The 288,358-nt window shown below is 48.4% G+C and overlaps 1 long non-coding RNA gene across 1 annotated transcript; it reads right to left on the bottom strand.

Annotated features, from left to right (window-relative positions):
• Positions 1 to 77,524: 77,524 nt before the first annotated feature.
• Positions 77,525 to 251,538, bottom strand: LOC146798773 (uncharacterized). The gene is made up of 4 exons (XR_014969203.1): positions 251,456 to 251,538; positions 187,703 to 187,733; positions 184,393 to 184,492; positions 77,525 to 77,614 (listed from the first exon to the last, which is right to left on the bottom strand). It is a non-coding gene; the product is annotated as an uncharacterized LOC146798773 (long non-coding RNA).
• Positions 251,539 to 288,358: the final 36,820 nt, after the last annotated feature.

Genomic DNA, 288,358 nt, shown 5'->3' with positions numbered 1-288,358 from the left:
ATGGGTTTCGGGGTGCCCCAAACAGGACCCCTGTCCCTCGTGGGCCACAGCAAAGTGATGTTGGGGTACATGTGGTGCTGGTACTTTGGGCGCACAGAGGGTTGATTCAACCCCTCGTTGATATCAGAGTCGCCAGATGGGTACGAAGCAAAAATAGCAACGATTCTATCAGCATAATCAAAGACGAGAGACTAGAGGATGATCAAACAAGCAGCATACACAAAGGGGCAAGCAACCAACAGGATTGAAACCCTGAATATTTTTTTCCCCTCTTACGTTACCCACTTCGGTAGGGAGACGCTTTTAACATTACCTGGAAGAGTGGCAAGATGTCTGAGTTCTACAGATTGTTCACAATGGACATTATCTCAGGTTCACCAGCCCTCCACCATCCATACCTCTAAAACCATCCAGATACCATCTTCAATAATTACAATCGGTGGCCAACATCCTCTTACAGAAGCAGGCGGTGGAGACTGTGCTTCCTCTCCAATGAGGCATGGGGATATATTCTTTTTTTTTTTTTTTTTTTTTTTTTTTAAACCGTTTATTACAAAATTCAAAGAATATACAAAGATGGGCCTACAACCTTCAGGCCGGCCGCTAGCAAACAAAAGGAGCATATGATACACACAGTAGAACGCATGCTGCGGCAAAGGGAAACGTACAGGAGTTAGCAGCGTTGATGGCCACACCATCCGGACCCCACATAACGGTTTCTTTTTAACATAAATAACAACAAAAAATCAAACCACAAGGCAATCCACAATCGAAAACAGCAGCATGTGCTCCCCTAGAAGGGGGACCCTACCAATCCATAGGAGTAGCAAGGGGGGGAGAAGGTCAGGGCAGGGACTGGGTGGACTCAGTGCCCGGTACCGGAGAGCTAAACCGGCTAAGGGGACGGGGCAGGCGATGGATCGGGCAATAACGGTGGGGCACAGATTCCCCCGCGGTAGGCGTTCCAGGGGCCCCATACTTTCACCCATGTCCCAGGCTTACCTCTCGCTACATACACCACCTTTTCCCGAAACATGCACCAGTCCATATTTTCCTTCCAGGCCGAAACAGTCGGGGACCTCTGGGAACCCCACAGTTGAGCAATATCGCGCTTGGCCACCATATATCCCAGAGTCACCCACCACGTCTGTGGCGCCGAGTAGTCGGTTGGTTCCCACACGTTCAACAGGCATCTCCTCGCTTCGGGCAGTAGCGACACACGCGTAACCACCCGCAGGACCTCATGCACACCACGTCAGAATCGCTCCACTTCTGGGCATTCCCAGAAAATATGAAGAAAGGTCCCCAAAGAACCACACCCACGCTTACACAACCCGTCCACAGCATAGCCCATACGCAATAGCCTTGGCCCCGTTATGTAGACCCTATGGAGTATCTTGAGCTGGACGAAGCGAAGGCGGGCCGGTATGGCCACCTTTTTCGGGGAGGCCACCGCCGAGACCCAGTCCTCGTCGTCCAGCTCCAATCCATCAGCAACCCAAGCCTCACGAAGATTAGTCAGCAATCCCGAGCGGTCATTAATCAGTTTTTTAAAGATTAATGAGATCGTGCTTTCCGGTACATGTCCATCCAGCACTCTATCCTCCAGAGGGGAGTACTCCGGGATGGAGGCGACGTCCGGGAAGGCGGAGCATAGTGCATGACGGATCTGCATATACCGAAAGTACTCCCTGTCCTGCAACTGGAATTCCGTCTGCAGCATCTCGAACGTTTTGAATCCCCCCCTCGTCCAGAGATCCCCCACCCTGCTGATGCCTATCATGTCCCACTTCTCGAAGCCCTTCGAGGTCCACAGGGAGCCCAACTGCTCAGATGCGTATAGTGGTGACGCCCGGGTCAAACGATCCTTCCACCCCATCGCTACATTAGCCGCGTGCCACACTCGTACCATGACACGCGTGGGGCCCGTCAGACGTGCGTCGAGCGAGCTGGAGTAGAGCGCTCGATTATAGTCACCACCCGGCAGTAGCATCTTATCCATTTCAAAGGCCGGGTTTAGGGCGGGCCCGTATAGGCCGTGATTAATCGCAGCCAGCTGGGAGGCCCAATAATACCGTTTAATATCCGGGAGGGCAATTCCCCCGTCATACCACGGGAGCGTCAGCTTCGCCAGGGCGATACGCGGTCTCCCGTCCCAGAACAGGCGGCATTGCAAACTCTCCACCTCGCGGAAGTAGCGCGCCGGGACGAGGTCCATTGTATTCTGCAGAGCGTACAGGAAACGCGGCAGCGACATCATCTTAAACAATGCCGCCCGGCCGAGCGGCGAGAGCGGCAAACGCCGCCAACGCGCGACATCCTCCTTCAGGCGCTGGAGGGGGGGAAGCAAGTTCCGATCATACCGGGCCTCCGCGTCCAGGGTAATGAAGACACCCAGGTACCTAAATCCCTGCGGGGCGATCTGGATAGGACAGCCCCGCGGAAGGATAGGAGCCTCCCCAGAGAGGACATACACGCACGATTTAGCCCAGTTGATGACAAGGCCGGAGTTACGACCAAATGAATGCAATACATCAACCAGTACTATCAGTGATTTACGTGGGGAAGCCAGGTACAGGAGAATATCGTCAGCGTATAGAGATACGCGGTCCTCATACTCGGGGGTCCAGCGGAGACCACGAATAGAAGGTTCCCACCGCAGCCACTCCGCCAGGGGCTCCAAGGCAAGCGCAAAAAGGAGCGGCGATAACGGGCAGCCCTGCCGCGTGCCCCTGCCCAACTCAAACGGAGCCGACACTCTACCGTTCACAACCACCTGCGCCAGTGGGCCAGAGTACAACAATTTAACCCAGCTGATAAACCCTGGGCCAAACCCAAATTTCGCGAGCGTCGCCCAAATATATGGCCATTCAAGTGTGTCAAACGCCATAGTGGCGTCCAAGGACGCCAAGATGGCCGGCTCCCGTATGAACGGGACACGTGCGAGCACCCCATGCAAACGCCGCAGGTTAAGCGCTGTGTTGCGATGGGGAATAAAGCCGGACTGGTCCTGGTGGACCAAGTCACACACTACGCCGACCAGCCGATTGGCCAACACCTTGGCGAGAATTTTGGGCTCCGCATTCAATAACGAAATGGGTCGATAGGATGTGACCCGGTCCCGTGGCCTCCCCTCCTTGTGGATAACCACGATGGTAGCCAGACGCTGGTCTAGCGGGAGGGAACCCACCGAGTGGGCCGCAAGGAACATAGCACGGAGATGCGGCGCCAGCGTATCCGGTCGCAGTTTATACAACTCGATGGGAAGACCATTAGGACCCATGGCCTTGCCGGAAGCGACCGAGCGTATGGCGAGGGCAATTTCTTCGGAGATTGGAGCGGCGTCCAACGACACTCTGTCCTCCTCCGAAAGGGAAGGCAGCGCGATATCTCTGAGCAGGGCATGGGAATCCTCTTCAGAGCGGGAAGACACCGGGGAATACACCCCACGGAAATAGTCCGCGAAGCAGGAGACAATTTCCTCCGGTTCAGTGACACACACACCATTCGTTTTCTCAATCAACGGGACAACTCGACTCGCTCTCTCTTTTTTGTCCAGCCACGCAATCAATTTACCAGCCTTATCACCCACATCATACAGTCTCCCCTGTTGCTCTCTACTGAGGCCCCTGGCCGCCTCCGTGACGAGGGCCTTATAGGCCGCTTGCTTGAGTTGGAGAACATGTAATTTGTCATCCGTCACCCCACATTCTAGATCACCCTCCAACTCGGTTATCTCAGCTTCAACACGGGTCACCTCCTCCCGCTCGCGCCTCCGGGAGTGGGAAATAAGGGACAGGGCCTCTCCTCGGAGTACTGTCTTGAACGCCTCCCACAGTGAGACCGCCGATGACACAGACCCCACATTCTCGTCAAAATAGCGCTTAAGGGATTTAATCAGCTCTGCGCGAATGGTGGGGTCACGCAGGTACCAGGGATGGATCGGGACCACCCCACCCTCTCCTCTCGGCAAAATATCAATGTGCAACAAGAGCGGGGAGTGGTCCGAAATACCCCGTGCCAAATGGCGCACCTCTCCCACCCTCCCCACATAAGCCGCTGGGACCAGGACATAATCTAGCCGTGAGAGACTACCATGAGCCCCTGAATGGAAGGTGTACTGTAGCTGCGTGGGATGTTTTAAACGCCAACAATCCACCAGCCCCAGGGTATCCAAGAGGCCAGATAACCACGCTTGGGCCCGGGGAAGATCCCTAGGGGGGTGACGATCCACAGTTCCGGAAACTACAGCATTAAAATCCCCCCCCACCACTAGAATCCCCTCCGGAAGGCCAAGGAGGAGGCGCCCCAGGTCCGCAAAGGTGGTCGTCTGCAGCCCCGGCGGGACATATACTGACACAAGAACGACCACTCTGCCCTCCATTCTGCCCACCAAAACCGTGTAACGTCCCCTATCGTCATGGCGCACCTCATCAATCTCCAACGGGAGCGAGTTTTTAACCATAATGCCCACACCCCTTGAACCAGACGTGAAGCCCGAATGGGCCACAAGGCGGTAGCCCCGTCGATTCATAGCGCAAAAGGAGTTGCCAATGAGGTGCGTCTCCTGCAGAAAAACTATATCGGGCGAAATTCGCTTCAAGAACTGCAGGACCACACCTCGTTTTATCCTGTCCCCCAGTCCATTAACATTCCAGGACAACAAACTCAGTTTCCTACCCCCCATCATAAACAGAAGTCATCACTCGTCCCCCAGAGAGCACTGTAGAGATAACACAATGATACGTTTGCCTTGTGGTGTAAACGAACAACACCCCACCCCAACCCACCCACTCCAACAAAACTCCCCCCTCCCTGCACCCCTGCATGAGCCCGGACAGCCCCCCCAACTTGCAGTGTGCCTGTCGCCCCTATAGAATGAAACTAGCTAGACCCCCTAGAGGAGGAAAGAGTACCCCTTCTAGACCCCACACAACCTCCATGGGAGGGGAATGTACAAAGACAGACGCTTGATCGAAAGTAGCATCGTATTCGTCCAGAGTGAGGCCCAATATTGACCCCTCAGTCCCGATCCAGTGGGCCGTCTCCTCCTGCCGCCCCCCCCGCCATCTCGATCACGATCCCCAGACAGAGTGTCCAGCCAGTCCCCAGCCGCTTCGGGACGATCAAAAAAGTGCGTGCGACCATCCACCTCCACTCGCAGCTTGGCCGGGAAGAGCATGGCGTATTTTAAGTTCAGGTCCCGAAGTCGGCGTTTGACGCCCAGGAAGCTCAGTCTCTGCTTCTGGACCGCTTGGGTGAAATCAGGGTAAAAGTTCACCTCCATATTTTCCAGCTTAACCGGCCCCTGTAGTCTGGAGGCTTGCAGGATCGCGTCTCTGTCCCGAAAGTTAAAAATCCGGGCAATGAGAGGTCGCGGAGGGGCTCCGACCTTCGGCCTTCCCCCGGGAACTCTGTGGGCCCTCTCCACGGCAAAAAATGTACTCAGTCCCCGAGGCTGGAGATGGGTAGCGATCAGGTCCTCCACAAATAGATCCGCCGCCGCTTCCTCCCGTCCCTCGGGTACTCCGATGATGCGGATGTTATTCCTCCGGGCCCGACTCTCGGAATCCTCAAGGCGCCGATCCATAAGTGCACTCGCCTGACTAAGCCGGCGCACCTCCATTTGTAGTGCCGCCACCTCAGTCGTGAGGCCCGATGCGGTTTGGGCCAAAGAATCAACTCGGTCGTTGGTCTTGGAAAGATCGGCCCTCACCAGGCCAACATCCACAAGGACCGCGTCGATCTTCTGTGCCAGGGTGTCATCTCGGAAATGGCGCCCATGACGTCGTGGAGAGTCAGATCCGTGGGCAAGTCCGGGGCATCAGAAGGGCCCTCAGGGGACTTGTGCGGTCCGCCGGGAGATCCCCTCTGGAGGGTATAGCGGTCCATGCTGTTGGCCTGATGGACGGTGCCACGCCGGGTCGACTTGGTCTTTGACCGATCTCCATCTTGTTTCGTGGCCATCGCCGCTGGTCCCACAATCGCACCAGCAACGCCGTAGAGGGCAGGCAATCAGGGCCACGAGCTCCGGGGGGGCCACCCCAGATCGGCGGGGTGGGTCACAGCCGGCAGGCAGGCAGGGTCCCCCAGCGAGGCCACACCAACACAAAAAGCTCCGCGATCTCACTTGCAGAGACGGTGCGAAAGCGAAAGCGAAAGTGCGGGGTACGCGACTCGCCAGGCCCGGCCCGCCGTTGTTGTTCACTTTGCCACTGGGTCACCCCCCAACGCAAATCCGGGATCCGGCGAGAAGAAGGCCGCAAACTTCAATCGGTGCTCACTCCGGCACCCGAGGTCCGATTTGAGAACGGAAAACGGGTACCACCTCAGCTCAGGCTCACCAACACAGTCCCCTCAACCGAGGCAGGATGAATTCAGGATAGACATAGGAGGTTGCGGAGGTCCTCGGGAGCCTCGCACCTACGTGGCCATCTTGGTTGCGCGCTAGGCTCCTCCTCCATGGGGATATATTCAAGGTTCTTTCTCATCAAAAATAAAGACAAGAACAGGTTCAGACACGTATTCGACCAAAAAACAGCCAGAGAAGTTCTGGATGCTGGTGGTACAATAAATTTACCCACAATTACACCAAAGGGATTGGCTCTGCTCCATTGACATTCAAGACGCTTCCTTTCATGTGCCAATTGCCATAAAGCATCACAGGTTCTTGAGGTTCGTAGTGGGGCACAACCACTATCAGTACTGAGTGCTTCTAGTTGGACTGAAGACAGCTCCCAGGACTTGATCCAAATGTATGGCAGTAGTGGCTGTCCATCTCTGGAAACACAAATTGTTCGTCTACCCCTATTTCTGTGTTACTCAAAGTACGGCCCGCGGGCTGCCAGCTGCCCGGCAGACCTTGCTTGGCGGCCCGCAAACCTTTTTTTATGGCCCGTTTCTTGGGCAAGGCCAACACAGCTGCTCCGTAGCGGGCTCCCTGAAGGCCGATGTCTTCAGTAAACAACAAAGAGGGACACTGAAGCATGCGTGATAGCAGCGTCACATGCACATGCTCCGGTGTCCCTCTTTTGTGTTTACTGAAATCATCAGGCATTGGCGAGCCCAGTGTGGGTGACATCATATGGGTGGCAGTGTTAGGAAGCAAAGGCCCTTTAAAAATCAGCTGTTGCACATTCACAGCTGACTTTAAATGAGCCTTTTTGCAATCTTCCAGCTACCTCTGCCGAGGACGTAGTCGCCTGCAGCCTGCTTTGTCCATGGCCCCTGCAGCCTGCTGTGTTAACCCCACTTGCAGCCTGCTCTCTCCTGCCAAGTGGACTACACATGCAGCAGGGGCTTCCCATGGATCGGCCGTACTGCTTCCCTCCTTGACACCCGCCGACCAGCTTGTTTCCTTCCTGCTCACTTGCCAGCTAGCCTGCCCTCCTGGGCAGGTAGCCTTCAGGTGAGTACAGTGAGTTTGTGGCTGTTTGTGGGCCTGTTTTACGGTCTGCTGGGTCAGTTTTTACTGTTAATTTGCCTGATATCAAAACTCACATTGCCTGCTCAAATCTATGCAGTCTTCCATAGCTTACAAAAAACACGTGTACAGCATGTCTTTACAAATGTTGACAGTTTTTATCTGTAAACATGGGCCACTTTTTTATCGTCTTCTGGGCCAGTTTTTACTGTTGATTTCCCTGATATCAAAACTAACATTGGGCCTGATTCATAAAGGGCCTACGCAGTCCTGCAATTGTGGTGGAACCTCTGCTGTTGGAAACTGCAATACGGAGGTTCCGCCACGAGTGGGGGACCCTCACTATGACTGTGGGCCTCCACCACGACTGTGGAGGCCCTTTGTGAATCAGGCACATTGCCTGCAGCAAGCTCGGATCCATGCAGGTTTCCATACCTTGCAAAATCCTGTACAGCATGTCGTTGCAAATTACGACAGTTTTTATCTCGTAAACATGGCCCACTTTTTTTCTCCTGGGCCAGTGTTTACTGTTGATTTCCCTTTTATTTTAGCGGTGTAATTCACAAATGGGGGCCACTTTTATTTTGGTGCCTGGCCTATTTTCTGTCCCAGTCTGACGCAGAATTTTATTTACTCTGTGGTTTATTGTTTTTCTAGATGTTGTGTTTCTGCAGTTATTTTCATGCAATACATTACTCTTGCATGCAGTACCATGAAAAGAGCTGCCTCCATATCTGTGTGTGTTCCTGTTGTGCGCCGGTGATTATAGTAGGACACAATTGAGAACTGTGCAGTTTGTTGCATTGTTGTTACACCTGCATTTGAAATACATTATTGTCTGATAATGTTTTGAAAAGACCCTTACCCGACCTGACCCCGCCCCACCTGCAGGTCCTTCAATGCAGCCCTCAGCCACAAACTAGACTGTACTTTTGGTCCCCGAGAAAAAGTTTGTGAGTACCCATGCCCCCATCTCAGGAGTCTCAGCTTCACTACAGTTGAACTTGCGATCTCCTCCACCATGGGGCCTTCATGTCAACCATGCGAAGTCAACTTCTGTCATAGTGCAATTGTTACAATTTCTGGGGGCCTTCATCGACACCCTTCGAGCAAATGTGTGTCCTTTGAAGAAGAGACAATTATTGATCCATGGGAAGTCTCAGAATCGAATGAGAATCTCATCCCACTGTGAGGAAAATTTCCTCTCTCCTCTGCTGGATTGCTTCTTGTATTTCTTTCATGCCAAAAGCCCACCTCCACGTGAGATCCCTACAGGAGTGCCTCGAAGACCAGTGAGACCAACAGATAGGCAGGTGGGATGACAGTATACAACTATCTCAACATACCAAGCTGTCCCCAAGATGGTGGTGCTGTCCAACCTATCTCTTATGAGGGATTCCTTTTCACAGGGAAATGCCTCCTAAGACCAAAGTCATGGATACATCACTGCTAGGATGGGGAGCCCGCATGAACCACCTTCAAATTCAGGGCGCGTGATCATGAAGGGAGACCACATACCATATCAATCTCCTGGAATTACGCACAGTCCATCTGGTGCTGAAGGCTTTTCATTCATCATTCAGCCCCAACTCTCTGCCTGTTCAGACGGACAATACAACAACCATGTACTTCCTCACTTCCTCAACAAGCAGGGAGGGATGATTTCCAGGCCATTGTCTTAAGAAGCCTAGACAATCTGGAAATGACTTCTGGCCACAAACCTCACAATCACTGCGGCTCGCCTCTCAGGTGTTCAAAATGCTCAGGCCGACTCCCTCAGCAGGTTCCTCCAAGAAAATCAGGAGTGGATCTTAAACATTGCCATCTTCAGAAGATGGGGCACTCAGGATATCAACTTGTTCGCTATAGCGGAGAATAGCAAATGCCAAAGCTTTGCATCGAGGTACTTCCAACCAGGAATGCTGGGAATGCCCTATGGATCAACGGACCAGCAAATTTCTCTACGTCTTTCCATCAGTTCCCCTGATCCCAGCAGTCTTTATCAAGCTGCCTCAATCAAGGGTACAATCATAGCTCTGGAGTGGCCACGTCAATGGTGGTTAACGGACCTCCTTCACCGGTCCATCCATCCACATCTCAGGCTGCCATGAAAAGAATATCTACTAATGAAATTCAGAGTTCAGATAGTACATCCTAACCTCTCCTCTTTGAGTTTGGCAGCATGGCTCCTGAACTAGTACAGTACGAACACTTGAACCTGCTGCAAGACTGCATGGAGATTCTCAGAGAAGCAAAGCGGCCTTACACACGTTCTGCTTATGCCCTCAAACGAAAGAGATTCTGCATATGGTGTTCATCTAGGAACTTGCCAGGAAGATGACATACTTCCATATTTACTCCATTTGGCACAATCTGGCTTGCAACTGTCTTCCATTAAGGTTTCCCTAGCAGCTCTTACTGCTTTTAGAAAATGTACTTCACAAACCTCCTTTTTAAGAATCCCTGTCATCAAAGATTTTCTTGAGGGTTTGAAGAAGTTTTTTCCTCCCATTAGACGCCCTTCTGATCCATGGGATCTTAATGTGGTCCTCTCATGCCTTATGCAGGAACCCTTCGAACCCATACATAACCTGTCTTGTCACACCTGTCTTGGTAAACAGCTTTCCTTGTGGCATAACATCCACCTGCTGGGTTAGAGAAACTCCAAGCTCTCTGCTTTCATGAGCCACATTGTAGTTCATTCTTCCAAAGTGGTCATGAGGACTCTTCCGAAATTTCTCCCTAAGGTGGTGTTGGATTTCCATGTTAACCAAACAATCTCTTTGCCTACATTTATTCAGAATCCTTCTACTCCAGCGGAAAGGTCCCTCCATTCCCTGGATGTTAGATGAGTTCTCAAATTCTATCTCAACAAAACAAGAGAAAAATTAAGATCGGACCAATTGCTTGTCAACTATGGCCCCCTCCGTATAGGCTTACGCACTTCTAAGCAATTCATTTCCTGATGGAGTTTCTCATGTATTTTACTTTGTTATCAAAAGGCTAACAACACTCTCTCTGCTAGACCTAAAGTACAGTCTACCAGGGGAAAAGAGGCTACTACCACTTTGGTCTACAATATTCCCATTCCAGAGATTTGCAAAGCGGCGACCTGGAAGTTAGTTAATATATTGACTAAACATTGCTGCCTAGACTCTGATGCTAGGACAGATGCTCAAGTAGGGCAATGTTCCCTAAAAAACCTATTTGCTTAATCTTTTTCCAATGATCTTCTGTCTCCTCCACAGCGTTCTGTGGGGATTGGCTTCCTAATCTATTCAAGTGCTGATGACTGTACATGGAAATCCCCTACGAGAAAAGGAACAGTTTCTTACCTGTAACTCCAGTTTTCTCATATGGTTATTTCCATGATAAGTCATAAGCAACCCTCCCTCCTCCACGGTGGAATAGACAGACATGTCCAGATATTCTGCATAGATCTCACATCGCCTTGAAAAAGAACTGAAGGAACTGCCACCAGCTGTGCATGGTTGGATACTGGTGGTCTCTGGGTTCTTAAATGCACAGCCTCTGTTTTTGAGCCATATAATGACAGCCTGTGGGGCCACTCTGTCCTACTTTCATTCATCTCTATCATGAAAAAGGGTTTGTAACAGAGATTCATTCTGTGTGTAAAACATCTCATATTCCTCTCAAATGTAATGTTCTGGGCCCTTTTACACTTCATGATGAAGACTTTGGCCAGTGTAGCCTATGTATTTAGGCTGCATGATTTGTCTCTCTATCTCTTATGTTTCTTTACAGGCCTTCCTGAAGAAAGGCAAAGAATTTCCCCTCAAGAAGATATATCTGGAAGAAGTGCTCTGGGGTCCCTGTACATGGGCGTGACTATTCAAGTGCTTATGACTTATCATGGAGATATCCCTATGATATGACTGGAGTTACAGGTAAGAAACTGTTACATCTTTCACAATGCATATTGACTAACAACAGTACAGCAATAACAAATAAACCATATTTTGTTGTGACCAGATGAAACAGATTTCTGAGCCAATGGCCTTCACCAGACCCGTCCACCTGCTGATGAACTACATGATGAGCACACACAGACTCTCAAGTGCGTCAAAGATGCCATGTTGGTGCTTTACAAACCTACTGAATACATTAATTAATTTACCTGTTTAATTTGTGGGGGAGGGGTCGCTCACTTTATAGTCCATTTTAAGGTAGGTTGGAAATAGGTTGGAAATAGGAACCAAACATGTCCATTACATTAGGATGTTAAACCAACACAACCTGGCTCTTACGAAAGTTTAAAAAATAAGTGAATGTCACATATAGACAAATAGGATTATAGGATTATTAGACAGTGAGACACTGTCAATCAATGAAGTTTATTCTGAATTTTCAATCACATGTAAAATATATACAATAAATATAATCTATTTTAATACGCTAAACTACAGTTCTTGCAGATCCTTAAGTCAGTTTAAACAATTCTGGCATCAGACAGTAGTGACCTGTAACAACAAGAAAATAATAAATCTTATAAATTCATAATACAAATTGTTTGTTTCAACCTAGACTAGAATAGGCAAGCAGTATTTGCTCCTCCATATGTAACAACGTTTCTTACATTATCCTCATAGATTTTAATGCTTAATTGATATGTATGCATCAGTAAGGTCAAGTTTATTACATATGCCACCATTTCTTAGAGATTCATACTCATGCAAATTCCTTTAACTTTTCTTGTAAATACATTCTCATGTGAGTCTCCATTAACATTTTGGAATCTCTTAAGTACCCTCTCCCACATCCCCTTTCAGGAATGTTCCTAAAACACAGTAAATACTGCTTCTTTTTCATTCACTTTCTAAGACCGCTCCGGTCACACTAGGGATCCCACAGGGTTCCTTCCTCTCACCCACGCTCTTTAATATATTCATGAAGCCACTAGCAGAAATTCTAAGTTCAACCAACATCCAATATCACATGTACGCTGATGATATCCAACTTTTTCTGAAAGTCTGCTCCCCTGAAGTTATCATATCCCTCAACTTAGCACTACAGAAAACTCAAATGCCCCAGGGCAGACCAAACCAGGCATACACACTCTCCCTTAACTCCATGTAGGCTGCATGCAGCCTACATGGAGAAAATGGCCTCCCCATAGACGCCTGTGTGGTCTGCGTCCCAACCAATCACAACGCTGCCATTGCAGCATTGTGATTGACTTATGAGAGGAGAGGGAGGCTACCTGCTTCCAGTGTGGAGCAGAAAAGCAGAGATGATGCAGGACTAAGCGGGATCGGACAGGGCTGGAGAAGGTAAGTTAACTTTTTATTTAATTTAAAATTAAACCAACCTTTCCCCCCGAGCGACACCCCCCACCTGTGAGTCATGCTGGCTGCGACTGATACCATGTTCTTATATTGACCCAACCCTGCTTCAGCCTTTATGGGCAACTCTTTAGGAATCATAGTCAAAATATCAAGCATCTGGTCGGGATTAAGTGCTGTTTTTTTCAACAAAATTAAAGATAGAAGAAAGTATTTGCTTTAGAAAGTAAAGTGATTCATAGAACTGGACATATTCCTCAGGAAGATGAAATGAAGTGTTCATGTTCAAAGCAGTGGACTATACCATACTTGAGGCGGAGGTTGAGAGACTACTTGGAAAGCTATGACATAGAAACATAGGATTTACTTAATTGAGGGGACTGGGCTACAAGAGATGGTGAATCATTAATTGTACAAGAGACGATAAATCATTAATTGTATTAGTGATGTCGAGAGGTGATTTAATTGAAGTGATATCCGGCAATGTATAGTCCAACTTAGGCGACTTACAGGAGTTATTGTGATAACTTTCTTGGAGCTCCCTCTGGGACATAACTCCTGTCATAAGGGTGATCTGCTAGGTGAACCTAGCACCGCTTGCTGGGATATCATTTCAAGCTTATTTAAAAAAGTAGGCAGGGAGAGTAGAGAGGCCCTTTAATGCTCCAATATTATCCAATTTGTTCCCTAGCGGGTTTACCTTATTTTTTAGCAATATCTGGCGGAGATTACTTTCCCTGATCTAAGTTTTCTGATAGTCATTTTCAGCTGCAAGAGAAATTCCACCAGCAATGACCAATAAATTGCCTCAACTTGGTAAGGTCTTCATGAACAACTAAGAGCCAAGTAACCATGGCTTCTGTGATTCTTTAGGGTTCCTCTGAGCCTCCTATCTAGGCCTCCACTGGGCCCAGTTGCTTCAACAGACCAGGATGAACAAACATACAATTCTCCTGGCAATAGTGGAAAGACTGGACTGGCCCCTTGGCACAACCTGCACAGATTCCTAAGCCAGCCCTCCTTGCACTGCTAGTGCTTGGCCCACTGCCTAGGGTGTGCCAAACGAGCCCGACTTACAATGATTGGCCCTATAAGTACAGTTAAGTGGTGCATTAACTGAACACTTCGGGTCCAGGATTGACTTTACCACCACTTTCTTTCAGCCGATATGGAGCCATAACATCCATAAATTCCATAAAATCCAAATACCAAACAACCAAACAACTAGCTCCCTTACTCAGGACCCCAAGTACAATCACTAAAAAACAGGACTTTGAGTGCCTTACTCTTTCCTACTCCACTTGAAGCAGCTCTTGCCTTGCTCTTTCCAGTGTAATCTAGTGCTACTCTCTCATTCGTTCAGTTAACATTGTGGCACTAATAATGCTCTAATCATTAAGCTTGTGGGTAGAAACAGGAAAAACAACTCATCAATGTGTTGTAGGGAGAGGGCTAACACACTTTGCCAGGCACCAGCCGCACCAGTGCTGTACTGGCTGCCTCAACACACCAAGTGGATATTTTTAGCAATCAACAATTAAAAAAGCCTATTCCAAGTGCACGCCAGCATCCTGCACAACGGTTGCTGTGACCACTGGCCTTGCCAAACTCTCCAAGGCCCCCCAAGGGGCAACTAAATCCAAGGCAGCTCAGAGGTATGTGAGCGACCGGGTGCAAATTATAGCAGAGCAGAAAGGCAAGCCGAGATGCAAGTATCAGTTCTGCAATGGATAACATCGGTTCTGTGCACCGTGTCGTGCTCCAAGCAGCTGTCGTGCTCTGAATCTCTAGAGCCCCAGGGATTCACTATGCCTGGATTGAGCCCCCATCACCTGATTTTAGGGCCACCCAAAGTCTGAAATGCCTGCCTCTCCTCTGCGGCTCTCCTCTCCAGTCTGGTCTTCTGCTCTCCACTCCCTCAGATTGCACACAGAGAAGCCAAGCAGCGTCAAGAGCAGTGTCCTAACAGCATCATTAGCTCCACCCTCTCCTTCCACAAAAAACATAAATGGTAAAATTAATTCCTCTCAAACGAGGTACTGGTCAGACAGAAGGTATGGCAGCTGAGAGAAATTGGGATATTGAGGGAGGTGGATGAAACCCTACTCAATCAACAACCATAAGCCTTGTCAGAGTGAACCACTAAAGTCTCAAAGGTCCTGGATACATGTACTACCACTTTACAGGCAACTTACAAGTAACTAAAAAATGCCATTTAGATGTGAGCCAATTGTATCACGTTTAAAGTTGAGCACAAGTTCATTAGCACTGGTTAGCCGTGGTAAAGTGCACAGAGTCCCTAAGACAACACAAGCACAGCCAATAGGTCTTGCTTATGGGACCTGATAGGTGTTTAGCCAGTGTGTTGAAAATATAAATATAGTAATTGTGTAGTGTACGCAAATTTACTCAATGAGTAGCAGCTAGCAGCACTGTGTAGCGGATTTAGGATGAGGAATTACCACTGGGACCAGAGGAACAGCTGCAGCACTGTCTAGAGGACTTAGAATGAGGAATTACCACTGGGGCCAGAGAAGCAGCTTCTGCACTGTGTAGAGGATTAAGAATGACAAAGTAAGACTGGGAAAAGAGACACAGCTGCAGCACTGCCTAGAGGACTAAGAATGAGGAATTACCACTGAGAACAGAGGCACAGCCGCAGCACTGCCTACAGGACTTATAATGAGGAATTACCGACAGGAACAGAGAATCAGTTAGCAGCACTGTCTACCGGACTAACCACTGGGAATAGAGAAGCAGCTAGCAGCAGTGTCTAGAGGACCAAGAATGAGGAATTACCACTGTACGGTGCAAGCAAAACGAAATTGGCAGCAAATTCTTTTGGTGCATATAAAGTAATTTGTTAACTTAAAATACTGAAAAAATAGAGGATGGATGGGTAAATGGATTGAGATGAAGGATGGGTGGATAAATAGTTTGATGAGTGGATAAGCTAGCTCGTTGGGCGGATGGGTGAGAAGGTAGATGGAGGGATGCAGACAGAAAGAGGGTAGATAGACAGACTGCTACTCAGCAGCACTGAGTGTAAGATAAATAGGAAGAGTACCGTTCAGCAATAGTCATAGTCGAGTGGTACATATGCATTGTAGAGTCACTGAGCGACATTGGCAAACAGCAGAGAATGACAAAGAGAGACTGAGAGGGATAATTAATCATATTAGATGCTGGCAAATGTTTCATATTAAAACTATGTCGCTACTTTTAAATTCCTGCAGCCACCCATTATTAAAAGTCTGGGTTATGCTAAGCTCACTGTTCAGAGGGAAGGGGAAAAACTCTACTGGCCCAACCCCAATGAGCGCAGCTTAGGGATGTCACATGTTTCACCTCAAGTACCCCTTTCCATACCACATTATTGGGAAGGGCCTCAGTCAGTACGGCAGTTTGTTTGTCTCCTGTTAAGAAGGGCAATAGGGAGCAGGCAAAAACACAGATCATTACATTTAGGACCCAGTCCCCACTGAGCACTTCCCTTGTTCCGATAACGGGCGGGCTTTAGGTTACAGTCCACAGCAAGCACAGAGACGCGTGAGAGTGCTCTGTCAAACCCCCACGTAGAAGGAGCATCGAGGGCCACTTTAGTTTCTTTTGCTTGCTTTGTTTATGGACAACCAAAGGAACAATAAGTCTGAAATCCCCAGATGGTAGGAGGGGTCATCACACGCTGTAACAGTGTGATGGCCAATAAAAATGATCTCTTAGTGAAATTGCCAAAAAAACACACACAGGCTGCAATGTCCAGAAGGGAGGAGGGGCCATCACACGCTGCAACAGTGTGACGGCCAACAAAAATGTTCTATTAGTGTATTCTCTGGGGAGAGAACTAGTCTTGCAGACAGCGCATGTGCCCTATCTAGGCTCGACTTAAAAAACTGATTCAGCAAAACAGGAGGGCTGAAGGCAAAATGTTTTGGGGTGATCCTGCAGAGAGATCCAGATCCAACAGGAACCTAGCACAGCCAAGATCAATGGCTGTAAAGCAGTAAAACTACCATCCACTGGATAGGTCAGACAGGACACAGCACTGCTAAAGTCACTTTAAAGCGGGCATCAACATGCCATTAATCGCGGGGTGGCCAGCAGTACTCATCAGTAGTAAAGGCTTACAGAGGATTTGACTGGTTTTAGAATCTCCTGATATTGGTGCAGGGCTCATAAGAGTGTCTGTCACAGGACCATGCAATGCACAGAACCTTCAATCCATCTGAGCAGCAAGGTCTACACCATGGCTTGTGAGGGTGCGGTGTGTAGATGTATTTATAGAAGAATGTCGCTTTTATGGTGCACCTTGAAGTAGATGATTCAGCCTACTTATATTGTCATGACATTGAAAATAGTAACTAATTTGCAGAAAGTCAATCTTTTAACGTCTGGTCTGTTTCTCTATTGGAGATACTGCACCGCCTGACAACATGTTTTTCTGGGTGCAGGAACACAACCAGGAAAACGAAATATATTTCTGCACACCTTTTCGTCCTGTGGGAAGAAGGAAGAAAATGTATGCTGAATCGGGAGTCACAGTAAATTCCAGTGTCCCATGATATTCCCCAATCCATACCAGAATATTCAGAATGGCCAATAATTAGAGTGGAGATGCCAGGCGGAATTATTATACGTCAGCCTGGTATTTGTATTTCCCTTTACTCAGAATGGGGGCCTACGTTCCAAAAGAGACCTGAAAAACACATGTCAAACTCCTACTCTTTTCTTACAGTGTAATATACCTCTCTCATCATATTTCCAATATTAGAACATTGGAATGTTGAGAACTCCGTTGAAGACAATGGAGCAGCAGTAACCTATACAAGCTGGTATGAACCCAGTGCTTTCAACATTACAGTTTCCTAATCCACCACTGTTGGCTCTCTCTTTACCCTGCCTCTCCAGGATATGTAGATTGGGCAGCTGAAAGAGAGAGGCTGTGGACCAGGGCACACAGGAATCTTCCCCACTCCCTCTTCCCGTAGCTCACAGTGTCACAAGAGCATTGGGAGGAGGTGGGGAGGAATCTTGATCATCTCCTGGGTCGCCCTGGGTTGGCTGAATGAGGAAAGCAGTTTGCCCGAGCCCAAGGACAATCAGGGGCTGAATTCAACCTTCTTTCACAGCTGTTGCTGTGTATGGTCAACATATAGCCGCCGTGGCTCTGCGCGCTGTGGTAAATGTTGAACATTCACAGGAAGAGCTGTGAAACAGAGGCTTCGGAACTGTAGGGGGTTTCAACCTCATCTGCCTTCCGGGTGACATTTGCTTCAAATTAGGACATTCCGCTCTCATGGGGCTGGATGTTGCAATAGCTCTATAGCCTGCTGTAGTGGTCTCTACAGACAGTAAAGTCCTGCTCTCTTTTTATAGGCCCTCTCCTTCAGATAAGGTCTTTAATGCTGGGGCAGGCCTTTAGTGGCTGGTACAGCCCTCTTCAGCTGGCTATGGTGCTTTAATAAGTGCATCCAGATATCAACTCTGTCCTCTTTGTAAAGTTTTCGCATATCTCTTATGCTCAACGGACTATCCAACCTTTGACCATAAGGTTCCTTATCTACGATCTGCAGCACATGCCCTTTTACGTCCTCTGGGTATAATTTCTTATCTCCCTTCCATTTTTATCAAATATAGGGGAAATTTGTTCTGTAAATGTTATCGTTTGTTATTATACACCTCCCAAAACATGATATTAACAACCAAATTGTGTTTCTTGATTAAAAAAGTCACAAGAACAAGTGAGTTTGCTCACCGGATTGGGTCTTATTGTGGGACAGAATTTACGCCTGCAAAACATATAAAGACAAAACTCAAGGTACGTATGCCGTAATGAGGCAGATTTCCTGCAGCAATAAATCCCTTAAACCATCATCAAAACTCATGTTTTGAAGGTTGTTAACACTCTTCCACATGTGCTGTGAAAGCAAGAGACGGTGTTAGCAGCTTACCCTATGTAACCTAAGTTCAAGGTACACAGAAAAAATTACCCTAATTACATGTTTGTATAGAGCAAGTTTAAGGAGTATGAAGACCAGTCGTAGAATTCAACAGAGAGGCTCTCACGATGACGTAAGGATTGACTGTCACGACTGGGGGGAGATTCATGTATGTAAGTGTGGGTAGACCAGGGGCGTGACTGAAGGAAACAAATAGAGTATAAAAGCCCAAACATCTGCAGAGTGACACACTTAGAACTTGGATTCCCTCTATGGAAGTTACCAGTGCACCATTACCTGTTCATAGAGCAGATGTCTAGTACTTGCATAGATATGAGAGGGGGCTATGAAGGACCGCCAGACGGAAGAGGCAAAAGGGGCATTACACCCCAGCCGCAGGGAAACCTGGGAATCGCCATCCCTCATCAAAATCTATTTCTAGCTTTTACGTTGCAAGGATACCTGCAGTCTGTATTAATATTGAGACATCTTATGTGGACAGACCAGTAGGTGGCCTCAGACCCAACATGGTCTCTTCACCTGGAGTACATTTATGTTTTTAATATTAGGATACAGGTGCGTGTAGCCAATCATGGCAAACATTGGAAATAATCCAAACTAACTTCTAAAAAGATGGAGAGTGGAGTATATATAAATTTTTACGGAAATAAATGTGAAGTGCATGTAAAAAGCAAAGAGCAGCTAGCACTCTGACATTAAAAAGGGAGCCCTGAGTGGTGTTTAGAAAAACATTCAGGAATTAGCGTGTTAAATGTGATTCTGAAAACAACGTTTAATCCCTGTCATTTCCCCCATGCACACATTTACAGAAACCCCTGTAAAAGGTAAACCTGGGAGGGAAATAATGGAGATTGTTATGGGCTAGTCATAATGAGGGTTCAAAGAAGGAACTAGATATCTGTTACCAAAGGGCTGCTCAAGCAAGGGAGTGATGTTCTACCATATACCCTCATTGATGTTATCTGTGGTGTGGATAGTTTGGTGTGGATATGGCCATGTGTGTCATGTGTCACTTTCATCCCACATCATTTGCTGGGGATACTTACTTAGGATATAGACTTTCACCCTAACGGACTTGTGGTTTCACCTCCATTTGGCTGATGGCCATTGACCTATTTTTATTCTATCTCTATCCTCTCCAGATGTAGCCTCTGGAAAGCACATTGGGGGCGGGTATCACATAGAGTGAGCACTGGAAGTGATAATCTAAGACTGGCCTATGCCTCATTTATGAGCAGAACCGGTGCCTTACATAGTTGAAGAGCTGGAGCAGCAATATTGTTTCACCTTAGACAGTGGTAAAATGTTTGTTGTTCAATTGAACTTTAAAGCAGACAGTTGCTTATATTTGTAAAAGTAACAGCATGTGTTGACATCTCTAAACTATAGAAAAGAAAATGCACAATCAAATAACACAAAGCAACATAGCAACACAACTAAAAGACAACAAAGCACAATTCAGAAACAGTCCAAACAGAATACAACACAACCATAGTACAACAAAACAACATGATGCGGCAATAATACAGCACAGAAACACAACAGCACAAAGCAACAAATACATCACCATCACAACGTAAATGCAAAATAACACATTTGCACAAACATTTTGATCACAATTCACTACCTCCACAAACCTGCTTTCATATTACGGTGTATAAAGGTGTTTGCCCTACATCCTACCAAGGACATGAAATAGCATGAATCAAATGTGTTAACCTGCCCCTAGTTTGCTCCCAACCTTGTTTACGTTGTTTAGGAACTTTGTGGTTATTTCATAGAACTTTTGTCCCGATTGGGGATCACATTTCCCATCTGTGGTGCTCTACTGGTGCCAATTACGATCCGGTAAAAACCGGGTACGAACCGTCGGACGAAGCATATTCTCCGTCCGACGCGTACCCGGTCGTCAAAATATACAAACATGGAATTACGATTCGCACGGGAACACCATTTCCGTACGAATCGTAAAAAACCCCGACCGAACAAAATAAACCTACAAATGCGATCCGGGAAAGCGCCGACCTGACGTCGGGACGCTCGCAGCCTGCCATTCACGAACCAGGAATTACGATTCGCACCGACGTCATCCCGCACGGTGATTATTTTCCGGCTGCCAAAAACTGCCGGGAAATCAGGACGACGCGAACAAGGACTACCAGTGCGCGACGGACAGACAGGACGACGCAAACAAGGAGGACCAGTACGCGACGGACAGACAGGACGACGCGAACAAGGAGTACCAGTACGCGACGGACACACAGGACGACGCGAACAAGGAGGACCAGTACGCGACGGACACACAGGACGACGCGAACAAGGAGGACCCGTACGCGACGGACAGACATGGACCCGAACCTACGTGTCATCCCGGCCCTCATAGCAGTCGACCTCCTCTACAGGTTCGGACGCAGACGCCGCAGAAGGTCAGAACAACTAAGGGAGGGGGGAAAGTGGGGTGGGGTGGGGGTGGCAGGACCAGGGCAGGCCACAAACCCCCCCACCAAAGTCACACAGCACACATGCCCTGGACATACCTGACTCCCATGCCCTGGTCACTACGAGGGGGTGGGGGCGTGTCCAGCTAAGCCAGCGACCGCCACAACGGAAGTCCGTCACGATGCGAACCGGCAACACAACCAGACATGTACGTCCCGTACCCACGCCTGAAGAGCGTGGGTACGAGTCGTACCACGCCCACACCCACGTCACCCCAACAATGGCGGGACGGCTCGTACCCACGTGGCAAAGGCCTGGGTACGGGCCGCACAAGCATCACATAGCGTGGGGACGGATATGTACGGACCCTACCCCCACCCGCGTACGTATGGAGCGTACCCCCACCACAACAGTGTAAGTACGACCCGTACCCACACCCGCGTACGTATGGAGCGTACCCCCACCCCAACAGTGTAAGTACGATCCGTACCCTCACCTCGAATGCATGGAGCGTACCCCCACCCCAACAGTGTAAGTACGACCCGTACCCTCACCTCGAATGCATGGAGCGTACCCCCTATGCAAACATTGTACGTATGACACGTACCCCCACCCGCGCACGTATGGAGCGTACCCCCACCACAACAGTGTAAGTACGACCCGTACCCACACCCGCGTACGTATGGAGCGTACCCCCACCCCAACAGTGTAAGTACGATCCGTACCCTCACCTCGAATGCATGGAGCGTACCCCCACCCCAACAGTGTAAGTACGATCCGTACCCTCACCTCGTATTCATGGAGCGTACCCCCACCCCAACAGTGTAAGTACGACCAGTACCCTCACCTCGAATGCATGGAGCGTACCCCCACCCCAACAGTGTAAGTACGACACGTACCCCCACCCGCGTACGTATGGAGCGTACCCCCACCCCAACAGTGTAAGTATGACCCCTACCCCCACTCCGTATGCATGGAGCGTACCCCCACCCCAACAGTGTAAGTACGACCCGTACCCCCACCCGCGTACGTATGGAGCGTACCCCCACCCCAACCGTGAAAGTAAGACCCGTACCCACACCCGCGTACGTATGGAGCGTACCCCCACCCCAACAGTGTAAGTACGACCCGTACCCTCACCTCGAATGCATGGAGCGTACCCCCACCCCAACAGTGTAAGTACGACCCGTACCCTCACCTCGAATGCATGGAGCGTACCCCCACCCCAACAGTGTAAGTACGACCCGTACCCTCACCTCGAATGCATGGAGCGTACCCCCACCCCAACAGTGTAAGTACGACACGTACCCCCACCTCGAATGCATGGAGCGTACCCACATCCGTGCATGTCATGAGCGTACATATTGTGAAATTGGAGAGGTGGGTGCAGAGTCCTCCCAGCAGTGCCCAGAGGCAGGAGGGGTGGGTGCAGAGTCCTCCCAGCAGTGCCCAGAGGCAGGAGGGGTGGGTGCAGAGTCCTCCCAGCAGTGCCCTGAGACAGGAGGGGTGGGTGCAGAGTCCTCCCAGCAGTGCCCTGAGACAGGAGGGGTGGGGGCCTATCACTCCCAGCAGTGCCCTGAGACAGGAGGGGTGGGTGCCTATCACTCCCAGCAGTGCCCTGAGACAGGAGGGGTGGGTGCAGAGTCCTCCCAGCAGTGCCCTGAGACAGGAGGGGTGGGTGCAGAGTCCTCCCAGCAGTGCCCAGAGACAGGAGGGGTGGGGGCCTATCACTCCCAGCAGTGCCCTGAGACAGGAGGGGTGGGTGCCTATCACTCCCAGCAGTGCCCTGAGACAGGAGGGGTGGGTGCAGAGTCCTCCCAGCAGTGCCCTGAGACAGGAGGGGTGGGTGCAGAGTCCTCCCAGCAGTGCCCAGACACAGGAGGGGTGGGGGCCTATCACTCCCAGCAGTGCCCTGAGACAGGAGGGGTGTGTGCAGAGTCCTCCCAGCAGTGCCCTGAGACAGGAGGGGTGGGTGCCCATCACTCCCAGCAGTGCCCATGGAACGCAAAGGGTGGAGTAGTCACATATACCATGCCCACAAATGTCAGTCAGGTGCACAAAGACCCTGCAGTACATGTACCACATGTGTGCAAGGCTGGGAGTATACGCATGCATAGCGCAGAAAAGAAAACATGTACACATGAAGTCATGTCAATAGGCCACATACACAAGTACAATGACTACCAAGGATGCCACGAATGATGCAGGTGGAGACGTCGCTCAGCATGCATGTGCAAAGGTGAAGGACTAGGTCACACACCCAGCTAATGGACACACAGCTCTGTGCTAAAGTCAGGGGACACCCTGCAGGGAAGAAGTCAGGGTACACAGAGGAAGGAATACACCTTGGGACAATTGCAACATGCAGCAACTGCTTACATGAATGAAGAAAGGTAGCTAACACCGTGTGAGGCACACAGATCCCAGGGTCCCCCCTATGAGCAGCACACTACTACATTTCCCACACACCCAACACATGACCAACACCCACAACCATGTAGCAGCCCCACCAACAGCAATGCCAGCAATGCAGGAGTGTTCCAAGGGCAAAAAATAAATAGCTTTATTCAGCATGAGCAAAAAACTAGTATGACGTAAGTCCAATATTAACAAAGGCCATAGGGCAGTCCAGGAGTCCCAGCTGGATGGGGGACACAGTGGGATGCGTGTCCCCTAGCTTGCCTGCACAGTTACATGCCATTGTCTTCCACAGGGGTGAGGGCATCATGTGGGGGTGAGGAAACAGGCACCGCAGGGACAGGAGGGTGAAGGGTAGGCGTCGTGGGTGCAGGGATGGAGGACTCCACCACAGGGGGTGGGGCAGGGCCAAAGGCGGAGGCCAGGATCTCGCTGCACACCTTAGCAAGGTCCTCCAGGGACTCCCCTGCACCCGAAGGAACCACAGGCCCCAAGGAGGGGGGGGGGTCAGAGGGATGGGTCGCAGCGCCACTGGGGGAGGATGTGGACAGGGGGGGGGACTCAAGCACCCTGACCGGGGACCTCCTTGACCGCTTGCGGGGTGGTGTCAATGTGGGGCTCAGGGACAGAGCCGCCATGAAGGAGTCCTTGGGGGAGATGTGGCCAGGAGAGCTGAGGGGAGGGGATTTGGAGGGAGTGGATTGGGTGGAATGCGGACTCCCACTCTGGCTGCGTGTCACACGTTTGCCCCCCGACCCAGTGGGTGTGCCTACTGCACCCTGTGTGTGCGTGTCAGGAGGTGTGCGGCGGACCTTCCCTGCTGGTGTGGTGCCTGTGTCTGTTGTGGTGAGTGCATGCTTACGTCTGGGTGTATGTGGGACAGGCATGGGAGTGGGAATTGTGGAAGGAGCAGGGGTAGGGGGTGGGACGTAGCGCTGCAGGAGACCCACTGATGCAGTCAGTGTGGAGTCTATGGACCTCAGCAAGTTGCGTTGGTCAGCCTGCGATGAATGAATGCCCTCCAAGTATGCCTCCATGTTGTTGAGGACCTGGCTGTGGCCATGGAGGACATTAAGGATCGCAGTCTGACCAATCTGCAACTGCCGCTGGATGTCCACAGACTCAGCATTGGCGGCAGCAGTGGAGACAGGGGCAGGGGGTGCGGTGCCTGGCAGGAAGGAGACATGTGGTGACCGGGCACGTTTGGAAGGGACACGAGCACGTGGGAGGCGGCTGATGCCAATGGAGGGGGCGGTGCCAGATGTAGGGCTGCTGTCAGATGGTGGTGCAGCCACCGCCCACTCGGAGTGATCATCCTCGGACCCGTCAGCTTCATACTCTGTTGTGCCAGTCGACAGGTCCCCGGGTTCACTCTCCACCGCCTCAGTCCCACTCGAAGTGCCAGCCCCGATGTCACCGCTGGCACTGGTGCTCGGTCCCTCCGCGCCGTCTGTGTCCATGTCTCCCTCCGTGTCCCCCGACGATGCTGTGGGCAGGGTGAAGAGACAGAAAGTAATCATACACCTGTATACATATGTCACATGAGTCAAATCTACGTAGGTTACAGTGCATAGCCTGAAACAAAGGAAGAGTTACATCTACAAAACAAGGTACATATGTAGGGCATGCAAGACACAGTTTTTTGACCCACCATGCCATGGAAAAACTATGGAGAGCATGACACAATAGCAAATGAGATGATATGGAATTTTGACTGAGGAGCAAGGCCCTGGGGACAATACAGCACTGCATCTGAACCACACAGCGTGGCAGCAAATAGGGATGAGCAGGGACCATAGGCAGGAACTACAGGCACATGCAGCATAGGTAATACTGATAACATGCCCACCCTGACTGGCACACTGCACCTTGAGTGTATGTCCAGGCAAACATCACACACTGGCCAGTCCTAGCAAGGAGATATCAGGTCTTGACATGTCGGACATGCCCGCACCACCCACCCCCTACATGAGACAAATCTATGGAGACACAGGAAGCACGTACATCTCTTAGTCAGGGTGAAATACACATGTGATGCAAAACTTCTATATTGCACACAAACTACCCAAGGTGCGGCTGTGCAAATTATCATGTACAAATGGGCAGCATCAGATGATTGCAACAAGACACAAAGGCAATGGCCACCGTGAGTATGTAATAGGAAAATCAGGTCAGGCTGTACAGTGGACACTTGTAATACATCGCACGTCAATATACATGTTGCCAGGGGACAATGGCACAGAGCACAACCTATGCTGTAGACACAGAGATTGTCGACATTCTCGGATTACACACATGATACCTAGGAAAATATGCCCCTGGGGACAGTAGTGGCCACACAACTCCCTGCTCCTGAATGGGAATGACTGCAACACACGCTAACATCCCTGCACTATGCCTAACGCACACTCATGCACATCATGTCACAGGCCACCACATGGGACATGCCTGCTGGAAGGCCTGGCACTCGAGAGATTAACTCCCATGTCTGGACTCAGCATTAGTGCCAACTGACATGGAACCCACAAGTCCAGAACTGGACAGGGCACAGGCAAGGTCACAAAACCTGTTACACACCACCCCCACACATGATGCTGCAGGCATTGTACACTTGTAGAAGGTGTCAGGCTACATAACCTTGTGATGGAGTGACTACACACAGACCAGGGAACACATTGCAAGGAGGGGAAGGGAGGCAGGAGAGCACTGCAATCCTGTGGGGAACAGGATCTGCACAGCACCATAAACCCTGGAAGTGTATCCATGGAACATTGCACTTACAAATGCTGGTGAAACACAACAAACACACACATGTACCTACCCCCTTCCGGCTGCTGCATCTCCTGTAGACGCCTGTCCAAGTCAGGAAAGACCACCGCCAGCACACGTTTCTGGATGTGGGAGAGACGGCGGCGCCCGCGGTTCTTGTGGCTCTCAGGTGAGTCCCCCAGCAGGACCCGTGCGATCCTCCGCGTCCAGCACCGGATATCCTGCCAGCGTTTCCTCACCTGGGACATGCGCCGCTTCCGACCTTCCGCACTCCTCACGGCGCTGACGGCGTCCAGCCATATCTGCTCCTTGGCAGAGGCGTCTACCTGTGAGGATGGACAAGTGACACTACATCAATACACCTGGCACATGTCACATGGACACAGATTAGAACACATTCGCTGTTTACAACAAGGCCTAGTATGCATCCAACGCATTGCACCTTTGTCATAGGGACATGATCCTCTGGGGGAAGGCCAAAAGCAGTACGTGCCATTGAAAGGACACAGGTGGAATGAGGGCAACTACACAATCAATGATCCAGGCTCACACTGTGCATCACACCCACCCCTCCTGTCTCAGGGCACTGCTGGGAGTGTTAGGCACCCACCCTCCTGTCTCAGGGCACTGCTGGGAGGACTCTGCACCCACCCCTCCTGTCTCAGGGCACTGCTGGGAGGACTCTGCACCCACCCCTCCTGTCTCAGGGCACTGCTGGGAGTGTTAGGCACCCACCCCTCCTGTCTCAGGGCACTGCTGGGAGGACTCTGCACCCACACCTCCTGTCTCAGGGCACTGCTGGGAGTGTTAGGCACCCACCCCTCCTGTCTCAGGGCACTGCTGGGAGGACTCTGCACCCACCCCTCCTGTCTCAGAGCACTGCTGGGAGTGATAGGCCCCCACCCCTCCTGTCTCAGGGCACTGCTGGGAGACATCAGGCATTCCCCCCCCTGGGATCCCCCCTACAGTACATAGCATGTGTGTCACACCTGGACACAATGGCAGAAGTCACAGTCACAAAAAAGGGACACAGTCTGTGGCAGTGGACACTGCACTCACCTGATAACCTGGTCGCCCATACAGCATGGGGTACCGTGGGAGGATCACATCCACCAAAGCCATGTTCTCCTCCAGGGTGAATGGCTGTGACCTCTCCACAGCCCTTGACATGGTTCCAGGGAATCAGTAGCAGCAGCTGGGTCGTGGAATACAGAGATGTGCAGGCAAGTGCTCCCTCATGGGACCTGGCTGCCTTATATCTGCCTTGCTGGCCCATCTCATGCACAGGAGTACAGAGTGATTGGTCACTCACATTTGCATCCTATGTTTCCTCCAATCCCTTCAAACCTAGCAGTCTGTGGGTTCTCTATCGGTTTCATTCTCCTGCATGATGTCAGCCCCACAAAACCATTGCAACAAAGTAGAAGAATTCCAACTGACTTCTGCTGTGCACCTTCCAGAACAAATTCGAAATTTGAACTTGGTCTCCATGACAACCAGCATGCATGTAGGCCTTAATACTTGTCCCTCATGTGTCCTCTATGTAATTTGGAGCGTCACACACAGGTACGGTGCGTTTCGGGGCCCTAGGGCACCCCAAATGCATTGCAACGGCCCGTACACGCGTGCCTACGTTCACTATCACTATGGGTGTCCTCGAGTATGCGTACTCGTAGTGGTACGGGCCGTACACACGCCTGTACGCTCCCTATCACTATGGGTGTCCTCGCGTAGGCGTACTCGTAGTGGTACGGGCCGTACACACGCCTGTACGCTCCCTATCACTACGAGTACTGTTAGAATCTGGGGCCTCTGGTTGGCGCAGGTATGCACTTGCGACAAGCAGGGACCCTTTCCTCTAAGTCAGGGCAAAGGATCACCTCTTTAAAAATAACCCCTGCTCACCCTCTAGGTAACGTGGCGCGAGCAGTCAGGCTAAATTCCCAGAGGGCATATGGTTAAGCGTTCAAGTTGTCCCACACAATAATCACCACCCCACCACACAAAAGACACAAGGCTGTATTTATCAAAAGTAGAAGTCTTTATATAAAAGGGTTTTCTTTCAGGCAGGTTGAATAAATACAGTTCTCTTAGCGAATCCCAATCCAGTTACTTTAAAATACTTAAGGGCAGTCCACAGGTTTTAAAATGGCACAGTTCTCTTTAAAATAAGTTCTTTAGGTCTTCGGGGCCCTTCGTAGCGCCTTTGGGGTACTCTGGGCAAGGGTTTAACAGGACCTTGCCGTTTCTCACGCTTCTCGCGTGAGCCCGAGTACGCTTGCCAAGTATCACGCTTCTCGCGTGAGCACCGGCAATGCTTTTCAATGCAGTACGGTTAAAACGTAGGTACGGTTCGAACCTTGCTGTTCCCAGGGTAAGTACGGGTCGAACCAAGGCTGTTACGGCTCGAACTCAGCCAAAAGGAGTACGTTTCAAAGCGCCATTATTTCAGCTAGCAGTACGATGCGAACCAGGCACAAGTATGTCTCGAACCCAGGAGCAGTTCCAAAGAAGTTACGGGGCGAACTGGGCTGACTTCTTAGTACGGTGCAAATGTACGGTGCGAACAGCGGTACACTCAGGCACAGTACGTCCCGAACCCAGGATTTATGAAGGCAGTACAGTGCGAACCCAGCAGCAGTTCAAAAGCAGTTACGGGGCGAACTGGGCTGACTCCTCAGTACGGTGCAAATGTATGGTGCGAACAGCGGTACACTCAGGCACAGTACGTCTCGAACCCAGGATTTACGAAGGCAGTACAGTGCGAACCCAGCAGCAGTTCAAAAGCAGTTACGGCCGTACGAAGGTTAGTACGGGCCGTATTTCAGCGCGCAGAGCCACAAATACCTTGGTTCTTTCACTGCCAGTGTTTGCGGCGGCCTGCAGAAGTCAGCCACGAGTGTCCCACGTCGCGTCTTGGTCCCGGCTCCTCCGTGGACGCGGATGCTTCGTGGGGGCACTCCTTAGTTCCACAGCACACCAGCGAGGGCAGAAGCAGAGGGGGCAGCCTGGGGGCGAGATCTCAGCGCAGCGCGCTGTCGGCTTCGTCCGGTTGGGGCGAACAGTGAACACAGGTCCTCACGGTGATTTCTGCAGCCCGGGGGGGTCGCAGGGCTCGATGTTTGGACAGGGATCTCCTCCTTACTTAGCGAGCACGGCTCGAGGGGGGCAGTTGCTTACTGTGTTTAGGCTTGTGGGCCCTCACGATGCTCACAGCTACTCCGGCGCAGAGGTCGCGTTGCTCAGGGAGATTTAAGGCACAATGTTCTCCGGGGTCAGCGGTGTAGAATCACCCACAGCAGTCTCTTCTCCTTCAAGTAGGGGGGGAGCGCCCAATGTTCCTGGGGCGCAGTTCAGGAGGCAAGTTCTCTAGCAAGCCCTTGGAGATAGTTCAGCACAAGTTGATGCAAAGTCCTTTCTTTAAGTTCTTTTCCTCTCCTTCCAGCAGACAGGCACCCACTGCAGGCCAGTCTCTCAGGCAGAGAGACAGTATTCCTCCTTCAGCTTCTCCAGGTCCTTCTCCTTCAGGCAGAGGTTCGTCGTAGTGCAAACAGGATCTAATTTCTTAGGAGCCAGGCTCCTACTTATATAGTGCCATTCTTTTGTTCTTTAGCGCCAGGGGGCCTGGGCCTGGCTCAGTCCAGTTTTTGAGCACTTTGTTGTGGTGACTCTGCTCTTTCCTTTCAGCAGCAGGGCAGAGACATCAGCCGCTCCACAGGGGGCGGAGCCGGCTTTGTGCTGTCAGAGCACAGGTCTACTCAGAGTCAAGGGTGGACTCCTCCCACCCATCCTGGTGTAATCTCTCTACCCACCACCTGGCAGCCAGCCTGTCTCTGGGGATTCCCCAACCCTGCTCCTACTGTTGCTAGGCAGAACACACACACCCAGCGCAGAGGCGGACTGAATGGCCAGATCAGTAAATACTAACTTTCTAAAAGTAGTATTTACAAACGCAGGATATTAAAATAAACTTTACTAAAAAAAGTATTTTATTATTCTGAGTTCAGGCATACCAAACATGACTTTCTACCATGCTCTATGAGTCCACTGGGATTACAGGGTGTAGTAATTCCAGCAGCCTGTTCTGGCCTATGGAGAGCAGGTAGCCTTCAATAGTGAAAAACGAAAATGGCTGTAATTCACTATTAAGACATGCCACACACATCAGGGCATGTCCTACCTTATGCCTACAATGCACCCTGCCCTTGGGCCTACCAGAGGGGTGACTAATATGTAGTTAAGGGAAGGTTTAGGGACTGGCAAGTGGGTGCACTTGCGCAGTCAGCGCGACGGTACCAGACCGCGCGCAGGTTCTGCAGTGGCAGATCCTAGACACATTTTACTAGGCCGCTTCTGTGGGTGGCACAACCAGTGCTGCAAGCCCACTAGCGGCATTTGTATTTACAAGCCCTGGCACTCCTGGTGCACTCTACTAGGGGCTGACAGTAAACCAAATGAACCAATCATGGACACCAATCAATGTATACATTTTACCATAGGGAGAGCATATGCACCTTAGCACTGATCAGCAGTGGTAAGGTGCCCAGAGTCATAAATCAGCCAACAACAGGTCAGGAAAAATACAGGAGGAAGGCAAAAAGTTTAGGGATGACCCCACAAAAAGGGCCAGGTCCAACACAACCCCCTTCCAGCCAAAACGCAGGGTAGACCAATCACCACCGTGATGGTCTTCCCTGCTTGGGGCGATAGAACAAGGACCTGGCCCGCAACTGCAGGGGCAGACTCCAGTTCTATGCCAATATGAACCTATTGGACTCCCTCTGTCCATACTCTCAGGGCCCACCAAGCCAATCCATGGGGAACCCTTCTCCTCACCTGTGGACACCACCTGTGCAGCACCTAACCTTAACTGGCCCACAGGTGTGTCCCAACAGACAGACAGCAAAATGCTACAGGGGCCACTGACAGTAGTCAGGGTTGGGGGGGCAGTAGCCCCAGGTGCTTGGCACCCTTTGTCCATTCTCCCCCTTGTCAGGTCAGGTATGACATCCTGGCACTGACCCACCAGCCCCAGGACTGTACCCGGCGGCTGGACCAAAGACTGGGGTGGCCTCTCCCACACCTGGTCCTCCTCCTTGGGGCTCTGTACCCTCCCACCTGGAGTGGTACCCCCTTCCAGAATTGCCAGGGCACCTGTGGCAGGTGTCCTGCGCAATTCGCCTACCAGTTCAGGGGTTCTATCCTGCAACTGGGCGTCCAGGTCCGGGGGGACACCCTGAACCTGGCCCTTCAACCTAGGGTCTAAACCCTTCAGTTGAGCCGGGGTCAGAGGCGAGGACTCCCTCCCTCTGCACCCCCTTCCAGATGGCTGTGCCTTCCCACCTGGAGTGGTACACCTAGAAGACAGACTGGTAGGGACACTGATTACAGATGTCCCTCCCTCCAGGTCAGACAACACCTGACCCTGGCTCTCCAGTCTAGGGTCTAAACCCTCAGGCTGCACCGGAGTCAGAGGTGAGGACTCCCTCCCTCTGCACCCCCTTCCAGAGTACTGCCCACCCCCAACTGGAGTGGTACCCCCAGAAGCAGCATGGGTCAGGACACTGATTACAGTAGTCCCACCCTCCAGTTCAGACAACACCTGAACCTGGCTTCCCAACCCTGGGACCAACCCATGCGGTCGAACGCTCGCCTGGCGCACCAGGACTTCCCGGGGAGCACGCATGCCCCCCCTGAGGGTGACACATAACTCCTGTGTCTTGTGACAGTCTGCCTGGCACTGATCTCCCGACCCCTGTCCATCTGACAGTGCCTGAAGATCCCCCAGGACAGAAGTGGTGTCACCATGGTCCTTCACTGGTGACGCAGCCCTTCTGGCTGGCCCCTGACCCACTGGTTTTTCCACTGGGGACTCTTTCCCCCTCTCACCCCTCAATCTGGACTTCTGCACCCTCCCAACTGGAGCGGTACTGCCAGACACCAGAACTGAGGGAGGCCTGCTTACAGACACTCCCTGTTCACCAGCCACTAGGGGATCCACCTCGACGGGCGGCCCATCAGGACAGCCTAGGCTCCCTGCCTGGTGTTCTCTTAAAGAACCATCCAGGCTCTGAGACCGGGTTTCGGGCACCTGGGGGCCCGCAGCCCCACACTCACTCCTTCTCCACTGAGACAGGACGTGAGGCCCTACACCCCTCCCACTACCATAGGACCTAGCTGGGCTACTCTGCACCACTTCCACCACTCTGGGTTGGAAGATACCTGAGCCACTCCCCACGGGGTCACTCCCCAATGCCTCTCCAGACCCTCTGGAATCCACCAAAAGGTCTGCCTCCAATGTGAGTTCTCTGCGGTCAGAGAACTCACTCCCCAACAGGCGTTGACATAGCTCTGGAAAACAGGGACTTAAAATATGCTCTCCCACAATTGGATCACACAGCCCCCTAGCAGGGTTAACCAAACTAGCCTTCACCTTACCATCCAGTGCCTCACACACGTACTCCACACCACTCTCCTGAGACTGGCAAGACAGTATCTGACTGTCTCTGTCACACAACCCACACTCTTCTGGGCGGTCTTCACACTCACCTACCAGGACTTCAATTTTGGGGGAACCCCTCTCCCTGCACCTCTCATCTAGAGTCAGTAGAGTGTCCCTCCCGCCACTAGGACCATGAACCCCTGCGCCAGTCACCCTATTCCCTTCAGGGATACTGCGCACTACTGGAGCTACCTCATGCCCTTGAACCTCCTGGTGTATATTAACCCCCTCCTTCAAGTCAGGCGCCACATCTCTGGGTGTGCGTACTACTCTTTCAGCACTAAAATATTCACTATTGCTGCCACCATCTGAGCTGGGTTCCTCCTCCCACTCAGAAAAGCTCAACCTCTGAGCTACGCACCTTTCTTGCTGCTGGGCTGAGACACTCATGGCCTCAAGCCTCTCGAGCTCCATGTCATATTTCTTCATTAGGAAGTCATGCTTCATTTGCATTCTCTTTTCTTCCAGAGCCAGCTTCTTGCTTTCTAGCTCCAATTGGGCATTTACTTCCAGCTCTGCCAACTTCAATTCATGATCCCGGGCGGCCTGTCTGTCTGCCAGCTCCTCTGGCGACAGGCCTCTGCCAAAACTGCGAACGCTTTCCGCTGGTTTCCATGGTGTAACTTCCTTAGTTGCACCCCTTGAATCAATCCAGGCTTTGAGCGCCTTGTAGAGATCTGATCTGTTCTTGCATCCTGCATGTGGGACCTTGAGCTTCCTGCAGAAGTACTTGAGTTCAGTTCTCTTGTAGCTATCCAGTTTTGACTCATCCCATTCAACCTCTCCAGCCTCCGAGGCTTCAGACGCGGTTTTCTCTATGCTGTTTGAGCCCGGCATGGCTTCAAATGCAAGGGATCTTCTTTACTTGGCGAGCAAAATTAAATCATAAAAAGTTCTGTGGCTTAAGCTACTGGACCGTCTCCTGTGCAATGGCTAGTAATCACTGCGCAGACACCAAGAACACAAATCCGTAAATCCGCACCGCTGCCACCAATGTTAGAATCCGGGGCCTCTGGTTGGCGCAGGTATGCACTTGCGACAAGCAGGGACCCTTTCCTCTAAGTCAGGGCAAAGGATCACCTCTTTAAAAATAACCCCTGCTCACCCTCTAGGTAACGTGGCGCGAGCAGTCAGGCTAAATTCCCAGAGGGCATATGGTTAAGCGTTCAAGTTGTCCCACACAATAATCACCACCCCACCACACAAAAGACACAAGGCTGTATTTATCAAAAGTAGAAGTCTTTATATAAAAGGGTTTTCTTTCAGGCAGGTTGAATAAATACAGTTCTCTTAGCGAATCCCAATCCAGTTACTTTAAAATACTTAAGGGCAGTCCACAGGTTTTAAAATGGCACAGTTCTCTTTAAAATAAGTTCTTTAGGTCTTCGGGGCCCTTCGTAGCGCCTTTGGGGTACTCTGGGCAAGGGTTTAACAGGACCTTGCCGTTTCTCACGCTTCTCGCGTGAGCCCGAGTACGCTTGCCAAGTATCACGCTTCTCGCGTGAGCACCGGCAATGCTTTTCAATGCAGTACGGTTAAAACGTAGGTACGGTTCGAACCTTGCTGTTCCCAGGGTAAGTACGGGTCGAACCAAGGCTGTTATGGCTCGAACTCAGCCAAAAGGAGTACGTTTCAAAGCGCCATTATTTCAGCTAGCAGTACGATGCGAACCAGGCACAAGTATGTCTCGAACCCAGGAGCAGTTCCAAAGCAGTTACGGGGCGAACTGGGCTGACTTCTTAGTACGGTGCAAATGTACGGTGCGAACAGCGGTACACTCAGGCACAGTACGTCCCGAACCCAGGATTTATGAAGGCAGTACAGTGCGAACCCAGCAGCAGTTCAAAAGCAGTTACGGGGCGAACTGGGCTGACTCCTCAGTACGGTGCAAATGTATGGTGCGAACAGCGGTACACTCAGGCACAGTACGTCTCGAACCCAGGATTTACGAAGGCAGTACAGTGCGAACCCAGCAGCAGTTCAAAAGCAGTTACGGCCGTACGAAGGTTAGTACGGGCCGTATTTCAGCGCGCAGAGCCACAAATACCTTGGTTCTTTCACTGCCAGTGTTCGCGGCGGCCTGCAGAAGTCAGCCACGAGTGTCCCACGTCGCGTCTTGGTCCCGGCTCCTCCGTGGACGCGGATGCTTCGTGGGGGCACTCCTTAGTTCCACAGCACACCAGCGAGGGCAGAAGCAGAGGGGGCAGCCTGGGGGCGAGATCTCAGCGCAGCGCGCTGTCGGCTTCGTCCGGTTGGGGCGAACAGTGAACACAGGTCCTCACGGTGATTTCTGCAGCCCGGGGGGGTCGCAGGGCTCGATGTTTGGACAGGGATCTCCTCCTTACTTTGCGAGCACGGCTCGAGGGGGGTAGTTGCTTACTGTGTTTAGGCTTGTGGGCCCTCACGATGCTCACAGCTACTCCGGCGCAGAGGTCGCGTTGCTCAGGGAGATTTAAGGCACAAGGTTCTCCGGGGTCAGCGGTGTAGAATCACCCACAGCAGTCTCTTCTCCTTCAAGTAGGGGGGGGAGCGCCCAATGTTCCTGGGGCGCAGTTCAGGAGGCAAGTTCTCTAGCAAGCCCTTGGAGATAGTTCAGCACAAGTTGATGCAAAGTCCTTTCTTTAAGTTCTTTTCCTCTCCTTCCAGCAGACAGGCACCCACTGCAGGCCAGTCTCTCAGGCAGAGAGACAGTATTCCTCCTTCAGCTTCTCCAGGTCCTTCTCCTTCAGGCAGAGGTTCGTCGTAGTGCAAACAGGATCTAATTTCTTAGGAGCCAGGCTCCTACTTATATAGTGCCATTCTTTTGTTCTTTAGCGCCAGGGGGCCTGGGCCTGGCTCAGTCCAGTTTTTGAGCACTTTGTTGTGGTGACTCTGCTCTTTCCTTTCAGCAGCAGGGCAGAGACATCAGCCGCTCCACAGGGGGCGGAGCCGGCTTTGTGCTGTCAGAGCACAGGTCTATTCAGAGTCAAGGGTGGACTCCTCCCACCCATCCTGGTGTAATCTCTCTACCCACCACCTGGCAGCCAGCCTGTCTCTGGGGATTCCCCAACCCTGCTCCTACTGTTGCTAGGCAGAACACACACACCCAGCGCAGAGGCGGACTGAATGGCCAGATCAGTAAATACTAACTTTCTAAAAGTAGTATTTACAAACGCAGGATATTAAAATAAACTTTACTAAAAAAAGTATTTTATTATTCTGAGTTCAGGCATACCAAACATGACTTTCTACCATGCTCTATGAGTCCACTGGGATTACAGGGTGTAGTAATTCCAGCAGCCTGTTCTGGCCTATGGAGAGCAGGTAGCCTTCAATAGTGAAAAACGAAAATGGCTGTAATTCACTATTAAGACATGCCACACACATCAGGGCATGTCCTACCTTATGCCTACAATGCACCCTGCCCTTGGGCCTACCAGAGGGGTGACTAATATGTAGTTAAGGGAAGGTTTAGGGACTGGCAAGTGGGTGCACTTGCGCAGTCAGCGCGACGGTACCAGACCGCGCGCAGGTTCTGCAGTGGCAGATCCTAGACACATTTTACTAGGCCGCTTCTGTGGGTGGCACAACCAGTGCTGCAAGCCCACTAGCGGCATTTGTATTTACAAGCCCTGGCACTCCTGGTGCACTCTACTAGGGGCTGACAGTAAACCAAATGAACCAATCATGGACACCAATCAATGTATACATTTTACCATAGGGAGAGCATATGCACCTTAGCACTGATCAGCAGTGGTAAGGTGCCCAGAGTCATAAATCAGCCAACAACAGGTCAGGAAAAATACAGGAGGAAGGCAAAAAGTTTAGGGATGACCCCACAAAAAGGGCCAGGTCCAACAAGTACGCATACGCGAGGACACCCATAGTGATAGGGAGCGTACAGGCGTGTGTACGGCCCGTACCACTACGAGTACGCATACGCGAGGACACCCATAGTGATAGGGAGCGTACAGGCGTGTGTACGGCCCGTACCACTACGAGTACGCATACGCGAGGACACCCATAGTGATAGGGAGCGTACAGGCGTGCGTACGGCCCTACCACTATGGGTGTTCTTGCGTATGCGTACTCGTAGTGGTACGGGCCGTACACACGCCTGTACGCTCGCCATCACGATGGGTACACATACGGCAGCACTCCCATTGTGATATGGGAACGTACACAGGCCCTCTTAGCAGCAGTACGGCTGTTTTCACACATCACAGTGGTGATAGGCGGCACACAGGTAGGAATAGGGCGGACATACTTGTCCATGGATGGACATACTTGTCCATGGATGGACATACTTGTCCAGGAATGGACATCAAGGCATCGTCTGTGCATTACTACATGTGTGGGGCACAGGTGTGACAGGCTGTGATGTGGAACATTACTCCTGAGTGGAGAAGGCACCAGATGTATGATGAGATGTGTACAGATGTACTGTGTGACGGTGCAATGTGTGCCAGGCATGCCCTTGACTCCTTTGACATGTGTGCATGTCGTACTGCACACTTGGGGTGAGCGTCACTGGCATGGCACGGACACCAACACACGGAAGTGTCCCCTGATGCCCGGTACAGGGGTTACCACACCTGCCTTGTCACTACCCACGGTGCACAATGTGACTATGTCATGTATGTGTGGGGGCTTCCCATCAGGTTGATGTTGGAGCACCCTCAAAAGCTTCAGCTGTTGCAGCAACCAATATGTGTCTGTGTGTAGATTGACATTGCACACTGTTCCGCACACCATGCCACATGTGGTATCGGATGTGAGGTGCACATGTATGCATGGGACACGGAGTAGCGTGACAAGGACATGTCTGCATCCTCACAATGATTGTGTGGTGAGTCATGACATGTGCACCTGCATGGCAAGGTGTGTGGGCTGTCCTAGTGTAATGTCATGTGACCTGTGGCTCTAGTGTTCCGCTACCAGTCTCTGCAATCGGCATCCTACTTCTGCTGATGTGTGGGCGTATGTCACTCCTGTGTTGCGTCTGGCTGTTCACTTGCACTGGGACACAGCTATTCCCATGGCATGGCATGGGGCGGTTCTCAATCTCCGTGTGTAGCTGGGTCTTGGTAGGAGTGTCACCTGGCAGCCATACGTGTCCTGGGCATGTAGCACATACCTGACTCCCTATGTAGCATATGTGTATTGACAGATTAACATGTGCTCAGTACATATGAATTGTTGTCGTAGTGCACTCACTCTTCCTTGTCACTTCCTAATTACTGCAGAGCACCGCCTCTTGCCCGAACAATTCCGGACTTGGCTGCCATGCGGGAGAATGACAGCATCCGTTGCTACCGCTTCCCCCAACCGTTGATTCTGGAGTTGACGGCGAGACTGGCACCACACCTGCAACCGCAGCACAGGTATCCTACGGCACTGACACCCCAACTGAAGGTAATGGCTGCCCTACATTTTCTTGCCACGGGTACCTTTCAATATACCATAGCTCATGTTGGTGGCATGTCCCAGAGCATGTTCTGCCGTGTGCTGCATGATTTCTTAGAGGCCATGTTGATTCACCTGGATGACTTCATCAAGTTCCCAACCCCTGAACAGTTGACTGCGGTCAAGCGTGGATTCTATGCCCTGGGAGGGATGCCCCATGTCATTGGGTCCATAGATGGGACACATGTAGCTTTGGTACCACCACACACACGGGAGGTAGCGTACCGCAATCGGAAGCACTACCACTCCATCAATGCCCTTGTGGTGTGTCAGTCCAACATGGTGATTTCACATGTCTGTGCTCGTTTTCCAGGATCAGCACACGATGCCTACATCATGAGGCGTAGCAGGATGCCTGAAATGATGATGCAGCTGCGCAACGAAAGAGCATGTGTTGTTGGTGGGTACAGTCTGTCTGTCCTGTATTTTGCATTGCCTACCAGCACGACCGCTTCACCAGTTCTAACGATGTCCATGTGCTTCCCATGTAGGGGACGCTGGCTATCCCAACATGCCTTGGCTGCTCACACCTCTCCGCAACCCCATCACGCCGGCCCAGCTCCGCTACAACACCGCCCATGGCCGGACAAGGCGAGTGATAGAGAGGACGTTAGGCCTGCCGAAGAGCCGCTTTCGGTGCCTCCACAAGACCGGCGGCGCCCTCCCATATGCCCCTGCGAAGGTCTGCAAAATCTTCATGGTCTGCTGTATGCTGCACAACATGGCAGTTGAGAAAGCTGTGCCACTTATCCTGGATCAACATGACGAGGAGCATCCACCCATGGAGGACGAAGGGCTTGGCAATGGGGCTAGTGATGTGGAGGATGTGGAGCCGCAAGAGGACATCCGGACTCGGCTCATACGCGACTTCTTTGCTTAGTGGTGAGTACCAGTGTCTGAGTGTGCACGCATTGGTCCCCGTGTGGCATGTGTTGTGATGTGTGTGTCCACCTGCATGTATGGCACGTGAGTCAGAGGTGTGTGTGGGTGTGTCACTGGAGTGATGGTGGCAGTGATGGTTGTATTTCCCAGTCATAATTGTGACCTAGCATGTTGTTATCCATACATGTGTCGAGTAAATGCACATGCAAGTGGCTGTGCTTTTTGTGGCTGAATTCTTGTGTGTCTCTCTTCCCCAGGTACTTGCGCATGCCGTCTGCTGGTTGCATTGTTGTGGCACTGCTATTCCTCATGGACACGTCATCGTGGGCTGACTCAGCGTTACAGGCACGGACACGTTTGGAAGTCTCCATAGGGTAAGGGATGCATCAGGGGTGTATTGGGTGTGCCAGTTGTTCACGATGTATGCACACTGCCCCTGTCGATGTTTGGTTCCTCTGCAGCCATGTAGCATCACCATGGGACACGACATGCAGCTGTGTACACCTGAATAGATGGTCTGACTGGTTGACAGTCATCAGTGATGGGATAGTGGATTGTGATGATGGCATCAATGTGTGTGACACTGCCCTCGGACACATACGGTTAGCATTGGCTTGACATGGTGTGGGACTTCCACATCAGCGGATCTATGGTGTATGGCAGGCTCTCCGTGAGCAGCTGTGGGTGTTTAGCTGTTAGCCGACGCTTGTGTGCCAGTTCCATGGCTATCACGCATTTGTGCTGCAGAAGGGGGGTGCCAGTGTTGGACCCACATGTTACTCCACAAGATGTGTTCATGTGTACTTCAAGTTGCCTCTGCAATCCCGAAAACATGACTAATAAAGGTGTCCCTATGCCTCCAAGGTGCCTCATCTCAGTCAATGCTGGTGTGTTGCCACGGTGCATCCAGCATGTCTGGCATGGTTTTCCCTGATTGTGGCTATGTGTCAATGTGTCGAGTAGCAAGATGCAAGCTGTGTGTGTGGGCTGAGACTGTGTATTGGGCATGATGTCCATGACTGTGTGGGTATTGTGACATGTGCCATCCCCATGCATCCAACGTTGGCCAGGCCCACATTCTCTGCATCCACCGGACTCAAGCTTGCAGGACATGGTTCTGCCACCTGTCTACACATACCTGGGTGCCCCCCAGGACACTCGACATGATCCCTGACCTCTGCGCATGACTGTTGCTGTACTCAATGTGTCTGTCAGCACGGTTGTGCGGCCACCCCCTCAGCTGGTTGGGCCCATCACGGGTGTGTATGGTGCTCCATGTCTGTCTTGCCTAATACACTGTGACCCGTGTGTCCTGTGCCAGACTCAGGCCCCAGGGTGTGGATGGTTGAAGTCAAAAGAGAACTCAGGCATGTTTAGACTTTACAACACACATGTAAGGTAATAATGCAACCAGCAGGCATCTTCTCTTCATAGTCTGATTTATTATTTGGGGGGGGGGGGGGATAAAGTGAGGGGCTTTCCGGGAGTTTGGAATCCAAAGTTCAGTAGGGGAGTTGGTGTCCTTGCCATTGGAAATCCTCATAGTCCATGCCACAGTCTTTGTCAACATTGGTCAGACAGTGACCAGCAGGGCCATGTGGCAGAGAATGTCTCTTGATGCTGTGATGCTGTTGCTCCAGTGGGCCAGGTGCCAGGCCAGGTGTCCTGGGAGATGGTGATGTTGCGCCGACCCTCACGGTCTTTTCCGTGGACGACCCGCCCTCCTGCGGGGACCCTCAGAAGCAGGCCGTGACGACGTCTGGGATGCTCCATCGGATGTTTCCTCCTCCTCCTCCTGCTCCCTCCCTGTGGGTGGTGATGTTCTCCGCCTTCTGGCACAGGGAGGGTCGGCCATGTTGTCGGCCATCCGACGGAGTGTATCGTGAATTCCCGTGTACGCCGTCACGAGCTCAGCCTGTCCGTCCTCCATCCTCCGTTGGTGTTGCAGTAGACAGGCATGTAGCTCCGCATGTTGCTGGGCCTGCTGGGTCTTGATCCCCTCGAGGACGGACACAACCTGGGCCAGACCCGTGGTGTCCTGCCGGTATGTGTCCAGAATGTTACGGACATGGGAAAATACCGGTTCCCCAGCCAACTGGTCAGGCTCGCGCCTCCGCCGTCCTCCACTCCCACCACCCCTGCCCACTTGCACCTGGCCTGCCCTTGTGGGTACATCGGGTCTCCGGGACCCCTGAGGGGTGGCATTGCCGTTGTCGCCTGCCTCCTCCTGGGTGCCCGGGACACCGTGTCCCTCCTGGCCAGCCTGGCTGCATTGTGGTGGTGGGGCAGGGATCCTGGGTGTCTCCTGGGATGTGGCAGGAGTGGGGGTGGTGGTTGGCACAGTTGTACCTGACGCAGGTGCTGCAGGTGGTTGGACACCAGAGGGGCCAGGTCGGTCGGGGTCGTCCACAGAGTGGTGAGAGTCGTCGCTGCCTGTGGGATCGGGCTCCCGCAGATTCGGGTCCTGTGAGTCTTCCCCCCCAGTGTTGGGGGGTGAACCACGACGTTGACCTGTGTGTGAGAGAGACAATGTTAATTTTGGTCCATGCAACATCCATGTTTCATCAGTTTCAAAGTTGGCACTTTTCCTCTTGGAATTAGGATCTGTCTTGCATTCCACTCACAGTGCACTTGTGCATGGGTGTATCCCTTGGGCAGCACTTTGGCCCCTTTGACTATGTGTGGCACAGTCTTACTTGCTGCGTCAAGTGTGACTGCAGTCAGCAGTGGAGTGGGCAGGTGTGGCGGCCATGCATTGGCGCCTTCCGTGTAGCACTGTACATGTGCACATGGAGTGGATCCACACACTTATATGATGCAGGTAGCTGTCGTTGTGCTCGTGAACAGGTTGTGACATGGCCCTGTGTTTTGCAATGGAGAAGAGGGGGGGTTCTGGCACTGGCCACCCTTGGCTACATGCACGCAGTCTACCTGCTGACGAGCAGACATTCGCACACACCACACGGCTGATTTGCTCTCCCTGTGTCTCGCTCCCTCTCTGTCCCCCTCTCCCTCCCTCTGTGTGTCAGCCTCCTCCCTCTGTCCGTCTCCCTGTGTCTCGCTCCCTCTCTGTCCCCCTCTCCCTCCCTCTGTGTGTCAGCCTCCTCCCTCTGTCCGTCTCCCTGTGTCTCGCTCCCTCTCTGTCCCCCTCTCCCTCCCTCTGTGTGTCAGCCTCCTCCCTCTGTCCGTCTCCCTGTGTCTCGCTCCCTCTCTGTCCCCCTCTCCCTCCCTCTGTGTGTCAGCCTCCTCCCTCTGTCCGTCTCCCTGTGTCTCGCTCCCTCTCTGTCCCCCTCTCCCTCCCTCTGTGTGTCAGCCTCCTCCCTCTGTCCGTCTCCCTGTGTCTCGCTCCCTCTCTGTCCCCCTCTCCCTCCCTCTGTGTGTCAGCCTCCTCCCTCTGTCCGTCTCCCTGTGTCTCGCTCCCTCTCTGTCCCCCTCTCCCTCCCTCTGTGTGTCAGCCTCCTCCCTCTGTCCGTCTCCCTGTGTCTCCCTCCCTCTCTCTCCCCCTCTCCCTCCCTCTGTGTGTCACCCTCTGTCACCTCAGGCAAGCTTCCTGGGCACACACTGTTAACAGATCTTTGAATGGCCCTTGGCTTGTTGATGTGAGTTTGTTTCTGATCTCCAGGCACCCATTGGGTGTAGTGTCTGTGTGTGCGCTGCTGCTGTGGTGGTGTGTGCTGCCACTCTTTCACAATGTTGGCTGTTCATTAGCTGCTGTCATGTGCTAAACAGTGCCTTCACCCCCATGTGTTGATGCAAGGCGTCCGCCATTTCCTGGCAAGTCTTTCCTGTGTGGGGACACACTGTTTGTCTGGCTGTGACCTAGGCCATATGGGCAGAGGGCATTGTTGTCTGCTTCTGAGTTGCACCATGTGAATTTTGGGGCCCACCCTCCCGCCATCCGGGTTACCGTGTCATGTGTTGGTGTCTTCTGTGGCCTGTGACTTGACATTGTCCAGCTGGGTGCATGGGGCATGGTGGCGGCAGTGGCATGTGCGTGTTCATGGAGTGTGGTTGAGTCATACGATAGCTTGGGGTGGTTGCGTGCCTGTTAGTGATTTTGGTTGTGGATGACGTTCCCCCCATGTGAGGTGCGTTGTTTGTGTACTCACCCGGGTCTCGGAGTCCTCCTAATCCTTCGACTGCCTCCACCGGCTGTATGGCCATCACCCTCTCCTCCCAGGGCTGGTAGTGTACGGGTCTGCGGGAGGGCCCTCCTCCAGTGGCGTTGGCCTGGTTGTGTTCCTCCAGCATCTTGGCTCGGACCCTCCTCCGCAGATCGTACCACCTGGATTGGCATTCCTGCCTGGTCCTTCTGGTGTCCCCAACAGCATTCACAGCATCGATGATGGTCTGCCACATGGCTGTTTTTGGTGCCATGCTGGTGTTTCTGACCAATGTTCCAAAGAGCTGTGGCTCGACTCTGAGGATTTCATCGACAAGAACCTCCAACTCTCGGTTACTGAACTTTGGATTCTTGGTAGTGGGCATGGTGAGGGGTGTGGGTGTGGATGGTGGGGGGTGTGGGTGTGGATGGTGGGGGGTGGGGGTGGATGGTGGGGGGGGTGTGTGGATGGTTGTGGGTGTGTGGGTGTGGTTGTGCAGGTGTGTGTGTGTGTGAATGTGATGAGGGGGTGTTTGTGAAGGTGGTTGTGTGAAGGTGTGCAAGTGTAAGGTGTGGTGAAGCTTGTAGTAAGGTGCTGTAAGTTGTCTGTGGTGTCTGGCAGCAGTGAGTCTGTTGCAAAGGCTCATGGTTTGTGTGTGTGGGCCCTTTTTATTGGTCCATTGGTGGGTGTGGCTGTGTTTGAAGTTTGGGTGGGTGTGTTATAAGGAGTGGTGGTGTATTGGGCCTCTGTTTGTTTTTGACAGGTGCAGGTCAGTGAATGTGTTATTTTAGTGGTTGTTGGACATGTTTAGTGGCTTTGTGCCATTCGAATGGTGTATTCTTGTGTTGTTTTGGTTTGTCCTGGTTGTGTACGTGCGTTTTGAGCGTGTGTACGGTGTGTACATGGGCCATGTGGTTGTACGGTGCTGTCCTTGTGTGTGGCTTGGTACGACTCGTACATGCGGTTGTGATGTTGGGGCCTGGGGTGCGCTCCGTACTTAGGAGGTTGTGTTGGGGTTGCGACTGGAATGTACTGGGGTGTACATAGACGGTGGTACGACACGTACAGGGGTGGGGGTGCGACTGGAATGTACTGGGGTGTACATAGACGGTGGTACGACACGTACAGGGGTGGGGGTACGACTCGAACGTACTGGGGTGTACATAGACGGTGATACGACACGTACAGGGGTGGGGGTACGACTCGAACGTACAGGGGTGTAGGTACACGGGGGTACGACACGTACAGGGGTGGGGGTACGACTCGAACGTACAGGGGTGTACATACACGGTGGTACGACATGTACAGGGGTGGGGGTAGGACTCAAATGTACTGGGGTGTACATAGACGGTGGTACGACACGTACAGGGGTGGGGGTAGGACTCGAACGTACAAGGGTGTAGGTACACGGGGGTACGACACGTACAGGGGTGGGGGTACGACTCGAACGTACTGGGGTGTACATAGACGGTGGTACGACACGTACAGGGGTGGGGGTAGGACTCGAACGTACAGGGGTGTGGGTACACGGGGGTACGACACGTACAGGGGTGGGGGTACGACTGGAACGTACTGGGGTGTAGGTACACGGGGGTACGACACGTACAGGGGTGGGGGTACGACTCGAACGTACTGGGGTGTACATAGACGGTGGTACGACACGTACAGGGGTGGGGGTACGACTGGAACGTACTGGGGTGTACATAGACGGTGGTATGACACGTACAGGGGTGGGGGTACGACTCGAACATACTGGGGTGTACATTGACGGTGGTACGACACGTACAGGGGTGGGGGGTGTACATAGACGGTGGTACGACACGTACAGGGGTGGGGGGGTGTACATAGACGGTGGTACGACACGTACAGGGGTGGGGGTACGACTGGAACGTACTGGGGTGTACATAGACGGTGGTACGACACGTACAGGGGTGGGGGTAGGACTCGAACGTACAGGGGTGTAGGTACACGGGGGTACGACACGTACAGGGGTGGGGGTAGGACTCGAACGTACAGGGGTGTGGGTACACGGGGGTACGACACGTACAGGGGTGGGGGTAGGACTCGAACGTACAGGGGTGTGTGTACACGGGGGTACGACACGTACAGGGGTGGGGGTAGGACTCGAACGTACAGGGGTGTAGGTACACGGGGGTACGACACGTACAGGGGTGGGGGTACGACTCGAACGTACTGGGGTGTACATTGACGGTGGTACGACACGTACAGGGGTGGGGGTACGACTGGAACGTACTGGGGTGTACATAGACGGTGGTACGACACGTACAGGGGTGGGGGTACGACTCGAACGTACAGGGGTGTGGGTACACGGGGGTACGACACGTACAGGGGTGGGGGTACGACTCGAACGTACTGGGGTGTACATAGACGGTGGTACGACACGTACAGGGGTGGGGGTACGACTGGAACGTACTGGGGTGTACATAGACGGTGGTACGACACGTACAGGGGTGGGGGTACGACTCGAACGTACTGGGGTGTACATTGACGGTGGTACGACACGTACAGGGGTGGGGGGGTGTACATAGACGGTGGTACGACACGTACAGGGGTGGGGGGGTGTACATAGACGGTGGTACGACACGTACAGGGGTGGGGGTACGACTGGAACGTACTGGGGTGTACATAGACGGTGGTACGACACGTACAGGGGTGGGGGTAGGACTCGAACGTACAGGGGTGTAGGTACACAGGGGTACGACACGTACAGGGGTGGGGGTACGACTCGAACGTACAGGGGTGTGGGTACACGGGGGTACGACACGTACAGGGGTGGGGGTACGACTCGAACGTACAGGGGTGTGGGTACACGGGGGTACGACACGTACAGGGGTGGGGGTAGGACTCGAACGTACAGGGGTGTACATACACGGGTGGGGGTGTACATACACGGGGGGTACGTGTCGGACGTACGGGGGCGGGGGGGAGTGTTGGGCGCGTATGCGGCACATGTCTCCATGGTTGCTATGGGAGTTCGGTGCGGACGGTGTTTTTTCCATATGGTTGTGAGATCGGACGCACGGGATGGATCGTGATTCCTCGGTCGGACTTCACCTTTCACATTTGTACGGTACATCGTCCGAGGACGTGTCGGACACATTTTCCGACCCGAGGACGTGTGGGAAATCATTCCCGATGAGGTTCGTATGGACTTTTTACCATGCGAATCGTGATTGCCAGTTCGTACGGCACTTGTACGATTCGTACGGTAAAAATACCGGATTCGAGTCGCACGGGGAATTTTTTTACAGGATCGTAATTGGCACCTAGTGTCTGTGGCCTAACTGCAGTTCTCAGATCTTCACTGGCGAGAACATAAGCTTCCATCTCTTCGCTCAGTCACTTAAGGAGCTTTTGTGAGATACAGCTGCTTGGGAGCCAGGAAAGTATCTGCTGCATCTGCGTATTTATTTCCTTTTTTATGCTATGTCAGGAAACCAAAGGTTCTCTTTTTCATTAAGTTGGATGGCAATAGAGAGTCCTACAGAACTACGGAGAGTACATTCTTTGTTTTGCCAGAAACACCAGAGATATCGGTAGATCACTGAGTGGTCTGCAAGAAAGGGTTAATGCACACTACTTTACTGTGCATGCACCCTGGTCTTTGTGAAGTTTAACTATACCAGGATTGAAGTGCTCTTGTTCATATTACATTTGAGAAGCAAAGAAAAGACAGGGAACTTCATTTTCAGAGTCCCTTTGCACAGGGCAGAAACTGTATCCCAGAAATCACATGCATAATTCCTTGGAATGCTGGGCCTCGGTTAGGTGAATAATCATCTGAATGTTAATCAGTCAGTCAGTCAGAAAACCCTCCCCAGGGGTGTAGCTATCAATAGTGCAACAGTAGCAGAGACACAGGCCCCTGTGACTCTGAAGCGCCCACTGGACCTCACTCATAGCTACATTGTACTACCAAGTCAGGGTAAGGGGCGGGCAATATCCTCCCTTGCTTGAGGACCCACTGCACCCTTACTGCACCACTGACATTCCCACCATTGCAAGTTTTGAGATAGGATCCTATGTGACAGTATTCAGGACTCTGCCGTCCAATAAAAAAAAGTACACACATGCCAGCTGCCAATCCAGAGCATTGTGGGACCCACAGGGGTTTCCTTCTTTTTTTATGGGAAGTTTTATGTTTGCAGCTTGGCAATACGGATGCTTATATAACTTCCTTTCTCTCATTTTCCTTAGTGTTTAATTTAAAAAAAACTTAAGGTGGTTCACTTATGCAAGGCACTTAAATATCAATATTTATTTACCAGACATTTGCTGAAAAGTTTCTTGATTGTACTCACACTAAAAATGCCCTTTTGTGAAAAAGGGTTTTTATATTTATATTCAAAAGTGCTCTAGTGTCCTGTACATCATTAGGATAAACTCAGGTTTATGGTTGTAATGACGATCCCATAATAAAAAAAAACAGACTCTATTGCCTTTGCAAGTCAAAAAGGTATGCAGTTCTTGACAAGAGAAGAGGAGGTTGGGAGAAGCCCGAAGTATAATATAGGGGGATCTGATCCCTCAGGGCAAAGGTTTGTTATGGTGTTGTGTATGTACAGGCAAAATAATGGCACAGTGTGAGGTAAGGTGTAGCAGCACTCATGATTTCAAACCTTTTGTGACATGAGTCCGTGTCTATTACGTGGAGAGACTCATCCAGGGCCGGACTGGGAACCAAAACCGGCCCTGGCAAAGTGCTCGGCTGGCCCCCCGGGGCTTGGGGGTGTTACAGGGCCGATTTACAAAAACGGCTCAAAGGGATCCAAAACCGGCCCCCACCCGTGCGGCGCACCGGGGGATTGCCTGGTGCCCGCTACGGCCAGTCCGGCCCAGGACTCATCCCTCCCATCATCCCGCTTCTGAACGAACGCTCCTGCGATGTTCCAGTGGCCATCAAGTGGTTACACCTGTTCCCACATGCGTCATGTGTGTTGGGCTTTTTAAAGGCCACCCGTTCTGCACACCAGTCACCTCCGTGTTGGCATGGATCAGGTTAGGTCACACGCTAGTCGTGCTCTGGACATACTGTGAGTGTGAGTGATCAGCACTTTTGGCATTCCGACTGACTGAATCGCACTTGTACGATGCTGACGATTGTTTTCCCTTAGGTTACTTAATGCCAGTGAGCGTTCTTCTCTGCCACTTATTGTAGGGGTTAAGTACTTCCCCATACATGGTAAGCCTCTATGTTTGGGACACAGACATTTGCCTTTTTCACTGTCCCTGAACTGCATAGCTGTTTTTTGTGTGTGTTACGTGTCTGTCTGTCCTGTCCATGTGTGCACTTATTTTTAAGGTAATTTTGACATTAGGTATTTCCACACTTGCATCATTACAGTGGAAAGGACCTCAGCATGCACCTGTCCATCTGCACAGCATGCCACTGAATTTATTTTTGTTGATCCACCTTGCCTTTCCATGTTATTTTTTAACCCTGAAGGTGTACTACATTTTAGTGTGATTGTTGTTGGGTACGGTCTATATATCATGCACCCTGTATCGACCCAACAACGAGTAGATTAGGATCTTGCACCTGATGAATTACCATGATCACATTAACAGTAAATAGGCAAGAAACATGTCAACCTTCTTTTAAGTATCACCTACTGTGCTCATTTGGACCATTGTGCCCACTCCTAGCCAGCCGTTATTTTATTTTTTTGATAACCAATTTTATTGGCATTTTAAACAACAAAGTAAATATAGCACCACTTTGACATATTAGACATTTCAATACATTTACAAGTGATTCCCCCCATCTGTTTGTTTGAACTATGCGCCCACCCGTGGTGCAGATACTCAATCCAATACTCCCATCCATTTGCCCCATACACGCTCATGTTTAGCTGGGCACCCTCTTGCTTCGTATACAGCGTTTTCTTGGATAGCGCACAGATCTACGCCCCTGCGCCATTTAGCCATAGAGGGAGATGTTGAATCTTTCCAGGCCGCTGCAATGTCTCTTTTGGCTATCAGAATGGCTATTCCTAGAAATAGTTTGTCAGCCCGGGAGCTATCCAGTCCCTCCATCACCACCAGGAGAAGGGCAAGGGGATAGAGTGGGAACTCCCACCTCAAAATGCCACTCAGTTCAGACACAATGACCACCCAATATTTAGATAGGATGGCGCTGGACCAAACCATGTAGTAGAAGTCGGCTGGTTCAGCCTTCCAGCGTGGACATTGTGAGATTGGGAGGAAACCTGCTTTGTGGAGCCGCATGGGAGTCAGATATGCACAGTGAAGGTAGTAGATCAGAATGAGGCGGAGCCCGGCTGATATAGTGAGTGTCCTAGGGGCCATCAGTGCATCTCTCCAGTCTTCCTCCTTTAGAGGACCAAGCCAGCGATCCCAGTGGGCTCTAGGAGATCTAGTGTGGATGGCGTAGCCAGCCATTATTTTTAACGATAACAAGGGGACCCATATACTAAAATTGCTTTGGGTATCCCTTACCTATATTTAACCTCATATTCACACCAGTCTACTCACATTATCACACCCACACTGCACCTCACTTTTCACATCGGTAAAAACAAAAGAACTCTGGCAAAGAGTCCCCGAAAGGGGTCCTGGGGCATTGCAGCGGTGGTCCAATGAGGGGTTGCCCGATGATGATGCATGACACCCCTTGGGGTGTGTGAGGGCCCTTGCTCCTGAGGGATCAGATTCCCCAATCTGATGTTTCGTGCTTCTCCTGACCTCCTCTTCTCCTGTCAGGAACTGCATATCTTTCTAACTGACATGGCCTGATTTAGGGCTTGTATGCTGTACCTTTGTTCGCCTCAGCAGTCACGGCCGGTGCAAGTAATTGTGGTGCTGCGGTGGAGCAGGGTGGTGGGGAAGTCAACAGATGACAGAATAGGTTTTATTTATTTATTTAATTTGACCTATTCTGTCGTCTTTCGATCCCCACCCTGCCTTACCTAATTTTCCTGTACCGGCCGCCCCTGGCCCCTAGTCCCCTCCTTGTAGTTTCTCTATTGCCTTTGTACCATCCAAGCCCAACTCATCCCTCATCCTCAAGGCTTGCTGACTTTCATAGATTTTTTTTGAGGCTTTAGAATAAAGTTTAATTTAATAGCTGAAACCCCAACTGTGAGATATTATTGTTTCTATTTAGCCCTGTGGCATAACTAATCAATCCATCTTAAAACATTTCCCAGCCTGGTTTTTACAGTCTTTGTCCTTTCTTTAGCTGAGGCTGAATTGTGTATGTTATTGTTTAATACCTGTATTCTCATGTGCAATTTTAACTTGTGCGTTTGGCTATCTTACCAAATTGTGAGAAAGATGGGCCTTAGAATGAATTTGGTTAATACCTATCTGTGGAAAGATGAGTCTAGGTTCTATAAGAGCAAAGTAATAACACATTGGGTATTTACCAACTATTCTTCTCTAACTAATCATTCAAGCAGGCCTTCATGTATCAACCCATTGCCCAAAAGGCAGTGACCGTTTGATACATAAGTTCCTCAGTTCCTCATCACTTGTTTAAATTTGAGGACGTCTTTGGGGAATATGCCAAAGGTTTATGTGACCATTAGTGATTCACTTCTCTGGATTAAATCATTTTTAACCACATGTATTCACAGAAGTCATGTGCAATTGTCTGGTGTGAGTTTCTCCATTCGAGAACCATCCAAACAGTGGGCATTCATTTTCCTGTTGTTATCCGGCATCACAGCACACCCAGGATGCACTCCAGTCGTCACCCTAGGAGGGAACCCAATGATGAAGTATGCCACCAACTAGGTTGGTGGGTGAGGATTCTTTTAAAAAACCTACAGATTTTTCTTCTGGAGTGATTATTGAATGTACTCTTGATTCAGACTGAATGACATGATTCCCAACTTGTTCTTTTTTACTATATGTTTCCATGAGAGAAGAACGAGCACCGTTTGATCCTCACTCTCTTCTCTGTTTAGGGTATTTGTATTTCATACACAACAATATACAGCAAGGAGAGGCAGTGAGGAAATAAAAGTGTTTTGTATTTTGTACACAGGACAGATTCACAGTGAGGATCATTATAGCTGTACCATTTAGCCAATAGCGACCAGACTGTTTTTTCCACCATACTTGGAACTGTACCTTCAGCCTTGGCGCTGATGTACTCTCCCCTCCTGGACACTGCACTCAAAAAGAAAGAATGTATGTTTTGCCAGTACCCATTGTCTCCTATTTAATAGTTGGTTACACGGATCACTGACTAAATATCGAAGGTCACAATATCGAGCTACAAAAATATCGGAACAAAAATATCGATGTCAAGAATATCGACATCCTATCTACAACATGGTAAGTACAAAAATATCGATAATTAAATATCATGTCAAAAATATCGTTAGTAAAAAATATCGGTTTTTTTTTAGGTTAAAAATATATGTAAAATAAACATAATAATACTTATAAAGAAAATAAACATAATTAAATATATTTCATAATGTTAAAAATTAATAATTAATAAATATAATTTAATAAAAAATTAATTAAACATATACATATAATATATAATATATATACTTACTTAATAATGGTTTAATAATTATTTTAATAAATTATAAATTATATAAAAATATTAAAAATTGCGAAAACATTACACACATAAAACAATAACATAAATAAAAATTAAATAATTATGTATAGCAAATTAAATAATTACATTTAATTTAAATATTGTTAAAATTAATTATATACTACATTAGCTAAAATAATAAAAAAAATATTAAATAGCAGAGAGAATAAAACTACTACTCCAGCTCCCAAAAAAACAACAGAAAGGAAAATGTTGGATAGCGGATGGCAAAAAATTACTATATCCACTCCACATAGTGTAACAGTAGAGAAAGTGTTGGATAACGCAGAGATATAAATTACTATTCCGACTCCAGGGACTGCAACAGTAAGGAAAGAGTTGGATAGCGTAGGGGTAAAAATACCTATTCCAACTCCAAACAGTGCAACAGTAGGGAAAGTGTTGGATAGCGTAGGGGTAAAAATTACTATTCCCACTCCAGAGAGTGCAACAGTATGGAAAGTGTTGGATAGCGTAAGGGTAAAAACTACTATTCCCACTCCAGAGAGTGCAACAGTAGGGAAAATGTTGGATAGCGTAGAGTTAAAAATTACTATTCCAACTCCAGAGAGTGCAACAGTGGGAAAGTGTTGGATAGCGTAGAGGTAAAAATTAGTATTCCCACTCCAGACAGTGCAACCGTAGGGAAAATGTTGGATGGCGTAGGGGTAAAAATTACAATTCCCCCTCCATACAGTGCAACAGTAGGGAAAGTGTTGGATAATGCAAGGGTAAAAATTACTGTTCCAACTCCAGAGAGTGCAACAGTAGGGAAAGTGTTGGATAGCGTAGGGGTAAAAATGACTATTCCAAATCCAGAGAGTGCAACAGTAGGGAAAGTGTTGGATAGTGTAGGGGTAAAAATTACTATTCCAACTCCAGAGAGTGCAACAGTAGGGAAAGTGTTGGATAGCGTAGGGGTAAAAATTACTATTCCAACTCCAGAGAGTGCAACAGTAGGGAAAGTGTTGGATAGCGTAGGGGTAAAAATTACTATTCCAAATCCAGAGAGTGCAACAGTAGGAAAGTGTTGGATAGTGTAGGGGTAAAAATTACTATTCCAACTCCAGAGAGTGCAACAGTAGGGAAAGTGTTGTATAGCGTAGGGGTAAAAATTACTACTCCAACTCCAGAGAGTGCAACAGTAGGGAAAGCTTAGAAGTTAAAAATAACATACTTATAAATAAAAAAAATCTTTAAAATAATTAATAATTTAATTATTAAATAACTCAAAATTACTTACACATACCAATATTTATTAAAAACATAACTACCAATAAATAATTCATTAGCAATAAATTATTAATAAATACCAATAAATAATAATTAATGAATATTAATTACCAATTTAAAAATATTGAACAATTACATATTTTATACAAAATATTTATCAAACATTAATTACCAATTAAAAAATATTAAACAATTACATATTTGTTATAACCAAAATAATAATTATTATACATTAATTACCAATTAATAATTACTTATTAGTATATTAATTAGAAATATCAATAAATAATATGTAAACATATTTAATTACCAATTGATTATTAATCAACAATAAATTATTTTTCATAACCAAAATATTATAATTTAAAATATTTACCCATTAATAATTAATCTCCAATTAATTAATTATCATATACCCAACCACAAATTTAATAATTACTTAATTAGATTTCAATTACTTCCAACACTATTCCCCTATAAACGCACAAAACACTCAAATAATAAAATAAAACAGTTAACATAATTATCAATTAATCAATTAATAAAAACTAATTACCAATTAATAAAAATTAATTACCAATTAATACTTAATTAACAATAATATAATTATCAATACCAATAAATAAATAAAAATATTACTTAATTACAATTAAATTACTTCCCACCCTATTCCCCTATAAACCCACAACCGGCTACAGAATTTAAACGCAAATTTTTTTTTAAATGAATTTTTTATTCCTAAAAATGTATAATTAATTTCATATAATTAAATTACTTCCCACCCTAATCCCCTATAAACCCACAACCCGCTACAGAATTTAAATGCAAAAATTATTTAAAATTAATTTATAATTCCTAAAATTTTATAATTAATTTTATATAATTAAATTACTTCCCACCCTGTTCCCCTATAAACCCACAACCCGCTACAGAATTTAAACGCAATAATCATTTTAAATTAATTTATAATTCCCAAAAATTTAAAATTAAATTCATGTAATTAAATTACTTCCCACCCTATTCCCCTATAAACCCACAACCCGCTACGGTACTAAAACACAAAATTAACTTAAAAAAACCATTATTAACATATAAAAATTGTATACATATATTTTAAAACCAATAGAACACTTAACAAAAAATAATTAACACATACATATTAAATACATAATAAAATACATAGCAATATTATAAATATCGATATTAGTGACATAGATATTTATAACATTGATATATTTGATATCGATATTACTAACTTCGATGTTACTAACATCGATATACAAAAAATCGATATCACTTACCTTAGGGTCGATATTCTGTCCATCGATATTCTTGACATCGATATTCTGTCCCTTCGATATTTAAAACTCGATATTAGTATAGCTCGATATTTTATTTTCGATATTTTGGCTGCTCACCGGTTACACAGATTGAGGAAAGTTCATTTATTTGCCTTCCTCCCCACAAAAAAGAATAATTGCTTTCTATAGGATTGAATATACTCCTCAAAAATGAACAATTTTGTAAGATGATAGCTGAAATCAAATCTTCTCCGCATCTAAGAGCTCTTCCCATCAAGCCTCTTAATTTAATGCAAAATTTGTCTGCAGAGAGTATTGACATAATTCAAACCAACATCAGCAATTGTCATTTCATAGCCAACCAAGGCCCAGATGTACGACCGTTTTTTGCAACTGCAAAAAACGGTGGTGGTATGTACCAACTCTATTTTGCGAGTCACAGATTTGCAAAATAGCGTTTGCGACTCGTTATTAGGCAGGAATGTGCCAAGGGCGTCCCTTCCTAATAGCGAGTCCAAATGGCATGCACCATTGTTTTGCGACCACATTTGCGGTTGCAAAACACTTGCAGTTTACCACCTACCTCATGTAGGTGGTAAACCATTCGCAAACGGGAAGGGGTGCCCATGGGACCCCTTCCCCTTTGTGAATGGGTGCGAAAATATTTTTTAAGAGCAGGCTGTGGTCCCAGGGACCACTGCCTGCCCTTAAAAAATTAAACTGAAAAGTTTCATTTTTTTTAAAAAAATGCATCTTGTTCTCCTTTAAGGAAAAACGGACTGCATTTTTTAAAAAAAACAGCTTTATGTAAAAAGCAGTCCTAGACATGGTGGTCTGCCTGGGAGTGCCAGCCATTACCAATGGGGTCGCAAATTGCACTGCCTCATGAATATTGATGAGGCGTGCAATTTGCTATCTCATTTGGAATCGCTAACAGTGTCTGTGACACTGTTGTTCATTACATTTTGCAACTCGCAAATTGAGAGTCGCAAAAGGCAATCTCGTACATCCGGCCCCAAGAGTCCTAACCTCTTCTTTTCCTTCAATACTTCCTATCCTTATACCAGATTCTTCTCACAACGCCAAGGTGCCGATCACGATCCGGTAAAAAATTCCCCCGTGCGACTCGTATCCGGTCTTTTTACCCTACGAATTGTACAAGTGCCGTACGAACTGGCAATCACGATTCGCATGGTAAAAAGTCCATACGAACCGCATTGGGAACATTTCCCCACACGTCCTCGGGTCGGAAAATGTGTCCGATACGTCCTCGGACGAATCACCGTACAAACGTGAAAAGTCAAGTCCGACCGAGGAATCACGATCCATCCCGTGCGTCCGAACTCACAACCGTATGGAAAAAACACCGTCCGCACCGAACTCCTACAGCAACCATGGAGACATGTGCCTGCATACGCGCCCAACACTCCCCCCAGCCCCCGTACGTCCGACACGTACCCCCGTGTATGTACACCCCCACCCGTCTAGGTACACCCCAGTACGTCCGAGTCCTACCCCCACACCTGTACGTGTCATACCCCCGTGTACCCACACCCCAGTACGTGTCGTACCACCGTCTATGTACACCCCAGTACGTTCCAGTCGTACCCCCCCCCAGTTCGTGTCGTACCCCCGTGTACCCCCACCCCAGTACGTGTCGTACCACCGTCTATGTACACCCCAGTACGTTCCAGTCGTACCCCCACCCCAGTACGTGTCGTACCACCATCAATGTACACCCCAGTACGTTCCAGTCCTACCCCCACCCCAGTACGTGTCGTACCACCGTCTATGTACACCCCAGTACGTTCCAGTCCTACCCCCACCCCAGTACGTGTCGTACCATCGTCAATGTACACCCCAGTACGTTCCAGTCCTACCCCCACCCCAGTACGTGTCATACCCCCGTGTACCTACACCCCAGTACGTTCCAGTCGTACCCCCACCCCAGTACGTGTCATACCCCCCGTGTACCTACACCCCAGTACGTTCCAGTCGTACCCCCACCCCAGTACGTGTCGTACCACCGTCTATGTACACCCCAGTACGTTCGAGCCCCACCCCCACCCCAGTACGTGTCATACCCCCCGTGTACCTACACCCCAGTACGTTCCAGTCGTACCCCCACCCCAGTACATGTCATACCCCCCGTGTACCTACACCCCAGTACGTTCCAGTCGCACCCCCACCCCAGTACGTGTCATACCCCCGTGTACCTACACCCCAGTACGTTCCAGTCGTACCCCCACCCCAGTACGTGTCGTACCACCGTCAATGTACACCCCAGTACGTTCCAGTCCTACCCCCACCCCAGTACGTGTCGTACCACCGTCTATGTACACCCCAGTACGTTCCAGTCCTACCCCCACCCCAGTACGTGTCGTACCATCGTCAATGTACACCCCAGTACGTTCCAGTCCTACCCCCACCCCAGTACGTGTCATACCCCCGTGTACCTACACCCCAGTACGTTCCAGTCGTACCCCCACCCCAGTACGTGTCATACCCCCCGTGTACCTACACCCCAGTACGTTCCAGTCATACCCCCACCCCAGTACGTGTCGTACCACCGTCTATGTACACCCCAGTACGTTCGAGCCCCACCCCCACCCCAGTACGTGTCATACCCCCCGTGTACCTACACCCCAGTACGTTCCAGTCGTACCCCCACCCCAGTACGTGTCATACCCCCCGTGTACCTACACCCCAGTACGTTCCAGTCGCACCCCCACCCCAGTACGTGTCATACCCCCGTGTACCTACACCCCAGTACGTTCCAGTCCTACCCCCACCCCAGTACGTGTCATACCCCCGTGTACCTACACCCCAGTACGTTCCAGTCGTACCCCCACCCCAGTACGTGTCGTACCACCGTCTATGTACACCCCAGTACGTTCCAGTCCTACCCCCACCCCAGTACGTGTCGTACCATCGTCAATGTACACCCCAGTACGTTCCAGTCCTACCCCCACCCCAGTACGTGTCATACCCCCCGAGTACCTACACCCCAGTACGTGTCGTACCACCGTCTATGTACACCCCAGTACGTTCCAGTCGTACCCCCACCCCAGTACGTGTCGTACCACCGTCAATGTACACCCCAGTACGTTCCAGTCCTACCCCCACCCCAGTACGTGTCGTACCACCGTCTATGTACACCCCAGTACGTTCCAGTCCTACCCCCACCCCAGTACGTGTCGTACCATCGTCAATGTACACCCCAGTACGTTCCAGTCCTACCCCCACCCCAGTACGTGTCATACCCCCCGTGTACCTACACCCCAGTACGTTCCAGTCGTACCCCCACCCCAGTACGTGTCATACCCCCCGTGTACCTACACCCCAGTACGTTCCAGTCGTACCCCCACCCCAGTACGTGTCGTACCACCGTCTATGTACACCCCAGTACGTTCGAGCCCCACCCCCACCCCAGTACGTGTCATACCCCCCGTGTACCTACACCCCAGTACGTTCCAGTCGTACCCCCACCCCAGTACGTATCATACCCCCAGTGTACCTACACCCCAGTACGTTCCAGTCGTACCCCCACCGCAGTACGTGTCATACCCCCGTGTACCTACACCCCAGTACGTTCCAGTCCTACCCCCACCCCAGTACGTGTCATACCCCCGTGTACCTACACCCCAGTACGTTCCAGTCGTACCCCCACCCCAGTACGTGTTGTACCACCGTCTATGTACACCCCAGTACGTTCCAGTCCTACCCCCACCCCAGTACGTGTCATACCCCCCGTGTACCTACACCCCAGTACGTTCCAGTCGTACCCCCACCCCAGTACGTGTCATACCCCCCGTGTACCTACACCCCAGTACGTTCCAGTCGTACCCCCACCCCAGTACGTGTCATACCCCCGTGTACCTACACCCCAGTACGTTCCAGTCCTACCCCCACCCCAGTACGTGTCGTACCATCGTCAATGTACACCCCAGTACGTTCCAGTCCTACCCCCACCCCAGTACGTGTCGTACCACCGTCTATGTACACCCCAGTACGTTCCAGTCCTACCCCCACCCCAGTACGTGTCGTACCATCGTCAATGTACACCCCAGTACGTTCCAGTCCTACCCCCACCCCAGTACGTTCCGGTCCTACCCCCAACACAACCTCCTAAGTACGGAGCGCACCCCAGGCCCCAACATCACCACCGCATGTACGAGTCGTACCAACCCACACACAAGGACAGCACCGTACAACCAAATGGCCCATGTACACACCGTACACACGCTCAAAACGCACGTACACAACCAGGACAAAACAAAACAACACAAGAATACACCATTCGAATGGCACAAAGCCACTAAACATGTCCAACAACCACTAAAACAACACATTCACTGACCTGCAACTGCCAAAAACAAACAGAGGCCAAATACACCACCACTCCTTATAACCAACCCACCCAAGATTCAAACACAGCCACACCCACCAATGGACCAATAAAAAGGGCCCACACACACAAACCATGAGCCTTTGCAACAGACTCACTGCTGCCAGACACCACAGAACCACACTACAAGCTACACCACATCTTACACTTGCACACCTTCACACAACCACCCTCACAAACACCCCCTCATCACATTCACACACACACACACACAACCATCCACACACCCCCCAACATCCACACCCCCCCCCCACCATCCCCACCCACACCCCTCACCATGCCCACCACCAAGAATCCAAAGTTCAGTAACCGAGAATTGGAGGTCCTTGTTGATCAAATCCTCAGAGTCGAGCCACAGATCTTTGGAACATTGGTCAGAAGCACCAGCCTGGCAGCAAAAACTGCCATGTGGCAGACCATCGTCGATGCTGTGAATGCTGTTGCGGACACCAGACGGACCAAGCAGGAATGCCAGAACAGGTGGTACGATCTGCGGAGGAGGGTCCGAGCCAAGAGGCAGGATGAACACGACCAGGCCAACGCCACCGGAGGAGGGCCCTCCCGCAGACCCGTACACTACCATCCCTGGGAGGAGAGGGTGATGGCCATACTGCCGGTGGAGGCAGTCGAAGGATTAGAAGGACTCCGAGACCCGGGTGAGTACACAAACAACGCACCTCACAAGGGGGGAACGGCATCCACAACCAAAATCCCCAACAGGCACGCAACCACCACAAGCCATCGCATGACTCAACCACACTCCATGAGCACGCACATGCCACTGCTGCCACCATGCCCCATGCACCCAGCTGGACAATGTCAAGTCACAGGCCACAGAAGACAACAACACATGACACGGTAACCCGGATGGCGGCAGGCTGGGCCCAAAAAAGCACATAGTGCAACTCAGAAGCAGACAACAATTCACTCTACCCATATGGCCTAGGTCACAGCCAGACAAACAGTGTGTCCCAACACAGGAATGACTTGCCAGCAAATGGCGGACGCCTTGCATCAACACATGGGGGTGAAGGCACTGTTTTGCACATGACAGCAGCTAATGAACAGCCAACATTGTGAACGAGTGGCAGCACACACCACCACAGCAGCAGCGCACAGACACAGACACTACACCCAATGGGTGCCTGGAGATCAGAAACAAACTCACATCAACAATCCAAGGGCCATTCAAAGATCTGCTAACAGTGTGTGCCCAGGAAGCTGGGCAGAGGTGACAGAGGGTGACACACGGAGGGAGGGAGAGGGGGACAGAGAGGGAGGGAGACGGACAGAGGGAGGAGGCTGACACACGGAGGGAGGGAGAGGGGGACTGAGAGGGAGGGAGAGGGGGACAGAGAGGGAGGGAGAGGGGGACAGAGATGGAGGGAGAGGGGGACAGAGATGGAGGGAGGGGGGGACAGAGAGGGAGGGAGAGGGGGACAGAGATGGAGGGAGAGGGGGACAGAGATGGAGGGAGAGGGGGACAGAGAGGGAGGGAGACGGACAGAGGGAGGAGGCTGACACACGGAGGGAGGGAGAGGGGGACAGAGAGGGAGGGAGAGGGGGACAGAGATGGAGGGAGAGGGGGACAGAGAGGGAGGGAGAGGGGGACAGAGATGGAGGGAGAGGGGGACAGAGAGGGAGGGAGAGGGGGACACAGAGGGAGCGAGACACAGGGAGAGCCAATCAGCCGTGTTGCGTGTGTGAATGTCTGCTCGTCAGCAGGTAGACTGCGTGCATGTAGACAAGGGTGGCCAGTGCCAGAAGCCCCCCTCTTCACCATGGCAAAACACATGGCCATGTCACAACCTGTTCACGAGCACAAGGACAGCTACCTGGATCATATAAGTGTGTGGATCCACTCCATGTGCACATGTACAGTGCATGGCTCGCCACACCTGCCCACTCCACTGCTGACTGCAGTCACACTTGACGCAGCAAGTAAGACTGTGCCACACATAGTTAAAGGGGCCAAAGTGGTGCCCAAGGGACACACCCATGCACAAGTGCACTGTGAGTGGAATGCAAGACAAATCCTAATTCCAAGAGGAAATGTGCCAACTGTGAAAATGATGAAACATGGATGTTGCATGGACAAAAATTAACATTGTCTCTCTCACACACAGGTCAACGTCGTGGTGCACCCCCCAACACTGGGGGGGAACACTCACAGGACCTGGATCTGCAGGAGCCCGATCCCACCGGCAGCGACCACTCTCACCACTCTGCGGACGACCCCGACCAACCTGGCCCCTCTGGTGTCCAACCACCTGCAGCACCTGCGTCAGGTACAACTGTGCCAACCACCACCCCCACTCCTGCCACATCCCAGGAGACACCCAGGATCCCTGCCCCAACACCACAATGCAGCCAGGCTCGCCAGGAGGGACACGGTGTCCCGGGCACCCAGGAGGAGGCAGGCGACAACGCCAATGCCACCCCTCAGGGGTCCCGGAGACCCCATGTGCCCACAAGTGCAGGCCAGGTGCAAGTGGGCAGGGGTGGTGGGAGTGGAGGACGGCGGAGGCGCGAGCCTGACCAGTTGGCTGGGGATCCGGTATTTTCCCATGTCCGTAACATCCTGGACTCATACCGGCAGGACACCACGGGCATGGCCCAGGTTGTGTCCGTCCTCGAGGGGATCAAGGCCCAGCAGGCCCAGCAACATGCGGAGCTAATTGCCTGTCTACTGGTACACCAACGGAGGATGGAGGACAGACAGGCTGAGCAAGTGACGGCATTCCAGGGGATTCACGCTACACTCCGTCGGATGGCCGACACCATGGCCGACCCTCCCTGTGCCAGAAGGCGGAGAACATCACCACCCACAGGGAGGGATCAGGAGGAGGAAACATCCGACGGAGCATCCCAGACGTCGTCACGGCCTTCTGGTGAGGTTCCCCGCAGGAGGCCGGGTCGTCCACGGAAAGGACCGTGAGGGTGGCTGCTACATCACCATCTCCCAGGACACCTGGCCTGGCACCTGGCCCACTGGAGCAACAGCATCACAGCATCAAGAGACATTCTCTGCCACATGGCCCTGCTGGTCACTGGCTGACCAATGTTGACAAAGACTGTGGCATGGACTCTGAGGATTTCCAATGGCAAGGACCCCAACTCCCCTACTGAACTTTGGATTCAAACATCCCGGAAAGACCCTTACTGTGCCCCCCCCCCCCCCCCCCCACTAATAAATCACACTATGATGAGTAGATGCCTGCTGGTAGCATTATTAACTAACATGAGTCTTGTAAAGTCAAAACATGCCTGAGTCATCTTTTGTCTTCAACCATCCACACCCTGGGGCCTGAGTCTGGCACAGGACACATGGGTCACAGTGTATTAGGCAAGACAGACATGGAGCACCATACACACCCGTGATGGGCCCAACCAGCTGAAGGGGTTGCCGAACAACCATGCTGACACACACATTGAGTACAACAACTGTCATGCGCAGTGGTCAGGGATCCAGTCCAGTGTCCTGGGGGGCACCCAGGCATGTGTACACAGGTTGCAGAACCATGTCCTGCAAGCCGGAGTCCGGTGGATGCCGAGAATGGGGGCCTGGCCAACGTTGGATGCATGGGGATGGCACATGTCACAATACCAACACAGTCATGGACATCATGCCCAATACACAGTCTCAGCCCACACACACAGCTTGCATCTTGCAACTCGACACATTGACACATAGCAACAATCAGGGAATACCATGCCAGACATGCAGGATGCACCGTGGCAACACACCAGCATTGACTGAGAAGAGGCACCTTGGAGGCATAGGGACACCTTTATTAGACATGTATTCGGGATTGCAGAGGCCAACATGTGGGTCCAACACTGGCACCCCCCTTCTGCAGCACACATGCGTGTTTGCCATGGAAGTCGCACACAAGCGTCGGCTAACAGCTAAATACCCACAGCTGCACACGGAGAGCCTGCCATACACCATAGATCCGCTGATGTCGAAGTCCCACACCATGTCCAGCCAATGCTAACCGTATGTGGCCAAGGGCAGTGTCACACACATTGATGCCATCATCACAATCCCCTATCCCATCACTGATGCCTGTCAACCAGGCAGACCATCTATTCAGGTGTACACAGCTGCATGTCGTGTCCCATGGGGATGCGACATGGCTGCAGAGGAACAACACATCGACAGGGGCAGTGTGCATACATCGTGAACAACTGCCACACCCAATACACCCCAGATGCATCCCTTACCCCATGGAGACTTCCAAACGTGTCCGTGCCTGTAACGCTGAGTCAGCCCACGATGTCATGTCCATGATGAATAGCAGTGCCACAACAATGCAACCAGCAGACGGCATGTGCAGGTACCTGGGGAAGAGAGACACACAAGAAGTCAGCCACAAAAATGCACAGCCACTTGCATGTGCATTTACTCGACACATGTATGGATGACAACATGCTAGGTCATTATAATGACTGGGGAAATACTACCATCACTGGCACCATCACTCCAGTGACACACCCACACGCACCTCTGAGTCACGTGCCATACATGCAGGTGGAGACACACATCACAACGCATGCCACACGGGGACCAATGCGTGCACACTCAGACACTGGTACTCACCACTAAGCAAAGAAGTTGCGTATGAGCCGAGTCCGGATGTCCTCTTGCGGCTCCACATCCTCCACATCACTAGCCCCATTGCCAAGCCCTTCGTCCTCCACGGGTGGATGGTCCTCGTCATGTTGATTCAGGATGAGTGGCACAGCTCTTTCAACTGCCATGTTGTGCAGCATGCAGCAGACCATGAAGATCTTGCAGACCTTTGCCGGGGCATAAGGGAGTGCACCGCCGGTCTTGTGGAGGCACCGGAATCGGCTCTTCAGCATGCCAAACGTCCTCTCTATCACTCGCCTTGTCCGGCCATGGGCGGTGTTGTAGCGGAGCTGTGCCGGCGTGATGGGGTTGCGGAGAGGTGTGATCAGCCATGGCATGTTGGGATAGCCAGCGTCCCCTACATGGGAAGCACATGGTCATCGTTAGAAGTGGTGAAGCGGTTGTGCTGGTAGGCGATACAGAATAGAAGACAGACAGACTGTACCCACCTACAACACATGCCCGTTCGTTGCGCAGCTGCATCATCATATCAGGCATCCCGCTACGCCTCATGATGTAGGCATCGTGTGCTGATCCTGGAAAACGAGCACAGACATGTGAAATCACCATGTTGGAGAGACACACCACAAGGGCATTGATGGAGTGGTAGTGCTTCCGATTGCGGTACGCCACCTCCCGTGCGTGTGGTGGTACCAAAGCTACATGTGTCCCATCTATGGACCCTATGACATGGGGCATCCCTCCCAGGGCATAGAATCCACGCTTGACCTCAGTCATCTGTTCAGGGGTTGGGAACTTGATGAAGTCATCCAGGTGAATCAACATGGCCTCCAAGAAATCATGCAGCACACCGCTGAACATGCTCTGGGACATGCCACCAACATGAGCTATGGTATTTTGAAAGGTACCCGTGGCAAGAAAATGTAGGGCAGCCATTACCTTCAGCTGGGGTGTCAGTGCCGTAGGATACCTGTGCAGCGGTTGCAGGTGTGGTGCCAGTCTCGCCGTCAACTCCAGAATCAACGGTTGGGTGAAGCGGTAGAGCCGGATGCTGTCATTCTCCTGCATGGCAGCCAAGTCTGGAATTATTCGGGCAAGAGGCGGCGCTCTGCAGTAATTTGGAAGTGACAAGGAAGAGTGAGTGCACCACGACAACAACTCATGTCTACTGAGCACATGTTAATCTGGCAATACACACATGCTACATAGGGAGTCAGGTATGTGCTACATGGCCAGCACACGTATGGATGCAAGGTGGCACTCCTTCCAAGACCCAGCTACACACGGAGATTGAGAACCTCCCCATGCCACGCCATGGGAATAGCTGTGTCCCAGTGCAAGTGAACAGCCAGACGCAAGACAGGAGTGACATACACCCACACATCAGCAGAAGTAGGATGCCGATTGCAGAGACTGGTCGCTGAACACTGGAGCCACAGGTCACATGACATTACACTAGGACAGCCCACACACCTTGCCATGAAGGTGCACATGTCATGACTCACCACACATTCCTTGTGAGGATGCAGACATGGCCTTGTCACGCTACTCCGTGTCCCATGCATACATGTGCACCTCACATCCGATACCACATGTGGCATGGTGTGCGGAACAGTGTACAATGACAATCTACACACAGACACATGTTGGTTGCTGCTACGGCTGCAGCTTATGAGGGTGCTACAACATCAACCTGATGTAAATCCCCCACACATAAATGACATAGTCACATTGTGCACTGTGGGTAGTGACAAGTCAGGTGTCATAACCCCTGTCCCGGGCATCATGGGACACTTCCGTGTGTTGGTGTCCGTGCCATGCCAGTGACGCTTATCCCAAGTGTGCAGTCCGACATGCACACATGTCAAAGGAGTCAAGGGCATGGCTGGCACACATTGCACCGTCACACAGTACACCTATACACATCTCATCATACATCTGGTGCCTTCTCCACTCAGGAGTCATGTTCCACATCACAGCCTGTCACACCTGTGCCCCACACATGTAGTAATGCACAGACGATGCCTTGATGTCCATTCCTGGACAAGTATGTCCATCCATGGACAAGTATGTCCATCCATGGACAAGTATGTCCGCCCTATTCCTACCTGTGTGTCGCTTATCACCACTGTGATGTGTAAAAACCGCCGTACTGCTGCTAAGAGGGCCTGTGTACGTTCCCAAATCACTGTGGGAGTGCTGCCGTATGTGTACCCATCGTGATGGCGAGCGTACAGGCATTTGTACCGTCCGTACCACTACGAGTACGCATACGCGTGCAGACCCATAGTGATAGTGAGCGTAGATGCGTGTGTACGGCCCTGTCACAATGTGTGTCCTCGCGTATGCGTACTCGTAGTGGTACGGGCCGTACACACGCATCTACGCTCACTATCACTATGGGTCTGCACGCGTATGCGTACTCGTAGTGGTACGGACCGTACACACGCATCTACGTTCACTATCACTATGGGTCTGCACGCGTATGCGTACTCGTAGTGGTACGGACCGTACACACGCATCTACGCTCACTATCACTATGGGTCTGCACGCGTATGCGTACTCGTAGTGGTACGGACCGTACACACGCATCTACGTTCACTATCACTATGGGTCTGCACGCGTATGCGTACTCGTAGTGGTACGGACCGTACACACGCATCTACGCTCACTATCACTATGGGTCTGCACGCGTATGCGTACTCGTAGTGGTACGGACCGTACACACGCATCTACGCTCACTATCACTATGGGTCTGCACGCGTATACGTACTCGTAGTGATAGTGAGCGGACATGCGTGTGTACGGGCCGTACCACTACGAATACGCATACGCGAGGACACCCATACTGATAGTGAACGTAGGCATGCGTGTACGGGCCGTTGCAACGCATTTGGGGTGCCCTAGGGCCCCGAAACGCACCGTACCTGTGTGTGATGCTCCAAATTACATAGGGGACAAGTATTGAGGCCTACATGCATGCTGGTTGGCATGGAGACCAAGTTCAAAATCCGAAATTGTTCTGGAAGGTGCACAGCAGAAGTCAGTTGGAATTCTTCTACATTGTTGCAATGTGTTTGTGGGTCTGACATCATGCAGGAGAATGAAACCGATAGAGAACCCACAGACTTCTAGGTTTGAAGGGATTGGTGGAAACATAGGATGCAAATGTGAGTGACCAATCACTCTGTACTCCTGTGCATGAGACAGGGCAGAAAGGCAGATATAAGGCAGCCAGGTCCCATGAGGGAGTACTTGCCTGCACATCTTTGCATTCGTCGACCCAGCTGCTGCTACTGATTCCCTGGAACCATGTCAAGGGCTGTGGAGAGGACACAGCCATTCACCCTGGAGGAGAACATGGCTCTGCTGGATGTGATCCTCCCACAGTACTCCATGCTGTATGGGCGACCAGGGTATCAGGTGAGTGCATAGGCCACTGGCACAGACTGTCCCTATGTTGTGACTGTGACTTCTGGCATTGTGTCCTGGTGTGACACACCTGCCATGTACTGTAGGGGGGGTCCCAGGGGGGGGAAGCCTGATGTCTCCCAGCAGTGCCCTGAGACAGGAGGGGTGGGTGTGGAGTCCTCCCAGCAGTGCCCTGAGACAGGAGGGGTGGGTGCCTATCACTCCCAGCAGTGCCCTGAGCCAGGAGGGGTGGGTGTGGAGTCCTCCCAGCAGTGCCCTGAGCCAGGAGGGCTTGGTGTGGAGTCCTCCCAGCAGTGCCCTGAGACAGGAGGGGTGGGTGTGGAGTCCTCCCAGCAGTGCCCTGAGACAGGAGGGGTGGGTGTGGAGTCCTCCCAGCAGTGCCCTGAGACAGGAGGGGTGGGTGCCTATCACTCCCAGCAGTGCCCTGAGCCAGGAGGGGTGGGTGTGGAGTCCTCCCAGCAGTGCCCTGAGACAGGAGGGGTGGGTGTGGAGTCCTCCCAGCAGTGCCCTTAGACAGGAGGGGTGGGTGCCTATCACTCCCAGCAGTGCCCTGAGCCAGGAGGGGTGGGTGTGGAGTCCTCCCAGCAGTGCCCTGAGACAGGAGGGGTGGGTGTGGAGTCCTCCCAGCAGTGCCCTGAGACAGGAGGGGTGTGTGCCTATCACTCCCAGCAGTGCCCTGAGACAGGAGGGGTGGGTGCCTATCACTCCCAGCAGTGCCCTGAGACAGGAGGGGTGGGTGTGGAGTCCTCCCAGCAGTGCCCTGAGACAGGAGGGGTGGGTGTGGAGTCCTCCCAGCAGTGCCCTGAGACAGGAGGGGTGGGTGTGGAGTCCTCCCAGCAGTGCCCTGAGACAGGAGGGGTGGGTGCCTATCACTCCCAGCAGTGCCCTGAGCCAGGAGGGGTGGGTGTGGAGTCCTCCCAGCAGTGCCCTGAGCCAGGAGGGCTTGGTGTGGAGTCCTCCCAGCAGTGCCCTGAGACAGGAGGGGTGGGTGTGGAGTCCTCCCAGCAGTGCCCTGAGACAGGAGGGGTGGGTGCCTATCACTCCCAGCAGTGCCCTGAGCCAGGAGGGGTGGGTGTGGAGTCCTCCCAGCAGTGCCCTGAGACAGGAGGGGTGGGTGTGGAGTCCTCCCAGCAGTGCCCTTAGACAGGAGGGGTGGGTGCCTATCACTCCCAGCAGTGCCCTGAGCCAGGAGGGGTGGGTGTGGAGTCCTCCCAGCAGTGCCCTGAGACAGGAGGGGTGGGTGTGGAGTCCTCCCAGCAGTGCCCTGAGACAGGAGGGGTGTGTGCCTATCACTCCCAGCAGTGCCCTGAGACAGGAGGGGTGGGTGCCTATCACTCCCAGCAGTGCCCTGAGACAGGAGGGGTGGGTGTGGAGTCCTCCCAGCAGTGCCCTGAGACAGGAGGGGTGGGTGTGGAGTCCTCCCAGCAGTGCCCTGAGACAGGAGGGGTGGGTGTGGAGTCCTCCCAGCAGTGCCCTGAGACAGGAGGGGTGGGTGTGGAGTCCTCCCAGCAGTGCCCTGAGACAGGAGGGGTGTGTGCCTATCACTCCCAGCAGTGCCCTGAGACAGGAGGGGTGGGTGCCTATCACTCCCAGCAGTGCCCTGAGACAGGAGGGGTGTGTGCCTATCACTCCCAGCAGTGCCCTGAGACAGGAGGGGTGGGTGCCTATCACTCCCAGCAGTGCCCTGAGACAGGAGGGGTGGGTGTGGAGTCCTCCCAGCAGTGCCCTGAGACAGGAGGGGTGGATGTGGAGTCCTCCCAGCAGTGCCCTGAGACAGGAGGGGTGGGTGTGGAGTCCTCCCAGCAGTGCCCTGAGACAGGAGGGGTGGGTGTGATGCACAGTGTGAGCCTTGATCACTGATTGTGACATTGCCATCATTCCACCTGTGTACCCACTATGGCACGTACAGCTTTTTCCCTCACCAGGGGATGATGTCCCTATGACAAAGGTGCAATGCGGTGGCTGCATGACATGCCTTGTTGTAAACAGCTAATTTGTTCTCATATGTCTCTCTGTGACATGTGGCTGGTGTATTGATGTGGTGTCACTTGTTCTTCCTCACAGGTAGGCGCCACTGCCAAGGAGCAGATCTGGCTGACCGCCGTCAGTGCCGTGAGGGGTGTGGATGGTCGGAGGCGGAGCCTGCCCCAGGTGAGGAAACGCTGGCAGGATATCCGGTGCTGGACGCGGAGGATTGCACGGCTCCTGCTGGGGGACTCACCTGAGAGCCACAAGAACCGCGGCCGCCGCCGTCTGAGCCACCTCCACAGGCGTGTGCTGCCGGTGGTCTTTCCAGACCTGGAGAGGCGCTTACAGGCGATGCAGCAGCCGGAAGGGGGTAGGTACATGTGCGTTTGTTGTGTGTCACCGGCATTTGTAAGGGCACGGTAGCATTAATTCACTGGCAGGGTTTAAAGGTGCTGTGCAGATCCTGTTTGCCCCAGTATAGCGCTGCGCCCCTGCCACCCTTCACCCCCTTCTTGCAATGTGTTCCCTGGTCTGTGTGTGGTCACTCCTTCACAAGGTAATGTAGGCTGGTGCTTTGTCCACGAGAACAATGCCTGTCGCATCATGTGTGGGGGTGGTGTGTAACAGCTTTTTGGACCTTGGCTGTGCCCTGTCAAGTGCACTGCATGTGGGTTCCATGTCAGTTGGCACTGATGCTGACTCCAGACATGGGAGTTGGTCTCTCATGTGTCATGCCTTACAGCGCGCATGTCCTATGTAGTGGCCTGTGACATGATGTGCATGAGTGTGCGATACGCATAGTGCAGGGATGGTGGCGTGTGTTGCAGTCATTACCATTCAGTAGCATGTGGTTGCGTGGCCACTACTGTCCCCTGGAGCACCTTTTCCTCAGTGGTGTGTGTCATCATAAACGTGGACACTCTCAGTGTCTACAGCGTAGGTTGTGCTCTGTGCCATTGTCCCCTGGCACCATGTATATAGACGTGCTATTTTGTACAGGTGTCCACTGTGCAGCCTGACCTGATTGTCCTTCTTCATACTCACAGTTGGCAGTGCCTGTGTGTCTTGTTATACTCATCTGAGGATGGGCACTGGTACCTCATTATTTGTACAGGTGCACCTTGGCTGTTTGGCGTCCAATCTTGCATTTTGCCTGCCCCTGTGTTTATCACCCAGACTATGAGATGTTGGTGCCACCTGTGTCTCAACAATTTGCCTCGTGTAGGGGTTGGTTGGGGCGGGCAATGCCTATATGTAAATTCCTGATTTCTACTTGCTGGGTCTGGGCAGTGTGTGATGTTTGTCTGGACACACACGCAAGGTGCAGTGACCGAGTCATGTTGGGCATGTTTCTAGCATTACCTATGCAGCATGTGTCTCAAGTTCGTGCATATGGTCCCTGGTCATCGGTATTTTCACCGACGCTGTGTGGTGCAGATGCAGTGCTGGATTGTCCCCAGGGCCTGGGTGCTATGTCAGACTACGTTTCCTGTCTTGAGCTATTGTCTCATGCTCTCCATGGTGTTGCAGTGGCATGGTGGCTCAACCAACTGTGTGTTTCATGCCCTACATCGGTACCTTGTTTAGTAGATGTCAGGGATCTTCCTTTTCAGGCTATGCAATGTTACCTATGTAGATTGGACTCATGTGACTGATGTGTACAGCTGTCTGATTAATTTCTGTCTCTCCACCCTGCCCACAGCTTCGTCGGGGGACACAGAGGGAGACATGGACACAGGCAAGGCGGAGGGACCGAGCACCAGTGCCAGCCGTGACATCGGGGCTGGCACATCGAGTGGGACAGAGGTGGAGGATAGTGCGGCCGAGGACCTGTCGACTGGCACGTCAGAATACGAAGCTGACAGGTCCGAGGAGGATGTCTCCGAGTGGGCGGTGGCTGCACCAGCAGCTGACAGCGGAACAACACCTCGCACCGCCCCCTCAGTTCCCATCAGCCGCCTCCCACTTGCTCGTGTCACTTCCCAGCGTGCCCGGTCACAGCATGTCTCCTTCCTGCCAGGCACCGCACCCCCTGCCCCTGTCTCCACTGCTGCCGCCAATGCAGAGTCTGTGGACATCCAGCGGCAACTGCAGGTTGGTCAGGCTGCGATCCTTAATGTCCTCCATGCCCACGGCAAAACCCTCACCAACATCGAGGCATTCTTGGAGGGCATTTATTCATCGCAGGCTGACCAACGCAACTTGCTGAGGTCCATAGACTCCACACTGACTGCAGCAGTGGGTCTCCTGCAGCGCGACCTCCCCCCACCTACCCCTGCCCCATCCACACTTCCCACTCCCATGCCTGTCCCACGTACACCCAGACGTCGGCATGCACCCACATCAACGGACACGGGCACCACACCAGCAGGGAAGGTCCACCGCACTCCTCCTGACACGCACACACAGGGTGAGGTAGGCACACCCACTGGGTCGGGGGGCAAACGTGTGACACGCAGCCATAGTGGGAGTCCGCATTCCACCCAGTCCACTCCCTCCAAATCCCCTCCCCTCAGCTCTCCTGGCCACATCTCCCCCAAGGACTCCTTCATGGCCGCTCTGTCCCTGAGCCCCACAGTTACACCACCACGCAAGCGGTCAAGGAGGTCCCCGGTCAGGGTGGTTGAGTCTCCCCCCCTGTCTCCACCCTCCCCCGGTGGCACTGCGACCCATCCCTCTGACCCCCCCCCTCCTTGGGGCCTGAGGTCCCTTCGGGTGCAGGGGACTCCCTGGAGGACCTTGCAAAGGTGTGTAGTGCCATCCTGGCCTCCGCCTTTGGCACTGACCCACCCCCTGTGGTGGAGTCCTCCATCCCTGCACCTACAACGCCGCCCCTTTGCCCTGATGTCCCTGCGGTGCCTGTTGCTTCCCCCCCACCCTGATGCCCTCACCAGTGTGGAAGACGATGCCATTTGACTGTGCAGGCAAGGTAGGGGACACGCATCCCACTGTGTCCCCCATCCAGCTGAGAATCATTGACTGCCCTATGGGCTTTGTGAATATTGAACTGCCTGCGATCCACGGACATTGTGCTCATGCTGAATAAAGCTTAATTTTGTTTTCATTATCACACTACTGCTATGCTGGTATTGGTGTTGGTGGGGCTGCTACATGGTTTTGGGTGGTGTTTAAGGGTTTGGGTGTGTGGGATATGTAGTAGTGTGCTGCTCATTGGTGGGACCCTGGGATCTGTGTGCCATCACAAGGTGTTGGCTAACTTTCTTTGTTCATGTAAGCAGTTACTGCATGGTGCACTTGTCCCAGGGTGTATTCCTTCCTCTGTGTACCCAGCTTTCTTCCCTGCAGGGTGTTCCCAATGTTTAGCGCAGAGCTGTGTCTACATGAGCTGTGTGTGTGACGGAGCCCTTCTACTTTGGCCATGCATGCAGGGCCATGTCTCCACCTGCAACAATCGTGGCATCCTTGGTGATCACTGTACTTGTGTGTGGAGTCTGTTGACATGAGTTCATGGGGACATGTTCCCTTGTAGGCAGTATGCATGTGGATAATTCTGGCCTCACACACATGTGTTACACCCCTCCTGTCTCAGGGCACTGCTGGGAGTGATAGGCACCCACCCCTCCTGTCTCAGGGCACTGCTGGGAGTGATAGGCACCCACCCCTCCTGTCTCTGGGCACTGCTGGGAGGACTCTGCACACACCCCTCCTGGCTCAGGGCACTGCTGGGAGGACTCCACACCCACCCCTCCTGTCTCAGGGCACTGCTGGGGGGACTCCACACCCACCCCTCCTGTCTCAGGGCACTGCTGGGAGGACTCCACACCCACCCCTCCTGGCTCAGGGCACTGCTGGGAGTGATAGGCACCCACCCCTCCTGTCTCAGGGCACCGCTGGGTGGACTCTGCACCCACCCCTCCTGTCTCAGGGCACTGCTGGGTGGACTCTGCACCCACCCCTCCTTTCCCAGGGCACTGCTGTTAGTGATAGGCACCCACCCCTCCTGTCTCAGGGCACTGCTGGGAGGACTCCACACCCACCCCTCCTGTCTCTGGGCACTGCTGGAAGGACTCTGCACACACCCCTCCTGTCTCTGGGCACTGCTGTTAGTGATAGGCACCCAACCCTCCTGTCTCAGGGCACTGCTGGGAGGACTCCACACCCACCCCTCCTGGCTCAGGGCACTGCTGGGAGTGATAGGCACCCACCCCTCCTGTCTCAGGGCACTGCTGGGTGGACTCTGCACACACCCCTCCTGGCTCAGGGCACTGCTGGGAGGACTCCACACCCACCCCTCCTGTCTCAGGGCACTGCTGGGAGGACTCCACACCCACCCCTCCTGGCTCAGGGCACTGCTGGGAGTGATAGGCACCCACCCCTCCTGTCTCAGGGCACTGCTGGGTGGACTCTGCACACACCCCTCCTGGCTCAGGGCACTGCTGGGAGGACTCCACACCCACCCCTCCTGTCTCAGGGCACTGCTGGGAGGACTCCACACCCACCCCTCCTGGCTCAGGGCACTGCTGGGAGTGATAGGCACCCACCCCTCCTGTCTCAGGGCACTGCTGTTAGTGATAGGCACCCACCCCTCCTGTCTCAGGGCACTGCTGGGAGGACTCCACACCCACCCCTCCTGTCTCAGGGCACTGCTGGGTGGACTCTGCACACACACCTCCGATTTCAGGATATGTACGCTTGGAACATACACGGTGGGGGTACGCTCAATGCATTCGAGGTGAGGGTACGAGTCTACTTACACTGGTGTGGTGGGGGTACGCTCCATGCATACGCGGGTGAGGGTACGGGTCGTACTTACACTGTTGGGGTGTGGGGTACGCTCCTTGCATATGCGGGTGAGGGTACGGGTCGTACTTACACTGTTGGGGTGGGGGGTACGCTCCTTGCATACGCGGGTGAGGGTACGGGTCGTACTTACACTGTTGGGGTGGGGGTACGGTCCGTGAGTCCGCGGGTGGGGGTAGGAGTCGCACTTACACTGGTGGGGGTGGGGGTACGGTCCGTACGTCCGCGGGTGAGGGTTCGAGTCGTACTTACACTGTTGGCATGGGGGGTACGCTCCATGCATACGCGGGTGGGGGTACGGGTCGTACTTACACTGTTGGCATGGGGGGTACGCTCCATGCATACGCGGGTGGGGGTACAGGTCGTACTTACACTGTTGGCATGGGGGGTACGCTCCATGCATACGCGGGTGGGGGTACGGGTCGTACTTACACTGTTGGGCTGGGGGGTACGCTCCATGCATACGCGGGTGGGGGTACGGGTCGTACTTACACTGTTGGGGTGGGGGGTACGCTCCTTGCATACGCGGGTGGGGGTACGGGTCGTACTTACACTGTTGGCATGGGGGTACGCTCCATGCATACGCGGGTGGGGGTACGGGTCGTACTTACACTGTTGGGCTGGGGGGTACGCTCCATGCATACGCGGGTGGGGGTACGGGTCGTACTTACACTGTTGGGGTGGGGGTACGGTCCGTGAGTCCGCGGGTGGGGGTAGGAGTCGTACTTACACTGGTGGGGGTGGGGGTACGGTCCGTACGTCCGCGGGTGAGGGTTCAAGTCGTACTTACACTGTTGGCATGGGGGGTACGCTCCATGCATACGCGGGTGGGGGTACGGGTCGTACTTACACTGTTGGCATGGGGGGTACGCTCCATGCATATGCGGGTGGGGGTACGGGTCGTACTTACACTGTTGGGCTGGGGGGTACGCTCCATGCATACGCGGGTGGGGGTACGGGTCGTACTTACACTGTTGGGGTGGGGGGTACGCTTCTTGCATACGCGGGTGAGGGTACGGGTCGTACTTACACTGTTGGGGTGGGGGTACGCTCCATGCATACGCGGGTGAGGGTACGGGTCGTACTTCCACTGTTGGGGTGGGGGTACGCTCCATGCATACGCGGGTGGGGGTACGGGTCGTACTTTCACTGTTGGGGTGGGGGGTGCGCTCCTTGCATACGGGGTGGGGGTAGGGTCCGTACATATACGTCCCCACGCTATGTGATGCTTGTGCGGCCCGTACCCAGGCCTTTGCCACGTGGGTGCGATCCGTCCCGCCATTGTTGGGGTGACGTGTGTGGGCGTGGTACGACTCGTACCCACGCTCTTCAGGCGTGGGTACGGGACGTACCTGTCTGGTTGTGTTGCCGGTTCGCGTGGTGACGGACTTCCGTTGTGGCGGTCGCTGGCTTATCAGGACACGCCCCCACCCCCTCGTGGTGACCAGGCAATGGGAGTCAGGTATGTCCAGGCCATGTGTGGTGTGTGACTTATGTGGTTGTTTTGTGGCCTGCCCTGGTCCTGCCACCTCAACCCCACCCCACTTTCCCCCCTCCCTTAGTTATTCTGACCTTCTGCGGCGTCTGCGTCGTAACCTGTAGAGGAGGTGGACTGCTATGAGGGCAGGGATGACTCGTAGGTTCGGGTCCATGTCTGTCCGTCGCGTACTGGTACTCCTTGATCGCGTCGTCCTGTCGCGTACGGGTCCTCCTTGATCGCGTCGTCCTGTCGCGTACGGGTCCTCCTTGGTCGCGTCGTCCTGTGTGTCCGTCGCGTACTGGTCCTCCTTGTTCGCGTCGTCTTGTCTGTCCGTCGCGTACTGGTGGTCCTTTTTCGCGTCGTCCTGATTTCCCGGCAGTTTTTGGGTGCCGGAAAATATTCGCCGTGCGGGATGACGTCGGTGCGAATCGTAATTCCTGGGTCGTGAATGGCTGGCTGCGAGCGTCCCGACGTCAGGTCGGCGCTTTCCCGGATGGCATTGGTAGGGTTTTTTTGTTCGGTCGGGCTTTTTTACGAATCGTACGGTGATGGTGTACCCGTGCGAATCGTAATTCCTTGTTTGTATGAATTGACGACCGGGTACGCGTCGTACGGAGATTATGCTCCGTCCGACGGTTCGTACCCGTTTTTTACCGGATCGTGATCGGCACCCAAGTCTGCATAAGGTATGCTCTCTTTTGTCCCTGCCTAGATATTATCTTTCATGACTTAAACAAAGGATCCCGATAGCTGAATGCATACAGAACAAACTAGGTGATCTCAAGGAGACCATGTCCCACCCTGTTATATCACTACTAGAAAAAGCAATGCTTGCTGCTCGAACAAGGCAAGGGTTATAATTGCTCATCAATCTTTAACGATGTATGACAAAATGGTGAAACGAGAAGTCATAATGCACATTTCTTAGTCTATCTTATGTTTCTGTAGCACCTCCACATAGACTTTGAACAAAAGGTGCTACCAGTATTAGGTCCATGTCCCTGTAGAAATTCATGCATTGATGGGGTCAAGGAGACACAGTGGGTAGTCAAGGCAGACCCACTACTTAGGATACGTTATTAGCAACCTGGTTCTCCATCTGCCTCTAGCCTGATTGCGCACACACCTCCTCGCATAGTCAAACTTTCTGCCTAGGTGTCTGCTGCCCCATAAACAGGTCTCTCTCACCTCTGTCTAGGCCAGCCGTCACCTATGGCCATGTCTCTATTCACCTACCATATCCCCTCAGAATCAGCAGCATCTTCCTCTTCTTCACTTGAAGTTGGGATACACCATATGACATACAATAAATTCTGAGAGAAGCCTCTCCTTCTATTACGGAAAAAAAAAACATTAGCAAATATTTAGCCAATCCTTCTTTTACATCTCCTACCAATGTGTGGGTAAGTCAAGAAACCCTTTCATACCCCAAAAGTCTTGTCTTGAGAAGTTCCTATCATAAATCCCAGACTTGATTTCAAATATCTCTTCCAGAAAACACTCATTGTAACATTTTCTGACCCGCCTAGAAGAATTTAATCCTGTCCCCCTCCTGGAACCCTGTTGTGTTGTTCTCTTACTGTATCCAGGGCTTTCAGACCATTCAAACGCTCCTCTAGCACTATCTCCCAAAGTATGTTACTAGATGTAATTACCATGTCTTTGCAGACTCCCGTCTTAATGATACTCCATACGCACCAAATTTCCTATACAAGGCATAGTCATTTGTTTGAGTGAAACAGCACTAAACCTTCTCTGAAATTCAAGTACATCACTTCAAGTGCTCTGGTTTCATGCATTTCCAATCAATCCAGATCCTAGAAGCCATATAGAAATGTAGATGTGTGAGCCATGGCCTTTGCCTTGTGAAGGTCAAACAGAGCACTATGCAAAGAGTCACTGAAGCGATACTGCATCTATTATAATACCTGCACACAGCACAATACAAAATAGTGCTGAGGAATAAAGGCAATGAGGACATTGTACATCTCTTATTATAGACAGTACGGAGAGCCACAGGACCAAGTGTTTTTGAACTTTTCACATGCATGTTTGTACCATGAGGCCAATCAATTTGAGGTGCAGCGTATGCAGGGACACATGTGCCAAAGATGCAAAGAGTGTCACACAAGTTAAATAAAAGGTATAATTTGCACACTGATGTCTAGCCCTACTTCAGAAATATGTTGGGGTGGGCCCTCCTGTGCTGGACCTCTGTGCACCCACTGTTTCTCACATCTGAACCATACCTAGAAGGGGGCCCCTTAAAAAAACAGAGCGATCTTCTTCTTTCACGTCACATTCACAAACAGCAAATTTTGGAGAGGCAATGAGTGAATAAAGAGTTCTCACATTTCATGTCATTCTCAAACACAGCAAAGCACAGAGGAACAGAGAAGAAATAAAGAGGCTCTGATCTGTATTTCTTTTGTGCTCCTACACAGCATTCTTGTTTCACAAGAAGGAAATTATAAGAACTGCCAGAGGTTCCACATGTTACCAACACTAATAATCCTCTTTCACTTGGTTACTTGGGACTGTACCTGTTGATTCGCCTTTGGTGGTGTCTGATATACTGGTCACTGAACCTATAAGAGGAAAAAGGATATATGTTGTCCTATTACATTTACCTATGGTTCATCAACATCTGATGACAGGTAAGATAATCATGTCTAAAGAATTACCAAGTAAAAATAAGCATACATGGGATGGATTCCAGCTCCTTTCTTGTGTGCATAATGCAAACATTGTATATAATTGGGTATTTCTAGAATAACAATAACAGAAACATGATATTTTTGTAAAGGGCGCAACATATTTTTTATGCAATGTTCAGGCCACAGTATTCTGGCCCCATACCAAAAAGTCAATTGAAATGTTAGTGTCTTTGTTTTCATCCCTCATTCCTCCTGCTATTCATGTTGTACAATACAATTTCTCCAGATGTCGCTGACCCTTCCTCAACTTTTCCATGCACTTCCCAGGACCCATTCTGCATGTTCTTTACAGACCAGACATCCCCTTCAATCCATTTACCATACCCACTCCCATTTCCCTTCCAGGATCCGACCTGACTCAATTAGAACATTACAGAACCTTATTCCCACACCTTTGCATAGCATCCAAGCTATTTTATGTCCATTGCTCTTAAATGTTTCCAAGCAACCCCTTGCTAGAGTCCCTCGTCATTCCCTCACCAGGTTCCAGTGCTCCCACACTTCTGCACTTCCACATATCTATGCCCATATCAGATCAGCCTTCCCATTACCCCTGCTGTCTCTTTTACTTTGCCCCTCAATGCAATTTCTTCCCTCAGCCTGACATGTTGTTTTTGCCAAACGCGGCTTGCTGATAAGTGCAGATTTGCCATTAAAGCTGATCTGGACCTCCAGGCCTACCATTGTGTATCCCCGAAATTAAAAAACTCCATATTTGACTTCTTTTGATTGGTGGCAGTTATTTACTTCAAATTCTGAAACATTGTTGATTTATGGCCTCGTTTGACATTGGGCAGTAATCTACTAAAAATAGACAGATACCTTGTCTGCCCAAAGTATTCCTCTCCTGATCATTTAGAATTATGATAACCCTGTGTGCCTCAAATGGCAAAGAAGAACAAGTTACTTACCTTCGGTAACGCTTTTTCTGGTGGATACAGAATCTGCCTGTGGATTCCTCACCTTGTGAATATCCCATGCGCCAGCAACGTTCGGAAACTTTTGTAGCAGTCAACGCCGATGGGGTCGAAGACGACGTCACAGAGACACGGCTCCGCTCGCGACTCCGCTGACGTCACCGGCTCCATAAGAAGACCTCGTCGGCGTGATGACGTCAGTTCTGCCCTTTTTTGCGTGCCTTCGAGGCACATGGACGGACTGACAGCAATATATACACAGTATACACAGAACATAATATGCAAAGCAACACACACAGTGTGGAGAATAAGTAGAAAGGCAAAAGAAATAACACAATGCCTTTGACAGTAACAAATACCTTTTGAAACATCATTAATAGAATCGTAGGTATAGAAGGATGGACAACGGGGAGGCGGGTGGGTCAGTGAGGAATCCACAGGCAGATACTGTATCCACCAGAAAAAGCGTTACCGAAGGTAAGTAACTTGTTCTTCTGATGAATACATCTGCCAGTGGATTCCTCACCTTGTGAACAGATTGCCACAGCAGTCCCCACTCCCGGAGGAGGGTGTCAACCCTTCTATACCAGAAAGTCCTGAGGGACGGATCGAGCAAAGTGTCCGTCCCTCCTCACCTCGGTGTCCAAGCAATAATGTTTTGCGAAGGTGTGGAGGGAGGCCCAAGTTGCCGCCCTAAAAATGTCCTCCACATGAACGCCCCTAGACAAAGCAGAAGTGGAAGACTTTGCTCTAGTGGAATGAGCCCTTAAACCCTCTGGAGGTTCCTTACCAGCCAGGGAGTAGCATATCTTGATGCACAAGACAATCCATCTGGAAAGGGTGCGCTTGTGCACCGCTCGACCTTTCCTGCATCCAACAAAGCCCACGAAGAGATGGTCATCAACTCTGAAGTCTTTAGTCCTGTCCAGATAGAAGCTCACCGCCCTCTTAGGGTCCAAGCGCGAAGTCTCTCCTCCTCCTTGGAAGGGTGAGGGGAGGATAGAAGGAAGGAAGGGTAATGGACTGCCCCAGATGGAAGGGAGTTACCACCTTAGGCAGAAATGCAGCCCTGGTCCTGAGTACCATTCTTTCAGCATGAATGGTCAAAAACGGGGGTTTTGAACTTAGAGCTTGAAGCTCACTTACCCTCCTTGCCGAGGTGATTGCAATGAGAAAAACCGTCTTAAAAGACAACAGTCTCAAGGGACACTTGTGTAAGGGCTCGAAGGGAGAACCCATAAGATAAGTCAAGACAAGGTTTAAGTGCCATTGAGGCACAATAAAGGGAGTAGGAGGAAACCTGTTTGTGAGGCCCTTAAGAAAACGAAGAACAATAGGTGATTTGAATAATGACGGCTGATCCAGCAAGCAAAGGAAAGCCGACAAAGCCGATAAGTATCCTTTTACAGTAGCCACAGCAAAGCCTTGCTGATCAAGAGAAAGGGCAAACTGCAGAATGTCAAATAAACGAGCCTTCAAAGGATCAATTGACTTCTCCCCACACCAGAGAACAAATTTAGACCACCTATAGGAATAGATTGATTTGGTGGAATGACGTCTGGCAGACAAAATTACATCTACCACATTGGATAGGAGAGAAAAAGAGTTCAGGTTGCCCCGTTCAATCTCCAGGCATGAAGGTGTAAGCTCTGGAGGTGGGGGTGTAGAACCTGCCCCTCCGATTGCGAGAGGAGGTCTGCCCTGAGAGGGAGACGGAGCGGAGGGCACGAGGAGAGGTGGAGAAGATCTGAATACCACACCCTTCTTGGCCAATCCGGGGTGATCAATATAACTTGGGCCCGGTCTTGACGAATCTTCCTCAGAACCCGAGGAATCAAGGGTATGGGAGGAAAAGCGTAAAGGAGTCGTGAGCCCCAACTCAACTGAAACGCGTCCCCCAACGCTCCCTGCATCGGATACTGGAGACTGCAGAATGATGGGCAGTGAGCATTCTCGCGGGTGGCGAACAGGTCCACCCGAGGAGTCCCCCACATCCGAAAGACGTGACGAACCACCTCCGGATGGAGCCTCCACTCGTGGTCGGCGGAGAACTGCTGACTGAGACTGTCCGCACGCACGTTCAGCACCCCGGCCAGATGATTTGCAATCAGACAAATCTGATGGTCCTGAGCCCAGGACCATAGACGCAGGGCCTCTCTGCAGAGACAAAGAGACCCCACCCCTCCCTGCTTGTTGACATACCACAGGACTTGAACAGACTGACCGCGAAGTGAAGGGAGGAAGGCCTTGAGTGCTAGACGAATCGCCCGCAATTCTAGAAGGTTGATGTGAAGCAACCTTTCCTCTGGAGACCAAAGACCCTTGATCTACAGATCCCCCAGATGCGCACCCCACCCTAAAGTGGATGCGTCCGTTATCACTGTGGCCACCGATGGAGGTAGATGGAAGGGCTTTCCTTGGGACAGATTGCCCTCCAAGCTCCACCAAGACAGACCCGCCGCAGCTTCTCTGGAGATCCTCACAGACTCCCTGAGATCTCATTTGTGCTGATACCACTGCCTGCGGAGGCACCACTGGAGCGCCCTCATGTGCCAGCGTGCATGGTTGACCAACAGAATGCAGGAACCAAACAGACCGAGCAGGCGAAGGACCTTCAGGACTGGAATGACCGCTCCATTGCAAAATAACGGAATCATTTCCTGTATGTCGAGAATCCTTTGAGGCGGAGGGAATGCTCGACACACAGTAGTGTCCAGTACCGCACCTATGAACAGGTTGCGCTGAGAGGGCACCAGGTGAGATTTGGGCACGTTTATCGAAAAACCCAATTTGAACAACAGCCGAGTTGTATCCTGCAGATGATGTAGCACCTTCTCTGGCAACTCCGCTTTGATCAGCCAGTCGTCCAGGTAGGGGAAAACGGAAATCCCCAACCTTCTGAGTTGGGCTGCCACCACTGCCATCACCTTCGTGAAGTCTCGGGGTGCAGTAGTAAGACTAAATGGAACGACCGCAAACTGATAATGTTGCGACCCTACCGTAAACCGGAGATACTTCCTGTGCGACCTCAGGATGGGAATGTGGAAATACGCATCCTGCAAGTCGATCGACACCATCCAGTCCTCCTGATTCAGCGCTTGAAGAACCTGAGCAAGGGTGAGCATCTTGAACTTCTCTTGCTTCAGATAAAGATTCAAGATCCTGAGGTCTAATATCGGATGCAATCTACCGTCCTTTTTCGGAATCAGGAAATGCCGGGAGTAGCATCCCTGACCCCTCTCCTGCTCTGGAACCACCTCTATCGCACCTTTCTGTAGTAATTTCAGGACATCCTCCTGTAGGAGAAGGCGGTAGTTCTCTGAGCAAGCCCCTTGACAAGGAGGGTAATTTGGAGGAAATTCCTGAAAGGGAAGGGCGTACCCATTTTCTACAAAATCCAGAACCCAGAGATCTGTAGTTACAGATTCCCAATCTTGTAGAAAATGGGTAAGCCGGCCCCCCACAGGACCAGCATGATCTAGAATGGTGGATCTAGGGCTGCTCTGCGGTGGTGGGAGGGTCTGAGGAGGAGGAGAGTTGACGGCCACGTGTGCGACCCCTGTTTCTACCTCTGTATCCTTTGGACAAAGAGCTTAGCTGCTGCTGTTGCTGCTGGGTCTGTCTGTAGGAACGAAAGGTTGCCCTTCCGAAGCCTCTGTATCTTTTAAAAGACCCCCTCGACTGGGATTGAAGGCCCAAAGACCTAGCTGTAGCCTTGCTCTCCTTAAAGCGTTCAAGAGCAGCATCAGCCTTCTTACCAAACAAACCAGACCCATCAAATGGCAGGTCCAACAAAGTCGACTGTACATCCGGGGAGAACTCAGAAGACTTCAGCCACGCACCTCTCCTGGTGGCAACAGAAGACCCCATGACTCTCGCCACTGAGTCTGCCGTGTCCAGCCCACTTTGAATCACTTGGCATGCTGCCGCCTGGGCATCAGTCAAAACTTCATTAAAGCCAAGTCTATCTTCCTCAGAAAGCTTTGGCGACAATTTTTTTGCCGAGTCCATGAGCGCATGGATATAGCGTCCCAATAGGCAAGTTGCATTCGTCAACTTAAGGGCCATGCTGGCCGATGAAAAGACCTTTTTGGCTGACTGGTCTATCTTTTTAGCTTCTCTGTCCCCTGGAGCCTGAGGGAAAGCACCCTTGGATTTACCCGAGCAAGCCGCCTGAACCACCAGGCTCTCAGGTGATGGGTGCAATGTTATAAACTCAGGGTCCCCTGGAGCCGCCCTATACCTTCTTGCAACCGTCCTAGAGACTGCGGGAGCAGAAAAAGGCTTACGCCACACCTCCAATACAGGGTCAATAATGACCTCATTAAAAGGCAACAAAGGCTCCGAAACTGTAGTGGCCGAATGCAGCACCTCAGTCAGAATATTTGATCTGAACTCCGTAGTTGGCAACTGAAGATCTAGCAGCTCTGCAGCCTTCCTGATGACTGCATGATACGGAGCCACATCTTTCGAGGGTTCATCTGAAGGTGGAGTGATTTCCCACTCAGGAGACAAATCCAGTCCACTAGCCTCCTTAATCTCCTCAAACACCTCATCAGACTCAACCAGCTCTCCCTCTTCAGCCTCTTCCAAAAGTACCTCCTTTCATCCACCACTCTCTGTGCTTCCCTTCTGGATCGAATCCGCACAAGAGGCGTCGGTGGCGCCGTGTTCGAATCCAACGGCGACGGCGTCGAACGTGGATCCGCAGGAGCAGCCGGCGTCGAACGAGGTCGAGCCGGCGCCGGTGAAGAAGGAAGCGGCGTCGATGTCCTTGGTGCCGGTAGATGCAAAGACGGCATCGCCGGAAAAAATGGCATGAAAGGAGCCTGCGGATATACCTGCGGCACTCCCAGGTTAAATGCCATTGGACCTATCGGACCCGCAGGTGCACCAGTGGTATACATGGCCCTCGAAAACACCCCATACATCGCATTCAGATAATGCGAGGGGTCCTGACCTGGTCCAGGGAATGCAGGGTACTGGTCAGGCATCACCGGACTCGGGCCAACCGGCGTCGACGGTGGAATAAGCGGCATCGCAGGCTCACCCGGGACTTGAAGATCTTCAACCGTGGCCAGAGATGGAGCCGGAGATGGAACCGGCGTCGGGGATGGCACCGGACCCGGAGATGTAGCCGGAGCCGGCGAAGTCACTAGAGAAGAAGGACCAGGAGGAGAATCCGGAACTGGTGAAGGAGACACGGATTCCTTTTGGCGTCGAGTCGGCGACTTCGACTTCGGAGCCAAACTCTTATCAGAATGATGATGATAAGAATGCCTCCTCTTCTTCTTATGCTTCTTGGTTCGCGAAGCATGCCCCGAAGTCGACTTCGATGCCGACCTCGACCTCGATCGTGGCCTCGATCTCGACTTCCTTCTTCCTCTCTTTTCCTTTTTCATCCTAGCGATGAAGAGCTTCGCCTCCCTTTCTTTTAGAGCTTTGGAGCTCATCTTGCGACAGCAAGAGCAACCATCCACATCGTGGTCAGATGACAGACACCAAACACAGTCGTCATGTGGATCTGTGATCGACATGTGTTTGCCACATTCCCGACAGGGCTTGAAGCCCAACTTCTTCGTCGACATCTTCTTCGAAGAGAAACAGGGAAAACCCAGAAGAAATACAAAGTAACAGTAAAGCTACCAACAGCAATTCCCGAAATTCGTTGGCGTCGACTGCGCTGAAAAAAGGGAACTGACGTCATCACGCCGACGAGGTCTTCTTATGGAGCCGGTGACGTCAGCGGAGTCGCGAGCGGAGCCGTGTCTCTGTGACGTCGTCTTCGACCCCATCGGCGTGGACTGCTACAAAAGTTTCCGAGCGTTGCTGGCGCAGGGGATATTCACAAGGTGAGGAATCCACTGGCAGATGTATCCTTCAGAATGAGCCAGCTCTGCTGTTTGAAAACCCCTCCTACTTTTTCATTAATGTTTCAAAAGGAAAGTCCTTTTTAGGTTAGCCATTATGACTGCTTTCATATCAGCCTTTCTCATGCCTGGTCAATAAGCCCTATTGCATTATCTAGAGTGAGCAGCGCTCAAATGTCCCACACGCCCTGGGGGAAACTTTCCAGTGCATCAGACATTATTCCTTTGGTTTTAAAAAAAATATTTTGCTTGGAAGAGGTCTTTAAAAAGCATAAATCCTACCTATTTGTCTACTAAGACGCCATGGAACAGTAGGCTCTTTATCAGTCAAATATTTGCTAAAAATGTTTCAATCACATCAGCTGAAGCTCTTTCATTAAATGTTCCCATAAATAGAGAAGAGCATTCTTTAGAAAGAGAACTCCCAAGACTGTTATTCTTATTTAATTTTATTTGGAAAAAAAGTTATGGGAGTATAAGGATTTTCCTTTTATCCAGGCACTGACAAAAGTGGCATTAAGGGGACACCAAAATCAAGTAGTGGGCACTCAGGCAATGCACCATTCATATTATTGGGGTCTGATAAAGGGAGGAGTCTTTGCCTCTCTGGCAGAACCTAGAGATAATGTGTGCCTCATTGTGTCACATTGCTTGGTCTGTGTTGGCATACATTGGACTTTCTGGAACTAGTAGCTGTAGCGGGTTCATGAATTTTATTCAGCACATCAGTATGGTATGACTGTGTGATTAAAGGGATGGTTGGCCCAGGCAAAAGATTAAGGCCCTGATTTAGAGTCTGGCCTAGAGGGTCTTCCGTGGCAAGAAAGTACACTCTCCACCAAATTGTCAGTCCACCCACCTCCTTTAGAGCTAGCCGGAACCAAAGTATGATGACAACAAGCCTACTCTGGCTCTACTGGTGACAAAGTCTGACTGCTTACCCTAATTAGAGCCCAAATACAAGTCTCTGGCAGTCTGATGACCGCCAGACTCGTGGTGGTGCTGCGGTGGTAGATCCAGCTGCTGCCGCACCGGCGGTCCGGCCGCCCCATTATGAGTTGGTCAGTCGGAATGCCCTAGGACCGCCACCAGGGAACTGCCATTCCCTGGAGGTGGTGTCGCGGACAGAAGCCGCAATATGTTTGGCGGGACCGCCATGGTCCCCCAAGCATATTAGGAGTTCCTCTCCTCCAGGGTTTAAATGGCGGTTCCTCCTCAATGTAAACCTTGGAGGAGAAGAAAATATGGGGCATTACAGGGCCCTCTATGTCTCCTACCTTTGTGCATGCACACAGAGGAGTATAACATGTGCCCCCCTGTGTGCATGCACAATAGTTCCTGCACAGATGGGACTTTCGAGTCCATACCGTGCAGGAACCTTGTGAGACGTTCCCATTGCGGGGCCTTTTTCAAAGGAACCTCAGCCTTTAAAAGAGGCACCACCCTAGGAACACCATGCCTCCCACCTGCCAGACTACAAATAACTTGTAATCTGGAGGGCGGCGGCGTGTCTCAGCTGTACAGGGGCACGGTGGTGAAGTACCCCAGCCGCCGCACCGCCAAAACTCGTAATCGTGCCCTTCGAGTGAGCAGTCGGATTGCTTTTTTTATGTCGAGGCTGCAGTCAACGAAGGATGCGAAAAGCTTGCACTGGGAAAATCGTTGTACAGTGTAAACTTGGATAAACTTGGATAGTTCTTGCTACCCCTTCCCTCAGTGGTATTGAAGGCAGTGGCAGGAATGGGAAGCAAACACTGGTCTAATACACATTAGTACATTTGAAAGATTCTACTTCTTGCCCTTGTCTGGACAATTATAAGCAAAAGTAATCCTTGTGTAAGCCCTCTCAGTGCGACATATATTCGACCCTTTGTTGTAATCAATGGTCAAAGGGTGTGCCATTTTATTTCTGTGATCTATAGTATTTCGGTGAGTTAAAGTCCATGGCCTGCAGGATCATTGATTGGTGACAATCATGGAGAAAGGTGTTTTTTTCGGCTTGGGTTATCATTAGGTACAGGGTATAAACAATAAAAGAGTGCACAACCTGTTTATTCGTTAAATAGCGCCTAAACAAAGGCGGAGAAGAGAGAAAAAGAGGAAAAGAAACACTCCTGTGAGTAAAAGAACCCTCACTCACCAACCTGGTTGGTGACATGCTTCATCATTGGGTTCCCACCAGAGAGGCTGAGTGCCTCCCTGGTGTGCTACTACGCCTGGTTACAGCGGAGCGGGTTTCTTCCAGAGTGTGGTGATAGAAAAAAGATGGTGTTTAAAAAGGGCTTGGTTTAGACCCAAACCAACTTTATTCGTGGTTAACCAAGCACTGCTAAAAACTGTGATTGGACGTGAAAACCGAATCTAACGGTCTAGTCCAAAATATAAGTGAAGTAAAATCATGGTCAACATGTTTCTGCCTGTAGAGTAGTCAATTTGGCAAGGCTTTCGTCGGGACCAACTGGTGAAAAAAGTGAGCGAAAAGACACCTCGGCGGTATGCACACTCTAAGGTGCACCCTAACCTGAGGTATTGGTGACAGATGTAAAAAGACTTACAATTTGTAGCCCGGCTTACCACTTCTTACTAAGCCAAAGGTATTTTAAAAAGTGGGGAAGATAACCCCATGGGTCCAGGAGGGGAGCGGATACCTGTAGTCACACTTACTCCAAGGTATGCAACTCGCCACATACCTATTACTGCCCAGTAGCAGGACCTCGTTGACCATGATTTTACTTCACTTATATTTATACTATAACGTATTAGTTTAAGGTGGAGAGCAATGTCTCGGAACCCATTATATAATTCAGTCAAATCAAATATTAACAATTAGCTGCTTTTCCCAATTTTATTAATTTTGAAGGGTCACAGTTTAATTTCAAACTGAAATTGTTTAGAAAGTTGAAGAAGATGAGCTTTTTCACTTCTGATAAATATTGATTTTTCTGGAACAATATGATCTATTAAACCTGCAGGGCAAAAGTACATGGCTTTCCGCCTACAACCAATGGCTGGCAATGAGATCAATGAACATTGTTACACAACTTAAGCTTACAACCCGAAGGCCGGCAGAGTTGAACAGGCGAGTTTTATCCCATACAGTAAAAGAACATGTGAAAATGTAACAATTGTTGAATCAATCAAAGGGGATAAGCCCCTTACGATCAAAAAGAGAACCCACCTGCTTACAGCAACCGTTCTGCCACAGTTTGAAGACTACCGTATCTGACCCAGGTGGGAAATCAGGATTCCTTGTGATCGGAGTCATAGGGGAGGAAATCTTTGTCATACCAAGCCGGAGGGCCGTGGAGTCCCATACCTTCAATGTTGAGCTTGTCACTGGTAAGGAGTAAAAACCCCAAGCTCTGTGCATGTGCGGAAGCCAGGCCTCTCTCCAGATGTTAGACCCAGCCACTGCCTGGTCCATAAAGGATGAAAGCTTTTCTGAAAAAGGGCGCATCCACTCTACTAGAGAGCGGAATTGAGTAGCTTTGTAGTAACAAATCAAAAATGGGAATCCTAGACTGCCATCTGCTTTTTGATGATGTAGAATCTTGTGATTAAGACGAGGTTTCTTGCCCTCCCACATAAAGTTATTGATGACCGATTGTAACAACTGAATTGCTTTGGTCGGGGAACAAAGGAAGAGCTTGAAAAAGAACAAGTTACTTACCTTCGGTAACGATGTATCTGTAAGAAACATTAGTTAGTTAGATTCCTCACCTTAGAATATCCCCAGGCGTCAGACTGGATCCGGAAGATTTTTCGTCAGCAATACCCCTTGCGCGTCGCTAGGCGTCGTCTGCGGCTCCGCGTCCGTCGTCGGCGTCGTGCGCCGGAATGACGCCGCCCTCGCGCGCTGACGTCAGTTCTTGTACACAGCCTTCCGCGCCAGGAACGCAGAGCCATGCAAAGACCGACACTGGTGCCAAAAATAAAATCTAGGGGCCTGAAAAGGATAACCTTAACCCTAGATGTCAGTTCGCAGAACGGGGATGATGGGTGGGTCGGTGAGGAATCTAACTAACTAATGTTTCTTACAGATACATCGTTACCGAAGGTAAGTAACTTGTTCATCTGAAAGAAACACGTTAGTTAGATTCCTCACCTTAGAATAGATACCCAAGCAATACCATCCCCGGTGGTGGGTCTGCGAACCAAGATCACACCAGAAAGTCCTGGAGGACAGAACGGCCAAAGAAGCCATCCCTCCGGACTTGGCTGTCAAGGCAGTAATGCCTGGCAAACGTGTGTAGCGAAGCCCACGTCGCCGCCTGACAGATATCCTGCAAAGGGACACCCCGTCCCAAAGCAGTAGTAGCCGCTGTGGCCCGAGTCGAATGGGCGCGCAGCCCAACAGGAGGGTCCTTTTTAGCCAAGGAGTAACAAATTTTGATGCACAAAACGACCCACCGAGAGATGGTCCGTTTGTGCACAGCTTTCCCCTTCTTAGCACCCACGTATCCAACGAAAAGTTGGTCGTCCACCCGGAACTGCTTTGTGCGGTCCAAATAAAAAGAGAGCGCACGTTTTGGGTCCAGACGGTGGAGCCTCTCTTCCTCTTTGGAAGGATGCGGAGGCGGAAAGAAGGTGGGCAAGGTGACAGACTGCCCAAGATGAAATGGAGTCACCACTTTCGGAAGAAAGGAGGGACGAGGCCGAAGGACAACCTTGTCCGGATGAACAGATAGAAAAGGAGGCTTTGAAGATAAAGCCTGGAGCTCACTCACCCGTCTAGCCGAGGTGATGGCTACCAGAAAAGCAGTCTTAAGCGTCAGCAGACGAAGAGGACAATTATGAAGAGGCTCAAAGGGAGCGCACATGAGAAATGTGAGAACAAGATTCAAGTCCCACTGAGGCATTACAAAAGGGACAGGAGGGAACGTGTGAGTAATGCCTTTTAGAAAGCGTGTAACCACAGGGGACTTGAAAAGAGAAGGCTGATCAGGAAGCCGCAAGAAGGCAGAGATGGCAGCAAGATAACCTTTCAGGGTGCCCAGGGCAGAGCCCTGCCGGGCCAAAGAAAGAAGAAAGAGGAGAACCTCAGAAAGAGGGGCGGAAAGGGGATCCACAGCCTTTGCTGTGCACCATGCCACAAATTTGTTCCACCGGCAGGCGTATACCGTCTTTGTGGAGGGACGCCTGGCTGCCAGAATGATATCACAGACTTCAGGAGGCAAGTCAAATGGCATCAACTGTCGTCTGCTCTGGCGTTCAGAGAGCCCGCCAGATGTTGAACCACCAGGGTGACGCCCTGGTGTTCCAGCCACGTCCAGAGGCGCAGGGCCTCCTGACAAAGGGTCCACGACCCCACCCCGCCCTGTTTGTTGCAATACCACATGGCGGTGGTGTTGTCCGTGAACACCTGCATGACACTTCCCCTGACAGAGGGAAGGAAGGCTTTCAGTGCAAGTCGGATCGCTCTCAACTCCAACAGGTTGATGTGGAGACGAGACTCCGCCGGAGACCAGAGGCCTCTGATCTCCGCCTCTCCCATATGGCCACCCCATCCCAGGAGGAACGCATCCGACACTACGACATGCTCCGGTTGGGGAAGGGAGAGGCTTCTGCCCATGACCCAATCGCGGTCCGTGAGCCACCACTGCAACTGCTGTGCAGTGCCCTCCGAGATCAAGTCATGGTCGGACAGGTTGCCGTGATGCTGGGCCCACTGAAACTTCAGGTCCCACTGCAGAGCCCGCATGCGCCGCCTGGCGTGATGCACTAGTAGGTTGCAGGAGGCCATCAGCCCCAGAAGCCGCAACACTAGCCTGACCGAAACCCAGGATAGAGGCCGAAAGATGGGAATCAGGGCCTGTATATCCCGGACCCGCTGTTCCGGTGGATAGACCCGGAACTGCGCCGAATCGAGAACCGCTCCGATGAAAAGGAGCTTCTGAGAGGGACTCAGGTGTGACTTCGGCACGTTGATGGAAAACCCCAGCAAATGCAGGAGATCCGCCGTAGTCTGGAGGTGGGAGACGACTGCCTGGGGCGAGCCCGCCTTCAACAACCAGTCGTCGAGATAGGGGAAGACTGGAACCCCTGATCTGCGCAGATGAGCTGCGACCACCGCCATCACTTTCGTGAACACCCGAGGGGCACTGGTGAGGCCGAAGGGGAGCACGGTAAACTGAAAGTGCTCTTGGCCCACCGTGAACCGCAGGTAACGCCGGTGGGCCGGCAGGACGGGGATGTGGAAAGATGCGTCCTGCAAGTCCAACGCTACCATCCAGTCTCCGGGGTCTAGGGCAGCTAGAACCTGAGCCAAGGTCAACATCTTGAACCTCTCCTTCCGGAGGAAGGCATTGACGTTCCGGAGGTCCAAGATAGGGCGTAGGCCCCCTTTGCCCTTCTTGGGAACCAGAAAGAAGTGGGAATAACAACCACGACCTACTTCTGGACTCGGAATGCGCTCGACGGCCCCCTTGGCCAAGAGGGCCGAAACTTCCTCGTGGAGAAGATTCAAATGATCCCCCGAGAAACGGTGGTGCTGCGGTGGCATGGCTGGAGGGGTCGTCTCGAAGGGGAGGGAGTAGCCCCCTTCGGACGATTTGCAGCACCCACCTGTCCGATGTGATGGACCGCCAGTGGAGCAGGTGACGGCGAACTCTGCCGCCCACTGGCGTGGAATGGGCCTGAAAGCTCGGACTAGGAAGGCTTTGAGGCGGATGCTGCCGGGGTGGATGTGGGCTGACCTCGTCGTCCTCCAGAACCGCCTCGGCGGAAACCACGTCCGCGACCGCGCGCAGGTTGGTTCTGTGGCTGGTGGCTAGGCGCATGTGAGGAGGCACCCCTTCCTTGGCCACGAAAGGGGCGAAAGGCGGAAGATTGCGACTGCGGGGCCGAGAGGCCCAAGGACTTGGCCGTAGCCCGGGAGTCCTTAAAGCGGTTCAGCGCACTGTCCGCTTTCTCGCCAAACAGGCGAGTGCCATCAAACGGCATGTCCATGAGAGTGCTCTGGACATCGCCCGAAAATGACGTGGACCGCAGCCAGGCGTGACGTCTAAGCGCCACTGTGGTAGAAATGGCCCTACGCAGTGAGTCCGTGGTGTCAAGCCCACAGCGTATAGCATGTCGCGCGGCATCCCTCCCATCGGCCAGAGCCTGGGTAAGTCGTGTCCGGACCTCCTCCGGACACAGGGGCAGCGCGTCCTCCACCGCATCCCACAGAGAGTGGGAATAACGGTCCAAGAGACAAGCGGTGTTCAAAGACCGCAGGCCCAAACTAAGGGAAGAGAACAGCTTCTTGCCAAACTGTTCTAGTCTCTTGGAATCCCGGTCCGGCGGGGCGGTCGGGAAAGAGGATTGGGAGGTGGAGGCCTGGATAACCAGGCTCTCAGGGGTAGGGTGTTGGGACAGAAAACTGGGGTCGCCCGGAGCAGGGCGGTGGCGCCTGGCGACGTTCCTGTCCACAGGAGGAACTGTGGAGGGCTTGGACCAGGTGCCCTGCAGAACGTCAATGAGGACCTCATTGAATTGCAGCAGAGGCTCAGTGGAGCTTGCTGCAGACTGAAGCACCTCAGTAAGGACGTTAGTCCTCACAGCCACGGCAGGCAGCTCGAGCCCAAGGGCTGCGGCCGCCTTGCGCAGCACCACAGAGAAAGCAGCGCCCTCCTCCGAAGCCACAGTCGGAGGAGAGACAAATCCAGTGTCTGGAGAGGTATCCAGGCCACTGGCCTCCCCCAGTTCATCTGCCCAGTCCTGGGACAGTTGAGCCTGAACGGCCATAGGATCCTCGGATCCCTCCCAGTTGTCCCCATCATCCGACTCCTGGTATAGAGGAGAAAGTAACGGAGCCGGGCGGTAGACATAATGTGTCTCTAGCGGCGCCGATCTCGGCGTCCATCGACGCTGGACCGGCGCCGGGCCCGGAGTGGGACTGAACTGGGGCACGACGTCGAGCGGAGTCGACGTCGGCGTCGGGGGTGGTACCAGTGTCGACGCCGGCGGAGGAGGCGTGACGAGGTCGACCGGCGTCGACGGGGACTCGAGAACGGGTCCCTCGGGCGCTTGCGGCGTCGAGGCCGGAGCCGTCAACGGCGCCGGGGCCGGAGCCACCGGCAGGCAAGGCAGCCCAGTCGGGTCCGCGGGGCCCGAAGGCGCACCAGCGGGCGCCGACGGCGGAGCCAGGTTCCTCATGGCCGAGAGGAAGGCACTGACTTCCGCCGGCGTCGCGTCAGTCCCAGGGACCGGAGGGTATGGGGACGTACCCTGACCCTCGGCCGAGTTGCGCGACCGGCGAGGGGAGTCCGAAGAGCGGTGTCGCCTCTTGGACTTCTTGGAATACTTCGACTTACCCGAAGACTTGGATCCCGACGACCGATGGTGACGTCGGCTGCGGCTCCGCGACCGATCCTTGGACCTCCTCCTGGACCGGGATCGAGAGGCGCGCGGAGCCGAGTGGCGAATCTCGAGAAGCTTACGGGACCGCTCCCGTCTAGCCTTCGAGGTCAGGGCCTTGCAGTCCGAACACGACTCCGCGTCGTGATCGAGGCCCAAGCAGTAAAGGCACCGGCGGTGATGGTCCGTAACCGACATCAATCGGTTACAGTCCGTACAGGCTTTAAACCCAGGCATCCTACCGGCACCGGTGTCGAGACACGATCAAAAAGGATCAAAAAAGTTAGTCAAAAATTGACTAAAGGGGTAGCTCTCCCGGATCTGCGCTTACTGGCGCGGAAAAAAGAAGAACTGATGTCAGCGCGCGAGGGCGGCGTCTAAGTACTCCGACGACGTCATTCCGGCGCACAACGCCGACGACGGACGCAGAGCCGCAGACGACGCCTAGCGACGCGCAATGGGTATTGCTGACGAAAAATCTTCCGGATCCTGTCTGACGCCTGGGGATATTCTAAGGTGAGGAATCTAACTAACGTGTTTCTTTCAGATTTTAAAGTATGCATGGTGGAATGGTCATTTTGACAGCCGCTTTGGGACCAGACCAAGAAAGATTTGAACGACTTCAGGAGGGCACATCTTTCTGGTCTGGCTTTGTCTGCGAAAGAAGAGCAGTCTTGGAAGAAGTCCTAGCCAACTGTATGCCCAGATAGGGCACAGTTTCCACCGCACAATCAAAAGGAAATTGGGAGCACAAAATGAATTCATGAGGAAGCGATAATATTGATTTTTAGAAAATGTTTGAAAATGTTTAGGACATTTTTGTGATGGTTAAAGATTTTTACAATAAGAGTTAAGACTACAAAAGCAACTAATAGTTGGTTATAGTTCTTACAACTCTTGTAATTTAAAAGATTACTCTTGATTATAGCTAAGTAGTTATATTGTGGTTTTGGTTGCATGTTAATGTCTCAAAATGGAGGCCTTAGAGCACACATTATATATAACATTCTGTAGGCCAGTGTTATTGAATTATATTTCTTCAGCACTGGGACAACATGTCATTTCAAATTTTGGAGACACTATTATGTCAAGGTCGTGTATTGACATGGATATTGTGAAAATAATCAAGATGAATGGTCAACCTAAATTAATAATGAGTCTGAATTAAATATTAAGTTCTGAAGGAACTCCCTGATTTATGTGAATTAATGTCTGAACGATACAAATGAATCCAAATTAATATAACTATGCACTTTCAATAAATGGAATTTACCTTAAGGTATGCACTGCACTGATAGTTTCGATCAACAAAAGGTTATACAATATGCTTGTAGTGATTGAATTGGGAAAGTAAACAAAATAAAATGACATCACATTTATTTGATGTATATTATCTTCAATATTCACGATAATATATAAAGATAGTATATAACATTTTAATATTCTGTTAAACAGTAGGGTAAGTGATCATCTTTGTTCCTCAGGACTTTAATTTAATTAGGTGGGTGAAAGACTTAAATTGGTCTTCTTGGAACATGCAAAAAACAAACAACAATGTATTAAGTGGGTACTTAAACCAACACAGTGTACCAATGACCTCTGTCTTGGTGATATCACAATGAGGAGTAGTACAAGAAAGATCTTAGGGGCAGATTTACAAGGACTGGCGCATCCCTATATATTCGCAGGTATGCGCCAGTAAAGATGCCACACGTAAAAATAGCCTTGCGCCACCACGGATGTGTCGCATTTACAATGAGGCGCACCATGGTGCAAGGTTAGACAGATGAGTGTCACATCTTTTGTCATAAGGGCAGCGCATTGCTGGAGTCATGTCGCGAGCGCGACACAACTCCAGCAATGCTCAGGGGCGGCCTATATTTATTGTGCTGCATCACTCCTTACACCTGCTTCAAGCAGGCGGTTTCCAACAACCTGATGCAGGTTGTTGGAAACCGGGCAACCGGGTTAGCAGTCACCAGGTTCCCAGCACAATGGTAGCTTGGCTCGAGCGGTTGGGGTCAGGCACCGTGATAAGCGTACGTCACACCCTCACAATAACCATGCGTTCATCCGTTCCAAAAACGACACTACACCGTAAAAATAATGCAAATCAAGTTGAAAATATATATGTCTTTATCTTATTTTCTCTTAGTTGCAAGTTTCATAACATAAATACAATACACTAGGATTTTCCTTCAAAAGAGCAGGTCAAATAAATAATACTACATAGGAATTTCAATAAATAGGTTCAGGTCATCATTACGCAAAGAATAAATAGATGTGCAATAAATACAGATGGCAAATAAATACAGTCAGACAATAAATATAGTGCAGGAATAAATTAGTGGATGACAATAAATAAAGCACCTCAATAAATAAGGTAGAACAATCAATGACAGTTACAGTTCAAATCATTTTCTTGAGGTCACTTGGTCTTACTTTGCCCATACACAACTTAAGGACACTTGGATGGCATGGCGGTGTCCCACCTAGATTGATCAAGGCTGGGGCCTAAGCTGAGGCAGAACAAGAGTAACCTAAAGATCTGGCCCTCCAAACCACACAACCCTTTATGGAGGTCACTGTACCAGTCTCAGTTCACCCCTGGCACTCCCAGGCTGGTTCTAACACCCTTTTAGCCCCTAGGATGGTCTTTTAGGGCTCCACGGGACCTCAGACGCCCCCTCTACCACTTACTGTCCTTTACAAGATGATCGGCTCCGCTCGGCACTGTGTCGACGCCGTGAGGCGGCTCCGGATCGATGTCGCTGGGCGGTCTCGACTCGATGTCGCTGGGCGGTCTCGACTCGATGTCGCTGGGCGGTCTCGACTCGATGTCGCTGGGCGGCCTCGGCTCGATGTCGCTGGGCGGTCTCGACTCGATGTCGCTGGGCGGCCTCGGCTCGATGTCGCTGGGCGGTCTCGACTCGATGTCGCTGGGCGGTCTCGACTCGATGTCGCCTTCCGGCGTCGCAGGGACTCGGACTCCCCACTTCCTGGTGTCTCCAGAGTGCGATCTCCACTCCCGACCTCCGGTGCGCTTCACCTCAGTCTCCGGCGTCTCCGGTGGGCGGACTTCACTCCCCCGTCGACGCCTCACCTCGACCTCAGGTGACTCCCAACTCGACCTCCGGCGCCTCTCCACGACCTCCGCCGGCGCCCTCACTCGACCTCGGGTGACTCTTTGCTCGACCTCCGGTGCCCCTCCACGACCTCCGTCGGCGCCCTCACTCGACCTCTGGTGGCTCCGGGTACGACGTCTGCTTTCTGTCAGCGCCGCTTCTCTACCTCAGGCCCCAGGTCTCTAGGCTTCTCGACGTCAGGACTCCAGGAGGATACTGCTGAACAGGTCAGGAACTTGCTGTTCTTCTTCTTTAAGGCCTGTTCCAAATATTCAGTCCTTTAAGATGGTTCTTCTGATCCTGATCCCACACAGGGCTTTAGGCTGGGCTTGGTCAGTAGAGACTAGCATCAAGGGTGGGTTTCTGGACCCCACTCCAAGCACTGGTTTCCACCTCTGCTACCTTACTCCGACCTCCTTCTATCTCTGTCCTCTCTCTCCTCCAGTCAGTTGCCAACTGCCACTCTGAGATGGCCTCCCAACATTCTAAACTGCCTCCCACTGTCACAGAATTCTAGAATGTTACAGAAGGTTCTAGAAACCTCCAGTGGGTTCTGGTGATGTCACAGGTGACAATGGATGGCCACCATTTTGTGTCTCAGGTCCTCAGACAGAAGTTCCAGGGGTAGGGAAAATGGCTCCCTGACCCTGCATCAACACTAAAAAGTCTGGTGGTTCCCAAAAAGGAAAAATTATACCAGGGTTTGAGGCAAAAGTGGGACAAAATAAATAATGATGAGGAGGGACCACCCAAAGGGCTGACAGGTCTAACACGCGTCCCCCCCAGCTGAAAGTGGGGAGAGCTACCCAACCCCTTGGGAGTTCTCATCACTAAGGCGGAAATACCTTGAGAGACCGTCTGCATTGGCGTGGTCCACTCCAGGCCGATGTTCCACCTGAAAGTCCATTCCCTGTAGGGAGATAGACCACCTTAGCAACTTGGGATTCTCCCCCTTCATCTGCATCAGCCACCGAAGGGGTCTGTGGTCGGTCTGAACTAGGAAGTGCGAGCCAAACAGGTATGGCCGCAACTTCTTCAGAGCCCATACCACGGCAAAGGCTTCACGCTCTATTGCACTCCACTTCTGTTCCCTGGGAAGTAGTCTCCGGGATAGGAAGACCACGGGTTGATCCAGACCCTCTTCATTGAGTTGCGATAACACTGCCCCAATGCCATGTTCCGATGCATCTGTCTGGACAATGAACTCCTTGGAAAAGTCTGGGGCCCTTAAGACCGGGGCCTTGCACATGGCTTGCTTCAGTTTCACAAAGGCCTGCTGACAAGCCTCCGTCCAGACTACCCGTCGAGGTTGCTTCTTGGACGTAAGCTCCGTGAGGGGGGCCACAATGGTCCCATACCCCATCACGAAGCGGCGGTAATATCCGGTGAGGCCCAGAAAAGCTCGGACCTCAGTCTGAGTCTTGGGGGGTTCCCAGGCCATGATTGCCTCGATTTTTGCCTGGAGGGGTTGCACCGCTCCCCTACCCACCAAGTGTCCAAGGTACACTACCGACCCCTGCCCGATCTGGCATTTACTGGCCTTGATCGTTAAACCAGCGTGTTTCAGGGCCTGGAGAACAGTTTGCAGGTGACGCAAGTGATCCTCCCAGCTGTTACTGAAGACGGCAATGTCATCCAGATAAGCAGCAGAGAAACTCTCCATTACGGCGAGGATCTGGTTCACCAGACGGTGAAACGTGGCAGGTGCGTTCTTGAGCCCAAAGGGCATCACACAGAACTGGTAGTGGCCCTTGGGCGTGGAGAAGGCTGACCTTTCCTTAGCTCCATCAGTCAGAGAGATCTGCCAGTACCCGGAAGTAAGGTCAAAGGTACTCAAATATTGGGCAGCTCCCAGCCGGTCAATCAGTTCATCCGCCCTCGGTATCGGATGACCATCAGTCTTGGTTACTGAGTTCAGTCCCCGGTAGTCCACACAGAACCTCAGTTCCGGTTGGGCACCCGGTGGTACAGCTTTTGGTACTAATACCACCGGACTGGACCAGGGGCTGCTGGAAGGTTCAATCACTCCTAGCTCCAGCATCTTAGTGACTTCACTGTGAATGCTGGCCTTCACCTTGTCTGTCATCCGGTAGATCTTTGACTTCACAGGTGGGCTGTCTCCTGTGTCCACGTCATGGACGCACAGGTGAGTCCTACCCGGAACAAGGAAGAACAACGAAGAGTACTGCCCCAGGACCTGGCGGCAGTCCTCCTGCTGTTCAGGAGTTAGGGACGGGGAGAGAATCACACCCTCCACCAACCCATCCTTCTCTTGAGACGCAAATAAGTCGGGGAGAGGCTCGCTTTCCACGTCCTCTGCTCCGTCAGTCACCATTAACAATATGACTTCGGGCCTCTCATGGTGGGGTTTGAGGCGGTTGGCATGCAGCACCCGTAGGGGCTGACGAGGGGTCTTCAGATCCACCAAGTAGGTAGCCTTACCCTTCTTCTCCAACATCTCAAAGGGTCCTGACCAGCGATCCTGGAGGGCGCTAAGCTCTCCTGGTTCGATCACCCACACCTTCTGGCCAGGCTCCAACTCCACCGGGTGAGCATTGTGGTCATACCACGCCTTCATCACTGCTTGGCTGGCTTCCAAGTTGTCAGAAGCTTGCTTCCACAACTTAGCCATTTGGCTCCGGAAGGCCAGCATGTAGCTCACCACGTCCTGGGGAAGCTTTCTGGGAGTTCTTTCCCATCCGTCTCTCACCAGGCTGAGAGGTCCACGCACAGGGTGCCCATACAAAAGCTCGAAGGGGCTGAAGCCCACTCCCTTCTGTGGCACTTCCCTGTAAGAAAACAATAGACAGGGTAGGAGGACGTCCCATTTCCTCCGCAGGCTTTCAGGCAGACTTCTGATCATGCCTTTCAAGCTTTTATTGAACCTCTCCACCAGTCCATTGGTCTGGGGGTGGTAAGGAGTGGTGAACCGGTAGGTCACTCCACACTCCTTCCACATCGCCCGCATGTATGCTGACATGAAGTTGGTCCCCCTGTCGGACACAACTTCCTTGGGAAAACCCACTCGGGTAAAGATTCCCATCAGGGCCCTAGCCACAACAGGTGCAGTAATGGTCCTCAGAGGTATGGCCTCTGGGTACCGTGTGGCATGATCCACCAGAACCAGGATAAACCTGTGACCAGCTGTAGTAGGCGGATCTAACGGACCCACAATGTCGATGCCCACCCTTTCAAAGGGGGTGCTAACGACAGGAAGTGGTTCCAGGGGAGCTTTCAGCTTCACCCCTGTTTTCCCACTGGCTTGACAAGACACACACGTCCGGCAGTAGGTGTCGGACGACACTTTCATTTGAGGCCAATAAAAGTGTGGGACAAGCCAGGCAAAGGTCTTGTCTTGCCCCAGGTGTCCTGCCAAGGGGATCTCATGAGCCAATTCCAGAAGGAAGGCTCGGTAACGTTGAGGGACAACCAAGGCCCGTGACGATCCGTGCATGGGTGCCTTGGGTTCACTGTAGAGGAGGCCATCCTCCCAGTAAATATTGTAGTTCCCCTCAACGTTCCCTGCTGCCTGGGCTTCGGCCTGTCGCCTCAGTCCCTCAAGGGTAGGACACTCCCTCTGGCCCTTGCAGAATTCCTCCCTGGTCGGCCCTCCCTCCACGTGTCACTCGGCCGGGATGGGTAGGTTCTCCAGTTCGGTAACATCCCCCCCCGCGGACTCCTGGTCCACCACCTCCGGTGGCCTATCCGTCACACGGGGCGCGGATGCCGAGGCAGGCTCCTCCTGCCTTCGGTTCTTCCCTTGATTGGCAGCCGGCGGTGCCTTTGTTCCAGGCTCCCGCCTAAACGAACTCCCCCTCCGGGTAGTCGCAGACCTTGTGCTGACACAGGCCCAGTCAGGTGTACCCAGCATCTCAGCATGAGTCCGGTATTCCACCTCCTTCCAAGCATTATGCTCCATGTCATTCCCCAGCAGACAATCGACTGGCACGGCAGGGCTTACGGCAACTCGAAGCGACCCTGCAACCCCTTCCCATTCAAATGGAACCTCGGCCACCGGATAGTGGCCCATTCTGCCGTCAGCCATCGCGGCAGGGTGGAGTACATGGGGAATCACCTGCTCTGGAGACACCAGTTGGCTACGTACCATAGTCATACTGGCTCCTGTGTCTCTCAGAGCCTCCCCTCTTTGGCCGTTGATGGTGACCCACTGCCCATACTTTGTGGTATTTGCGGGCACCTGGATCTTAGGAACCATCTCCCGTTCTCCCAGGGACACTAAAGGGATACCCGCCCACTCCCTTCCCTTATCTAAAGGCATCTCCTCCCCGAGCACTACACTTGCTACTCCGGGGGCCTTTCCTCCGATGGGAGGGGGTGGTCTTTTCGGGCACTTCACATCTCCCTTATAGTGTCCGACACCACCGCACTTGAAGCAATGGGCAACCCTTGGCTGCTGACTCTGGCCAGGATTAGGGTTTCTGGGTGGGTTAGCCCTAGGGGTGAATCCTGTTCCCTTCCCTTGGAAACTATTTTGGGGGCCTTTAGAGAACTCCGTTTTCTTTTCCCCTCCCTCTTTCTTCTGGGGGCGCCCTGTCCGGTCTTTTGAGAGTCCCCTCCAGTCCCCCTTGTGGACACCCGGGTACTAGCCCAAATGTCCGCCTCCTCAGCAAGCTTCCGGGGATTGGTCAGCTTGTTATCCACCAGGTGTTGACGCAGTTCAGGGAAACATTTTTCGAGCAGGTGTTCCTTCAACATCAAATCAAACAACCCCTCATAGTCCCTCACCTCACTGCCTTGTATCCAACCCTCTAATGCCTTCTTTGCATAGTCCAGGAAATCCACCCAATTCTGTGTGCCCAGTTTGTGGCTACCCCGGAACTTCTGTCTATACTTCTCGGGTGTTAGTCCAAACTTCCTCACGAGCGCCACTTTCATGGTGGGGTAGTGGGTCTGCTCATGCTGCTCTAGGGCCAATAATGTATCCCTGCCAGCTGGAGGCATGTATTTATACAATCCCCCTCCCCAATACTTCTCTGGAACCCCATGGGCTCTTAACGAGACCTCATAGGCCGCTAGCCACTTGGCGATATCATCTCCCGCACTATAGCTGGCTACTATGTCTTTCGGCAAATAGGGTTTGGGTTCCCTGGTGATTTCTCTTTCTTCGCTGCCACCATTAGGAACAGTGTGTGCCCCGACCCGTAGGATCTGGAGATCTATCTCCCTGAGCCTCAACTCGTGAGCCATCCTCCGTTCCTCTTTTTCTTTCTCCAGCTTCGCCAAATCCCATGTGAGCTGTCTTTTCTCCCTCCGGTCAATTAATACTGCTTCTGATAAGCCGCCACTAGAGACACTGCTGCCCTTCCTTGAAAGTGTTCTGGGCCCCTCTACTAGGTTCCCCACCTCAGGTTGGTACAAACCAGCCCCCTCGCTGTCAGGCTCTCCATCCCTATCCTCCTTCTCAACCTTACTTTCTCGTCGTGCCTCCCCCCAAGCCCTTAAGCTGGTCTGGAGCTCACTCTTCTTCGCACCTTGGGGACAAAACACCCCCTCTCTCTGACAAAACTCTCTGAGTTGGGTCACCGTGTAAGTTTCCAGATCCTCCAACACAAACTCCATTTTGCCCACTCAGGAGAAGACAGTTGCTTACAGAAGCTATGCAGGGGGGTACCTTTTGTAATACCTCCTCCCACCACCAGAAGTAAATTTGAAAAAAACAAAACTCAAAATTAGGAAGTCCGCTTGGAGAAAACTCCCGGTGTAGGCCTATGGACTACCCACAGTTATTGTCGAGTAGACGCAAGCACAGCTCTATCCCACCGCTGCCACCAATTTTATGTTGGAAACCGGGCAACCGGGTTAGCAGTCACCAGGTTCCCAGCACAATGGTAGCTTGGCTCGAGCGGTTGGGGTCAGGCACCGTGTTAAGCGTACGTCACACCCTCACAATAACCATGCGTTCATCCGTTCCAAAAACGACACTACACCGTAAAAATAATGCAAATCAAGTTGAAAATATATATGTCTTTATCTTATTTTCTCTTAGTTGCAAGTTTCATAACATAAATACAATACACTAGGATTTTCCTTCAAAAGAGCAGGTCAAATAAATAATACTACATTGGAATTTCAATAAATAGGTTCAGGTCATCATTACGCAAAGAATAAATAGATGTGCAATAAATACAGATGGCAAATAAATACAGTCAGACAATAAATATAGTGCAGGAATAAATTAGTGGATGACAATAAATAAAGCACCTCAATAAATAAGGTAGAACAATCAATGACAGTTACAGTTCAAATCATTTTCTTGAGGTCACTTGGTCTTACTTTGCCCATACACAACTTAAGGACACTTGATTGGCATGGGGGTGTCCCACCTAGATTGATCAAGGCTGGGGCCTAAGCTGAGGCAGAACAAGAGTAACCTAAAGATCTGGCCCTCCAAACCACACAACCCTTATGGAGGTCACTGTACCAGTCTCAGTTCACCCCTGGCACTCCCAGGCTGGTTCTAACACCCTTTTAGCCCCTAGGATGGTCTTTTAGGGCTCCACGGGACCTCAGACGCCCCCTCTACCACTTACTGTCCTTTACAAGATGATCGGCTCTGCTCGGCACTGTGTCGACGCCGTGAGGCGGCTCCGGATCGATGTCGCTGGGCGGTCTCGACTCGATGTCGCTGGGCGGTCTTGACTCGATGTCGCTGGGCGGTCTCGACTCGATGTCGCTGGGCGGCTTCGGCTCGATGTCGCTGGGCGGTCTCGACTCGATGTCGCTGGGCGACCTCGGCTCGATGTCGCTGGGCGGTCTCGACTCGATGTCGCTGGGCGGTCTTGACTCGATGTCGCCTTCCGGCGTCGCAGGGACTCGGACTCCCCACTTCCTGGTGTCTCCGGAGTGCGATCTCCACTCCCGACCTCCGGCGCGCTTCACCTCAGTCTCCGGCGTCTCCGGTGGGCGGACTTCACTCCTCCGTCGACGCCTCACCTCGACCTCAGGTGACTCCCGACTCGACCTCCGGCGCCTGTTCACGACCTCCGCCGGCGCCCTCACTCGACCTCGGGTGACTCTTTACTCGACCTCCGGTGCCCCTCCACGACCTCTGTCGGCGCCCTCACTCGACCTCTGGCGGCTCCGGGTACGACGTCTGCTTTCTGTCAGCGCCGCTTCTCTACCTCAGGCCCCAGGTCTCTAGGCTTCTCGAGGTCAGGACTCCAGGAGGATACTGCTGAACAGGTCAGGAACTTGCTGTTCTTCTTCTTTAAGGCCTGTTCCAAATATTCAGTCCTTTAAGATGGTTCTTCTGATCCTGATCCCACACAGGGCTATAGGCTGGGCTTGGTCAGTAGAGACTAGCATCAAGGGTGTGTTTCTGGACCCCACTCCAAGCACTGGTTTCCACCTCTGCTGCCTTACTCCAACTGCCACTCTGAGATGGCCTCCCAACATTCTAAACTGCCTCCCACTGTCACAGGGTTCTAGAATGTTACAGAAGGTTCTAGAAACCTCCAGTGGGTTCTGGTGATGTCACAGGTGACAATGGATGGCCACCATTTTGTGTCTCAGGCCCTCAGACAGAAGTTCCAGGGGTAGGGAAAATGGCTCCCTGACCCTGCATCAACACTAAAAAGTCTGGTGGTTCCCAAAAAGGAAAAATTATAACAGGGTTTGAGGCAAAAGTGGGACAAAATAAATAATGATGAGGAGGGACCACCCAAAGGGCTGACAGGTCTAACACAGGTATAATGTAGCGCAGGGCTTAACAACATGACGCATCTCACTAGATGCGTCACATTGTAAATATGTCGCATAGTGGCGCATTGTTTACGATGCCGCTGCGTCACAGAAGTGACGCTACGGTGTAGTAAAGATGTCACAAGGGGCTTGTAAATCTGCCCCTTAGTGAATTATTGGGCCATAGTATCAATGCATTTTTTTCTTACTGGAGAAAGTAGATTGTTGTGTCATGATGTAATGATGTAGAAAGATACTCTGTAGTTGCTACCATACCTCTATTATCAGTTCTTTGATTTTTTTCTATTTTCATGTCTTTAATAAATTGTATTCTCAAAAATATCTGTCTGGCAGAATTCATGTTAGACCTGACAGCTTTGGGTTGGTCTTCCCCCCACTTTTTGCTTACCTCCTATACTTTTCTGACCTTGTTTCTACTGGTATTAGGACTCTGTGCACTTTACCACTGCTAAACAGTGCTAAAGTACTTGTGCTCTCGCCCTAAATATGGTAACATTAATTCATACCTAACTGGCACATTTAATTTACTTCTAAGTCCCTAGTAAGGTGGTACACTCTGTACCCAGCGCCTGGAAATTAAATGTTAGCAGCGGTCCTACAACACTGATTGTGCCACCCAATTAAGTAGCTCTTTAATCATGTCTCAGGCCTGCCATTGGAGAGCCTGAGTGTGCAGTTTACACTGCCATGTCGGGCTTGCAAAAGAAATCTTTTGCCAGAGCCAAATCATCCCTTTTTACATATTTTGATGTCACCCCTAACGAAGGCCCTGGACAACCCAGAGGGCAGGGTGCAATGTATTTAAAAGGCAGGACATGTGCTATTAGGTTTGACATATCCTGGTAGTGAAAAACCCTCTCCCATAGAATTTATTTTATAGGTGTAATTTCCAGCTGGGAGGAGATAAAACCTCCAAGTCTGGTTGTCTCGGGAATCCTAATTTAAAAGTGTCTAGGGTTAGTGACAGTTGGGGTTCCTGTATTCCCCCTAGACAGCCACACACAGTGGGAGCTTAGGTGTGACTTGATGGGCCATTCTGGCAGGATGAAAGGGAGGAGCCGGACCCAGCCTCATTTACACCTAAATAGGCTGTGCCCTGTCCCCACCTAAAGGGCTGAAGTGAGTCTGAAGTCAGTCAAAAAGGGAGGACCTCTGTGCACTTCAGAGGCATGTCTGTAAAGTCTCCCCCACATCAAAGGCACAACTGGGTATAAGTATTGGACCTCTGACAACACCTCCTCAGTACACTTCTGGACCTGTAAAGACTCTGCCAAGAAAAAGGACTGCTGTGCTGCTGAAAGGACTGCCACTCTGCTGGACTACTGTTTTGCTGAAATACCACCATGCTGTGCTGATCTGCTGCCTTCTTGCCTGGATGTGGGGACTGGACTTGCATCACTTGAACCCAGAGTGACTTCAAGTGCTAGCTGGCTGACCTCCTGATCTGAAATCTCAGGAACATAGAAGACTTCCAACCCTCCTGCTTTTACCTTAACTCTGCTATCTGTGAGCCTACCCTGCCCAGTGTTTCCACCCAAGTCCTGGACAATTGGAACTGTCCTAAGTTCTTCCTTCAGCAGACCCACTGCATCCTCTGTTGAGCGCTGCATCCTCCAGTACAACCAACGCATCTCATGGGCTGAGTAGTGCATCTTCAAACAGAACTGACACATCACCGCTGTTGCGTGGAGTAGACCCTTCGCAAAAGACTTGCATTGCTGCTCCATACCACATCTTGGGACCAACGCAGTGCCTTCGGAACCGACACTGTACAACGATTTTCCCAGTGCAAGCTTCTCGCATCCTTCGTTGACTGCAGCCTCGATGACGAACCTCTGCAGTGCAGCTTCACCACTCATCAGAACCGATGCATCATCTCAGCTGTATCTCGCATGCTCGACACTGGCCTTCGCATCGCGAGCCTCGCTGACAGAATCTTTGCCGCTGACACATCAGGACCTTACACCGCAGCCTCGTCGCATCTCGGAACTGATGCGTTGTGCCTCCTGCTGAATGCCGCATCAGCGACACGGATCCATTCAAATGCTCTGCAACCATGATTCAAGGTACTTTAGTTCGGCGGGCCTAACTGTATCCCTGTAGCCATCCCGCGCTCCATCGCGGTTGGCCTGAACCTTTGACTTTGTCCTGGTCCGGCGCGACCAGGTATCCCTGATTGGTGCTTCTTTTTCCTAAGCGCTATTTTACAGTATATTCTTTCAAAAATCCATAACTCAAGTTCTACTTATTTGATTTTTGTCGCTTAGGTCTTGTTTTTTTTATTAAATGAAGCTCTATTTTTCTAACCGAGTGTGGGATCTTTTTGTGTGGTGTTTTCACTGATTTACTGTTTGAGGTGTTGTACAAATACTTTACACATTACCTCTAAGTTAAGCCTGACTGCTCTGTGCTAAGCTACCAGAGGCTGAGCCTAGGATAATATAGGGTTTGCTTGTGCCTTACCCTTACCAGGGTTGTGGTTATTGCTTGACCAGGGCTTATACCTCAGTCAACCAGTAATACATACTCATACTTGATTAAAGAAACATTTTTATTGATGAAGTTCTGAAGAAGTTCATTTTAGGGAACAAAACGCATTGGCAGTTTCATTCTGCTTGGGTTGTCGATCATAAAAAGACGAATACAAATTTTGTGTTGAGTTTTTTAATAGTTTGGATAAAGACATTATCAAATAAAATATCCTCAGAGCATATTCAAACAAGCATTGGCATAGCCAATAGGTCTCGCTTTTAGGACCTTATAAGTATTTAGTTATGCAGCACAATATCCTTGGTGCAACAACATCAACTGTTGCATGGCTAAAAACTTATAAGGTCCCAAAGGCGAGACCTATTGGCTATGCCAATGCTTGTCCTTTAGGGGGCGGGAATGAGTGGATACAGTCCAAAGTAACCTGTTAAAGAGAAAGACAGCGCGTGATGGGAAAGGCAAGAGTAACCAACACGCCCACAGAACACGCACGTAATGATGACAGCCGTTTTATTACATGCAGGAAGGTGATTTGAACTCGATAACGCATTTAATCTAGAAACTAGTAAACCCCCTGCACTCGAGCTGCTGGGCACCACATCCTTTTTGACACGAGACCACAAGTCCCTTTGCAAGTGGCAAAGTAATTGCTGAACCCCCGCTTCTGTATGGAATGATACAAATGCTCACGCTTGTAGTCCAGCAGAAATTCAGCAAGTTTGTATTCCTTAACGGATGCGATAATCTGAAATGTCTTCAGATACAAAAATGTACTTGAGAATTGCCCTTCTGTGTAATTTCTAGACCGGTAAAATGCCTCCGCCTTTCTTAAACATAAGTTTTCTAGCCCGCTCGAAAGAGCTTTCATTTCTCTCCAGCACAGTTGGTAAAACGTCTTTGCCTCCATCCTGTACGGCGAGTTCTAAATCGCCATCAAAATTCATGCGCGGAGGGGAGTAACGCAGTTTCATTATTTAAAGCAGCCCGTCTTTCCCTTTTGACGCACAAAGAAATGAGGAAATTGTAAGTACGTTATTAATATGGCGCCAAAAGATTTTTCAAGTCGGAGCGTTGATGGTGGTGTGGAGGCTGCAGCAGCAGGGACTGCTGCCGCTGTGTGTATGTCGCTTGAACTAAAGGAAACGAAAACTGAGGGAGGGGGAAAAGAGGAGGGGACAGAAAGTGGGCTTTTCTTAGGCCTGGGCTAAAATTCCGTTCCGGTCGCGGAAATTGCGATAATTTGACATTTTCGCGTTCCGCGGAGTGCGCGAAAATGTAAAAATTTCTCCTTTTACCGGAAATTTTTTGCTTGCTCGCGCTGTAAAATAATACATTCTCGCGTGCGCGCGATCACCTTCCCTGACTCCCCGCGTTCGCCGACAAGTTTTCCCGATCCGGTCGCGTTCTCCATGAGATGTTGGATTCTTGGTAGCCATTTGCGGTGTCTCGCGACAGTTCGTGCCCACAGTGACGTCATTCGTCGCGCGATCACGTCTTTCTTCTCGCGATCATGCACCGCGAGAGAAGTGAAATAAGGTGGCCGCGCCCGCGAGCAACCACATGGGTAAGATGGCGAGCCGCGACCATGCAGAAAATACCGTGAACGGGCGGGAAAAAAACTTCCGCATCTTCACGATATTTCCGCGTGTTTGCGGAGATTTGTAACATTTTCGCGATAATTTGCGAAAGTGAATTTCGCAAATTCCGCCCACCTCTAGCTTTTCTAACGCGCGTTGCGAAACCAACCTGATCCGACTTGCAGCAGTTTGCAACCTGAAGGGCTTAATGATATATAATAATGAAAATGCTTCCGTTATGAAATGAGGAGACAGTGAAATTACTATAATGAGTCTATTTGAAGTTACATCAAAGGCTGTGAAGGGTGTTGCTGCTGCAGAGTTCAGATTTGTTTTTCACCCTGATGGAGAGGGCAAAAACGGAGAACCCAATAGGGACCTATCTCAGTACCTGCTTTTTAGAACTGCAGCGCGAGCAGGACCGGGCCCACTTAAAGACTTTGGTTTTGACGTTTTTTTTTAAATTCTAGATGTTTTGCTGATGGACGTTGGAAGCATATTCAGAGGGGTGCGGGGCCTGCATGGAGCCTGCCTCCTTTCAGCTGCAGAATGTCAGTCAGTTCTGGAGAAAGTTCTTGTGTGAGGGAGTGACCAATGGTCTAGTGCTGTAGATTGCTACTGCGATATCTAGGCGCTTTTCAATGAATGCATTTGTGGATGAGGCAGCAACGATAAGAGAGATTTGTGCCTTTATAAAATAAAGGGAGGGGTACAACGTTTTCCTCCTTGTTAACCCCTATAATTTACAATTCAATAACGGAATGAAGGCTATACTAAAAATACGTTTTTGAATGATGGAGTATTTATTATAAAAACATACGGAACTATGTTATAACGCCGAATGTCCATCTATACCATAGTATTGAGATGGCAGACACCACTTCCGCCTCTGAACTTAAGTTCTATAATTCAAGTGCACCACAAAGGCCAGAGAAAATTTTCAAACGATACATGTACTGGGTCGGAAAAAGCAGAAATGAAGTAATTATTGGTATACTTATAAGAAAGGATATGAAGGGGGACTCGCACAGAAATGAAGACCGGTGTACTGGTAAAGAAATAGGAAACAGGACGGATGCCATGATTCCGGGCTAGAGAGGGCTACTTAACTTGGAAACTGGCATACTAGTATGCAGACAGGAAGCAGTGCAGGCATGCAGTTCTTTAATAATCAGGACTGAATGGTCATACTAGGGGCCGCTAACGTACAATATACATGAGGTGGTACTGGCGTGACAGGAACAGCTGATGCTCTGGTGCTTAAGAGAGACAAGCGGCTTCTGCGCTGCTATTGGCATGGCTGTGCAAATGTACTATAGCAATGATGCGACAAAGGCCTTGTGAGCTGGTGCTAGGGTCCGATTGCGATCAGAGGGGTCCAATCATGCGGCATGACGAAAATGTGCTTTGCTGCCAAGATGGAAAGCGGAGAGAGCACGAGAAAGTGAAAAATGGCGCCCTCTTCCTAGGTGGCCTAATGAAGTAGGTGTGGCTAGGAGGGTGTTGCCTTGTACCTGGAGTGCGCGAGGAATGATGCTTGCAGCTGGCACACTGCAGGACTGATGTCACGTGGTTGGATTGCTGGCACTCTGTTATGGGTGTGAGGAAATACGCCAGTGGTGCGCGCGCTCAGGGAGAGCGAGAGGAAAGCCAGATGGCGCCTCTGCGCTGTGAAAGTAATTGCGATTGTGATGCACTTCACTTAATGTCCCGTGAAAGACTGCGTGTAAACGCAAGCGCTAGGCCAGCCAAAGCGTGGGGTAGCACTTTGAAAACCTACCTACTAAATGTCTTGCAGAGCAGCGCATGCGCTGGCTAAGGCGACACCTTAAAAGGGAACAACACTTAGTTCCATATGAGAGACAATTCTTTGACCCATAAATGGAAAGCATTATGTTCTCCTGGTGATGCACACTTAGCATAGTCAAAGATGTGTCCCGGTCTATAAAAAACAGCTGATGAAAGAGTATGAAAAAATATTTGCCGAATCTGGGGTGCTAAGCAGATTGTCACAGAAAATGTGTGTGATATGAACTGACTATGAACAGACAAGTACAATGATTCACGCAGACAATATCTGAAGTACTGGGTTTTTAGAACCCAGCGGTGCAGGGGAACACACCCGAAGACTTCGAGTTCTTCCTGTTTCAGACCCACAGAAACACAGAGTCTTCTAGGTGAAGTCAAAGATCGTATTTATTGGCTGCAGACCAATTACAGGTATCCGAGAAGTACAACACAATGTATGTTCTCAGGAGGCTGCTCCCGAACCAAAAACCAGTCTTTACTTATATACAAAATATTACGCTTCTGGGCAACACCGCCCCTATTTTACAAGTGGTCATTCACATATTTTCGTTTCAAAGGAACAGCAGAGCCATAATGACAATCCCACATTTCAATTCGTTAAGCACACAATCATTTCACCCCGCAAGGCTCAGAAACCTTATCAGATAACAGCGGACCCCAATAAAACGGGCACCTCCTGCTCGTAAAACAAGCCATAAAGTAGGAACAGAAACAGGTGTGAAAATAGCTAAGTCAGAGATCGTGTGTGAACAAGGATTTTATGATGGGTCGAGCCCTGATGCTAATCACATTAGGCTGCGAGGAAAGGAACTGGCCGGACAGGATTGACCTCGGGCAGCGGAATCGGTTTGCACAGGTCACGGAGAAGTCACAGAAGGTGTACGTGTCCTTTAGGCCTAAGCATGATCTTAGAGCGCAGCCTATGTGAGGGCAACCACAAAATGGCTACTGTTCTAAAATGGAAGCCGAGGGTCCAATATGTAGTATCGCATACACTGTGAATCCGCCGATGAAACATGACGAAAACACTTATACATACCGCTTTAGTCATTTGCGGTTTGCTGATACCAAAATCGGCATGGTGGGGCCATGCCTCCAATGTGGTTCCGAATTTTACAGTACCACAGACCCTCCTTTTGCCCTTACATAGGCAAGAACTATACTAATCTGAATCCAGATCTATATTCATGAAGTCATGGAGATGTTGCTATAGCATCATCCTGTTGCTTAGCTCGTCCCTTGATACAGGCCTCCTTACGCATGATGTAACACAGAGGCTACACATTACAGGAGCGCACTGTATACATAGACAAAACGTGAAAAGAATGGCCAAGATCATCCCAACGACTATCAGAATCTATCATCCCAGGCTGATATCAGTCCCCAGAACCACCCCATCATTGACCAATCTCCTTTATCCACGTGAATGGATTCGGAAATCTTATGTAGTTTGGAAATGGCCTGGTAGACTGTCGGAGCGTTATCTGGTATGAAAATACAAAAGCTCGATTGGATGACCTTGCATACCCCACCACGGTCTGCAAGTATAACATCTAGAACCATGCGGTTCTGCAACATCATGAGGCGATCCGCTTGGAGCTCAGCTGTCAAGTTACCAAGGGCACCAACCGTTACATTAACAGTGGTTTCCACTACACGGGTCAGTTGTCTCAGGTTCCTACTATTGACCATTGGTCCCCAAAACGGCAGGAAACCTAAGAAAAAGTCTCCTGCTCCCTGACCGGCAGTATCCTCTTCACTAACAACGCCTCTCACAACTCTGGTCTTGTGATAATCAGAGGCGGCAGTAAATGTCGGCGGTAGCAAATTTGCAATATAACACGTGCCCGAGAAATCAGGGGGCAACCATGTATATGCTCGATCACTACAAACAAAGTATGTACCCGTGGCAGCCAAAAACGCAGGGGAAAACTGTGATGGAAAAGTGTATGTTTCCGTACAGTCACTCTTCCCTAGTTGAGCTCTTGGATTCTGACCATTGCCTTGTAGACAGAACCGACCTATGTGGGGTACGACCCAAATCGGGGATGAACTTTTACGCTGTTTCTCACCCAAACTAATGCTATACCCCGTCGCGTTCCATCCTACATAAGCTCGCAACTCATCCTTGGGAATAGATGTATATGCATCCATATCTCTACTCATATCTGCAACTCCTCTCATCAAGACTTTATTGTTCGAGTTAGGTCTAGTGGAACGCGGTGGTCGCGGGGAGTAGGTTTCAAGCGCAAAAAGAAACATAGTCTGGAATGCCCATGATGACCCATTAAAACTAAATGGCAGTACTAGATATGGGATACCCTTATTAATGGTATGCGGCATCATGCCACACACCCAGCAATTTGTTGTATTCATAACTAGTTGGTGCTGGTGCAGGAGTTGGATGAACGAATTGTTTACGAACTCAGAACGTCTAGCTTGTTCGTGTTCTGGCAGAGGGTGAAAAGAGTGCGGGAAAACAGTAGGAGGAGGTGTGGGCTGTACAGTGGGTGCAAATGACACTTGGAAAGATAATAATACACAACCTACAGAAAACATCATTATGCTAAATAGTACAAACAGACACAATATTACAAAACGTTTTCTATTCATTATTTCACATATTCTGCTTTTGAGATTTATTTCCTTGGTGGGCCTCTCCATCTTGAAAAACTCCATCCTCTAATCGTGCTGCTCGCGGCGGATGAGTATCTTCTGCTAAGGAGTACACCTGTCAGTTCAGGGAACGCCCTAGACCAACCAGAACCGTTGACCTAACGTCTTCGGCTTGTACCCCAAAGTCTTGGCACCGTGACCCTGCAGCTGAACCCGAATGGTGGTTCGAAAAACAAGAATCAAAAAGTCCTTCAGATGGGAGAGCTGTAATATCAAAAAGAAAATAGCAAGGGAAGGGAATTTTTATTTGTCCATAGGCCTTGGTCTCAAGTTATAGCGGTTTCTGCCAGGTACTGTCTGGTCTTGAAACAAGAGTTCAGGCTCTGTGGTGTCCAATCGAATTGACGGTGGCACTGCTTCCTGCAAAATATCGTCGTTTTCTCGTTCTGAAGTTGTACCTTTTACGTGTGCATCACTAAATGGCACAAAACGAGGGACAGTGTCAGTTTCAGAATCAGCAATACCCTCCTGGACCCACCGATCATATGGTAGAGGCAAAGGGATCCGTTTGCAGTGGGCGCCGTGTATCCAATTATTTTTCCCTTTCACTCGAACCGCTGATCTTGTCGATAGAAGTACGAGGTGAGGGCCGATCCAACGGGGCTCATCATTCTTTGTACGCTGAAAATTTTTAATAAGCACCCACGAGCCAGGGTCGATAGGGTGTCCTGGAGCTTCAGAGGCCTGGGGCAGAGTATCGTGAACCTGTTGGTGTAAGACACGCAATTTAGCCGTCAATTCATACAGATAATCAAGCAGTACTGGATGTTCGATTTCACTGAATTTTGTCGGTCTTGGCACACCCCATACATTGGCCGGGCGGCCAAATACTATTTCATAGGGACTAAGTCCCACTCGTGAATGCACAGTCATTCTTGTTGATAGGAGTGCTAAGGGCAGAGCGTCAGGCCATTTAAGACCAGAACTCGCCTGAATCTTGGCCAACTTAAGTTTCAGAGTGCCATTGTAGCACTCTACTAATCCAGCTGATTGGGGGTGATTTGCAGCGTGGAACTTCTGCTTAATGTCTAGTCCCTCACACACATTCTTCATCACTCGACCTACAAATTCACTCCCATTATCACTCCACACCATTCTTGGCATTCCAAACCTAGGGAAAAATTCTTTCACAAGGGCTTTGGCTGTTGATAAAGCAGTGTTGTCTTTTAGGGGATATGCTTCTATCCATCTTGAAAAAGCGCAAACAACAACCAGTACATATTTCAAATTGTTGCACCTTTCCATGTGGATGAAATCTAGCTGCAAAACCTCAAATGGACATGATGGAGGCGCAAAATGACCAGCTGGAGTTGGGGTTCCCTTACCAGGATTGTATTTCAAACATACCATACAATTTTTGACCACATTCTCTGCACACTTGGGAATTCCAGCATTCTGCCATACTGGAGCCAACAACTTACAAATTCCTTTCACACTGATATGTGCCATTCCATGTGCCATCGTAACCACTGGAAGCACATATGCATCAGGTAACAACCATCGCCGATGTTCTGACAAATCAACCCAACAACCATTCTCATCCAATTTACCCTTACTTTCTCTCCACATACTCAATTCTTTCTCTGTGGCTTCGGCTTGAAGGGACTTCACACTCTCTATCGTGTCTTCACACATTCCAACATCACCAACCCATCTTGCAGGGCCTGCAACATACATTCGAGTCTTCACATCTTTTGCTGTTTCTTTTGCGATTTCGTCAGCAAATGCATTACCACGACCAACATCATCGGTGACCTTCTTGTGTGCACTGCATTTCATAATCGCAACTTGTAACGGTAAGGTCAGTGACTCAAGGAGATCATTCACCAACTGACCATTCTGAATTTTAGCTCCATGCGAAGTCAGGAACCCACGTTCTTTCCACAAGCGCCCAAAACTATGGGCCACGCCAAAGGCGTACTGACTGTCAGTATATATGTTCACTTTCATTCCTTCAGACAACACGCATGCTCTTGTAAGGGCAATTAATTCTGCTGCTCGAGCCGAATTATGTGGTATGCGTGCAGTTTCGACAATCGTGTGCAAAGTCGTGATAGCATATGCAGCAGTCATATCACCATTCGGAAGCTTGAAGCACGAACCATCCATCCATAAGGTACCCTCACACTCAGTTAGGGGAGTATCTTTAAGATCCACTCTCCCTTTCGTCTCTTCATCTGTTCTGAACAGACAATCATGCTGCTCAATCTCATCTATAAACAGGTAGAAAGGTGCCTTCAAGGGATTTGTTTGGTAAATAATTTGTATAATTTCAATTCTTAATTAAAGGTAGGGCAGTTATATACCTACAAATGTATTAATTATCACTTTTTCAATACTTAAATCAGCTTAGTTTGTCAGAATCAGGATTGAATAAGGTGTGAGTGAATCATCACATATTAACCTGAATACAATAAATTCAATAAACCAAAAGGAGGAGAAACAAGCGGGTGTATATATAAAAATTGAATTTATATTTCTAGTTCAAAAAAGGGTACTTCAAATTACAACAATTAAATACAGTGAAAGGAAATATTTCAATATTTGATGCCTTCACTTTCAAATTGATCCAACACTTTTTCACAACAATATATAGCCATTTCTCTGGAAAACAGTGTGATTGTCGACATTTCGGTCTTTAGGTTTTCTTTACCAAGACCATCCTCAGGACAATTTTATTTACAAGGTTGACCCCTAATAAAATAAAAGAACATTGTCTTAATTAACGAAAAATCAACACCCTAAATAACGATACTTTTCCTCCAAAAAGTATATGTCGTTTCCTTAGTGATATTCTTAATCATGCATCTAGGATATTACTCTAGACTTGTAGTCACAATTATTTCGCATTCCTATTGAAAAACATACTTGTTTTACATAAATGAATAAACAAAGCAATGATCCAGAACAAGTCATAATAAATAATGAAAAGCGTCAGCATAATACTATAAATCATTTAAACTCATTTATCAGTTGTGCTTTTTGATCATTGTTGTCAGACATATAAAATGTAGGTTAGTCTTTATAAGCAATGGTAGTCCATTTTTTCTTATCCTCATCGTATTGATCTTAAATGTTGTCCCTATGGCTTTTTATGGGGGCAACATTTATAGAGGTTGTTAATAAACATTTTCAATCTATTCCAGACCTCAAGGTATATATATCTTAGTATCTTGACAGTATCCCATTGCAAATAGTCAGGATATTTAGCTTAGTCCTACCAAGAATATTGTAGTATTTAACTGAAATGAGGGCACCAGAACATTAACGTGTCTTTGTTTTCAAAAATAGAAGAAAATAATGAAATCTAGTCATTATTTGATCTAATCTTTGTGCTAAAGTTGATACGACTTGTAAATACGTAACATGAGATGTGTTTGCACTTCTTCTAATGTTGTGAGCCCAAGAAGGTGATCAGGAGATATCAATAATGATAATCTTGGTTGATTGTCAAAAGCTCTAGATTTTAGACAGGTATGTTCTAAGTAGCTCACTGCCTAAAATCTAGATCCTTTGTTTACCGCTGACCCAATAATTGATTGAATATATGTTTGATCTTAGATTAAGACGGGAGCTTTTTGACAATCAACTGAATTTCTTTGACTACAATATACTGATTAGTTACGAATTTAGGACGTCCCGCTTGATTTTCAGTGGATAAAATAACCCGCAGTGATTTGAGGTATGTCTTCATTGATTAATATACTTCAGTCTCTCAATATCTGGATAAGCTCGTTCCTATTATGAACTAGAAATACCAAGATTAATATGTTTATTCATTATTGATATCTCCTGATCACCTTCTTGGGCTCACAACATTAGAAGAAGTGCAAACACATCTCATGTTACGTATTTACAAGTCGTATCAACTTTAGCACAAAGATTAGATCAAATAATGACTAGATTTCATTATTTTCTTCTATTTTTGAAAACAAAGACACATTAATGTTCTGGTGCCCTCATTTCAGTTAAATACTACAATATTCTTGGTAGGACTAAGCTAAATATCCTGACTATTTGCACTGGGATAGTGTCAAGATACTAAGATATATATACCTTGAGGTCTGGAATAGATTGAAAATGTTTATTAACAACCTCTATAAATGTTGCCCCCATAAAAAGCCATAGGGACAACATTTAAGATCAATACGATGAGGATAAGAAAAAATGGACTACCATTGCTTATAAAGACTAACCTACATTTTATATGTCTAACAACAATGATCAAAAAGCACAACTGATAAATGAGTTTAAATGATTTATAGTATTATGCTGACGCTTTTCATTATTTATTATGACTCGTTCTGGATCATTGCTTTGTTTATTCATTTATGTAAAACAAGTATGTTTTTCAATAGGAATGCGAAATAATTGTGACTACACGTCTAGAGTAATATCCTAGATGCATGATTAAGAATATTACTAAGGAAACGACATATACTTTTTGGAGGAAAAGTATCGTTATTTAGGGTGTTGATTTTTCGTTAATTAAGACAATGTTCTTTTATTTTATATGGGGTCAACCTTGTAAATAAAATTGTCCTGAGGATGGTCCTGGTAAAGAAAACCTAAAGACCGAAACGTCAACAATCACACTGTTTTCCAGAGAAATGGCTATATATTGTTGTGAAAAAGTGTTGGATCAATTTGAAAGTGAAGGCATCAAATATTGAAATATTTCCTTTCACTTTATTTAATTGTTGTAATTTGAAGTACCCTTTTTTTAACTAGAAATATAAATTCAATTTTTATATATACACCCGCTTGTTTCTCCTCCTTTTGGTTTATTGAATTTATTGTATTCAGGTTAATATGTGATGATTCACTCACACCTTATTCAATCCTGATTCTGACAAACTAAGCTGATTTAAGTATTGAAAAAGTGATAATTAATAAATTTGTAGGTATATAACTGCCCTACCTTTAATTAAGAATCGAAATGATACAAATTATTTACCAAACAAATCCCTTGAAGGCACCTTTCTACCTGTTTATTCATATTTGCCCGAGCCCTCAAGGGTATATTGGGTTGTCCACTGCACTTACCAATCTCATCTATGTCTGCTGGAATCGGCAATAATGTAGCTGGATTCAACGTGTTGCATCTCTTTATGTGTATATGGTTTGCCAACAGTGTCAATTCATAGCCTGACAATCGAGCACTAGTTAAGTGCTGTGTCTTGGTCCGGTTTAACAATGTGTCCACAGCATGTGGAACCATTACAATCAATGTGTTATTCATCACTAGTCCAGCAGACTGTCGAATAGACACAGCTGCTGCGGCTGTAGCTCTCAAACAACTTGGCAATGCCCTCGCTACCGGGTCCAAAGTTGACGAAAAATACGCGCATGGACGCGGTCTGTCTCCAAAAGGCTGTGTTAACACTGATAATGCGCAACCTTCCTTTTCATGAACATACAATGTAAAAGGCTTGCTGTAGTCAGGGGTACCCAACACAGGTGCTGAACATAATGCATTACGCAATTCCCAAAAACTTTTCTGACACTCTTCAGACCATGGGACAGGATTCGGTGTATTTTTACAGGTTAATGCTAACAAAGGTTTTGCCAGCAAAGAAAAACTCTGGATCCAGTGCCTACAGTATGAAGTAATGCCCAAGAAAGCACGCACTTCTCTCTGTGTTCTTGGCACGCTCAATTGTGCAATGGCTTGAATTCTTTCTGGGTCAGTTTCCTTCCCTCCTTTGATAAGAGATGACCTAAGTAGGTCACTTCTTGTCGACAATATTGCAGTTTTGAGAGAGACACTTTGTGATGAAAGGCAGACAAATGACGCAACAATGACAATGTAGCTTCTTTACAAATCTTTTCAGTATCCGCGGCGATTAGCAAATCGTCAACGTACTGAATAAGGGTAGCACCACTAGGTAAAACAAGTGCATCAAGCTACGCCTTTAAAGCCTGACTGTATATTGATGGACTTTCACAGTAGCCCTGTGGAGCGCGTTTAAAACGGAAGCTTCGACCTCCTAAACTGAAGCCAAAAATGTCCCTGCTCTCCTCTGCAATTGGGATGCTAAAGAAAGCATTCTTTAAATCGATCACTGAGAACCATGCAGCGGAAGCTGGAATCATAGTTAACAAGGCAGTTATATCAGGGACAACTGGAAACTGTGGCACAACTATTTTATTGACCTCTCTAAGATCAATCACGAACCTGTAAACAGGTGGCTGAGAAGGGTCCGTACGTTTTAAAACAGGTAAAACAGGACTATTGCAAACGTTGCCTCTTGTCTCTTCAATTACACCCTTTTTAATCAAATCACTGATAATTGCTAACAACGCTTTCTGACCTTCATTGGAGATCTTGTACTGGGGAATGCGTGGCAATCTGACATTGGCTTTTAAAGTGACCACATATGGCGGTATTTCCAAGAGACCCACATCATTGGGACCAGTAGCCCAAATGACATCCGGAAGGGATGACAATTCAGCTGGCAATTTATTCTTCGACAAATACATTGGGGAAATCACTTCCTTACCCAATGTAAGTTGTACCCCTGAGGGAGAACAATATAGTGTCGCATGCAATCTTTTTAACAAATCCAACCCTAACAAGTTTTCACCACAACCTGTCGTTAGGATGAGGGGTGCTTTTAGCTCACAAGGTCCAACAGAAAGGGGCATAGGACTAGAAATCGGGTTCCTAACCGGGGCGCCAGAAAAACCTACTGAAACATTCATTTCACCAGACAAAGGCGCGCCAGGGAGTTTTGAATGCACAATTGAACTCTTTGCAGCACCAGTATCCAGCAGAAAGGGCTCTGACACACCCGCAGTAGTCACCTTAACATACGGTCCACTCTGATCCGCTGGCACTGAAACAACTCCCTCTCTCTGTCTATGGCTGTCCTAGTAATCATTACCTTCCACATTGTCGTCTTCTGCATAATAGTCATTATTATAGTACTGAGCTGTATTACCAGTTGCATTGGCTTGCTGATCAAAGCTATTTATCGTATTTTGAGGTCGGAAGAGGACGCGCGTTCTGGGGAACATTTCCACGCCCTCTACCTCTAGGAGCTTGCTGACCACCTCTACCTCTTGCGCCATACGCATTATTAGTACGCTGCAACAATTTAGGACAACTATACTTAAAATGACCTTCTTCTTTACAATACGAACATTGATTGGGACCTACAGGAACACGCGGTTGGGAATACTCGAACCTTTGCATGTTTCTCTGAAACTGTTGAGGTTGCTGATAGTTACTCTGACTACCACGCGGTGGGTAGGCCTGCTGTAACAGAACCTTCGTCTTTAATTCTTTTGTTTTCTTGTCTGCTCTATCCTTCTCATCTTTATCCCTATTTTGTAATACTGTGCAGTAGCCAGTATTTGCGCTGAAGAGGAAACAGCCCAAGAACTCTCTGAATCTTTTAATTTCTTACACAACTCGGGAAGCAAATTATGTACAAATTTATCAACAAAAACCGTTGGCCACCTTCAGTACTCATGTCTTGACCACTGTGGTCGATAAATGTTTCTTCAAACCTGGTGAAGAAATCAGACACCGTTTCATCTTTCTTCTGTTTGCATGCCGATAGTTTATCCCAATTCACACGCATCGCGGGCGTTAAAGTTTTCATGTAGGTAATAATTCTACCAGGGAGTTCTGCTACTAGGGGCTCAGGTTTCGCACCACCAACTTGTCTAGTGTCTGTGGCAATGATATTAGCCCATGTGTTACCTAATTCTGCAACGTGATCTACATTACGAATGGATCCCCATAAAGGCTGTGGAACAACATTCCCGAACAACATATCTATATCAGCTAGATTCATGACACACGATTCTGCAGTATGTGATAACTCCTTATAATATCCTGCAGGGTTTTTACGGGGGTCAGGCAATGTCTGCTCAAGCGCTAACACTTCAGAACGCTTCCATGGGACATGTACCCAAACACGCTGAAAATGTGGCAGAACAGGTGGAACAGCAGTAGCATCACCAGGCCTCCAAACTGGAGGAACCTCACGCATCGGATATTGGCGCGCTTTTACCTTTTTCCCCACAGGGAATCCCTGTTCGAACAATGATTGTTGACAATCATCATTCCTGAAGGACAGTAAAGTCGCAACTGCTTTATCTACATCGAGACCCACAATTGTACCTTTTCCAAAATCAAATCGCACTCGACACAACTCCTGCGGGTTTGAGTCTAAACCATGATCTTCCAATTCCTCACAGAGGAATTCACACATTTTCTCAAACACATACCTCTGTTTTGGGGCTTCCCATTGGTGAAAAACATTAACAACTGATTCTACATCATAGTTTGAAGGGAAAACAATCCATCTACGTGCCATATGGTCTAATACCTCTTTCTCTCCAGAATCAGGCAGCTGACTGCGCAACTGCTTACGTTGTAAACCAGGGGTCATACTGGATGACCCAAAGAGAGGCGATATTAAGCTAGTGACCGCACTAGCTATTCATTGTCGTGTAGAAGGAGAAGTTGAGGCGAAAACGGGGGGAAAGACAGAGGGAAGAAAAACGGGTGCAGATACAGGTACAGGGGCAGTATCTGGAAGAGCGCCAAGGGAGGCAGCTGATGTACTAGGCAAAGTCGCAGGAAGCGCAGAGGAGACAGGTAGCGAAATTGGCGGCCCTTGAGAGGGCTGCGCTGTAGGGATAAGAGCCAGCTGGGGGGGAGCTGGCGGCTGCGGGAAAGCTTGCGGCAAATTAACTGCAGGCTGTGCATTTAGAGGTTGTGGAGGTGCTGTAGCATTTTGCGCATATGGGGGTGGCGAACTTAACAAATGTGCCATCAGGGGATCTTTCTCCTTTTCTTTTGATGCACCTTGCTGAAGGGGCGGCAAAACTGGGTAACATTTATCAATAACTAGTTTGCGTTGCCTGTGCAACTACTCATTCATTTGGTCCTCTTCATTATCTTTAAACTGCACAGCTGCTTGCATTATCGACATACCTCTCTCTCTTTTATTTTTCTTTGACAATTTAATTTCTTTCTGTTTGGCTTCCTTTCGCCATAGGCGGAAAGAATCAAACATCGCCGGCTGGGCTTTCTTCTGAAATAATTTAACTTCCAAATTGTCTAAGATATCTGTGTCGAAACTACCATTTTGGGGCCATTTTAAAACACCATCCTTCCTGGTGTATCGGACCCATACTTCATTATACGTAATGGGGCCCACGCCATGTTTCACATAAAGCTCATAAGTTGGAGTTCCAATTGGAGGAACCGAACACAAATCCTCCAATCGGGAGTCCTTTCTACAACCCAAACAAAACAAATTTCCAAATATACTAGAACCAGGCATCTTCGCTCACTAGTCTAGTTTCAAACTTCAAAGGATTATCGAATACGATAGTCTTGTGAATACACGAGTCCTCTGGCTTTGGCACTTGCAAGTTCCAAATCAAAGCGATCCCGAAGGATACCAAAATCCCGAAGGATACCAAACAAACTGGGAGACGCTCCACTTATACTTAACTGAGGTATCGATGATCGATGGCGTCACCAGAAGACTCTCTCAATTGTTTCGCTCTACCAAATCGTCAAGGGTCCAAAACAGGGCGATTAATCAGGGCAGCAGTCCTTCGTAGCCGTCGGGACGCGGAGAACCTCGCAGAAAAGACTTTCGGACCACGTCGACATGCAGGGGTCGATGAAGTGGCGGCCTTCCTCCGGAATTTCCACACGAAGCTCCTCACGAACCTCTGGCTTGGACCGGTACCACTGAAATCGCCCCACGTTGGGCGCCAACTGAAGTACTGGGTTTTTAGAACCCAGCGGTGCAGGGGAACACACCCGAAGACTTCGAGTTCTTCCTGTTTCAGACCCACAGAAACACAGACTCTTCTAGGTGAAGTCAAAGATCGTATTTATTGGCTGCAGACCAATTACAGGTATCCGAGAAGTACAACACAATGTATGTTCTCAGGAGACTGCTCCCGAACCAAAAACCAGTCTTTACTTATATACAAAATATTACGCTTCTGGGCAACACCGCCCCTATTTTACAAGTGGTCATTCACATATTTTCGTTTCAAAGGAACAGCAGAGCCATAATGACAATCCCACATTTCAATTTGTTAAGCACACAATCATTTCACCCCGCAAGGCTCAGAAACCTTATTAGATAACAGCGGACCCCAATAAAACGGGCACCTCCTGGTCGTAAAACAAGCCATAAAGTAGGAACAGAAACAGGTGTGAAAATAGCTAAGTCAGAGATCGTGTGTGAACAAGGATTTTATGATGGGTCGAGCCCTGATGCTAATCACATTAGGCTGCGAGGAAAGGAACTGGCCGGACAGGATTGACCTCGGGCAGCGGAGTCGGTTTGCACAGGTCACGGAGAAGTCACAGAAGGTGTACGTGTCCTTTAGGCCTAAGCATGATCTTAGAGCGCAGCCTATGTGAGGGCAACCACAAAATGGCTACTGTTCTAAAATGGAAGCCGAGGGTCCAATATGTAGTATCGCATACACTGTGAATCCGCCGATGAAACATGACGAAAACACTTATACATACCGCTTTAGTCATTTGCGGTTTGCTGATACCAAAATCGGCATGGTGGGGCCATGCCTCCAATGTGGTTCCGAATTTTACAGTACCACATATTGGGAGCTCTAATGACAATTGAATCAATGTGATGAAGTTGGAACTAAGCTAAGGAGGTATTTCAGATAGTCAAATCCTTGTCAGTTCCAGCCTTTTCTTTGACAAGGTAGCAGATATTTATGTTTCTTTTGATGACCCTTTGGACTTGGGGCATCCTCCCACAGATGAGGAAGAAATAGGTGCTGTTTAGTTTAGTTTCTGGCGAGGACATCCAACTAGGTTGTCACCTGGTAAAATACTTTTCTGCTGCAGAATCAATTATAAAAAAACAGGCAACCCAGCTCGCAGACTTCAATATAACGGAACGGACTACGGGGTCTGCGCCGCTATCCTAAATGAGAGCTTCAGTAGTGTTAAGACTGGTACACCATTCACTTTAAGGACTGTGCAGCTGCTTCAAATGGGGACTTCATTTACACCAAATATGTATACAATGCACTTTAAAGCTTCGCATTAGTTTTTACTCTTTTCAAACCTTTTTTTCTAAGTTAATCATATTTTTTTTCTCTTCTTTTCTGCTTTTCTTCACACATTATTGAATTTTATTGTGTTTTAACAACGATCCATTTTAAGTCACAAAAGAAAATGCGTTAGAGAAAATTTTAATGCATGATTGTAAAGATTTTAATTAACTGTACAATAAACTCAACTAAACCAACTAGGTGCTGTTGCTGCTTTGGAGTATTTTCCTGTACTTGACTCTCAAAAGTTTGAGCCTCTGCTGAACTCCATCAAATCAGGGTTAGCCTTTGACCTGTACCTCTGCGAATACTAAAACTCTACTGTGATTCACTCTCTCCTATGTGGGTGGATCTTATCAATATGTCTATGACCCAAGCCATGGTTCCTGCCTCTTGGAAACACGTCATGGTTGTTCCACTTTTGAAAAAACTACTCTTGACGTGTCTAAGTCAGAAAACATTTGGCCCATCACAATTATTCCAGCTTTAACTCATCTGCAGGAAAACCATATTAATTCTCAGGTCTTGTTTGAGCTGGACTCAGCAATCTTTTCCATGGCTCTCAATTTGGTTTTCGATCCTACCACAGTACTGAATAGGGTCTTCTAGGGGTTACTGAACATCTTAGAATGACTCTCGACACTAGAAGCACTGCTGAACTGATTCTTTTGGATCACACCGCAGCTTTTGACACAGTGTCCCATCTTATACTTCTCTATCTGCTGGCTGACAGAGGCATTAGGGGTCATGCCATGCAATGGTTTCGCTCTTTTGTACAGGATCACATTTTTCAGGAGACCTCTAGTTTTTTCTCCGCCTCGGTTTGTGATATGTCATTTGGGGTCCCTCAGGGTTCTTCCCAGAGTCTTACGCTCGTCAATATCTATGTTTGACCTCTAGCTGACATTGTAGAGCATTCGGCATTATCCTGTTTTCCTATGCTGATGACAGCTAAAATATTTTTTCTCTGTCCTCTACTTGGGGTAATTGTGGCTCTGAGTAGAGGACCCGCCTAACAGCAGTGGCCCATTCAATGAAAGACAACTGCTTAAAAGTGAATAGCAAGAAAAATGAGGTTCTCGTGGGAAACTAACCTTAGGTTTGGGGACCGTCAGGCTGGTCTGAGGACTTAGGCTCTGTCCCTGTTCCTAAACAGATCGTAAAAGATTTGGGCTTTTGCTTGGACAGTAGAACCAGAATGGATTCTCAGATGAATAAGTTGCCTGCCACGTGTTTTGGGTTTCTTAAATATCTGAAAAAACGAATTCCCTTCGTGACAGTTTTAATACAGACAGTTCTTAAAGAATTTTGTCCTGAACAACAGTTTTTATAAATATGTCATGTTCTTTTATATAATTCGTGATAACTGATTGCTATTGTTTTTATTGTAATATGAATGACATGAGATAGCATATATAAAGTTTTTATGTATATGCTTTTAAATAACACGCACATGCACTTTTTGTAATCTATTTTGCATTGAGAGATTGTGTTCATGACAAGGCACACATTTTTGAGACAATAGGATGATCCTTTTCGGTTTCACTACCATTTTGTAAATAACATTTTTTGTTTAGAGAATTTAACAAGTGAAAGGGAATTCATCTTTGCCTGACTTCATATATACCCCGTCCCTTTTCTCTAAATAAGGGTGACTCCCTTGTGTTTTGAGTGATGCATTGATAAGATCATGCCTGAACTATGGAAACGTTTTATACCTGGGCACCTCAAAGTCTCTTCGAATAGACTGTAAAAACGCCACTGCCAGACTTCTATGCCATGTCTCTCAGCGCCTCAGGTTCTATCCATCTGCGTGAGCTTCACTGACTGACCATTGAGAAGCAGATCAAGTTCAAAGCACTTTGCTTTATGTATATGGCTCAGAAGGCTCCTAATTTAATTGGTTGTCTGGTCACCCCATATATCCCAAAGTGCTCCCTACGCGCATGCAGTATGGGCATCTTGGTCATCCCTTGGGTGAGATTGGAAAGGCATGAGGGACGCTCTTTCAAATACTTAGACCCCAACTTATGAAATGTGCCTTTCTTTGGAGTTAGAACTCCTTGAAGCTCTTTCGAAAGAAGGTGAAGACTTGGCTATTTTAATAATTTTGATGGTGCTCGTTCTAATCTGTCTATATTAGCACTGGGAAGACCTCTTTGGGCAGCCATGCATTTTATACGCTTTATACATTATTTAAAACACTTGTAGGTCTTCTTGACATCAACCAGAAGCACCTGCATACCCCTACAGCTTATGCATATGAGGTGAATATGAATGGAGGTAGACACAATACTCATGAACATTAGAAAAATGGTCTGATGTCATTAGGCTTCAAAGACTAAGTATTATTTTTGATAGTCGAAGACCAAGAGCGCTGGATGCCTGCATAAAGTTATGAAATAAATGAAAAAATTAGTTACGGGATGTATCAGAGGGATGTGTCAGTGAGAATAATGGAATATACCTTCTGGATCATAATCATGCGCATCAGCTGTGACTATGGCCAAAAGACAGAACATTGGCAGCAGTGCATAATTTGCTAGATACTTCTACCCTCTACTTCTCAAATTTTGATTCTGTGCACAGCACACTAGAATCTGAGAAGAAGGTCCCTGGAGCTAGCAACAGCAGGCCGGGAAGTTGCAACAACTGAAAACCTTATCCTGGAATTAGGAACGTGGAACTAGGCAGATTCTCTAATGGAAAGAACCAAAACTGTTCTCAGTTTTGCTGTTGTTGATGTGGATTTGCATCTGTTTAGAAGCATGCAAAATGTGCTCTTTCCAAAATGTGTCTTCTTGCAGGGGCAAGAACCCTAATAAAGAAGCCTCAAGTATGCCAGGAAACTTTCAATTATGAATTTTGAAGCAGGAATCCTCTCTACCAGTTTTGATCTGCACTAAGGAGGCTACCCCTCACTTCTCCAATACTCAGATTTAGTGCCTACTCACACCATAGAGGGGAAGTCAGGAGCTGCCCATTCCCATAACTCAAACATCCTGCTTGGAAGTGGCAATGAAATGCCCATTTGTAGTCGAAATTAGGTCTGTAGCTAGGAATATTTTTAAGGTTCTGAACTGTCACAGAAAGACATTTTGTTTGTAGCATTACAAATCCCCAAAAAGCGCTCTGGTACCCTCACGGGTCAAGCTCGTGCTATTTAACACTTTATAAATAAATAAAAATAGGCAAGGGCCAATAAAGAGTTAGTTCACTATGTTACACCATAGAAGATAAGTCCTAAAAAAACTAAAATTAACACATGTAGTAAGTGATGTCCCAGCCCTTTCATAACCATTAATTAAATCCTATGAGAGAAAATAACAGTCAATCTACTAGACAAACTTTCCAGTAGGTATTTATTTAAACTTAGACATGCATTCAATGTATTTGTTCATAAATAAAGTACACATTGACGTCTACTTAATAATTTTTCTGTAAATGAAAATTAGGCCCTTTCTAGGCGAAGCATGAATCCACGCTTAACGAATAATGCATTTTCTTCAACATATTTTATCATTTGTATACTTTAACTTAATAAACACATTCATACATCTTCTACAACACTAAACTTAAATAAAAGATTTAAGAAATTGTTTTAGGAAACTATGGCCTCTTAAACTATTCTCATTACATTTTAAAGGTCATAGCTTCCTAAAACAATTTAAACATTACATTATTTTTTTCATAATTTCTTTTATTCGGATATTTCAATAAAATGTAACAGCAAGTTCTGAGTAAATAGGGCTTGCCGTGTAGATTAACAAGGATGAACACCACCACGGGTCATTGCATGTCTCAGTAGAATATCAAGAACATAACAAAAAACAAATAAACTCCCCCCCCTTCTGTAAAGAAAGCATTTTGAGATGATAGAAGCGTGTGAGAGGTAGCGGAAGCAAAATGGAGACATGGGAAGGAATGTGTGAGGGGGTTTGCTGGTGAATATCACCCTTGTTGGGTGAGGAGGAGATCCTGTGATGCATTTGCTTATGCTGGCATACTGTTAAGTGCTTTCGAAGAGTTCCAATGTTCTGAGTTTTTGTGGAGTGAAGTGCTTATGCTCAAGCCAAGTTATGTAATCGATAAGTGGTTGCCAGAGGTAGGTAAATTTCTTATCGGAGTTAGCCGGGTTGTGCGTTATGCGCTCCAATGCGAGCACCTGCCAAATTCTTTGTAACCATTGTGCGGCAGGTGGCGGTGCTGTCTTTTTCCAATACAATGTGGTCAGTTGCTTAGGAGCCCGAACCGCGTTTCTTACAAGCTCCCCTTCGGAGACAGTCATACCCCCCAGACAATTCGGCAGCACCTCTAAAAGGAGGGTGGCTGGGCGTGCCGGGAAGGGGTAGACCAAAGTTCCCCTGATGTGACCCAAAATATCCTTCCAGTAGGTTTGCATGAGTGCGCAGTCCCACCAAACATGTGTAAAGGTGCCCTGCGCCTGGTTGCATCTCCAACATATGTTGGTAGTAGAGGGGTAGATGTGGTGGAGTTGTGAAGGGATGAAGTACTATTAGAACATCATTTTATATGGTGACTATCTCTGTGGGATGCTACGGAATGTTTTGGTTATGTCCCACCATATAAGATCTCAGTCTTTAGTGTCAAGTCTCTTCTCCAACTCTGCTGCCCACCATTGTTGGTTGAGGAGAGCCATTCAAGGTTTGGAATCCTGTAAAGCTCGGTATGTCTAGGATATCAGTTCTTTCGTACAATTGAAGTAGCCTTATAAAGCACATCAATGGTCTGAGACATGGAAGTGCCTCTTATAACAAGTACAGTGCTCTGCGTAGTACATTCATTTTAATGGATTTAATGCGTCCTAGTCAGGAGTGGTATGGGGCACCAACACCACAAGTCCTCGAGGATGCTCCTGCAGCTTTGGTCCACATGTCCAAATGTTAGGTGATACTAAGCCCTAGGTATTTTATGGAGGTGTTGGTCCATCAAAAGGGAATCGCTTCCTGAAGGGAGTGGATCTTGGTCTATGGCACTGAGATATTAAGGATGTTTTACTTCCCTGTGTTAACTTAGAAACCCGAGACTGCCTCAACCACCTCCAAGATGGAAAGAAGCTAGGGGTTGGACCTGGAGGGATGTTAAGTTGAGTAGAGCATCATCTACGACGAGACCTAGCTTGTGGTCGAGGTCTCCAAGCGGAAGGCCCGTGATCAAGGTTTCCTGTCAGATTTTAGAAGCAAAAGGTTTGACTACTAGAGTGAAGAGGAAGGGTGACAGTGAGTAACCCTTTCACCAGAGAGATGGGTCTTGTGCGCTGCCCATTGACTCTAGTGGTGGCTTTGGAATTGGTACACACTGCCATAATTTTCTCGATTATACCCTACCCAAATTGGAGCTTGTAGAATACCGCCATCAAGAAGTACCAGCTGACTCTGTCATAGGGCTTTCTCCGTGCCAAACGAGACAATAAGACCCATGATTTGATGTTTGCACATCTTCTCAATGAGATGAGTGATGTGGCGTATGTTGTCTGCCCATTGTTAATGTCGGACGAAGCCCACCTCATCTGTATCAAATGGACCCGGGAGAAACATGGCTATGATTTTGGTATAGATCTGGGCATCTACATTCTGCAGAGTGTTTGGCCTGTATAATGCACATTCTTCCAGATCATTGCCCAGTTTAGGAAAAAGCTTTAGCTCCTCCTCTCGCATGGTTGCCGTCAGTCCCGTGCCTGAGTGAAGGAGCTGAATAGGATTAGCTTGTAGTTCTGAAGAAGTGCCGCAAATTACTTGTAGAATTCCAGTGGAAACCCATGTAGCCCTGGATTTTTGCCCACTGGCATGGATTTAAATTCTTACAGCAGTTCTATTGCCTCTATGGGTGACCCTCTAATTGCTCCCTGTAGGCAGGGGAAATGGGTGTCCACTCACAGTGGTCTAAGAAGCATTTTATATGGTCCTCATCCTCCAAACTCTGCTCATAAAGAGTGCTATAAAAGATTTAAAAGGCCTTCTCGCTAATCTCCCATTCACTGTCTCCTGTTTTGACCACTGGGATTTGTGTCTGAGCTAGTGGGCTAAGAGCTTGTGGGCAAGCAGTGAGCCCACCTAGTCCCTTAGCAAAAAAAACCAAAGGTCAATTGCAAGTAAAGTTTGCTCAACTCTGATAGTCCTATGGGTTTTAAGATGGCCCCTAACTATCACTAGTTTCTTTTGGTCGACCTCGAGGGGTTCTGTTTGTCATCCGTTCCCTGATCTCATCTAAGTGGGATTTCTTGAGTAGCCTCGCCTCCCTTGCTCTACCTATATATATATTTATAAGGATGCCTCTGATTGTACCTTTGAAAGCGTCCCAGAGCGTGTGTGAGGGCATGACAGACATATTGTTGTGGGTGAAATAATCTTGGATAGCCATGAAGATTGTAGCTCTGTTCACTGGATCCATTAGGATGTGGGGTTTCAGGCATAAGTGCAGTAGTTGCCTGGGTGAGTGCAGACCCAGTCGCCATATTAACTCCAGGTGGGCATGGTCAGATATAGATATGTCCAAGAGCAAAGCTGGCTCCAGCTGCAGCTTAAGTAGATGGGGAGGCCCCAGAATTGGTGGGGGTAGCATCTGTTGCACATGGAAAAGGGGTTGGGTTCTGGTAGGTGCGTCTCCTCAAAGAATTTGACATTGCGGTCTTGCTGACTAAGATATTTCCATATTTGCCTATGCTTTTTCGGGAAGTTTAGCTCCCTTACATTAAGTGATAGCAGTTTAAATGTGTGCGGGGTAACTTTTGCGTTCAGTTGATTGCAACTGAGAACTGCCTACTGCATGCGTGCCTGGAGCACAGTGTAAGAGCTGTGTACCTGTAATGGTGCTCTAAATCCCTTTGAGATTTCCCATCCTGGGAGCATGGGGAAGGGGATCAGACAAGGTTAACACAGACAAAGAAAAAAGGGCAACAAAAGGCCAACTGCTTCAAATCTCGTAAGTCTTCCCATAAAGTGGGTTGAAGTGTCTTTCATGCAACCGCATGTAGGGGTAGTGCCACAAAGGTCTTGAGTGTGACTAATGGCCTCTTGGATGGGAGACAAGACTCAATTACAGACTTAGATTCTCGCTCTCTCGAAGGCCTGTGGGGCTCCCCAGTTGGAGGACTTACAGGTTCAATGGGGCTGTTAGTTTCCCTCCGGGAGTGACTCCTCCGGAAAGGTCTTCCAAGGTGGGGAGTCCTGGTTCATTTTCAGCAGATGGGAAATCACATCTGCCTTGGCTTCCTCCGAGGAGCCCGTCTCGCTTCTTCATGTACGTTTTTGTCTGGGTTGGGAGAGCCATGCAGGGCGGGGGCCAGTTCTGTCTCGCTGGCGATCCTGTGCTTGATCCTCGAGGAGAGGCCCAACAGTGTCCTCGCCTAATGCAGGGAGCAGACTACTCTCTGTTTGCTGTTTCATTGAAATATCAAGCCGAAGGGGTAGCCCGACTGATATATCATATTACACTCCTGCAGGCCTGCTGTTATGTAATCCCTATGGCTCCTGAAGGTTGAGAGCACCAAGTCTTGAACACCTGGATTGCGGCTCCCCAGAAAGTTAAGTCTGCTCTGTCCTTGGCCACTTTCATGATTGCTTCTTTTTCCTCAAAATAGTGCACACTTTCTAGAATGTCAGGGGTACACCCCACTTCTGATGGGCCTCTGAAAACCCTGTGTGCTCTTTCATGTTTTGCGGGGGGGGGCAGTGCTATGTTACCCCTCATGGAGTGGAGAAGGTTGGCTACAAAGCCCATGATGTTGTCTCACTATGCTCCCTTCAGAATGCCTCTGATCCGTATGTTGTTCCGACAGCTCCTGTTTTCGAGGTCTTCATGCTTGAGTTGCAATTCAATATTTAGTTCTTCAAGCACTGTAAACCTCTGCCAGAGCATTTCCTGGTCTTCCATTCGGGAGTCGGAAGTGTGCTCTAGGTTGTTCATCCTCTCCCCCAGGTCAGCAACTTCTTTGGGAAGCTCTTGTAGGTCCACTTTAAACTTAGTCTTAAGAGAGCCAATCTCCCCGCTGATTTCACTGAGGGATTTGTCCAATTATTCCTGTGAGAAAGGAATACCTGGTGATCCATTCGCCCCATGGGGGGCCTGTCCTCCTGCAGAACCACTCGCCCTTCGTGCTGCATACCCATAAATCAGTAACAATGCCATCCTTTTAGGGGTCTGCCCTTAACCATTCTACCACTTCGGACCTGGTTGGGGGGGGGTGGGGCTGCAAATAGGACACTGTCCCAATCAAGTCAGGATACTCTCACACCACAGCAACCGAGGCTGACAGTGAGCTGTATTTGCTGGGACCGGCTCACAGGGCTGTGTATGTACAGCAGCTGGGGAACTATGGTTGTGATGTGGCCAAGCGTGCTGCATTGACACTGGGCACACCAATTTGGTTTGGAGTCACTCTGTTTACGTCCTGTTGCTACGAGGACACTCGTAAGGTTTTGGCCTCTGCGCCGATTTCAGGTGCCAGCAGTTTTCCGCGTATTTGGGTGTAAACTCCTTTGGCCCTTCCTCGGGTTGGTCTCTCAGGCGCTCCGCCGGTCGGGAGTGCGGTGTGACTTCCTCCCTTCGTGGGTTGCTGCCCGCCTTGCCGGCAAGCATGGTCTTATTGACTTGCTCCCCCGGGGGGGGACCGCGAGCTACATCTACCCAGCCGTGGCACTGACTCTGGGCCGCCTCACTTCTGCCTCTCGCTACTCACGGAGGCCGATAACTGCACTACTGGCAACAGCGTGCTTTTGCCACATGCTTTCCTATCAGCCTGATTGATTTTATTATTTTTTACCCCTGAACCTTCACGCACGGCTTCTAGGACACCAATACCTTTCCGTGTCCGTCACCTGCCGCGATCTGAAGGGGCCAGTTGATACTTAGTTACTGGTGAGTTGTTTTCTACCTCACCGAGCTGCTGCTTCATTACCTCGCTCTTTTTTTAAAATACTATCATGATCCCGCTGGACCCCACACTTCATTTACTTAACAGTACTGAGGGGCATTGCGGGGCTAATATGGTCGACATAGGTGACACTGCCAAACAACTTGTATAAAACTGCTGTTGTGCACATATCTGATGTTGTCACGAGGGTTTTTTAAGGGTGGAGTGTTATCAGAATTGCTTGTCAATTATATTTTACCGCCTTGACTTCTTGGTTTCTCTTTCCAGATTGGCTGCTGCACCAACAGGTACTTCACATCTTGGTGTCACTTTTTACATTTAGGCTAGTACTTTCACACATTTTTTCTTAGTGTAGAGTTACTTCTTTCTAGGTCCTGAAGAATTGCCACTAGATCGTCCTGACTTATCTGGCAAGAAACATGTTGACCAAACGAGACTGAGCGCAACACCCTGCAGCATTATTGTAGTGAGTCGGCAACTCCTTTTTTAACCAGGGGGAAGGCAGGACCATTAAAGTCTAATCTCCCTGACTTTTCCATCCCTGTTTTAATTGACACTTTTGCACTCCTACACTATCAGGGCCCCTCACACCCACTGCACCAAACGGTGAGGAATAAAAAGATCTCCGCCAAAGAGCCCCTGTGTAGGGTACCCGTCGGGTACAGTGCCGACCCGACGAGGAGCATGCCCGATGATGAAGCATGAAACCCAGCAGGCTGGGTGTGTGAGGGCACTTATTCCGAAAGGAAAGGCTTCCCAGTCCACCCCCTTTCTCACCGACACTAACAGTGTCCAGTTAGGGACTCCTTGAGTCACCTCGCTCTCCTTTCCAACCCTCCTATATTAGGAACTGCATACCATTTTTCTTGATATTCAGCCTGGGCATGTATGCTGGACCTCTCTAATAGCCCACAGTCTCCCCCTTTTTTGTCTGGTTCTAAGCACGGCTTGCCGCCATGGGACTATAGGTTCCCAAGAACGCAAATTGCCTTTTTTGGCCCACCACCTTTCAGTTATCACCAACCATCGTGTGATAGCTTGTCTCCCTCCCCCTCCGTATGAACATGGAGGAAGTACAGGGACTCAGCTTAGGTGACGAAGTAGCAGCAGACATTTTAAAAACACCCACTATCCTAGGCGCCGACAGCACTTCTGCATCAGGCAGACAGGTTGACGATTGGGCCACACTAACTGCCATGAAACGAGAGTGGCTAAAAAGAACAAGTTACTTACCTTCGGTAACGCTTTTTCTGGTGGATACAGTATCTGCCTGTGGATTCCTCACCTTGTGAATATCCCCTGCGCCAGCAACATTCGGAAACTTTTGTAGCAGTCCACGCCGATGAGGTCGAAGACGACGTCACAGAGACACGGCTCCGCTCGCGACTCCGCTGACGTCACCGGCTCCATAAGAAGACCTCGTCGGCGTGATGACGTCAGTTCCGCCCTTTTTTCCGTGCCTTCGAGGCACACGGACGGACCGACAATAATATATACACAGTATAGACAGTACATGATATGCAAAGCAACACACACAGTGTGGAGAATAAATAGCAAGGCACAAGAAAAACATAATGCCTTTGACAGTAACAAAACACATTTGAAATACCATCAATAAAATTACAGGTATAGAAGGATGGACAACGGGGAGGCGGGTGGGTCAGTGAGGAATCCACAGGCAGATACTGTATCCACCAGAAAAAGCGTTACCGAAGGTAAGTAACTTGTTCTTCTGATGGATACATCTGCCAGTGGATTCCTCACCTTGTGAATAGATTCCACAGCGGTCCCCACTCCCGGAGGAGGGTGTCCACCCTTCTATACCAGAAAATCCTGAAGGACGGATCGCGCAAAATGTCCGGCCCTCCTCACCTCGGTGTCTAAGTAATAATGTTTTACAAAGGTGTGGAGGGAGGCTCAAGTTGCCGCCCTACAAATGTCCTCCACAGGAACACCTCTAGACAAAGCAGACGTGGAAGACTTTGCCCTAGTGGAATGAGCTCTCAAACCTTCTGGAGGCTCCTTACCAGCCAGGGAGTAGCAGATCTTGATGCACAAGACAATCCATCTGGAAAGGGTGCGCTTGTGCACCGCTCAACCTTTCCTGCAGCCAACAAAGCCCACGAAGAGCTGGTCATCAACTCTGAAGTCCTTTGTCCTGTCCAGGTAGAAGCTCACCGCCCTCTTAGGGTCCAAGCGGTGAAGTCTCTCCTCCTCCTTGGAAGGGTGAGGGGGAGGATAGAAGGTAGGGAGGGTAATGGATTGCCCCAGATGGAAGGGAGTTACCACCTTAGGCAAAAACGCAGCCCTGGTCCTGAGTACCATTCGTTCAGCATGAATGGTCAAGAACGGAGGTTTTGAACTTAGAGCTTGAAGCTCACCTACCCTCCTTGCCGAGGTGATTGCAACGAGGAAAACTGTCTTAAAGGACAACAGCCTCAAGGGACACTTGTGTAAGGGCTCGAAGGGAGAACCCATAAGATAAGTTAATACAACGTTTAAGTCCCATTGAGGCACAATAAAGGGAGTAGGAGGAAACTTGTTTGTAAGGCCCTTTATAAAACGAAGAACAATAGGTGATTTAAATAATGACGGCTGATCCGGCAAGCAAAGGAAAGCCGACAAAGCCGATAAATAACCTTTCACAGTAGCCACAGCAAAGCCTTGCTGAGCAAGCGAAAGGGCAAACTGTAGAATGTTAGATAGACGAGCCTTTAATGGATAAATGGACTTCTCTCCACACCATTTTACAAATTTAGACCACCTGTAGGAGTAAATGGACTTGGTGGAGTGTCGCCTGGCCGATAAAATAACATCCACCACATCAGGTGGGAGAGAGAAAGAATTCAGGTTGCCCCGTTCAATCTCCAGGCATGAAGGTGTAAGCTCTGGAGGTGGGGGTGAAGAACCTGCCCCTCCGATTGCGAGAGGAGGTCTGCCCTCAGAGGGAGACGGAGCGGAGGGCACGAGGAGAGGTGGAGAAGATCTGTATACCACACCCTTCTTGGCCAGTCCGGGGCGATCAATATAACTTGGGCCCGGTCTTGGCGAATCTTCCTCAGAACCCGAGGGATCAAGGGTATGAGAGGAAACACGTAAAGGAGTTGTGAGCCCCAACTCAACTGAAACGCGTCCCCCAACGCTCCCTGCATCGGATACTGGAGACTGCAGAATGACGGGCAGTGCGCGTTCTCGCAGGTAGCAAACAGGTCCACCCGAGGAGTTCCCCACGTCCGAAAGACGTGATGAACCACCTCCGGATGGAGCCTCCACTCGTGGCCGGCGGAGAACTGCCGACTGAGACTGTCCGCACGTACGTTTAGAACCCCGGCCAGATGATTTGCCATCAGACAAATCTAATGGTCCTGAGCCCAGGACCATAGACGTAGAGCCTCTCTGCAAAGGCAAAGAGACCCCACTCCTCCCTGTTTGTTGACATACCACATCGCGGTCGTGTTGTCCGTCAGGACTTGAACCGACCGACCGCGAAGGGAAGGGAGAAAGGCCTTGAGTGCCAAACGAATCGCCCGCAATTCCAGAAGGTTGATGTGAAGCAACCTTTCCTCTGGAGACCAAAGACCCTTGATCTCCAGATCCCCCAGATGAGCACCTCACCCTAAAGTGGAGGCATCCGTTATCACCGTGGCCACCGATGGAGGTAGATGGAAAGGCTTTCCTTGGGACAGATTGCCCTCCACGCTCCACCATAACAGATCCACTGCAGCTTCTCTGGAGACCCTCACAGACTCCCTGAGATCTCCATTGTGCTGATACCACTGCTTGCGGTGGCACCACTGGAGCGCACTCATGTGCCAGTGTGCATGACTGACCAACAGAATGCAGGAAGCGAACAGACCGAGCAGGCGAAGGACCTTCAGGACTGGAACGACCGCTCCGTTGTAAAATAAAGGAATCATTTCCTGTATGTCGAGAATCCTTTGAGGAGGAGGGAATGCTCGACACACAGTAGTGTCCAGTACCGCACCTATGAACAGGTTGCGCTGAGAGGGCACCAGGTGAGATTTGGGTACGTTTATCGAAAAACCCAATTTGTACAACAGCTGAGTTGTATCCTGCAGATGACGTAGCACCTTCTCTGGCGACTCCGCTTTTATCAGCCAGTCGTCCAAATAAGGGAAAACTGAAATCCCCGTCCTTCTGAGATGGGCTGCCACCACTGCCATCACCTTCGTGAAGACCCGAGGTGCCGAAGTAAGACCAAACGGGAGGACCGCAAACTGATAATGTTGCGACCCTACCGTAAACCGGAGATACCTCCTGTGCGACTTCAGGATGGGAATGTGGAAATACGCATCCTGCAAGTAGAGCGACACCATCCAGTCCTCCTGATTCAGCGCTTGAAGAACCTGAGCAAGGGTGAGCATCTTGAACTTCTCCTGCTTTAGATAAAGATTCAAGATCCTGATGTCCAATATCGGACGCAATCTGCCGTCCTTTTTCGGAATCAGAAAATACCGAGAGTAGCATCCCTGACCCCTCTCCTGCTCTGGAACCACCTCTATCGCACCTTTCTGTAGTAACTTCAGGACTTCCTCCTGTAGGAGAAGACGGTGGTCCTCCGAGCAAACCCCTTGACAAGGAGGGTAGTTTGGAGGGAATTCATGAAAGGGAAGGGCGTACCCATTTTCTACAAGATCCAGAACCCAGAGATCTGTAGTTACAGATTCCCAATCTTGTAGAAAATGGGTAAGCCGGCCCCCTCCAGGACCAGCATGATCCGGCATGGCGAATCTAGGGCTGCTTTGCGGTGGTGGGAGGGGCTGAGGAAGAGGAAGAGGAGGAGGAGAGTTGCCGGCCACGAGTGCGGCCCCTGATTCTTCCCCTGAAACCTCTGGACGAGGAACTTTGCTGCTGCTGGGTCTGCCTATAGGATCGAAAGGATGTCCTTCCGAACCCTCTATATCAGTGGTTCCCAAACTTTTGACTCCTGAGGACCCCCATTGAGTCACCACTGGAAGTCGGAGACCCCCCAAGAAATTTGTAGGATTTAAATTTCAAACATTAAAACAGTAATTCGAAAAAAATAAACACACGTGCACAAATTGCTAAGGATTTATGGGGCATATTTACAAGTCCCTATCGCCATGGGAACGTCACTTTTTGTGATGTTCCTGTGGCGATAGGGGCTTCGCCTTATTTACAAGGCAGTGTTGAGCCACTTATTGTGGCTTAACGCTGCCTTGTAAATAAGGCCCCCTTTAACGCAATGCTTAGCGTGAAAGTGGTGGGCAGTGGGAGTTGCATTGGGCGTCCCACTCCAACACCCATTGATTTTGATGCTGCCGTCTATTTACAAGGGCAGCCTAAATTCGAGACAGCACCTAAATTAAGACCATGAAAAACCTGGTCTTACCTTGGCGAAATGAGAAGAAATGCCTTATCTCTCCCCGTTTTTGCTTTTTCCGTGGGAAAAAGCAAAACACCTTGGATTGTTTATGTTCAGGAAGGTGACCCTTCCTGTACATAAACAATCTTTTAAAAAAAATGGTGTTTTGTAACTTCCATGTGTGCTGCATTAGGCAGCTTACATAGAAGTGACAAAACGGCATTTCAAAATTGTTCATGTGCAGGAAGTGGGAACTTCCTGCACATAAACAATCTTCCCCTGCATGCAGACACCCTTGCACTATGGTGCAAGGGTGCCTGCGTTGGCACTACACTGCTAAGTGTAGTGCCAGCGCAGGGGGAAATGCAAGGCTGCACCATATTCTTGTAAATATGGTGCAGCTCTGCGTTTCTGAAGTGGCCGAGTGCGTTGTTAAGCCAAGGACACTAATGACACGCTCCGCCAGTTCTGTTGTAAATATCCCCCTTCGTATTTTATATTGAAAGAATTTGCAAAGAAACTGAAACTTTCAATGGGACGGTTGTTGCTTCATCTCCGTGACTAACTTTTGAAAGGTTGTTTTTTTTTCGCAGTACGAGGCTCCTGCTCCTGCCAGGGCCTGACTGGAAACCCAAAGCAGTCCTGGCAAATGTTTTCAGACCAGTCCCTATACGGTGCACACAAAGTGCAGTGAATGAGCCTGACCACTACAAAGGGGGCTTTGCGAGGCCCTCCCCCCAAAAAATAATTTAGGAAACAACGGTGCTGTCTGCAACACATTTATCATTATATAATGAATTGTATTAGCTTTTAAAGAATAGTAAATGAAGACCTTACTATGCACCAGGATACGACAATCTTTGTTGGGGTTCTTCAATGATTCTCTTATTTATCATCCTCCAACAGTGACTCTCATCTCTCCATAGCCCCGCTGTCACATGTATTTCATTTGTTTTTAGCATCTCTCATACCATTGTAGGATGTCAGAGCACTTTACATCACACACATAAAGAGATAATGAATCATACGTGTAAATCAGTGTATAGAAAATGTTACACAAGGCAAAGGGGACTACAAGGTGTAGGATTCATATGTCATCTATACTTGTAGGCATGTTTAAAGAGTGCTTGGTCTGGAGAAGCACAAACTCAGGATTCAGAACATAGCACAGTGGTTAGCATTGACTTTAACAAGAAAAATGTATTTCCACCCTAATAAACCTTTTTAGCAGCATCAGGATAATGATAGACTGGGAATAAACATAGGTTACTAACTCTTACCATGCAGTTTGCAAGCAGCTCTTTGATGACAGTTTATAGGTCACTGTGCTAGATTACGATTGTCCCTTATGAATTGCACAGTGACAAAAGAATCTCTGTGACAAAATCAGTAACCCACTGACCTATGCACATAAAATACTGTTTTTTAAAATGCATTGTACACGTTCTTTGCAGTAGGTATATTAACCCTCTGTGTCACATTAGATAAGCCAAAGCTGCCACTGGACAAAACTCTTATCTCTCTCCAGCAGGTACATTAAATCACTGGCATTTTCTTGACACTTTTATAGTTGCTTGAAAACTGCTAATTTTACAAGGAACTTTTCAGTGCTTTTAAAACTGCTGCCTGCGGACCCCCTGGGAATTTGCCACGGACCCCTGGGGGTCCTCGGAACCCAGTTTGGGAAACGCTGCTCTATATCTTTTAAAAGACCCCCTCGACTGAGACTGCAGGCCCAGGGACTTAGCCGTCGCCTTGCTTTCCTTGAACCGCTCCAGAGCAGCATCTGCCTTCTTGCCAAACAGGCCAGATCCATCAAATGGCAGGTCCAAAAGAGTTGACTGCACATCCTGTGAAAACTCCGACGACCTTAACCATGCACTCCTTCTGGTGGCTCGACTTCCTAGTTACTCCAGAAGTGTCCTAAATCTTATTAATTCTAAACTGTACTATTTCTATCGATTATACGCATTACGCGTGAGTGTTTCCACTCTGCACCTGAATCCCGTGGGCCTCCCACTTCCTAACCTTTGGTAGTATAGTGTAGCCCCAGCGATTCCCTAGGCCTAGGCCTATCCTATTTCCGTGACAGTGGTCCTTATACCACTTACTTAGTATATGGTTTGCGTGGCCCCTAGGGTCTAACTGTATTACTTACCTGTGTGACTTAATGTATGCTTAAATAAGACTGTGTTGTACTTACCTCGAATCTCATAAAGAGTGCTGAGGGTTTGACTAGAATAATACACTTTATTTTATATATATATCTGTTGTGGTGTCCTTTCATTTGGTATTCAAGGGGTTACAAATGGTATAACAGCTGGCTTCACATGCCATTCAGAGTTTAGCCTAAGACTGCTCTAGTCCATGCTACCACTAGGATAGCTGGTCTATAAGGTTGACTTTACAACCAATCACCATAAGGGTTGTTTGGACTGATATAAGCTGTACACTAGAACTAGTGACATCATACATCAGGCCAACTTCTCACAGAGTCTATATAGTAAGTTAGCACGATGTGATTGCACAGGCTGTTGTGCAACATGTAGATGTGGTCAACTTTTGTAATGCATTGCTTGCATATGTTTGTTCTGTTGCTGTCACTGACCTGACCCTACATCTCTCTCTCATGCAGCATCTCCTGTGGTCACGGAGGGACAGGAGACGGACACCAGTGGGGGTAAAACAAGCACAACAGCTGCACAGGAGCCCAGTGACACAGATGTCACCAGCGCCTCAGAGGGGGACAGGAGTATGCTGGAGGAATCCCAGCCTGAGATACAAAGCACCACATCATCTGATGCCAGCGGGGATGCATCCATGTTGGAGAGCACAGGGAACGGGGCATCGTCTTCCACCACACAGCAGCCAGTGCCCACCCTCCCAGCCACTTCCTCTGGGGCTGCCCGTGTCCGCCTCAGTAAGAGGGGAAGAGTGTCTTGCACCCCTGGCACCGCTGCCCCTGTCCCCCTGCTGCCATCAGTGCTGAGTCTGTAGCCCTTTTGTGCCAGCTGTGTGTAGGCCAGACAACTCTCCTCAATGCCTTCAGTGACCAAGACAAAATATTGGGCCAGGTGGTTGCTTTCATGGAGGGCCTACATTCTGACGTGGGTGGGCTCACACCGGACAGTCCAAGCTTTGTCATCGACAGTGACGTCTGCCCTTCAACAGGCACATACTCACAGTCCAGCTCTGGTCCCTTTGTCCACCACCCTGGCAGTGGCCACATCTGACGATAGTGACCACAGTCCACATACATCAAAGTCACGATACAGCACACGGACCACACAGCAGCAGCAACCCAAGTGGTCCCGGCCGCAGACACCATCCCCACAGAAGACCAAAGCCACCCCAGAGCGCAGGGAGAAAAGCCTGTCAGGCGACGCCAGTGGACAAAAAGCAAAGCAGCAGGCCTCATGCAAACATGCTTTAGAGGCATCCCCATCCAAGGACTCTCCTGCCCCTAAAGCATCGCGCAAAGAGAAGCATACAGTGTCTGTGCCCACCAAGGAGGTGGTGCATGCCAAGGGTACCCCTAGGAAGGGCTCCAAGGCAGATTCACCCACCACCTCGACTCCCATTCCAAGCCCAGTGAAGCAAGGGCCAGAGTGCACTGTAGGGGTGACACCTAGTAAACAGGGGAAGGGGGGGCAGAGGCGAAACCTGGCAAAGGGTTCCACTGGGTCCAGCACATCACCAGAGGGGGTGCCAGTACCTGCACCTGATGCAGCTTTGGTGGTTTGTGTGCCTGTTGTGCCCACACCACTTACCATTGATCCAAAGTCAGGCAAGCCATTTAGAATCCCCAAGAAGTGGAAAGGCACCCCTCCACAATCTCCAAGCCACACAGTGTCTCCCGTCTTCATGACTCCACCTCCACGTGCCACTACACCACCTGGTCCAAGGAGCCCTCCGGCTTGCCAAGCCACTGATAGCTCTACCTTAGCTGTTCCACACTCTCCCCGTTCAGGTGCCCTGACAGTCCCCAAGACACAGCCACCTCCCAGTCCGCCTGACAGGCAAGTCTGAGTGTTAGTTACCCTCACACACCTTTCTCTCACACAGGTGAGCCTGTACTGCACATTGTTCCCCCCTGACTGTGTTGCTGACCATGGAAAGGTAAATTTGCACACATTCCCTGTGCAGCTTCTCGTGGACTCAGTCTGCACCTTGGACTGGCCACTGGCCTTGTGTTTTGCCCCCTGCCTGTGCAGCTTCACATTGACTCAATCTGCACTTTGTCCTGGCCACTAGCCTTGTCGTTCACTGCTGTGTGCCCCCTGCCTGTGCAGCTTCTCATGGACTCAGTCTGCACTTTGTCCTGGCCACTGGCCTTGTCGTTCACTGCTGTGTGCCCCCTGCCTGTGCAGCTTCTCATGGACATGCTCTGCATTTTGTGCCTTGCTCTTCTCTTGTCATGGTTCCTATCTGTGCAATATGTGAATAAAGACAGTTGCTCCTGTTGTCTATTTTGTCAGTGTCCTTACTGAATAAAGTTCTTTTGCTGTGTGTATATGGTTTACTGTGCCACATGCTCTGCGTGCCACTTCCACATGGTCAACGTTTGTGCTGACTCACGAATCAGTTTTCTGGGGTGACAGGGTCTTCAGTTCTTCCTGCACCAGATACTTGTGGGGGCAATGGTGTAATTTTAAATTGTCATTTACTTGATTAGTGCATGTTGTCTATATTGTACACATGTCAGGTTGGGGGGCATTGCCGACACAGAGTGGGTTTCTGCACACAAGTTTGCAGGCAGGCTGTCCAGGGTCATCATGTATGTGTGTTCTTCCTTTATGTGTGCCCAGTGGTGTATGTGTGTGGTCATCTTGTGATGGCCAGTCATCCTAGTCCCATGGCTTACTTTCCATGTGTGCTCTTGGATGGTCAGGTGGTGTGCGGTGTAAAGGGGGTGAGTTTGTGGGGAGTGTTGATGTGTGCATGCCCCTGCAATGTGAACTACACACGTGTGTGAGAAGTTGGCCTGATATGTAGTGCTCACTATTCTAGTGATCACTGTGTATCATTCCAAACGACCCTTATTGATGATTGGTTGTAAGTCAACCTTATAGACCAGCTATCCTAGTAGCATGGACAAGAGCAGTCTTTAGGCTAAACTCTAGAGGGCGTGTTAAGCCAGCTGTTTTACCACCACATTTACCCTTTGAACACCACGTGAAAGGACACCACACAAGTTGTTATGAAAATAAAGGATATTTATTTATAACAAGACTACCCTGGCTCTTTATGAGTCAGGGAGCTAAGCACACTACAAAACTCTTATGAAAATACTTCAAGTTGCACAATTTACACAAATGCCCGAGGGGCACGAGGAACCATCTACACTAACAGTGGAATGCAAATGGTTAGAGTCTAAAGTTACTGATACTGGAAAGATCCGATCAGTGGGACTAAACGAAAAAGGAGCTGGACACTTGTAGAGCGAACCTGCGATGGAGCACCGAAATGCTCGAGTTACCTAGCCCAGAGGCTGCGGCTGCGTGAGGTTCAGCAAGATGTCGGGAGTCCTCGTTGTAGTCTCAGGAGCCTGAAAGAAGAAGTTGCTGGCAGGCGACCAGTGTCGATATAGGAGGGATCCAAGCCTGGATCGGTGATGGTGTTAACCTGAAAGCAGAGGGGACTCAGTTCTTAATCACTAGCCAGTGATTGAGGTGGCACCAGGATGGCACCGGAGGTAGTCACCGCGATCAGGTGAGTGGGTGACGCTGGACTCTGCTGTCCCTCGGTGCAGGAGGCGTTGTCGGCGACCAGGCAGAAGGGGCGAGCTGTCCCACGAAGGTGTCTGCTGTCGGCGATGCTGGACCCAAGATTGGGCAACAACCCTTGGCAAGGCAAGCCCACGCGGTGGAGTCAAGATGGCGTCTGGAGTGGACCAGGGGGGTCCGGGGTGCTCCTCTATTGGAGGGGAGCCAAGGCCAGTCTGGAGCAACCAGACCAGCGACGGAAATGTCGTGGTGCGTCGTTAGGAGGGCCACTAGCCAACGGCAAGTGACCGAACAACGCGGTGAGCGGCAAAGAGCAGAAGGGCCCCCACACAGATCTCGGGGATGCTGGGAGGCTGGTCTTCGGTGCTGGAGCTGCTCAGGGTTGGGGCTTCTCAGACCCCAGGAGCACTCACTCGAGGGTCCCTCGGTGGTCGTGCTAGGCAAGCGTCGTGCAGGTTTTGATGATGGCCGGTCCCGCAGGTCTCGTCACACCCACGAATCTCAGCTGAGCTGATGATGCAGGTAGAGGTCAGAGATGGCAGGGAACCCGGGTCTCGTCGAGCTGGTCAGTCTGGATCCGGAGGATGGAGGTGTAGCAAACCGCAAGCGCTTCGGTGGTGCCTGCTGGTGCAGGGTGGCTACTCCTTAGCCACAAGGGAGAGTCTTCAGAAAATAGTCAAGAGTTCCTTTCGTGGAAAGTAGTTCAAGATTCAGAATTATCCAATTTGGGAAGGGGGCCCGCTCCTACCTTTATTCTAAGAAAAGGGGCTGGCCCGTGACTAGGTCCTGCCTATGGGTGGGACCAGGGGGGGGTGGTTACACCCCTCTCCTTTGCCCGGTCTCTCCCCGGCTCAGAGGCTGGGGTGCCCCTGGAACTGGTTCAAGCCGGCCTATGCACAGTGAGCACCGGGGTGCCACTTGCAGTCACCTTCCTCTCAGCCTTGCCTACCTGGAATACACAAAACCCTGTCTGGGATGGTGCGGGCACCGCCCCCGACAGGAAACCCTTTGTCCAAGCTCTCCCCGCTGGAAGGACTCCCAGCGGCAGGAGGTCAGACTTGTGTCTGTGGTGGCAGTATCCATTTTGTGATGCTGAGGCTCGAGTCAACTTTAACCGGGGTTCACAGTTACATGCATGTCGTGTCCCTCTAGAAGGGTGGAATGCTAACCCCGTCGCCAGAATTGGCGAGGGGCTAGTATCCCAATTCGTATGACACCTTACTCGACATGCTTTGATAATGCGATACCAAAGTTAGCAAATAACCGCAAGGATTATAATGCACTTTAAGAGTATATGGTACACGTTATCCTGGAACAGCTATTAGGACTTGGGTCCGCAAGCTGCAGACGGGCTCAGCTCACGCCAGAGCACCATCTCCCATGATTCCAAGCACTCTGCCTTCAGGATTGATAAGGCCTGCCATAGGAGTGACTGATAGGAATACATGTGTCCATTTTAGGGTTAGATATAGGAATACTACACCTAAAGCAAAGGGTGATTACACCACCTTGCCCCAGCCGTCGTGCAGCCAGTTGTGTCAGATTTGGGTGGCCAGTCAGGGGTGGCATAATACATGCTGCAGCCCCTGGTAGGCCCTGGGTACACCTAGGCCCTGGATACCTAAGGTATGCTGATACAGGGACTGATAAGGTGGCCCAGTTCCAATTAGTAAATGCACCTAAGGTACATGTGTCACTTTAGAGAGAGAACATCTAGGCTGTGGGTCTGATTAGCAGGCCCACAGCCAGGAAAAGTCGTAAACCAATGAAGCAAAAAGCAAAAATCTGGGGTGATCATAGGATTGCAGACCCTACTCTCCTACATGACCCCCCCCCAAACTTTGGGACAATAAGCTAACCTTGACCAGGTGAGTCTTCTTGCTCTAAGTGGAAGTACCTGGAGAGCCCATCTGCATTGCCATGATCAGTGCCAGGTCTATGCTCCACTGTAAAGTCCATCCCCTGTAGGGAAATGGACCACCTAAGTAGTTTGGGGTTTTCACCCTTCATCTGATTTAGCCACAAGAGGGGCTTATGGTCGGTCTGAATCTTGAAGTGAGTGCCAAACAAGTATGGCCTCAACTTCTTCAGGGCCCAAACCACAGCAAAGGCCTCCCTCTCAATGGCTGACCAATTCTTCTCTCTGGGGGTCAGCCGTCTGCTAATAAAAGCAATGGGCTGGTCATGACCGTCAAAATTCAGCTGAGATAGAACAGCTCCCACACCCAACTCAGAAGCATCTGTTTGGACAATGAATGTTTTGGAGTAGTCTGGACTCTTTAGGATAGGTGCTGTGCACATGGCCTGCTTTAGGTCATCGAATGCCTTTTGACAGCTTGCTGTCCACTGAACTTTCTTTGGCATTTTTTTACTTGTCAGGTCATTAAGTGGGGTCACAATGGATCCATAATTTCTGACAAATTTCCTGTAATATCCAGTCAGGCCCAAGAAAGCTCGAACCTGAGTCTGGGTGGTTGGAGGAGCCCAGTCCTGGATGGCCTGTATCTTGCTCTCCAATGGCTGAACCTGGCCTCCACCTACAAGGTGGCCCAGGTATACAACCTGTGTCTGCCCTATCTGGCACTTAGTGGCCTTGATAGTGAGACCTGCCTTTTGCAGAGCCTCTAACACTTTCCTCAGGTGGACCAGGTGGTCCTCCCAGGTGGAGCTAAAGACAGCTATATCGTCGAGGTATGCTGCACAGAAGTCGTCCAACCCGGTGAGAACTTGATTCACCAGCCTTTGGAAGGTGGCAGGTGCATTCTTCAAACCAAAGGGCATTACCACAAACTGATAATGCCCACCAGGGGTAGGAAATGCTGTTTTGGGCTTGGCGTCCTCAGCTAACCTGATTTGCCAATACCCAGCTGTCAGGTCGAATGTACTTAAGTAGTTGGCAGAAGCCAACCTGTCTATAAGTTCATCCGCTCTTGGTATTGGGTGGGCATCAGTCTTAGTGACTGCATTGAGGCCTCTGTAGTCCACGCAAAACCTCATCTCTTTCTTACCGCCCTGGGTGTGAGGTTTCGGCACGAGAACTACGGGACTAGCCCAGGGGCTGTCCGAGGGCTCAATGACTCCCAGCTCCAACATTTTCTGCACCTCTGTCTTGATGCAGTCTCTGACGTGATCAGGCTGTCGATAGATTTTACTCTTTACGGGCAGACTGTCCCCAGTGTCGACCTCATGGGTACACCAATTGGTCTGACTGGGTGTCAGAGAGAACATATGTCGGAAGGATTGAAGAACCTGTTTACAATCCTTTTGTTGATGTCCAGAGAGGCTGCCACAAAAGACAACACCATCTACTGACCCATCGTCAGGGTTCTGGGAGAGCAGGTCCGGGAGAGGGTCACTCTCCTCCTCCTGTCCCTCATCTGTGGCCATGAGCAAGCCCATGCCCTCCCTGTCGACATATGCCTTGAGCCTGTTTACGTGGAGCACCGTGTGGGGGCTCCGGGGAGTTCCCAGGTCTACCAAGTAGGTGACCTCTCCCTTTTGCTCAATGATCGTGTGGGGCCCAGACCATTTGTCTTTGAGTGCTGCCGGGGCCACTGGCTCCACCACCCACACCTTCTGTCCAGGCTGGTACACAGTCAGGACAGCCTTTTGGTCGTGCCAAGCTTTTTGTAATTCTTGGCTCGCCTCAAGGTTTTTAGATGCCTTTTCCATGTACTCGGCCATCCGCGAGCGGAGACCGAGCACATAGTCCACAATGTTTGATGCCGGCTTTCTGAGAGGTCTCTCCCATCCTTCCTTTACCAAACAAAGGGGTCCCCTTACAGGATGTCCGAACAGAAGCTCAAAAGGGCTGTAGCCAACCCCCTTTTGCGGGACCTCTCTGTAGGCGAACAAGAGGCAGGGTATCAGGACATCCCATCTCCGCCGAAGCTTTTCAGGTAGTCCGTGAATCATCCCTTTTAGGGTCCTGTTGAATCTCTCAACAAGCCCATTGCATTGTGGGTGATAGGGTGTGGTGAACTTGTAGTTGACACCACACTCCTTCCACATTGCAGTCAGTTATCCCGACATAAAGTTTGCACCTCTGTCTGAGACAACCTCCTTAGGGAAGCCCACTCTGGAGAACACTCCAACTAGGGCCCGTGCCACCACAGGTGCTGTAGTGGTCCTAAGGGGAATAGCTTCAGGATACCTGGTGGCGTGGTCCACCACCACCAGTATAAATTTGTGCCCTGATGCTGTCTGGGGTTCAATTGGTCCGACAATGTCGATCCCCACCCGTTCAAAGGGAACCCCCACCACCGGCAGTGGTATGAGGGGGGCCTTTGTCGTGCTACCTGACTTACCACTGGCTTGGCAAGTGACACAGGAGCGGCAAAACTCCTTCGTATCTTCGGACATGTGGGGCCAGTGAAAGTGTGGAACAATTCTGTCCCAAGTCTTATTCTGGCCTAAGTGACCTGCAAGGGGAATCTTGTGGGCCAAGGTGAGAAGGAAACCTCTCAGAGACAAGGGGATGACCAGCCTCCTGGTCGCGCCAGGTTTGGGGTCTCTTGCCTCGGAGTACAGGAGTCCATCATCCCAGTACACTTTGTGGGTACCTGTGGCGTTCCCTGCAGCCTCAGCAGCCGCCTGCTGTCTGAGGGGTTCAAGTGAGGGGCAGTCTAACTGTGCCTTCCCCAGGTCTTCCCTGGAGGGTCCCCCTGAGCCCAGAAACTCAACCTGACCAGGTTCAAGCTCTTTTGGCTCAGTTTCCCTCAGTTCTTTAAGGTCAGCCTCCTCAGAGACTTGATCCACGACCTGGGGCAAGGAGGAAGGCGAGGCCTTACCCTTACTGCTCCTTTTCTTGGAAGGTGTCTGGTCCGTTCTTCCAGGATCCAGCACCTGTTCAGTGGGGCATCTTTTGGCCTGTGACCTGGTCACAGCAAGGACATGTGCTGGCAAGCCTAACATTTCCATGTGAGTCCTCTGCTCCACTTCTGACCATTGTGACGTTTCCAAATCATTGCCCAACAGACATTCTACGGGGAGGTCTGAACTAACCACAACTTTCTTTGGGCCACTTACCCCTCCCCAGGAGAAATCAACAACTGCCATACTATGATTGGTAGTGACATTGCTGGCATTGGTCACTAGGTAATCGGTACCTAGCATGATCTGTCCAGGGTCCACAAAGTTAGGTGTCACCATCGTGACACTGGCACAAGTGTCCCTGTAGGCCTGAGCCACTTTTCCATTGATCAAAGGCATCTGCCTGTATTTGCCCAAAGTATTGGGACTGGCATCAGGGGACATATCCATATCCCCTGTACAGACAAGGACGGCCTGAGTGAGCGTGCCGACTAAGTCGTCGCCCCCCTCGGTTCCCAAGGTTAACCCAACTAATGCCTTGGGAGGCGCACTACCACTGCTGACTGTACTAGGGGGTGCAGGTGCCTTAGGGGCTGCAGTGGCAGGAGTTTGCCCTCCTTTCTTGGTGCACTCACTAAACCAGTGAGTCTTACTTTTACAGTATTGGCACCACCTTTTTGACTGGCCTTCTTGAGTCTTCTTCTTCTGTGAAGCCTGACCCCCACCCTCTTTGGTTTGTTGGGGACCTGTCGAAGACTTCTGGTCATTTTGTTCGTTCTTGTTACTACCCTTTGGTCTGCTTTCTTCTGACCACCCTGGTTCTGAGTCTGGTTCTGCTTGACCCTTGTTCTGACCCATCTGTCTGCCTTCTTTCCCAATTCTTGGGGAGAGGTCAGATCCGAGTCGACAAGGTGCTGATGCAACAATTGGTTCTGACAGTTGTTTAAAATCTGTTCTCTCATGATAAGATTGTACAATCCTGTGTAATCAGTAACCTTGCTACCCAGCAACCAGCCTTCCAAAGCCTTAGTGGCACAATCGACAAAGTCAGTCCAATCCTGAGACTGAATTTTCTGGGTGTCCCTGAACAGCAACCTGTACTGCTCAGTCGTTAAGCCAAACCCATCAATCAGTGTATTCTTCAGGACTTGGTAGTTGTTTGCATCCTCAGCTCTAGTAGTGAGGAGCTTGTCTCGCCCTTTACCTTCAAAGGAGAGCCACAGTATAGCTGCCCACTGACTTGGGGGGACGCACTGGACAGTGCAGGCCCTCTCCAAAGCAGTTATCCACTTGTGGATGTCGTCCCCTTGTTTAAAGGGGGGCACTATTTTACTCAGGTGTCTAGTGTCTATACCCCTGTCTTTCTCTCTAATGATAATGCTGCCACCAGTGGGGTCTGACCCACTCAATTTCTGCTCTCGGGCAAAGGCAAGTCTTTCTTTGGCGAGGGCAAGTTCTTCCCGCTCGATCCTCAGATTGACTTCCCTCATCTTCGCTTCATGCTCCCTTCTCTGAGGGGACGTCATTCCTCTCGGAGAAGATGCCTGAGAGACATGTGTTCGAACAGATCTGTTAGAGCCTCTGGAGAGAGACCTAGCTCGTCCGTTCCCAAGGTTAGGCCTGCTTGAGCGTGGGCCCGGGGCTCCCCCAGTTCCATTCTCATGCCTGCTTAAGTTGGTCCTCGTAAGCCTGCTGACTACTACTGGACCTTTGTTTGCCTCGTCTCCTGATAACTCCTCCTCGTCTTCCTCCTCTGTATGGAGGTCGAGGTCTGGGTCACCAAGGGTTCCCTCTAAGGGGGGCATGTTCCTATCCTGTTCAGGGGGGCCTGTGCTAGAGGCCCTCCTCGCATCATAAGTCTCTAAGAGACCTATCAGAAATGTGATGGTAGGGTTAGAACCCTGGTTTAGCTTCCTGGAGGCACACAGTTGTCTCATCTCCGTGAAGCTAAGCGCTGCATATCTTGATGTGACCTGTGGAGGGTCAACAACCACTAGGGGAGTCTCTGAAGACTCTCCGTGGTTAGACATGCTTTCTAGTGAGGTGTAAGTGATGCACCTACCTACACTATGTGTTTTCCTACTGATCCCTTGCTAAGAGCTGTAGTCAGGGTGTGCTACTCCCTGTTACACTACAACAGCTGGTTCAGTAGAACTCAGAGTATTCTAAGTTAAGTTATATGTACCTGGGTACTTATGTGATCTTTCAACCGATGTTCTTAGGATACGTGGGTGGCAAAACACAGCAAGCTCAAATCCCAACCGCTGCTCACCAATGTGAGAAGTTGGCCTGATATGTAGTGCTCACTATTCTAGTGATCACTGTGTATCATTCCAAACGACCCTTATTGATGATTGGTTGTAAGTCAACCTTATAGACCAGCTATCCTAGTAGCATTGACAAGAGCAGTCTTTAGACTAAACTCTAGAGGGCGTGTTAAGCCAGCTGTTTTACCACCACATTTACCCTTTGAACACCACGTGAAAGGACACCACACAAGTTGTTATGAAAATAAAGGATATTTATTTATAACAAGACTACCCTGGCTCTAAGCACACTACAAAACTCTTATGAAAATACTTCAAGTTGCACAATTTAAACAAATGCCCGAGGGGCACGAGGAACCATCTACACTAACAGTGGAATGCGAATGGTTAGAGTCTAAAGTTACTGATTCCGGAAAGATCCGATCAGTGGGACTAAACGAAAAAGGAGCTGGACACTTGTAGAGCGAACCTGCGATGGAGCACCGAAATGCTCGAGTTACCTAGCCCAGAGGCTGCGGCTGCGTGAGGTTCAGCAAGATGTCGGGAGTCCTCGTTGTAGTCTCAGGAGCCTGAAAGAAGAAGTTGCTGGCAGGCGACCAGTGTCGATATAGGAGGGATCCAAGCCTGGATCGGTGATGGTGTTAACCTGAAAGCAGAGGGGACTCAGTTCTTAATCACTAGCCAGTGATTGAGGTGGCACCAGGATGGCACCGAAGGTAGTCACCGCGATCAGGTGAGTGGGTGACGCTGGACTCTGCTGTCCCTCGGTGCAGGAGGCGTTGTCGGCGACCAGGCAGAAGGGGCGAGCTGTCCCACGAAGGTGTCTGCTGTCGGCGATGCTGGATCCAAGATTGGGCAACAACCCTTGGCAAGGCAAGCCCACGCGGTGGAGTCAAGATGGCGTCTGGAGTGGACCAGGGGGGTCCGGGGTGCTCCTCTATTGGAGGGGAGCCAAGGCCAGTCTGGAGCAACCAGACCAGCGACGGAAATGTCGTGGTGCGTCGTTAGGAGGGCCACTAGCCAACGGCAAGTGACCGAACAACGCGGTGAGCGGCAAAGAGCAGAAGGGCCCCCACACAGATCTCGGGGATGCTGGGAGGCTGGTCTTCGGTGCTGGAGCTGCTCAGGGTTGGGGCTTCTCAGACCCCAGGAGCACTCACTCGAGGGTCCCTCGGTGGTCGTGCTAGGCAAGCGTCGTGCAGGTTTTGATGATGGCCGGTCCCGCAGGTCTCGTCACACCCACGAATCTCAGCTGAGCTGATGATGCAGGTAGAGGTCAGAGATGGCAGGGAACCCGGGTCTCGTCGAGCTGGTCAGTCTGGATCCGGAGGATGGAGGTGCAGCAAACCGCAAGCGCTTCGGTGGTGCCTGCTGGTGCAGGGTGGCTACTCCTTAGCCACAAGGGAGAGTCTTCAGAAAATAGTCAAGAGTTCCTTTCGTGGAAAGTAGTTCAAGATTCAGAATTATCCAATTTGGGAAGGGGGCCCGCTCCTACCTTTATTCTAAGAAAAGGGGCTGGCCCGTGACTAGGTCCTGCCTATGGGTGGGACCAGGGGGGGGGTGGTTACACCCCTCTCCTTTGCCCGGTCTCTCCCCGGCTCAGAGGCTGGGGTGCCCCTGGAACTGGTTCAAGCCGGCTTATGCACAGTGAGCACCGGGGTGCCACTTGCAGTCACCTTCCTCTCAGCCTTGCCTACCTGGAATACACAAAACCCTGTCTGGGATGGTGCGGGCACCGCCCCCGACAGGAAACCCTTTGTCCAAGCTCTCCCCGCTGGAAGGACTCCCAGCGGCAGGAGGTCAGATTTGTGTCTGTGGTGGCAGCATCCATTTTGTGATGCTGAGGCTCGAGTCAACTTTAACCGGGGTTCACAGTTACATGCATGTCGTGTCCCTCTAGAAGGGTGGAATCCTAACCCCGTCGCCAGAATTGGCGAGGGGCTAGTATCCCAATTCGTATGACACCTTACTCGACATGCTTTGATAATGCGATACCAAAGTTAGCAAATAACCGTGAGGATTATAATGCACTTTAAGAGTATATGGTACGCGTTATCCTGGAACAGCTATTAGGACTTGGGTCCGCAAGCTGCAGACGGGCTCAGCTCTCGCCAGAGCACCATCTCCCATGATTCCAAGCACTCTGCCTTCAGGATTGATAAGGCCTGCCATAGGAGTGACTGATAGGAATACATGTGTCCATTTTAGGGTTAGATATAGGAATACTACACCTAAAGCAAAGGGTGATTACACCACCTTGCCCCAGCCGTCGTGCAGCCAGTTGTGTCAGATTTGGGTGGCCAGCCAGGGGTGGCATAATACATGCTGCAGCCCCTGGTAGGCCCTGGGTACACCTAGGCCCTGGATACCTAAGGTATGCTGATACAGGGACTGATAGGGTGGCCCAGTTCCAATTAGTAAATGCACCTAAGGTCACTTTAGAGAGAGAACAGCTAGGCTGTGGGTCTGATTAGCAGGCCCACAGCCAGGAAAAGTCGTAAACCAATGAAGCAAAAAGCAAAAATCTGGGGTGATCATAGGATTGCAGACCCTACTCTCCTACAACGTGTCACCCAGGAATTGTATGCCTGTTGTTTTGATTGATCAGCCCTGTGGATGTGGTTGTATGCACATGTGTGAGTTGTATGTAGTGCACTGTACAGTGTGTTGGTGTGTCCTTGCAGTTCTGTCCTACTTGTTGTTTTTGTCACTTGTGAGTATGCAGAGTGTGTAGCTGGCGAGTCAGTGTTGTGTTTTGTTGCACATCCATGTGTCTGGTGGCTGTTTGTGGGGACTGTGCAGACCTGCTGTTCCACATTGCCATTGTGGTTGTGTTTTCTCATGCCTTGCTGTCAGATGGTGCCTTCTTGCCTCCAGTGTGGCATGTTGTGTGTGTTGTAATGTCATCCCCTATCTGTGCTTCAGATGCATACCCACTGTGGGTCTGCACTCCCTCTCTTTGTGTATGGTACACTCCTGCCAAGTCCCCCCACTGGCATGCAGTACACTCCACTTTGGTGTCAGCTGTCCCCTTGGTTTCCATGTGTGTGTGCCTCCCCATCACTTCATTTGTGCCACTGTGCTTTGTGGTGCAGTTCTTTGTCCAGGGTCAATGTGTCACTCAAGGCATTTCCCCAATGGGTTGCATGTGATGTGCTGGTGCTGTTTGTCAGTCATGGTTGCTCCTATGCAGTCCAACTGTGTGTGCTGCCCAGTGCTCTGATCAAGTTGTTTCCACCTTTGTGTCCCGGACTTGTGCATCTGTTGGTGTTGTGTTGGATGTATGTTTGTTGTCTGTGTTATTGCTTCACTTGCTGGGTGTGCTGTTGTCTTTGTGCTGTGCTGTATGGTGTTGTGTGGGTTGCTGTTCTGTCACTGATGTCTGTGTGTGGCTGGTATGCCTGGTGTGCACACACTGCTTGTTGAGCATGCAGTGCTGTGTGTGTCTGTTGCCTTGTCATTGCCTGGTGTGCATCCCCTGTTATCCTGCGGTGTTTGCTGTGTGATTGTTGTGCCTGTGCCTCTGTTGTTTGTTTGATGTGGCTGTGTTTTTCTGTGATGGTACACTTCTTGTGTGTGTTGTGGTATGTTGTCTGTGCATTGTTCCTGAGTGATGATGTTGTGCCCTCCTGTTGTGTCTGTGCTCCCATTGCCTTTCCCCAGTTTTGCTGCACAGGGCATGTCTGTTCTTGTTGTTGTTCTGTGTGTGTTTCTGTTGAGTCATGTGTTTGTGTGTGATTTTTGTGCAGACATTTGTTGTGGCATCCCTGTGTGTGTGTTTGTGATGTTTGCGGCTACCCCCAGGGTGTGTGATTGTTTGTGTGTGTGTTGACTGGCAAGTATTGCCAGCCTTTAGTGTGTTTGGCACTGGTGTTGTGTGCTGCTGGTGTGAGGGGGGTATGTGCGTGGATTCCTACTGGTGTTTGTCAGTCATGGCGTGAGTCAATGGTCCCTGTGTGTAGTGCTGCTGTTGCACTCCTGTGAAGTAGTTGTATAGATGTGTGGCTGTTCACAGTTTGACTTCAGGGCCTTCCTTTCATCCCTGGGCCTCTACATGGTTTGCCTTGCTGTCTCCCAATGTTGTTGCACTGTGATGTCTTTGGTTTGTCCTCACTGCCTGTACCAGCCATGTGTGCTTTGATGGTGTGAGGGTGTTGTTCTCTGTTCCTTGTCTTGCATTTGATGTACACATGCTTGTTGTGTATCTCCTTGGCCTTCCATTTGTGTGCATCCCACTTTGGTTTTCCTATTTGTTATGCTCCGTTGCTGTTGGCATGTGGGTGTGTATGTGTCTGTGTGTCAGTCTGTGGTATGTATGTGTGACTATGCAGGCTGTGTGTCCATTTGGGTGTTTGTTCCGTGTATGTGTTCATTTGGTGCGTGTCCTCATTTTAGTTTCCCTGAGTGTGGTGGTGTGGTGGTGTGTGTGTTTCCCTGGCCCTGTGCTACTGTGCTGTGTGTTCCTGTGCAGCCACTCCTGCAGTGTCTGTCTCCCTGGTTGTTTGTTGTGTGGTGCAGGGTGTGTATTGACCTGGCTTGTTGTTGTGCATGGTGTGCACAGGCGGGGCACATGGCATGTGCCTTCATGGGGTGTGCTATTGTGTGGTGGGAGGGGTGTGTGGCCCTGTGGTCTTTGTGCCCTGCCCATGCCTGGCACTGGCTCTGCCTTCTGCATTGTGCGCATGAATTTCCTTGTGTTCACCGATGCGGTGACGTGACTGGGACATTGCTGCATGGTCGCGGGAGATGTGTGTCCAGGATGCAAAGGGGTGACTTGGTGGCAGGTGGGTGTTGTGTGGGTGCCCTTGTGGATGTGTCCCTGTCCCCACCAGGGTGTGTGATGTGGATTTGGACCCTGTGTCAGCTCATGTGTTGTGTTATTGCGTACCTGCGGCGGCGTCCGCGGCGGTCCATGAGTTCCTGATGACGTAGCAGGTACAGCGCCGGAAAGACGTGTAGGGCTGGGTCCATGGCGGTCGTGACCGGGTGATGTGGACCGGGACTCTGGTTTCGCCCTCAGCTGTCGTGCTTCTGCCGTCTCTGGTTGGGCGGTTTCTCTGCTGCGGTGCGTCTGCTTGTTTGGGTCATCCTAATTTGTGGAGCGGGGCGGACGTCATTCCGCATGGCGGAGAGTCTCCATTGGCTCCCACTACCGCGGTGGCGGGCGTACTTTGATGTCGGTGCACGTCGCACCGCGACGGTCGGGAAATGTGCTATGTTTGGCCATACTAATGTGGCGGGCGTGAGGACCGCTGCTCGCGGGCGGAAAAAGGCATTTTTCCACACCGCCGGCACCGCGGTGGTGCCACCGCCCGACATCCTAATGGACATCCTAAGTGTGTGTTATATATTGGAAACACTAGAAGGCCTATTCACAAAGGTAAACTTACATGTGAGTCAATCTTCACATATAAGTTTACACTCACTTTGAGTAACTTTACTGCATTTTGCTATGCACCATTTGCAAGTGTAAAGTTACTCGAGGTTGTTTGCCTTTTTTGGCAGATGTAACTATGAAAGTAGAGTTTGTGTCCCCAGTCTCTGGATGGCTGCCGATATGTCGCTACGTCGGCGGGAAGGATAAAAACAGTCTCCTGCTTATACTGAGCAATGAGCCAAGATATTCAGAGGCTGATAGAGCGTTTGCGCTCGCACTGGGAGGAGGACCTGGGGATCCTGATTCCGACAGAGGCATGGGGAAGTATAGCAGAGAGAACACCAAAATTAACCAGGAACGCAAGGTTTAATTTAATGAACTACTATGTCCTACAAAGAGTCTACCTCACTCCGGCATTCATTAGGAGGCACTTTCATATTGAAGAGGCGGCCTGCCCTAGGTGTGGAGTCAGAGAGGTACACATGATGCACATGTTCTTAGACTGCCCCAAGTTGGTCCACACCATAGGAACAGTTATAGAAAAAGAGATCCCGCGCACTCCAGGGCACTGCATATTGGGCTGGTTCCTGCATAAAGCCAAGACCAAAACGACTGCGAAATTTCAGGACCTGGTGTTAGTACTAGCCAAGCTAGAGATCACTAGGACCTGGAAGTCGAAAGGGGGACCATGGGTTGGAACAAGGAAGTGTGAGCTTGTAAAATGGGCAAGTGTGGAGGGGAGGATCCTGCTAGCGGAGACAGGAAGAGATATAGACACCCTTGATAGAGCCAGGGCATGGGGCAACTAGTAGACGATCTGACGGCACCTGAACAGGAACAGGAGCAGCCATCTCCCGGTGACTCCCCACTGCGTGGCCAGACAATAGAGGAAGAGCAGGCTAGATAGGGAGAGATCAGGACTAATCCCTGAAGTCCCACTTTGACATACAACATATGACATATGCGACCAAAAGATCCTACTGTAGGAAGATCCTAGGCGTCAATACCTATGAGGAGAGGACAGTAAGCGGAAGAAGGCAAGAACTCAAGAAGGAGGGAGGGGGGGGTGGAATGGGAAACTAGTTGAACAGTGGTGCGTGGATTACCAGAATTGCATTAAAGATTACGTAAGATTCATTAAGAATTATATATATGTACTGTGAATGTTTTAAATGTCAATAAAATCTGGTTAAAAAAAAGAAAGTAGAGTTTGTGTTTAGCGGTGTGCTTACTCGTTTGTGGGTGGGTGAACGTTTCTCTAAACACCTCTCTACTCTTCCCTTATCCCTTCCTTCCTCCTGTCAAAACCCTTGTACTTTGGTAGTAAGTATTCCCCATTTTCCTGTCAGTCCCCTTGTCCTGCCACATTTAATACTAAAACACATACCTGCATGTGCACAGATCCCTGCAGTCAGGGCGATGATCCCACAATTAAAAAAGAGGAAAGGTAGCATTGTAGACCTCAGCACATTGGTTAGTGAATAGCATTTTGGGAAATGTTAGTAGTACGTTTGTAGTACTACAAAATGCACTACAAAATGCATAGTGTGAATAGGCCCCAAATCTGCAAGCTAGTGCTGTCTGTAACCAAGACCTAACAAGGAAGGCAAACAACAAGTGTAGCAGCTGGTTTATGCTGGAATATTATTCACAAAATAGCGTCTGACATAGTGCAAGTCCTAAACTTTGTTTGTAAAAATATTGCCCCAGTGGGTGTAGATTTTCTATTATTAACCTAAATGGGCGGGATAAACAGATTCAAACAAAAATACCATACCTTGTAGAGAAGTTATGTTGCAATATAGGGTATCAGATATTTAAAGGCATTGTGTATGTTTGCCAAACTGAAGAAAGAATAAGCATAAAAAATCAACATCTGGTCCGAAAATAATAAAACAGCACACAATTGAAGGTTAATATTGACATTGCCTGTGAAGTTAGGATCTCCCTTATGCATAGTGAATCAGTTGATTACAATTTCAGAATATTGCAGACTTTATCAGAGGGAGAAAGGTTAAAACAATTAAAATAAAAAATATTTTTTTAACACTTACCCCTCTTGTTAGCCACCTCCAACTGAGATATAAAAACCTGTATGTTGAATTCACTATATGATGTTCCTTAGCAGTAACATTTGCATTCCGGTAGTAGATGTAGAAAAGACCGATCAAGTATTTTGAAAAACGCCACTGTTGGTGTTTGCAGGAGAGAAGATCCTGATTGGCATTGGATGACCATTTGGGTTTGGAGAAGCTTTTGAACATTTTTCCCCAGAGCTTTAGATGGTGATGGAGGGTGTGAATATTAGTCGTGGACAAGAGAACCCTTCAAGTGCTCATTGGGCCGTTTTCCTTGCTTTAGGGAAAAATGGTTCTGAAAAGATAGCTTGCCAGGATGCATAACCATCCTGGCAAGCTATCTTTCACTTAAGGTTTCAAAGTCCTTGTTCATATCCTATTTAGTGAGTGAGTAGCAACCTTCCAGGAGTCCGTAATTAAAGATTATGGCGCACTCTCCTTGTTAGTGCCGAGCGCACCTTTTGAAACGTGCGCTCTGGGCTAACAGGAAGAGTGTGCCGTATTATATTGATGCGCTACCCCCAGGGCAGCTGCAAAGTCGTGCTGCCCTGGGATGGGTGCTTTCAAGTGAAATACAGAGCAGCTTTGAAGCAACCTCTCCGTGTTTCACTCTGCAGGCGGCAACTACCCTGCACTTTTAAGAGGGATTAGAGATCCCCTTGCAGGTGGGCGCAGTCAGTGGCTGCACCCAAATGCAAGGTGATGTCTGGGGGAGGACCATAGGACACCTTTCCCCCTCTAAAGGGTTGCCATTAGGGGGCACACCAACAGTGAGCCTCCTGACAGCTTCTTTGCCTCTGCACCCATGTCTATAATATGGCAGGTGCACAGAGACAAAGGAATTCCATCATTTGCATGGGTCCACGTCCCCATGCAAATGAGGTAACACTCTCAGCACATTGGTTAGTGAATAGCATTTTGGGAAATGTTAGTAGTACGTTTGTAGTACTACAAAATGCACTACAAAATGCATAGTGTGAATAGGCCCCAAATCTGCAAGCTAGTGCTGTCTGTAACCAAGACCTAACAAGGAATGCAAACAACAAGTGTAGCAGCTGGTTTATGCTGGAATATTATTCACAAAATAGCGTCTGACATAGTGCAAGTCCTAAACTTTGTTTGTAAAAATATTGCCCCAGTGGGTGTAGATTTTCTATTATTAACCTAAATGGGCGGGATAAATAGATTCAAACAAAAATACCATACCTTGTAGAGAAGTTATGTTGCAATATAGGGTATCAGATATTTAAAGGCATTGTGTATGTTTGCCAAACTGAAGAAAGAATAAGCATAAAAAATCAACATCTGGTCCGAAAATAATAAAACAGCACACAATTGAAGGTTAATATTGACATTGCCTGTGAAGTTAGGATCTCCCTTATGCATAGTGAATCAGTTGATTACAATTTCAGAATATTGCAGACTTTATCAGAGGGAGAAAGGTTAAAACAATTAAAATAAAAAATATTTTTTTAACACTTACCCCTCTTGTTAGCCACCTCCAACTGAGATATAAAAACCTGTATGTTGAATTCACTATATGATGTTCCTTAGCAGTAACATTTGCATTCCGGTAGTAGATGTAGAAAAGACCGATCAAGTATTTTGAAAAACGCCACTGTTGGTGTTTGCAGGAGAGAAGATCCTGATTGGCATTGGATGACCATTTGGGTTTGGAGAAGCTTTTGAACATTTTTCCCCAGAGCTTTAGATGGTGATGGAGGGTGTGAATATTAGTCGTGGACAAGAGAACCCTTCAAGTGCTCATTGGGCCGTTTTCCTTGCTTTAGGGAAAAATGGTTCTGAAAAGATAGCTTGCCAGGATGCATAACCATCCTGGCAAGCTATCTTTCACTTAAGGTTTCAAAGTCCTTGTTCATATCCTATTTAGTGAGTGAGTAGCAACCTTCCAGGAGTCCGTAATTAAAGATTATGGCGCACTCTCCTTGTTAGTGCCGAGCGCACCTTTTGAAACGTGCGCTCTGGGCTAACAGGAAGAGTGTGCCGTATTATATTGATGCGCTACCCCCAGGGCAGCTGCAAAGTCGTGCTGCCCTGGGATGGGTGCTTTCAAGTGAAATACAGAGCAGCTTTGAAGCAACCTCTCCGTGTTTCACTCTGCAGGCGGCAACTACCCTGCACTTTTAAGAGGGATTAGAGATCCCCTTGCAGGTGGGTGCAGTCAGTGGCTGCACCCAAATGCAAGGTGATGTCTGGGGGAGGACCATAGGACACCTTTCCCCCTCTAAAGGGTTGCCATTAGGGGGCACACCAACAGTGAGCCTCCTGACAGCTTCTTTGCCTCTGCACCCATGTCTATAATATGGCAGGTGCACAGAGACAAAGGAATTCCATCATTTGCATGGGTCCACGTCCCCATGCAAATGAGGTAACACTCTCTAGTGATAGCGCTGGCAGTATATTGATTGATTGAAGCTTTATTTCGATATAAAAACATATCATAAAAGCAATACGTTACATCAATAGAAAAAAACAGTTTAACAAAGCACAGTATAAAAGCCTACAGAATCAACAGTGGCGTTTAAAATAAAAGTAAAATGGTAGCCAATTTTAAGAGCCAGTACAGGCCGAAGCACATTACTGTATCAACTGTTTCTTTGCAGTTCTTATCCTCCAAGCCCAGCCCAGAAATTTAGCCGTACAACAGGCAAAAAAGGGACGGGCATCTGAACGCAATATGCGTAAGGCTTCCAAATGTGATCTTGTGCCCAGACTCCTACATAGGGGCTTCAACCATCTCAACCTAGGCACAGCATAAGCATGGCACTCAAACAACAGATGAGCTATGGACTCAACCCTTGAGTCACAGAAGGGGCAATAAGGTAGAGTTTGAAATGGAGGTTTCCAGGTGGAAGTTAACAATCCTAAGGGAAGTACACCCACCCTAAATTTAAAGTACAATGCTCTGTCGCCCGAGTTATGGATTAAGACCAGATAAGGTTCTCTAAGGGGGAGCTCCTTAACTAGCAGGAACTGGGCAACAGATTTACAATGTTTAGGGTTGCACAATCTCTCGTTATCCACCCAAAACCAATAAGCCTTCTTTAGCATTTGTTTTGAAGGTGTTGTTCTGTTGACCCAAGCGTCTCCTAAACCCAACTCATAAAGAAGTCGCTTAACCTCCCTGAGCCAGGTTACCTTATGCCAGCCTGATAGGGATAAGAGTTCGCTTAGGGCATCTGCATAGCTACTCAGTTCAGGGACGTTCCATATCCTGGCCCATAATAAAACGGGGCGTAGCCTAGATTGCTCGCAAATTAGGCGTGCACCTGCATCTAGCAAGAGGGGGATTCTAGGGGTACTGTGGGGTAACTTCATAAGATCTTTATGGAAGTTGTTTTCGAGGTGGGTTAAGATGTCGACTCTCTGTATGCCCCACAATTCCGCGCCATACAATGCTGCACTCACCACCCTTGCCCTGTAAATGTCTAGTAGTGCCCCAATAGGTTTTAAGGATGAGGCACGATGTTCTTTGAGCAGGGCCCCTGCAACCCTCTTATGGGTCAGAAACACCTTTTGGTGGTGCCCCTTCCAACTCATATTGTCACAGAGTCGAATGCCTAGGTAGTCAAATTCTTTGACTTTTTCGAGTGGAACAGAGTCTAAAACAGGAGGGACAACAGATTTCCTGGGGGGGTTAAGAACAAGGAATTTGGTCTTGCTTATATTTATGGACAGGCCCTTGATGTCACAGAAGGCCTTGAAACTAGAAAGCAACTTTTGGATACCTGCTGGTGATTTTGAAATTAGGAGGGTATCATCCGCAAATAGGAGCGTAGGGACTTTCCTGCCAGCCAGGGATGGTGCATCTGACGGGTGTTGAAGCAGATGCTCCACCACTCCGTTAACATAGAGAGAAAACAGAGTGGGGGCAAGCACACACCCCTGGCGGACGCCCCTATCTACGGGAATACGAGATGTTTTTTCCCCCTGGGTACCCCATCTAATCTGAGCAAAGTTGCTTTCATGAAACTTTATGAGCAAAGCCAACAAATAAGGGGGTATACCCAACCTATCGAGGACATTCCACAATTGGGCTTGTGGGACCAGGTCGAAGGCAGTTCGCAAGTCTACAAAGACTAGATACAAGCTGCCCCCACCCAGCACAACCACTTTCCAATATATCATTAGAAGGCGAAATGTCTGCTCGATGGTGCCTATCCCTGTTCTAAAACCTGCCTGGAAATCTGACAGAACCTGGTTTTCTTCGGCCCACTGCAAGATCCTACCTAGTACCACTTTGCCCGCAACCTTTTGTGTTGAGTCAAGCAGACTAATAGGGCGATAGTTAGCTGGGTCGTCCCGGCAGCCTTTCTTAAAAATAGGGACGACCTCAGCGCCCCTCCATGAATCAGGGAGAGAACCTCCCAGCAGAGCCTCATTCAAGAGTGAGGCAATTAGTCTACTCCACAGTGATGGGTATTTCTTCAACAGGTCACCCGGAATTCCATCAGGACCTGCAGCCTTATTAGATACAATACAGCTGATTGCCCTTTCAACTTCCTCAGTGCTGAAGGGGCAGTCGTTAAATGAAATCTCGGCTGGAAAACTGGCAAGAAGACCCATGCTAAGTTGGGGAGCCCCCCGTGGAACAGAATACAGTTTGGAAAAGTGGGCAAACCAGACATCACCAGGGATATTACAGGTAAACTGAAGATCAAGAGGTTTGTCCTTGGCTCTCAACAGATCCCAAAACCCCTTGGAATCTTTTCTGGTACTTGCCTTCACTAGATCCCGCCAAAAACTGTATTCATGAGCCTCCTTAGCCTCAGCTACAACTTTTTTGTAAAGTTTCCTCGCTAGTCTGATATTGCCTGGATCCTTGCTTTTCACTGCGGAAATGAGATCCCCCTTAGCAACCCGACATTTGGAGGAATACCACTTATCTCTTGCCCTAGAAGCACCTTTCACAGCAACCCTCACGCTGGTTTGGGATATAATAAACAGATCGCTTAATGCCACAATGGTTTCTGTGAATATCGGTAAAACAAATTGGCTGGTGACATCTAAGGCATCGAGGCGCGACCCCACCGCTAACATGATAGTCCCTGCCTGAGCCATCCTTTCCTCATCCGCCGCTGCTTTAGCCCACTTTAGGCGCCTGCCACAGTTTGAAGGTACAAGTTCATGGGAGGTTTTCCACTTGTGGGGAAACTTGGCTAGGTTCCCGACCTGCCAAGACGGAATCAGAGTTAGAGAGAGAGGATTGTGGTCACTATCACAAGACGCTATAACCTCCATGTCATAGTGGAATGACCATAGATTGTAATTCAGCATGATATAGTCTATTCTGGAGGTATGTCCCATCCTGTTGTAGGTGTGCGCACCCATAGGATCCGATTTGGATCGTCCATTAGTTGGTCTTAGGTCGTGTTCCAAGCAGAGTGCATTGATGTCTATCGCACTCTGCGTCCATTTAGGAATCGGGTCTAGGGTCAGGGTGGGGATACCTCTCCTTGTGTCCTCATCCCAAGTGTCCAGAATGTCCTCCCTAGCCAATGGTTCAAAGCAGCAGTTGAAGTCGCCTGCAAGAAGAACGTAAGAATCAATGCTGCAGGCGGCTAGATCACTGTTTAAACCTGTAGAGGATAGAGATGATACCCCACCCCTGGCCCCCCTTAGATAGAGGTTAAAAACTTCTAACTTCCTTCCCCCTGGGCATAGTATAGTTATCCTCTGAAGGTCAGGAGAATGAGTGGACTTTTGGCTTACACTTAAACCTAGTGCGATATTGACCCATATAAGAAGGCCACCAGACGGGCGACCTTTGCATCCATGTTGTTGGGAAGCTGGGACAAAGTAGGTCGTGAAGCCTACTCTGTGCCTGGGTTCTAGGCACCAGGTTTCCTGCAAGAGACAGATGTTATAAGGGTCCAAAAAGGCGTTCCATTCGGGAATTTCAAAGTTACGGGCGAGCCCTGCCACATTCCAACTTATGATCTTTAACAAGGGTTCGGCTGGGGTAATCTGCCTTGAAGGGTTAACAGGTATAGCCAGATTGAGCACAGGTCCTGCTACCCCCGCAGCTGTTCTATTTAACCTATGCAGTGGCTCAATCTGGTGATGGTAGGGAGCCATTGCTGCATCGGTCAACTAACTCACTGCTGGGACATTCTGAGTAGGTGGCAAGGGAATCATACGAGGAGAGTCCAGTCGTTCCACTACGACTTGGGAGCCTAAAGTGCATGACGTGTTCAATCCCCCCTCTGTAGGTAAAGCAAATGGCATTCCCTCTAGGCCTAGGGAGCTAACAGCAGAAGGTTCAATCAACACAGGAAAAGATTCTGTGAGCCCTAGGACCTGTGGTGAAGGTGCTTGGAGAGCAGATTGCCTTGGGAGTCAATCTACCTCCTCAAGACCACCAAACCTATTCGAGGTTGGGAGGCCATTCCAGTTTAAGGGGAAATCTTGGTGGATATTAGGATGACTCCTCCAAGTGTGGTGATGTACTAATGACCAGTCCTCTTCCCGTGTATGTCTAGGGCGTGGTGGATAAAAGAAGGACAGTGGCCTAGGTATAACAAGAGAACCTTCACCAATGGGCCAAGAACAGATGTGGTGTGCCATGTGAGGGTCCTCAAAGGTCACCACTATACAGTCCCCGGAACTGGTTTTCCTTGTGGGACCCACCCAGGGGATTCTACGTACCATCAGGACTGTGCTTCTCCGGCCATTGGGAATTGGTCTATTCACATTAAGCCAATGCATTATCTTATTCTTCAGAGACCAGTGGTTCTCGTATTGTCCGTTTCCAATCTGGGGGACACCCGTCAATACAACCACATAATCATTGGCCTCTGGAGGGAGATCGATATAGCCCCCTCTAAAATTGTTCTTGACAGAAGGGCACTGGGTTGGTTGGTACGCCACTTCACTGGGAGGGGGTCTATGTGGGACGCCTGCATTAGGTTTGACTGATGGTTGAGGGGTGGGGCGCTTGGGAGCCTTAAGTTTGGGGGCGGTGGTAATATGATCCACACCCACGGTCCGCGGTTTGGGAACCGGCCGTACAAAAGCTGGTACTGGAGGGGGGGGGGTTGCGGGGCTTGTGAAATTAGGACTTGAGGTGGTGGGTCAACTACAGGAAAGCCCTGATTTTCTAGACTTCTCAGGCCGAGAGTGGCCAGGGCAATAATGCTCTTTTCCATCTCAAGCAAGTTATTCTCAATGCGTGAGAGTCTAAGATCAAGGGGGGAGAGAAGTTTCTTAAGAGTTTCCCAAACTAAACCTATAAATTCCCCTTCATTCCTTTCCAGACCCTCTACGTGTAAGCCATCCTCTGCCATGATGGTGGAAGAAGCAGTGGCTGTCCCCTCTTTGGCTCCCTCACATTGTGGTTGTTCCCTGGAAACACACCCTCCTATAGCATTGGATACCGGTGCACTAATCAATTTCAGCTGTTGTGCAACCGCAATTTTAGCCTTCTTACGACAGTAAGCAGACCAAGAATTGCATTTTCTTTTAGGCTGTTTATCTTTACTAGTGATACACCTAGGTGAAAACATTACAGGGGTGGGGGAATTAAAACTAACATCCTGCTTGAGAGAAATGGTAGGTAGGTTCACTACACTTTCTTGAGTCGGTGGCTCTAAAGTAGGGTAAAATGGGGGAAGAGTCGGGGTGTGGTGAACATCAACCTGCGTGACTACACAATGGGGAATGGCTGGACGCTCCGGGGTAACCGCGGTGGCTATGTGGCCCAGGGAGGATTTTTTTGAGAGTTCGATTACCTGGGACAGTCTTCTGGCGGTTGCCAATTCCAGGGAGACACGAGTCTGAAGTTTAGAAATTTCATGGTCTATGGCTATATTGGTACGGGTGATGAAATCATCCATGGGGCCATGGATTGGAGGGCCACACTTGGCGGCCTTGCTCCGTGTTAACCTAGTGCACATAACTTAACAACAACAACAAGGGCAACCCCCTGGCTCAACAGTAGGGATGAAATGATAAAATGGTTTGTCAATTTAGGCTCAGACGAGGAAATGTTGGGAAAAGAACGAAAGAGGGTGGCCCAGTCCAGTCCTCGCAGACCTCGAACGGCCTCAAACGGCCCGCTCTTAGCCCGGTCTTCGCCCCGGTCGCTCCCGCTCGCTCCCGCGCAGCGGTGACTCCAGCTGGTTATCTAGGGGTGGGGCAGGGCTGGGGGCGTGGCCGGCAGGGAGAGCGGCCACAGATGTGACACGCAGGGACTCCTGGGCAATGGAGTCCCTGCTGGGCTGCTCGCAGCCCTGCCGGTTCACGAGGGCTCAGTTCTTTTTCAGCTCGCCTCCCCACAGTGACTCCTAGCGCAGCGGGACCCGCGCAGCGGGTCCGGCAAGATGCAAGTTCCTCCCCTCAGCACGGGGCACAATCCAACGATGGCAGGCAAAGACTCCAGATCGTCCGGGCAGCAACAGCAAGCAGCAAGGTTTCCCGCAGTGTTTCTAACACAGGCTGCTTTTACGGTGTCGGGGGGCGTGGCCGGCAGGGAGAGCGGCCACAGGTGTGACACGCAGGGACTCCTGGGCAATGGAGTCCCTGCTGGGCTGCTCGCAGCCCTGCCGGTTCACGAGGGCTCAGTTCTTTTTCAGCTCGCCTCCCCACAGTGACTCCTAGCGCAGCGGGACCCGCGCAGCGGGTCCGGCAAGATGCAAGTTCCTCCCCTCAGCACGGGGCACAATCCAACGACGGCAGGCAAAGACTCCAGATCGTCCGGGCAGCAACAGCAAGCAGCAAGGTATATGTGCACCAGCGCTATCTGTATTACAGAAAGGGTCGCACAAGTGCCTGCGGCCCTTTCTGTAATACCAAAAAAGTCCAGAGGGTACGCAAAGTGGGCACACATGCCATGTCCCCCCGGGATACTTTTATGTTATGGCCCCTGGAGTGTCCACAGCAGAACAACTTTTTTGACATTTTGGTGGCGCAATGTGCCACTGGCATATTTATAAGGCCACGTAAAGCAAAATTAAGTGGCTTTTCATGACTTTATAAATATGTGCACCTTTCACGCAGAAAACTGTGTGAAAGGGGCGTTCCATGGGTGTTGCTGGGGGCGTTCCCAGGAACATCCATGACTTTTTGACACTGACCCAGATTTACGAGAAATCGTAAGTCTGAGGCAGCGCCAAAAACTTACGCCTTAAAGGGAGGCACAACAAGGAGAAATATCTTTATTTCACCTCGTTTATCCTCTTTCTATGTGTGCGGCACACCGCAGCACACATAAGAAGAGGAAAAATCCTCTTGTGATTGTTTTTGTGCTGGAAGGTTTCCCTTCCAGCATAAAAATATTCATCCGCGAAATACAAACACCCTTGCACCATGGTGCAAAGGTGCCTGCGTTGGTGCACAGCAGCCCATAGTGAGCCGGCGCAGGGGAAGAGGACAGAAATGCACTGTATCTAATAGATACAGAGCATTCCGGACCTTTTTTTGCTGTAGGGCAGCGCAGCAGCAAGGCCTGGGGCAATTTGCCACTGGCATATTTATAAGGCCACGTAAAGCAACATTAAGTGGCTTTTCATGGCTTTATAAATATGTGCCCCTTTCACGCAGAAAACTGAGTGAAAGCGGCATTCCATGGGTGTTGCTGGGGGGTTCCCAGGAACATCCATGACTTTTTGACACTGCCCCAGATTTACGAGAAATCATAAGTCTGAGGCAGCGCCAAAAACTTACTCCGTAAAGGGAGGCACAACGAGGAGAAATATCTTTATTTCTCCACGTTTTTCATCTTTCTATGTGTGCAGCATTCTGCAGCACACATAAAAAGAGGAAAAAGCCTCTTGTGATTGTTTTTTAGTGCAGGATGGTTTCCGTTCCTGCACAAAAATAATCATCCCCGCAATACAAACACCCTTACACCATGGTGCAAAGGTGCCTGCGTTGTTGCACCGCAGCCCATAGTGCGCCGGGGAAAAGGACAGGAATGCACTGTATCTAATAGAATCAGCGCATTCCTGCCTTTTTTGTCATAGGGCAGCGCAGCAGCAAGGCCTGCTGAGCTGCCCTATGGCAAAAAAACTATAAATGAGGCCCACTGAGACTAACCACTAAGGAGCATATTTATAAGGAAGTCATGCTGAGCAGCAAGTCACCTTGCTCTGCTCAACAGCATGACAGGGAAAGGGCAGGAATGCACCAAATTTAAAAGAATAAGGCGCATTCCTGCCTTTGTCCCTGCCCTGGCACCCTTTTGGCTGCCTAGCATCAACGCAGGCAACATAGTGCAAGGGTGACTGCGTTGTAAAGAGGATTGTTTTTGTGTAGGACGGGGAACCTTCCTGCACAATAACAATCCCCTGAGGCAAGTAATAAGGAGAAATAAAGATATTTCTCCTCATTAGGCCTCGTGCATTTTGACGCATTCCCAGGTCTAACACATTTGATAAATCTAATAGTACGTCAAAATCCATGGATGTTGCGTGGGAACACCAGCACAAAGCCCATGGAGCGCCCCCCAAGCACAGAGTAACATAACACAGCGATTTGTGCTACTTTACATTACTCGGATTTATGAATGCTACTCGCAGCCACGCAAGGTGGCTTTGCATGACTTCATAAATCGCATTTTGGGCTTGCATAACACATGCATCATAATGCGTGTAGGAGCGTCACGCAACCCCACTCATAAATCTGCCCCTAAGTATAGAAGGTGGTTGAGAGGAGACATTAGCACACACCTTTTACCTTGGAATCTCAGACTGACTGAAGAGCTAAAGCTCTGACGTTGTTGTATTTGAGTGCTTTGATTTGAGAGATTGCACACTACATTAATTAGCCAGTGCTTTTTAGTTTAACTTAGCTATTTGGATAGGGTAAGTGAGTCCTATAGGTGGCCTCACAATAACTAGAAGTCCATAGAAAACTAACAAGAGCTCAATTCCAAACTTATTCTGAAATGCATTTGTGGAATGAAAGGAAGAAGTGGGTAAACCTGGTTGTTTGGTTGTTTAAGAGTTCTCGTTTGTAGTGAATTTTTCCCTGATTCAAAGTATTATACTTGTGTGAAGTCCCCAGCTGTTAATGATTGTGTTCATTATATATAAAATCCTTACACAAATGCAGACTATATATCCCAGTGCAGAGCTGCACCCTCATTTGCAAAGGAACATCCATGTAGGCAGAGAACATTCAAGGGTCATACAATTGCAAATCAGCCACTGTTTCAAATGATGCAGACCTTGTGGGGCAGCAGACCCTGATGCATTGACATTGGTTCCCATTTTAGGCCGCGCACAAAACAGAATTAGTAAAGAAGTTTCAGGAATGACATATTCCATGTAAGATCAATTCATTGTACTTTTTATTCATTCATATGAGATTTACCACCCATGTAACCAATAAATAAATAAAGGGTTGTCCTTTTATAGTGCATAAGTGTGTGTCTGCTCACACATACATATTCCAATCTATACATATGCTATGTATGCGCCAACATATACATAATGCAAGTTGCTAGAATGAGCTTTTATATACCTTACTGTCCATATCCTAGATGTTTATGAATGAGTTTCACTATGACATAAGTTTGGACCAAGGCTCTTGAGGAATAATGAATATTCATTGAAGTGCTTTGTGTTGTTTTGATATCATCCAGATACCATAAAACCCTATCTCCAAAATAAATATGAAAGACGCAGGGCAGCCTGTGGTGATGAAGTGCTTCTCTGGCTCTGAGGAGGAACGCACCTTATAATCTTAAAAAATAGGGCTCAGATTTCCAACATTTTGCGTCGTGGTTGTGGCACTTTTGTGGCGCGGTAATGGCGCAAAATGGATTTGAGAATTGACTAAGTCACACAAGGCCTTTTATACATGTCTTTGTAAAATGTAAGTATAGCAAAGCATCGCACCAAGCTGCCTTATGCTACTTTGCATCAGGCAGGCGTTACATGGATGGCGCATGGGCATTCACGCGCAACCACCCATGCATTTTGATGGAAACTCAGATTCATTAAAGTCAGAAAACCTGGGTTCGCACTAAAATTATGAACCCACTTGAGAGAAACATAATGAGGAGAAATATTTGTATTTCTCCTCGTTACTTCCTGTTTGCATTTGTGATGCATTCTGCAGCTCACATACAAAGAGGAACAGTCTCTAAGGATTGTTTTTTTGCAGGAAGGTGTTCCTTCCCACACAAAAACAATCATGAGCACAACACAGGCACCTTCGTCCTTGCTCCATGGCACAAGGGTGCCTGCATTTTTGCTAGGCAGCTATAAGTGTGCCAGTGCAACTAGAGAGCAAAAGTGCACATCATTGCAATGCAGCAAGTCACCAATGCTCTGTATTTAATGGAATATGGCACATTCTTGTCCTTTCCCTTGCAACATGGTGCAAGGGTGCCTGCATTTGTGCTAGGCAGCTAGAAGTCTGCCAGTGCAACTAGAGAGCATAAGTGCACCACAGTGCAGTACAGCAAGTCAACAATGCGTTGTATTTAATGGATACGGCACATTCCTGTCCTTTCCCATGCACTGGTGGACAATGGGCTGCCTAGCCACAATGCAGGCATTCTTGCACCATCGTGCAAGGATGCCTGTGCTGCATGCACAATTGTTTTTGTGCAGAAACGAACAAGTTACTTACCTTCGGTAACGCTTTTTCTGGTGGATACAGTATCTGCCTGTGGATTCCTCACCTTGTGAATATCCCCTGCGCCAGCAACATTCGGAAACTTTTGTAGCAGTCCACGCCGATGAGGTCGAAGACGACGTCACAGAGGCACGGCTCCGCTCGCGACTCCGCTGACGTCACCGGCTCCATAAGAAGACCTCCTCGGCGTGATGACGTCAGTTCCGCCCCTTGTTTCCGTGCCTTCGAGGCACACGGACGGACCGACAGCAATATATACACAGTATACACAGTACACGATATGCAAATCAACACACACAGTGTGGAAAATAAGAAACAACATAATGCCCTTGACAGTAAAAACACATTTGAAATACCATCAACTGAATTGTAGGTATAGAAGGATGGACAACGGGGAGGCGGGTGGGTCAGTGAGGAATCCACAGGCAGATACTGTATCCACCAGAAAAAGCGTTACCGAAGGTAAGTAACTTGTTCTTCTGATGGATACATCTGCCTGTGGATTCCTCACCTTGTGAATAGATTCCACAGCAGTCCCCACTCCCGGAGGAGGGTGTCCATCCCCCTATACCAGAAAATCCTGAAGGACGGAACGAGCAAAATGTCCGTCCCTCCTCACCTCGGTGTCCAAGCAATAATGTTTTGCAAAGGTGTGAAGGGAGGCCCAAGTTGCCGCCCTACAAATGTCCCCCACAGGAACACCCCTAGATAAGGCAGATGTAGAAGACTTTGCCCTGGTAGAATGAGCCCTCAACCCCTCCGGAGGCTCCTTACCAGCCAGGGAGTAGCAGATCTTGATGCATAGTACAATCCATCTGGAAAGGGTGCGCTTGTGCACCGCACAACCCTTTCTGCAGCCAGCAAAACCCACAAAGAGCTGGTCATCAATCCTGTAGTCTTTTGACCTGTCCAGGTAGAAGCTCACCGCCCTCTTTGGGTCCAAGCGGTGAAGTCTCTCCTCCTCCTTGGAAGGGTGAGGGGGAGGATAAAAGGTAGGAAGGGTAATGGACTGTCCCAGATGGAAAGGAGTTACCACCTTAGGCAAAAACGCAGCCCTGGTCCTGAGTACCATTCGTTCAGCATGCACAGTCAAGAATGGGGGTTTTGAACTAAGAGCTTGAAGCTCACTTACCCTCCTTGCCGAGGTGATTGCAACAAGGAAAACCGTTTTAAAAGACAACAGTCTCAAGGGACACTTATGCAAGGGCTCGAAGGGAGAACCCATAAGATAAGTCAGAACAAGGTTTAAATCCCATTGAGGTACAATAAAAGGAGTAGGAGGAAATTTATTTGTGAGGCCCTTGAGAAACCTAAGTACAATAGGAGATTTAAACAATGACGGCTGATCCGGCAGGCATAAGAAAGCCGACAAAGCCGATAAATAACCTTTGACTGTGGCCACAGCAAAGCCTTGCTGAGCAAGAGAAAGGGCAAACTGCAAAATATTAGACAAACGAGCCTTCAAGGGATCAATTGATCTCTCTCCACACCAGAGTACGAATTTAGACCATCTATAGGAGTATATAGATTTGGTGGAGTGTCGCCTGGCCGATAAAATAACATCCACCACATCCGGCGGGAGAGAGAATGAACTCAGGTTGCCCCGTTCAATCTCCAGGCATGAAGGTGTAAGCTCTGGAGGTGGGGGTGTAGAACCTGCCCCTCTGACTGCGAGAGGAGGTCTGCCCTCAGCGGGAGACGGAGCGGAGGGCACGAGGAGAGGTGGAGAAGATCTGTGTACCACACCCTTCTTGGCCAATCCGGGGCGACCAATATAACTTGGGCCCGGTCTTGGCGAACCTTCCTCAGAACCCGAGGAATCAAGGGTATAGGAGGAAATGCGTAAAGGAGTCGTGAGCCCCAGCTCAACTGAAACGCGTCCCCCAACGCTCCCTGCATCGGATACTGGAGACTGCAGAATGACGGGCAGTGCGCGTTCTCGCGGGTGGCAAACAGATCCACCCGAGGAGTTCCCCACGTCCGAAAGACGTAACGAACCACCTCCGGATGGAGCCTCCACTCGTGGTCGGCGGAGAACTGCCGACTGAGACTTTCCGCACGCACGTTCAGCACCCCGGCCAGATGATTTGCCATCAGACAAATCCGATGGTCCTGAACCCAGGACCACAGACGCAGAGCCTCTCTGCAGAGACAAAGAGACCCCACTCCTCCCTGTTTGTTTATATACCACATCGCGGTCGTGTTGTCCGTCAGGACTTGAATAGACTGACCGCGAAGGGAAGGGAGGAAGGCCTTGAGCGCCAAGCGAATCGCCCGCAATTCCAGAAGGTTGATGTGAAACAACCTTTCCTCTGGAGACCAAAGACCCTTGATCTCCAGATCCCCCAGATGAGCACCCCACCCTAAGGTGGATGCATCCGTTATCACTGTTGACACCGATGGAGGTAGATGGAAGGGCTTTCCTTGAGACAGATTGCCCTCCACGCTCCACCAAGATAGATCCGCTGCAGTTTCTCTGGAGATCCTCACAGACTCCCTGAGATCCCCTTTGTGCGGATACCACTGCTTGCGGAGGCACCACTGGAGCGCCCTCATGTGCCAGCGTGCATGGTTGACCAACAGGATGCAGGAGGCGACCAGACCGAGCAGGCGAAGGACCTTCAGAACTGGAACAACCGCTCCGTTGAAAAATAAAGGAATCATTTCCTGTATGTCGAGAATCCTTTGAGGAGGAGGGAATGCTCGACACGCAGTAGTGTCCAGTACCGCACCTATGAACAGGTTGCGCTGAGAGGGCACCAGGTGAGATTTGGGCACATTGATCGAAAAACCCAATTTGTACAACAGCCGAGTTGTAACCTGCAGATGACGCAGCACCTTCTCCGACGACTCCGCCTTGATCAGCCAGTCGTCTAAATAGGGGAAAACCGAAATTCCCGACCTTCTGAGATGGGCTGCCACCACCGCCATCACCTTCGTGAAGACTCGAGGTGCCGAAGTAAGACCAAACGGGAGGACCGCAAACTGATAATGTTGCGACCCTACCGTGAACCGGAGATACTTCCTGTGCGACTTCAGGATGGGGATATGGAAATATGCATCCTGCAAGTCGAGCGACACCATCCAATCCTCCTGATTCAGCGCCTGAAGAACCTGCGCAAGAGTGAGCATCTTGAACTTCTCCTGTTTCAGGTAGAAGTTCAAGATTCTGAGGTCCAATATCGGACGCAATCTGCCGTCCTTTTTCGGAATCAGGAAATACCGGGAGTAGCATCCCTGACCCCTCTCCTGCTCTGGGACCACCTCTATCGCACCTTTTTGAAACAACTTCAGGACTTCCTCCTGCAGGAGAAGATGGTGGTCCTCCGAGCAAGCACCTTGGCAAGGAGGGTAATTCGGAGAGAATTCCCGAAAGGGAAGGGCGTACCCATTTTCTACAAGATCCAGAACCCAGAGATCTGTAGTTACAGATTCCCAATCTCGTAGAAAAAGGGTAAGCCGGCCCCCCACAGGACCAGCATGATCCGGAATGTCGAATCTAGGGCTGTTTTGCGGTGGTGGGAGGGGCTGAGGAAGAGGAAGAGGAGGAGGAGAGCTGACGGCCACGTGAGCGCCCTCTAAGTCTTCCTCTATATCCCTTGGACTGTGAGCCTTGCTGCTGCTGTTGCTGCTGCTGCTGTGTTGGTCTGTAGGAACGAAAACTCGCCCTTCCAAAGCCTCTGTACCTCTTGAAAGTACCTCTCGGCTGGGATTGAAGGCCCAACGACCTAGCCGTAGCCTTACCCTCTTTGAAGCGCTCGAGAGCAGCATCAGCCTTCTTCCCGAACAGACCAGACCCATCAAAAGGTAAGTCCAACAAAGTCGACTGAACATCCGAAGAGAACTCGGAGGACTTAAGCCACGCACCCCTCCTGGTGGCAACTGAAGAACCCATGACCCTGGCAACTGAGTCCGCCGTATCCAGGCCACTCTGAATAACCTGGCGAGCAGCCGCCTGGGCATCCGACAGCACTTCATTGAAGCCTCCTCTATCCTCCTCTGGCAGCTTTGGCGCCAACTTTTTAGCAGAGTCCATAAGCGCATGGATATAGCGCCCCAACAAACAAGTCGCATTTGAAGATTTCAATGCCATACTGGCTGAAGAAAAAACCTTCTTGGCCGATTGGTCCACCTTCTTTGCCTCCCTGTCCCCCGGGACTTGAGGAAATGCCCCTTTCGACCGTCCAGAACAAGCTGCCTGAACTACTAGGCTTTCAGGCGAAGGGTGAGAAGATAAAAAGTCAGGATCCCCCGGAGCCACCCTATATCTTCTTGCAACCACCTTGGAGACTGCCGGGGCTGAGAAAGGTTTGCGCCATACATCCAGCACAGGCTCCAAAATCGCCTCGTTGAAAGGCAACAAAGGCTCTGAGACTGCAGTTGGGGAATGCAACACCTCAGTCAAAATATTGGACTTGAATTCCGTGGATGGCAATTGAAGGTCCAACAACTCCGCAGCCTTTCTAATCACCGCATGATAGGGTGCTGCGTCTTTAGAGGGTTCATCCGATGGCGGAGTGATCTCCCACTCCGGAGACAAATCCAAACCACTTGCCTCCTTTAACTCGTCGAACACCTCATCAGATTCGACCAATTCCCCCTCTTCAGCCTCTTCCAATAGAAAACGTCTCTCCTCCAGCACTCTGTGCGCCTCCCTTCTCGAACGGATCCGCACCTGCGGCGTCGCCGTATTCGAATCCGACGGCACCGGCAGTGGCGTCGAACGCGGATCAACTGGAGCAGCCAGCGTCGAACGATGTCGAGTTGGCGCCGGTGAAGAAGGAAGCGGCGTCGATGTTCTCGGCGCCGGCAGCTGCCAAGACGGCGTCGCTGGGAAGAACGGCATAAACGGTGCTTGAGGGTAAACCTGCGGCACTCCCAGATTAAAAGCCATCGGACCCATCAGACCCATAGGTGCACCAGAGGTATACATGGCCCGTGAGAACACCCCATACATCGCATTGAGATATTGCGAGGGGTCCTGACCTGGATTTGGGAAAGCAGGATACTGGTCAGGAAGCACCGGACTCGGGCCTGACGGCGCCGACGGTGGAACAAGCGGCGTCACAGACTCACCCGGAGCCTGACGATCCTCATCCTCGGCCGGAGTCGGAGACGGAGCCGCAGGACTCGCAGGAACTGGAGATTGAACCGGCACCGGAGAGGACACCGGCACCGGGGATTCAGCCAGAGAAGACGGAGTCGGAGGCGAAGCCGGGACAGGAGAGGGAGACACTGACTCTCTTCGACGCCGAACTGGCGATCTCGACTTTGACGTCGAAGCTTTATGATGCGACGAATGTCTCCTCTTTTTCTTATGCTTCTTGCTCTTGGAAGCATGTCCCGAAGTCGACTTGGAAGCCGACCTCGACCTCGACCTGGATCTCCTTTTACCTCTTTTCTCTTTTTTCTTCATCCGGGCGATAAAGAGTTTTGCCTCTCTCTCCTTAAGAGCCTTCGAGCTCATTTTCCTGCAACTCGAACAACCTCCGACATCATGGTCCGAGGACAAACACCAAACACAATCGTCGTGCGGGTCGGTGATGGACATGTGCTTGCCACATTCCCGGCAAGGCTTAAACCCAGACTTCCTTGTCGACATTTTCAGAAGATAGAGAAATCCAGAAAACATACAAAGTAACCAGAACAGCTACCAGTAACGATTCCCGAAATCCGTTGGCGTCGTCGGCGCGGAAAAAAGGGAACTGACGTCATCACGCCGAGGAGGTCTTCTTATGGAGCCGGTGACGTCAGCGGAGTCGCGAGCGGAGCCGTGCCTCTGTGACGTCGTCTTCGACCTCATCCGCGTGGACTGCTACAAAAGTTTCCGAATGTTGCTGGCGCAGGGGATATTCACAAGGTGAGGAATCCACTGGCAGATGTATCCATCAGAAGGATATCTTCCTGCACAAAAACCATCCTAGTAGGCATATAAAGAGGAAGAAAAAAGGCGAAATAGAGCTACGTGTCCTCGTCACGCCCCCCATTGAAATGCGTTGTAAATTTGGCAGATTTGTAAGATTTTGACACATCCCCAGGGTTACAACCTCATCTAAATCTGGGGATGTGTCAAAAGTCATGGGAGGTGCATGAGAGCACCTATGCAGCGCCCATGGAACACCTTCCCAGGGCAGAGTAATGCAATGCAGCGATTTGCGCTGCGTTGCATTATTCCAGAATTTTGGAGCCACTCAGAGATACGCAGAGTGGCTTTCCATGGCTTCAAAATATGTCTTAAGGTTTGCGTTACTCTTGTACCACGTTGCATGGTGCAAGAGCAACGCAAACAGCCTCATAAACAGGCCCCACAGTTTCATGGAAAGCAGAACAGCAAGTTCCCTTGCTATGTTGTGTTCTGTGAATGTTTAGTAAATCCCGGTCCGGATTTAGGTATCTTTTCTTGGTTTGAGATAGTAAAACAAACTTAACACTGCTTTTGTTGGTAATACAAGGAAAAAGTGGGGATCCTGACACTGGTGAGGCATTTCAGCAAAGCTCCTATTTATCACAGCCTGAACGGACATTCTCATCAATCTTTCATTATCTTTAAACATGTATGTACCCATAAGGTACAATGCAGTCAGTCTATGAATGTAGCGGTGGGACTAATGGGTGTGTAGCCATACTATTGGCATAAGAGAGATCTAAACCCTTCTCCTGAGATTTTATCGATCCTCTGAGTATTTTCTGGCTACGTTAAGGATGTGGTGGACAGTGACACTAAGGTCTGGCTTACGTGTAGTAATAATAATTAAATATTCTCAGATTTCCCTTCAGAGTTAGAGTTTTTTCAGAAATCAGACAATCTTCCATTATCAATCAACTCTGATGTCCTAGTTGAGTGTATTGCTCAAACAGTGTCTAAGTGCCTCACTGACCAAAAGTTATTTTATTTCTTATTGTTTCCTGGGTATTTCAATGAATCCAGAGGACCATCCAAATAATTTTGTCAATGTGTGGGTCAATCTGATGGCTACTGACATAGAGGGGATACATGATTCATTCTCCAGGTATTTCGCTGAATCGTGTTCATCTTGATAATCCCAGTGGTGTCTCAGTTGCTCGACTGATACTGGCACCAAAGAGATAATTGTAATTTCTTGACTTTTCCGGAGAATCTAAATGGGGCAGTCACACCTCGACACAACATTGCCATACTGTTGATCTTTCAGCGTGCTTTATGGGTACTGGCCTAATATAACACCCTTATACCTTTTCCAGGTACTTCAGTGAATCTGGTGAGCAATAACCCCACATCAATATCATTATCACTATGGGGCATAAGCACAGAGAGGACTTTACAGTCGGTATTGCTGTGTAGCATTTGGAATGACGGCAGCTGACCCAGATCTGTGGGAGCAGCAGAAAGTGCAGTTCTGCACTGTGAGATAAGTGAAGACAGAAAGCTTGCCAAGGTGAGCCGGCAGACATTCATTAGGTGTATGCATGGGCATAACTGACAGTGAACAGAATCCAGTATTATTCCTAAATTTGGTTTGTCATTGGTTGTGTGTAATCATGGACTATTGATGCTGGTTGATGTGGCTCTGTGTGATCTGTGGAACATAACACAGTGACCTTCAGGAAATGTTACATTAACAACTGCATTATCACAATCATTTTTAGATTTGGGTGGAATGATATCTGGGATAACGCGCCCCATGCCATATATCTTAGGGATATTGAAAATCACTGAGGAGTTAAGATACTCTAGTGAGGATTGAAAACAACTGCCTATTTGCTTTATGAGGTCAACTTGGAGGTGACTTGTAACGTGTAGCACAGGGCATTTTATTCCTTATAAAACATGATCATACCATCACCACTCTCACAAGGCACTTAATTCCTTGGTGACTTGCTCTTTCATATTAAAGGGATACCATGGTTGCAAACATGAAGAATAAAAGCAGAATCTGTAATGTTAAATTAAACACACCAAAGAACATATTAGAATCAGTTGAATGTAAGCTAGAGTAAACATGCCGTAGCTCAGACTACGGAGAAACATGTAAAGGGATTCTGTAAGTGCTGTAATGTCTCATAGCGTGAAAGACATAAACATGTTGCCTCCAACAGCTCTTTTCTGTTGACCACTGTTCGTATCAGAAGAACAAAATGCCGGGTTTCGTTTTTGTTGTTTAAACTGCAGCTGCAATTATGCTGCGTGACCAACATTTAAACTTGGCTGATGGCTCAGGCAGCAGGCATTACATCACAACTCTACTGGGACAACATTACAGTTGAGCCACTAAGTCATTAGGTGACCAGAGACATCACAACTTGTCTGTAATAAGGAAATATAAACAGGTTTTCATACATGGATTGCAGACTCCTATTGATTATATTCTTTATATTTAGATATGAATATATCACTTTGAAATGAGTTCATACTGATGGCCACGTGACCACTCAGTGTTTGTATAATTATACACTTAATGAAATGGTACTGTCATCCAATGCACTCACCCTGTTTCTCCAAAACCCCCACCTGCAATTGTATACAAATGATAATTAAATAACTTTTACAAATGGCATACTGAGGCTGTCATTATATTCCTCCACCTCCACCCATCTACTGGCCAAATTATGTGCTAGATGGGTACGTTTGGGCCTTTCTCTAGATAGAGAAACACTTCTAGTGTGCCTCTCCATTACACAGCTCTAGCCCAACCACTTGAGAACTGAATTATGTGAGTGGAATGTTACCGGGTCTTCATATCCTTAAAACATATTCACTTTTCCATTAAGCCACTCAACAATAAGTAACTTCAGTAAGGTTAAATTGGCCCTTTTTCTCAAGTAAACTGCAGGTCCGGACTGGCCATAGCGGGTATCAGGCGTTTCCCTGGAGGCTGAAAGGGTGGGGACCGATTTTGTAGCCGTGGGGGCCGAATTTGTGCTGGGGCCGGTTTTGCAGTGGTGTGGCAATATCGGCCCTCAGTAACAAAAGCAGCAGTGCTTCATACTTGAACAACCCCACCCCCCTTCCCTGAGGGGCTTTTCCAACAAAATTGCCAAGGATGCTCTGCGTTCCTAGTCCAGCGCTGTTTACAGGGGGTAGAAAGAGAAACATATAGGGATCCTAGAAATGCCTCTTTTTCAGAACGCCCTTAGTAAGGGCACTCACCCGATTCTGGAGTAGGTCCTTCGCTGATTTAAGATCTGCTTTCTGTGTGGGTTAAAAGTAGAATGTGCAGTGACTCTACAGCACAAAATAAGATGTTGTCAAATGCACAAGGTATCATCTCTTTCCCCTTGCCAAGCCCAATACACTGCTCACTTCCGCTGTTACTGAAAGCTGCTGGTAGTAGAGGTCGCCCCTACTAGGGTTATTTAGACTGATATCTGGGCTGTTTTAAATCAACTTAGGGAAAAAGCTAGAGGAGTGAGCCCAAATCGCTAAGTTAATAAATGATAAATGAACAACGAAAGGAATGAAAGTCACAAACAGCCGCTGAGGATAGAATCATATACATGTATGCATTTTGGCTCTCATTCTAAGTTTATCAGATATTTTCTGTGGTAAATACTGCCTGGGGAAATAATAGTACCACATGTTGCAGTTTTCCCTTCATATGATATGACCCCCTGAATCCAAGTTTCCGTAGCTGGAATCAGGGATATCCTACAAAATCTTCACAGCCCCATTGTTTCCAAACTCGTTCCCCTTACACATAACTCCACATTTTACCTAGTGGAATTTGTGTTGGGGGAAAACACCAGGAGTGTAAAAATTTCCCATTAGTCAAAATCTGATATCAGGGGTAAAACGCTGTTTACACTCAATATTGTATTTGCCCCGAGGTTAGATGTACAAAAGGCTCACACATACAATCAAATTTTAATGCCAAAAGATTGTTCCTCCTGTTTGCCTCTTGAGCCTTTTTCTCATCACATACAATATACATTCAATGTTATTTTCAACCCAACTTTCTTGAAGTATTTCAAAGTTTAGCAGTTAAAGCCAGGGGAAATATTGAAAGACACTGGTGGTACAACAAAGATGGAGAAAACAAACCCAGACACAGCATATGTGAGATGAAGCAACAGCTTAAAAAGAGTGACTAGCTTAATGATATAGGCTTTATTATGAGTTTGGTAGACAAGGTACTCTCTCGTAAACATGATAGAGTATCCTGACTTTCAAACCTATGATCCATTGGCTCTATTTTGAGTCGTGCGAACCGCCAGGTGTATGGCAGTGGGGGCCCTGCTGGTTCTGCCACTGCAAAGCATACACCACCCCCTGATGATGTAGGGTCCATCAGTGTAAGAACATCAGACCGCCAGCCCTTAATGAGTGGATGTTCTGATGTTTTTTTCTGTTTGGGACTGCCAGGGAGGTCCTAAACAAAAAATACTAATAATGCCCAACCTCTGCAAGAAATCAGACAGGGTCATTGTTATTGTGTTTTAAAAAAAACAAACATCTGCTTTGGGAGTTTGTTTTTGATGAACAAAAAGTTTAGCAAATAGCCAACTGAACCATGGCGAGCGCTCAGCAAACTTTCCATGCCTTCGCAGGAGCCACTGTGGCAGGGGCTCTTGTGAAGGCACAGAGATCACAACAGCCCAGTGGTGATCTCAAACTATGGTGGGCAGTAGTCCAATAGGGTGACAGTTGTAATCTCTTCCGCCGCCATACTTTAAATTAGGCCCTTAGTATCACTTTAACCATTGGCTCGACATTTCTGACTGGGGGCACAGTACCTAAAGTACACCAGATGCACAATAAGTGTATGCCCCCTACTTTCTGCACTCTGGGGCACTTTGGTACTACAGAAGGGGGCCACAGATCCTTGTGCGGTCCTTTCCATAATACTGAACGTACTGGGGCACATATAGTGCCCGCGCTATTTTAAGGAGGCATTACCTAATTTGCATGAGGGTGGGTTTGCATGCAACTGAGGAAAGCACTTTGACTGCGGCGTGCCATATTATGGACCTGGGCACAGTGTCATAGACACCATCAGGAGACGTCAATGATTGTGTGCCACAAAGACATGGTGCACAATCACTTTGCCCCTGAGGTCGAACTCTGCATGGGGGTTAGAGAGTCCCATTTAACCCCTAGACATGCCCATGAATGCAGGTGCAGTCACTCACTGTCTCCCTTTGTGAAGCAGGGTGAGTTGCCTCCTGCACTGTGAAATTCTGCCTTTCACTATTGTGCTACTACCAGGGAAGGTGTGAGTTCACCGGTGTTCTGGGGGCAGTACAATACCTGTAATAGGATGCACTGTCTCTGTTCTGACTTGGAACACCTCCTTAAAGGTGTGCTGCAAAGCAAACGGTCTATGTTCATATGTTTCATAATGCGGCCCCTATTCGGCACATTCTACATGGCCACAAATTCTTAGATAACTCTTGCCACCTGAGGAAAATGCCTGACAGTACTACGGATGCATGGCAGCACTATTATGTGTTTTTGTGTCCCCTTACCATTCTTTGTAAAACTACACCTATCCCAGCATACTCCTCTGTTCGGACTGGCGTGTAGAAAGATGGCAAAAAGAGATACTGACGCCATAACTGGTCTAGAAAGGGCAACGTAGAGTTGTTGTACTGTAATTTGCTTTACCCGTTACTAGATCTTGAGAGCAGCAAAACACAACAGAAATCCACTTTATAACTATTTTTATACCACAGAGCAAAATATTTTGTTGTATAGTAAAAACAATTTTAATAGCGTAGCTCAAATAATACTTTTTTGGGGGACAGAGCAGGGAAGTTAAAGAGCAAATGAGAGAGACTGAGTTCAGAGTATAAGAAAGAAAAGGATATAACATCCTGTCAGCTAATAGTGAGTGATAGACATTCAGTGGCTTACAGAGAGGAAGAAACTTTACATTTTGAGAATGCATTAGATTATAAATAGACTGAAGTTTTCAAGTTTTTAACATGCTAGAAGTGAAAGGAAAGGTAATGTTAACTGGATTAAACATATTGGGATACCTTAGATAGTTTTGTGTTCAACATTTCTTGCTCTTGTGTGAAGAAGCACAAGCAAGCTATGAAGTAAGAGGTGGACTCTTGAGAAAGCAAGAATGTTGTGAATGTAGAGTAGCCAAGAACTCTAGTCTGTAGGAATCAAACTGAGGGTTGAAAGGGGCATGGAACATGTCAATACACACCACAATACAGCCTGGAGTGCATACCTTTTGTCTGAGAGCCACCATCTTTTGTTCATGGTCCCTCAGCTCCGGTATTGTCTTTATTAAAATTAGGAGAAATGAATGTTTTGTATTGCATATGTGGTTAGATACAATAACTGATGCCAGAAATTGGTCACCACGTGTTAATTGGCCTAGTTGCAGGTTAGCACTGCACTTACACAGCATCAGAGCACCTAACTCCCCCAGAACTCACTGTTGTGCTCTGTGTACTAAACCAGCCCAACACAAACGCTTATTTGCATATCTCAAGTCTCATTAACATTCAAGAGGTAACATTTCTTCTGTGCTCCTTTCATATGGCTGGGAATGTGGGTTGAAGGCCTACCAGGGACAGCCTACTCTCTTCCATATAATTACTTTTGCCGGGTGCTGGCATTGCAACCACTATCTCTTTCGGGGGCAGTGGTGACAACGTTAAATGAAATGGTGCATTCTGAAAGGGTCCCTGGGGAAGCCTGGTGGGGCCATGTACCTGCAGCCTGTCCCTCCTGAGGCCAGCATCATCCCTCACAAGCTCACAAGGTGGATGCAGTCAGCCATGTGCAACTTCCAGCTTGCTAAAGGTTACCCAATGCCCTTGCTGAAAAATGTCCACCCACTTGCAGACAACTTGCAAGCATCTGCATCACTGACATTTCAATTGAAATTTTTTTTTTGAATTGCTGTGTCAATTATTACTTTGCATTTTGGGGTTTTACATTTGCACAGCCTTCCTCTTACTGCTATGCAGGTTTGACCAATAAAGACTCCTTGCACTGTGTACTGTCCGTAGAATTCAAGGGAACTGACACAATAGTGCACAGGGCTTTGCATGTTGTGGATTTCTACCGACACACTGTTAAGAGACAGATTGAGTAGTCGCTTTCGGCTATGGTTTTACTGATCCACATATGTGCTCAGTACTGCAGCTTAGACCACCTGACAGCTTATGTCATTTTAGCCATAAATATAAGAGTTGTTGGAAGGAAGTTTACAGCTGGCCGAAGACCACTGCCAAGCACCAGTCTGCAGTTTTGCTTCTGGAGATGACTGTCCTGCGAATGTTCAAAACAGAGGGATGACTCACTTCTGGTGTATGGGGATAATGAGCAAGTCTGAAATAGGAGAGACTAATTTCTTAAAGGAAAATTTAGTGACTTTGTGCCACACCAAATCCTGCCTCCAAAATTAACTCGGTGTTACATCAAAAGCCACATCTTTGAAGATGTATTGAGTAACTTTGTGATATCTTTTAAAATGGCCATTGAGTAACACCATGCTGCCCTAAATCCTGATTCTTACAAGGATATGGTGAGTAAAATGTGTACTATAATAAACACATTTTTACAAAGAGGCAATGGTAAACTCTACCATTTATGCAGACGGGTTAGGAGAAGCAGTGTTATAAAAAAGACTTTGGAAGAAGACTGCAAAAACACTATAAAGCTATGACCTGATTTTGTCCCTGGTGACTGTGGGACACCCTGTGCTTCTGGTCAAAGTATGGCTCTACAATGACGTGTGTTGATATAATGTGGTTGGAAACATAGCGCATTGTGGTGGTGTTATACATTGGTCTTCAACCTAGAGATGTGTGGAATGTGCGTAACTTGCTTTTGCGTAAATTTCACAAAATTCTAAGTACATTACACACAATTTTGTGTAAAATGTGTTATGAATATCTGACAGCGTTATATTTTAGGGTGAAATGCAATCTCACGTCCACTTTGGATACAAGGGTGCTTATTGTGCTAAAAAAAGAGCAGAGAACACAAACAAGATATGCTACCTCCTTTTTGTTGTGTGTCACTCCCTCCAAAGGTTTCACTTCTGTACTGTTGCTCGCCACCGCCTTCAGCTCCAATGACATAAAGGAAGGGCAACACTCTCTGGGAAAACACAAAAATAATATTACTGTTCACAAGAGAAGATACAAGATCACCCACCTGTCGGAGGATCGCCCTTCTTTAACCGGGGTCCTAATTTCTGTATTTAAATTTCATATCAGAGCTACAATTATGCACTTTATTAAATAAACATTTTAGCGTCACCATCTGCCCAAATAACTCACCAGTGATACTGATTTTCCAGTGTCCTGTGCCTCTTTAGTTCTCTGAGAAAAAGTCACCATGTAGTATAGCTTTCCTACAGTTGACGTTACAAAAAATGTAAATATTAGTAGTAAAGCTACATGAAGGGAAAGAGTCCCTTGTAATACTCTGTGATTTGCCAGACTTAGAGCAGGCGCTACCTTTTGTTATCTGGTCTGCATCTGTGTGTTGTCTACATCAGACTTCTATTGTGCCCTGTAAATGATGCAGTCTTTTCTTGCCTGGCATAGTGTACAAATAGGAGTCATGCCCAGCCTGTCACCCTCCTCTATGCCCACTAAGGCACACACCTCTCTGGACTGTCCAAAGCTACATCAAGCATAGCACTTTCCTGTTAGCATCACTCCTTTTCTTATGCAACTTGACACATCCATCTCTGTAATGCCAAACAAGCATTCTTTAACTTGATACCAGTCTCTCTCAACTCTCTGTCATTTATTTGCCACTGTTCTACTATACTAACCCAAATCTCGCAATGCACACAGTTTTGTTTCTGGTCCTATGATCTTTGTTTTTCCTTGGATCTTGAGGGGCTTATTTACAAGTCCCTTTCGCCACCGGTGCGTCACATTTTGTGACGCACCGCTGGCGCAACCTCCTGCCCCATAGTTACAAGGATACCTAAAGCCACCCTGCGTGGCTTGTCCTGTCCTTGTAAATATGTCCCCTTCTCACGCAACACTTCACGTGAAAGGGACGTGACATGGGTGTAGCTGTGGGTGTTCCCATGCTACACCCTTGTATTCTGCAGCATTTCCAGATTTACGAGAATTTGTAATTCTGGAAATGTGGCAGAGTGCTACGCCACGAGGAGAAAGGTCTACATTTCTCCTCGATTTTTCCTCTTTCTAGGGTTTTTGCATTTGGCAGCACACATAGGAAGAGGAAATCACCTCTTTTTATTGTTTTTGTTATTGTTTTTCTGCAGGAAGGTACCCCTTCCTGCACAGAAACAATCTCCCTGCAGCACAGGCACCCTTGCACCATGGGGAAGACTGCCTGCATGGCGCATTGTGGGCCAGTGCAGGGGAATCCACCGGCATGCATCATATTGTTGTAAATATGACGTATCCCTGTGTTTTGAAAGTGCCACACCATGGCGCAGCCAAAGGGTTTGCAGTGCCGTGCTGCGGCACTTTCTTGTGAATAAGGCCCAGAGAACTTTGGCACTGGCTTCTTGGTACTGACTAACAGCTTGTCTTACAGCATGGTATTGTACTCTGCCCTGCACCAGGCCTTGGTAGCTTGCATTGCCCATTGTGTACTGGTCAATGTCTTGTCTAGCATGTCACTGCCTTGTGTGTAGTTTTAGGTACTGCGGTATGTGTACTCTTAAGCATTTCCAGTAATCTGGCTTCCTTAGCTCTGCTCTACATTTGGGAATGGCTTTAGTGCTCTGCTCATAATACACATGCCTGCCAGTGCCATTTCTGTGTATTGTCCAGGTTGTACTGTCATATGTGTATCTATACTGGCTTTGCCCAAGTGACTGTGCCCACCGTGTACTACCACTGTCATCTCACACCAGGTATTTCTCTTTGTCTTTTACTCCTGCTCACCTCTGACCTTTGTTGTTTTGGGGCTGCCTGAGTTTCCAAGCAGAAAGGAAATGTCCACTACAAACTGCAAGTATAACCTGGCAGCAGACTTCTACGTGAATGTTGGCAGCCAACAATCCCATCCACCTTTTACCACTATCTCTACCCCTCAGTGGACCACTTCACCTAGTAGAATGCTTAGTTATTTATGAATTGATTGTTTTAATACCCTTCTGTTGCCAACAGTCACATCTCTGCTTTCCATACTCAACCAATCAATCAGAGTTTACGCGAGTTACATAGCCCATATTCCTCTCTGAAGCAGGGTGGATGCCCAAATCTATTTTCTTGTAGGTGAGGTGTCATTTTGCTGTACACCCTTGCAAGAAAACCTGCTTGTAGCTGCAATAGTTTCTCCTGCTGAGGTTTTCATTGGTATGAACCTAGCTTTGCCTTTAGTGAAAACCATCCTCCTTCACAAGCTCTTAGCTGATAATACTCCCTTTCCTTTCCTCAGAGTCCTCTTACTTCTACTACCCTGGTAGACGGCCATTTTAAGTCTGACTAAACCCTTGCCTCCAAATCAGCCTTACTTTATCACTCATGTTTTGCTTTTTACGCTGCTCAACACTTCCCCTGAAGGTTTCCCACTTCTTCATTAGCCTACTCCATTTTCCCTTTCATATTTATCCACAGGCTTCTAGAAGTTTCCATTAAGATTTGGCAGTTTCCCAAAGTACCCTGCGTTGTTGACCTTACCACACGCAGTTTTCACATGATTTTTCTTCTAATAGCATGTTGTCTCCCACCCCATCAACCTGATGATTGCTATTTTTTGAATTTATTTTATTTTATTTCTGACCCCACATGAACGAGCTATAAATATTTGAACAGTCAAGAATTTTCAAGTAAAGTGCAGAAAGGTTATTTTCCCCTTTTCTAACCAGTACAATACGACAATTCATTTCATTTACCCATGATTAAATACAGAATCTTAACTTCGACATTATTTAAAAGTTGGATTAGGAAATCATATAATTTATACTGCCCAAACAATAAATTATCGAAAGCAAGCAGCATACCATTTTAAATCCACTTGGGAACAACCCATATACCTTAATTAATTCATTGGGCCATTATCATTCGTTTCTTCCCTGGAGATGTTAGATTCCATTTTTTTTATTTTTTTTAAAACCTGATGATTGCTTCGCTACTTTGTCTGTCACTTCCAGGCATGGTCTCTATTTAGACCTTTCTTGAGCCCGACATTTGATTCTGGCGTTTATATTTTCATCTTTATCTTACCTGGTTATCACTTTCAAATTCCCATTGAAGGATTACTCTATGTTATGTCATTTACCCACTGTGCTTATCCCATGACTCCCCTATCATTTGATTTTTCTGCAGCTTGCCCTTCCCATGAATAGGTGTGTCTTGTTCTGTCACTTACCCCATGGCCATATCCATGAGAACGAAAAAACCTTGAAAAGAGGAAGACAACAGATATAAGATTACCATTTGTTTTAATAGACAGAATGTTTATTTTTATAAATCTAGATTTTTCATGCCTTTGCCTTGACATTGTCTCCGTAGTTGACTTCACACAATATGAATATGAATTCAGACAGAGATTTTAGCCAAACTGCAAACCTTAACGAAATCAGTGCAACAACTTCTTTGCACAACCGTATCCTAATTGTCAAAGCAATACTTGTTGCCTTCACTCCTTCTGTTTCGCAACAGATTCACTTCCAAAGCTGCTTTGGGTTTTGACCAACCTTAGCCATCAAGCAACACATTACTAACCAGTGCTTAATTTGTAAAATATGAAGTCCAGGTGCTCAAATGTTTGTTGGAGGCCACACCCACTTTCCCCGGCCCCGCCCACTCCCCCACTAGCTCCACCCACTTCCTCTATTGGCTCCACCCACATCCTCAACTGGCCCTGCTTAAAGTCAGATATAATACACCGAGGGTCCAGGTGATCAAGCTCACTCTATTGTCAAAGCAGAACTCTTTAACAGTGCAGGTGCACCGGCGTGGGGACAAGTTCAGTTTACACCAATCATAACATGCAGAAGGGGGGGGTCTGATGAAACTGGGACTGGCTCACACTCAATTTATAGTCAATGTAAATCTGTGGAGAGGGTGCAACAGTCTGAGCATTTCATTATCACTGCCTGCCCCTATTTTTCCATTGCATCTGCTGTTGGGTTTGGGTGGGTGTTTAATCCTGCGTTCGCTTCATCCCCGTTTTCGAGATGTTTGTTGCAGGACAGTACACTGACTAACCCCCACAGGAGAGAAGACCAGTCCATGTGCGCATTGGCCTATATAGAATATCTACTCAAGCGAGTTAAGCACAATATAGGTACACCTTTCTCAGACCTCATCACCGACTCATTTTGCTTATGTTTAATGGTACTAGTCCATAAAAACTCTTCATAAGAGCACTAGCTGAGCTGGTCCGGCCCAGCCCTGGGTAAAACCCACAATCAAATCTCAGGGGCAGAAAGACTGTTTGCCCCATTCTGGGGTGGAGGCTCAGCCGATACCTGGGCGGGACACCCCAAACCCTACTCTTTTTTTATTATTTGGTGTCTGGCAGGGTTTCGTACCCTCTGTCCCCCAGACTGGGAGTCTGTCCTATCTTTTTATGTGTAGAGTTCTCCTTCCCAACTGTGGATTCTCCTCAGTCGTAAGCATAGTATTAACTCCTAGTTTGTGAATGCCAAAAAAAAGCAAACTTACACAGAAGTGTACGTTTACCGCTGTGAATCAGGCCTCCTGAGCCTAATCTCTACCCCACCCGCATCAATCATACGATACGTAAAATATTCAGCAAGGCATTTTGTAGATAAAGACTGAACAATCGGTCTCTTCCTTTTCTATAGCTACCATGAGGTGCCTTCTCCATACAGCTTCTACATGTCTCTTTCCTTATTCATCCTTCTACAGGTCAGAAAACCCAACAGGTAGCGGTGAAAGTGTGCTGCATGCTAATGACTTAAAAACGATCCTTTTGCATTTCTACAGGTGTTTACCTTAAACAGGAGGTAATCAACTGCTAACATCTCAGTCCACACACTAAAACTGTAGTAGCTAGGTAACAGACGTACACAGACGTACATCAGGCAGTTGATCAAGAAATAAACAGAAAGACTGACAAATAGATCGAGATATAAAGACAAAAATAAAATAGATTGATTAACAGATATATAAGAGTATGTATGTGTCATGTTTTAAAATAGCACTCTATTTGCATTCATTGACAGTCAGTCGTCATTAGAATTCACTGATGTTTTTTACTTAGACTAGATTGTTTCAGGGATAAATAAACCCCTTTAAGAGCAGTGAAACCTATTTACCCACTGTGTTTCAGAGAACATAAAAACTGACAATCGGAGTCACCAGTATCACATATCAGACTAACTATACAATACTGTATCCCTCCTGGAGGTAATCATCCTGAAACAAGTTATTAGAAGAAGCCTGTGAACTTTCCATGAAGGCTGAGTTATTTGGTATATTGCCAAAGTTTCTGATTGAAGTGTTTTAGTACATTCCAGTTTTTCAGTCTGTTTTAAAAGGGTATTTCAATTAATATTTGCCCCCATCTCTATATGTCGCCCTACCCCGATCCTTATCGCATTGCTTTCCTTTCCTTTCCAGCTTTCGCTCCTTTCCCTTTCGCCCTCCCTCCCCTCCCACTTACTAATCACATCTGTGTATGTTATTCTCTTCTCTCCTTTCTCATCTCTATCTACTTCACTCTAACACATTCCCTCCGGCCTTCACTATCACTGCCTTCCATGTCAACAAAAGATACCCTGTCCTTACCTTGACCTTGCTTTTGTCCCTGGTAAACTCGACTTCAATCTCTTCCTACTATTACCATTAGAACTATCCTTCTCCCTTGTATGTGTCCGTCCTTTGACTCTCAATCATTACCCCCTCACACACTACTTTATGATTGGGATGAGGAGAGCCGTATGAGGGTGTATGCTACGTGGTGGGATGTTATCAAGCGGCAAAAGTACCGAAAATGAAACTAACAATAAAATGAAAGAAAATTAATAATGCATAAATGAATATACATGACCTGAAAATTGCAGGCTGAACATTTTGCGCCTGCTAATCACCACTAGCCTGCAGTTATTTAGCAAACCTGCAAATTGCATCCAATTTCGAGTTGCACCTCCCTGAAATTATAATTATGTGCAATTTACACATGGGAATGCACAAACCTCACTTTACACCTGTGATTTGTGGCACGTTTATCATTCACAAACTGCGGAGCTAACCTATTGCATTTGGCTCAAATTGTACTTTGTTTTTAATCCTGTTTTAGGCAAGATTACCTCCCAATCTGTCACCAATGCAGGGTGTATTTGAGCACAAAAACTGATTTGCAATGTGTGGGAGAAACTTTTCTTTTTAAAATGACATAAGACACAGTGGTGTTTAACAAATACTGTCAGAAGGAGTCCACGAGTTTAACGCTCTCTGCTGACATCTGCGAATGTTCAGGTCATGAGTATGGATTTTACAAGTACTTCTATGAAGGTAATTTGGTGATGGAAGAAAACCTTCTTGAGAGTACACATTCTACGCAACGAAATTCTGCCCTATATTAAGCTTATTTTCAAAGAACGTGAGCTACGGAAACCCAGCACATTTCACATGTTAGTGGCATCCTTGATTTTAAACTGCACCAACAAACCCTAGGTGTCTCGTTATTTTCTGGTGAGCCCTTGGCTATCAAGTATTTTTGTTTCGTGATCTACTTGGAGTCGATCTCCAATTTTCCCACTCAACAGTCACCATCCACTGCCTTTCTCCGTCAAATTTGACATTTGCCCCTCTTCCTATTTTTAGCTCCATCTTTTCACCCTCGAGCCCCTTTACCACCTTTACACTGCATACCCACCTCCTCCTTGGATTTCTTTCCCTGTGAGATAACTGCTCTCCTCCTCTAGCTTTTGTTTTATGCAAACAATAATTATGTTACCCACAACGTGTTCCATGCTCTGTAGTCGGCAGCACAGTAAATACTGTACGTAGGGAAAAATGTATTTCCAATACCCTTAAATGATATAATCCTACAACTAAATGGAGCACTGCTATGGCGAAAACACAGACAGCAAAGATACAAAGATAGAGGAGTGAAAAGCAAAAATCGGACTGGAAGGCTGTGTTAAGAAAGTGGGTGTAACGCGACAGCGAGCGGGTAAACAATGGGACTTTTTACAAATTATGTGAATACAAGTGGGAAAAAAAAACCTGTGAGAAATATGTGGTGTAAAACCAGACATTCTGACATGTGGTGGGCAGAGTTTTTACAACTGTATCAGGGGTTAAGGCCAGGGCAAGGCCCTGCCCTTCCAGCCTCCTGACCTGAACCGAGTCCGAGGCCCGAGCAATCGGCGACGGGCGGGGCACCATGTGAGCCTTAGCACTAGTCAGGTCAGGAGGCTGGAAGAGCAGAGCCATGCCCTTAACAGTTGTACACTAAACCAGTAAGTAAAATCCAAACCAACCAAGTCACCACGCTCGATAAAAAGCAGCGTTAGATGGTTTGTATTTTACTTACTGATTTACTTTACAACTGTATCAGGGATTAAGAGGCCACAGCCCTGCCCTTCCAGCCTCCTGACCTGACTAGTGCTCATTGCTGCTCACTCAGGCTGCACAGGGTGCCTGTGCCCCGCCATGCACCGGTTGCATGAATGCTCGGGCGGCGGCCTCAGAGTTCATCATAACCATACCAAGTCACCGAAAAAAAGCAGCATTGGATGGATAGTTTCGATTTTACTTACTGTCTGCTTTACTTTACTGGTGGCACCGCACTGCCAATATTAAGAGGGCTGCAGCCTGCTGCTTCTTCAAGTAACAGTGCCCGCCTCCGCCTCGATGTCTGAACTGGTTTAGCGGGGCGTGGTCGGAATTTAATTTGGGGAAAAAGGTTACGCAGGCTGCCGCAGCCCCTCCCCCTACAGCCCAATCAGTGGCCTGCCCACTGCAAACACGGAACCGAGGGAAAATATACATGGATATTATGGAGGGTTTATCGCCTGTTGACTGTAGTCTTAGGATGAGCATATTAGCAACACTTTTCTTCACCAGGGGGACTCGGGAGACCATACTAGCTTGAACAACACAGCAGTAAGTCAGTCAAGTATTTTACAATGAAATATGACGGCACGTGCAGCGAGTAAAGTTGTGCCTTTGATGTGAGTTCAAGTTGGCAGTGTAGACCCGGCCCTGTCAAATAAGTGCCGGTGCTAAGCACCGGCAAGCACCGGCACAAATTAAGCACTGTTACTAACCAGGCTGGAAGTGCATTCAGTCAAGTTTCCCCCTGAAGTATTCGAGCAATTGTCTAGAAGCCCATTACAAATGATCTTGTATGCTGCTTTCTGCCGAAGAGGGTGGAACCAAGCCAAAGATCATGTTGGAGGATTGAGAGTTCAGCTCTTGCACCACCTACCCATCTCTCTAATGATATTTGACATGACATTTTAAATTGGGATGCCATTTTAGCACATGTAAGTTCAGCAGAGCATTTGGGGCCATGGAAATCTATTGATGAGTGTTGCAAAATAGATTTCGCCCATTTAGTATGCCCGGATTTTTTGCTTTTTTTTATCACCCGGTTTTGTAATTTTTACTGTGGGGGAGTCTCACTACTTGTGTCTCACCCACGGTAATCACATGGTAAGCATACTGCATTTGTTTATCGCCAGTGTCCACCTTTTAACATAAAGAAGTTGTGACGCAGCTAGGGTAAGGGGCACTTAGCTGGTTACACGTGAACATGTGTGCTCACGCTTGTGCACAGATGTGCATGCTGTGTGTGTGGACTACTGTTGTGTGCAGCAGGTAACTGTGCACAGCTAGCCTGGCGCAGAGGGTACTCTGCAGGGATAGATATTGACCTAGGGCAGGCCTTATAATATTATTGGGCCCTAATAGGTAAAGTCTGTATGGTTTACTATTTTGTCTGCAGTGACACCTTATTATGGACATAGGGGGAAGTCTGCCTAAGAGTGCAGTTTCACCTCCCTTAGGTCTACAAAGTCCTGTGAGGTATAAAACTGGGCTAGAAATTGTGCACCTAGTTCATATACGCAGGTCCCAAGATCATAAATGGCCACTTTATGGGTCATTCCATATTTACATATTTCCCTGGCTCAACTCAGGATCAGAGCCCAGGCCTTTTGTCCTCTTGCTGGGACAAGTTAATTACCCTGCTTCCCAGCAGAGGGGACAAAGGCCTCACCACACAAAAGGGGTAAACAACAGTGCTTCCCCCAGCTCCTGAGGAGGAAGGAGTGAGGAAGAAAATCTGCATCTGTTAATTAGCTGTCAAACTGTACCAGGGCTGGAACATCTAAGGCTAGCTGAACAAATGAGGAAACCCAGACAACTGGAGTCAACACAGGAGGAGGCTTCTCTTTGATGTTTTGGTGGGAAAGGCCCTGGCAGTGATGTCAGCAAGGGGTGGTGCTGAGGCTCCTAGGGGACATAAGGCCAGTGACTTCTAGACCGCGTCATCTTGAACTGTCCCATCATGCTGTGCAGGAGGGTTGGAACAGGGTAGAAAGGTGATGCGGCATGCTAGGATTAGCCAGTAATGCCTGGTTTCTAGAAGCTTCCACCTCCCTTTACAGTTCTTGCACAAGGGATAGAAAGTGCTTTTTGCTGTTGGACTCTGGACACTGGTAATGCAATGGCGGCAGCAGCCACAGACAACTGGAAGGACAAACCCCCTGTTGCCCTTGGAGACAAAGGGCCTGAATTAGATCTCAGCGGATTGGTTACCCCATCACAACGGTGACGGAGAAACCGTCCACCAAAAAATAAATCCCATAGTATGATAATGGGATTTATATTTCGGAATGCGGGATATCCGCGACGGTTGTGACAGAGTAACCCATCCGCCAAGATCTAAATCAGGCCCTAAGCATTCTGCCCAAAGTTGGCCCCTGGACCAGTAGGTCTTGTCAATGGCCAGTGAGGCTGGCCCCTTATCGCCTCTGAGGACCAGATGGGGGAAGATCTGGACTTCGACAGCCCAGGAGGAGGAGAGGAGCACCAGACACAAATGAAGCGTGGAAAATTGGCACAGGAAGCCAGTAAAAGCAGCTTTCTGCAAAATGTACCACCTTGGGGTGAGGAGGTCTGCAGAAACTGCTCCTGGTGCTGAGAGAAAGATGAGCCCAAGATCGTCTGAATCGGCCCAACAGGGCCGGAGATGTTCATTTTTAAAGATCTTGACCTTTGACCCCACTGCGAGGAACGCAGCGAGTGGTACTTTGCTGCTAGTTCTAACCTTACCCTAGGGGTGGGCCAGAACCCGGGGGTCAGCGCACTGTTAATTACAATGAGGGAGGGGCATGCCTCCCTAGAGTCCTCCTAGGTCCAGTGTCCCATTCTCCCACCAGTGTATTAATCAGTAGGGCCCAGGACCCAAGCTCCAGGCCCGAAGAACAGTATTGCCTCCAGGACCCAGAAGAAATATATCTGCTCCCCACCATGGAAAACAAGGGAGAATGCTTCCGCATGGCAGGAGCGGGAGGAAGGCTGTTTCCGACTCCCATCCACTATGGAGCTGTATGTGGGGAGCAAACTGAGGGGGTGTGGGCCTGGGCACACCCGCCTAAAAATTTTTAAAAAAGGAAAAGACACACAGATGATGGACAGAATGCAGAGCAAATCAAACATTCACCCACAGTCAAGATATCTGGTTTAAATCCATCATTCCTTTGCTCACCATGCCACCCCAGTTTGGACCCAGCCATATGCAAATCAGTCTTGACCCTGTTCCTCATGGAAATAGTCCAGCCCGAACTGCCAAGCCAGGTCCTCCCTGGACCGGAAACAAGCATCCTGGGACCGGTTTTGGGGTATCACCCCTCATCAGCTAATCTAGCTTGAATCCAGTGACACAGTAAGCCCAGGATCAAGACACTTAGGGCGAGAAAGCAAAAGACACACAGATGATGGACAGAATGCAGAGCAAATCAAACATTCACCCACAGTCAAGATATCTGGGTTAAATCCATCATTCCTTTGCTCACTATGCCACCCCAGTTTGGACCCAGCCATATGCAAATCAGTCTTAACCCTGTTCCTCATGCGAACAGTCCAGCCCGAACTGCCAAGCCAGGTCCTCCACATAGCAGAAACAATCATCCTGGGACCGGTTTCAGGGTATCACCCCTCATCAGCCAGGCTAGGTTGAATCCAGTAACACAGTGAGACCGCGACCCACGTCTGGGCATACCCGGCACACTTAGGGCGAGAAATTAAAAGACAACTAAAACAATGGATTTACACCCAGATCTTTGTACTGAGGTGAATTTATGACATTGTTCTGCATTCTGTCCATCAATTGTTCTTTTAGGATTTGTCACCTCGAGTAGGACAGTTATGTCCAGATGTGGGTCTCGTGCTCTCCATGCCACTGGAGTCAAGCTAGCCTGGCTTGTGAGGAATGATACCCTGAAACCAGTCTTGAAGTCACTGGCCATATTCCCCTTAGGATGCTTGTTTCCAGTCCAGGAAGGACCATTGCTTGGCAGTTCGGGCTGGACTGTTCCCATGGGGAACAGAGTCAAGACTGATTTGTATAAGGCTGGTTCTAAACTGGAATGGCATGCGGAGCAAAAAAACAATGGATTTAGGTCCAAATCTTAGTACTGGGGTGAATGTATGACATTGTTCTGCATTGTGCCCATCAATTGCTCTTTTTGGATAAAATAAAAAAACACACAAAAAGAAAAAGCGCTGACTGGGCAATCAGTTATTGAATGTTAATATTGCATGCCAGCGAAGGGTGATTATTAGCCCACACTAGCCCATACTACTTCCTGAATAGGCCTTGGACTGCTCTGCTTTGCTACCCTGATAGAGACAAGCACAACAATGGGGTGCTTGGTCCCCAGTAAGGGGAAATTGTGGACCTATTGCTTGCACAGGCCTCACATCCTGCACAACTAATAACCCAGTTTCCTACAATGAGGCTCCAGGTAGCACCAAATCTCACCAGACGGCTCTGAACAACGGCGGCTACAGAAGAAGCAACAAGCCACTATCCATACCTATGGGTAGCTGAACCCTGCCCACAACCTACAACACAGTGGCGGTGTTTGCCCAGATGAGACCCTCAAAAATCGATCCTCTACTAAGCACCCCTTCTGGGAACCTGAAAGGTAAGCTGGTAGAGGGAGGAGTACGTACTACTAAGCACTCTGCAACCGGCAGGCATAGCCATCAACACAGGTATATAAACCCAATTAGCTAAACACACTGCCATGCGACACATGAAGTACAGGGGGATGGGCTGCTAATGATGGGTGTCGGGAGTCCACCCTTCCAATTTTTTAGAGTTATGTGGATGGTAATAGCAGAGAGCAACTAACATCCATAGTTCATTTAGAATAATGCCTGGGCTGCCTGCATGTTCCAGTCTCTAACATTAACATTTCAGGTAGGCATGCAGTTATCAGGAGACACATGGGCTAGTGCGCATATGCCCGTATTATTTTTATATATTTTTTATATTTGATTTTGATGCATTAACTTAAGCAGTCTAAGGGCTGACAGGGAACCAGCCCTCGCCTGCAATACCCAGGGGTCTGAGGAACCAACCACTGATGATGCAAAGTAGTGTCATAATTTACTGCAGCCACAGGCATGTAGGGCATCAGCCCTGTACTTCCTGCCTGCCTCACCACCAAACTCTTTCCTAAATCATCATGGAATATGGTCGTGTCAGCAAGCATCAGTGTGTGGTGAGTTGGGAAACTGAGGGGTTACGGGAGGCTGCAGGTGTGTGAGGGTATGCCAGTCCGTGGGCATGTGGCCTGATGTCAACCAGTCATGAAACTCATAACAGATGACTCAGGTCGCATGCAGTAGGCTGTAAACATTTGCACTGCGCATGCTTCTGCTCTGCTTCCAACATCTGTTTACAGCATTTCAGCCAGAGAGCCCTGTGGTTGGACTGCTGTGCAGTACCTTCGTCTGTTACACCAAACCCCACCAACCAGGGAAGGACTGCCTTGGACTGACTGGGACTACTGCCACTGCGCTAAGGTAGGACAGACTTCCCTAGACAGGCCAGGATCCTCACCCTCACCCTGGCACGCCCTTCAATTACACATAAATGGGTGAAGTAAGCCCTCCTGCTGGCCACTGGCAGTCTGTGTTTTGAGCTCCTTGACCAGACTGCAGTGGAGTAGCTAGGCCTTTTACCACCCGTGGCGGTCCCAGGGTTTGCGGCCCCACGGCGGACGTAAGGGGGGTGGTGCACCTGATTCCTGCGCTTGCTTGTTGCTCCACGATGGCCTCTAGTAAGAGCGGGGGGGAGGCTGCTGTTCCCAAAACTCATGCCACCCAGGGCGGACCGCCGCCCATTGCTACACCTATGCCAGACTGGCCTAGCAATAAAAGAGCTCAGGATGCGCGATTTGCACAATCCTTTCTGTACCATTCCCCTCCTGAATCCATATATTTCAATGTTTTAAACTCTCACATCTGGATTCCATTTTGCAAACAGCGGTAGCCCACATCCTAAGCTGATGTATTTCAGATCACAACATCAGTCAGCGTATTTGGAAGCACCTTGAAATACACGAGCTCAGGATGTGCGACATAATAAAAAGGAATTCTATGCATACAGTGTCCGCCCTGAGCTCATATATTTTACAGCACTCTCATAAGTGCTAACAAAGTAATTTGCACATATGAGAGCGCCTTGGAATTTGGGAGCACAGAATGTGCGCTGCACAAAGGGGTATATTCACAAGAACGTGTGATAACTACCACAAGAGTAGCGTAACGCAACTTTCAATACCGCAGCCCATCGCGGGAAAATAACCCCGTGACAACGTGGGATTCACAACAAAGCGGTACCAACCGATAGTCACCAGATAACGCGCCAAATGTCCGCGTCAAAATCAATGCCACGCCGCATAAATGCGATACGCGAATTCAAAAAGACATACGATGAGGCCAACCGCGGTACAAAAAGTAGTGAAAACTAGCTACAGGCCTGCAAATCCCACACGTCTGGTGGAACTATGCCCCATAAAAACCACAGAAAAAATACACCAAAAACAATCCAAAGTGCGTAGTAACATGGATGCACCCTGACACAGAGCAGGAGCCAACCCAAACCCCACAACCCCCACAGACTACGAGCAAGGAACAACGAAGTCGGGGAAGGCCAAGAAGAAGTGGGAGTGGAAGACGGGGTGCAGACCGCAGGAAAACTAGACCAGCGCCTCGGAGGTGACAGAACACTACCAGCAACTGACCCACTAGCAGCCCACCTGGCTTGTAGTCGGAGTGCCCAGAAGGCCAATAGGTGCCGGCATGACGTGTGTATCTAAACCAGGCACAAACCCGCTGCCAACAGAAAGGCAGCAACGGCGACAGGAGGTGGCAGTCTAGTGCCACCGGAGGAGCTGAAGGAAACCCAGGCCACAGTCATCAGTGTGGAGACGGTGCAAGGAGTAGGGAGTACGGACACAGCTCGAGAGGAGCTGACACAACATCAACAGGGACTGGGGGGACAGGGGAGTGGGCACAATCAATGGCACACATGCACAACGAGGTGTACCACACTGCACACCCACAATCACACAGGTCCATGGCCCTGATCCCCTTGGCACACCAGCACACACACATAGCACACCCACATTGACGACAACGAGGAACAACGCGCATAGCCAACACTGCAGAACAGAGGACACAACTGGCTCCGCACATGCACAGAAACATGCCTACTACATCTGACGGAGCAGGAAACTGTGAAATGGAAATGTACTCATACAAACTCACATTGTCATGTAGACCAAATGTACACTGTCCTGCAGAAGATTCCTGCACCCCCCAAACAGTCACAATGTACATTGCCATACAGTCTGCATGCAAACCTGCACAATGCGCCAACATATATGTCAACACAAAGTCAATACGCACCTGCCTTTCATATTGCAGACGGGCACACAGCACATTCAGCAGAGCACAGAATACAACACATCAGTGATGCCGGAGAGGACCACCACACCGTCGACACAGAAGTCCTACAACAGCACATGGATATCCCAAGCCACCACCCACCGGGACCCGGACAGCCAAGCTACTCAGAGGAGAACACCCAGCCTGCAACAGACCATACAGCAGGAAGCACCCGCAATTACAGCTGCTCACAACACTTTTCCCACCCACACATTGCACCCCAATGCCATGTTCCTGCACGCCAAAAGGAGGTGGCTCAACAGGTGTGGGTGGGGGTGGAGCCCATGGAATACGAACCAGGACACATACGTAGGTGTCTATCACCCTTCAGGGGCCACCAACACCCCACTAAGGAGACCCACACTGCCATAGAGACACATGCAGATGTACATTCACAGTACAGAACCACGGGCAGGGGCGCTCAAATAGCAGACACACACCCATATTGGCTCTGCGTATGACGGCCCTGGACACTCCCATTACGAATTGAGTGGGTGACGACGAAGCTACTTGTCCAAGCTACAACCCGCTGCCTGCGGTGACACGTCTGCATCCGATCTACACAGCACAATGTAATTTCGCACAAAGGAAGGTGCACTCAATAAAATAAGTCCAAATGAGCAAGTATATTCCAAAAGTTCTTCTTTTATTCTTAAGATCATTTAAGAGACAGCAAACAGCCAACGCATTTCGTTCCTTTTGACACAGGAACTTCTTCAGGGCTAAGTGTCAATCAAGATTGCAGGATAATGAGACCCAAAGGCGTACACGGCTCGAAAGACTCCCAATAAAGTGTAACATGTATATATTGCCGTTTATAAATGGAACGAGACCCCAATTTCTGAATCTTTAAAAAGCAATATGTATAAATCCTTCAGTGAGGCATAGATGAAGCAGATTGCATACATTTTGAATTAAAACGTAAGATACAATACATAAAGACTCTTCAATGTTAAAGGTATAAATGAAACCTCAAAAGAACAAAAATATCAAGAATAGGAGTATGGTCCCTTGAAAAACCGGCAACACACTTTGGGGGTGTAATGATCAAAGTGATCCGGACGTGACAAGCGGCATGGTGACCACAATGTAATGTCGCAGGGCCCAGGGCCCTCATGCATTCAACAAGACCACAAGGACACACACAGATATTATGTTGAACTGGCTATGGGTACGTGAAACCCGGCCCCCTTATTGGCAGGGCCACATGTACAGTGACGCCTGTGCTGGATGTGTGTGGGATGAGTGTAAGCCAGCCCGCATTGAATGGTTGGTGCTGGCAACAACTTGAGCATTGGACACCAGTGCAACGGAAATAGCAAACACATGCATAACAGAGTCAACTGCACAGCAACATGGAGGAAGTCAGAGTAAGGACAGAGGTCACCCAAAATTCAGTCAGGAGGTTCCGTGAGTTGCAGTGCACTGAGGTTGGGGCACTAGAGATGAGTGCGCTCATGTGAAGGAAATGCTAGGATTGTGTCCCTTCGTGTTAGTCCTGATGCAGATGCAGTGGGGTGTGTTATGTAGGAGAGTAGGGTCTGCTTTCTATGTTCACCCCCACTTTTTGCTTTTGCTTTACTGGTTTTCGACTTAGATGTGGCTGTGGGCCTGCTAACCAGACCCACAGCCCTGCTGTTCTCTCTCTAAAGTGATACTATGTACTTTAGGTGCATAACCCATTGGAATAGGATCACCTTATTGGCCCCTGTACAGTGTACCCTAGGTACCCAGGGCATAGGTGTACCCTAGGCCTACCAGGGGCTGCAGCATGAATTATGCCACCCCTGGCCTGGCCTTCCATTATGACACAACCGGCTGATCACTCAGCTGGGGCAAGGTCGTGTAATCACCCCTTGCTTAGGTGTAGTATTCCTATACCTAACTTACATATAGACACATGTGTACCTATCAGCCACTCCTATGGCAGGCCTTAACAATCCTGGAGGCAGAGTGCTTGGTAACATGTGAGATGGTGCTCTAGCATGAGCTGAGCCTGTCTGCAGCTTTCGGAACCATGTCCTTATAGCTGTTCTATGATATAGCCTACCATATACTCTTAAAGTGCCTTATAATCTTAAACGGTTATGGTAACTATGGTTTGGCTTTATCAAAACATGTCGTGTAAGGTGTCTAACACTTTGGAATAATACCCCCATCCCATTTCTGGGGATGAGGATATTATCCCTCCCTTCTAGAGGGAGAAGACATGTTGTAACCTACTTACCCGGTTAAAGTTAACCAGAGCCCCAGCATCACAAAATGGATGCTGCTGCCACAGACACGAGTCTGACCTCCTGCTGCTGGGAGTGATCCCGGCAAGGGAGGCTTGGACAATAGGTTTCCTGCCTTGGGAGGTGCGAGCACCACCCCAGACAGGCCTTAGTGTATTCGGGCAGGGAGGGATGAATAGAATGAGACATGCCTGGGGCACACAAGGTGTCCCGTGCATAGTCCAGTTCAAACCGGTGCTGGGGCACTCCAGCCCCAGTCCTGGCGCGAAACTGGACAAAGGGAAGGGGGTGTAACCACCCCCCTCCCAGGTCCCACCCATAAGGCGTGACCTAGCAGGTAACCCAGCCCCCCAGATTTGGATAAGAGTGGTAGCTGGGCCCCAGGAGATTAGATTATCCTGAACCTGCAACTTGAACAGAAACTCTGGACCTTCGACATTCGACGAAAGAAGAAGACTGAAGAATCTCCCTTGTGGCCAAGGAGTGGCTACCCTGTGCAAACAGGCACCATCAAGAGACTACCCTTTGCTTTGCTGAAGTTCTTCGAAGGACCGACTGCAGAGCCCGACCAGAGCCTTGACTTCCAGACTTCTCCGACCCTGATCCACATCCACAGCCGTGCTGAGATCCGTGGAGGCAACGAGAGACGTGGGACCGGCTACCTGGGAAAAGTGGCTAGTATCTTCAAGCGCAGCTTCTGAGGCACCCTTGAAGTTGTGCACCGGGGATTGAGAAGCCCCAACCCCAAGCACCATCTGCACCGAAGATCAGCCCCCCACACTCCACGAGTCCTGCGTGGGGCCCTTCTGCATTTTCCTGCTTGCCGCGTCTGTCCGGTTGCTTGCCCGCTGGCTAGTGGCCTTTGAGACGACGCACCCTGAAATCTTCAGCGCTGGTTTGGCTCCTCCAGACTGGCTCCCGCTTCTCTGCAAAGAAGAAGCACCCCAGACCTTCCTGGTCTGCACCAGAAGCAAGTCCTCCGTTCTTCGTGGGTTCCGCTTGCCAAGGCTTGGTGAGTCCTAGTCCAACTTCGACGCCGCCGACAGCAAGAGTCTTCGTGGGACAGCTCGCCTCCTGGTCCTGGTCATCCTCGACGTTCCCTGGTCCTCGTGGCTGCAGTGACAAGCTTCACCTTCACCTGCAATCTTCACGACATCGCCTGGTTCCTTCCTGTTTCCACGTGGTCACTGGCTAGTGACCTTGACTCTGTCCCTTCTGCTTGCAGGTCTCCTCTCTTCTTGATCCCAGCCTTGGGATCCACCGGACACTCCTCACTGACTGCCTGTCAGCCACTTTCCTTCAGGCATCCATAGAAGTCCACGACGAAACCCGACGCAAGTTCACACCTATGCACCCGCAGCCTGTGGGCTAGGTAACTTGGGTACTTCGGTGCTCACAAGGGTATTGACTATCCTAGGGTCTAGTTTCCGAGTCTCGACTTTCTAGCTATACCAGAAGTGTCCTAAAACTGTTTATTTCTAACTGCTAGTGATTCTATCGACTTTTACGCATTACGCGTGAGTGTTTCCACTCTGCACCTGAATCCCGTGGGCCTCCCACTTCCTAACTGTTGCTAGTGTAGTGTAGCCCCAGCGATTCCCTAGGCCTAGGCCTATCGTAATTCCGTGACAGTGGTCCTTATACCACTTACTTAGTATATGGTTTGCGTGGCCCCTAGGGCCTAACTGTATTACTTACCTGTGTGACTTAATGTATGCTTAAATAAGACTGTGTTGTACTTACCTCTAATCTCATAAAGAGTGCTGAGGGTTTGACTAGAATAAATACACTTTATTTTATATATATATCTGTTGTGGTGTCCTTTCATTTGGTATTCAAGGGATTATATATGGTATCACAGCTGGCTTCACATGCCATTCAGAGTTTAGCCTAAGACTGCTCTTGTCCATGCTACCACTAGGATAGCTGGTCTATAAGGTTGACTTTACAACCAATCACCATAAGGGTATTTGGACTGATGTAAGGTGTACACTAGAACTAGTGACATCATATATCAGGCCAACTTCTCACATTGGTGAGCAGCGGTTGGGATCTGAGCTTGCTGTTGTAATACCATTGTAATCTTGAGATACTAAATTGAAAGATCACACAGATATTGTTTAGGTACATATAACATAGATTATAATACTTAAGTCCTACTGGACTTAGTGGTTGTAGGTTGAAGGGAGTAACACACCCTGACTACAACTACTAGAGAGGTTTAGTAGATACAACTAGTGTAGGTAGGTGCACACACCACACCCTCACTAGAATCATGTCCCTGAATGGAGATCACACTGATACTCCCTCAGGAGAGGAGAATCCTAGACAGATTCCCTCTAGACATGATGCATTCACTTTCCAGGAGATGAGACAACTGTGTACCTCCAGGAGATTAAAACAGGGTTCCAACCCTACCCTTAGACAGCTAGTGGAGCTTCTGGAGGCCTATGATGCTGAAAGAGCTGCCAAGTATGGTGCCATAGCTGTAGATAAGGGTCTACCCACCACAGAGGAGTCAGATGGGGCTTCAGATGAAGAGGTAGACAGCCAGGGCCAAGTAGGAAGACTTAGCCAGGCTAACCTAAGCTTACATGGGAGTTTGCATGGGATCCCCCCATACAGACCCCCAAGTGGGCTTACACAGAGAAGCAGGAGGGACAGATCCCCTTCAAGGGAATCCATCCACTCCCATATCTCTAGCATCTCTAGTGCTTCCTCTCACAGGGGAATGACTTCCCCTGAGAGAAAGGAGCATGAAGCCAGAATGAGGGAAGCTAATCTGAGGATTCAGGGGGAAGAACTTGCCCTTGCCAAAGAGAAGCTTGCTCTGGCTAGAGAGCAAAAGTTAAGTGGGTCAGAACCCACTGGTGGCAGCAATATCCCTAAGGATAGAGACAGGCACTATGATAATAGAAACCTGAGCAAGATTGTCCCTCCCTACAAGTGTGGGGATGACATCCACAAATGGATAACTGCTTTGGAGAGAGCTTGCAAAGTACAGCAGGTACCCCAAAGTCAGTGGGCAGCTATCTTGTGGCTCTCCTTCTCTGAGAAAGGTAGAGACAAGCTCCTCACAGTTAGTGATGAGGATGTAGATAATTACACTGTCCTGAAGAGTGCTCTAATTGATGGGTTTGGCCTAACCACTGAACAATACAGGTTGTTGGTCAGGGATACCCAGAAGACACAGACTCAGGACTGGACTGACTTTGTAGATTGTGCCACTAAGGCTCTGGAAGGCTGGCTAATGGGAAGTAAGGTTAAGGACTATACAGGATTGTATAATTTGATCATGAGAGAGCAAATCCTTAACAACTGTCAAAACCAGCTACTGCATCAACACCTGATTGATTCTGATCTGACTTCTCCCCAAGAATTGGGAAAGAAGGCAGATAGATGGGTCAGGACTAGAGTTAAGCAGAAAAACCAGAACCAGGGCGGTGATCAGAAAAAGGCAGACCAGAAGGGTAATGATCAGAAACAAAAAGACCAGAAGTCTTCACCAGGCCCCCAAAAGGCTCAGGGGGAGGGTGGTCCCAAAAAGGATAAAAAGAAAGATGGCCAAAAGAAACCATGGTGCAACTATTGTAAGTCCAACTCACATTGGTTTAGTGAGTACACCAAAAAGGATAAGCTCCCAGCCACCATTGCCCCTAAGGCAACTGTACCCCCTAGTCCAGCTGTAAGTGGTGGTTCCCAGCAAAAGGGTGTAGTAGGGTTAACCCTGGGAACTGAGGAGGATTCTGGCCTAGTCAGGATACCTACTCAGGCTGTTCTGATCTGTGATGGGGACTTAGCTTTGTCCTCTACTGTAGGCCCCAGTAACCTGGGCAAGTACAGACAGACACCTTTTATCAACCAAAGAATGGCTCAGGCCTACAGGGACACTGGGGCTAGTGTCACAATGGTGACACCTGCCTTTGTGGACCCTGGACAGATCATACTAGGTGAGAATTACCTAGTGACCAACGCTAGCAATGCCACTACCTCCCATAGTGTGGCTATTGTTAACTTCTCCTGGGGAGGGGTAACTGGCCTCAAGAAAGTTGTTGTTAGTTCAGACCTTCCTGTAGAGTGTTTACTGGGCAATGATCTTGAAACTTCAGTTTGGTCTGAAGTGGAGTATAGGACCCATGCAGAAATGCTGGGAATAGATGCACATGTCCTTGCTGTGACCAGGTCACAGGCCAAAAAGTGCACCACTGAACAAGTGCTGGATCCTGAAACTATGGACCAGTCACAACCCAAGAGAAAGAGCAGAAGGGTTAAGGCTGTGCCTTCCCCCCTGCCTCAGGTGGTGGATCAGCCCTCCCAGGAGGATGATTCTGAGAGCCCTGAAGGAACTGTCCTAGAAGAACTTGAACCTGATCAGGTTGAGTTTCTTGGGACAGGGGGACCTTCAAGGGCAGATCTGAGGCAGGCTCAATTAGACTGCCCCTCTCTTGAACCCCTCAGACAGCTGGCTGCTGCTGAGGCTGCAGGGAATGCTCAAGGTACCCATAGAGTGTATTGGGATGAAGGGCTACTGTACTCAGAGGCTAGAGACCCCAAGCCTGGTGCATCCAGGAGGTTGGTCATACCACTGAAGTTCAGAGGCTTCCTTCTTACCTTGGCCCATGATATTCCCCTTGCAGGACATTTAGGCCAGAACAAGACTTGGGACAGGCTTGTCCCTCACTTTCACTGGCCCCATATGTCAGAAGATACTAAGGAGTTTTGTCCCTCCTGTGTCACCCGCCAAGCCAGTGGCAAATCAGGTGGCACCACAAAGGCCCCCCTCATACCACTACCTGTGGTGGGGGTTCCCTTTGAAAGAGTGGGCATAAATATTGTAGGACCATGGACCCACAAACAGCATCTGGGCACAGATTTATACTGGTGATAGTGGACCATGCCACCAGGTATCCAGAAGCTATTCCCCTGAGGACCACAACAGCTCCTGTTGTGGCAAGGGCCCTGCTTGTAGTATTCTCCAGAGTGGGCTTTCCAAAGGAGGTCATTTCTGACAGAGGTGCCAACTTCATGTCAGGATACTTGACTGCAATGTGGAAGGAGTGTGGTGTCAACTACAAGTTCCCCACACCCTATCACCCACAGTGCAATGGGCTTGTTGAGAGATTCAACAAGACCCTAAAGGGAATGATAAAAGGTTTACCAGACAAGCTTAGGCGAAGATGGGACATCCTTTTACCCTGCCTTCTGTTTGCTTACAGAGAGGTCCCACAAAAGGGGGTTGGCTACAGCCCTTTTGAGCTTTTGTTTGGGCATCCTGTAAGAGGACCCCTATGTTTGGTAAGGGAAGGATGGGAGAGACCTCTCAGAAAACCCAAACTTGATATAGTGGATTATGTACTTGGTCTCCGCTCCAGGATGGCAGAGTATATGAAGAAGGCTTCTAAAAACCTTGAGGCAAGCCAAGAACTCCAAAAAGCTTGGCATGACCAAAAGGCTGTGCTGACTGTTTACCAGCCAGGGCAGAAAGTGTGGGTGTTGGAGCCAGTGGCCCCAGCAGCACTCCAAGACAAATGGTCTGGACCCCACACTATTGTTGAGAAAAAGGGAGAAGTCACCTACTTGGTGGACCTTGGGACTCCCAGAAGCCCCCACAGGGTGCTTCATGTCAACAGATTGAAGGCATATGTTGACAGGGCAGACATGGGCTTACTCATGGCTACAGATGAGGGGCAGGAGGAAGAGAGTGACCCTCTCCCAGACCTGTTGACTCAGAACCCTGATGATGGCTCAGTTGATGGTGTGGTCTTTTCTGACAGCCTCACTGTCCATCAGCAACAGGACTGCAGACAGGTTCTGCAATCCTACAGACATATGTTCTCTCTGACCCCAAGTCAGACAAACTGGTGCACCCATGAGGTGGACACTGGTGACAGTCTGCCTGTGAAGAGTAAAATCTACAGGCAACCTGACCATGTCAGGGACTGCATAAAAGTTGAGGTACAGAAGATGTTGGAGCTGGGAGTCATTGAACCTTCAGAGAGCCCTTGGGCTAGTCCTGTAGTTCTTGTGCCAAAACCTCACACCCAAGATGGTAAGAGAGCGATGAGGTTTTGCGTGGGTTACAGAGGTCTCAATGCTGTCACTAGGACAGATGCCCACCCAATACCTAGGGCAGATGAGCTCATTGACAGACTGGCAGCTGCTAAGTTTTTGAGCACATTTGACCTGACAGCAGGCTACTGGCAAATCAGACTAGCTGAGAGTGCAAAGGCCAAAACTGCTTTCTCGACCCCAGGAGGACATTATCAATTTGTGGTAATGCCCTTTGGTTTGAAGAATGCACCTGCCACTTTCCAAAGGTTGGTGAATCAAGTCCTTACTGGGTTGGATGATTATTGTGCAGCTTATCTTGATGATATTTCTGTCTTTAGCTCCACCTGGGAGGATCACCTGGTCCACCTGAGGAATGTTTTAGAGGCCCTGCAAAAGGCAGGCCTCACTATCAAGGCCACTAAGTGCCAGAGAGGGCAGAGCAAGGTTGTATACCTGGGCCACCTAGTTGGTGGGGGTCAGGTTCAACCACTGGAGAGCAAGATCCAGACCATAAAGGACTGGACTCCTCCAACTACCCAGACTCAGGTCAGAGCTTTCTTGGGCCTGACTGGGTACTACAGAAAGTTTGTTAAGAACTATGGGTCCATTGTGACACCACTTAATGACTTGACCTCCAAGAAAATGCCAAAGAAAGTTCAGTGGACAGTAAGCTGTCAAAAAGCATTTGATGACCTGAAGCAGGCCATGTGCAGTGCACCTATTCTGAAAAGTCCAGACTACTCCAAAGAGTTCATTGTCCAGACAGATGCTTCTGAGTTAGGTGTGGGAGCTGTTCTTTCACAACTGAATGTAGATGGTCAAGACCAGCCCATTGCTTTTATAGGTAGACGGCTGACCCCTAGAGAGAAACGTTGGTCAGCTATTGAGAGGGACGCCTTTGCTGTGGTTTGGGCACTGAAGAAGCTGAGGCCATACTTGTTTGGCACTCACTTCAAGATTCAGACAGACCATAAGCCCCTCTTGTGGCTAAATCAGATGAAGGGTGAAAATCCCAAACTTCTTAGGTGGTCCATTTCCCTACAGGGGATGGACTTCACAGTGGAACATAGACCTGGGACTGACCATGCCAATGCAGATGGACTCTCCAGATATTTCCACTTAGAAAATGAAGACTCAACTGGTCAAGGTTAGTTTAATGTCCCTAAGTTTGGGGGGGGGGGTTGTGTAGGAGAGTAGGGTCTGCTTTCTATGTTCACCCCCACTTTTTGCTTTTGCTTTACTGGTTTTCGACTTAGATGTGGCTGTGAGCCTGCTAACCAGACCCACAGCCCTGCTGTTCTCTCTCTAAAGTGATACTATGTACTTTAGGTGCATAACCCATTGGAATAGGATCACCTTATTGGCCCCTGTACAGTGTACCCTAGGTACCCAGGGCATAGGTGTACCCTAGGCCTACCAGGGGCTGCAGCATGAATTATGCCACCCCTGGCCTGGCCTTCCATTATGACACAACCGGCTGATCACTCAGCTGGGGCAAGGTCGTGTAATCACCCCTTGCTTAGGTGTAGTATTCCTATACCTAACTTACATATAGACACATGTGTACCTATCAGCCACTCCTATGGCAGGCCTTAACAATCCTGGAGGCAGAGTGCTTGGTAACATGTGAGATGGTGCTCTAGCATGAGCTGAGCCTGTCTGCAGCTTTCGGAACCATGTCCTTATAGCTGTTCTATGATATAGCCTACCATATACTCTTAAAGTGCCTTATAATCTTAAACGGTTATGGTAACTATGGTTTGGCTTTATCAAAACATGTCGTGTAAGGTGTCTAACACTTTGGAATAATACCCCCATCCCATTTCTGGGAATGAGGATATTATCCCTCCCTTCTAGAGGGAGAAGACATGTTGTAACCTACTTACCCGGTTAAAGTTAACCAGAGCCCCAGCATCACAAAATGGATGCTGCTGCCACAGACACGAGTCTGACCTCCTGCTGCTGGGAGTGATCCCGGCAAGGGAGGCTTGGACAATAGGTTTCCTGCCTTGGGAGGTGCGAGCACCACCCCAGACAGGCCTTAGTGTATTGGGGCAGGGAGGGATGAATAGAATGAGACATGCCTGGGGCACCCAAGGTGTCCCGTGCATAGTCCAGTTCAAACCGGTGCTGGGGCACTCCAGCCCCAGTCCTGGCGCGAAACTGGACAAAGGGAAGGGGGTGTAACCACCCCCCTCCCAGGTCCCACCCATAAGGCGTGACCTAGCAGGTAACCGAGCCCCCCAGATTTGGATAAGAGTGGTAGCTGGGCCCCACGAGATTAGATTATCCTGAACCTGCAACTTGAACAGAAACTCTGGACCTTCGACATTCGACGAAAGAAGAAGACTGAAGAATCTCCCTTGTGGCCAAGGAGTGGCTACCCTGTGCAAACAGGCACCATCAAGAGACTACCCTTTGCTTTGCTGAAGTTCTACGAGGGACCGACTGCAGAGCCCGACCAGAGCCTTGACTTCCAGACTTCTCCGACCCTGATCCACATCCACAGCCGTGCTGAGATCCGTGGAGGCGACGAGAGACGTGGGACCGGCTACCTGGGAAAAGTGGCTAGTATCTTCAAGCGCAGCTTCTGAGGCACCCTCGAAGTTGTGCACCGGGGATTGAGAAGCCCCAACCCCAAGCACCATCTGCACCGAAGATCAGCCCCCCACACTCCACGAGTCCTGCGTGGGGCCCTTCTGCATTTTCCTGCTTGCCGCGTCTGTCCAGTTGCTTGCCCGCTGGCTAGTGGCCTTTGAGACGACGCACCCTGAAATCTTCAGCGCTGGTTTGGCTCCTCCAGACTGGCTCCCGCTTCTCTGCAAAGAAGAAGCACCCCAGACCTTCCTGGTCTGCACCAGAAGCAAGTCCTCCGTTCTTCGTGGGTTCCGCTTGCCAAGGCTTGGTGAGTCCTAGTCCAACTTCGACACCGCCGACAGCAAGAGCCTTCGTGGGACAGCTCGCCTCCTGGTCCTGGTCGTCCTCGACGTTCCCTGGTCCTCGTGGCTGCAGCGACAAGCTTCACCTTCACCTGCAATCTTCACGACATCGCATGGTTCCTTCCTGGTTCCACGTGGTCACTGGCTAGTGACCTTGACTCTGTCCCTTCTGCTTGCAGGTCTCCTCTCTTCTTGATCCCAGCCTTGGGATCCACCGGACACTCCTCACTGACTGCCTGTCAGCCACTTTCCTTCAGGCATCCATAGAAGTCCACGACGAAACCCGACGCAAGTTCACACCTATGCACCTGCAGCCTGTGGGCTAGGTAACTTGGGTACTTCGGTGCTCACAAGGGTATTGACTATCCTAGGGTCTAGTTTCCGAGTCTCGACTTTCTAGCTATACCAGAAGTGTCCTAAAACTGTTTATTTCTAACTGCTAGTGATTCTATCGACTTTTACGCATTACGCGTGAGTGTTTCCACTCTGCACCTGAATCCCGTGGGCCTCCCACTTCCTAACTGTTGCTAGTGTAGTGTAGCCCCAGCGATTCCCTAGGCCTAGGCCTATCCTAATTCTGTGACAGTGGTCCTTATACCACTTACTTAGTATATGGTTTGCGTGGCCCCTAGGGCCTAACTGTATTACTTACCTGTGTGACTTAATGTATGCTTAAATAAGACTGTGTTGTACTTACCTCTAATCTCATAAAGAGTGCTGAGGGTTTGACTGGAATAAATACACTTTATTTTATACATATATCTGTTGTGGTGTCCTTTCATTTGGTATTCAAGGGATTATATATGGTATCACAGCTGGCTTCACATGCCATTCAGAGTTTAGCCTAAGACTGCTCTTGTCATGCTACCACTAGGATAGCTGGTCTATAAGGTTGACTTTACAACCAATCACCATAAGGGTATTTGGACTGATATAAGGTGTACACTAGATATAGTGACATCATACATCAGGCCAACTTCTCACATGTTACACCTGCATCAACTTCCTCATCAACGTCCCAGGTCTCCCACACTGGCTGAGGTGACAGTTGCGTGTGCAGTCCACAGCGAAAGACCCAGTAATGGTTCTGGGTGTGTAGCTCGACTACCACCTCCAGTCTGCATTCCTGCCTTGTGGATGTTGCCTCCTGCCCTCCCATTGTCTGTGCCATCTCCCGTCTACAAACTTGACACATCTTCCTCATCATAGTGCCACATCTTCCACACTGCATGAGGTGACATTGCTGCGCAACCACTCCACAGAATCAGTAACAGACAATGGCTTGCGGTGCACTGAGTCACTGGCACCTGGAGTGCTGAGCAGGGTCTCAGGCCGATGATGGCATCCACGACAGGTCTGAGCAACTCCCTAAGTCTGTCAGGACCACCGTGTTATCTGTGGCAGATGGCTGTTGGAGGTGGTCCTTGCGGTGGTGGTTTGTGCCTCCTGCGGTGATGCCACGTCCGGGGTGGTCAGGACTCAATTTGGTGTGTGAGCCCTGGTGGGACGCTCTTGGGCCGGAGGCTGCATACAGCACAGGGCCACAGAGAAATGGCATTGATGACCCCAATGCCAACGCTTCTGGGGCCATCCAATTTCTCAGTAGCAGGGTTCCCAGACATGACTAGTACAAAGTTAGTGGCCCCGGATGCACAGCGGCCGGCACAGGTACCCCGCCACGGGACGGTGACTTGCGGTGCAGTTAGAAGGGCCATGCGACCTGAGCGGGTCACCATCAATGTCCGAGGTGTATGTTGTGGAGAGTTTCGGGGGACAGTGGAAGGTGTCCTCCAGGGCATGACGTCGAAAGGTTTGATTTTATCCGGAACCAGCAAATGGAGGAGTGGAATGCGACAGCCTCGTTGCCACCACCAATTCGGTATCAGCTACATGAGGATTAAAACTGCCCCCTGGTACATAGACTCAGACGCCACCAAAGTTAGACCAGAGAGTGTCCATGATTGTCGGGGAACAGACTTAGTGGCACCGGGGCTGAGAGGGGATGCAGTCTGCGATGATGCCGGTACGCTGATATATGTTCTCAGCCAATGCAAAATGAAGAGTCTGTGACCTACTAGACCGGTGGGTAGGCCGGAGGCAGCAGTCAGCACCACATGTCGCAGGCTGGCGTTGAACAGGGTGAGTGGAACCACGTGTCGCAAATAGCCCATATGGAACTATGCCTCACTGATCGGGGTGGGTCTGGTGCTGTGGCCGCTGACCCGGAATTGGGGTCACTGCCTTTCATGAATCTGAACACATTTTCACACATGTAACCAACTGGGCCGAAGAGTAGTCCGAAGGCGGCAGTAGAGTACGTCAACGAGAAAGGAGTAAATCGGGCCTGTGTCGTGAAGGCAGTGATGAACTGAGGAGGCTGCCAAGGTCGCGGCCCTCGGGCTTGGAGTTTGCGCCGGTACTTGGTGGGCCCTCCTTGACACACGCCGGTGTCGGCAAGTGATCTGTGTGGCCTGGCTGCCCAGGGGAGGGCCTGACGGGTTCGTGATCCAGCATGCCGGGGTCCGGCAGGCGCACAGCATCGCAGGCAACTCCGCTCACGAGGTCAGCCACGGCCTCGTGGCGGGGTGAGAGGTGCCGCCCTGGCAGAGACGTTGTGCTTTTCGAAAGAGGACCACGCCCAGGGCTACATGCTTTTTATTCACACCCCCCGGTGTGGTGTATGCCGGGCCAACCCACTCCGGTCACGCTTAGGGGGGGGGGGGGGTGCGTAACTGGGAACATTTCCTTGAGGACCCCCACTGGCTGTGGTGACATGGTTGCATCCACTGTCCACTACACTCCATACACCAGAGGATATGGGTGTGTGCTGCATACTACGGTCTGTCCGTAACATCTCCGCCACTCTTGGCATTGTGTACTTTCCCAATCATGGTTCTCCTGCATCCTTCACACATACCTGTTTGCCACCTCTCCCCACATTCGGCTGTTGTGTGGCTGAGTGGCTAAGCTGTTGACGGCTTATGTTCACGGCTTGGCCAGGTAACCATTGTAAGTTGTTCCGCGTGACTGGTGGGTGGGCATGTTGTTGTGCATGTTGGTTGTGATTTTGTGACGTGTGCATTGCCAGAGATGTGATTTGCATGGTTGTGGAGTTGAGGTGAGTGGGGTGTTCATTTGGAACTTGCCAAGGGGCTGTGCATTTCCCTCGGTGCCATCCTGGGGACGCTGGTTGCTGATGGACTGTCGAAGGATGGAGGAATCATGCACAATGGCTGTGTATTTGAAGGTGACATTGTTGGAGGTTCCACGATGTTCTGTTGTTGCCTGCACATTGGGGTGGGACGTGTGCTTTCTGTTGCGGTGATTGTGTGCTGTGTCACCAGGGGGCACAGGTGGGACATGTGTGCTGTTGATTGCCCCCGACACGTGCGTGCATCCTGCTAGGGCGTATGGTCCTTCCTTGGTCTCCAGCGAGACCTGCGCATTGTGTTTGACGTATGGGGACTGGGGACTGGGGTACCAAGGTGATGGTGATGTCCACGACAGGTGTGAGGGACTTGGATGTGGCTGGCAGTGAGACTCCTCTGACACTAGCAGTATTGGTTGGGGGGTGCCAGGGGCCAACAGGTGCAGCCAAGCCCGCAGCTTGGTGTGGGGTGGAATGTTGATTGTCCGCTGTGTTGGTGCTGTAAGCCTGTTGGGCGGTGATGGTCAGGATGCGTGGGGTGGTTGTCCCTTTCAGCCTGTGGTGGACAGTGACATTGTCAGAGGTTGGGTCTGGGCGGCTGGTAAGCCTCCTGGGGTTCAGCTGTCTTTGTCTGCGCTGCCTCTGTGGTTGTCCGGGGGGTGTTCTGGGTGTGGGTTGTCGTTCTGGGGTGGTGTTGGTGGGTGTTGTGGCCCTCTTGGGCGTCCGGGCCGCGGGATGGGTGGCTCCTTGACATCTGTTGCACTTCAGATGTGGCCCTGGGCTGGTCTCCCTTTTGTTCTGCTGGCTGCCATCCGACTTAACACTAGGTAAGAGCAGGTGTAGATTTCCTGGTGCCAACACGCCTTATCACTGGATTTGTGTTTTTGTCGTCGATCTGTCTGGTCGTTGTGAATGTTGAGGAGTGGTGTTAACGCAGCTTTTGGCACGGGAACGCCTACTCTGTATCTCATTAGCTATATTTGTGGGGGTCCTCTATGGCGATGTTTTTTGCAGCTGCTATTGCATGTAAACTGGTGATAATGGCTGTTAGCACCAGCTTGTGTATGGGGAGGTAAATTTATCACGACTTTGGCTGCGATCAAGTGCCTTTAATTCGGCGATAGCTCCTAGTGAATATGGCCCAAAAAGTTTTACTATTTATACAGTGCACATTCTGAGATCAAGTATTTTAAAGCACTCTCATATTTGCTAATGAAGTCATTAGCAATAGATGTGGGTGAGCCAAGAAGAGTAGCAGGGAGAGCCAAGCCAAGGGTCCAGTCTGGCTCTAAGAGCCCATGCACAAACTGAGCCTAAAAAATATTTGGTGTGTAAATCATGCAACAAAGATCATGTTGAGTATACATGTTTTTGTATTTTAAAAAAAAAAGTGTAATTCTTTAACATGAGGAAGTCTTTCACCTTAACCCATCAGATTATACCACTGCGTTGAGAAGAATGCATTAAAAGTGAAAGCTCCTAAACATGAACTGAGCAATATTCCTGCCCCGCTCTGGTGACAATGCTACTAGTGAACTAAGAGGTTAGTCTATATGTGGGCTGAGTCTTACTATACATGAATCACAATTGTATCATTTTACACCAATTAAAAAAATTCTCTATGTGAAGAACCACCCTAGGCCCCTCACTTATGTTATGTTAAAATATTGCAATTTATAGCGTGCACAGCCACTCAAGGAGTGTCCCGGCGCCAGCCAAGTGGGGGAGAAGAGGAGTATCGTTTAGATGAAGAGAAAGGTTTTTAGTATTTTTCTGAGGAGCATAGGGTCCTGGGTATTACGAAAGTCCAAAGGAAGCGAATTCAATGCAGAGGCCGGCTTAAAAGCAAGAGAACTTCCACCAATTCTCTTGAGGTGAAAACGTAGTACGTGAGCAAGAAGCTGCGTCACTGAACGCAGCTGTCTAGCACGAATGTAGAACCTGAAGCGTTTTCTTAGATAGGCTGGACCAAGTCCGTACAGGGCCGAGTGAGCAAGGACGAAGGCTTTGAACTTTACTCTTTCTGCTACAGGTAACCAGTGGAGATCTCGCAGGTTTTGCTTTACGCTAGTTCTTATGGGAATATTAAGAAGAGTCCTCGCCGCTGCGTTATGGACTACCTGCAATCTCTTCAAAAGGTATCCCCACAGGCCTATGTACAGGGCGTTGGCATAATCAATGTGTGAGAGTATCAAGGCACGTGTAACCATTTTCTTGGCTATCCTATGGAGGAGAGGAAGACATTTTCTGAGGGATTTAAGTGTACCAAAACAATGCCCAGCAAGCTTCTAGATCTGAGTTGCGAAAAGGAGATTCTCATCAAACCATATCTCTAGGTTTTTGGTGGGTTTGCCCATGGAGTTAGGCATGGGATATTCCGCCGGCCAGAGTGATTCCCTGAGCTGAGGGGGCAAGGTCCCAAAAGAAGGATCTCTTTTTTACCCTCATTGCACTTTAACTGCGCAGAGGAGAGCCATTGGAAGACGGCCGTCAGATATGTTTTGGCAAGAGAGGTGAAAGAGTCCATTTCATTCCATGTAAAAAGGAGCTGGGTAGCATCTGCATAAGCGATGATCTTAGCTCCAAGCTCCTCAGCCAACTGAATCAGGGGAGTGACGTATATATTAGAGAGAAGGGGGCTCAATGTAGACCCATGAGGCACTACTGTGGTCACACTCTGGGGGGAAGAAGAGGAAAGGGGGCCAGACTTGTTGCGTTCTACCCTCTAGGAACGACTTCAGCCAATTCCAAGTTGACCCCGAGATTCTTAGCTCACTTGCATGACAACATTCGTTAATCGGTATTATGTCTCACCACTTTCAAATTCCACTTGCCGCCTCTGATGAGGTATGTACCATTTTAGGTGGTTTGGGGGTTGACTGAGATTTGCCACCATAAACAGACCCTAAAGGCAAAAGTCCTCCTTTCAGAGCACAGCACATGATGCTATATTTTGTGGATTTGTATGCCATGTATTGTGGTGCTAAAAAGACATTCCAGGACTGAGCTGGTGGCTCAGATGTGCTGGAGGAGGTTGCATAAGGCTTTGATCATGATCTACTAACCCTCACAAAAACCTGCATAAATGGCTCCTCTTCTACTATTTTTACATCCTAGTCCCACCAAGCTACAACATCATTTATCAAGACAGTGCCAACCGTCTCGGGGGGGGGGGTCTTGCTTGCATGTATTGGTCTAACCTATCTGTTAAACAGTCACATTCTTAACCAACATCGGCCTGCAAATAAATTAATATCAACATCTCAACCAAAGACAACGCTACCTGCACCCTGCACACGATTTACCAGCCCCAGGTGATAATCACACTTTCATTGAACAAATCATGGAGATCATCTCTATCAACAATGCACCAAACAATAACCAGATTTTCCTGGGTAACTTTAATATCAGCAATACTCCAATCACATTGCTCATCACCAACTCCTCGACCACTACCAATCTGGTTTCTGACCAGGTCACAGTATTGAAACTGCCATGGTCCATCTTGTCGCTGACACTCTACGCTTACTTGATCAAAATGAATCCTGCCTTCTAATCCTACTTGCCCTATCATCAGCTTTTGACAGCAGGGCTAGAAAAAATCCACTCTCCCACTCGCATTGTCGAGCAAGATTTAATCAGGACAAGCTCTTTTTAGAGACTACTCGCCCATTCTGGCGAGCTGAAAATCCTCTGACTTCAGACACAGAACAAAAAGTAAATGTGGGAAGACAAACTGACTTTTGACATCTGTCTCTGAAAGTGGAGGAAAGGTGATGGCAAGATTTAAAGGCATCTTCATTGCTCACAAAGTGAAAGAGCAATAAAGATGCCTTTAAATCTTCTTATATTGTCACATTTGCTGGCTTTCACAGACAGAGGTCAGAAGTCAGTTTGTCTTCCTACATATACTTGCCTTTATGTGACTGTAGTTGGAGGACTTTGTAAAGTGAACATGTCACAATTGAACTGTGCAAAGCATGTGAAATGAAAGGCTGTAAGATGTCATGGTTTTTTCTAACACAATACTGAAATAGCTAAGTGAACTGTTCAAACAATTTAAAAATATATTTCACTAGTTATAAAGACACTTTTCTAATTCTGTGGTGAAAAAAATATTTTTATAGGATCAATACAATTGAGAACATTTTACTTGGGGATGTGCAAATACTAAATATTTTTGCTGGAAACCAATTTCCAAACATTGTTTATGTGCCATTATCAGTAAAACTACATGTTAGTGGGAAAGTTTTGTGCCCATTTCAATGGAAAATATGCTATCTATAAATAGCTGTGCACTACAGTTTTTAAACATGAACCGGGAATGGGAGGCAGCGTTTACATCGCATGCGGTACAAAGCATGCGATTACAACACGGTCGTTACAACGCATTCTTTGTTACAACACTAACCATTACAACGTAAGTCGTTTCTATGACTTGCTATAGGGGGCGCTTTAAACTAAGGTATAGTATAATTTACTATTCCAACACCTTCCCTGCTGTTGGGCAGGCTGGAGTTGGAATAGTAAATTATACTATACCTAAGTCCAGCACTCCCCCTACAGTAAGTAGTAGAAATGACTTGCGATGTAATGGTATGCGTTGTGACAACGCAGTCATTGTAACGACCTTGTTGTAATCACAGGCATAGTACCACATGCGATGTAACGTCGCATATTCACTGGAAAGTATTACTGCTCCTGCACAGATGACAATGCTATTAGTGAACTAAGAGGCAAGCCAGTGCTCATGTGTACCCTATATATGGGCTTGATTCTTGTTATAAATGGAGCAAACATTTAGTCTAGTAAATAAAGTGCTTTTTTGTACAGCAGAAATAGTGATCTTGCATATTTTAAGGTGCTCTCTTATGTGATAAAGAAAAAGGCGGCTCCATAGGACAAAATATTTGCATAGGATCACACAATTTGAGACTAGTTCACGGGTCAAGTACATTACAGTTAAATTGAGTAGATTATTCAAGATGCTAGACCTGCAGGTCTAATAACATTTTTATGATTTTTTTGAGCTCTGACGAGACTCTTCTGAACCTCTTAGAACACAGGATGGGTCTCTCTGGTACAATGGTTCCGCTCTTTCCTACAAAACAGATCTCAAAGAGTCCTTATCAATCACACCTTATCTGATCAGACAGACTTTCACAATCGGCATACCCCAAGGTTGTTAACTTCTCCCACCCTATTCAGTCTTTGCATGGAGACCTTAATTGAAATCCTCAAGCTGTCTCACATCTCCTACCACATGTACGCTGATGATACGCAACTTTACAGGAAGATTGCCTCACCGGATGACATCAACACGCTCAATAACATCCTGACCAAAACTCTACACTGTCTTAATCATCTCAAACTCAATGCCGTCAGAACCATGGGCCATATGTACAAAGGCAATTTTGCGATTGCAAATGCCAAAATTCGCAGAATTGTGGTGTTTGCGATCGCAAAACAGCAGTGTCATATGTATGACACAAACCATCCCTCGCCAATTAAGGAAACGCAAATTTTGCGATTCCCTATTTTGCGATTGCATTTAAGGAATCGCAAAATTGACTTACTATAACTAGGGAGGGATTTCAATACCTAGCATTCTATGCCAGAACAGACCCTGAGAGATGCGTCCAACGAAATATTAAGACCATATTGAATGACTTTGAATCTGATGCGAGCCGCTGGAAGACACTCACGCTAACGCTCTTGGGGAGAGCAGCAATATTTAAAATGATAACCCTACCTACATTTTTATACGCCTTACAGAACGTATACCATAGTATCTCCGATTATATCTTTACTTAAATTGAGGGTGAACTGAGGAAGCTGTTATGGAATGATGGCCAGCCACAAAAAGCCTTTAGCAAGTTACATCGTAATTCCTACAACAGAGCTATAGCTCACCTGGATATCCAGGCTTATTATTGGGCATCCATCCTAGTAGCCATTAATGACTGGAGTTATGTGGACAATGACCATCTTACATATGCCCTAGAAAAGACTCAGTTTCAGTTACCACCATATCACCATTATCTTTATGGAGGCAAGGGAGGTTGTGGCCTTTTACCGGCTACTCGGGTAATCATGGACGCATGGTATAAGACAAACGCCTGTATGGGATGGAAACAGAAAATCCCCCAGGAGACCCTTCATTAGATGGGCAGAAACTTGAAACAAACACCTAATTTAAAAGCTTTTACACCCTGGAAGTGAATAGGCATCTCCAAGGTGGGTAACATACTCTAGGGGGTAACTTAATGCCCTTTTCCTTCCCTCCAGAGGGAATTTCAACTCCATGATTGACCGTACTATAAATACTCCAAACCACACTGTAGAAGGCTGTTCGATCATGAACAACAAATCTTTTCCTTCACCAATAGGGCGCCGGCAACAATTTCCAATGTAATTTTGATATTTTTGGATAACTGGAGAGAAGCTAAAGAATATTATAGAAGGAATGGCCACATACAAGGTCATCGAATGCCTCTTTTCTCATATTAAAGGATATTATCATTAGACCGTACAAAATATTTTTAACAATTGACAGATGAATGAGCTTTACATGTCTATTTAAGAAGAAATTCTATGAGAGCCCTGAAGAAGTCCAAGAGGACGAAACATGTTGGCTATGGTTTTAATTGAGTAACAACAGAAGAAAATAAATAAAGAATTAATAACTAAGTTAGTTCTGTGAATCGGGTCCAAAATACCTCTGAAGGATATTGTGTATTGCAATGAATATGTCATATACAGTGATTGCATGTGAGAATTTTGCTGAACCCTTGCATAATATATGAAACACATTTGGTCAATTTAGGGTGCTGAACTGTTAAAGATTGATGTGAATGTGGGAGTTTTTCTCCTTTAGAAGTTTATATGGTTTAAACGTTTGGTTTAGTGCGCCCCTTTTAGGATATATATAGTCGCCCTTACTGCACAGTAGGCGCGGTTCCATTGCCATAACCCCTTTTTGAATTTGATGTCCTGACAGTACTATAAATACCTACAGTTCGCATATGCATGGACAGCTGAAAGTATCCCACCAGACCTTCCAAGATAAACTCCCTTAGAGGGCAGGCTCCTAATGGAAGAATTACAAGCAAAAACAGTATCTTACACCAACAGAACTATTAATAATAATATGTTCGACACCCTCCTAAAATTGATGGCAGCGTGGAAGGCTCACATTGGCGCACCTGAAAATCTAGATTGGCAGGCGGCTTTGATGTTCCCTCCGGAAGTAACAATTACAGCCCGACTGCACTTTAATCACTTTTAAAAGGCTACTTAGAATATATTATGATAGAGCACGCCTCCACAAAATAGGCAGAGTAGCCTCACCAGACTGCCTGTGTTGTGGGACGAACTGGGGTGACCTCATCCATACATTATGGGCCTGTTCGGCCATACAAATATACTGGTGCTGAGTATTGTCAGAACTCAGTAACATACTGGGGGTACAGCTGACTGAAGATCTCAATTATGTCCTCTCATGGATACCCTACGACGTAGATATACTACAGATGCAATTACTACAGTGTCATTTGGGTTTGGTGGTGGCTAAACGAGACCTAGCCAAGCACTGGGGAGCTCCTAAGATGCCCAGCGTAACAGAATGCAAGAAGGGAATGGATGTATTTATGACAGCAGAAAGAGTAACGTATAAAAGCAGGGGGTACCCGCATACATTTAGTAAAATATGGGGGAGTTGAATTGCACACTATGGACTTGCTGAGGATGTTGATGATATTGCTGCACCACTTTTGTAATTATACTGTGAAATGTATGATAATTCCCTACGTCAAAATGACTATGACTATGTTAATGATGTCCCTCTTGCACCTATTGATTGCTAATGTAGGAGTTTTAATGTACTACTGTCCTACCACCATGTTCTTATGTTTAGTAGGAATGCCGGCTAGTAGTCCTTCTGTTATTCTTTACAAATATCAAATAAAAACAGAAAAAAAGAATGCTCCTCCGTCAACTGGGGTTTTTTGGATCTGGGAGAAATGGGTGTGCAGGGGACTGACCTAGAGGAGGTTTCTGGTCGATGTGTAGAAGATGATGTGGCTCTTCAGATATGCAGAGCCTAAATTTTGCCGTACTTTGCAAGAGTGTGTTAGGAGCTTGAAGAGCGCACATTTGTGAGCTGGGAGCCAGTGAAGGTCTTTAAGGTGCATGGCAGTAGGTTGGGAGTTTGACATGAGTCTAGCCGCTGTGTTTTGAATGGCCTAGAGTTTCTTGCTTAGCTGTGCGATGATTGTGACCCAAAGTGCATTTATGTAGTTCAAGCTGTGTGATGGTTCTTTATGTGTTGGCAATAGCCATCTGAAGATTTTTCTAAGGATCCAGAGGGTGTGGAAGCAGGAGGAGGCAACCCAGTTGATCTAGCTGGACATTTAGATTTGATTGTCAACTACTATCCCTAGGTACCTGACTTAATTTGATGGATTTGGTATTGGTCCTAGTTCGTATGGCCACCAAGCGGCAGTCCAGAGTGAGGTATCTTTTCTGAAGTGTACCTCCTCCATTTTAGCCTCAGTCAGTTGATATTCATCCAGTTGAGCATCTTCGCACATGCAGCTGGTTAATTTCATCTTGGTATTTGATGGTGTCGTAGGAGAGGATGAGCTGGGTATATTCAGCGTACAAGATGATGCTGAAGCCATGGACATGGAATATGTAGTCGAGCTGGGCCATTTAGGCAACATGCATGTTTCTTTTATGCCCATCGCTGTTACAGCCGCACCCAATATCATAACCAGCTTTGAGTTTTGGCATGCTGGGTGGAAACAGTGAGCTACTCTTGGACCGCTAAGAAATTTTGCTTCATTCCAGAGCAGTCTCTACAAAATAGGAATCACCAAACAGGAGCTCAAGAGGCTTGAAAATGCAGTGGACATTTCCAATGACCGAGTAGTATGCCAGGATAATCTGGAACTGAGTCCTTAAGTGAGACAGATTTAAAATAACCCACAGGACATGCTCGTTACACTGTAGTGTTGGGGGAGGGGAGCTGCTGAAACACTCTTGCCTTCTGCCTGCAATGAGTGACCCGCTATGAGGAGCCCGGCTTGGTGTCTGTGTGGAGCCCTACAGATGGCGAAGGTCCTGGGGATAGGGCGGGCTAGGCAGAAAAGTGTCACAACCTCGCAGGGGTGGCTTTTGGTGCCCTGACAGCCAGCACAACCACTCTCAGAGGGCCTTCACAATTCTACCCCCGGGCCACTATCACTGGGCTAGAGCACCCAGACGTGTGTGACACTCTGGGGGTAGGGGACCAGCCTTTGTGAATGGATATGGTAGCCTCACAGACTATACACATATACACTACTACTGAAAGTGACGGGTGGCATTTCCCTTTTCCCTCCATACTCATTCCATAAAGGCAAGGACAAGCAGTCCTTGGTGATCTAAAATCATTAGACAACTAACTGGATCAAAGAGTCTCGACCTCCCTGCAAACAAGTGAACAAAATTCAGATGGGGGTTAATACACTTGAGTGAGAATAACAGAGTGATGAATGCAGAGTTAACTCTGCTCGAGGACTAGACCGCCTACCAGAGAAATACGAGAACCTTAATTCCTGACCACAACCCACGCTTCCAAGTGACACTTTCTAAGACATACTTGAGGGATCATCTGAAAAGCCTTCAACAATACCCTAATTTTATTGGCACTCTGACCAATAAACTAATATCTGAGGGACCATGACCTAAATCTTCACATCTGAGGGCCCCTAAAAGAAAATATTGGGGTCTTTTATGGGTTACCAGGATCACTGCTTCAACTCCTGGCTTGCCCTTTGCCTATAGCACTGCGTTTACAACCCCTGGCTTAAGAGGTGGCAAAATCAGTGCCAAAAATACAGGGGTGACTTGCCCTTATGTGTGTCATTCGGGGCTCCTCCTTCCTTGTTTGCTGCCAATGTTTTAATACACTAATAGTGAATAATACCTATGAGGGGATGTCATTTTTTGCAGGCTCACCCCCTCCGCCGACACCTTTTTGCCCTACTGTTGCTGGATTTAGTTCTATGGTAATGACTATAGTGTGCTGAACTATACAAAAAAGTGATGGATGAAATGCTTGAATTCATCTCAGCCTCTGGTAATCACTCAGAGCTGCACCCAGTCCATCGTTATTTTGCACACCATACCACTTCAGTTGGACCCAGCCATATGCAAATCTGTCTTGATCCTGCTATAATGGGAACAGTCCAGCACGAACTGCCAGGCCCTCCCTAAATAGGAAAAAAAAGCAACCCAGGACGAGTTTCGCACTAGTTAGGGCTCATCAGCCAAGTATAGCTTGGTTACTGTGGCATAGTATGCACCGGACCCATGTCTCGGCATATCAGTCCCACTTAAGGTGTCACACTAAAGTATACAAAAAAGTGATGGATGGAATGCTTGAATAAATCTCAGCCACTGGTAAATACTTGAGCCCTACTGTGGCTGGATTTAGTACTGGTGTAATGACTCTGTAGTACACTGGGCCTTACTGACCAGGCCACAGTGCATGTGCTCTAACGCTTAAAGGTGGATGTTTAACTGGTTTACACACAATTAGCATACATTAAAATACTTAGACGTCCTTAGTATATTGTTTTATGTGGTGAGAGAGAGGAGGAGGAGGCAGAGAGCCTAGCGTCGACCGAAAAACTCTTCCTAAAACCCATTCTCGGACCCAGCCTGCCTGGGGGGAGAACGCAGGGACGCCTGGCAATGCCGGGGGCAGCCCCCACGGCACATCATGGAGACAGAGCCACCCCCCCAGCCAGGTACGGGGTGAGGGGTATGGTGATAATTCAAGGCATGAAAGGGGGAGTTTAACTTAGGTGGGGGGGAGTTGTGGCTAACCCAGCTCCCTTCATGGTGGGAGGTGAATTGGGGTGACTTTAAGGAACCAGCCAAGAGGCTGAGGAATGCATACTCATGTGTCATGCAGGGGGCACAAGTGGAGTGCTTCTTCAAGGGGCAGCGACCGATATACATCCTTTTTCCCTCCCCTTCATACCCCAGCCCAACCTTCTTCTCTTTAACCTTGCTCAGTTTTGCTTTCAAAACGTTATAGCACCCTCTCACCAACTCCCCTACACCTCCGAACTATTGCTCCTTCTGCTATTCTCTGCACTCCCATTCTTCCATGCTGCTTGGACAACCCATAACAGACCCCCCTCGGCCCCAGGAAATGAGACCCTATCATGGAAATGCCTCTGAGGGAACACAAAAAACCCAACTCTGTCTCCTAGTCCAAAGGTTTTGAGGGAAGTTGTAAAGGTGCATTCAGTAGTAAGGAGAACCATTGCAAGACCGCATAGAGGGGGCGAAGAGACGTTCACATGGGCAGACAGACCCCGGGACCAGCACTCACCCCAGAGCCTCAGGGCTCTACATGTTATTGCGACTGGATGCTTGTTGAGATGTGAGAGGGTGATCAGGATGGTCATAATACTACAATCTCAGGATGTGTGAGAGTGACATTTGCAATGACAGGAGGTGATTGTGATGTTGGACTGTCTTGACAGAAGGAATGTTAGGTGTGTGCTTGTCACAATATGAGACTGATGGCCGTGAGGTTGGAAGATGCCATGTTACCATGCGAGAGGACTATCCCATCAGGAGATGGGTGTGTTGTATTTTAAATGTATATGGCACTTGCCGAACTTATCGAAGTTCGTAAATGGCCCCGCATCAAGCCTTGAAAGGGCTATTGGTATATAGATCTCCAGGTCCGGTAGGTTCCTTTTTCGAGGACCTGCAAACGGTCATGTCCGATTTGGCCCTGTCCTCACAGCACTGTTTGCTGGCGGGTGATTTTAACTTCCATCTGGATGTGGAGTTTGACTTAGACGCACTTAGACTGATGGATATCACGTCTCCGCTGGGTCTTGCACCTTTTGTCTCGGGTCCTACCCATGATCGGGGTCATACTTTAGACCAAGTGTTCTCTTCGACCCCTCTGGCTGACATCGACGCTGTGCCAGTGCTATGGACAGATCACAGGCTGATTAAGTTTTCCATACCGGGGGATGTGGTCCTACGCAGTAACAATCCTACACAACCTAGTTCAGCCTCCAGGGCATTGCACAAAGTTACGCCTGAGATGCTTGCGCAGACGCTGGTGGACCATCCATGCTCCGTCACGGGTGATCTGGAGCGGGATATTGAGGCCCTGCAGCTCTGGCTGGCTGAAAGGCTGAATGACCTTGCCCCTGCAGTTGTCCCTCGGGCCATGACCAAACGATTATCTGCGCCTTGGTTTACAGAGGCGCTTCGCCTGTCTCGCTGCCAGTGTAAGGTCGCGGAGAGGACTTGGCGCTCCCATTATGATGGGGAGGCTAAACTAGCCTACAGGGCGGTAGTAAAAGTTTATCACCGTGACATCGTGGTAGCGAAGAAGGAATATCTGGCTAGACGGATAGAGGCGTCTATGAACTCCTGTAAGGAGATCTTCACTGTGGTAAGGGAGTTCATGACCCTGAGATCCACCGTGCCCCTCTTAGTGTCATCCGATACATGGGCTTGTGATCTTGCTAGCTTTTTTACTGAGAAGATTAAGGTCATCCAGGCCTCCTTTGCGGAGAGGACTGGCGAGGGGAGGTGCAGCACTGGGGTGGGTCCTGTTCTATCGTCCATGCCAGATGTTGTGCTGGAGGAGTTTTCTGCTATCTCCAAGGAAGCTTCCCTGTTGCTGCTGACCAATTTGAAATCTGGTTCGCCACTGGACCCCTGCCCGGCCAAATTTTTGGCCAGGATGGCATCAGTTGTGAATCCATTGGTCAACCCTCTCCTTAATGCCTCCTTGAGGGAGGGCAGGGTCCCATGCGCCTGGAAGAGGGCGATGGTGATCCCCCTCCTGAAGAAGCCTGGGTTAGACGCCGAGGTGTTGGCCAATTATAGGCCAATTTCCCTTCTCCCGGCCCTAGCAAAAATCACGGAGAAGCATGTCCATGGCATTCTATCTGGTTTCTTAGAAACCAACCATCTCCTGCATCCATCACAATCTGGTTTCCGTCCCGGTTTAAGTACCGAGACGGTACTGCTGGAAGTCTCTGAGGTTATTCGGGAGACATTGGATGCAGGCGGCAAGGCCATGCTTGTCATGCTAGACCTGTCGGCGGCCTTTGACACCGTCCCCCATGAGGCGCTTCTCGCCAGGCTGTATGACATCGGGCTTAGGGGGACGGTGCTCAAATGGTTTACATCTTTCCTCGAGGGCCGCCGCCAAACAGTCTGGGTTTCCCAAAGCACCGCAGAAATGCCGCCATTGGGAGTCGGAGTTCCACAGGGATCTGTGTTGAGCCCGACTCTCTTTATTATCTTTATGGCCCCTCTGGCGGCACTAGTGGAGGCTTTTGGGGCCCAGATTGTATCGTATGCAGATGACACTCAACTGCTCTTCACGTGCAAGAAAGATCAGGCATTTGACGGTGCGGGCATTCGGGGCTGTCTGGGGATGGTCTTTGACTGGTTCCAGCAGAACAGTCTCAAGGCCAACTCCAGTAAGTCAGAGGTCCTTTTCTTTGGTTGCACCGCTGACCCTGAATGGCAGGTCTGGTGGCCTATGGACATGTGTCCTCCGGCTCAGTCCTCTCTGGTCGCCAAAAACCTGGGAGTTAAGCTGGACAACAAGCTTACGCTAAAATCACATATCCTTGGTCTGGTTGGCACCTGTTTTGGCATTTTGAAGATGCTCCGCAAATTTTTACCATTGCTCTCTGAGGAGCATAGGCGGATCATTGTTCAGGCTCTAATAGGGTCGAGACTGGACTATGCCAACGCCCTTTTTTTGGGGCTTCCGGACTACTTGGTCCAGCGCTTGCAGGTGGCGCAGAATGTGGCGGCGCGTGCTATTTTTGGCCTCCGTAGGCGAGCGGGGGTTTCTGGGCTACTGCAAGCATTGCACTGGTTGCCTGTCCGGAAACGGATTATGTTTAAGACTTTGACTCTTATGCACAAAGCTCTGTTTGGCACAGGGGCTAAGTACTTGCAGCGGAGGTTGACTTTTTATCGCCCCGCCCGCGCTCTACGTTCAGAAGCATTATACCTGGCTTTGGTGCCACGTGTTAAGAAAGCTCGTATTGGTGGGCGTTCTTTTAGCCTGAATGCCCCCCACCTCTGGAATTCGATGCCTCTGGCTCTACGCAGTACGTCCAATTTGTTTTTGTTCAGGAAGATCCTTAAGACCTGGCTTTTTAATCTCTAGGTTTTCTACTTGTTCTTTTTATATCTGTTCTGTTTCTATGTAGTTATGTTACTCTCGCTGAGCTGTATGCGCAAAAGCGCCGGGACACTCTATCGGAGTAGCCGAGCGCTATATAAATGCTTTGTAACATAACATAACATAACATAAATGAGTACACGCTCCTCCTTGTAGCTCAGAGTTAGTTTGTTGTGTTACTTCTAAGCGCTGCAGTTCATGTTGCATTGTAAAACAGTTTTAGGGCTGTCACGCTGATTAGTTGCATGGAGTTTCTGTTCTAGCAGAAGTTCGTTGTTAATTGTTATTGTTGCAGAACCCTTGCTTCTGTATTGGTTTGCATTCATGCTCATGTCTCTATGGATAAAGGGAAACGAGGGCAGGAGATACAGAATGTGTTGTTTTGGTGTCCTAGGACACTGTGTTGTTGTATAGCAAGCAGTGGTAGAAGTGGATTAAAAAACAGTATGGGAACTGTGTTGTGTGCAAAGTGGGTGGGGTGAGTGATAGTAGGGGCACTAACCATTTTCGGTCTCTCACCTTCAGGTAAATACATATAAAATAAGGCACAGCCTAAATGAAAAATAAATGCAACTTAAGTTAATCAGTGGGAAATGCACTATTGTACATTAAGAAACCTCTATTAGTTAATGTGCTGAAGAGGTTTGTGTAAGGGAGAGCCACATAAAGTAATACTACTTGATGCAATGGAAAATAGGGGCTTGTGTATGTTTATTGCTACAAGTTCTATGACAGAAAGCACTGTGTATATGTAAATCATTATATTAAACTTGCATTACACTCAGTATAGGATAGGCTGCTACAAAATGCAAAAAAAGGTTTAAGATAGAAAAAGTGCTCCAAAATATATATTCTAGTAATACCCAGACTGTACATAGTACATTTTCTTTATAACTGTCTTTTAAAAGCATACACTTCACAGCTCAGCTGCTAACCCCCATTCAATACTGCTTTAAAAGAATAAATCTGTGTCATCGGGAAGCTTCAAGTGACTCCATCAATTAAAGCCAATACTGGTTTCCAAGCACCCTTTACATTTGTAGATTGACCAGTTGTCCACATTTACATTTCTTTCAGGCAGGGGGCGCCCTGGAATAAAGGTTTATTTATCGGTTTGCCCCACCCTTGATTTCACAGCAAAGGAAACTACCTGCCTTACATTTTAGCTGAAGCATTTCAGCTATCGGAACGAGCAGTTGTATTTTTACAAAAAGTTGGGGAACTGTTTTGTGAATTTAAAAAAGTTTAAAATGTAGTGACTCTGCTAGGAAGAACTCTGTAGGATTTGAATTGGAAGTCCAAAGAAGTTTAGGACAGAAGGAGACGTGGCTTCACATATGTTCTGTTAGTAGGGGTTTCGAATAAGCATACCACGGAGAAAACTGATCTCTTTCTCCATCTGAGAGGATACCTGTAAAAATGGTGCATGCCATGAGGAAAGACAGAGAGCTGTTATAATTTGAAAGCATGTCCATCATATTGTGATGTACCTGTTGTGATGTCTTCTGCAAAAGTTGTGAGGTGAATATCTGTCAGGGTAAGAGAAAAATGCCATGTCATGATGTGGGATAGTGCCATGTCATGATATGAAGGAGTGCCAAATTACAATTTAAAAAATACCATGTCATGATGTGAGAAGAAGCCATGTCAGAGTTTGAGGATGTTCCCATGATGAAATGGATGTGAGTCGGATTGTTGCCCTGATATATTATGATGCCTGTAGGAAATTGAATAATTATTTGGGTGGGTGATTGCCCACAAGTTACTAAATTAACTGAACTTAATCCCATGGTAGCTATGGCACGGGCCTCCAGGTTTAACTTAGGAAAATGTGTAAAGTATTTTAAAGTAGCAAAAGTGCCCCAAAACACTATGCCCAATGATAGTCTATAGCCAAGGTACACAGGGACCTTGGTGCAATTTCAGGTTGACCACGATGGAGTGCAGGTTAGACACACTAACCAGGTTTGTCCGGGGCAAAGATTTTAACTTCTGACTTCAGGCCTGATTTGGATCTCGGTGGATGGGGTGCCATAGGATGTAATGCACTTGTACTGTGGCAGACAGGATGTCAGTCGTGTTTTTTGTGGAGTGTCCTTTCTGCCTAGATCTAGATCAGGCCCTCAGTCTTTTAAGTCTCAATCAACCACAGGAGTACACTTCTAATGCCTCTGAAGATCTTGCAGGGTGTCAGTCAGAGGCCAATGGTAGGGTCCAGTCCAGGTCCAGTTGCCACTGGTCAGGTGGGTACTTCCAGGAAGAGGCCTCTTGCATATTGTTGTCTCTTTGTAGCCACAAATATCAGTCAATTGACTCTTGTGGTCCATGTCTTTGTCCTGGGTACTTCAAGTCTGATCTCAGGTCCTGTTCTGATCTTCTCCGGGTTCAGAAAGTGTCTGGCAATGCCATATTTCTGCCTGGCACTAGCTGGGGGGGGGGGGGGGGAGGGTGACTCCTGGCTTCTCCCTAGCCAGTGAGTAAAAGTTCCCAGAGGCAACCCCACCCACCTTTGCAGCCTTTACTGTTTGCCTTACTGCAAACAGGCCCAAAATAGTATGTGGTGGGGCATTTTTTAAATTGTGAAAGACTTTGGCCACACTGAACTTGAGTTCTGAGGGTTGGGGATGAGCTTGGGGAGTGCACTATGGTGCTAATAGTTTCCTTCCACATCTAACACTAAAATCCAGTTTGAAGTGGGTACGGTACGCACAACAAACCCAGGGACAGAATCTGGTTGAACAAAACTGTAGTCCTTCAGCAACCAGACAGGAATTGGGTTGCCATCCTGTTCTTTCCCTTTCAAGAGTGCCCCAAGTGCTACATGTACCTCAACAGATCAGCCAAGCAGGATTTAACAGTCTGGAATCACATGATGCCCAGAGCTCTCATTGTGAATATTCTGTGGAGTTCAGAGGAGGTATCTCATTTTACTGTTTGCTCCTGGGTGGGCTTTCACACCTATTTCACACTTATTCAAGGCTGAGCATAGACTTGGAGTTGGCAAATGCTTATTCTAATTAGCCCTCTGACAGTTCAGGCAGGTAAAGGGTAACTTTCTAAAAGTTATTTTCCCTTAATGTTTATTAAAAATACAATTTCACCATTGAATTGCTTTTTAATAACTATTACAAGTAGTTATTTAATTTGGTTTCTAGCTGGTCAAATTCCTTAGATAAAATATTAATATTTTAATCCTAACTCTGGTTTTCTACATATGACAGCCAATCCTGTCACAGTGAAAATAGCTTTTAGAGCCTTGTCACTGGAGGGACATGATAACTTTAATTTTCTACTTGTCCCACTTTTAAATACCATGCACCCTGCCTTGTGGACCACAGAGCCTGCATCGGGGTCACTTACTAATATTTAAAAGGGTGGTTTTTACTCTGTTGAAAAGGGTTAGTTTGACAGATCACACATCATCAGTCAGACTATACAGAGTAGGTCTGTAGCCATGTTTGCCTGCCACTGTAGAGGATAGCAGCACCAGGATACCCTCATGAGCGATAGTGTTCTTTACAAATTCAAATAACATACCACAATACAATAGGTGCTGCAGTCCACAAGTGGCATTTAACTTCCAGGCCCTGAGTTCACTGTTTAAACCATATGCTAGGGACTTATGGGCAAGTTAAATGTGCCAATCAGCAGTAAGCAAATGCAACCATGGTTAAAGGGAAGCACTGGCACTTTACTACTGGTTAGCATGATTAAAGTACACCGTACACAGATTTCTAAAGCCAACAGAAATATAGGGTCCAGCAAATGGTGAAAAATCTGCAGTGACCACGCAGAAAAGGTCAATTTCTTACAATGGCGATCATATTGGTGTGAGCTATTTGATTGTGTCAGTGTCAAGGTGATGCCTAGCACATAGTGCGATGATGTCCCAATGATATGTGAGCTGTCATCAAGATGTGAGTTTGCGTTGTGTTATGAGAATGCCAACATGATGTGGAATGGATGTGTGTCCAAAGTAACAGGTAACCCATTGCAATGTGAGACATTGTCCCTCGAGCTAGGATCACATCAACATGCGGCATAATGTCATCACGATCTTGGATGATGCAGTCATGTGCAAAGGGTATCATCATAATGTCTTGGATGCCTTAGAAGTGAAGACCTTTTCTACCTTTATCGAGAAAGATGCATGCTTGTCATGGATAGCTATATTTTATCTTCCAACACTTAATTGCACCTCCTCAGCTAATACATGGTCAGGCTCGCCTGAGAGAGGTAGGGTGCTGTACCATGCAGCAGTGTTCTTTTGAATATCACTTGTCCAAGGAGGAAGTGTGTGGTGATTTGACGTGGACAGGATTATGCAGTCTGATGAAGGTGCTTGTGTTCATCGAAAGACGATTCATGTGGTAATTTTAAATGGGGATCTGATGATGATGATGATGATGTTTCTAGGGTTGATGACCCTCATGGAGATCTGGCAATGACGCAATGGCTATCTGACGTGGACTCGTATGTCCACACCACAAGGGCTCCCATTGCAGAGGACAGGATTGCCATGACCATCTAAAAAATATGGGCATGGACAATTGAAGAACAAGCCTGTGTCTAAATGGGTGGAAGGTCATTGATCTAGCTTCAGCAGCAGTCCACTGGTGGGATAAAGGTTCTCTTTGGTGGTGTAACTCTGTAGCTCATTCGTGTTCAGAGGAAGCGAGCCACTGGCCTGTTGAGGAAATCTACCAACTTTGGTTTGAGAATGGAGCCATCAGGGAGAGCTCGAGGCCCATTGCATTCCATCAGCTCAAAATGTTTACTATGATCTCCAAAATAACCCTTTCTAGACCCTTACCTCCCCTATCCCTCCTGGGCTCTCACCAAACCTTATTTTACTACTATGATCTCCCAAACAACCCTTTCTAAGTTCTTCCCTCATGTATCCCTCCTTTGACTCATCCAAAACATCATTTTACTACTTTGATTTACATAATCCCTTTCTAAAGACTTTTCCCTCCTCCATCTCTCCTATTGCTCATCCCAGACCTCTTCTTACTACCATGATCTCCCAAATAACAATTTCTAGACTCTTTCCCTCTTCCATCATTCCATTATCCTGTTCAATCCACCTAGCAGACTCACATGTCCATCACTCAGATTAATTCATATTTCTTTATACTAATCCTCCACTAATTCTTTTTGGGTTCCAGAGTAGCGTGGTACTTGCCAAAAAGCCCTTCAACACCTCATCAGGGGTAGTAAGCAATATATAAATACAATTTCAATTACCTAGAGCCTGTAAGGTAAATGATACCCGTGGACTGAAGCACTCATCGTGCCATCACAAGTGTAACCAGGTAAAACATGACTACCAGACTGCTATTGCAGGCTGCAAGAGAATCTTTAAAACCGCTACTCGCTTTGCCATTTCAACCTGTGGCAAAGTCCAAACCTTCCTTTTGAATATTTATAGGTTATCCCTAAAGTAGGCCTACAGTGTCCAAAAGGCAGGGTTCATTATATTAAAGAGACGGTGCATACTTTTACTGTTTTAAATATGTCAAAGACTGTAAATTCTTTACATTGTCGTTTTTACTATAGCAAGGCTAGCAGCCCCATTGGCTAACATGGAGTTACACACTGACAACTCAGCAGCTAACTTCCAAAAGGGACTACTAAAATGTATACTTGAGGTATCAAAAGATTTGTTACATTAAACCCAACTTGAGGCCCAAGTCAAATTTAATATAATTATTTTGCAAAGGGCAACTATGGAAAGTTCAAGCATCAACAGCATCTTTCAGCATCCTCATCCTGTAGCCCTTGCATCAGGACCACTGCCAGTGATTTCAATAGTGGTCCAACCAAAGGACTCAGGACTGGACTGGAGACTGCTGAGAGTGACAGGTAACAGTTACCCGATCTGTTTGGTTCCTGTTACTGCCCCCATAAATGAGACGGCACCTCCAAGAGTGCATAGACAGTTGTTTATGAACTTGCTTGTTGTGATTAACCCTAAACCGCTACTTATTGATTGAGTGAGAAAGTTGTGATTTATTGTTTCTTTTAAAATTCATATCTTCGAATCCCTTTGACGGATTTTGTATTCAGTTGTATTTTTAGAGATAAAAATATAACCTGTTTTTATAAATTGGTGTCACATTTTTATTGTGATGTATTTTCTTTTTATTTGCTGTTTTGGTACTTCTTAATGCTTTACACTTGTTCCTTTTGATAAAGCCTGACTTCTCTGTGCTACAGCTATACAGGGCTGAGCTAAGGTTTTACAAACAAACCAAATTGGACCTGATACAGAATTGTGAGGTCTCACAACCGCACAATATAATAATCCACTTCCTCACATTGGTGTCACAGCAGTGGGATCTAGAACTTGTGTTTTGCAGTAACACTTAGCTAGTAAGAAGCTAAAAACCTAAACATCCTCCAAACTGGCACAAGACAAAAATTATTTTGTATAACAACAGAAAGTTCAACCTGAGCTCTTCAGATAAAAGAAAGATTTAACAAGGACCTCAGTGACTCGGAAGAAGCTTGCAGAGTCCAAGCTTGAAAGTGGAGATTACTCCAGAAGATGGAGATGAGGATGGGAGCGATTGGTCCCCACACATTCTCGCAAGGTTGCCACTCAGAGCTAACAGTGAATGGATTTCAGTGATCAGCAAGCATTCTATACAAACTGAGATGGCAGCCTGGGAACTAGAGGAAAGGGCACTTGTCCTTGAGGCATAGATACTGACCCTTGAAGAGAGGAGGGTCAGATTGGGCATGAGGCCCAAAGATAATGGTAGAAGCAACAAAAAGAATGATGTATCAGCAGGGGTTGCACATGGCCCAAGGTTGCCCAAAGGAATCATGCCCAAGTTTGTAGCAGGGGATGACATTGACAAGTGGTTTGCATCCTTTGGGAGGGATCTTAGAATAAAGAAGGTGGGTGCCCAGCACTGGAAATCCTTTTTGTGGTAACTGGTTCCAGTGGTCGGGAAGGATAGGATCCTGCCTAACACTAGATCAGATAATGATGAGGTAGCAGAGTCTTCTATTCGCATGAAAGCAGCACTTATAGATTTGTTTGGAACACACAGTTGTTCAGGAACACACAAGGGGCAACACAGACATGGACAGACTTTGTAAATGCTTGAGTAAAGGAACTGGGTGGCTGGAGAAATCTTAACAAGGTGGAAATGTATGAAGTGCTCAATCATTTGGTGGTTAATGAGCATATATTTACAAATTGTTCTAGCATTTCTTTCTGCCTGCACTCCACTGCTCCTGGAAGCCACTTTTCCTCTAGCAGCCCAGATTCACTGGGTTGCCAGCGTTGCCTGGCGACCCAGGAAACCAGAAGCCTCAGCATCGCCCGGACACACTCCCCCTTTCCCGCCCACCCACAAGGCCCTGCCCATCTCCCCCACAATCACTTCTGCATAAAGTGTATTGCGTAGACACACGCAGCAGTATGCCGCTGACATGCTAAAAGAGCTCCATAGGCAAGCCTGTCTGCGCCTGGACCGTGCCCAGTGGCAGGACCCCAGGACCTTGTCAGAGAATCATCTACTCCAGAACCGCACTCAAATCCCTTAACCTCAGAGGACCCAGCACCGCATGGTGCTCCCAAGCACCAGCAAACATGGAATTCACCTGCTGTCTTTGTGGCTTCACATGCTACACCGCCACAACCATACAGACAACCCTTCCCACCACTGAATCCCGGAACCGGCTAAACTGCATGCTAGTCAACTTTAGAGCCCTCTGCAAGCACACCATGGACATCTGGGACACCATCACCACCGCCACACCAACAGCCTTGGCCCATGCAGGTAAGAGGGGTGGGGCGGTGTGGCCAGGTGGAGACAATTTCGACAGACGAGGAAAAATTTATTATTTATTTAATTTCCCCTCGTGGTCGTCTGTTAAATCCCCGCAACCCGACCCCACCGCCCCACCACTCTTATCTTCACGGGCCGTGGCTGCAAACCAGATGCAGTCTGCATCACTAAAACCTGGCTCAAGCAAGCCTCAGCCTCTGACATAGCCACCGCAACTCCCGACGGCTACAAAATGACCCACAAAGACCCCCCACTCAAACGTGGAGGAGGGATAGCTATCCTCTACAAAGACTCCATCAGACACACCACCACAGAAGACAACTCGACTCCCATCATGGAACATCTCAACTTCCAGATGCACATGAATGGCAACACAACTGTAAGGGGCACCCTCGCCTACAGACCCCCAGGCCCCGCCATGCTTTCTGCAATGCTATCACCAAAATCATCACCTCCCCTTGCCATCAAATCAAATCAATACCTCTTCCTAGGAGACCTCAACATCCATCTCGATAACCCGACTGACACACACGCCACCAACCTCCTGGAGAACATGCACAACATTGGCCTGGCAAATACAAAAATATCTGCTGTACCTATAGTTATTTTATGAACGCATCTAAGTCGTTTCTTAAGACAGAAAAGAACCACTCTTACTGGACTGTGTAAGGATTACAAAACACATAAAAATGAGGTATTAATCCATATTTTAATTTTTGACCTTGTTAGAAAAATACTTATTCAATGAATACGTGAGATTTAAACATTATACCAACATTTTCATACAAGCAAAACCCAGGACCTATTCGTCCTACAATACATTGGTACCCATGGACAATCTGTGGAATAAAATTATTCACACATACAGTACTCGGGTCTTAGAGCTCCGGATTAAATCCGGAATGGGGCCCCTCTGTGTACCTTGAAGGGGGGACCCCTCAGCTTTCGTTGCGCCAGTGCCTGGCGCAAATCGTTACCAGCCCCACCCACAGCGCTGGACACACCCTCGACCCCATATTCACCACCAGTGACAAAATCCATTTCAGCCACACCTCCGAAGTCGCCTGGTCGTACTGCAGCATTGTCCATTTCACCAACGTGAAATCCCCCCAGCACACTGCCACTCCATACGCACTTGCGCAAGGCAGCTGGAAAAAAGCCACACAAACTCAATGGACAACTGCACTCAGCTTCAAAACCCTTCACACCATGGACGACATGAACCAGGACACCCAAAATTTCTCAAACGGGATCATCGCAAGCGCAGACAGCTTCACCCCCATCAAATCACCCAATACCAAGAGGTCAACAAACATGCAACCTGCTTCACCCCAGAATTCCTGATGTCAAACAGAGAATGCAAACAAATAGAGAGACGTTAATGCTCCAGCAGAAACTCTGCAGACCACTATGCGCTTAAGTCTGTCCTCAATAATTATCACTGCTCCCTCAAAGAAACCAAAAAAGTCCCCTGGCCATCCGCCTCGAAACCAGCAGCAACCACTCTAAGGAACTCTTCAACATCATCAGAGAATTCTCCACCTCAAAGGCCATCAAAAACTCAACCTCACCCACCCAAGATCTCTGCGATGCCCTATCAAACTACTTCCACAACAAGATAGCAGACATCAATGGCAACTTCGACCCTCAACATACAGAGCTCAATCCACCCTGACCCCTGCCGACATCTCGCACAACCACCTCACCGACTGAACACCCCTCAGCACCCAGACCACTGCAACCATCATGACTCCCATACACTCAGGCGCTTCAACGGACCACTTCAACCTAGGATGGGAGGAGATCTGCCCTCCACTCACGCACATGCTCAACTCAGCCATCAACACTGCAACCTGCCCAGAAACCTAGAAACACAGAGAAGTAAGACCTACTCCTAAAGAAACCCACCGCAGACCCCAGCGACCTCAAGAACTACCTCCCCATTTCACTCCTCCCTGTCCTGGCGAAGGTACTTGAGAAAGCCATAAACCACCAGCTCACAGACCACCTGGAGGGAAACAACCTACAGGACTCCTCCCAATCAGGCTTCCGCTCAAACCACAGCACCGAAACAGCTCTCATAGCAGCAACGTACAACATCAGGAACATCCTCCACCATGGAGAATCACCTGCCCTCATCATCCTCAACCTCTCTGCAGCCTTCTACACCATATCCCACTACATCATGTTCAACAGACTGCATCACATCAGCATCAGCAGCAACACACTCATACTCATCTGAGTCACAGAATGCTTGCAAAGAATACGCCTCCCACCCTTAACCTCAGAACCCAAAGACAGCATCTGCAGAATCCCCGAGGGCTCCTCGCTCAGCCCCACCCTCTTCAACATCTACATGACTCCGTTGGCCACCATTGTCCGCAGCCACGGACTCAACATTATCTCATATGCTGATGACACCTACTCATCCTCTCTCTCACCGAAGACACCTCTACCACCAGAGCAAACTACAGGAACGCAATGACTGACGTTGTTGACTGGATGAAGACCAACTGCCTAGACCTGAACACAGACAAGACCGAGGTGCTCAACTGTGGTCATACCCCCTCCTCCTGGGATGACTCCTGGTGGCCTTTGGCCCTCGGACCTGCACCAACCCCCACCACCCACCACCCACGCCAGGAACCTGGGCATCATACTAGACAGCGAGCTCTCCATGAAGTGTCAGGTGAACGCAGTAACCTCCTCAAGTTTCCACATCCTCTGAATGCTCCATAAGATCTTCAGGTGGATCCAACCCAGCACCAGAAAAACAGTAACACAGGCCCTCATCAGCAGCCAACTGGACTATGGAAACTGACTCAACGCTGGAATCACAACCCAACTACTGAAATGATTCCAGAACATCCAAAACATGGCAGCCAGACTCATACTGGATCTCCAGAGACGGTCAAACATAACCCCCCACCTCAGAGACCTCCACCGGCTCCCAATCAAGAAGAGATGCCATTTCAAACTACTCACCCATGCTTTTAAGTCCCTTCACAACATAGGACCAGCCTACACCAACCACCAACTGACTTTCCACCAGCCAACTCCGCTCAGCCCACCTAGCCGTTGTACACATCCCATGCATCCGGCGGGCCCGAAGAGGGGGCCAGTTCTTTTCCTACCTCCCTGCCAAATCCTGGAAGAGTTGCCCCTCCACCTTCGGACCTCCAACACCCTCGCTCACTTCAGGAGAGCACTCAGACCTCGCTGTTCGACTAATTGGCTCATCCTCAGCGTCTAGATACCCCTGGGCTTATAAGTCACACTCTACAAATCCGAATTGATTGATTTATTCGATTACACAGAAAAGTTACAGTTCATCTGGTAGTCTCAAAACTATCTAGCTGCAGAGAGCTGGGCAAGGTAGCTGACGAGTGGGTGCGCACTGTGGTACCAAAGAAGTCCAAGAGCGGTGATTGAAAGAAGGGATTTAGGCTCACAGAAAGGAAAGGAGGGGAGTAGAAAGCCTATAGAGGAGATCTCCTCTAAACCCCAGAACTCTAAGGAGGGGGTCAAGATCCAGCCCACATCTCACAAGCAGGGTAGTGGGGACCCAGAGCTAATGAACCTCTTTGAGAAGAGGTTGTGTCTTGACTATCAGCAGCCAGCACAGCACAGGGGGATGCTGCATGCCCCAAGAGGAAGGTTACCACTAGAATGGCCAATGTAGCCTTAGGAGAGGCTGAGGGTGGCAGTTGACACTTCTACCAGGTCACCATTAATGGGGTTCCAAAAACCACTCTAAGGGATACAGGTGCCAGTCACACCCTAGTAGTGGTCAGGCTGGTTGGAACCCAGACCAGTATTTGCCAGGTGAAGTTGTAAGGCCAATTCCCACCCTGTGTCTTTGGTATCCCTAGAAAGGGAGGGTACACTTAACCTAAACAAGGTGATAGTCACTCTTGACCATCTCCTAGATTGTGACCTAGGCAGTGAGCTCCCAACGGTGAGCGCAGAACTGGCAGACGCTCCGGAAAAGGGGTAAGTGTAGAAAAGGGAGGCCACTCATAAGAAGAAGCCCTGGGAACCAGGGGGCAAACAACTACCAAAGAGCTTCTGAGTGACTCTTTGCAAATCCAAAGACTGGAAGTGAGGCCCACAGCTAACCCTAGGATAGCATACCCACCTGCCAGTGGAGAGCTGGGGTCGTGGTTTTGGCACTGAAAGCTGTCAGTGGCCGTTGCTGGTTGTTTGCCTAAGGGGCAGCTCTAACTCTGTCATGGAGATTAGGTGCTGCCCTAGGAGGCAAGAAGGGCTCACTGACCGTGTTGGTCCTGGTGTGGCTAGTCAAGTGTTGGGTGGCCTCAATTGATGATTAGGTGTTGCCCTAGCTAAGGTTGGGCTAGTGAGGCCAGTGCCCCACAGTCCTAAATGAACAGAGACACAATCCAATCCAATGCCCAATTTAAGTTGGGGCCTGTAATTTTTTAGGTGGATCAACCCCATGAGGATTGATCCTAGCAGAAGGATGTGAGGCTGAATAGGCCCTGCAAAGGCAAGCAAGTATCCCCATCCTTCCCAATGTATTGTCAAGAAGAGCTACTAAGAGTCTGGTTAATTCTCCTTGATGTACTAGCTGGGGAAGGTGGGCAATTGTGTGAGGAAATTGCTTTTGCAGGTTCACGCCCCTTTTTGCCCCACTTTTTGACTATTACATACTGGTGTAATGACTTTGTATTGCCCTGGACCCTGCTGACCAGGCCTCAGTGCATTTGCTCTGACCCTAAAAAGTATATGTTTAATTGGCTTATACCTAATTGGCATTGGTTAACTTACTTGTACGTTCTTACTATATGATACAAGGGGTACCCAGGGCCTGTAAGTTAAAAAGTGTCCCTCATGGACTGCAGCACTTATTGTGCCACCACGAGTGTGTCAAAATAAAGCATATCTGCCCGCGTGCCACTGCAGATTTCCAGAGCTGTTTTAAACTGCTAACTCGTCTTTGCCATTTAAAGTAGTGGAAAAGCCCAAACCTTCCTTTTTAATATACATAAGTCACCCATAAGGCAGGCCTATGAAGCCCTAAGGCAGGGTGCTGTATATTAAGAAGTAGGACTTGTATTTTACATGTCCTGGCAGTAAAAACCCCACATTTGAGTTTTTACTGTAGAAAGACTGGTAGCTCCATTGGTGAGTATGGGGTTACACGTTGACAACTCAGCCGTGCTAATTTCTGAATCGGATTACTAAATATGATACTTTACTGCATAAAAAGAATTTTATAGCAAGGCCCGTAGGCCAATATTATGCATAGTTCCTTTATTACTACTCAAACAGCAGCAACATCACATGGAATTAGAATACGAATAAACACTCTAGAACCCTGAACATGCTTATAACCCCTGAACAGGCAGCCATCTTCCTCTTTTGTTGCTGCTCGAACAACAAGATAAGTACATTTGTGTGAGCTGTATTATTAAGAGAATAGAAGGTTTGATTAGTAATGTTGGGAGAAAAGATATCAGTATAAAGTTTTATGTTGTGAGGTGAGCCTAGAGGGTTATTTAAAAAAAAAAAAAACGGAGCGTTTTAATGAAGGAATATGTTGGGTAAATAAGCGTGTATGAGGCATGGAGGGAGAAGATCTGAATAAGTTTTGGATAATGAGGAAGTTTATATGCGGCGACATGGAAGGTAGGCTTGGTTTTGAGAAAGGTTACCGTTTTTTATGAAGGAGAGTCCGTTACGTGCGCGAGAGCAGAAGTGCTGCGCACGGGAGGAAACGAGGTGAGTGTGGCTGTGCGCGCATCAGCGTGTGCAGAGTAACGGCGCTCGAGCGCATTGCAGGTTGCGCGAGAGCGCCTTTGTCTTGTAAGGATTGAGGATTTGGATAATTGAAGCCGCCGTACAAGCGTGACGTACGGCAGCCATTTTGAGAGCTTGGGGATGAGCAGTGGAAGTCAATGGGGATATTTCGGCCATATTTAGGGAAGTCGGAATTGGGATGTGATGACAGTTTCTGTCAGAGTGTGATCGTTTTTTCACACACGAAGGTCGAGTTTAGGTGAGAGAGGTTAGGAGTTGATTGTGAGGAGTAAATTTGAAAGTTTGTGAGGGAGGTAGGATTTTGATCTTGGTAGGAGGAGAAAATATAGAAGAATATTTATTTGATTGGTAAAATAATTTAGAGATAATAAATTAAGATGGAAAGTGCAGATGGAAATATGGAGGAAAAAATGAAGTCCTATATAGAGAAAATGTTTGATGGGTTGTCAGCATCAATTGATAAAAAAATAGAAGATACTTTTGAGAAAAGTTTAAGGAAAAGAGATAATAGACAAAAAAGTGGTGAGGAAGAGAACTATTGGACGACTGAAGATGTCGAGGTTGTGGCAGGAAGGTCTGGTGTAATGGAAAAAGGAAGGAGAAAAGGAAAAATGTGGAAAAAGTAAGAAAATAATTGGTGACGAACGTAAGGTTCGAAAGGAAAAGGCTATAAAGGCCAAAATCAGCGCAATAAAGGTGCAAAAGAGGAAACACAGTGTGGTGTCCTGTGATTCGAGTTCATCTTCAGGTGATGCGGAACTAACATGTAGTTCTAGCCTGGAGGATTCCGATGTTGAGGAGGTCCCTATAAAGAAAAGGAAATATGAGGGAAAGGAAATTAAAATGGAAATAGGAGAATTTGTGGATCCACAAGGGGAGGATATGTTTGATCCGCTGTTGATTCAGCATCCATTATCACCACAGTGGACTCCGGCTGATCATGTAGCCAAGTATATAAGATTTTAGATTAGGAGGGAGATACCTAAAGAGGTAAGAACAAGGCTACGTTCAGAGTGCCCAAGGCCTAGTCTAAATAGTAAGGTGGCATATACACCTGAGTTAGATCAGAAGATTCTGGCCTTCATAAATAAAGGTGGAAGGGACCCAAGGAGAGGACTCGACAAGGGTTTAAAAGGTTGCCAAGACAGGCTTTTGGACGTCTTGGGCCCGCTGACAAAGGTTTTTGATATGTGTGAGGAAGCACATAGTAGTAACACTGGTGTGGATGTAATTGAGATGCGCCAGTGGCTGCAAAGGGCGATCTGTTTACTTGGCAATGCGAATGCAGCTTTACGCTTGGAAAGGAGAAAGAGTATACTTTTTAAAATAGACCCAAAGCTTGCAGAATTGGCTGGCAAGGAATTGGGTGAGGAAAGCGAAGGCTTACTTTTCGGAGATGATTTCGTGAAGGACATGGCCAGATATGTTGGCACCTTCAAAAGCCTACAAAAGGTCCAGAAGGATATTCGAAAGGTTTTTGGAACGGCCGGGCAAACGCGGGGTCGGTTTCCCGGCCGAGGACAGGGCTTCACCGGAAGCAATTTTGGAAGAGGCTCAAGGCCCTATGGAGCAAGTTATGGAGGAGGATATATGTTCTCGAGGTCAGATCAGGGAAGTTTCTTTCCACAAAGACAAAGGGGAAGAGCAAGAGGCTCGCGTGCTGAGAGGAGACCAAGAGGAGTTTCAGGTAAGACCTCTAGCAGGCCATTCTGTTACTTGAATAAAGTTGGGCGGCAGACTAGCCCAATTTGTTTCACGTTGGGAGGAGATAACTCAAGATCCTTGGGTGTTGGAAACTATTGCTGGTTACAGGATAGATTTTATCAGTACTCCAGTACAGGTGAGAGTACCCAAAATATTAAGATTCTCAAGAGAGATGGAGTTGCTAGTGACAGAGGAGGTGTTGGTATTGGAAGAGAAAGGTGCGATAGAGCCTGCAAGGGAAGTACAAGGCGGATTCATAAGCAATTTGTTTTTGGTGGAGAAAAAGGAGAAAGGAATGAGACCGGTAATAAATTTGAGGGAGCTGAACGATTGGGTTGGTTACAATCATTTCAAGATGGAAGGGATACACATGTTGAGAGATTTGTTGAGGAAGGGAGATTGGATGACGAGGTTAGATTTGAAGGATGCTTATCTAACGATTCCGATGTGTCAGGAGCAAAGAGACCTTTTGCAATTCAGGTGGAAAGGGAGAAGATGGAGATTCAAGAGTCTTCCGTTCGGACTAACGTCAGCTCCATGGTGCTTTACCAAGGTGATGAGGCCGGTGGTAGCCTGGTTAAGATCAAGAGGAATTCGTCTGATTGTGTATCTGGACGATATTCTAATTATGGCAGAGGAAAAGGATCTGGCGAAGGATCAGACAGAATTCGCAGTGAAAGTCATAGAGGATATGGGTTTTGTAGTGAACAAGGAGAAGTCTTGTATTGTACCACAACAGGAAATTAAATTTTTAGGTTTTCAGATACTGACGTTGGAATGTGTATTGAAGTTGCCGATGGAGAAGGTGAGGAGAATCAGGAAGGAAGTAAGGAGAGTCAGGAATGCGGAGTGGATAACTCTGAGACAATTGGCTCGTTTGCTGGGTCTTCTGTCATCTTCGATTCAGGCAATTTTCCCAGCTCCTCTGCATTATCGTGCATTACAGCGGTTGAAGGCATACCATTTAAGGAAGGATGCCAGATATTCACAGAAAGTGAGAATGAATCAGGAAATTCAGGAAGAGTTGGATTGGTGGATAATGAGCTTGGATGCATGGAACGGAAGGGCAATTTTTGGAGAGATGCCAGAGGTAGAGATAGAGTCGGATGCGAGCATGCACAGATGGGGTGCGAGGTGTGGAATGGTTGCAACGGGGGGACAGTGGTCGAAGGAAGAAGGAAAGATGCATATAAATTGCTTGGAGCTTCTGGCAGGATCTTTTGTGATAAAGAGTTTTGTAAAAGATCAGGTGAAGTGTTGTGTACTTTTGAAAATGGACAATTTGTCAGCAGTTCGGTATGTGAACAAAATGGGAGGAGCACGGTCAAAGGGGTTGGCGGAGCTAGCGAAGGAGTTTTGGGAGTTTTGCTTGGAAAGGGAGATAAAGGTTCAGGCACAGTATATACCAGGGCTGAACAACGTAGAAGCGGATTGGTATTCAAGATACCTGAGGGATGTAAGCAATTGGAGACTGAAGAGAGAAGTTTTTCTGAGTTTGGAAAGGTTATGGGGTCCGCAGAAGGTGGATCTTTTTGCAGACAGGTTGAATGCGCAGTTGAAGGATTTCTACAGTTGGAGGCCGGATCCAGAGGCGAAAGGGGTGGATGCCTTTCTACAGATATGGAAAGAGGGAAGGAGTTATGCGTTTCCTCCTTTTTCAATGATCCAGAGAGTCCTGAACAAGGTCAGGAGGGAACAAGCAGAGTTAGTATTGATAACCCCTTTTTGGAGAGCTCAGGTGTGGTTTCCGGATGTAATGGATCTTCTGGTGGAGGATCCGGTGGTCTTGCCAGACATGAGGGAAATTCAACTGGATATTCAGGGGAATGTTCACGAAATGGTGGTGTCAGGGCAGTTACGGTTGATAGCTTGGTTGATTTCAGGAGAATATGGCAGATGCATGGATTATCAAAGAGAGCGGAGGATCTTGTGTCTAAATCCTGGTCAAGGGGGACTTCAAGGTCATATGGTTCAGCATGGAGAAAATGGAATGATTGGTGTATTAAGAGGGGGTTGGATCCCATATCGGATTATTTGTCAGAACAGTTTGAAGAGGGTTTTGCGTATAGTACAGTAAATTCAAGCAGGTCGGCGATTTCAGCAGGTCATGCATTAGTAGATGGGATTCCTGTTGGTCAGCATGCTTTGATTAAAAGAGTTGTTAAAAGTGTGCGTATTATGCATCCTCCAAGGGCAAAATATTCTTCACTTTGGGATGTTTCAGTAGTATTAATGGAGTTGGAGAGTTGGGGAGCAAATTCTAGTCTAGATTTGAAACTCTTATCGTGGAAGTTGGTTATGCTTTTGTGTCTGGTTTCTTTTAGGAGGGTTTCTGATGTAAGAGCTTTGGAGGTGAATTCAAGGTTTTTTCAGCCTGAAGGGGTTTGTTTTGAGATTAGGAAAAGAACAAAGACTATGTCTAAAACAATTTTTTATCCTCTTTATGAGGGGGATAGGGTTTTATGTGTGGTAAGTTGTTTAAAGGAATATGAGAAAAGAACCTTGGGTTTGAGATCAGAAAACTGTTCACAATTACTGATTTCATATGTTAGACCGTATAGGGCTGTATCAACGCCCACTTTAGCAAGGTGGATAAGGGGAGTGATGATTAAGGCTGGTGTGGATATTAGTGTTTTTGGAGCACATTCAGTAAGAGGAGCTATGGCGAGTAAGGCTTTCATGAGAGGATTTAGCTTAAATGATATTATGAGATCGGCTGATTGGTCTAATGATGATACTTTCAAAAATGTTTACTTTAAGCCTGTGGAAAATGTATTAGATTCGGTTTTAGAAGAACTTTGAACATGCATAATATTGGCCTCCGGGCCTTGCTATAAAATGCAGATTTTCCACAGTTTTAATGTATAGAAAATCGTGATTTTATTAAAGGCACGGAGGCTAATATTATCCCTCCACTGTGCCCTCCCTTGATTGTTAATAAGTTTGTTTGTTTTGTAGGTTAACATTTAGAATTTAGAAGAAGAAGGAGTTTGTTTTTGGGGACTTGGTTCTTCGCAGCTACAAAGAGGAAGATGGCTGCCTGTTCAGGGGTTATAAGCATGTTCAGAGTTCTAGAGTGTTTATTCGTATTCTAATTCCATGTGATGTTGCTGCTGTTTGAGTAGTAATAAAGGAACTATGCATAATATTAGCCTCCGTGCCTTTAATAAAATCATGATTTTCTATACATTAAAACTGTGGAAAATCTGCATAGTTAAATTAAACCTGACCTGTTGCTCAGGTCGAATTTAATGTAACATTTACACAAATGGCAACGTTAGAAAGCTGCCACTTTGTTTTGCTCATGTGTTCCAGTGACCGTTTATGGATGCACACACGCTGTTGTCCTTGAGAGAGTCTTTTGACCTGGGAGAGGTGTGAACTACTCTCAGATAGGAACACAAATGATCTGCCAAGGCATGAGGTGTGATCTCCTCCTGACAGGAAAACCAAACAAGTTGTGAGTCCAAAAGGAAGGCTTCAAAGGAGAAGCCACCTTTGATGGGCAAATGGTGACCCTGCAGAGGAGGAGTGCTCTTTTCTTTACAGACAGGCTGGCCTCTTGGGCAGAGAGGGAAAACACATTGTCAAACCGTTTTTTCAAGGCGAGTGGAGCCCCAAGTAGCCATATCTGTGGGATGAGCTCCACAGCTCCACAATCCAAGATAAGGGTTCTGCCATGCCGAGAGTGGGCAGAATAGTGCTCCCTGGGATAACTAGGAGACACTCTTCACAGAAAGTTGTTGTCAGGTGGGAGGGACCTGGTAACCTGATTGGCTAGTTAGCCACCCCATTCCCCTAAGCTCGTAATGGGCATAAAAGTGGCACCCCTGGCACTCACACTTCAGATCACATCTGTCCTGAAGAGTGGACTGAAGAAGGACTGCCCTGCTATTCTTTGGACCCAACAAAGAGAGACAGTACCAAGACTGGACTGCACCTGCTGCTCCTTTGACTAGCAAAGAGAGGACTTTACCTAAGTGACTCCAAGAGCCAGTTGGCTGACTTCCTACTACAGCTACAGGGCCACTAAAGCTAAAGGGCCTGCCTTGGTGAGTTGGTAGCCAAGTATGCCTGACCGCCAAGAAGCAGCCTGCGAGACCGAGTCTAGAAACTCAAAAGTTGCATCCAAGTCTGCTGGACCTGGGAGAGTTGTCTGGGTCCAGTTTGGTCACCCAAGACGGTAGTTACTACCAGTTAAAGTGAACCACTGTTTTTGATGTAACCAGAGACCAGTAAGCCAGTGGCAACTGGTTATTGACTGGCCTTCAACCAGACTTTGAGGGACATCAACCCCTTGGACAAAGTTGCCCCACTGTGTTTGTGGACCAAGGAGTAGCCTCAGGAACACCCTGTCATGGCTCAGCATCCTTCAGCATTCTGTATCCCTTGCATTAGGACCACTCTATTGAAGTATATAGAGGTTCAGGTATTCAGCCTGGAACTGGAATGTTGACTGCTTTGGCTATGAAGTAACTGTTTGACCAGGCTTCTTTGGCTTAAGTGACTCACTCCCTACTGGAGCTGGTCGCACAAAAAAGGGGGCGAGTAGTAGTTTACATCCTTATAAAAGATATTTCCACTTTGTGATTCAGTACCCTGCTTTTAGAGGGCAATGGTATGTTACAATGATTAGATACCACACTTGCAAAGCGATGATAAAAGGCATTGGGAATCCAAAGGGCACCCCATTTGCCCATTTGGCTAGGCTTGGGCTAAAATTCCGTTCCGCTTGCGGAAATTGCGATAATTTGACATTTTCGCGTTCGTGGAGAGCGCGAAAATGTCAAAATTTCCGCAATCCGCATTTTACCGGAAATATTTTGCTTGCTTGCGCTGTAAAATAATACATTCTCGCGTGCGCGCGATCGCCTTACCTGAATCCCCGCGTTCGCCGACAAGTTTTCCCGATCCGGTCGCGTTCTCCACGAGATGTTGGATTATTGGTAGCCATTTGCGCTGTCTCGCGACAGTTCGCACCCGCAGTAAAGTCATTCGTAGCGCGATCACGTCTTTCTTCTCGCGATCATGCACCGCGAGACAAGTGAAAACAAGATGGCCGCTCCCGCGAGCAACCGCATGGGTAAGTTGGCGAGCCGCGACCACGCAGAAAATACCACGAACGGGCGGGAAAAAAACTTCTGCATCTTCGCGATATTTCCGCGTGTTTGCGGAAATTTTTAACATTTTCGCGATCATTTGCGAAAGTGAATTTCGCAAATTCCGCCCACCCCTACATTTGGCACTTTCTAAATTGCAACTAGTCAAAAAATATCCTTTACTTTTCATTTTTTTCTTCTTTTTTTTGTCTTTATATTTATCCATGGCTTGTCTCCCCTTGCTGTTTCATTTCTTATTCATGTCTATATCCAGAATTGGTCACTCTGCTCGGCCTCACAAGTACTTCAGCCCTGATTTTTAAAGATTCTGTGTCAGGTTTGTGTTGCTAGTTTGAAGTAGACAGTGCAAAATCCAGGGTGGTATTTACCAGTTCCAGCTCCTCTGCTGAGGTGGAGGCGCATCGCCCCACTGCTTTTCAGCAGTGGAGAAAATGGAAAAATAAAATGATAATAACACGTTGCTATTGTCATTTCAGTTTTCCTTACTGAGGGAGTTTTAGGGGTGGGCTTGGCTGTCACACAGCCAACAAGGGGAAAAGTGGTTCATGCACTTAAGTGCGCATGACAGTTTAGCCGGCAGTCTTGGGCCAGCCAAACAGTCATGCGCACTTAGCATGTTCTCCACCAGGATGTAATGCACAGCCTGGGTGGAGAACATGCCCAGGATCCCAGTCCCCATCTGAGCGCCGAACCATGGTGCTCAGACCAATAACAACGCAGCTGTCATGGTGACAGCAGCGTCCTGATTGTCTTAAGGGAGCCTGGGTGCATCCTGCGGTGAGACGGCGCTGGAGGGGCGATGGAGAGACAGCGGCCCTGCGGAGCAGGTAATTGGGATATTTTTTTTTTTTCACATCCTGCCACCCCCGTTGTGCACCAGCCGCCGCTGGTATTTACACACCAACATAAATGTCAATTTGCATTGTTTTGTGACTTTGTGTTACTTTTCGTCAAGGAGGCGTGTCATGGATGGTGCATAGGTGTCTCTGTGCATCCGCCCATGGATTTTAATGCAAATCCATATCTACAAAGACTTGAAAACATGAGTTTGCACCATAATCCTGTGCTTCCCTGATCCTAGCGTAACAAAGAGAAATATTCTGCAGCACACATACAAAGAAGAAATTGCCTTAAAGCATAGTTTTTGTGCAAGCAGGGACACATTCCTGAACCAAAAATATGCAGCCTGCGGCGCAGACACCCTTGCCCTATGGTGCAAGAATTCCTGCATTGGTGTATGGCTGCACAAAGTGTGCCAGCCTGTGGAGAGAGCAGGCTGTGCCATTTCTTTGTAGATATGGGGCACTTCTGCTGTCTCCAGTTGATGAAACACATCACAGAACCTTTACTTGCTGCCCTGGATTGTGTCAACCCTTAATAAATCCGGGCCTTCATGTGCAGTGTCTTCCCTCCCTCCATTCTTGCAGTTTCTCATTTTAAATCTTTCCTTACACTGGCTCTAAAACCTCCACATCGACTTGTGTATGTTTGGCATTCTTTACTGAAACCCAATGTCTTTTGTGTTTCTGTGAAAATTAGCTTCAAATGGAAGTTTTTTCATGCCAGACTTCAATCTATGTAATATGCTGACACACTCAGTTGTTATTACCACTTATAATTGCATTGTTTCCTGTTTGTTTGTGCAGAGGAACTTATGAGTAAATGGCACATAATTGAATAAGTAAATACATGAATAAATAAAAAGATGACACAACTCATGTTCTATAAGTCATCATAACATTTGGGTCCCTCCTTTCATGGAACACATATAGCTGGCATTTATTCTAATCTGTTTCCCTGAAGAACAAATAAATGGAAACTAAGAAACAAGGCCTTTGCCGAAAAGCTTATATCCACGCATCAGAGGTTGAATTCAAAGGGACGACGGAAAAAAGACAAATAACGTAGGTGAAAAACTTTAAGTATAAATCGTTAAGCTGTTCTCAAAGAAGACAACCACTTTTTCAACTTGCTGGAAAATACTTAAAATTGTTGTAGATTTAATATTCAAAACCATCTGCACTTTGATCTATAAATATAAATGGTGTCACACCAGCAAAATCAATACTTTTAAGAAAAACTGTTGTAACCCATTTTACGCAGTGAAACAATCCTGTAGCAAGGCATAAAGGAACTACCCATGCAGATGTGATCACTGCATTTAGATGTTAAACATTTAATGAAAAAAAAACACATTCCTTAACTATATGCTGATTAAAAACAACCAACAGCAAAATGGCACGACACACACCACTCTGGCGATGAACTGCAGGCACATTGAGCGCCAAGGTCCACACAACAGCTGTATCAAAGGTTGATACAATATCGCTTATGCCCTCTTGACATACAAAAGGCAATATCTTGTAACACAATTTGAGCAAAGGTTGTCTGTTGTGACTTAAAGCATTCCACGCATGTCTTGAAGTGACGTAATCACAAGTGCATCACTGTGTGCCTCCACTAAAAAGCCCTCCACAAGCATATCATGGCCCTCGCCACAAGCAGTCCAGGGCTCGGTGCAATATTTATCACACCCCATACAATCAGACTCTGCTGGAGGCAGAAGTTTGTGGGTGCGATAAATAGCACATATTGTAACTTTTGAGAAGGGGCAGGAGGATTTTCTGCAATTACCGGTCCATTTTCCCTTGGTAAATGTCCACCAAAATCAACATTTTTCTGTTAATTATCAGGAATGTTTCCCCATGCAAATTAAAATTGTGTGTTTGCGTGTGTGCGGGGGTGGGAGGGGGTATGTGCGGTAGATACACATACCTCCAGAATTGAACTGGTTACTCACTCATAATAAGGGCCTCTTTAAGCTCTGACATCTTCGAAAACCGCCACAAAAGTTACTCATGGGGAGCTCTCCATAGACCCAGCACATTAATGGACCTTTTGTGGGACACATCTGCCCAGGTGTTAAGCATCTTCACACAACAAAGCTTCATAACGCATTATGTACATGAGAAAACCAATAACAGCAAACAACAAAGCTTCATAACGCATTATGTACATAAGAAAACCAATAACACCATATGAAGGGATTATATTCCCCAAAGTTTCGCGTGTCACACAATTAAACCTTGAGGCCTCATGTCACAAATTCTAATTGTATCAATAAAACCAAAAACAATGCAAACAACTTACCAATCGATTTGAAAAACTAGATCCGAAGGGACCAACGGCCTGTACTCAAGTGCTCCGAGAAACAGCGAGATACAGGTGGTTCAGGGGCGTAACACAGGCCCCCGCATCCCCCGCAGTGGGGGGGCCCCTGCCCCCGCATCCCCCGCAGTAGGGGGGCCCCCAAGCTCCTGGGGGCCCCCTCAGCACTGCACTTCGGCCGGAGCTCCTGATAGAGTCCGGAGGGGGCCGCTCCACGTACTTTGCAGGGGGGCCCCCTCAATTACCGTTAGGCCACTGAGGTGGTTTGAATCATACAGACCAGTACTCTACGCTCTCTCGCTCCCACGTCACCCAGCATCACAATGGAGAAAACATCATTCATACTGTGACATCACTCAAGCAGCTAGGCCACGTGTGTGTTGTCGCCATGGCAGCAGCTGGAATGTAAATTTCACTAAGTTCTAATGAAACCTGCATCGGATGTAATTTCATGCAGTTTTATTTACTCACAAAAAATGCAATTCCATTACACTACTTTAATAAGTAACTTGTTCACATATAGTGAAGTGATATCATGCTAATTGACAGATCGCATTCTCTTCCCCAAAATGAGTTTTTCTGGTAACTTTTTGTATTGTCACTGTTTTGAATAAAAACAAAACTTAAAAATGTCCTAGTTACTCCTCAACTGCAGCATACCCTCTCTTGGTTGGCATTCGGTTATATTGGGGCTTGGCTTATTATGTAAGTGAATATGTGTTATTCTGGAGGGCTTTAAGGTCTCGCCGGTGCTGCTGAGCACCGGCAGTTTTTTAAAGGGGGCCTCGAAACGGGTCTCTATCGGGATCTGTTTTGGGTCCTGGCACAGGCGGTCCGTTTTTTCCCCCGGACTCCAGTGACATTGTAGTGAGGAACCACGCAGATGAAGCTGTTCAACTCTTTATTAGAATAAACCACAACAGCATCCTCAGCTTGTAAGTCATACAGGCAAGTCACCATAATGAAGGCAGTCACATCAACATTCTAAGGTGGCCTTCCTACCAACATTCCAGGACTGTACCATTGACGTCCTTGGGGTAGGGGTGCATGGCCCATACCAAGAGGGAGAAATTACAACACATCTTTCCCCCATACAAACGGACAGAGCGAGGTCTGCCTTTAACCTTGGGAAGGAAGAAAACAACCCAATCTCCCTGAGTGTACCTGACCCCGTGGGCCCCGCCGTGGGAAGCAGATGTGCAACCTACAACCCCATGCTATAATCCTGGTGCCAGCTTGGAGCGTTCTTTTGCCGGCCCCCTCTCCTCGGTTGTGCCATCTCCGCCCTCTCTTCGTTACCTTGTCCCCTGGTGCCTTCTCTGCTGGGCCTTTCCCTCACGTCCAACGCCACCCTGTCCATACTCCATTTTTTCCCATCATCCAGGATTACCACATTTCTCTTGAACTCCTTAATTCTTCCCTGGGGGTAATACTTTCCCCCTTTTCCCCTCATGATCTCTGGTTTCCTGATGTGCACCGTTTGCCCTGGAAGAAGGGATTTCTCCTTGACCCCCCACTTCCTGTCATACCACTCCTGGTATTTACCCTGTCGGGCCACCGTTCTTTCCCGGAATTCCTCCTTGTCAACTTCACCCATCTCTTTTGGGCACAACCAATTCGGGGACAATTTCGATCCTGCCCTCCTTCCCCTCAACAGTTCAAAGGGGGTATGACCCGTAGAGAGACTGGGTGTAGTGTGGTAGGCCCAAAGCATGTCTCTAATGGCCGGTTCAATGGCCAACCCTGATTTGTTTGCCAGTTGTATGCATTCTTTCAACATCCTGTTGGCTCTCTCCACCTTCCCATTGGCTTTAGGGCAATAAAGGGGAGTACGCACATGTGGTATGGACATGTCCTCAAGGAACTCTCTCATCTCCTCCGACACAAACTGTACCCCACTGTCTGTGACAAGGGAGGAGGGAATCCCTTCTTTGGAGAATATTTCGCTCATGAACTCTATCAGTGTCTTCGTGTTGATGGTGTTCACGAATTTACAGGATATCCAGTTCGAATAGTAGTCAATGATTACCAAGAGATACCACTCCTGTGGTCCTTTGGCACGAATGGGCCCCGTAATGTCAAATCCCAGTTTGTCCCATGGTACCATTGGGATTTCCACGGGAATGAGTGGGGCGTGTCTTATGCTTCTTGACTTGTCACTCATGCTACATGCGTAACAGTCCTTTACCTTGTCCTCCATTAACTGATCCATTCCTGGGAACCAGTAATCCGCTCTCAGACATGCCTTGCACAAGCTCCGTCCCATATGCCCCTCATGGGTGAGATCAATTATTTTAGATCTTGAGCTCTCCGGAGGTACAATTTTTCCTGACTTGAGCAGTAGTCTCCCCTCAATGGACAAGTCATTCCTTACGTTCCAAAAGGGTTGAATGTTTTCTGGCAGGTCCCTGCACCTGATAGGCCATCCTTTCGTCACTAACCCCTTAACTTCGCCTAGGATCGTGTCCTGGTCCATTTGCTGGTCCCATACCTCTCTCGCAACCGCAGGGATCTTAACTTCCATCACCATCTCCTTATCCTTTTCCATTGGCTTTTCCATAGGAGACCTTGAAAGAAAGTCCGCCACTTTATTTTGCTGACCTGGGACAAATCCTACTTTGTAGTTAAATCCTTGCAATCCAAGGATCCATTTTGCAATCCTTGGCGTCACATTCTCCAAGTCTTTTTTCCCAAACAACCCCACAAGCTGCTTGTGGTCCGTGTATACTTCAAATGGCATACCCCACACGTAAAAATTGAAGTGCTTGATAGACCAATAAACAGCCAATGCTTCCTTCTCAATGGTTGAATAATTTGACTCTGCAGCTGTCAAGGACCTTGAAGCAAACGCCACCACCTTCACACCTTCCTCCGTTCTTTGTGACAGCATTGCCCCTATTTCTTTGCTGTTGGCATCAGTGGTAATAATAGTGTCTTTCTTTACATCAAAATTTCCAATGTACGGCGCCGTGGCAATGGCTTCCTTTATGTTTTTTAATGCCTCATCCTGTTCCTTCCCCCAAGTGAACTCACAATTTTTTTTCAGCATTTCTCTCAAGGGTTGGGCCATCATAGCAAAATTCTTGATAAACTTCGCCATATACTTCGCCAGACCCAGGAATGAAAGCACTTCCTCCTTGTTCGTGGGTTTAGGCGCGCTCCTCACTGCTTCCACCAGACTATACTTGGGTTTGATTCCTTCCTCCGATATTATGTGTCCCAAATACTCTACTGACGTGACACCCACCTTGCATTTGCTTTCCTTCGTGGTAAATCCTACCACCTTAAATCTTTCTAGGACCCTTTCGGCATTCATCTTATGCTCCCCTTCGCTTGTACCATAAATCAGTATGTCATCCTGGAAGCACATGCACTTCTGGCAATCCTTTAGTACATGCTGCATGGCTCTTTGGAAAGCCGAAGCTGCTGATGCCAGACCAAACGGCATTCTTAGGAACTTGAAGTTACCAAATGGGGTCGTGAAAGCCGTTAACGGCTGTGATTCTGGGTGCAATCCTATTTGATAGTATGCGGATGATAAATCCAACACACTAAACACTTTTGCTCCTTGCAATGTGCTTAACATTTCATGAATTCTAGGCAAGGGGTGTCTGTCCACCACTATGCTGCTATTAAGGGCTCTCAAGTCCACGCAGAGCCTAATGCTCTTGCCACTGTCCTTAGTCGTGATGACAATAGGTGCCAACCATGCTGAGCTCTCAATCTCCTGGATGACCCCTTCCCTAACCAATTTCTCCAACTCCATCCTTAAAGGTTCTCTCATTAACAAGGGGACTGATCTTGTTCTGTGAACAACTGGCTTTGCCCCTCCTTTCAGTACAATTTTGTGCATGTAGTTCTTGAGCAACCCCAGCTCCTCACTGAAAACTTCAGGGTAATTCTTAATGAGTCCTGCACTATCCCCTGGTGTTTCCATGAGTAATACCTGTTCACTATTGTTGGGATCCAGCTTAATGCCAAGCTCTTTCTGGTGTTTCCATCCCAGCAGGCTCGACCCCTCCTTTGCAATGTTTACCTTCCCCACCGTGTGCCTGTCTTTGAATGAAATCCTCATCCTCACCATGCCTTCCGGGGGTATAGGGATCTTGTTGTACCCTGAAGGGGAAATGTCTGCCCTTTCTAACTTGATACACTGATCTCCAAATTTTTCCTCAAAAACTCTCTTTTCTACTAATGTAAATGGAGAGCAAGAATCCGCATAAACTTTAACCCCCACATCATCCAGTCTGATCTCACATGTGGGATACACAGTATTGTTTTCCACGCTCTCCCCCTCAATTTGGAAAATATAATTCTTATCTGTGACATCCCCCATCTCATTGCTATCGACCATATGAACTTTGGGTGTAAACACATTACAAACTTTTGAGAAATGACCCCTCTTGTTGCATTTCCTACATACAATATTTCTTGCAGGACACTTCCAGTTGTTCGCCAAATGGTTATGGCTACCACATCTAAAACATTGTAAGCTGTTCAATTTCTTATTTACCACCTCTTTATGTTTTTGCTCCACCACACACACAGCTTCGTTGACCGACCCCTCTTTGTGCTCTGCTCTTTCCTTCCCTGCCTCTCCAATTTTCATCTCTTTCATGCACTGTGCCGTGTGTTCTAACCCCTTAGCTATACTAATAGCCTCCTCTAGATCGGGGTTTCTTGTGAGTAGCTCCTCTTGCACTTTCCCATCATTCGTACACCTCACCAATTGGTCTCTTATAAGTGAATCAGTGAGAGCCCCAAACTCACACGTGGCTGACATGCCTCTTAACACAGCAATGTACGATGAGACTTTTTCTTCCTTCTTCTGACTACGTTTGAAAAATTTGTGTCTCTCTAGGACTACATTCAGTTTCACCTTGAAATGCTCTCCCAACTTCCTTAAAGTGTATTCATACACATCCACCCCTTCATCCTCCTCCAAGGGTTCATCCTCAACCAATCTCCCAGTGACATCCTCGTACACTTTCCTTCCTTGCACTCCTAGATTGTGTAATAAAATATGCTGCTTTCTTATATTTGAAAAGTTACCACCGCCTATGGCGATTAAATAGGACTTGAAAATCCCTACCCATCTCCTCCAGGGTATTTCGGGCTCCCCTAATTCGTTCAGAAATGGGGGTGGTTGACTCATCCCTGCTCCTGCCATGGTAGTAAGTGCGAGTACCACCACTACGCTGTCGTAAAAATGTATAGATGTATGGATGTGACCTTAACCAAAATTAATTAATTACTTCCAACTAGACGAATAACATGGAGCCCTGAGCAAAGCCTCTGGGAGTGATGGGGAAGAGCTCAAACAGGTATATGACCAGAAACTTAAACGCAAACGATGAGCTTCCCACAGTTACTCACAGTGCACCACACAACAAAAGAAAACACCATACTTTCCCATTAACCTTAAGCTGTGAGACCCGGACTCCCTACAAGATAAACACTGTGCAATGTGCGTGAACTTCACCACTCAGGGCTACTCCCCAAGTATTAACCGCTAACTCTATTCTCCCCCCTTAGAGTTACTTCTCTGCTGCAAGTCCCATTTCTGCTCCAGTGAATGTTTCTGTGGCCCCGCCTACACCAGGAACAGGAGCTGCCTACGAGGGAGGCGTCTCTCGAAACGCTGACAGGATTTTCCTCACGTCGCGCGGAATCCTCGTTGCCTTCAAAGAACCCAGCGCCGCTCGACGACAAGTTAGTGCTCCCAGCCTGTGGATATTCTCCTCACGTCGCGCAGAATCCTCGTTGCCTTCAGAGAACCCAGCGCCTTTCGACGAAAGGTAAGTGCTCCCAGCCTGTGGATATTCTCCTCCGTAGTCCACACAGAACGTCCCTCGCCGTCGCAGGTGATACGCCCCTTATTTCTCCACACTTCTTCTTCTTAGTCGCGTCTCCTCACAGAATGTCTGAGGCGCCCACAGGAAGCGACGCCTATGAACAGGCTACCACAGTAGCTACCCGTGAGTGCCGACCCACTACTCACGTCCAACCGAGGCCTTCCGAAGTTCCGCCGTACAATACGTTGCCTCCTGTCGCTCGCTCAGCCACCCGTGTGTCACGGTCTCCCTCACCACTTCCTAGTATGACTCCGTAACACCAGTGGTCCGCTGCTTTACCGCTTCACAGAGCTTCTCTTGACTAAACGCCAAATTGCCTCAAGATAATTTTTTTTTTTGCGGAAGCTGTTGCAATATGATAGCCTCCTTGCTGCAAGAGCTATACTGCCTCGAATAAATCAGGATCTTCCGGTAGACATCCTCCAGCTGTCAGACCAGTCAGCCACCATTAGAACAGCGAACCTGCTTCACACATCTCGCCTCACCGCTGCTGATCTTCCGACAATGCCAAAGTCACTTTCTCCGTCACGGTTCCACCGATCCACCTTACAAGCTCATAAATCTACAGGGGAGAATGCTGCTCCGTCCCTGTCACGGCTTCCCATGTCACTCGTCGCCAAATCTGTAGTGAGGAACCACGCAGATGAAGCTGTTCAACTCTTTATTAGAATAAACCACAACAGCATCCTCAGCTTGTAAGTCATACAGGCAAGTCACCATAATGAAGGCAGTCACATCAACATTCTAAGGTGGCCTTCCTACCAACATTCCAGGACTGTACCATTGACGTCCTTGGGGTAGGGGTGCATGGCCCATACCAAGAGGGAGAAATTACAACAGACATCAGGCACATTGATGTGTGCGTGCTCAATGTGTGCATGCGCAGACTGCTCACTTCTCACTGGTGGAGAAGGTGCGGAATGAGGTCATGCCAGGTGAACTGTAGTAGGGGAAGGGAAATCCTTTAAAGAGAGTCATTTTCCCTCTGGATTTCCTGTCTCTTTTTGAAACTCAGGAGCAGCAACATTGTCGTGGTGTCACCAGTAGTCGAAGTGGGGGGGAAAAAGTAGGGGAACTGTAGGTGGAGAATCAGAGGGCGGAAATAACCCGAGCATTGGGGCAGTGGGCGGAGTCAGAGGTGTGGCCAGAAGGAGCAAAACATACCAATTTTTTGTATTTGTTTTGCATTTCACTGACCAGTTACAGCTCATTACGTTATTTAATTCAAATTGACATTAAAATACATTCACAAATTGGGATACGTATCCAATCACAGAATGTTCCAAATACACTTCAAAGTGCTATCACAAGCCATTTGTCTCTCAGTCGTACATTTTCTGTCATCAGCGCTTTTCCTCCCCTTTTCCACAAAAGTAGTTCAAACTTGAATGGCAAAATATCCTATTTTGCTAATGTTTTCCACATAATTATGGCTCTGCATAATACATCATCTGCTGCATTATCTGACGCATTTACCTAATAAATTGTTTGTAGCTCAAACGGATCAAAAGTTATAAAAAATTTGACTTGTGTTGCTGCAAAGTGGAGGGCCCTTTGCAAAGGTTGAGTGGTTACCTTTATCACTGCTACATTTGTATGTTGAACTGGTACTAACGAGACAACATATTTGCAGAGACTGTTAGTATATGTAAAAATGTCAAAATATTAAAGCATCAGGAAATATACTGCATTACGCTGCAGCCTTTTTCTTGCTGCATAATTTAGTTAACACTGCAGCATAATTTTGTCCTCCATTGCTGCATAATTCCAGCGACTTCAAAGCAGGCAGCACATGTTAAAAGTGCTTGTGCAGAGGAGGAGCCTAGCGCTTGACCAAGATGGCCGCGTGAGCCTTGAGCTCCCGCGACCCTCGCGCCCTCCTGCACTTATCCTGTCCTAAATCCTGTTTTTCATGCACGGAATCCCGCAGATGAGTCACAGCTGGGGCGATTGACGTTGTCCGGGCTAAGATCGCCCACCGGGAACCGACGTTGTGCATGGCGGAAGATTGCGGCCTACCTCCGAAGGATGCCAGGGGCTCGCGTTGGCAGGAAGCCCGGCCACTAATTGAACAACAGCGGCCTTGGGAGGTGTGAACTGGCGGACGGGTGCCGCTGCACTTTCACTTTCGCTTTCTCGCCCTTTGTTTGCTCTGGCCCGGGAGTGCTTCGTGCTGATCCCCTGATATCTGGAGGACCTACACTCGACCCTGGCTGGCTGTTGAAGTTTTGGTTGACCCTGTCTCCTCTGGCTGAGCGAGGGACGTCTTTTTGTAACTGACCGCCCTGCTGTTCGAGATGTCGACCAAACCGGAGGGGGACAAGCCGAAGTCTAAGGCTACCAGGCGGGGAGGCTATACCCAATCCAACAATATGGATCGCTATGCCCAGCAGAAGGGGTCGCCTGGTGGATCGGGACAGTCGATGGAAGTGCAGAAGGCCGATCCATCCCCAGCCTCGGAGTTATCATTGCAGGATATCAAGGGGGCGATTGAGGGGATGCAATCATCGATTGGGCGGCAGTTCGAGACCCTGGCGCACAAGGTGGACATGATTTTGGTTGATGTCAACTTGATTCGCGCGGACCTGGGCAAAACCAATGAGCGGGTCAAGTCCCTGGATCTCAAGACCACTGGCCTCGCGGATGATGTCTCGGAACTCCAGGTTGAGGTTCGCAAGTTACGGACCGCGAATGACCTCTCCGCCCGCCGGCTCGAGGACTTTGAAGGTCGGGCCCGGCGCAACAATGTGCGCCTTATTGGGGTCCCGGAAACTTCGGAGGAGCTCTCCGTGGATTTACTCGTCGAGGACTTGGTGGTGAATCATCTTGCGCCTAAGGGCCTCGGCAAATTTTTTGCGGTTGAGCGGGCTCACCGAGTGCCTGGCGGAAGGCCTAAGGTGGGAGCCCCCCCGCGACCGATTGTCGCCCGGATCTTTCACTTTCGAGACCGAGACGCTATCCTGCAAGCATCAAGGGTGAAAGGCCCGGTGCCTTTTCAGAATGCCTCTGTGAGCTTTTATCCTGACTTCACCCAGATGGTGCAGAAGCAAAGGCAGAGTTTCCTGGGGGTGAAGAGGCGGCTTAGGGAGATGGACCTGAAATATGCCATGCTTTTCCCCGCCAGGCTACGGGTGGTGTATGAGGATCGGACTTTCTTTTTCGAATCGCCGGACATGGCAGGGGACTGGTTGGATGCACTCCCTCGGCGACAGCCCGGCGGGGACCGTGTGGTTGGAGCGGAAGGCGACCGGGATGGACAGGAGTGACACCTCGGTGTCGGTCTGTTTTGACTCAGTCCCAGACAGTGACTAGCACCCTACTGCAGTAATGGGAGGGCGGCGGGGGGAAGATAGGAGCTCTTTCCTCCCTTGGGGTACTTTTGTGGATTTGTTTTTGGTAGGGCGACAGGCACACTGCAAGTTGGGGGGGCTTCGCAAGCTGACGCAGGGGTGCAGGGAGGGGGGGGATTTGGGATGTTGGGGTTGTTGTTGGGGGTTTTTTTTCTTGCAAGGCGTAGTAATTGTTGTCAGTATTGTCCGATTGTGGTTAGGGGATCGTATAAAATGGGGGATAGTCCTGCAATTCTTGAAACGGACCTCACCAGATGTGGTCCTCTTGCAGGAGACCCACCTTATAGGGAATACGTGTTATGCACTTAATAGAAAGGGTTATAAATTCGTTGCTCACTCGGGGTTCTCCTCGGGCTCCAAGGGTGCGGGCATACTTGTTAGAGCTTCCCTACCATTCGAGGTTGACTCCACCATTGCTGATGATAGGGGGCGCTTTGTGGCTGTGGCGGGGAGGTGGGAGGGCAGAACGTTGGTATTGGTTTCTGTTTATGTCCCTCCTGCCTTGCAGGCCTCCACGTTTGCTGATCTGGGCAAGGCCTTGTTGGAACTCCCTGAAGGGATGCTGGTGGTGGGTGGGGACTTCAATGCGGTTGGATCTGGATTGTTCGATAGGTACCCGCCCAGGGACACCGGGGGGGCTCAGAAGTGGCTTCCCGACTTTATAGATACTTTTGGCCTGGTAGACTGTTGGAGGCTACGGCACCCCACCCAGAGACAATATACCTTTCACTCCGGGGCCCACGGCAGTCTCTCTCGGATTGATTACTTGCTCACTCTGGCTGCGCACGCCTCATTGGTATCTGAGGCTAGGCACATGGCACGGGGTATCTCCGATCACTCGCCGGTGTGGGCCCATCTGGATATTGGCCGGGCAGTGGGGGGCAGGGTGGCTCCCATTAACCCCTGGTACTTTCGTGACCCCAAGCTGCGCAGTGCGTTGCTGAAGGCAGTTGATCACTATTTTCAGGATAATCAGGGTTCAGTTGAATCTGCGGTGTCCTTGTGGGAAGCGTTTAAGACCGTATTGAGAGGGGAGGCCCTCTCCTTGGTAGTGGCCGCCAAGCGGCGGAGAGACGCCGAGGTGACACAAGTTGAGGACGAGATTGCGGCTTTAGACGTGGCCTTGGAGGAGGAGGTTGCGGCGGCCACACTGCATAATTTGAGCTTGAAGCAATTGGAATACAGGGATCTGGTGACGAACGCTGCCAAGACCCTCAGTAGGGAGCAGCAGGGTCGATTGTACAATGTCGGTGATAAGGCCGGGAAACTGTTGGCGTGGTTGGATAAAAAAGAGCGTGTTAATCGAGTGGTGCCGGAGTTGTCCATGGATGGGGGAGAGGTTGTCACTGACCCCGATGGTATAGTCCAGTGTTTCTCGGACTATTTTCGTACGGTATACACCTCGGTTTCGGATAGGCCGACTGAGGACTCTTGCGACCTTCTGCGTGACATCGCCCTGCCCTGCCTTTCTGCCATAGATAGGGATGACCTCGATGGAGATATAACTGTTGACGAAGTGGCGTGTGCTATCCGTGCGTTGCGCTCGGGTAAGGCCTCGGGCCCAAATGGTTTGCCGATTGAGTTGTATAAGCTTCGTCCGGATAAGTTGGCTCCTCACCTGCGCGCCATGTTCGTGGAGGCGCGGGAGAATGGGTTTCTTCCGCTCGATCAACGACTGGCGACGATTGTGGTAATACATAAAGACGGTAAGCCCCGGGATAAGTGTGGTTCCTATCGGCCGATATCGCTTCTCAACGCTGAGCCGAAAATCCTTGCCAAGATCCTTGCTAACCGCCTGGTCCGGGTGCTTGGAGATTTGATCCACCCGGACCAGTCGGGCTTTATCCCACACCGTAACACTGCACTGAATCTTAGACGCCTTCATGGAGTGATTGCTAGGGCGGGCACGATGCGAGAGCCGGCCATTGTGGCGGCTCTCGATGCCACGATGGCTTTTGACACAGTGGAGTGGGCATACTTTTGGGCTGTGCTAGCCAAGTTCGGCTTCGGGCCTGGCTTTGTAGGCTGGGTGCAGTTGCTTTATGAGGGGCATCTTGCTAGTGTAGTGGTGAACGGGCGGGTGTCGACACCGTTCGAGCTCGGGAGGGGCACCCGGCAGGGCTGTCCCCTGTCGCCGCTGTTGTTCGCCCTTGCTCTTGAACCACTGGCGGCGTGGATACGATGGCGCCCGGATATACGTGGGATTCGATGGTCGCCTGACCACGAGGACCGTATTTCGCTTTACGCCGACGATATTCTGTTATACCTCACCTCGCCTAAGAAATCTCTCATAGTGGTTTGTGACGTCTTGACTTCTTTCGGTAGGAACTCTGGTCTTGTTATTAACTGGGGGAAGTCATACTTGTATTCCCTGTGTGGTGATGTCCCGCCTGTCCCGCGAAACTGCTCGATCCAGATCGCCCGGCAGGGCTTTTTGTACTTAGGGATCTATATTTCCACTGACCCCACTTTACGATACGAGAAAAACTTGCTCCCACCCTTGGCACGTTTGCGGCGGGACGTGGCGGGCTGGCGGCGGTTGCCGCTATCCCTCCTTGGTCGCGCCGCTCTGTTTAAAATGATGTCCCTTCCCAGTTTCCTCTATGCCTTGCAGAATACCCTTGAATTGATCCCGGCCAGTTATTTCCGAGAGGTCGAAAGCCTCCAGCGCGCGCTACTGTGGGAAGGGCGACCGCGCATAGCGATTGCTAAGCTGACGCTTCCGTGGTATGACGGGGGTATCGCGCTTCCAGACATTCGACGTTATTATTGGGCCACTCAGTTGAGCGCGATTAACCATGGTGTCTATGGTCCGGCGCTGAGCCCCGGCTATGCCATGGACCGGTGGTTGCTGCGCGGGGGTAATTACCACAGAGCGCTGTACTCGAAGTCGTTGGACTTAACCCTTACGGGGCCCACCAGGGTGGCCGTGCACGTGTGGAAGGTGGCGACAGATTCACTGGGCTGGAAGGGTAAGCTTACCCTCGCCACCCCGTTGTTTGACTCCGATATTCTGGGAAAGCTTTGGCATACAAAAGGGTTTGAGAAATGGGACCTGATCGGTATATCCAGGGTTGGAGACCTTGTGGTTAAGGGTAGGGTGAAGTCATTTGAGGAGCTGCAGAAGGAATATGAGCTAGGGAGCATGGAGTTCTTCCGATATGCTCAAGTGTGTCACGCCTTGCGGTCAGTCCTTGTAGAGGGGGAGACGGTACCTGAGTCCTCTCCGTTAGAGGACCGTATCCTGGATGGCCATATGCCAGAGAGTACGATCTCTCTCATCTATAAGAAATTAATTAATGTTCGGGCTGATCTTCTTCTAGGGTTGCGCGATCAATGGACTAGGGATGGCCTCGAATTAGATGATGAGGATTGGCAGTATGCAGTCTCTTCTCCCAAAGAGGTCGCGATCCCTGCGCGCCTGCGGCTGGTGCAGCTTAAAATCCTCCATAGAGTTTATGTGACAGGGCCTAGGCTGGTCCATATGGGTTTCTCTGAGGAGGGCTTATGTAAGAGAGGCTATGGTATGGTGGGCACCTTCCTACATATTATTTGGGAATGCGGTGCGATCATGGAGTTCTGGAAGCGAATCCATGATGTGATGGGGGAGGTGACGGGCATCGTCATGCAGCCGGAGGCGCGGTGTTGCCTCCTGAATGTTTGGGGTCCTACTGACCACGACGCGGCACAGACTCAGTGGGTGACCCTAGGGAACATGGTAGCTAAGCGCGACATCGCTCGCCTGTGGGGCTCTGCTAGGCCCCCTACATTGACAGCGTGGATGGAAAACATGGATTGGAGCATGTTTAGGGAGAAGACAGTATATTGTGCTCGAGGGCGCCCCCGGAAATGGCACACAGTATGGGGGCGATGGAACCAGTATAGAGGGGGCATATGCCTGCCCCCAGACCCCGACCCGCCTGAGGAGCAGCTCTCCCCTTAGCATTCTTTCCGGCTTTGTAGTCTTTGCTGGTATGTGCCTGCCTTCTTGAGTCTCTGCTTTCCCCTCCTTTCCCTTACTATAGATCTGTGTCTGATGGACGAAATGGGGCTCGCCCCCCCTGATGGGAACCCTTTTTGTGCTTTAAGTACTTATCGCCTTGCTTGTGTTTGGGTTTGGGTGTGTGTTTATTTAAAACAGAACCTTTTGATTCTCCTGTCAGTGAAATGTGGACGCTCGCTTGTGTTGTGTTTCTAAAGCTGCCGTACCTCCGGGTTGTCGGCTGAATAGCTGTGTCCCTGACTTAACAGAATAAAGGTTTTATAAAAAAAAAAAAAAAAAAAAGTGCTTGTGCATGAAGCAAAGAGACTGTTAACTTTGTGAACTTATTTTGGTGTGCGTGCAAATCCTGCATTGCCGAGCCCTGATGAGTTGCAGCTAATACTGCTGAAACAAGGCCAATGAACGTACCAATGGGTGAGGTGGACCGGCATCAAGGGTCCTGGGACCTCAGGGACAGAGTCACTGTAGCTCTAGGGCAGAGGTCTTCAAACTTTTGTAGGTTGCGCCATACCAGCTACATTTTTTCAGATGTTGGGCCCCCCCACCACCTAACAGAAATTTCTGGAATCTAGTACACTACATAAGCGACCGCCACACGCATATCCCGGGCCTTATCCAGCAAATAATGTTCAACACAATAAGAGTGTTTAGTAAAGTGCAGGTTTGCGAGTGGGTGTGGTGAAATGACAGAGGCTTATTACACAGCTCAAACACCATTTTCAAAGATAAAATGTGCGCAAATTGTTTTTACTAGGATGCTTTCTTTTACATATGACATTGATTGATAATAACACCATCAACATTAATGTGTCGGGTGTGCCTGTTTTTCACCACAGTGATGGTCAATCTGTGGATGGATTTTTGCTACTGCCATCCTCAGGTTGTGTTCTCCACATCCAGTCTTGAACGGTACTTAGTTGTTAATACCGCAAGTGCTGACATAAATAGGACGAGCTGAAAGGCAAGAGAGTTTTGATAGCAGTTTCTCTCAAAGCTGAATATTCTGCAGACATTTTCAGCCAAAAGAGGGACTGTAAAGGAGACAGTGTTGTCAGATTTTTCGAGCACTCCCTAGCTCAGAGCTGGTACATGAGAAAGAAATATTCTCTAGAAATCATTAACAAACGTTTTAGGCAGCATTATAATGGGATAATTGCCCACCAACCTGTTATGGACCCGAAGACAAAGTTGAAAGTCCACAGAGAGGCCGTTGAACGAACACCTAATTGAGAATTCCTTAGTGATACGATAAGTTGCTTGCCCGAAGCAGTGGGGGTTAAGGACATGCCGGACTTATGTTTAAAAAAAATAGAACTAACAATGAATGAATGATGTTGTGTATTTTACTTCAGAGCAATGTTTGACAGACTTTGTGGTGGCAGGGAAATGTTAAGGATTTGGGTGCCCTGGGTAAAAACTAATTTGGGGATCCCTGTTCAGTACAGGTTTGAGCTTAAACGATTTACTTTCAGCTCAGCCATACCCTCTTTAGCCAGGCTACTAACGGTGCACAGGCGCTATGGTCGAAATTCTAAAAGCGTTTACATCTAATATTCAGAGATAGTGATGTGTTTTCACTGTTGTAACAAAGCAGCAGCCCACTAATTTTACAGAGAATAATATCTGTGATATCCTCCAATTTCTCATATGTGAGGACCCGCTTGGATCTAAAATAAACTTTATGGTTGTTGCATGAAACAAACACATTTCTCTGCAAATAGTAATAGACTCCTTACATCATTCACATTAAAAAGAAATGCAACAAAACGGTATTTACAAGAATCTGTTTAGGAATTATTCCAGGCCATCAGGGCAAAAACAGAGCTGTCTCTATCAAGGGCCCCCCTGGAAGGCTGGATTGAAGTGCATGTAAATGTGTCATTTTGTAATTTAGGTCGAAAACCTTGATGGGGCATGACATGCCCATACTCATGTACAGGGGCGCAACTAGACCTGAATTTCGGGTGGGGACTAACACTCCCAGACAGGGATGGCTCTAGCACTTGTTGCACACAGTGCAACAGTCTCTTTTGGTGCCCCCTTCCACATTTCCTCCTTTTTCATGAATTTCCTCACTACTACTCACCAACTAGCCACCTCATCTCTCTATAGCACCTTTCTGGCAAACATTTCATTTTTTTATAGCTCTACTCATGGTTTACTAACACTCAGTTCAGTGATCTGCATGGTACACATTCTTTGTAGCAGGCACATTAAACCCCTGCACTGTGTGGGTGGCAGGAGTGCTCATATGAGTGCACGGTGAGCCATGCGACTGTGAGAGTAGGGTAAGAGGAGTGACTGCAGGGTGAGTGAAGTGACCATATGAATTTGGGTGTGGATGTAAGTGCAGAGTGGGACGAATTAATGTATGGTTAGTGGTGGGCTTATTTGAGTGAGATTGCAGATTGAGCAGTGAGGGGGACAAGTGAGTGAAGGAGTAGGGTGCTCGTGTGACTGCAGGGTGAGGTACAGGATGAACAGCGCAAGTGCATTGTGAGTGCAGAGTGATCACTCCGAGTGCAGGGTAAGTGGGTGAAAGGTGTGAGTGCACCGGGATCAGTGTGAGTGCATTGTGATCGTTGTGAGTGCAGGGTGAGCTGAAAGTGAAGGGCGAGAATGAGGAGTGAGTTGTCTGAATGCAGGGTGCGTTCCCAGACACTTTAAGTGACTCAGAATGTTATTGACGGCAGCGTAGGGTTTCAAATGTGTTAAACTATTGCTATTATGCCAGTAACCAGGGATCAGGCTGGAGGAAATAAATAATGTGCTGATCTTGCGACAAACTCCCAGTCTTGTGATTAGGGTTGCCAGCTCATTATTTTGATGTCCCAGGCGGTACAAAAATAAAACGTCACCAAAAGCTGAATTGTTAGTACTTGTCTGTGCATACTTTGAACAGCAAATAAAAATAGAAATAACTTTTACTTGTGTTCTAGGGTTTGCCTGAATAATCCATGACTGTAATAAAAGGGAACAAAGACAGAAAAGTCACATTACAAATGAATACATGCGTCTTTATTTATATAACCATATTTTAGTGTCAAGACAAGCAATTTGGAGGCTGTTTAAACTACACATGGCTGGCTGGCATTTTGCGCGCCAAGTTTAAAATAAACTTGTCTCCTTTCTGGGAAGAGCTAACCCTCCCAGGAGGGAATTAATTCATAGAGCTGAAGTACTTCAGCTGCAGTGGGAGGCAAGGAGTCTCCTCTGCTAGGAACCCGAAGGAACATTAGAGTGGAGTGCGCGCCCCCCCTAGGATGGTGTTGCCCCCCCCCAGGGTGGCGCGCCCCACAGTTTGAAGAACTCTGCTCTAGGGTGTGCTTCTTTGTATGCCTGCCGACAAGACTGGAGGTGAACTTCAGTATGGATTGCCTTGAAGATTAACCCACACTTGCCACCCCTAGGGTCCACCTGCTGATGCTAAGGCACCATGGGGCATATTATCAAGAAACAGAGTTAAAATTATTGCCACTTTAGCGGCAGAAAACTGCCGCTAAAGCGGCGATAATGGGCTTGATAATATGACTTTGAGAATTCCAATAGAAGCCCTGTTCTGGTGTCCACATGGGCTTCTATTGGAATTCTCACGGGCATATTATCAAGCCCATTATGGTCGCTTAGGCAGCAGTTTTCTGCCGCTAAAGCGGTGATAATTTTAACGCCATGCTTGAAAATATGCCCACAGGGCTTTTAAGGCCTAGCAGGGGAATGTGCTCTCTCAGTAGAGTAGTCTGTTGGACTGGTCATAAAGGCTGAACCTGGTTCCCCAGTTCCAAATTCCGCATCTCTTACCAAAGAAGTGCCACATCCTCTCCCCCACTGGACACCATACTGCCCCACTTAGAGAAAATCGCACTGCCTTTAACTACTACCAAATTGTGCCCCTCTATAAACACCTAGATGAGATTCAATTCAAAATATACACTTGACAAGAGTAATACACTGGCTGAAAAAAGTAACAACATTCTGGAAAAAGCAAACACTCATAGGGAATACAACTTAACACTTTTACACTCATTATTCAAAAATGAATGAGCGTTTTTGCCTGAAAAGTTAAGCACATGAATAAAGGGCTTGGGAGGGACCCGTTTCAATGTCCATTGCTTATATCCTTACAAAACATAAGCAGTATGGTTTAAAAAGACCCCATCCCTGGATACAGAGCTGCGGTACACATTTTATGAACTAAAATAGGGAAAACAACTGATAAGGATCACATTAAATGTTTTCCAATCCACTCATCAAGCAGGTATTGCAGTACCTCCATGAATGGCGCACTTGCCCACTTGGGGAAAAATGCTGTTCAAAGAAAGATGGGAAAAGAAAAGTAGAGCTTCATTGGCAAACGCTGTAAAGTGCCGCTAATGTGTTTGGGGGTGAATAAAATCAATCAGGCCAATTTGTGACCTCTCTCTCTTGCTTTATTTAGTTAAGTATTTATTGTTCAAATGTTAAATCTTTTTTTCTCTCCTCCCGAGGCTGCATAGAAAAATGTCAGAAAAAGACATTTGCAGCAAAAGTGTTTCCTCTTTTTTGGGATCCATTTCGCAGGGGAACGAATGAAAGAAAGCAGAGGAAAGAAAAGTCACGGTTTCATCAAGTGACCTGGAGCATGACAAAAAGGTAGAGAATAAGAGAAAGAGAGGGGGGCGGCTGATAGCGGTGGAGCAGGAGAAGTGGACACTGTCCTTGACTTCTCTGGGCAAGAAGGAAACAACAGCCCTTTTCCTTCTGTGCCCGCCTGTCCTTGAACAGCCATGAACGTCCGGGCTATTTCGGCCGTCCTGGGACGCATATCTAAAATAATAAAGTAGGGGAACGGACTGTATTAAATGAAAGAAGTTGGGGCACGCCGTGCCCTGCCGATCCCGCCCACTTCGACCACTGGCGTGTCACCAGGGCTTTAAGTGGAAGCTTTTTCAATACTATATACAAGCCATAGTTGCTGCTTATTTTTCTTATGCAACTAACAACCATTGACAAAGCCAATACTCCTGACTTGTTGTGGGTACATTATGCTAAGCACAGATTTTTAGTTTATGTGTTTTAAGCCACGCCCTTAATTACATTGGCCACACCACTTTGAGAGACCCCCAGATTTTTCGTCTCACATAAACCTCTGATTCTGTGTATGAACATATAAATGGAAAAATTGGAAATTGTTGTGTAGCATGGGATTTGGGTGTTGATGGAACAGGGTTGGCTTCTGGATGTGTGACCACAAATGCCACTGACCAGTCAGAAACTCACAGAGTGTCAAGTAACAGTAAAGAAACTTGTGAGGGTAGTGTGTCAGTGAGTGCCAGTAATCAAATCACAAATGTTTCTGATTGACCTATTTCTAGTTTCACAGTTAGCAGTACTAGGAGGGAAATTGTTTTGCCTGCAAGGAATAAAGAATATTATTTATATTAAGTCGTAGTATTTTTTGTTACGTTTTATTTTTTTGGTTCTTATTACTTCAAACGTGACTCTATAGTTTGTTGAACATTTAACTATTTATGAGAAGACAATTAGTAGTACTCTTAATTTATGAGTCACTTTTGCATTTGTTTAAGAAAGGGAGATGTATTTGGGCTTGGCTTATTATGTGAGTGGATATGTGTTATTCTGTATATTGCTTTAAGTGGTATTATTTTATTTATTTATTGGTAAGGTTTTATATAGCGCTGGCTAGACCCAGAGGTATCAGAGCGCTTTACAGGAGCAGGAGCAGGAGCAGGCAAAATATACAGAAAACAATAGTTCTGGGCAAAATCTACAATCAGGCACAGGCAAATCTACCCATTGACTCAGGAGAAGGCAGAATAGTGAGAATTCACAGGATTATATACATTTAAATAATAAAATGGAGGTAATGACTCAGGGCACACAATAAATAAAAGCCAGGAGAACACATTTTAGTGGTAGGGGGCAAAGGGTATGTGAGGAGGGGTCCATAACAAATGGACAAAGCACGGGGAAGAATGCCAACAAGCAGCTTACAGCACAGAAGTTAGAGCAGATAGGATACATGAGAGACCAGGGACAGCCAAGGCCGGGGAACTAAAAAAAGAAGAGTAAAGGGAGAACAAAAGGTCAAATAGGTTAGCAGAAAGATAACAATACAGGAGATAAAAGGAGTGCAGGATCAGAGAGAATTATAGACTTCAATATTTGTTGAGGAGGTGACATTTTAGGTCTCTTTTGAAGCCGAGGTAGGAGGGGTTGCAGCGCAGGTCCCTCGGGAGGGCATTCCAGATGCTCGGAGCATTTCCAGAGAAGGGGCGGGTCTGGGTGGATTATTTTTTTTGTAACGGGGGAACGAGGAGGAGAGCCGTGGAGCTTTGCATCAGTCTGGAACAGCCCGCTTTTTTGAGTTTGTTAGTTAAGTACGCCAAAGATTGAGAGTGAAGGGCTTTGTGGGTGATGCAGGCAGTCTTGTAAATGCATCTTCCTTCAATGGGGAGCCAATTAAGTGATTTGAGAGCAGGCGTGATGTGGTCGTATTGTTTGCAGTCAGTAAAGAGCCTGGCAGCCAAGTTGATCACAGCTCTAAGGGGGGCCAGGTGGACTTTAGGGGTTCCAGTGGGAATAGCATTGCCGTAGTCAAGTTTGGACGGGACTAGTGATTGGACAACCCATTTGAAGTCGTCTTGAGGGAGGAAGGGTTTGATTTTCTTGAGGTGTCTGAGAGTGAAAAGTGCTCTTTTGCCGGTGTTATTTATATGATCCTTCAGTGCCAGATTTTTGTCAAGAATGAAACCAAGGGATTTTGCCGAGTTAGATAGGGTGGGCGGACAGTTGAGGGCGTTGAGGTCAGAGATCAAGCCTTGGATGGGGAGACGGTTGCTTTTTGGGGAGAAAAGAATAATTTCCGCTTTGTTAGGGTTCAGTTCAAGATGGTTGGAGTAAAACCAGGATTGAATCTTGCTCAGAATGTTGTTTAGATGAAGTACATCCAAATGTGATTTGGTTTTGCGGTAGAGTTGGGTGTCATCAGCATAAAGGTGATAGTAGATCCCGGCTTCTTTCAAAATGAGAGTAAGGGGTTCCATGAAGAAGTTGAAGAGAGAGGGGGAGAGAATTGAGCCCTGGGGGACACCCAGGGAGACAGGGATAGGATTAGAGAGACAGGAGTTGATTTTTTTTCTTGTGTTCGGTGCTAGAGGTAGGAAGTGAACCAGTTAAGGACCGTTCCATTAAGGCCAGAGCCAGCTTTAAGAGATTCCTGTAAGGAAGAGTGATTGACTGTATCGAATGCTGCTAAGAGATCAAGGAGGATAAGAAGGCAAGCCTCTCCATTATCCAGGGAGCAGTGAATGTCATCAGCTATGTTCAACATAGCAGTTTCTGTACTACAGCCTTTCCTGAAACCAGATTGAAAGGAGACAAGTAATTTGTATTTGCCTATGTGGTTGTCGAGTTGAAGTAATGCACATTTCTCCAAGGTTTTAGCTAGAAGTGGGAGGTTGGAGATGAGATGGAGGTTGTCTGGATCATTAGGTTCAGCATTTAAGTTTTTAAGCATGGGGGTGATTTGCCCGAGTTGGAGGGTGTTGGGGACGCACCCAGTGGCAAAAGAAGTGTTAATGTTTTTTGTCCAACATGGGAAAATTATGTGGTTACGATTATGGACTAGCTTAGAAGGGAGCGGGTCTTTAGTGTGCGAGGTCGTCTTTAATTTAGTGATGATATTAAAGACTTAGAGCTCAGTCATAGGATTGAAATTAGACCAGGAGGCGTTATTTTTTAATTGTAATTTGGAAAGGATGTCTCCAGAAATAGTTGGAGTGGATGGGTGAGTGAGAGGATTAGGAGGGAGGTAAGATGTAGAAAAAGGAGGGACGTCAACAGAAATTAGGGGGCTAGGCAGGGCCAACATTTGAGGGAAGGATTGATCAATTTTAGCAATTGTTTTGGAGAAACAGTTGGCAACTTCCTCACATCTTTCGATTGAGGCTGTCAGTTCTGGAGAGGCAGATGGCGTTTGTCTTCTGACAATGTTAAAGAGTTCTCTGGGACGATTTTCGGCACGATCAAGTTGGGCACAAAAGAATTATGTTTTTTCAGTGAAAATGTGCTTCTTATATGTTGATCTTACGGATCTGAGGAGGGCAAGATGAGAGGGTGAGGGGTGTCGTCTCCACGTTCTTTCTACTAGTCTGAGTTGTCTTCTTTCGTTATTGAGTTCAGAATTGAACCAAGATTTGGATTGAGTTGTTCTTTGTTGTTTTAATTCAAGCAGTGCGACTTCGTCTAGGACATCATAAATGGCCATACTGAAATGTTCAGTGAGCTCATTTGCATTTTGGGAGTGAGGGAGGAGTTGTAGTTGAGGTTGAAATTTAGACTGGATTTCACTAGGGGGGACTTGTTTGAGGTTTCTGGTCCATATCTTGGTTTTGTTATTAACAGCTGGGGGCAGTATGGCGCTGGATGAGATGTTGAACAGAATGAGATGGTGGTCTGATCAGTCGATGGGGATGATGTTGGTAAGGGAGACCAGTTCAATGCTAGAGATGATTGCGTCAAGTGTGGCCCCTTTGATATGGGTTTGGTTTGTTGCATGGTTGCTTAAGGTCATTCATTTCAAGGAGGTTAACAAGGCACCCAACAGTGGGGTCAGCTGCATTATTCCAGTGGATGTTAAAATCTACTAAAACCAGATTTTTGGGGGCAGAAAGGGAGAAGTGTGTGAGAAGGTCAGATACTTCCTCATAAAAAGGGAGGGGCTCACCCGGAGGATGGTAGATGTTATGCAGTCTAATTGGAGGAGAGCCTTTGACAGTGAGTTCTAAGCCAAGGTATTCAAAGGTCAAGTGATCAGTGTTCTTCAGAAGGGAAAGTTGTAACTCTGATTTATGGATTATGACTAGGCCACCCCCTTTTCTGTCAGGTCTGTCCTGTTTAATGATGGAGTAGCGGGGGGTGAGCAGGTCAATGATGGCCATCGAGTGGTCGTTGATCCAGATTTATGTGAGGAAGGCAATGTCAATAGCTTCACAGAGGATGATTTCTGAAATTTCCGTGGCATGTAATGCTGCCGAACTGCAGTTAACAAGCATGCATGAAAGGGGATTCGGGTTATCCTTGGCAGGTTTGTGAGTGTGGATGGAGGTGAGTTATGCTGGAGGTCTAGGAGAGATGAGAGTAGAAGGGACTCGGTTAACGCCCACCATTACTGGGATGTTGGAGTAAGGGAGGTGAGCCATCACCTGAGACTTAGAGCGATGGGATTTGATCAGGTAATTAAGGTCAGCAGTGGAGAGGGATCAAATAGAACAGTAAGGCCTCTGAGCTTGTCTGCAAAGGGGAATGGTCGGCCATCGGGCATGTTGAGAGATGTTGTGAGAATTAGAGGGTGAAGTGTCAAAGATATAGGGGCAAGCCCGGGAGTTACGGATCGAGAGATCCCCTCTAAGCCGGGTTAATTCAGTGGCCATAGAATTGAGTTTCTTTTTTCTTTCTTCTTTATGACTATGATGTGCTTGTGGTTCTGATGCCCTGGTTTCTACTGTCGTCCATTGGGCATTCCAACCTGGATTGTTTGACTGGACAACACCGTTTTCAGTGGCTCCTGGCTGCTGTTCATGGGCTCTTGATCTAGACAACTTTTGAAGATACAATAAACCTTCTTGAAGTCTTTCTGCAGCTCTCGGTGCCTGTTATTGCCTCAAAAATACAGCACATTCACCAGCATTTGTGTCTGTATGTTGCTAATGTGTACAGAAGTGTCAATCAAGTTAAATGGACATGTAATGTTTCTTTCAAAGATGAAAGCACGTACAATTTTGTTGTAAATCAAGAAACCCCTCCATCCTAGGGGCATGTTTACAATGAAATATCAGAGCGGCGCACTCTGATATTTCCAAAAAGCAGGGATGCGCCGTATTTACAACATTACAGCACCCCCCTGAGCTTTCCCTAGCACTGGGAAAAATTAGCTGCCTAGCACCACTGCAGGCACCCTTGCACCATAGTGCAAGCGTGCCTGCCTTGCAGGGATTAATTGCTTATGTGCAGGAAGGTGTCCCTTCTTGCCCATTAACAATCCATAATGGCGATTTGTTACACATATAGACGTAGCAAATCGTCATTATTTAATGATTGTTTATGTGCAGGAAAGGACACCGTCCTGCTCATAAACAATCATTATTGCTGTTTTGCTCTTTCTATGTGTGCTGCAAAATGCAGCACACATAGAAAAAGCAAAAATGAGGAGAAATAAAAGTATTTCTCCTCGTTTTGCCAATCTAAAGCCTCCTCTTGAATGGCATTAGTTTTTGGCGCTGCCTCAGATTTTCACATCCTTGTAAATTTGGGGCAGTGTCAAAAAACAATGGGTGTTCCAGTGGAACCACCACAGCCACACCCATTGTACGCCCCTTTCGAGCTAAGTGATGCATGTGAAGGTGCTGTATTTACAAGGCGGCGTTATGCCACAAAAAGTAGCTTCATGCCGCTTTGTAAATATGCAGAAGGACATAGCGCCACCAGAACACTACTGTGTTGTCACTGCAGCCATCTTGGAGACAGAGTAGGGGAGTCAGGAAATTAAATATACTTCAAAGAAGCTTTCTAGAAATGTCTCCCACCTTCCAGAAGAAGGGCACTAGGATATGAAAATAGGACCTTCAGATCCTCTCCTCAGTTCACTACTGGACCTGCGGAAGGACTCTCAGAGGAATGCCTGCTGCTGTGTCCTGCTGTGCACTCTGCCAGACTGCTGTTGTACCGGAAAGGACTGCTTTGCTGCTTGGAGCCTGTCCTGAACCCTCAGAGACCAGCCCTGCTGTTGAGCCCTGCATCATCACCTGCACCCAGGACCCCCAGAAGTAACTCCAAGGGCGAGTTCAGAGACACAGGGACATAAAAGGCTCCCACCATCTTGAACCTGGCACCTGGACCTGGCACCTGAGCCCTGAATCCCCAAGGTGTGTCTCACCAGTCCTGGACCCTTGCTTGTGGTGCTAAAGGTCTCAGATGGCCAAAAGCTGAAACTGAGAACTTAGACAAAGTTGGGACCAAAAGCACTTTGTGAAGCAGGAGGAGACCGGGACCAGCCTGCTTGCCTATCTACCCGAGGTGCATCACCAGTCAGATTTACTTTGCTGCTTCTCCTGCTATGTTCTTCTCTGCAGCTGAAAATCCTTTGCAGCAGTCCTGTGCCAAAGGGGTATTCGACCTCGTGGAATTGTCTTCGGCTACAACCCTCTACCTCTTCCCGCTAGAGATTTTCGACTTCCATTTCGCTGATAGAGTACGAACGTAGAACTCTTCACCACGGCTTTAACCCAAGGCCATATTACGACGACGCTCCCTCCTCGGACACCTCTTGCAGCAGCCTTGTCCTGCTAAATTTTCCTGCTCAGACACTTTTTCTCTTGACTTTTTTAAGTCCAAAGGTAAGCGCTTACTGGACCCAATCCACTTCTTGCATCTGAACCGCGCTCCATTGCAGTCGGCCATATTTTTCGACTTTGACCTGGTCTCACACTACTAGATGTCCGCGGTTGGCTCTTTGATCATTTAGGTGCTAGTTTTTACTAAAAAGTTTAGAAATTAATACTTTCAGTTCTACTGATTGTATTTTTCTTGTTTTAGAGTCAAATAATTTATTTCAATCTACACTATTTCCATAACTTGCTTTGGGATTTTTCTTGCGTTGTGTTTTAACTTTATTACAGTTTGTGTGCTGGATAAATACTTTACACATTGCCTCTAAGTTAAGCCTGACTGTTTCTTGTGTCAAGCGACCCAGGGTTAAGCACAGGTTAATTTAGTGACTTTTTGTGGTTTACCCCATAAGGGATTGTGGCTGTTGCTTGACCAGGGCTCACACCCCAAGTTAACCAACAATCCAATTTCTCACAATTAGACAATAATATTTGTAATTTTAGTGGATTTTTAACCTGATGGTTCCTTCAAGCAGAGTCCTACACTACAATTGTTCTCATTTAGACCCAAACTAGGAAAGGACAAATCAAAGTTTGGGGTGAATCAAAATGGAATGAAAAGTCTAAATAAAAAATTATCTGTTCTACAACTGGATCAGTAAAACAGAGACAACTCCAAGGAATACAGAATTAGCCGCAGGTTAGGTCTACTAGCAGGTACTGTTCTGTCCTTCCACAGTTCGCTGGCCTTTGGTACTCACCACGTGGCTTCAAGAGCCATTCATATTGTGGCTGTTCACAGTTCTGCTGTCTGGGAACTGGACCTCAATGTTGTGTTTCATTACTACACCCTGCAATAGTTCATTATGAACATGGTGCTTTTAGATTGTCATCAAGGATGCCAGAAGCAATTCTAGTAGATAAAGGTTTTCCTGAGCTCATGTGGGCAGGCCAGCAGCACAGTGCAACACCTTCATCTTTTATCAATTTGATGATCGTTGCAGCTTCTTAGCCGTTCTGCTTTACGTTGTTCAATACACTTCCAATGACGCATTGAATCAAAACTCTCCATAACTCTGTCACAATACTTATGGACTCCTTCACAAATCTTCTGAGATGAGGCAAATTCTTGAATTAATTTTTCATGCTGGGTAGTACCTACACCCTTTTCCCATGGTTGGTAGCTACGGCACATAATTTATAAGTATGATAGGGTGAGGTTGTCCGCTTCTGTCTGACCTTCCACACCAAACTCATGTGAAAACTTGTACAAGCAGATCCTTCTTTATATTGTCACAACAGTTGCAACACAAGTGATTACAAGTATCAGTCCTGATTTCTCCCTCCTCTGATGCTGTTGTCTGGGGGCTCAACAATGTTAGCCCATCTTCTCATGAAGTTATTGTCCTGGGACAAAGAAAAATCAATGTAGGACATTCCTCCTGCTAGGCTCCCAGTCTCATTAACAGGGTTTGCTGCAGTTCCACAGAACTTTTTTTTGTAACATAAATAAACTCATCCACAAAGATGTGCCAGTGAGAGGTGGTTGAGAGATGATCTGTGCTAGAGTTGTCACTTCCATAGTGGGCCAAGACAAAGCAAGAGATGTAGACAAACGTTTGATAATTTATGGGCAGGATCACATAGACACCTGATGATCAGTATTTTCCTGTTGTGTTCCATTGTCTTACATTTGTTAACTAGCATGTGTTTTCCCAAACGTCTAGCTGAGTTTGTTGCTTTCCAAACACTTTTGCACGTATGAGTTTGCATCACTCGCCTGCCTACCTTCTTCCTCTTTGTGCTCTCTTTGCTCCCCACCCTTGGGCAGCACCCTCTGCCCTCCTTAACACTGCCCACCCTTCAGCTTCTTCAAGAGCTTTGCGCAGTCTGCTGATAGGTGAGGTTCTGATCATGTGATCCCTGTGCCCTCTTCACTGAGTCAGCCTCCAAGGGCTTAAAGCCGGCCGTCTAGGATGCTCACTCTAAGAGATGTCACCTGGAAGGGCTGAGCAGTGGTCTAAGCCTTTTTTATGCTGCCACCATAGCTCAAGGAAGAGGAAGATGTGCAGAGTGCCTTTGATTTTTTATCTGCAGCCCTAAACGGATAATTTGGTCGGATATTTTTCTGTGTTGTCTTTTCATTTGTCTGTCAAATATCAGTTGTATAGACCGGAGTTGTAGCCCAACCTGTTGCCTGCTGTACATTTTCATGCACATTCCAAGGCAACTCTCCCTCCTGTGATTGACCCAACTTTCGTGAGTACTTTCCTTACCTCCTCATATCAGTACTCATTCCTAGCTGTACTCCGGCCAACCAATGGAAAATCCATGTACTTTGCTCGCATTACTCTTTAGGTTTTCTTGTCGGGCATTACTCAGAATATGTGAAATCTATTAGACTCAACAAATTACAAACTCATTGGTTTTGGATTTCATCAGGCAATCTGACATTGAGGCTCAGATATTCGAGGACACAGACTTGAATATTCTTGTAATTTTTGGATCTGTGTCTTCAAGTGAGGTGTGACTGAAACTTTCCTTGACTCTGTACCTTCATTATTTACTATTTCTGTTTGTTAATAATTGTCTCTCTGGGCTCCCCCTCTCATGATTGAACCCATAGACTCATGAATTGCTAAAAGGTTTTTGGATCTATGATTTGTTTTGCCTAAGCTTCCCCATGTTGAACTTCAAACATACATTATTGACTATTGATTTTAAGCAGATGAGTCTCTAATTAGACTTCATAGATTTTTAGTGGTTCTGAGCAGCTGGATCTTTCAATGTGTTGTAACCACACTGCCAATAGGTCGGGTACATAGGTCCATCATTGACAACTGTTTTTGGGAAGCTGCATCTTCCAGTGGGTTGTATCTCTTCTACTTCTTGATGGAACCACATACTTTGAAATTGCCTGATAGTTTCTGAAAGCTGTGTCTTCCAGGGGCTTGTGTGTGCATTTCTCCTCAGTGATATCCATATATTCATTATAGAGCCTTCATTTTAGAAGCAGAATCCTCCACTGGGATGCACTATAGCCAATTCTCGATGGGCCCTATAGACTCCTAAATTGCTTGATATTATCAGGAAGCTCTGTGTTCTGAGGGTTCTGCATTCACTGCTTCTTGGTGGACCTTACTGATTCTTAAATCATATGGTGGTTTTAGGAAGCAAGCTCTTTCAATGAATATCCATTGCTCCTTCTTGGTGGACCCCCTTCAAGTGTAATTTTGTGGTTTTGGAAGCAGCATCTTCCTCTGGGCTACGTATTTGCTACTCCTAGGTGGAATTTGTTTACTAAGGAAATGCTTCGCACAAGTCCCAAGTCTGATTTTTTGTTTTGCTATATTGCGCATCACGCTGTGAGTGCTGATTACTAGGGGTGAGCAGAGAACTCTGTTTCGCCCGTGGAATGCGCGGAGATTTGCCTACTCCGCGTTCCGTGGAGAACGCGGAGAAGGCAAGTCTCCACACACTCGGCAGTGGAGGTTAGTTGGCCAGCCCCCACCTCCACACCCCCTATTAACAATTAATTCTACATTAATTAAAAGTAAATTAAAAACCACTTACCTGTACTCCAGTATCCCCAGGTTGCCTTACTCCTCTTCCTCGCCGTCTCTGGTAATACTTGCGAAAACTGCGCATGCACGTGCGCCCCCGCATGGGCATTTCGAAATGTGTGGCGGAGCGGAGTTCCACTGAATTTGTTCGCAACTCTGTGGACTTCCACGTAGCCCTGCTACGTTAATTACGCCCAGGGTTACTGATTACACAGCAATGCAAAAGTGAAAGCAGAACGCGCCTATTGAATCTGAGGGGATCCACAAATGCCCTACCACACAGCGTTCCTACACTTCTCTCGATAACAATAGTACCCACTTGTGTGATTGAGCTACCAACAGTGAAAGGAAAGACTCCCTAAGCCCCCGAAAGACACGAGGAAACATCAAGATTTTGCCTTGCAAATTGACCAATTCTCGAAATGTAGGTAGCTGTGGTATTTATGCCAGGGCTCAGTGGGCACCTAGGGAAATCTGCAAGGAAGGCTGGGATATTTCTGAAAACAAGGCACCTAGGGCAGTCTGGAGTAGTGTGGCTAGCATGGACCCCAATATTTTTTCTTAATCAGAATGCCCTGCAAGCAACAAACTTTGGCTAACTCACAGATTTTCATCATATTTATGTGAAAGGAAATTCCTGCCACCCAGTGTTTCCACACTATTCCCAATAAAAACGCTAACATGAATTTTCACCAAATATTATGCATTTAGTATATTAGTACATAGAACATCATACCTGCAATTTATTTGCTGTGACCATAAATTAGAAAAAGGGAAAGCAGAATTTCAAAGGTGTCAATAAATTCCAAAAAGCAGATTCATGCTTCACAGATCTTACATTACAATATATAAAAATCAGAAAATGTTAGCCAATGATCTGCAGAGATGTCTAGAGAGGCCAGTTATAATACAAGTGCATCTAGCCTCATATGCCCTGATTATGTTTCCACAATATTTGGTTCAAGAGATGAATTATTACCATCTTGATCCTGGCTTTAGCAATTTAAATACAAAGCTAATAACTGCCATCCAAAAGCCAGACTAAATATTGTGCGACTTCTCACCCAGTGCTAAATACAGATAGTATAAAAATAGGGCTCCCAATTTTAAGGTATTTATTTTTTTGACGTTTCCATCTGTAGTTAGTCATATTTATTTTTTGCTAACTTTATCGATGTTTATCCATATTTATTTGGGGGGTTTGTTAAAGAAAGAAAGCTGCAACTAGTACATTTCCCTATTTATTTAACCATTAAATGTGCACTCGTACTTGAATGCTTGATCGGTTTCAATGATATGAAAACCCAGAGATGATAATACAATACACTTATATTAAAACATAACTTTTTAGTGTCAGCTTTGTGCGCATCTACTGTTGTTTAAACCTGTTTACTAAAATTCCTTTCTATTTTTAACCCCTTGCCTGTCCATCAGCATAGCTATTCACTTTGCAGCCTTGACTGACAGCTTTTAAAATCACCCCCCAAAAAAGAAAATGTTTTATCCACATTTAAAAATTTATGTAGATAGGAAAATGAACAGGTTTATGTCTGTATTTACCTGAAAAATCTATAAAAATTGAATACACAGAGCCTTATATATAAATAGCAGTGGGGTAACGCGTAATTCCATGTATCATAATAACACAAATTACCTGAAAATTCTGCGAGATTATGCAGAATTACGCAATATTTGATGCAAAAGATGCATTGTCCATGGCAGGGTTATCTAGATATTAAACCATTTTTGAAAGATCGCTAGGCTGTTAGAGCAGCCCTTTGTGACATGCCAGGCTATAATGAGTAATTTTAGATTCACACTGCTGCTAGTTAGGGTATTTGCAGCCCTCTGCAATAGGTGCAGTACTCTAACAAAGTATCCGCCTCCTGCAAACAAAATAAAGATTTCTAGAGCAGATACATTTTCTCACCAGGCTATATTTCACACAGGCTGGTGAAGGATGGAGCAAAGTCAGTAATGCAGAATTGTCAAAATTACTCCGATTACTCTGGCGTAACTAAAATTACTCCCAGGCCTATAAATAAATACTTTTCTGGTGTTCCTAGCTCGGAGAAAGAAAAGGGCAAGAGAAGAGATGTGGTGTAAAGTCCAGAGCTACTGACTTTGGAACTGAGGAACCATGTTCAAACCCCAACGTCATCCTGCACCTAAAGAAACAAGCACTGGCAAAGCCAATCGGTTTCACTTATGAGAGCTATTGGCTTTGGCAATGTTTTGCAGCCATGCTGTACAGCACTGTGGATGCTTTGCAGAGTGGCTAAAACTAATTTAAAAAGCACTATGATGCAGCCAGGGCTAATGTGCTTTTTTTGAAAGTGCATTAGCGCTGGATGCATCATATTCCTTTCTTTAATTAATATTTTTAGCCATAATGCACAGCATATATGCTGTTATACAGCAAGTCTACAAATAATTGCCAAATTTGGCAGTCCCCATGCTGTACAGCATAAACAAAAGGCAATGGCAGATCCAATAGTCTCAAAGAAGAGAAAGTTTGGCTTTCCCACTGCTTGTTAGGTCTCACTACAACATCCCTGTGATTCTAAGCAAATCAATTAATCTCCCAATGCATCAAAAAGATAAAGATATATGACATTTTACAAAAACTCCTATCACATAGAGAAAGTAATTGCGCCCATTGCAACATCTTAGTGGTCGATTATGATGTTGTTCTGAAAGCATTCAGACGGAATCAGTTTCTGAATGGTTTCCGACGGAATCGTATTCTGGGTGTCTGACTGACCAATTACGATGATACCGAACACCGTTCGGACAGACTCTGATTGACTACAATGGGAGCCTGTTATTCCGACCTACAACACAAGCTTTCATTAAAGAAAGGGGTGCTTGAGGTAAATCGTGCACCCTGTGGTGGGCACCCCATGGTGCCTGCCACACTATGCATGCTTGGAAAGGGAGGACCCAAAGGTACCCGCATGGGCCCCATTTGGAACCCCCCGGGTGAAGAGGGGCCTGCTACGGGCCCCCAAAGTCAGATTCCGACAGCCAATCCAAGTCAGAACAACCAATAAGGAATGGCTGTCTGAATTCTACATCGTTATCTCTCAGTTGGAAACAGTCCGTAAACCTGTACGAGTCAGCTCCGACTGACTCGGTTACTCTGAATGCCGTTCGGAACCGAGTTGGAAAGTCCAAACGGTTTCCAACCATCGTAATCGGTCATTAGAAAATGTGTCCGAGTCGGTCAGAAAGGAGGGTTCTGAATCGTATTCGGACGAACGGAATGCCATTCGGAGCCATTCTGAACTACATCGTAATCGGCCCCTTATTGAAAATACATTTGCAAGCAGATAACACATGTTGTCACAATAAAAGCAGATAACAGCTGTTATCACAATAAACATCCATTTCAAAGGAGAAAGGGGCTTCTCTGAAGTAAGTGTGGCATAGTAAACTATAGTTACAAATGGAAAAAGGTTCAACAAGGACGACAGGGAAGAAGAAGAAACATAAAAGTAGTGCCTCAATAATTGTGCGATCAGTAGAAGGACAGCAGTCAAGCTGAAGAAATCCATAATTGGTCAATGCTCCAGACTGTTGGCCTGAAAATGTGTCTAGCTGACTACTTCTAGCATTGTGCGAGTTAAGTTAGCATTTGCGGAAACATTTTGTATTCAGCCGCCATTTTGTGCCATGATCGAAATGAAGCTTCTGTCTCATGCTGTCTGCCTCAGCAGAAAGAAGTCTCGACTTTTTCTTTTTATTATTCAAGGTTGAGCTTTGTTGCACTAATGAATAGATTATTCGGTTTTTGCATGCCTTTCTTAGTAGGTAGCCCTGCTCCCACTCTCAGCGAGACGGGCACGGGCTGTGTAACCTTGAAGCTAAGATAGTGTGTACCCGTTCTCAGAATGGTAGTTCATCCTTCTGTACCTCCTTTGTTCATCAGTGCCCAGGCTGGAAAATTCCAGTCTGGGCAGGCCTTCGGGGTATTGGAAATGTATATCTGACTTTACCTTGTGAACGGGGGTCAGTCCCTTGGCAGCTATCTAAGGAGGCTAGTCAGACCGGACTCCGCTCAAGTGAATACTAATAAAATAACTTTGGTTTGTATTCTCTACTGTCTGACCGACTCTTTATTTGTATTGAAGGCTGAAAGGTGGTGGAGAGTAACCCTAAGGCCCTAATCGGGTCACTTCCTTCGGTTGGCGTCCGAACAGGGACACCATCGGGTGAGTAACCCTTCCTTGCCTGTGGACGGGTGAGGAGGACGGGGCCAAGTCGGGTCGCATGGGTGGATCGGAGATCCCTGCACGATAGAGCCTAGTACTCGCAGCTGCCCTGCCTGGCTGACCGGGCAGTGCCTCGCCCAGTGGTCATCCCGGCTGGGGTCCGGAAAGGCGAAACCCTTGGATCTGACCGTTTGGTCCGTAGAATCGGCAGTGGAGAATAACTTTGTTTGACCTGTGCGTGAATTTGGTGCCATTTTTTACTTACTTGAATTTGGTGAGGTCTGAGGACCAACTTTGGTAAGATATTTGCAAATATCTGTTTGGCATAAATAGGGAACGTTTTGGTTGAAAAATGCCTTGCTTGAGCAAATATTGCTGTGTGAGTTGTTGTTGTTGTCAGGCGGCACACCAAACTTTGAAATGTATGTGAAACACAGCCTTGGCCCTATAATGTTTAGTACATTATATCACAAATATATGAGGGACAATGCCGAGTTGCAGTGGCCACTGACAGGTACCTTTGATGAACAAAAGCATAATTTTCTGCAGGACAAATTGTTTGCAAAGAGAAGTAGGCAGTCGATGTTTGATTCCCTTAGAACGTGGCAAAAGAAAGCTAAACAGAGACGAATGAAAGCAGAAAAGGAGGCCTGAAAAGGAAGGATGCAGATGTGACTCAGAAAGCTGTTGCGTATGATAAAGAGAAGATTGAGAAGGGAATAGAGTGTGCTGATAGGAAGTTTCAATTACAATGTGAAAAGTCTTATGTGGTTTGGGAAGACATTGATACATTTGTAGAGGAATTGTTAGACACCCAACCTCCGGCTCCCTATGCCCCGCAGAGAATATATTCAGCTGTGCCACAACCCCAGCCTCCTGTCTCTTCTGCCCCTGTTGCTCCTGTTTCTTCTGTTGCTGAGCCAGCTGCTTTGGCTGCCACTCCTCCTGCAGTTTCTGTGGCCTTACCTTCTGCTCCTACGATGATTGCAGGCCTCCCTGCTACACCTATTGTGTCAGCGTTACTCCTTTCTCCAGCCATTACACCCACAACACAGCCATTAATTACTGTGGTGCCTGTTCCTTCTGCAACTACTTCTTTCCTTTTCTTTCATTCCCCTTCGGTAGTGGGTAGGGAAACACCCATATGGGGATCGGGGGACTGGGACTGGGCAACTGCCAGGGAGCGATTAGGACGGATATTGATGCGATCGGATGTGGGAGAGGAAGAAAACAGATAGTAGTAAATTAGGCCGCTCAGTGAGCTCGTCACCCCATCTATAGTACAGAAGATGTGTGGAGTGTGATGAGAGATTTTGAGCCGTTTGTGCAGCAGCATGCCCTTGAGCACATGTCGGCTACACTGATTGGATTGTGGGAGCAGTGTTTCAACGCTGCAGCGCCTCAGGTAATTTATGATATTAGGGACTGATATGGCGCCGGAAAAGGTTTTTGGTAATGTTGCAATGTTGGTAGCCTATCGGGGTAGGCTGCTTGAGAAGAGCCCAAATGCAGGGTCCCAGTATCCGATGAGGGAAGTCCATCCCATATACCACCCTAAATTGCCGGAATTGCGAGACCAGCGGAATACTGTCATTAGACCAAGGGTGGAGGCCCGTTTTCAGGAACAATGGGTGTACACTCCGTGGAAAAGAAGTGAGGTTTTGTCCCCTAAGACGGAGTTACCTGACCCTAGGAAAAATCCAACTGCGTATTATAAAGAGCTGACTGAGGCCGCTTCTTCGACTGTAATGACACTTGCAGACATTGAAATGTTCGGTGGGGCGGGGTCAGGTCGGGTAAGGGCCTTTTCAAAACATTATCAGACAATAATGTATTTCAAATGCAGGTGTAACAACAATGCAACAAACTGAACAGTTTTTAATTGTGTCCTATTATAATCACTGGCACACAACCTGATCACACACAGATATGGAGGCAGCTCTTTTCATGGTACTGCACACAAGAGTAATGTATTGCATGAAAATAACTACAGAAACACAACATCTAGAAAAAAAATAAACCACAGAGTAAATAAAATTGAGCGTCAGACTGGGACAGAAAATAGGCCAGGCACCAAAATAAAAGTAGCCCACATTTGTGAATTACACAACTAAAATAAATGGGAAATCGACAGTAAATACTGGCCCAGGAGGAAAAAAGTGCGCCATGTTTACGAGATAAAAACTGTCGTAATTTGCAACAACATGCTGTACAGGTTTTTGCAAGGTATGGAAACCTGCATGGATCTCAGCTTGCTGCAGGCAATGGGCCTGATTAACAAAGGACCTCCACAGTTGTGGTGGAGGCCCACAGTCATAGTGGGGGACCCCCATTCGTGGCAGAACCTCCGTACTGCAGTTTTCCATTGCAGAGGTTCCACAAGTGAAGGACCCCCACCATGACTGCAGAGACCCTTTGTGAATCAGGCCCAATGTTAGTTTTGATAGCAGGAAAATCAACAGTAACTGGTGTGTGTCTACGACCAATAACGACAGACACGTGGGGACTGTTACTATGAGCTTTATTCTCGTGCTTCCAACTTGGTCCCTGTCCCTATCCTATCTGCCCGCTTCCTGCCGCTTCTCCTCCCCTTCCTCTGCCCTCCTGACTCCGCCCACTCCAACTACTGTACCGCTCACTCTCGACATCTTCCCCTTTTTTAACAAAATGAAATGACTGACTTGTTTACAGTTCTTCAATAAGTCGTTTCGGCTTGCGGATGTCCTGTCTCGGTCGAAGTGACATCGTTCCTGCCACCAACTCACGTTCTCCTGGAGTCTCAGGATGCTGATTCTCGACAGCCCCGGCAGGTTGTTCTCTGACATTACTCCCTTGATGCCCCAGCATCCTTTGGAGCGACTCTTTCATGACTGGAGTGCATTTCTGAAAATGTGACGCATTCCGGGTAACTCTTCGGCTGTCAGACTCTGCAGTCACCATGGTGCCCTTTTTCTGAATGATCGTCAGCGGTTCAGCTCTGAACTTACAGTCTGTTTTCCTTTGCTGCTCCTGCTTGACGAGAACACAGTCCCCTTCATGGATGGAAGGTGATCTCGCTCTCCTTCTGGCGTCTGCATACGATTTCATTCTATCTTTCCCACGACGGTCCGCTGACATGACCTCTCGATGAATGCGAGCAGGTGAGACTGCTCTCAGAGCACCTTCCCAGGTGGGTATCCGGTTCCTGATTGGTCTACCCAGCATTAGGGTGGCAGGGCATTTTCCCGTGGTGGCATGTGGAGTTGTTCTATAGGCCCTGAGGACCTCATTGAGAGCCACCTGAAGATCCTTTTACTCAACGGTCGCTTGTTGAAATGTTTTCTTCAAGGTGGCCATGAATCGTTCAATGGTACCATTGGCCTGCGGCCATAAGGGCGTGACTTTGCGATGCGTGAAGTTCAGATGTCGCGCAAACTCACCAAACTCATGTCCATTAAAAGGAGGGCCATTGTCTGTCTTGAGTACTTTCGGAATACCCCACGCCGCAAACACTTCATCCAGCACCGTAACAGTGCTTGCCGCACTAGTGGAAGATACAAACTGGGCTATTGGGAACCTCGAATACTCATCCATAATTGCCAGGACATACTTTCCTGACTGAAGAGGTCCATAGAAGTCCATAGCAAGTTCCTGCCACACGCCACTGGGCAATTCTGTCATTTGCAAAGGAGCTGGGGAAACTCCTTGTCTGACAAGTTGGCATTGCGGACAGTCTTTGAGGGTGAGTTCTACCATCTGGTCTAATAGTGGGAACCACACTCGCTCTCTCAGGGCTCTCTTAGTTGCAACCACACCTCGATGACCTTCGTGGGCTAGATTAACGATACCCTGCCGTAGTTGCGTCGGAATGACAATCCTTTGGTCCCTCAGCAGAAGCCCTTCCGAGGTGGCAGACAGTTCCTCACTCACATGTCGGAACGCCTGCAGCTCTTGACTACTTGCAGGATCCTCCCGTTCCTCCTCACTATCGTGTCTCCACCTATTTGTCAACAACGAAGTACCTTCTGAAGAACGACATCTTGCGCCGTAGCCTCTAGAATGGCCTCCAAGGGGACCGCTGGAGGTTGAGCGTGGCCCACCACAAAATGGACATACTCCTCAGCTATGGATGCTCGTGGCGCCGACACGGCTCGAGGGTGGCGAGACATGTAATCAGCCGGATTCGCTGATTTTCCCGGCTTGTGCAGTATGGTGTAGGTGTATTCCTGCAACCGCAGACCCCATCGCTCAATCCGAGGTGGCATCTTCGACCTGGGATTTCCAAATATGGTGACGAGCGCCTGATGATCAGTCACCATTGTAAAGTGCTTGCCATAAATGAAAACATGGAAATGTTCGCAGGCCCAGACAACAGCCAGACTCTCTTTCTCTGGTTGAGAATACGCCTTTTCGGTGTCTGACAAACTGCTACTCGCATAAGCCACAATATGGCGCTGATCCTCCTCTTTATCATACTGAGCCAGGATTGCCCCTAGGCCCACCGGGCTAGCATCGACAGTTATTTCCATCTTCCTTT

The sequence above is a fragment of the Triturus cristatus genome, chromosome 9, assembly GCF_964204655.1.
Source record: "Triturus cristatus chromosome 9, aTriCri1.1, whole genome shotgun sequence".
Taxonomy (NCBI): domain Eukaryota; kingdom Metazoa; phylum Chordata; class Amphibia; order Caudata; family Salamandridae; genus Triturus; species Triturus cristatus.
This window is presented reverse-complemented; position numbering and strand designations above follow the sequence as displayed.